Raw genomic sequence first — 243793 nt, 5'->3', positions numbered from 1 at the left:
GCCTCCTTGCTTGCTGTGGGAAATAAGTAATTTGCCAAAGAAAGGAAAACAAAGTTTACTGTTCCCTGACTGTAGTTTCTCTCTCTCTCTCTCTGTTTTTAAATTTTTTGTATCTAAATCCTGTTTTTGGTGTGTTAAGAGGAAATGAAATCAATCTGTTGATTGATTTCCCTTATACACAAGCAAATTAGGCTAATAATTATAGTTCTTTGAGTTATTCGACAGATCATTATAGCTTTAAGAAACAGCTATGAGTTCAGCTGGTGCTGGTAACTATTTCAATTAAAAATTATTTCAGTAATGTAAATAGCCATTGAAAATGTCTTCCTTATGTAGTATAAATTCTAACAAGAAGTGTGCAAGGTCTACAGAAGACGGTAACATTTAGTTGGGGGATATAAAAGAAAACTAGAACAAAAGAGGCGGCATATTATGCTCTGCATGGAAATATTTTATGTTGTACCCATCTCTAAATTCAGTGAAATCATAATAAAAATCTAAAATTCATAAAGAGCTCCTACAAATAAATTATAAAAATGCAAACATTGAAATAGAAAACTTTGCAAGAGATATGAATAGGAAATTCTCTAAGGAAATACAAAAGGCCAATGAATAAATGAAAAGAATCTTAAATTCATTAACAGGGTATACAGGAGGGCTTATCTGCAAAATTATTCATCATTTTAAAAATGAGAAGAAACAAGTATCTATCAATTGTGAAATAATTGAACATATTAGAGTAGATCCCATTTAATAGTGGTTAAAACAATGAGGTAAATATATATAATGCAAATAGGCAGATTTTTTTAAAAGAATCATGTTTCAAGAAATACAATATATGACTTTTTTGTTAAAAATGACACTACATATATTAGTGTGTACATGTATAGGTCTGTGCATAACTCCAAGGAAGATCTGGAGAGCTTACATCAATCTATTTTTTTAATTCGGTGTTTTAATTTTTTAATGTGCCATTGTTGACTTTATTTTGAGGGGGAAGTAATTAGGTTTATATATATATTTTAATGGACATGCTGGGGACTGAATCCGGGACCTCATGCATGCCAAGCACACATTCTACTGCTGAGCTATACCCTCCCCCATACATCTATCTAGTAAAGAGAGCAGACAAGCTAGGAGCAGGCAGATAATAGGATCCTCCACTTCTTAATTAATATACTTTCTGCATAATTTAAATGCATTAACAACAAGAAAGCATTCCTGTATTTATCATGTAATTAGGGAAACAGAAATATTAGTATGTATAGCATTGTAGACTCAATCCATCTCTAACTCAGTTGTTTTTTTTTTTTTAATTTCAAGATACTTTATTAAAAAGAATAAAAATAGATCACAACACTAAGCTTCTGGCTCATTCTGCCAATGCACAATCTACAAACGCTTGCTCAGCTGTTGAGGGACACTCTTTAGTAGCATGTTGGAAAAGTGAATAAAACTCCACATAAAACAAATATTCAAATAGTTTCCATAGGAACACAGACGAGTGTGATCCATTGCCTAGCCTTCCACATTGTTGCATCTGTGCCAATCCCATTCACATAGATATCTCAAAACTAGCAGTAATTAAGTTAAATGGTCTCCCCAAACCCTTAATTCAAGCTAAATTTGCAGTTAACAGCCACAAGAGTGGTATCTACACATTAATACTAGCTGAAGCACAGGTTTCTGGGTGACATTTCATTCCAGTCTCCCAAGTGCAAGACACAAGCAGATCCTCTAACTCAGTTTTAATAGTTTTAATATTCTTTTCCAGTTTTATTTAATATTCCTATTTTTACTTACTATTTTATATCTTCATGGGGATGCATATTTTTTGTATGGCTACATGTTAAAATAATTTTCAAAAAAACAAAAAAAAAACCCTCAAATTAATTTTCATGTCTCTGCAATATTCCATATTTTGAATAAACAATAACTAATTCTTCTGTTGTTGAACATTAAACAATCTTATGAAGAATATCATCCATATTACTTTTTTCATGTTTTTGGATTTTTTTCCTCGGGATAGAATTCTTGAAGTTGAATTACTGAATTGAAGGATATGAACAACTGGGCTTTTGACAGCATCTTCTCAATCTTCCAGTGAATGCACAGGTCCCTGGGACGCATGGACAATCTCACATGCTATACTTGCTGGTTCCCCACGGAACTCCATAATGTTCATTCTGCAAGACAGGACACACTCTTGATTGCAAATCTAACTCATCTGCTATTTCTATTCTAAAAATTCCTTCATTACCTTTAGGGTGATCATCTTTTTCCTGAAAGGCAGCAACAACAACAAAAAATTACCCAAAGGGGATTGGGTATAACTCGGTGGTAGAGCATGTGCCTAGCATGTACAAGGTCCTGGGTTCAATCCCCAGTACCTCCACATCTTCAGTTACTCTCTTTGATGAGACAGAAGACTGTTGTTTTAAATATATCTTTCAGTATTCTTTCATTTCTATAATATTTGTATACATTACCCTGGATAAAAATTTAAATTGTGTTTTAAAGTGAAATACTTGGTACCAAAATAAAATTGAATTTAAAAAAAACCAAAGTATACACAAAAACTTCATGTATTTTAAAGCGTTAACCGACTGTAAGAAAGACTTCAAAACTCTGCCTGTTATGCCCATTTTTTTATTATTTTAGTCTCTGAAAATCAGAGCTAATTTACGCAGTAAAATAGGCCATCTAGATTTTAAGAATATATATTTTCCTTAAGGACTGAATAAATCGATATCAATTTGAAGACAGAAAAACGTGCCTTGAGTAGTTTTTTTGTTTGTATTTTGTTTGTTTGTTTGTTTTACTGGGAGAGGTAATTAGGTTTGTTTATTTATTGAGGAGGTACTGGGGCTTGAACCCAGGACCCCGTGCATGCTAAGCACGGGGTCTACCACTTGAGCTATACCCTTTCCCTGTTCTTTTTTTTAATTGAAGCATAGTTGATTTACAACTGGGAGTTTGAGATTAGCAGAGACCAACTGCCTTGAATAATTTTCATTTTCCTGAATTGGTCCACCAAACAGGGAGTCTACGTGTATTTGGAAACTGCAATGAGCCGATATTGTCGGTAGATGGCGGAAGAGGACCGCACCAAAACCCCGCGAGAACGCCCAATTGGGCGGGTTTCTCACTGTGGCGCGTGTTCTGGATGTTGTTCGCTCCGTGGTGTCTTCGGAGTACCTCAAGCAGCAGCGCTCACTCTTTCCAGAATCCTCTGACTCTGGAGTGTCGACGAAGAGAGAGGCTCAGCGGTCCCTCGGGAGCTCGCCGGCGGGCCTTCCCTGGCTCCTCCGCCGGGCAGATGTGCACCGGCCCTGCTTCCCTCTGGAGCGGGTCGCCCAGGGCCACCCCACCGCCTCGCGGACTGCAGGTATGGCCCCCTCACCCAAGCGTGGGGATCGTGGGGATCGTTAAGGGCACTGAGCTAAAATTGGCTTCCCCCTATTTTGGTGGGAAAACACCTGAGGTATCAGATCCTTTACAGGAGGGCCCCTTGAGGGGCACACAAGTCCTGGTCTGACTTCCCTGCTTTCAAAGGCTTCTGTGTAGGGGAAGAGGACAGATTAAAAACCCTCCTTCCTATCTCACCCAGGCATCCTTCACCCACCATTTAGGGGACCCTTTTCCAACTGTTAAAACTGACCTCAGGACCATGCCTGTTCCCAGGTAACGCGTTTCGTCCAGTCTGGAGTATTTACTCTAATAATTCCTCAAGGGTATCCGGCGCAGTCAGCCTCCGTCTTTATGGCTGCAAGACCCTCACACCATTGGCTGAGAGGGAGGGACCCCTGTTGCTCTGGCCTCAAGGCTTCCCATGTCCGTCATCCTTAGCCTCATCCTCTTAGAGATAGATCCTCATCCTCTTAGAGACAGATCCTCCTCTGCGCAGACGTGCGGGTAATAGGTGAATCAAACCCACTGTTCATCTAGGGACAAATGTTCATTTTTGGAGAAAGCAGTCTCAAGTTTTAAGAAGGAAGGGGTATTTTCCCACCTTTGCCACATTGCAGAGTTCAAACTTCACATTATTGGTCAAAACAATGTTACTTCTGGTCCTTTGACATCACCCACCCACTCCCATCGAACTGTTCTTTTCAAACTGTACATCTTTGGGCCAAGCGGGAGTAAGAAAGATTTGTGTCTGAGACATTTCCCTTAACCGACACTCCTTCAGTACATAAACACTGTACTCTCTTAACTCTGAAATGTCATCTTGTAAGGGTTAGATTCTCAGTGTCCTCTGCAGCCTCAGTCCATGGGAGAATGGGAAGTTGAGTAGTTTTATTCTTCCATTTACATAATTCAAACACCAAGATGGGAGATTGTACTGCTTTGTGTGACCACAGCTATCACACATTGAAGGACGTGGTCCTGATGAGAAGGCCTCATGTGTTAATAATTATCTGATACAGAATGATGGCCTGCCCAATAATCCAGCTAAAAGAACCAGGAAGGGAATGTTTCCTTTTGCAGGCATGGACCTACCCAAGCTGGACCTGTGAAGTCCTTGTTTCCATTAAAACAGCCTTTCTAGAGCTGATCGTTTTAGTAGCTATAATTGACGCAGGCAAATGAAACCTATTCAGTAGTAAAAATCTTGCATGTATCTTTTTTGTGTGAAAAAAATTCTAAGACTAGAGTTAATTTGCTTCCTTATAAGTAAATTCTTATAAGGCCAGGCAATGAAGCAATGTTCCCAGAACTTCAGGCCAATATTTCCCTGGAAAAAAAGTTAATGGCCTTCCAGGTCCAGGAAAAAACATTCTGTTGCCCTCTAGGTAGACCAAACATTATTGAGTATGAAGTTCAACTAGACACTGGGGACACAGTGACCAGAGCACTTACGGCTGTTCCAGCAGTGAGTCCCAGCTGCCCTGACCCCATCGGCTGAAGTGCTTATGAGCTCAGGTGCAACTCTATGGAACTCACAGTGAATTCGAAAAAGAGTGCAATAATAATTATCATTGTTATTATGTTATCACTGTACACCTTTGACAAAGTGTTTATGAAGCCAGATAGCTTATGATTCAGCAGCATCACCCAGGAAATTGGGCACGTGTGTTCCTGCCCCAAAAAGAGAACGTTTTTGAACTTGAGTCCCATCTGGAATTTACTTTTCTGTCAAGAGGACAAAATACCAAAATTCATTCTCCTCTCCCATCAGTGACTCAGGGCAGAAAAGAGGCAACTGGGAGGAAAAAAAAGTGCTCTGATTAGAAAGAGCTGAGATGCAACATTGGGCAAATAAAGGAAGAAATCCTTCCCAGGATGAAAATTCAGCCTAGGCTGATAGTTTGCACAGCTGTAGAGAAAGCAAGAACTTGTTAGGAATATAATTGCAAAATACTCTGTATTTCCAGTGCTATACCCAAATAAAGAATTTTCTTTGATGACTAATTAGCTAGTTTTAGCATTTACCTGAATTTAGCCCCTCTGTAGAATAACTTCAGACACAGGGGAGGTGAGAACTGGAGAGCCAGAAAAAGTAAAAATTCAGACAGTTCATTCTTCTCTGTGCACTCAGCACAGGATTTTCATCAATTTATGTTGGAAATGAACATGCGATTCATAATCAGAATTCTGCTGTATCATTTGCAGTTTAGCATATATAGTGTTCAAAGTTGCTGTAGAGGAACATGTCCATGGCTGTCATTCCAGAGTGTGGGTTCAGTCATTCTCAAGTCCTGTGCTGGTTTTTAGCAGCTCGGGATTTACAGAACCCTCGGGGAGTGGTAGATGAGTGACTGCTGCCTCACTGTTGTGACCAGATTCTGGACTCCAGCTGGGGTCAGTCAGGTGAGGTGACAGCAGCTCCTGGCTCCTGCTGGAGTGCCACCTGCCCCGTTTACTCGGCACTTCTCTCCTCCAGATCCGTTCTAGCTTCCACCAAGCTTTTTCTTTCTTTGCCTCCATCAAGATCTCAACCATCCTCATCTCTACCTCCTGGGCATGTCCAGCCTGCACCTGTCTGCCCCCATCTCTTTCACTTCTAAACCCCCATCACATCACTGGTACCTGCTGGATGGCCGATCATTTTATGTGGTTAGACGTGTCCAGTTTGTGTCCATAAGCTCTGGCGCTCAGGGACTGTGTATTTCTGTGCTCACACTTCCTAACACAGCAGTATTTTCAATTACTACTTATTGTAACTATAGTTAACATTTATAAAGCTCTCCTGTGTGTCAGGCACTGGGCTTAGCATACAATATACATTTTTTTTAAAAAATTGAGGTATAGCTAATTTACAATATTGTATTAGTTTCAGGTGTACAACGTAGTGATTCAAGTACATTGTTTCTTTCACAACATGAAGAAGGTTTTATTATCCATATTTTACCAACGAGGAAAACAGGGCTCAACTACCTAGTTAACTAACTTGCCCAAAGTCACATCATCCATTAGGATCCAGAAATTAATGGGCATCTCCCTGCATAGGAATCCCTGGTCCTCACCCCTCAGGTGCAACTTCTCTGGTAGAGGGACTGGAGGCCGGTGGTATCTCTCAGTGGCTGGGTGTTTCTCCCATGCCCTCTGCCTGGGCACTGCTCAGGGGTTGAGGGAGGTTGTTCAGATGATCTCCTCTGGCCCCAGGACCTTTGCAGGGATTGGAAGCAAATATGTAGAGTTCTCCCTGGCCGCCCATAAAACATGTCCTTTGCAAAGCTAATGGCTTTCCTGGAGACAGGTGAGCAGCTCTTGGGGGTGGAGTGGCCGATGATTTCCGGTTATACATTCCTGGGACACAAGCCTCTGGGAGGAACTGGAGCAATTTATTAAACAATTACTCTCTCTCTCCCTCCCCACCCCACTCTGCTGCCTTCTGTCCACTGAGGATACTTGTTTGTTTTTCTTTTTTCCTTTTTTTTTTTTTTGAATAACTGTCTGGGTTTAAGGATACATGTGAATATTTTATTTTCCCAGCTGCAGCAAGAAGTGCCTGGATGTTTCAGATTCTTGGGGCTCTCAGGGATGGTTCATGTCAACAGTGCTGTCCCCTTAGGATACTAAAGAGTATTAAAGGTTTTTATTCAGAGGACCCTCCTGCCATATGGTGCGTTAGAAATATGATCCAGATTAGTGCCTTCCCAGTTATAAATGTAGGCTAACAATAATATTGAATATTCAATTATCATCATTAAGGGCTCACATATATCACATATATAAGGGCTTTCTCTTGGCTTTCAGTCAAAATGCCAAGTTTATAATAAGCTTTGTCTCATTTAATCACCAAAAACAGCCTCTACCAGAGAGGTATTGATTACTTGTGTGACCTGGAGTCAGGTAACCTCCGTGAACTTTGGCACTTTGGTCTGCAAAGTGGAAATAATTACAGTGCCTGCCTCATCGGTCTGTAATGATGACAGAATTAAATAATCCACATGGAGTGCTTAGTCCCACACCTAAAGACAAAGTAAGACCTCAGTGTGTGCTCTCGTGCCCATTTTACAGATCAAGAATCTGAGCCCCCAAATCTTGCCTAAGGTCACATAGCTGAGGTCTGAACCTCAAAGTGAAATCCATTAACCAGTCTGATATCCTACCTTGCTTAGTTAATTGTTGCTTTAATTTAAAACATTAATTATTAAACTGTGTCTTTTGTCCCCTGACTGTACTACATCTGGTTGGGTGGAGAACATGGCTACAAGGATGAAGGGTTACCGGCCATCCTGCAGCCCACAGGGTGATGAACGAAGGAGCTGAAGAGCTGTGGATGAATCCATGCTTACCCATTACCACCATTAGAATAAAGTCAGGCTCTGCCATTAGTAGCTCTAGTTAGGGTAACCCTGTGCCCTGGTTCTCCCAAGCCAGTCTCAATTTATTACAGTCTTCCTTGTATAATTATGAACAGTGCCTCCCACTCGCAAAAGGTCTGGGTTTAGACAATCAATTATGTGGTTACTTCACTTATAGTCATTTCATCTTTAGCCAGTAAAGGGCAACATGTTCTCATAGTCTGTTGGCCCCTTGGCCCTGGTCATAGCCTGTCTTATATTCCTGGATTTTTCTCCCTACCCCTTATTGCTGATTGCTTTAAACTTCGATCTTCTCTCTTTGTAATTCTTCCCTCCACACTTCCCCAACTGTTCCTGCATTCAGATGCTCAGTTGTGGTATGGGGTTTAGGGATACAGGCTCTGGATTCCCATGACTGGAGTCTCTGTCCTGGCCCCACACTCACTGGCTGGCAAATCACTTCTCCTTTCTCCAAGCCCTAGTTCCTCCTCTGTAGAGTGGAGCTCTAGGCTAGGTCTCATGGGGTTGTTATAATATGGTGCTTGGTACATTGTAGCTGCCTGTTGTGGGAACAGTGATAATGGGAAAGTCCAGCAAATAGGACAGAACATCCTTCCTAATTTTATCCTAGTTGTCCCTGCCCGGCACCCATACACCACATGAAGCATGATGAAGTATCCCTGGATTATGATATAGAAAATCGTAATAGATGATTTCATTGCTGTTAAGCAAGGCTGAAGGCTGAGCTTCCAAGTCAGGGGAAGCCTATTGGTGTGAATTGTGAGCTGCAGTGCTGGCCACCTGCCCATAACCTGTCAAGCTACCTGGAATTCCAGTGCTATTTTTTTGCATGGTCTTGAAACTTTCTTGGCCTCTAAGAGTGTACTCTTAAAATCACAGATCCACTGAGTTGCCCCCTACGTCCTCAAGGAGCCCTAATGCAGTGTCTCCCTACCCCAGCCTGGTTTCCCAATATGGTGCGCCTTCCTCTAGTTTTGTCTTTACAATCTGTGCTATGTCTCATCTTGTAGGGCACTGTTCTGCTGGTTATTACGTGTGTAGGTGTGAAAACTGATGACTGTGGTGGACAGGTTTTGGTTTTATCTTATTACCCATTCCTTCTTCTCTTGGTAAGAGCACTGACGTTTTCTTTGCTGAGCCACCCTCTCCGACTCTTTGGGTGGGGCTGACCCCTCTTCCCCACCCAGCCGTTGGCATATGAGCAAGGCCTCCTCAGTCAGTCACAACGATTGGGCCATGGAGACCACGTGACTCAACATGAGCCAACGAGAGGCAGTCCTGAGATTTGACTGGGATGACGGGGGTTGCTGAGAGAGTAGGAGCGGAGCCATCTGAGAATGAAGCCAACACGGAGAAGAGCAAAGCTGGCAAACAGAAAGAAAAGATAGATTTCTGATGATGTTATTCTGGCGCCTGACCTAGCTGTGCTTAAAGCCAGTCTACCCTTATTACTGAGCCAACCATGTAACAGTAAATCCTGTTATATGCTTATGTCATTTCTAGTTAAGTTTCTGTCACTTGCAACTCAGAAAGTCCTGGTAAATGCAACAGGGAAATGTGTTCTCTCTCTCGGAAGGTTTGCATTTGAACAACAGAGACATTTTCAGCCTAACGAGGTGAATTTGTGGGGTAGGACTTTAGTCCTCAGTGTCAGGCTGAGGTGGTCAGGATATTTGGAAGTGGGTTTGGGAAGTGGAGACGCTCCAGTTCCAGCCCGCCGGTGACTGTCTCATCTGCCTCGCATCGAGACTGGCCCAGGGGAGCACCTTGTTTGGCTTCAGGCCTGAGGGAACAGCCAGCCCTGCATGAGCTCTCGTGCAAGAACATTTCTCATTGAAATCCACTCAAAGAGCTCGTCCTTAAAATCAGTATTGGCAACCCCCGCTATAGGAATGAGTGTTACTTCCTGAGAATCAGCTAAGGAGGCAGCTTGTCCTAGAAATGTCGCCTCTCATCCTGCCTTCGTTTACTGGCCCGCCCGTGTTTAGCTTTCAGACAGGCAGCTGGACTTGGCAGGATGAGTCTATTTTTCTGAAAGTTAAAACTGCTCTCCCAGCCGGCGGGGGACAGGGGCCAGCGAAGAAGATCAGGTCACATACCAGACCAACCTTCTTTTTTTTTTTTTCTTTCTTTCTTCCTTTTTTCTTTCTTTCTTTCTTTTTTTTTTAATAAGACAGGCTGTCCTCCTTGTTTTCTTTGAAAGAAGAACATTTTCTGAAGGCAGAGAGATGGGCCTCTCCAACACCCTCTCTCAGTGGGTGGGGTACCCACCAAAGAATGCAATTGTGAACCTACACCTGCCGACCTCAGATGATCGGAGGAATCCCTTTCCCACGGACATCAGTTACATGCGTTAACAGCTCACCAGTGAGTGCAGACTCATGCTTTGATCTGTGGGATTGTTTTCAGTGGAGCTCCAGAAACAGACCCTGAGAGCAGGATTTGTGTGTAAGTGATTTATTAAGGAAAGGTTCCTGGGGAAGCCAGGAAGACAGACAGAGATGGGGAAGGACCCAAGAATAGTGCCATCTCAGGTAGAGTCCTTACCTCCTTCCTCAGCCTGATCCCCCCAACCCCCACCGTAGCTCCGGAGGGTGAATTATGCTCACTGAAAGGCAGGGTTGCTGGGCATTCAGACCCTCACCAGCAGGTGGCACTTCCTGGTTATGGGTGGCCCTGGAGGAAGGGAGGCTTGGTCCTTCTGAGTCTCTGCACTTGAGAGTAAAGTGACTTAGTAGGTCAGGGGCACAGAAAGGTTGGGCATGAGGAATGCAACACACAGATATGGTAAAAGGATGCAAGGTATCTGGGATGGGCTCCAGCAGTGTTTATCAAAGACATCACAAAATTACAAAATGCAGGTTTTCTGGGCTCACCTTTTTTGGGAGGATTAAACAGCCCTTAAAGATACCCTTTCCTTTTTTGAGAACTACCACCATCACCTCCACCCCGCGTCCCTCCACCCTGTGCTCCCCCTACATACACGCGCGCGCACGCGCGCACACACACACACACACACACACACACACTTCCATCCTCCACAGCCAAATTCATCTGTCTCTAAGACCACAGTCCAGCCAAGGAGATTCTTTATCCTGAGGTTTTGATTTGGGGACAGAAAGAATCCTGTGCCGTCTGGCTGTCAGCCTGGTGGGGGGGTGATGTGGACTTAGAAGTGAGGTTGCCATTGTGAGTTGGCCAGCCTTGGATGTGGGCCCAGTGAAGCAGGGAAAACCAATCCACAGAGAGAAACAAGAGTATATAACCAGATTAACAGCTCATAAATACAAAGTGCTGGCACTGTTTTTACATGAATGAGCTCATCGGATCCTCACCACAGTCTTGTGGGGTCGAAGCTGTGGTTGTTCTCATCCAAGGTCAGGGACACTCAGCCCTCCAGTGGCTTAGCAGACTCCCCCGGTCACACAGCTTGAAAGGGTGTAGTCAGAATTCAATCCTCTGGTTTAACGCCGGAGCCATGGGCTGCCCATGAGGCCAGGAGGGCAGCTGAGCACTCAGAAGCCCAGATTGCATCTTGTGACTCTTGAGAGCAAGTGAAAGCCAAGCAGAGTCTGACGGTTACTGCCCGTGGGTTCTCGGGGCGGTCCTCTCCTCAGACACCTGCTTGAAACATTCGCTGTTATCATCTGATCGTAAACACTCTCTCCACACTTAAAAAAAACAAACTCATTATGTTTGTAGTGGATTTCTATCACTTGAAACTAAAAGACTCATAAGGAGGACATCTGTTCTTGATTAAATAGAAAAGAAACTGGAATTTGTCTCCAGCTGTTTCCAGCTCCAAATTTCCTTTTCTGGTTCTTGTGCCCTCGGTTGGATGCACGGGGGTTTCACTCAGTTTCCACGCTGGGGTGTCAGAACAGGTAGCGCCTGGGTGATGTGATGTTAGCAGCTGGAGAGCCTGTTACGTCTCCTCTACAGCCTCACCTTCGGGCCCCCTGAGTTTGAAAGTAAAAATCCCCCCGGGAGAGAAAGTTTCACCAAGAGAGATGAGCCTTTTCAGGTGGGGGTGGTACAAGGGAGGGACAAGGAGGAACCCCTAAGTCTAAGAACTGTCAAAGATATCATGCTGTGTCTTATGTTTGTATTACTTCCAAGTGGCTTGATTAATTTTTTCTACAGATGTAAGAAGGCCAGCTCTGTCTAACAAGAGAACCTGAGCAATGTATATGGTGGAAGAGAAAATAACACAAGGCTGATAGCTTCGTTTAGAGTTTGAGACAGTCTGTTCCTTGTAACAGTCATATTCTATGTCCAAGGGAATAAACACAATTTCCTCCTTCAAGCACATATTATGACCTTTGTACAGGGTGAAACAAATTTTATTCTAAACTATTGAATAGTAAAGGGAAGTTATAATGATGATAAGAAATAGAACGTACAGAGATTTAAATTTGAGTAAGATCTTCATTCCTTCTCTAGCCACCGTTTACAATACTCCTCAAATGTAATATATACATACTGTAATATATAGACCTATGTAATACTCACTAGAATGTAAATATTCTTTAATCTTCTTTATCTTTGCTGAGCAAGACATTTTCAACAGAGCATTTACATTCTTCAAGAACTTATGTCAACAATTATTCAACCCTTGATATCAGGGACAATTACAGCTTATGCTTCTAAATTTAAGGTTAAATAAATAGGTCTAACATTTCTGATCTCCAGAGTTACACTCACAAAATCAACACCTTAGCAGAAGATATCTTTAAAATGACAGTATGGTCATAAGACAAAAGAAGAAAGACATGGTTTTGTCAATAGTCTTAACCACAGATGGCGAAGCTGCACTGATTCCCCCTCTGATGCTTAAGAGAGCTCTCCAGTCCATCAGAGCAGCCTTGCTCACAGAGCCTGGGTGAGACCTCAGAATCCTTTCCAAGGCAGCATTCCAGGAAGCAGGTATTAAGCTGTTGATGATAGCATCCTATTTACCATTTGTGTCAGTCTGTTTCTTCACAGATTACAGAGTCTTCTGGCTAATCCATGCAGAAGGAGAGTTATGAACAGTTAGTGATAACTCATCAAATCACTGGGAGGGCTGAAGGTACACAACCTAGCCTGAGCTTCTCAAAAGAACTGGGAGCAGTAGCCAACACGGGCCCAGAAGCACCATGCCTCTCCCATGATCAGGGAGCTTCTCAGTCCAGAAGCTGCCCTGCTCCTGCTGGCTTCAGAAGAATGAAAGCCACTGTACTGGCCTGAAAGTTCACTCTCCTACACAAGGCCAACAACTTGTTTTGCCCACTTGCTCCTTCAAAATTCACATCAGTGCACCAGCCTGCAGACTCTAAGTCACGTGAGGTGCTTTAATGGCAGGTGGGTCTGCAGGATGTGCGTAGGTTTCCACCACTATGGAGCAGGAAGACACTGGAAGAGGGAACAGTACTGAGTGAGACAACCTGTGCTCCCGCTTCACCATCTCAAGATGAATCTATGGCATCAGATATAGGAAGGAAGCAGAGGATAATAAGGAAGAACTGTTAGATATAAAAATTGGAACTTGTCAGTGTTCATCCAACACTGTCCAGCAGCGTAGGTGCCCCAATGAGATAGATGTCCCTTCCTTTCTAGATGTAATGCAAAAAAGAGGAGAGAGGAACTCTGGGCCACTATAACTTGATGGAGGGTGATCAGCCAGCTGGTTCCCCCAGTACTAGGGGATTTCCCAGAATGAACAACTTTCAATGCTCAAACTGGGGAAGTCTCTGGCAAACCAGAATTGGTTATCTTAACTCGATGACACTCACCATTGGCATCAGCTAACTCACTGACTCACTTGGTTCAGATTTTACTCTCACCAAGCAAAATTCTGGTTATAATTTGGCTTTCCCACTGTAGGGGGAAAACTGCCCCTCCAGAACATTTAGCACAATGTCTGGCATGCAGTAAGCACTCAATAAATGCACATCTTTTTGTATCTTAAGTTCTATTTCACTTTTAAGTATATCGACCAGTTAATCTACATGTTTCATTGGCAGTTTTTCTTCCTCTTTGTGCATTAGTTTGGCTCTTTTCTGATTTCTGTCTATCTTTTTGTTGAAGTTTTGCTTAGTGGGAGGTAGTTTCCCAGAGACAAGTCTTCCCTTGGCGCCTTCATCTCAGGCTCTGGACCTCAGCACCACGCGTGGGAACAAGATGGCTCTGTGAAGGCTGCCCCTGCCTCTCTGAGGCTCTAAGCAGGCAGCTGCTGATACCTCGAGATACCACCTTTCTCTGACTCAGTCACACGGCAACGCCCTACGGGCTATATGAGCATCTTCCATACTTCCTTTGCTTTTCTTTTTTTAGATTCCCCATATGAGTGATATCATATGGTATTTTTCTTTCTCTCTCTGGCTTACTTCACTTAGAATGATGATCTCCAGGTCCATCAATGTTGCTGTAAATGGTATTAATTCATTCTTTTTTATTCGCCTACATGTGGAGTATCCCCAGAGGAAGCCACCACAGAGGTGATGTGACCACTGTCTAAATCAAGGCTGCCCCCTTGGGTTGGCAGAGTCAGCTGCTCTTGTCTCTCCTGTGCCACATGAAGGCAGTTCTGCTCCACTGATGTCCATCAGTCATGGTTTGCATAATCAATTATTTTCAAACTTAAAATATCTGGGCCCTTAATCACAGAAGAAAATAAGACCCTTCCATGAGGTCTCACAGTGATTGTAAATTTAGAGGGCTCTTGGGACAAACATGGGGTGGCTAAGTTAACAAGTTCACACCCAGCTGCCCTCAGTTATTCCTCTGTCTGTTTTTCTACACACTGTCTGTGTCGCTGCCTTTTGAAGCTTAAACTCAATGCCTGGGCACTTTCTTCTGTGCTGCAAACTGGACTTCTGATGTCATCTCCTGGATGGCTCTTTTATCTCCTTCTTCCAATAGATGAATCATCAATTCCAGTGGTTTAACATCTTTGCTACCTGTCTCTTCTCCACTGTTGTGGGAGTAGTTCCCTGTGAAGTACGGCTAAGAAATTTGGGTTTTTATCTTGAGAGTAATTACATTACTAAAGGGGTTTAAGTGGTTGTTGTGTATTTTCATACCTGCATTGTCTGAAGATGGCTCTAACTACTAAATATGAAATAAATAAACAACAGGGTCCTACTGTATAGCACAGGGAGCTATATTCAGTACCTTGTAATGGCCTATAATGAAAAAGATTGTGAAAAGGAATACATATATATATATATATATATATATATAGATAGATAGATAGATAGATAGATAGATAGATAAATGAATTAACTGTGCTGTACACTAGAAATTAACACAAAACTGTAAAGTCAATAAAAAGCAAATTGATTGGAGTGGGTAGCAAGAGTGGCACATGAAGACACCTGTTATGTTGTCAAGGCAGTTCATGTGACGATGATGATGGTCATTTTGGTCAGGATTCTGACTATGGGAATAGCCAGAGGGGAGGTATTGAGGTTCGGGGATGGAGTGGGTAAAGAGTTTGCCGGGATTCACCAACTTGCTGTACAAACTGAGATGTGTCCGCTGAACTCTCTGAGTCTCATTTTCATTTTCTCTAAAATGAGGCTTTTGGATGTGATATTGTCTAAGATAATCCTCTAATACTTGTCAAATGTTCTAATTCTTTACTATTCAGTAACTACCTTTGCCAAGGCTGCTTAAGACATATTTCAAAAACGGAATGGTATTGTCTGTCAAACTTAAGAAGCACTGAATATGTAGAGCACAGTATATAGTTACACTGTAGTATTTTTTAATTACTTGATTTGGAGCATTAATGTAGGTTGTGGTTAAACATAAAGCCAAGTTATCTGAAGTCAAATCTCATCTCAGCCACCTGTTAGATGTTTGACTACAGCAAATTATTAAATGTTTCTGTGCCTCAGTTTCACTATCTGCAAAATGGGTACAGGATTATCTTAGCATGACAGTGATATGAATTCATATCTGTAAAGTACTATATGTTTTAGATCATTGGTATTTAGAGTAACTACTCTTTAGCCTTTACTCTTTTACTTGTAAAATGGGGTTACTAATAACTTATTAATAAGAGTATGGGGGGAAATTAAATAAAATTATATATCTACTTAAAGCATGCAGCACAAGGCCTATTTCTTGTTAAGTACTCAATCAACGCAGGTAGATTGATGGTCCAGTAGCCATAACTAGAACCTGTCTCTCTGTTCCATTCCAGTCTCCAAAGAATAAACTGAACTCTGTGTCCTTTTGAGGTGTGTTTGTGACAGGAGAGAAATAAATCAGGTGCTATGCTGTCATTTCCTCCTGGTGTTTAATAAGCTTTTATTTTACATCAATAACAAGTTTTCCTTAGTGACTTTCTTTCTAAAAGGAGCACAGTGTGCCTTGGTTCAGCAGTTTCTATTCTCCACCGAGTAATTGAACGTCTGTTTCTCCCCAGGACAGTTTTAAAGTAGAAACAGACATGCTGGTGCTCTTTCTCCTGAGTCTAACATTTTGCTCCCATTTATTGAAAATGAGTTGAAGGGAAAAATGCAGAAAGGATCACATAATTATGCTTTTCTCCATATTCTTTGTAACACAAGGCTCCTGGCAGGATCTCTGCATTTCATCATGAAATTCTGCAACTTGTGAAAATTTAATAGCAAGGCGAGCCCAAAGAAGAATAAAAATTGATGTTCTACACTTAACACAAATGAAAATGTTCCTTTGGAGAATGACACTCCATAGACCATTTATTCCAGGCATTTATGAGTGTGTGCTTGATAAAAGAAAAGATGAAATTGAAGAGTCAGGGAAGGGAACCATATGGTATGAGGCAGGGGTCTGCAGCAGTGCCCATCTGAGCAGAAAGAATGACAGTAAAAGATGATGGCGAGTCTTCTGTTTCTTGTGTCACCCCCTCACCTCCAGGTCTCTCCCCCATGGTAAGGAGTAAACTGGCAAGATCTGTATTTAAATTCACAAGAGAAGAGGAAACACAAACTTTTCAGCTGCCTCTCATTTTAGACCTAACTATGCTTCCCGCCCCCTCTGGCCCGCTGTTCTCTCATCTGCTCTTGTAAATTATGTACATCTGAAAAGCAGTGACTCATGCAGCAGAAGCTTGAGGAAATGCGTGGCTTAGTGAGGAGGAAAGGTCTGATACTGATTGAGAAAGAAAAAGAAAAAAGAAGGGTACTCCATTTTGTATAACGTTCTCCACATTCAAGTTCATTGTGGGCACAGATTTGCAAAAGCCAAATGGTGAAAGGTGACGGAAGGGAGTGTGGCCATGACTCCCTAGGAGTCTCTCTGAGTTTCCCTTCATCTCTAATTTGCTTAGCTGGCGGCTCCCTGATTTGATTTATGGTGACATGGAGAGCAGAAATGTGTTGTAGTTAACAGTTGTACAGGTCAAGACCAGACAGGATTGTTAGAGCAACCGTTTCTGGTCCCTCAAATATACAGCTTTCTTATGCTGTGTGTGTCATTCTAGGGAGTTGTGTCCAGTTGCAATAGTCAAATCTTCCATAGGTTTTGTCCTGATCTTGGTGTCTACTCTCTCCCCACTTCCCTTCAGAAAATGAAGTTTGGGATGTAGGCACATCAGTGAGGGCTCAGGGTCCAGCAGCGATTGTCTGGACCAGCAAAGCCCCACGTGACCCACAGTTACCAAGTCACCACTTTGGGTGTAAACCCAGGTCGTGGTCCCTCAGGCTAAGAAAGATAACCTGGAAATAGATTGAAGGAAGCCTCTAGAATCTGGATAAACAAGGCGAAGAACAGATCCTCCCCTAGAGTCCCCAGGAATGCAACCCTGCGGACACTCAATTTTAGTCCTGTTAGACCCATTTTAGACTTTGACCTCCAGAACCATAAGATAAATTTGTGTTGTGTGATGGCACTAAATGTGTGATGGTTTGTTATAGCAACAACAGGAAACCAAAACCCAGGACTCTTGATGTAATGTATCCCATACCACCTCATTTTGCAGGTAAAGAAAGGGAGACCCAGGGAACTTGTCAACTTTCATGAAACTGCATGACTAGTGACCAATAGCCACTGACAACATGGAGCAATTCCCCAAAGCTAAACACAAAGGCCTTTGCATGGATCAATTCACTAAATCGTCAGCATGACCCTAAGGCAGCGGCCCTTATTCTTATGTCCATTTTACAGAGCAAGAAACTGGGGTACGATGATGTTAGAGTGGTGAAGCTACTAAGCAGGCTTCTAGGAGTTTGCACTCGGGCATTGCAGCTCTGGGGTGTGCTCTCTTCACAGCCAGGCATTGTGCTCGTTGGACAAGGAGGCTGAGCTCCTGGGGACCAATCCCATCCTCTGCCAACCCCTAAAGAGTTATTTTACCTTTATCTCATTTCATCTTGACAACCCCATGGGGTCTGCAGGTTATTTCCATTTTAAGATGAAGAAAACAAGGCACAGGGACTAAAGCACGTGCCTGGTTAATTACAATTCGACCCTCCCCACTCCCCTGTCTTAGCACTTTCCCCCTAGTCTGCTTGTGGCACCACGAGGGACACAAATAACAGGGCAGGGTTTCTGCCTTTACCAACCTTACGGATTATCTTGGGCTAAACTTGGTAACTCGAGTGTCACTATTTCCAGCTCCGACCTCCTGGCAAGACTGTTCCCGAGGCTTTGATCAATAACTGTGTTCTGGAGCAATCTGACATTGCACATCGAAGAGCTTGGAACAAAGTAAGCAATTGATAATAGAGCTTCCCCTCTCAGGCACAGCTCCTAGGGGTCCCATATGGAGGCTGCATTATAGTCGATACAGTGTACCTTGTTAGACGGTATATTTATTTAGGGTGGTTTGAGGAGGGGCCGATGGAGATGAGGGGAGGCAGACTCAAGCTGCCACTAATTTCCTGTGCAAACCCCTGTAGGTGGCAGCTCGGAAGAGGAAAACAGTTCCTGCCAAGACGCTTACTCGCCGTTTGGACCAGCAAAGCCCCACGTGCATGTTCAAACAAACTAGCAAACAAACAAAAAGCCCTAACCAGTTATGACCATCCAGGCCTGATGAGTGTGAGAGGCTCAGGTGCATGGGGGAGGCCCCATCAATATGGGTTCAGGAACGCTTTACCGCAAAATGAGATTTTGAAGCATGAATGGGTAGGTGAGGACAGACTGTGATCTTAGATGGAGAGAAAAGTGTGGACAATGGGATGGGTGAGGAAGTTGAAAGAAGAATTTTGAAGACAGTGAACTGAGCGGGTTCGATAAAGGCCTGACGTTGCTTATCACCGAACCGCTCACGGATGCGACAAACATTTATTGTTCACATACCCCGTGCCAGTCACTCTCTTCAGCGCTAGAGACCCAGTAGCTAATAAATCACATGGCCTAAAATGTGCCAGCCGTGGCCCTGATTTGAGTTCCAGCAGCCCTGCCTGTGTTCCTGGCAGCCAAGCGCTGATCTTCAATCCTGCCTGCGGAGAGGGATTCCCATTTCAGGCCATTCTTCCGTGCAGACAGATACACCTGCCCTCCCCCAGCCTCTGACGTGGGGCAGACACAGGAGCCCAGCGATCAGCTCAGCGTGAATAAATTACCGCCCCATCACCTTCATGCATAAAACATGGCACAGGAGGCCGGGACAGGCTCCGCCGGGCAGCCCAGCGCGGCAGCTGCCTTTGGGCCAGTTGGGAGTTAAAGGAAGAAAAGGAAAGGCAAGTTACAAGATAAAAGAAGACAACGGAAGCCTCGGATATAAAAAAGGAGAAGAGGGCTTTTTTTTTTTTTTTTTTTTTTTAATTTTTACGTCTGGCCTTGACTTCCTGTATCGCTGCGAGACTTTTTGTTCCCCAGCCATGACGAGGTATTAGACCCTCACTTTGGGACCATGGTGTTACCCTCGCGACTGCACTGGATCAGAAACAGGCCATGGAGGGACAGGATCCGGAGGCGGCAGCTCAACCGTGAGTGTTCCCGGGTGATGCCCGCTCCTCTCTCCTCCACTGCCTTCCCTTCCCTTCCCTGCACACCTTTCCCCAACACACTCCTTCCTGTCCCTCATGCAAATCCACTCCAAGCTTCCCCCTCCACCTCCTCCTCCACGTCCTGGGCACCCTCTTCTCATGGTCTTTTCTTAATTTTTACTCTGTCTTCCTATTTCCTCCCTTCAGCTCTATCCTAGTTAGAGGTAAGTAAGTCACTTTGTTTCAAGTAGCAAGCAAGATGAGGGCCTCTTTTCTTCATGCCTCCACCTAGATGGGAAGTACCACTCAATATTTACATCAGTCAAGATGTTGTGTGTGTGCTGGAACTTTCATTTATTACAGTGTGTGGGGTGGGGATGGGTGGGAAATGCGATGTCTGAAACAGGTATCAGCCGGGTAATTAGAATGGGTGAAACTCAAGGATTCAGTGAGTCACATTTCCTTCAAGGGACCCAATCCAATCATATATAGCTTACATTATACTCACATAGGGTTCCGCTTGAGTTGACAGGAACTCTAACCAAGAGGGAGATTTTATTATTTATTTTTTATTTATTAAACTATAGTTGTTTTACAATATTGTGTTGGTTTCAAGTGTATAGCTTCAGATTCTTTTCCACTTAGGTTATTACAGGATATTGACTATAGTTCCATGTGCTATACAATAAATCCTTGTTATTCATCTATTATATATTACAGTAATGTGTATCTGTTAATCCCATATTCCTAATTTATCCTTCTCCCTTCCCTTTCCCCTTTGGTAACCGTAAATTTGTTTTCTTTGTCTGAGTCTGTTTCTGTTTTGTAGATGAGTTCATTAGTATCTTCTTTTTTTCTTTTTTTAGATCCCACGTATGAGTGATATATGGTATTTTTCTTTCTATTTCTGGCTTACTTCACTTAGAATGATGATCTCTAGGTCCATCCATGTTGCTGCAAATAGCATATTTATTCTTTTTTATGACTGAGTAGTAGTCCATTGTATAAATATACCACAACTTCTTTATCCAGTCATCTATTGATGGACATTTAGGTTGTTTCCATGTCTTGGCTATTGTAAATAGTGCTGCTGTGAACATTAGAGTGCATGTATCTTTAAGAATTAGAATTCCCTCTGGATATATGACCAGGAATGGGATTGCTGGATCATACGGTGAGTCTATTTTTAGTTTTTTGAGGATCTCCATACTGTTTTCCATAATGGCTGCACCAAACTACATTCCTCTCCACAGTATAGGAGGTTTCCCTTTTCTTCACACCCTCTTCAGTGTTTATCATTTGTGGACTTCTGAATGATGGCCATTCTGACTGGTGTGAGGTGATATGGATTTGTTTTTTCTATTGCTTCATAATATATTATCACAAGCTTATTTTTCTTAAAACAATGTATATTTATTATCTCATGGTTTCTTTGGGTCAGGAGACTGGGCATGAATCTGCTCAGGTCTCCCAATGCTGCAGTCAATGTATTAACCAGGTCTGTGATCTCCTCTGAGGCTCTAGGTGTCCTTTCAAATTCAGGGTTGTTGAAAGAATTCAGTTCACTGTGGTTGTAAGACTGAGGACCTGAACAACTAAAGGCTACCCATTGTTCCCTGCCACATGGCCCTTTTTACAACACAGCAGTTCTAATTCCTCATGGCCAATGAGGGAGTGTCTGTTGCTGCCTGTAATCTCTCCTTTAAAGTGAGCACCTGATTAGGTCTGGTCCACCAATGATAATTTCTCTTTTGATTAGTTCAGAATCAACTGATCAGGGACTTTAATTACATCTGCAAATTTTTTCATCTTTGCTGTATAACAAAACCTAGTCATGGTAGTAAAATCTCATCACATTCACAAATTTTGCCCACACTCTACATAAGTGAATTATACAGAGCATGTATACTAAGCACCAAGAATCATGGGACCATCTTAGAATTCTGCTTGCTACAAAATCCAGTTGTTAGCCTTGCAATAGAACTTTGATTTTGAGCTACTGGAAAGCTCTGTTTTCCTTTTTAACTGTTTACTGTGAAAAATTTTCAAACATACAGAAAAGTAGAGAAAATAATATAATGAATCTCATATACCCATCATCTAATTTAACAATTGTTAACATCTTGCCATATTCACTTCATTTGCTTTCCTGCTGAAATATTTTAAAATAAATTGCAGGCTTTATGACATCTCAACCCTACACATTTTAGTAAGAGCATCTCTAAAAAATAAGGACCTTTTTCTACATAGCTGACTAATAAAATTAACAATGACCCTCTGATATTATTTAATGCATAGTTCATTGTCAAATCTCCCAGGTAGAGATCAATTCTTCGTGTGTTCCCCTAATGCCTGTAACCCTTAGCAAAACTCCTGGCACCCAGTATACTCAAAAAGGTTTGAATTCAATCAGAAGTATATTCATATTAAAGCAGTGACTCCCAAAATCCAATTTCCCCTGGTCTCTCTCACTTCTTTTCACTACCAGAGTGTGTAGTGGGATATTTACATTATTTAAAGTCTATAGTAGTGTAAAGTAGAGAAATTATGGAGCCAAGATTTGAGAGCTGTAATGTGTTACCCTTCTTAGGGATATCTGGATTTTGAAAGAGGCCATCAATTACATAAATTGTTTAAATAAAAAAATAAAAGAGGCCGTCAGAGAAAGACCCAAATATGGGATGGTGGACAGATATCTTAAGGAGGGGCTTATCTGACACCCCAAAAACCATATCAAGCTGCTTTCCCTGAGACCTCCCCAGGTAAAAAGGGGTCTAGACAGAGCTCAGAAGGCACCTGGATTTTCTGAATGATGACAGCAGTGTCACGTGGGCAATGAGGGGTGGGCACAGATAAGAGGGTACCCTGTGACCCTTGTCTTCCTTGAGTCTGCTACAGTTCGGGGTGGTGAAAGGAAAGAAAGTTTACCGGATGTATAAGCTTTGATAAAAGAGAGGGTTTTTTTATTGAGTTATAGTCAGTTTACAATGTTGTGTCAATGTCTGGTGTACAGCACAATTTTTCAGTCATACATGAATATACATATATTCATTTTCATATTCTTTTTCGCCATGAGCTACTACAAGATCTTGAATATATTTCCCTGTGCTATAAAGTATAAACTTGTTTATCTATTCTATATATACCAGTCAGTATCTACAAATCTCGAACTCCCAGTTTGTCCCTTCCCAACCCCCTCCCTGCTGGCAACCACAAGTTTGTATTCTATGTCTGTGAGTCTGTTTCTGTTTTATATTTAAGTTTATTTGTCTTCTTTTTTTTTAGATTCCACATATGAGTGATATCATATGGTATTTTTCTTTCTCTTTCTGGCTTACTTCACTTAGAATGACATTCTCCATGGACATCCATGTTGCTGCAAATGGCATTATGTTGTCATTTTTTATGGCTGTATAAATATACAACAACTTCTTTATCCAGTCATCTGTCAATGGACATTTAGGTTGTTTCCATGTCTTGGCTATTGTAAATAGTGCTGCTATGAAATTGGGGTGCAGGTGTCTTTTTGAATTAGGGTTCCTTCTGGATATATGCCCAGGAGTGGGATTGCTGGGTCATATGGCAAGTCTATTTTTAGTCTGATAAAAGAGAAATTTGACTTCACATCCGACTTCTACATCTTAGCTATTGGCCTGTGAGCAAGTCACTACACTCTCTGAGTGTCCACTTCCTTAAGCCCCAAATGGTTATTATAATGATACCAACCTCACGGTGTTATTGGGGGGATTAAAAGACATAAATCTGTCCAGTGCCTGGCATATGGCAGGGGTAGCTACTGGAATCTGAGAGACTGGTAATGGTAACAAATACAGTGGGGACAGGAGAAAGGGACTGCCATTGTCACCATCACACCTATGAGCTGGGGAGGATGCCATACTGGGGAAGGCAGCCCCCCTTCCTCAGCTCCTAACATCACCTCACTTTACTCCCCATACCCCACCAGCTGGTCCCACACCAGGCAGGAGGTAATCCAGCCATGCCAGGGGAAAACCACTGTGACCCCTGTGGGTTGCAACTAACTCCTGTTCTTCTGGGAAGCTGGGGGTCGTGTTTTCCATCCATAGTGGATCCCCGGGCTGTTTTCAGTACAAGTCAGTGCATACAGGTGGCCCCAGCCCAAGTGGACCTTACTGCTTTGCCACCTTAAAAGGTGGCACTCCATGTCTGGGGAGAGCTGCAGGGTGGTAGTGCCCTCTGTGGATCTGATTCAAGGAGTGGAAACATGTTCTCTGTGTCCCTGAGAAGGCAACAGTGACAAAGCTGATACCCGGTTGAGATTCAGGGGCCTATACCACTGGTGACTTCCTCCCCAGTGTCAATGTGACATAGCTGTCTTGTTCTGCTTCTTCATTCTCCTGACTCAGTGTGGTGATGTTCTTGTGACTGGGCAAGAAGGGGACCTGTAGGCAGCGGTCTGAGTTCCACAAACCCATCCCGGGGGGCTGTCATGGGAGTGCGAGTGTGGTTTTGAAGGGAGGCTCTCCTGGACTGGCAGTTATACACAAGGAGGTAAGAACTCAGCAGGTTATTCCTCACCCCGTGTGGCTTTGGAGGGCACTCAAGGTCTTGGAGCCTTTTCTAAATACCTCTGTGTCTCCGGATGAAACTGAGGCCCCAGGAAGCCAGAGGGGCTGGTGGATGCAGGGGCTGGCCCGCGCCTTTCCTAGTATCCTCCTTCGGCGCAGGGCCGCCCACTCTGCAGATGGCCCCTGCTGGCCAGAGACCCAGCATCAGCTTACAGAGCAGCCCGGCAACTATCAGCTTTCTGCCTGGCTTACCTGTTATCTGGTGAGGGTCGGACTGCTGTCGGGCTGGAGCGACTCTCACGTTTCTCTCCAACGCTCCTCCCCTCTAGGATTTTGCCCCGGCTTGAGGAAGCCATAAGGCTGCAGGTTTAGCTTTTCAGCCTGGATACAGATACCAACACCCAAACGTCCTTGACCAGAGCAGAAGCCGTGGTGCTGCCCTGGTACCTTGTCATCCTTCTGACTTTGGAATTGCTCGAGAACGTCAGATTCCTGTGCGGCAGTTGCTGGCCTTCTCTGTTCTGTTACACCCCGTGCATTCCTCTCTTGGCTTCTATTTCCTTTAAAGCCATAAGCTTAAGAGATTTGGGGGGAGGTAAGCTAGGGGGTCACTCTCAGTATAAAAAAATAAAGCTGGCTTTTAGAACATTTCTTTAACTCATGGGTCACATGTTTTCCTAGACTCTAATCTAAACAACCTCCTAAAGTTGCCCATGAATGGTCTCAGCCCAGACAAGGGGCAGGCTGGCCCCCCAGGGCCTGAGATAGTTCTGCATCTTGTTTACCAGCTCTTCTCAGTGACTGAGAATCTGACTGTATTTTGGGGAGCCTAATATTCATACTGGCATAAGAATTATTTATATACCTTCAGACATGACAGATTTTCTCAGCATCCAGAAGATTAATTGCTTCCATAGAAGCCTTACCCTCCTCCTTCCTGCCTGCACGATTGAGTCAAGTAGTGCCACTGCCAAATGGCCCATCCCAGCTTACACGGTCAAGGAAGAAAAGGATGGGAAACCGGAGAAAGGGAGAGACTTTGAATAATTCAAAGGGGTTCTGTTGGTTGAGAAAGGGCTCTCTTTGTATGTACATCGATCTGGACAGATATTTTAGCTGTCTCCAGCCAAGGACAGACAAAAGAGAGGGTGTGGAGGGAAAGGGGAAGGAGAGGAAGAAGAAACAAATATGAATACAACTCACCACAATTAAAAAGAAAGAAAATGGCAGCAGGATTAGAGAACTCGGAGCTTAGTGACAAATCTGAAAGCCTTTCGTCCTCTGATTGGTTGTTGGTGGATGGATCTAAAGAGCCCAAAAGTTAATTGCTACAATAACAACTTGGACTCTGGCTGGAAGCAGAAAATTACCCATATAGCAAATTTTTTCAGAAGCATTAAGATAGTTTATTAAGTTGGGGGGAAGGAGAATCTTAGGGGATGGAAACCATCTTGAAATATGTCAGCCTGTAGACGAGCCACTATGTGAGTATGAGTTTTTCCTCTGAAATATCAAGAACCAAGAAACTGTTTAACTGTGTAAGAATATGTGCATATGTATGTGTACACACACACACAAGCTGATAAGACTATCAAGATCTGAACTTAGGCAGTAGTGCTAAAATATAAACATCATCTAGTTTTGATCTGATACAAAGCTGTTATGTCTTTGTTTTATAAAAATCAAACAATACAGAAGCACATAAGAAAGAGGGGGAAAGTCATCTAGAATTCCCAGCCCCCCATCATTCAGCACAGGGCTCCCTTTCCTTTTCTAAAATACACTCAGTATATTGTTTTCACAGGCTCTGTTCTGCAACTTGCTTGTTTCATTTAACAATGTAACTTGAATACCTTTTGGACAGTCAATAGCCATAAATATCTTTAGACTGGATCAACACAACCAAATCCAAATGGAAGTCTGCAGAATTTGGGCATTTTATATGTATCAAATCTGATTCACTTAAATAGACAAAAAAAAATGATTGTAATTGTAAAAATGGATTGTACTGGATAGGAACTGAAACATCCCCTTTAGTATTCACAAAGCCTGGATGTCTCTGACCCTCCAGCCATGCCGTGCTGTCCAGATGGTAATGAGGAGTGTTGAAAAGGTCAGAGTAATCAGGAGAGGGTTTGTGTGTCTACTTTCAGAAAACTATCCCACACACACTCCTTGAAGGGTAAATCTTTTCATCCTCTACCAAATGAAGGGTGATTGGGAAACACGACCATTTCCTGTCCTGTCGCAGGTTGGTGCCATTGGTCCCTGGTTTCCAAGGCACCAGGATGTCCTTGTGCTTGGGTGGCTTGGCACTTATCTCCATCATAGAATGGAACAGAAAGGGGCATCCTAAACCTGAGCCTGCCCTAAAAAGAGCCACACAAGATCAAGAAAAACAGAGTCTGGGATATTTGCTAACTCTTTAAATTGCTGTGCCCAGAGCTTTGTTCCCTGAGGATTTATTATGAATAGAGTCAAATTAATGCAATCCTTCAATTTCCAAGCAAGTGACAAAAGCCATAAAGTACTTACTTGCTAATATTGTGTTAACGTGAAGATAGCAAGTACATGTAAATGAGCCCGCAAAGAATCCCCAGAGATTTCCCCCACTCTGGACCAAGAGGAGGCTTTCCTTCTGTCAGGATGATTTCAAAGGGAGAGAAAGGTTGCTCTTTAGAGCCTATCAGAGACAATGAAAGCAATTTTGTGGGCCTGCAAGTACTCTCTAAATGGTACAGATGATGAAGGAATGTGTTAGATGTATTTTTCAGTTTTTTCCAAGATTTCATTAGCAACAATTTTCGCTCACAGAAATGTTGAAAGAATTATAAAGGGAGCATCCATATAACTACCACCTAGATTCTACCACGGATATTTTACTATACTTGCTTTATCTTATATCTCTCTGTATATCGATCCCACTATCAATCCATCAATAAACCTTATTTTTAATGCTCTCAAAGTTAGTTCCAGACATCCATACACTTCACTCTAAACACTTCAATATATGTAGCATTTATTCTTTGTTAATGGTTCTTTTAAAAATGTAGTCAAGTTTTTTGATGTATTATTTATTTAGAGTACTTTTTTATAAAGAGCACTTTTATTTTTTAGTCTATGGTCCCGTAAGCCTTGGAAAACGCCAGTGGTTGTGTAATTACCACCACAATCAGGATATGAAAGTTCCCCTACCTCACACATTCCCTCATGCTCCTTTGTATTCAACCCCAGCTAGCATCAACCAGTGATCTGCTTTCTGTCCTTAGAGTTTTGCCTTTTTCAGAATGTCTTAAAAATGGAATCTACAGTCTGTAGCCTTCTGAGTCTGGCTGCTTCTTTTTTTTTTTTTTTTTCACTTTTTTAAAATTGAAGTATAGTCAGTTTACAATGTGGTGTCAGTTTCTGGTGTACAGCATAATTCTTCAGTCATATATGAATATACATATATCTGTTTTCATATTCTGTGAGCCTGGCTTCTTTCATCTGGCATAATGCACTCAAGGTTCATGTTGTTGCATACATGTTTGTACCTCCTCATTGCAGAGTAATATCCATTATTGGATGTATTTTTAGAAGGTATAATCATTTGCATGTGGTAAGATCTCTAATCACCAAAAAGCATGGGCAAACAGCGATCACCAGAATGGACAACCCCCGAGGTCTTCATGGTCCTCATGGCTGTGTTCCCCTCTCAGGAAGCTTGAGGCAAATCAGGGACAGGGAACCTCTCTGGAGTCCCACTGTGTCTCATCTGCACCCTAGGAGTATTAGTGGGAACGACTCAGAGATACTTTATTGAATCAGCAGTAAATGATTACAGTTCAGAATGGACCAACCCTACATTTTTTTCTCTGACACTGTATGTGATGACAGAACCAGGACACAAGTCAGGGACTGTTTTCTTCTATGTAAGATCTACAGCCAGGCTGACAGAAAAGAGCAGAGGCCAGGGGAGGCAGGAGAACTGGGGTAGGGGAGAGGGAAGAGCCATTCTCCAGTTGAGGCTGTACTGGCCCTGAGAAGCCAAGACACAGTTGCAGAGGGTCCAGGAGTCCTGCTGGGGTTGAAGAGCTTTCCAGCCACCCTGTTCTTTCTCTCTCCATTTTCTTTCCTGAGTTCAAATTCTGTGTTTTGCATCGAGAACAATAACATCTTGCACACAGATGGAAAAGAGGGAAGGAATGTCTTGATTTCTTCAGGAAATCATGTTTAGCTTTATGTTTTTAGTCCAGCTTTTAACTGAGCAAACTACACATTGTTATTACTCCCCCAAAGGATAAGAAATCGATTTCTTCCACAGCTAAAATGAAGTTGCTTGGTTTTTAAGATGAGAAACATAAGCCTCAGGGTGAGACTACATATTTTTTATTCACCGTCACTGCTAATGCTGTCTCCTTCTCTGTATCATCTGAGAAGGTGATGTGGGGGGGTGGGGGGGTGTGACTGTCCCTGCCAAGGGTATGGTATTTATTTCCAGGTCTTGCCTCTGATCACCTGGGAGACTTCGGTCAGACCCCTTACCCTCTTGGTACAGTCAATATGCATCCTTTTTCACCCAGGCCAGAGTTTGCTCTTGATTTCTTGTGCACCCCTTTTTTCATCACCTCTTCAAGGGTAACCTCTTCCAGGACTCTGCTGCCTCCAGTTGTATTAATAAATAACGTCTCCCTGAGTCCCAGTCACAGCCCCGTTCTCAGGGCCTTGCCTTACCTCTTCCCACAGCAGCCAAACCCACTCCTCTCTATTGCCGCTACTGCTTTTTTTTTTTAATTGAAGTGTAGTTGATTTACTATGTTAGTTTCAGTGTCCTGCAAAGTGATTCAGTTATACATATACATACATGTATTTTTTTTTCTTTTCAGATTCTTTTCCATTATATGTTATTACAGGAAATTGAATATAGTTCCCTGTGCTATACAGTAGGTCCTTGTTTATCTGTTTTATAGATAGTCACGTGTGTCTTTTCATCCCCAACCCCTAATTTATCCCTCCCCGCCCTTTCCCCTTTGGTAACCATAGTGTGGTTTCTATGTCCCTGAGTCTATTTTTGGTTTGTAAATAGAATTCGTATCATTTCTTTTTAGATTGCAACGTATAAGTGATACCATATGATATTTGTCTTTCTCTGACTTATACTCCATTGCTTCTTGACGCAGAGGTGGCCCAGATGATGGGTCCTAAAATGTCAACCTGATAGGAATGATTCAAACCTTACATTCTTATGAGTAGACGTGATTTCACATCCGTTATCTCATTGGAGACTCCCAACTCTCCTGTGAGTTAGAATGATCGTATTATTATCCCACTTTTCACTCTTGTGGAAACTGGGGCTCAGCGAAAAAGGAATGAGAGAGAACATCTATCCTTACTGGGGACAGCACTTGTGCCAGGCCAGAATGTGTGAGTCATTCTTTCACTTCATTCTTAGTCCAAACCTGTGAAATTGGTCATTGTAGTCATTTAGCAGGTGAGGATTTGGAGGCTCAGAGAAATTAAAGGACTTGCTGAAGGCCACACAGCTACTAAGGGGCAGAACACAGCCAAGATTCAGAGTCACTTCTGTCCAAGTGCAGAGCAGTTTTCACCGCTAGAACTGTTACCACCAGGGCTTAATCCCCAATCAGCTGACTACCAATCTAGCAGTTTTTCCAGCTTCCTGCACTATCTTTCGGAAAATCCATCTTCCCACGCCTCCCCAAATCTCAAAATGTTGGCCCTGTTGAAATGCACCCAGCTCCGAGAGTCTTCTGAAGGTGGACTCAAGGGCTGGCCACGTCTGACGGGGGTCAAAGAGATAATTGGTGTCTGCTGGGAACAGTATCTTCCAGTGCTGTGCTAAATGTTCAGGTGTTTGTGAAATATACAGAAGGAAAACGCTCACCAAATGTTAAAATCTTTATGGGATATCTACCCTGAGTCCCTGGATTCTTTTCTATGCTAGACGGGGTGGTGAAGACCACCCAGAAACAAATCTGAGCACCCAGCTCCCTTGGGCTCAGAGCTGGTGTGTATCTTGGCAATATCAACTTCCGGCTGACAGCACTGCCTGTCTGCTCCAAAACCGAATGAAAGCTGGACCCCTCCGCCTCACCTCCACCAGCTGAGAAGCCGCTGCCTCCGGAGTCCAGCCAGGTTTGGTGATCCCTTGATCCACGGAACTTGCTTCTTCCCACTGGTTAAGTAGGTTTCCCATCCTGGCGGTGGCTTGTGACCATTGTGTCTCCCCGCGTGGCACTGCCGCAGAGCGGAGCTGTAGCACAGGGCAGGGCAAGACCTCAGATTGCTCCAGGATGTGGTGATCCACACCCAGGGGCCCTTTTCCTCCCCTGCACAGACTGGGTTCAGGGCCTCTCCCACGCTCAGAGGAAGATGCCTCCCTCTGTACCCAAAAGGGGCTCCGCTCCTAGTCTGCCATTTGTAACGCTGCCACTGCGAGACTGGTGACCCTTTTACTGGCGGAGCTGGGACCGGAGAATGAATGCTTTCCCTTCCGTCCCCAGCGGGGAGAAACAGAAACCATGCACTACACGTCTGTATTTGGAGCCTAGACACTGACCCTCCCATCGCAGACTTTCTTTTCTGACCCTGGGGATGGGTTTGTACTTCCCCTTTGCTCTCCCCTTCTAACAACTCCCCCGCAGGCTCGGCCACTGATCAACTCCGTTACATCCTGTGCTTCCGCTTTGCCAGGCTCATTGGCCAAACCGGTGGGTTGGAATCTACCTCTTGTAATAGTCGTGATCATTAAGTATTTTGTCAGTGTGCAGAACCATACAAATATCTGTTCTTAGTCTAGCGAATTAGAAATGCCTTTAAAACTTAATCTTTTCCTATTTTAAAAATATAATTTATCAGAAAGTCCTTCATGGGCTCACTCTTTTTGTTGTTGTTTTAATGTTTGAAAAATTGAACACTTGCTTATAGGAGACTTGAAGATCCAAAAAGTGCCTTTTGCCTGAGTGGTTCTTTTCGGCCTTGCTGTGTCAGGATTTGAGAGCCCCCCCAACCCCACCCGAATGTCAGTCCCTGACCCACATCTCAGCAGTCATGGAAAGGCTGGACAGAGCAAGGGCAGACAGACCTGCCTCTCCCTACCCTCCGCCTTCATTGGCATGCTATTTATTTCCTCCAGGCTTTTAACTTCTTATGTACTGTCAGTTTCCTTTCAGAGGGAATTCCTGCTCCAAACCTCAAGATTTTCCTCTGTTGACTCTCCAACTGTCAGAGTCTTGCATCTAAGACCGCTGTAATCTCCGTGATACCGAGAACCTTCACTAATTCAAAGAAACCGCAGGGGGATTCATATTCTAAATTCATACAGATGGTTTCATTAAAAGTATACATTAATTTTTTTTGCTTTTAAAAATGGACAAAAAAGACAAACAGCAATTCAAATAGGGTAACAAAAGTCGTGCCTCTAGAAATTGTAAAGCTTCCTATTTTTCAGGGGCAAGGTTTTATAATTAGTGTCACCATTGTTTACATACTGACCTTCCAAAGTACTTTAGAAGATAAATCTGTTCAATCTACTCTAAGTCCTTTATTTTTTATTGCTAAATAAAGGTAGACTTTAACCTATCTTTATGTGAATTGTCATAAATCCAAACTAGTGAGACCTCAAATAATGAAACTCAGCTCTCCTTTCTACATGTGGCAAAATGCATACCTATATAAATGTCTAATAAAAATGCAGTAACAACCAAATACAACAGATGGAAGCCACTGCCCTCTCTTCTGCACGCAATAGCCCTGATGAATCACAAAGCACTAGAAAATAAACCTCTTAGGTAGCATTTTGTGTTTTTGTTCACCTTTAGTTTTACCTATTAAGTGACACCCATCATAAAACTGTCTTTCTGAACACATTGCTTTCAAAAATGGCTCACCTGTGATTCAGAAAAAACAAGTCTCTGTAATTTTTAATCCCATGCAATTTCTCCTGTTTCTTTAGTTTACGAATACACTAAGAATTTGACTTTGAAATACCATTGAGACAGGAAGGAAGGGGGCAGGGCACAGCCATTAAAAGAATAACACAGCAATTAGCACCAAGATGATGGAAGATTCAACTCCCAGTAGACCTGGAGCTTCAATAGTCCTTCACTGATACACAATAGCATGCTAAGTGGAACCCGAGCCATGACTGTTTCAAGGCTGACCATAAAAGGTCAAAAAGTGGGCGATGGTCCAGTTCCTGGACTGCCAGCCCCTTTCCCAAAGTAGTTGGAATAATCCTCCCACTTGTTAGCATATGAAGTTACCCAGCCCATAAAAACTAACAACTCCCACACCTCATGGCCAATTTCATTTTTCACAACCGACCCCATGCTCTGAGGCTGCTGCTCTCCCTTCTGAGTAAGATGACCCGCATTCCGTCTATGGAATGTGTATCTCCTAGGCCCATCTGCCTTTCTCTTACCTTTTGAGATGGCTTGGATTCTGTCTATGGAGTGTGTATCTAGTTTTGCTTTGACTACTCCCAGGCTTCTTTGGCCTTCTGAGATGGCCTGCACTCTGTCTGTGGAGTGTGCATCTCTCTGAATAAACCTACTTTTTACTCAACTATGGCTCACTCTTGAATTCATTCTTGCTCAAAGCCAAGGACCCTCACTATGACAGGCTGCATCCCAAGGATTCGCCTGGGACCTGGGACCTGGCCATTGTCTCATGCCCAATATTTTTCCTGTATCACTTTGAGTTAAAGGACAAACAGAACATCACTTAGCATCATAAAAAAGCTCATCAGTACATCACCATCATTCCATCCAAGCCCATGTTTCAGTCTCCTACAGCTCTGATTTTTGACCTCTAGGAAAACTCAACTTCTTATGCTTCCTGAGCAATGACTCACTTGAGAGACTATGTAAAGGGAATGATGGCTTCTTGAAGTCCAGAATCAGTGTTTCCAAAGCCATGTTGGAATATTCGTATTTATCACATCACAGGGAATATGTTTTAAACTCCGTGTGAGTTTCTTTAAACAAATATATGTTCTTCTCAATTCCAGCATCTTTTTTTTAAAATCAATTATATTCTGAAGAGTTAAAAAAAATTTTTTTGTCCTCAGAAATTCAGTTTAAATTCAAAATATCTTTTACTTTTGCCTTCTTTTAAGGCACAGCTATTGCTGGGAGTTGGGGGGTGAACAGAATGAACTTCCTTGCTGGTTTCTGTCATTTTTTTAAAGGCCCCATTGCTTTTATATTTCTAACCCTAGAAAGGTCTCATTGTCATGATATCCAGTGGCCCCCCAGCTCTGGCCTCCTAGAGTGCTGTTGTTCAGTAGACAGTTTCTATATAAATCCAAGGTATTATCTCCAAGTAGCAGAAAAATTAAGCATCACTGACACTTATTTGAATTTCTCTGTCTAGAAGAACCCTAGAGCTAACTAAGTAGAAGCTTTTAAGTTACCCTTTTCCTTTGACTGTATCTTAGATCGGATTCTTAGAACTCCCACCACCACCCGTGTGGACACCAGGACCTATATGTGGGAGAGGGCATGAGGCAGAGAGGACCTGCTGTGACAGTTCAGTGGAGAGACAGACACCTCTACATACACCTCTGTCCCCACCGTCTACCCCACAACTCTCCCCCATCTTCCTTTCCTTTCCTGGCTCTTCTTCCCTCCATTTGGTGTGAATATTTGGAGGTTAACTGGACATGATCACACATGTTGCCTAACTATTCACCTAACAATGTTTAACCTAGAGTCACAAACTTGGCCTCTTTTCTAGGTGCAAAGGAAACAAAGGATAAACTAGATATCAATCTTATCCCCAAAGAGTTAACAGGCTAGTCATATAGGTCCAGGAAATCGGATTTATGCAACCTGTTAAAAGTGTTTTGACAGAATTTTTTTGAATTTTATTTTCTTTTAGCTCATCAGGGTTTATCTAATTTTTCAACATTGAATACTTGAAAAAGTAATCTTTGGTAATAAGAAAGGAAAGCAGAAATTAAGGGCTTAATAAGTGGTTTGGAGCAGAGGTTGTCAGACAACTAGACATTAAGATGTCAAAAATTAGCAACTGTCAGTATCAAAAAAAAGGATCTGGTAGGTGGGGATGTCCCGTGGAAACCCATTCAAATGGCAGGCACACCTGTCTTAATGTATGTTGATGCTCTCATTCACATTAAGAATCAAGCTGAAATATCAGGTTGACTCACTGGATAGCACAGGGGCAATTTATTTTTGGAGAAGTGTAATTAATTGCAATGATCAGATCCTAGGAGGGAAAATATAACATATCTCCTGTATGTTTCATTTTAAATTCAGCTCAGTTTTATTTTCATGCCTTAACTAAGTTAGAACGATCTTTTGGTTGAGGAAAAAAATGTTCTTTCTTTCTTGTACGATTTCCACTAACACAATAAAAGACATTTACTTTGGTTTATTATTCAAAGAATAACAAATCATTGCTCACAAGCAAATTTCAATATAGCTGTTTTTTAATAAGATCTACTGTGATACATATTATTGGAGATAATTTGTAAAATAAACTACAAAGAGACATAAAAATTCTATAATCCCACCATCTAAGAATAACTATTATTAACACTTTGAAATATGTCTTCCTAGACTTCTGTTTATATATGTATTTATACAAAATAGTTGGGATCATATTATGTCTATAAGATTGTGGTAATCTGCTGCTTTCAATTTATATAATATAAAAAAGTCCCCACAATAATAAAAATTCTGCAAAAACCAGGTTTTTCACATGGTAGCTATACTATTTCATCATACAAATGTATCAAAGCCTATTGTCATCACATTCTAATTGTTCACTAGAATTAATATCTTTGTACAATTATTATCTACACCTGATTATTTTTATTAATTAAATCTCCTGATACATATTGCTAAGTTGCCCTCCTTGAAAGTGGTAACAGTTTATCCTGAGAGTGTAGAAATGTGCCAGTTTCTTTAACAACTTTGTTACATATTAGAGTATTTGTGTTAAAAATATACACATTGGTCAAAGGTGGGACAGTTTGAGGATCAAAAAGGATAATGCCTGCTATTGGTTGAAACACAGCAAATACATAACGATCTTGAATTCATAATAAAACAAACACAAAAACATCATTGACTGCCTTTGGGAGTTTCTAGAACACTAACTCATCCTGAAAATATTTTTAAAATAAATAAATTACACATTCATCCTTTCTTCCTTATATGAACTCTACTTCAAGCTAACTAGAGATGATGAGGAAATTGCAGCTAATAAGTGTAGAAAGAATAATAGAATTTATAAAATCACCATTTTGCTATTGTCAAGAAATAATGGATAGAGACAATGATATCAGTGGGAAGTTATGGGGGAACTTCATAAAAGAGGGATCTGATTGACATCATATGAACCCACCAGCTGATCTTAACATCACGACTAGACATATGTACTTGGGGTTTTGATGAAAATAGGAAGCATACAGCATCACCTACGAGTAGTCTTACCAAAAAAAAAAAAAAAAAAAAAAGAACTGGAATCTAATCAAGATCTCATCTAATCTAGATATTATGAACTACTAGTTTATAGGATATAAGGAACAGAGGAACAAAGTAAGCAACACCATGAGGAAGTAATCAGCCCAGACCAGTATGGAAAATTCTATAGGACAAATTTTCAACAAATAAATTGTTTTTGTTGGCTGTTTTTGTTTCTCTGATTTTTTTTTAGAAGTGGAGAAAAAGTAACAGAATAAGACATTCTTATTTATTTATTTATTTTTATTTTATTGAGTTATAGTCAGTTTACAATGTTGTGTCAATTTCCAGTGTAGAGCACTATTTTTCAGTTATACATGAACATACATATATTCATTGTCTCATACTTTTTCACCGTGAGCTACCACAAGATCTTGTAAATATTTCCCTGTGCTATATAGTATAATCTTGTTAGACATTCTTATTTATTATACAATGGAAATCCAATACTACCCAATGATGATTATATACAAACTCTCTTTTTTGGTGATAGATTATTCTGGATATTACTGAGTTTGCTTCAGCCGGAATTTTCAATGTTTTCTTTAAGTTTCTGATTTTCTGAGAACATATATCAATTTGCTACTTTAATGTAAACATTAGTAAGAAGGCTGAGCTAGTCAAGATCACTGTATTTGAAATTGCGGGGCTAATTCAGACACTTTGGGTAGTGACCACCAGGTGGTGCCACTTTATAGTTTTTCTAAACCGAACATGAAACATGTCTTTATGCTTCAATAGAAAAAAGCAAGGATATATAATACATTATCCACTGATCTGATTTTCCTATAAAAGCATCGCTCCTTATTAAGTAATTTTGTATAATGATCAACTTTTTACTTTTATTGGCAAACCTAAATCTCTGTTATGGGTTCTTGTCACTAAACACAACTGTCATTTAAGGATTGTTCAACTAAACCTTTGTTTTCTTAAGTGGAACATTTAGTTTTGTCTCACCTTTGGGATTTTCTTAGGATTTATGTGTATTTGACAACTTTATTTCTTACCTAACAGTAATGAAATTACATTTCTTTCTTCCTTATTAGATTGTGAGCTTTTTGGGGACAAACATGATTTTATTTCTCTTTGTAATTTTGTGCCCAGAAATATTTGTTTCATGGTAGAGGCTCAGCAGATGTCCCCAGAAAGAAATGATAGAATCAGGAAGGGTATGAAGTGCATCCCTGAGTTTGCATTTTACAAATCTGACTTCATCCTGCCATTACTGTCTTTCTTACCAAGATGAGATTCCTCCCCCTCAACCCCATTTCTCCATGCAATAGCTCTTCTGGCTAAATCAGTTATAATTGTCCTCTACCACATAGTGGTTTGCAAAGAAACAGCAATTAGTAGACACACTATATACTTGTGTCTGCACCTTGATTTTTTTTTCAGTACCAATAAGTCTTTATGCATTCATCGTATTTTTTCAGGGCAAAAAGAGAGGACAGGGAGAGCATTGGCATGTGTTACAAAATGACAGAAGGGGAAGGAAGTAGCTGGTAGAGGGAAATCAACCATTAAATAAATATCCTCCAATAATGGGGTCTCCAAAGCCCAAGTTCAGGATTGAGGGGAAGAGATCAAAGAATGACCAGATGTGCTTTCCCATCCCCTCTCCATTCCTCCCTCACCATAAATTCAAGATTTCCCACAAAGCTTTAGTTTCTAGTAGTAAACATGGTTTTATGTTCATTTGCCTCCTATTTTGGGGGCCACTTTCAGAGAAGTTTCTTGCAACCATGTAAAAGTTCCTGAATGACATAAACATTCATCTTCCTTTTCTCAGTCCCCTACCCCCGATTTCTATGCCAAAAACCCTGACACCCCTCTGCCTCCACTTTTCTCTACCCTGGACTGGAGATTGAATAGATTTGGTCCATCCAAATATAGTAGTAGTGTGTGTGTTTCTTGTGAACTGCAGCAAGAAATTGTACTTGACCAGAGGATTGGGAATGAGGAATGGAGTTGTCCTAGTTTCTTCAGGCTTTCCACACAAATAGTTTAGGAGTTGTCACAACAAGATATAAATATGTATGTGTGTGGATGGTTTGGGGGGGCACAGCTTGATTTTTGAAGTCTTAGTTCCTTTCTAAACAATGGTTTCTCATGAAGCACACTTCTAAGTCACATGTTCTTTCTTGAAAAATAATTGATCTTCATTTTCAAAACCAGATGCTGCTCCACCATGGCAACTTCTCACCAAAGAACCCTTAATTTTATAAACAATTTTAGAATATCAGTAAGTAGGATGAAATGTTTTAAAACGGATTATATGATAGCTTCCTCACTTACTCCAATAAATCAGTCATTTTCTTGGGTGTTGGGTTATTACATTTTTGTTACTGCGATAGTCAGAATCATGGCCCTCTTAAGGAAGTCTGGAACTGGTTACCTGGCAAAGGGGAATTAATGTTGCCAAACACTAAGCTTAAAATATGAAGATCATCCTGTATTTTCCAGGTGGGCACAATGTATTCATAAGGGTCCTTATAAAAGGGAGCTGGAGAAAGATTGAAGATAATCCTTGGCTGGCTTTGAAGATGGAAGATGGGGCCACAAGCCAAGAAATGCAAGTGGCCTCTAGAAACTAGAAAAAGCAAGGAAAGGGTTTTCCCTTAGGGCTTCCAAAAGAAAAGTAATCCTGCTGACACCTTGATTTTAGGATTTCTGACCTCCAGAATAAATTTCTTTTGTTTAAGTCACTAAATTTGTGGTAATTTGATATAGCAGCCATAGGAAACTGATAGTCACCAAATACTTAAATTCAATCCCATGTTTTCCCTAGATGTTATGAAATTACTTATATATATGCTCATCCTACTTGTTGACAATCCTTATTACTAATAGGTTTTAATTAAAAATGTGTGTTTCAAGTATGCTACTAGTAACCAAAATATCAATCTCAATTCCTAAAAGAACTATTTCTATCATGAGGTGATCTAAATACTTTCCAGTAACTTTAGCTTTTCTTTTGATACCAGTGTAAACTCATGGGGCTGGACCGTGTCCACACTTCCTCCCTTTGTTGGTTTCTGCATTCCCATTTATTGCTAAACTGACAGGTGTCCTGGGCTTCTATACTGCAACCACCACTATCCTGAGTTAAAGCACAAGAATGGCAAATCCTAACCCCAGCCTTCCAGAAGTTTACTATTTGGTTACATTCAGTGTCATGACCAAATTAAAGAACAAGTAAGAGCTAAAACCAATGGCACTGGATAAGGGTGAGAGGCATGGCCAGGTGAGACCAGTGGACTGGAAGAGGGGGCCACCTGAGTTAACTCTTAAAGAAAGGACTTAAGTTGAATACACACCAGAGAGAAGAAAAGCTGAAGAGCATTGGCAAGTGTGTACATGACTGTGAACTCAAAGCCTTTGAGGAGGCAACACAGGTAATTAAGCAGTCTAGGTGTAAGACATTAGAGAGTAGGGAGGAATATGGCAAGATAGAGTTTTTGCTCTGACTAGAAGGTGTTTATGTCATTTTTAAACATGGTGCCAGCCTCTGTTACCCTCAAAATATCTGGCAGCTGACCAGATGCCAGTTTGCAATCTCTAGGAGAGGCAGGCTGATTCTTTACCTTTTCTCCCCCATAGAACCTACCTATCTACTCTATCAAAGTGTAATGCCTAGAAGGTGACGCCCAAGAAGATACATACAATGAGGGGATCTTTATCTTTAGGTTTTTTTTTTTTCCTGGAATTGTTTCTTAAGATCCAGAATTAAAATTGGAATTGACATAAATTTTTTAAATTACGAGATGGAAAAGCATGACTACACGGAGATGGTTTGACGCTTTAAGGTTAGAGCTTATTTGATGAGTGTTCATCATTATAGGAAGAAAAAAAGTGATGAGTCAATTGAGGGAACTTTATTACATGAGGTTTTAGTCATGTCTTGCTTGTCAAGCTCACTCTGTGTCTAGTTACTAAATGTTCCTGGATTCGTGATGATTTTGTCATTTAACAATCAAACACTTTCTTTTCCTTCCTTCTCTTTTCCTCTTACGCGTTTCTGCAGCAATTAAGTCATGCTGTGGAATGCTTATTACAATAACAAATGTCATGAAAGTTGAACATACGGCTAATTTTACTTCTCATGAATAGAGCTCCCATGGTTTCTCTTCAAGGCTAATGGAGGGGATACATTCCATCCTAATTCTCTACTTTAAAGCACTAAGATTTACCTTCAGGGAGCCTGCCTCCACTCAGTCTAAATTTTTCACCATTGGGGATTTATTTCCCACAGTTCCATTCCCTTATTGATGCCATATGCCTCAGGAAATACCGGCATGAATAGCTATTTATTATTTATTTTTTAAACTGTATTTTCAAGAGATGGCTTTCAAACAGTGATTAACTGCACTTTCTGGAGGCCTCTGAAAGACCGCCTCTTCCTCCAGCTCCATCTCCTTTGTATAAAAGTGCCCCACAAAACCTCCATGAAAAATTAGGGAAATTTATTTCTTGGAGGAATAAACAAGAGACCAGTTACTATAAAAATGTTTGACATCAGTTAGTAAGCAGGGTTTGAAAAGGAAATGAGAATTTGGTGAAAGTGATTGACTGAACTGTCCTGAAGTTAACACAGTAAGGAAGATCCTATGAATTTTCCACTGGCTTGTAAACATGACACCATCTATGAGAGCAGCATGCCGGCTAGAGCCCTTTAGAAGACAGAAAACATTTCATTAGGCTGTGGGGATGGTGCAGCCCTTCTCTTCCTGTCCCATCCTATCGAAAGGTTTTGTTATTTTGTGCTCATTTCAGAAGCTGATGTGTAAGTGGTGTGTATGTCTGTTGCCATGACAACCCAGCCGCAGTTGGCCTGGTCTTGCTAACAGAGTACAAATGTGCTCTGGAAGAGATGCTTGTCAAAATTTGCCAGACTATTTTCCATTCCTGGATTCACACAAAAGGTTTAGAAGGTTTCTCACTGTATTTCGAGGAGAGACAGGCTGAAATTTAGCGTTTGGCTAACATGAATGATGAATTTCAAAACCTCTGATCCCCTGCTGAAGTAATCGTGTTCCAAATCTATCATTTCAATACTTTGGGGGCAACTCTATATAATTAATGAGAAGGACCAAGTTTAAATGCAGCACACAGTCTTGATGATTACCGGAACTGAGGCTTTTGTTGACTTTTAATGTGACTCATAACAATCTCTGCATTTAATAAGAGGTCACTGTGACTGCCTGTGTTCTTATTCCTATTTTGGCTTGTCAAATTTGTGTGTAGGTGCTGTACCAAGAGAAAAGAAAACAAAAACAAAAAACAAAAAACAACAACACAAGTCAAGTGCATGGTCCCTCTCCACACACCTGCTGGGCCCTGTTTTTCCTTGTCCCTACTGACCCAAAGAATCCAACTCATAGTATTTTGTGCCAAGTTACGCACAATTTTCAGTTATTTAGGGATGGGTTGACTCAACTTTGGGGTTCTTTGAGTCTTTTCATTTTTCCTCCTTGCCCTCCCTGCTATCTGCCAAATCTCCTTCAAAAGGCAGATAAAGGAAGTGAAACAGAAATTAATTCAACACTTCTCGGCAGCTCTCAAAAGGGTTTTATTAGGAAGATGGGACCCAGTCAAATGAGATGTGGGGATTCTCTGTGCTTCATACCACCCTTTATTCAGAATCATGAGTAACCTCTAGTTGGCCCTACTTGTAGATAACTTTTGTTAGTTATCTCCTTATTCTATAAAGGTAGCTCAGAAAGTCAAATACCAGATTTTAAAAAAAATCTTCATGTATCTCAAAAAGTGAGTGCTATTGAAAGAGTCAGGTACAGAAGTTTACAGGAAATTTCAAAGTGATCATAGTTTCGTTTGGATCCTAGTTACACATTTCAACTTGACTCATTGAAAGAAATATTAATTACACTAGAATTCAGCCACAATGTCTAACATGTCTGTAAGGAAGCAGTTTAAACCTATGGATCTTAGTTCCATCATCTGTATAATGAGGGAGTCATACAACAATAGCTCTGAGGTCCACTCCAGGTCCAATGTTCTGTTTCTTTCTGGGAATTCTGGAAAACCTAAGTCCCAACTGTGCTGATAGATTTTAATGAATTAGGGTTAAAATATATAGGCAGGCCTCAGAGAGACTGCGGGTTTGGTTCCAGACCACCACAATAAAGCGAGTATCACAATAGAGTCAACTTTTTTTGTTTCCTGGTGCACAGAAAAGTTATGTTTACACTATACCACAGTCTATTAAGTGTGAAGTGATAGCATTATGTCTAAAAGAAGTGCTTACCTTAATTTAAAAATACTTCATTACTAAAAAATGCTAACCGTCATCTGAGTCTTCAGCAAGTTGTAATTTTTTGCACTTGTAATATCTAAGATCACTGATCACAGATCATAACAAATATAGTAATAATGAAAAAGTTTGAAATACTGTGAGAATTACCAAAATAGACAAAGACACAAAAGTGAGCAAATGCTGTTGAGAAAGTGTTGCCCGGTTGCCACAAATCTTCAATTTATTAAAAATGCATTATCTGCAAAGTGCAGTAAAATAAGGTATGTCTGTACTAGGATTAGCCATAAGAGACTAATTAAAAAAAACAATCAACACTGAAGCCCCTTCTAGCCCTGTATCTTAGGTCTGCTCCATTCAACCCACCTCTACCTCGTCTCACCCCGCAATTTTTCAAAAAAGAAGCCAACGAAGAAACTGCACATTTCTGGCTTGAATTATTAACATACTTAAATTCAGGGTGACCATCTGTTGCAGAAGGGAGGTTAAACTAGATGAACTCCAAGTATCATTTAATTGTACAAAAGAACCAGCATAAAGACCACCTATAGCCTCAGTCACACACTTGGGGTCTGTGGTTGGAACCCAGCCCACAAATGCTTTGTTTGGCCTGCACAAGTGATTTAAATTTTTTCAAAGTTTGGTTAACAGCTTTTTAAAAAACAAAGATTTTACAAAATCCTGTTTTCCAGCTTCTATTACTAGTGGAAAGTGGCTGCCCCCACTTAGGCAAGGCAGACGCTCCCCACCATCCCCACCCCACTGTGTCCTCATTCATCCTCCCTGCTCTGCCCTCCCTGTCCTGCCCTGTCAACATGGGAACTGTAGACACTTGATTTATAGGCTGATCAAGGACCACCTGCTGTCTCAGACCACCATTGAAGAACCACTCCCAGGAAAAAGAGTCACTGAGCTTTCAGAGAATATGACCTGAGTATTATCCAACCAAAAGTTAGAGCTTCTTCCTGGGGTTCTGTACTTATTTAATGATTTTTTTAAGAGAGAGAGAAAAGGGGAAAAAATAAACAATCTGAACATAGAAGACAGGCATTCCCTAGGTGAGATGCTATTTTTGCATATTCTAATGAGCACCTCACTTTGTGCCAGAGAACTTTCTGCAGGCACTCACCTCTCTGGAACAAAAAGAAATAAATCAAAGGTTTCCAGTGACTCACAATGGAAGTATCTCATTCTGGATTAAATTTGCATTTCTTTAGTGACATATGGCTTTAAACATCTTCTCATGATTATATTGGCCATTTGTTTCTCTTCTTTGGAGGAATGTCTATTCAAACTTTTATCCCCTTTTAAAAAATTGGGTTATTTGTCCTTTTAATTAGTTGTAAGAGTTGTCTGTATGTTCTGGGCACAACCCTCTTGTCAAATATATGATTTGCAGATATTTGCTCCCATTCTATAGGATCATCTCATTTTTATAATAATGTCCTTTGAAGCACAAAAGTTTTTAATTTTGATGAAATCCAAAATATCTACTTTTTCTCTTGTTGCTTTTGCTTTCAGTGTCATAGCTAAGAAACCATTACCCAATCCCAGGTCACAAAGAATTGCTCCTAGGTTTTCTTCTAAGAGTTTTATAGTTTTTGCTTTAACATTAGGTCTATGGTCTATTTTAATTTTTGTGTACAGTGTGAGACAGGGGCATGCAGTCTGATTTTATAGTTAGGAACTTGTTTCATTTGACTTATGCTCCAGCCTGTGTTTTATTAAGGAACACAAAATCTGAAGATGTAATGTGCTTGTAGATCTTATCTTAAGGAAAAAAGCTCTGCTTGGATTCTCAGTATAATACAGAATGATACCATAAATCAACCTCATGCATTATAGTGTAACATAAATCAACCAGAGTTTCTTGATAAACTTTTACTTTGTAAAAGAGCAGAATAAAATGTGGCTCTATGATTATGATGAAAGATCCAAAGTAATGTGGCAGTTATACACGGATTCCTGGCCACCCTGTCTCATCCTCCATGTCTCACCCAAAGATTCAAAGGCTGGATACTGGGAAACTGCTCCTCTGTGAGATTCTTTTGAGTCCTAAATCCATGTGTGTGCATGTGTGTGTGTAGATATGTATGTCTGTATATATGTGCGTGTATTTGTACATATGTGTATATGCATGCACGTATATGTATGTGTGTGTATACACTGAATTCCCAACACAAGATAATCAGTGGGTAACCACCACTTCTGCTGGTGTTTCCCTCCAGCCTTGACCAGCAAAAGCCTGTGCCCTCTTGGTTTCTCACTTGCTTGGAGACAACAAAGCGCCTCCCCACCCTCTCAGGATGTCGAATTCTTCTTTACTTTTCTCCCAGAAAGTGATGATGGAGAATTTCTGGAATTCTCCACTCTGTCAATAATCCTTGTTTTCTCCTGCCTGAGATAAACTTTATGGGAGAGCTTGAGAACTTCACCATTATTTTGAAGATGGTTTCTGTAGGAAAGTCTATTATGCATTCCAAACAATTGATTTACAAACTTTTGGAATTCAACTTACTCACAAACCTAGGGGCTGTCTGAGTGGTGACTGGTTTTATGGTTTCTTACTCTTCGTTGAGTTTCATGGTTTTGAACAAAGTTCAGAGTTAAAACTGAGGATCTACTTCCTATGAATTCGTTGGTATTTTCGTGAACCTTGGAAATCTGGCAGTAGTGAATGTTTTGGGAGAAATTTGGCCTTCAGAGTCTTAAGATGGCTTCTAAGAGATTCCTTTTGTTTAATTAACCAAATTAACACCTCAGGCTGGAGTATCTAGGATGGAGTCACCAGAAGAGGGCAAGTGAATTCAGAGAAACTGTTCATCAAGATGAAGACCAATAGGCAAAGAAGCACGGGGTAAAAATATTGTATTTTGTCTGACCCACCATAAGGAAGCAGGTTTTCTCTAGCAAACTGCACTTCCCTTTGGGCTGCCTACTGCTAGTGGCCTGCCTTCCCCATGAGGCCAGCATCACTGGTGCTTTACAGTGGAATGCCATCTGTAAGACCCTGCACCTTCATCAGCGCTCCATTCACTATTCTTGCTGCCTTCCCTGAGGCCAGGCCTTCCTGAATCAATGTCCTGACTCCCTCCTTAACAGGCTCCGTGAGCTCAAGCAAATTATATGACCTCTGCCTGCTTCCATTTCCCCACAAACCAAGTGGAGGTGGCACTTGCCCCACTTGGAGAGCAGAGCTTCTCCAGCCTAGCTATGTGGTAGAATCACCAAAGGGTTATTTTTTTAAAAATATCAATACCTGAGCCCACACCAAGTAATTCCATCAGTGTCTCTGGAGGTGGGACCTGGAAATAGTATTTAAAAAAATTTTTTTGTTTTGCTTTTTTTGGGTCAGAGGAAGATAATTAGGTGTATTTATTTATTTATTAACGGAGGTGCTGATGATCGAACCCAGCACCCTGAGCATGCTAAGCACACACTCTGCCACTGAGCTACACCCTCCCCCCAGGAAATAGTATTTCTTGAAAGTACCCACGCTAGAGACCACCATCCTGGAGGAGTCCATTAGATGGGTACGTGAAAAGTGCCTTGATTCCTATAAATCGCTACACAAATTCAAGACAGAATTTTTTATCTTCTCTTTCTGTAGAACTGAGCATCGTGGCGTGTGGGCTGTATATAAGGCACTGTCCGAGAAGAGATAGAGGGACCTAAAACCTGACCCTTGTCCTTGGGAATTTCCCAGACTAGCGGCTCACAGTGCAGTGGAGGAGATGTGTGTTATCTTACACGTTTGTGTTATAAAGTGTGACACAGTCAGGCCGTGGGGGAGGCCCCACCCGGCCACTGCTGCTGTCGTTGTACCTCTCTGCCTATCTCAGTAGACTGAGCATCCAGAAGGTCTTCAGGACAAAGGCCCCACCTCACCTACCCTGGTGCCCCGCATTGAGCACAGTGCCCTGCACTGGAAATGGATAACGTGCTGGGGGGACCCCAAGGAGGATGAGGGGGATGTCACTTTTGTTTGGGAAGACTGGCCAAGGTTTACAGAGGAACTGACATTTCCAGTGGGTCTTCAGAGGATGGTTTAGGAGTTTCACAAAGAAGGGGGTCTAATGGGAGTGGGCAGGGGGGACCAAGGAAGAGGAAGAGCAAAGGTACTGGGGTGCATGATATGTCTAGGCGGCGGCGAGCAGCCCTGCAGCTGGAGGACAGGGAACCCGGTGCCAGTGACTAGAAGTCGGACTGTGAAGGGCCCCAAACACCACACACAGCAGCTGGCATCTCATTCTCTAGACTCTTCTGGGGAGCGGGGAGCTGCGGGGAAGTTTCTAGCCACTCATGACAGGGTCATTGAGAGTTGCGGAAGGTGGCGGAGGCCACGGTGGTGAAGGTGGGTGGGAAGGGGGAGAGATGTGGGCAGGGAGGCCGAGGGGCACCTGAGGGAGTGGCAGGGTCTGAGAGCAGGTGCGGGGATGGATGGAGGAGAGGGTGGGCAGATGCCAGCGGCAGGACTTGGGCCAGGAGTAGAAAAAACACCAAGGGTGGGTAGGGTATCAAATAAGCAAGAGGCATGGTTTGCATCAAAAGGCACCTTTACTTTCTCCCACAGTCCCTCTGAACTTTATGAGGGGAGGGGAGGAGCTTCTTTGCTTCTAGTTAAGAGGAGGTGGCCCCTGCATGACTCTGCTGGTCACCCTCAGGCAAACCCTGTGATCACTTTTAGTTACAAAACAGGCTCAATTCAGGAATGTAAATGTCCAGTCCCAAGGAATAGTCAAAACTCCAAAGAGATAAGGGGCTGGGGCAGGTCTTACTTTGGCTTCGGCTCATTGGGCCAGTTCCGGGGCACTTCAGAGGGTCCCTGCCGACTTCTCTCTGCAGCACCCATGGCTCCATTCTCAAGCCCGGGGTGTTGGACAGCACATCCCCAGCCACCTTCGTCTCCCTGCCTTGCCCTCCAGGTGACCCTATTGGACAGGCGACCCCACACCTCTCTCTCCCCTGGGGTGACCCACACTGGTCCCAAGGAAACCCTAACGTACCCCATGTACCCGCTACCTCTGGGAGGGAAGGTCCGCCAGCAGAATTTTCCTGCCTCAGCCTCCAAATCTGTCCTCCTTCACTTGCTCCCTGGATTTCTGGACCCTCAGGCTCTCTTGACTTCCCACGTGGGTTCAGACCTCAGCCCTTGACGTCAGTCAGACTCAGCCTCAGCAGGGATGCTTCAGGCACTAGTTGTCCGCATGTCCCAGCAACATGAAACATATTGTAAAAGTCTCCGATGGGAACTCTTGAAGCTCCTTTCAACAGGCTGCAGTTGGAAGTTGCGCCCATCTCTTCTGCTAAGAGGGGGAAGGGAGGAGACCCACAAATGCCAGCAGCTCCCCAGACCCATCTCCTCACCAAATCCCCTCTGCACTTCTGTCACCCTGCTCCTTGGAGCAGATATCTCAGGGGCCACTTTCTTTGGAAACCTGCTCCCGCTCACTTTGGTATTTACAATCTCTTGCTGTATTAGTTTCCCATGACTGCTGTAACAAACTACCACAAACTCGGTGGCTTAAAACAACGTAACTTTATCTTGCAGCTTTGGAGGTCAGAAGTCTGAAATGGGTCTTCTGGGGCTAAAATCAAAGACTGTATTCCTTCTGGAGCTCCTAGGAGAGTCGGTTTTGGTTTTGGTTTTGGTTTTTGCCTTTTCTAGCTTCTAGAGCCACTTTGGCTAATGGCCGCATCATTCCAACTCAGCTCCTGTCCTCTCTTCTCCTTCCCCAACTGACCGCTCTTACAAAGGCCCTTGTGATTCCATTGGGCCAACCAGGATTCTCTCTCCATCTCAAGATCCTTAACTATATCACATCCACGAAGTCCTTTTTGCCATGTAAGCTACCGTATTCATAGGTTCTAGGCATTCGGATGTGCATATCTTTGGGAGGGGAGGATCATTACTCAGCCTACTACACTTGTCTGGGTACCTCAAGAGAAAATGAGGCAGAAACAGTCCCATTTGACATTCCTGTAGGAGGCATTGCCAGTGTTTCCTGCTTTGGTTGCCTGAAGCAATGCCACTAAATACAACAGGAAGTAGAGGTGGCAGAGCAGGTGAGGTAGGGACTGGTGCTGCCATGATGAGCTCATTTGGTGGTAGGTTGTATTTGAGGTCCTTCCAGGACATCAGTGTAGAAATGCTTACAAGGCAGTTGGAAGAACAGGTCTGGGACCCTGGAGAAAAGCCTTGGTGTAGATGTAGATTTAGGAGTCATGGACAGAGAGGTCAGTGCCAAAGCCACGGAGTACCAAGATCACCAAGAAGGGAGTTGGGAGTGGGCGGGGAGGAAGGGACAAAGGACAAAAGATACGAGGGGAAGAGAAGTATGCTTAGAATGCAGAGAGCTTTTAGAGAGGCATGAAAAGAGAATGAAACACTAACTATGAAAACAATCATCTTGGAAATAAAATGAAACTTTATTTGATCATATCTTGTTGCTGATGTATGAAGTGGAAACCCACTCACTTCATTCACGCTAACATTTTTGTCTCTCACATTTGCAGTTTATCTAGTAGGGATTTGTCATAGTTTCCTAGTGTTGAGTGCCTCCTATGGACCAGGCCCTGTGTCAGTGCTAAGGAAAATGAATCAGATGGTCCCCTTAGTCCTTCAAGGTAGGGGAAAGTCACATGTTATGAAATAAATGATGTGCTCTGGGGTACAGATCATGACGAAGGTAGACTATGAGATCCAGCTTACCATGCAAACATGGAACATCTTCTGTTCGAGGTCTTTTGCATTTAACAGTCTTTTTTTCATCTATTGAAAGGGTAAGATAGTGGCCATTGTCCTCAGTAGTTGTTAGGAAGATACTAAAAAAATAAAAGAGTCCATGTCTCCACAGCTAAATCAGAGTAGAAACTTGGGTTAAGCTAGTGAAATAATTGCCCTAGGCCCTCGGCTCTAGAGAACCCCACTTGGAACCTGGTACTGAGACTCATGCAGCCTCCCGGTCCAGGGCCACAGGGCTTGAGGCAGCAGCACCACACAGCGTTTGGTTTCCTGTTCCTCTAGGCTTTCAGCCATGGCAAAATTTGTTTGTTTTTCCCCAAAGCAAAGTGCTGCCTGACAGCCAAAAAGGAGAGTGGGTGTTTCCTTTCTCATCCCAGCTTCTTAGAGAGCTGTGCTGTGACCGCTAGCGCTGTCTGCTTCCTCTTCCAAACGCCTCCCCTGCCTGTCAGTGGAGTTCTTAGAACTCATACCCTTTTAGGTATTGTCAGAAACTTTTGCAATGTCGCTTGGTGGTACAGTCTGTGCTTTAAGATGCTCAGTGACTCATCAGCCTTTGGAGGACGTAGAGGGTGAAATGTACCAGCAGGAACAGAGAATTCCAGGGCACCTCTCACTTGAATTACGAGCACAAAGTAGAAGGAGATTGGAATTTGTGGGGGCAAGATAGTGGGAAAGTTTTGAAAGGGAGATAAAACTTTAAGGCCAATAGACAAATACAATTTATCCCTCAAAGAGAAATTAATAATTATTCATTTAAGATCTAACTTCTTTAAATATGAAAAGGAATTTATGTATGTATATGGATGACTGAAACATTATGCTGTACACCAGAAATTGACACAACATTGTAAACTGACTATACTTCAATTTAAAAAAACAGGGAAAAAATCTGTCTTTGTCATTCTAAGTGATGTAAGTCAGAAAGAGAAAGAAAAAAGCCATATGATATCATATGAGTTCATTTTTCTCAAAAGCCAAGAAATCCAGTTTCAGTGTTTGTTCAAGGCTGACATCTCTGTGATTCCTCTGAGCTTTTCTTCTTGGTCACAAGATGGCTGCCAAGGTTCTAGCCATCATGTCTATGATCAATATAGAAAGAAGGGGTAACGGAATTCCGTCTTATGATGAAAGTGAGAACGTTCCCAGAAGCACTCCCAGCAGGCATTCCCTACATGTCTCTGGCCAAAGCTGGTTCACGGATCACTCTTTAGCTATAAGGAAAAATAGGGAACAGTATGATTACAATTGGTTTATCAAACTTGATTCATCACCTGGGGCCAGGCATATTGCCACTTGGAGGCAAGACCAGGGTTTTATTAACAAGAAAGAAGGGGGAAATGAATATTTAGGAACAAAGTGACAGCATCTTCTCAAAATCCAATAATTTGAACCATTTGATGATAGCTGTGTAAAACTGTGTGCATTTGAGCAAGGGTTGGTGAGGAAGAAATTATACGAAAGGAAAGTGTATTCATTGATAGGATTATGCATGTTTTTCCTAAATTTTCTGTAACACTGTTAATAGAATTTCTAAAAGAAAGTAATATTTGGTGTAGTGTCAAAGACAGAAAGAAAATGACTCCAAAAAAGCAGTGATCTTCTTTATATGGGCTCCCTTTCACCAAATCGGTTTCAGCTCTCAATACGTAAATGATTTCTCATCAGCTGGTTATTTTTTCAAACTGGAAATGATATATTTATTTGAGCAATCATTTTTGTCCTCCAGATCTTCTTTTTGCAATTGTGCTGTATTATTATCAAACCCTCCATGTGCAAATGTACTGTTCTCATTGAGCAAGATGGTAACCAGACCCTTAGCATCTGTCTTGTATGTATGTGAGGATGCTGACTGGATTTACTGAAGGTGAATCAAGTTTGGGGGTGTGTTGTAGGCAGAAGCCTGCTGGTCTCCATCCGGCGGTTTTAAAGGGAAATTCCTACTTTGGTTGAGGGTTAGGCTAAGTGGCCTCTAAGATTTCTTCCAACTCAGAGTCCTCATTTGTCTGAGCTGAAGTGGCTGTTGCTTGTCTAAATAGATATTGCAGATGGTTCATCTCCCTCCAATATCTAAGGATCGTTATAAAAATCAATTTGACAATTTCTAGTCTTATTAAAAAATTTGAGCTGTAGTGTGCCAAGTCTACGGGCAAACAGAAGCAGTTCAGGAGCTCAGTAAATGACCTAATAAATATGAAATAAAACGGGGAAAAAACCCACAAAGAGGCAGTAGAGGAAGTTTGCCTTTGTGCCCTGACTCCTCACTCTTGCCAGTGTGTTCCGTCTTCCATTGTGGCCGCCCCCTTGGGGCTCCCCTCCCTGCCACCCTCCACTTCACTCCTAGGAGCAGCCATTTATCTTATGCACCTTCTATTTCGTATGCCCAGCAAAACTTCCCACTTCCTATCCTTTAAGAATCGTTCTTCTTCATGACACCTAGCACATGTGATAACAATCGGTACTCCATTTCAGGTGCCCAGGTGAACTGTCTTCAGAGATGCAGTGGTGGGAATCTGCAAAGTTAGGACTGTTTGTAATGTCTTTTGTGTTTGTGACAAGACGAATTATGAAAGCATCATAAGATCTAAGATTTAGAGTGGACTTTAGAGATCACCTAGGCCAACTGGCCTCCAAAGGAAGGGCCTCCTTGTATAGTATCTGATCTTGCGACCATTTGCAGAGCCCTTAAGAAAACAAACCATTATCAAGTGCTTAAATAACAGTGCAACCAATGCTTAGCAAAAACCTGTTAATAAATATTCTGACCACCAGGTGGAGTTCTAAGCTCCCCGTCTTACCCCCCCAGGGCCTTGGTGCAAAGAGCCTAAGTTTTCAAAATGTGATGGTGGACACAAAAGGAATTGGAACTCTGAGTCCATATGGTGAACTTTAATCATGTCCAGGTGGAGGGATGTGGGAAGGCCTGGAGTGAGATTAGACAAGCTCATGTAACTCTTCCCTTGACCAACTATCTCCAGGATGCTATTTTCTTTTCCTTGACCCTTTGAGCTAAAGTTTGGTACAGATCTGGGTGATAAGGATGCCATTTAGTCAGTTTCGGTGGACACCTAATCTAAGCAGAAAGACTTATGGCTCTAAGTGGCCCAGAACACTGGGAGCCCATGGTAAGATTGCATTGTTAATTCCAGGGACCTAAATCTTCAGATGGGATTCCATGGATGGCCCTTGGACACTGTATGGATGTAGATGTCCCTTGGGAACCTAGTTGAGGGGGCATAATAATACTAGTTAACTGGTTAAGTTTTCCAGAATCCTGGATTCCATCTGTCTTGTGGAAAATAACCTTGATGCAGTGTGTACCTCCTAGTATACAACTACCAGGCAAGCTATCCCAGAGGTCACACAACAGAAGGGCTCCCAAATGAAATTAAAATGCTGAAATCACATGGCAATTTATTAAGGCAATTTAACATACATAGTGAGTAGAAAGTGATGGTAACACAAAATAGGGTGAAGTGTCCAGGAAGGACCATAGTATATGAATACTAGGGTGTGCAAATCTCATCTGTTTTTCTCTCTCTCCCACATCAGCCTTCACCACTAACGCTTTGGTTTGTGAAAACCGCAGCTGAGCTAGTGACGTATACTTGTCAGAGAGACACAAGGACAGGGACTAGTATGTCCTTGTCATTAATCAGGTCATTAATTAGCTTATTGAACAATCATGAGTTTTATTTGTCATTAATGGAGAGAGAATGCATAGGCCATGATGGCTGACACCAGTGGTTGGCCAGATTAAAACCTTATGAGCATTAAGTGTTCGTGCATATTTTGTATATCCTGAGTATTTGGGTTTTCTGGTTAGTGCTTCATACGTCTTGTGTATATTTATTATGTCATGAATATTAGGGTTCTCCTGGCTTGTCCATTCTTTTCTATCTGCATTTAACACACACAAGCTCTGTTTATGTTTACTTAGCACATCTTATGAGTTTCATCTATCCTATTTGGTTTTTTTCTTCTGCAGCATATCTTAGTGTTCTCAACAGTGTGACAGACGCACATTACAAGTCACCTTCACGATAGCCTCTGCTTCCATTCTAATACATCATACAGATAAGTTAAAACTATAAACCGTCATTATTATAGTACACAAAATGGAAATTGCGTCTTTTAAACAATTCTCCCATATCAGCATAGATACAATCAGTCCAGTCTTTTCAGAAGCCCAGGGACTGTGACTTGCTGTCAGCTTCTCCAGACCACGAGGCCACTTGAAGCTCTGTATATCCAGGCATCACATCTTTTTCATCTGCTCTATTGTCTTTGCAATGTCAAGGTTCCTCTTTTGGTATTGAATTCTTATTTGTTGATTTATCTTTTGTGCTTCCTTATCAGAAGCATTGTTTGTGATGTTTGTGTAATTATCCACCTACTAAAGTTGATTTCATTTTGTCCTCTGACGGGTCCAGAAGTTAAGACCTTTATCTTTTGAGTGCACCAAGACAGTCTTTAAAAAAGCACATACTACAATCTGACCACATAAATCATTCATCTTTGGATAAGCCAGCCCTTTCCTTGTGAAAAAATACCCAGAAACCAAGACTGAAAATTTTATTTCTGATATATTTTGTGCTACTTGATCTGTTTTATTTATATAAGTATAAGAGATGTTGAGCATTAAACCTATACAATTAACTATGTCACAACAGAAAGTAAAAAACTTAGTAAATGTACTTTGTATAGCATTTAACTACTGTTCTAAGTGGTAATATCAATCAATATATGGCATCTTTTCTACAGAATCATTATTTGAGCTTTCTTGACAACTTATTGGAAGAACTTTTAGAGAATATTTTTCTGAAATCTAAGGGATCCGTTGGAACAAGATACCAATTGAACGTGTGTTCAGTGTTCAACTGAGAGATAAAAATTAGCTTAAGAAGTAATTCACAATGGAACACTAACCACAATCAAATTCATTATTTCAGTCCTAGGTAATTCATTCTTGTTTTGTGACCTCGGGTTAAGCTCTACCTCCATGAAGTCTGTTTCATGACTAAAAAAGTCCTGAAAGTTCCAATTCTGCCATTGGGTAGAGTCTGACAGTTGTCAGATACCATCTGTTATTGAGATTCTTTGATGTTTCTTCTAAAACACTGGATTTCAGAGCTGTAGTTTGTAGCAAGAGCCTTTAGACTAGTGTAAGAGAAAAATAGGAACCATCTGTTGATGACAAGACAGTATAGGTCTAGTTAATTTATTCTATTAATCAACATTATCAGTATGGAGAAGGCTAGAATCTTCTATTTAAGTGTGATGCTGTGAGTAGTGAGGAGATTGACAAACCTCCAAGGCTTTTTGATTTATCCTGTAAGGTGTATGCTATACTTGCCACCAAATGACAAGGGAATTTGTACATGGGGACAAAGTCTGTTTGTTGACAGTTCGGTGTCAGTCTTTGTCTTGTGAATATTGCACATCCCAGGATTTACATGGTATGGTCCCTCCACTCTGTTTGTAACCCTTTTTAATTAATTAATTAATTAATACCATGCAATGCACGCTGTGAATCTCCTGAAGGAGAATTCTGTGGAAGAGGGTTTAGACTGTGCTTCCCTTGGTTTTTATCATGTTGAATTATCAAGATTTTTCCTGTTTTCTGTTCATGCAGTTGATTTCTGGATCTTAAATACAGGACTTTATAATCCATAGCTCTTATATTTCGTGTTATTTTCAGTACATTATTCCTGTCTTTCTACCGCCTTTGAATGTTGATTCTGTCATTGGTTCTATTAACTACCACTCCAAGTCATGTAAAATAAAATAGAAATTTCCCAGAGCGACTTACCCTCTGCATCAGCCTAGACACTTCTCTATTGAGAACCCATGAACAGTTACGGGATTTATGTTAACCAGAGGCCTAGTGGTCCCCGAATTCCCTACTTCTTATTCCCAAGTCACCTCTAATGAGATGTGTGTGTGTGTGTGTGTGGCAGTGGTGGAGCTGGGGGGACACAAAGTCGTCTTGTCAATGGCCTTTCACCCTCAGATGAGGACATGTCAGGGCTAGATGCCCTGAGTAAACTGCCTTCCATTCTCAGGTTTATAATCCATTTGGGTTAGGATTTCCTGGGACAAGGTGCTCCTGCTGAGATATTCAGGGCTAGTCAATAACTTGTTATTGTCAAGGGATTTTGCTCAGTTACAGCCTTCTCTTTCATTTCAGTGGTTTTTGTTTGTTTGTTTGTTTGTTTTTAATTACTTGGCCTATGAACCCCTGGTCCCACCTCTTGCCTTTCAGAATCCAATTTACCTACAACTGCTGTTCTTGGCCATTTTCTGGCAATGTTAGAAGAAAGGAAGCTCTTGAATTCTGAGCAGCTACTGACTTCTTTTCTCCCAGGAAAGTTGCCTTCTGTTCTTTTAAACCAATCTAGCCACATTTACTGAACTGAAAATTAACTTGTCCATGAAACTGATGCCCCTGTTGAAAATACTGAGAGGATGAGAAGGCTCAGGTAGTGGTGTTTCCTCATGGCACGTAGTCAGTTGTCCACTCCCAACTGGAAAAAATTAAGGTCCTTCAAATATGGAATTGCTCACAATGAAAAAGCTGGTACCAGTCACATCTGTTCCAGAGGAGGGGATGCTAAGTACAGTGCTTTTCCATTTCGTTCAGACTTGTATTCATTCAGTTGATCAGACTGGGTGGCAGGGTGGTTCCTGGGCCCCAGTATCCATCTCAGCAGCAGTGATGGGATGAAGAGCACCAGGAGGACATCTCATCAAACTGCCTCATTGGGGCACCAGGGTCCCAAGGCAAAGGGGAGGACTGAGATGCTCTCTTCCCCTCTGTTACTACAGAGGTCTCCAAGCTAAGATCTTGGGGCTGATTTTATTTCTTAAGTCATGGATGAGTTCATGTAAATAATAACAATTAGTGAAGCTTATATTTTATTGAGCATTTACTATGGGGTCAGACATAATACAAAGTGTTTTCAATGCATTGTCTCATTTAGTCCTCATAATAACTCTTTATGATAGAAACTATTATAAAATTATTCAAATTTTATAAATTAGAAAATTGTGAGTTATTTGTCCAATATATCAGTTAGGCTTCAGACTAACTGTAGATGTTAGAAAAGAGGGAAACTTAAACAAAGGTAGTTTATTTCTTTTTCTCTGTCCTATTTTAAAAGGCTGGAAGTAAATTGTGCAGGACTGATGTGATGCTTCAAGGTGTCAAGATCAGGAACTCCTTCCATGTCATCATCCATTATTGTTCACATATGGCTTCTCCTCATGGTTCAGTAGGGCCACTCAGGTTCCAGCCACCACATCGTCATTCCAGCCAGCAGAAAGGAGGAAAGTTAAGAAATGTGTGCTCCATCCTTTAAAGACACTTCTCAGAAGTCACATATGATCTTTCTGCTTATATTCCATTGGCTAGACCTTAATCATGGCCACAACTAGCTGCAAAGAAGGTCAGAAAACTAATCTTTATTCCAGGCAGCCACGTGCTTAGCTAAGACTCAGGGGTTCTAATATTAAGGAATAAGGGGAGAAAGGGAATTGAGGAACAACTAGTTGTCTTTGCCAGAATTAGAACCCAGGTCAGTCAGATCCCAAAATTTATATGCATATTTGCATACTTGCTTTATTTTAGTGTATGTGTGTATATGTGTGTATATATATATATACACACACACACACTTTTTTTGGTGTATATATATACATGTGTATACACACACACACAGAGTTATTACTGCTGATCTGGCCTCTGTGTAGAAAAATTGGGGAGGAATTTCACAAGAGCACCAGAAACAAGAAGTAGTGCCACTCTGAGGCTACATTTCCAGAACTACTTCATCTTTTTAAACAACTCTATTGAAGTATAATTGACTAATTGACATACTATAAACTGCACAAATATAAACAATCTGATGTTTGTCATATGTGTAAACCCAAGAAAACACTCCTGTAGTCAAGATAGCAAATATACTCATCATCAACAAAAGCTTCCATGTGCCCCTTTGTAGTAATACATTCCTCCTCTCTTCAGCCTCCTCCCCAAGCAATCACTGATCTGCTTTTTTTCTCTACAGATTATTTGTGTTTTCTAGAGTTTTACATAAAGGGAATAAAATAAAATATACTCTTTTTTGGTCTGGTTTCAGCCACCCAGCATAATTATTTGAAGATTATTCCATGTTGTTGCATATATCCATAGTTTATTCCTTTTCATTACTAAGCAGTATTCCATCATAGGGATATAGCATGATTTGTTTATCCATTCATTTGTTGTTGAATATTTGGGCCATTTCCAGTTTTGGCTTTTATCAAAAAAGCTACTATGGTCATTGGTCTTGTCATTTCTCTTGGATAAATACCTATTCCTGCAGTGGCTGGGTTGTATGGCAGGTGTATGTTTAGCTTTTCAAGAAACTGCCAAACTGTTTCCAAAGAGGCTGCATTGTTGTGCATTCCCAGGAGTAGTGTGTGAGAGTTCCAGTTCCTCCACATCCTCATTGACACCTGGTATAGTCAGTCTATTTAACTTTAGCCATTCTGTTTGATATATAATAACATCTCATTGTCATTTTAATTTGTGTTTCTCTAATGACTAATGACATTGAGTATCTTTTCATGTGCTTATTTGACATCTGTATATCTTCTTTGGTAAAGTGTCTGCTCAAATCTTTTGCTCATTATTATTTTTTAATTGTGGAGATTTGAGAGCTCTTTATATCCTTCAACTAATACGTGCTTTGCAAAGATTTTCTCTCAATCTGTGGCTTGTTTTTTTATTCTCTTAACAGTGCCTTTCAAAAAGCAGAAGTTTTAAATTTTGATGAAGTCCAAGTTAGCAATTTGCAGAAATATAATATCTTAACTAATTTTGAATGGAAGTATTTCACACGTATTAGGCCCTTATTATGACCATCTGATAAACTAGTACATGGCATCCGTTTTACATGGAAAGAAACACAGGGACATTAGCCAACTATTTTATTTTATTCTCAGGAAGTTATGCAGTAAGCAAGTCATTGAGATCAAATGTTCTTTAATGTCTGAAATATTTAGACACTAAGAATTTTTTTCAAAATAAATATTTAGTGCCTGAATATGTGTATGTGATAATCTCCCTTGACTTCAGAAATATGTGACTAGCAAAATGTAGCACTAATCAAGAATGAATCTTACTAAGGCAGTAGTAACAAAGCAAGTTGAGTCACTTAGAAATGGAACTAAAAAACCAAAAACAAAAACCCTTCACTAAATTCGTTCACATGGGCCGTGTTAGTCACACTAACTACTGAATAATTCATTCTGCATAAATAGTCAGCAGAACTAAAAGCATTTGGATCCTGGAAGTAGCAACAACCAAACAAAACTATTACTCTTTTTTATTTTATTTATTTCTTTATTTTCTTTCTTCTTTTTGAACAAAGCCAATAATTGTTAATAATTGTCTTTAGAAAATGGGTTTTGTGGAAGAATGCTTTTGGTTTTCATTTTCTATACTTTAGAGTTATCTGAATTTTAACCACAAACATGTTTTTCTTTTATTACTAAAAAAAGGAAAGAAAGAAGGAGAATAAAAGATCTTTGAGAAGTCAGAGACTGCAAAGACATTATTAACCTTTGAAAGGTTGAGGCTGAGGCAGCTACTCTGGATTAGGGTCATTTTTCATCAGTTCATTCCCCTGAAGCCCAGCCCAGGGACCATGTCTAGAGCAAGGGGTGTCAGGCCCTCTGTTTCACTAATGCCAGGGGACAAAGTGAGTCCCTTCCTTTCCACGCTTCTTTGGACTTAGAGAATAATAATAACCGGGTATTGAGCATTTACTAGGTGCCAGAAAACCTTCTCAGCATTTCACAAGTATTACATCATCAAACTCTCTCAACAACCCTAAGGGGTAGGAGGCTATCATATCCTCTGTTTTACAGATGACAAAACTGTGGCACAGAGAGGTTGAGTGGCTTGATCGAAGTTGCACAGCTAGAAAGTGGTGGAGGCAGGGATTAGACCCAAGGCGATTTGTTCCGGAGTCTATGGGATTGTCCACCAAAGCCAAACAGACCAGGCTGCAGGTGATGCACGGCTGAGCTGGGATTGGAGGACTGGCCAGGAGACCCTGGGCCTACTCAGGTCAGGTTCCTTCTACCAGTTCTGCAGCCAGGGCAAGCTCAATAAGGACCCAACTGGCTAGCAAGGGGCCAAAGAGAAGGAAATGCTCTTTAAAGGTGAAGAGAGAAAACCCTCCCCTCTATTATGTTTCATACTTTATCATTCAACCTTATCTCCTTTCTTCCTAAATTCAGAATTCCTTCTGCTTTAGAGGGGGAAAACGTGTGCAGGGTAAGCAAGAATTTATGCTGACTGTTTTCATTTTAGAATCCAGTGTGGCTCCGTGGGGAAGGGAAACCTGGGAAAATATTTGTTTGGGTTGATAAGTGCTTTGTACGTACTCAGGAGGCAACCCTGAGCTCTTGGGACACAGAAAGCAGCCATTGAAAGCCTTATCCAAAGATAAAATTCTTTATAACCCTGTTGGTTTTCATCCAAACTCTACAGCCTTTTGTTCAACTGAAGGATAGCAAAAGCAGTGGCAAAAGAGAAAAGAATTTCAACTATTTGAGACCCACCCCTGTTTTTGTATCTCAGAGGTGGAGAAAGTATCCCACAGGGAAGCGAAGTAGAGGAATTTGAGATAGAAGCCTGGGACAGTGAATGAATGTGCTCATTCAGAGTATCACAGAAAGAATGTGTGCCCAGTCCCCACTCCACAAGTCCTGGCCACTGGCCACCATCACTCTGTTTCTCTGCTCCCATCCTGACTAACCTCGCTTCCCTCCCCAGAGCCCAGCTCAGCATGTGGAGGGAAGCCTCTGAGGTATTGGGAGCAGGGAGGTGATAGAAGGAAGTGTGGCATCACAATGCCCCTCACCCACCATGACGCCATGATGCCCTTGCCTGTATCCCTCATGCACCTGGGGACTGACAGGTGCTTCTGTGCACTTGGAGAGGTACGGAGCTCTGGGTATCCACCCCTCATCCTCACCTTGCAGGTGTGAGGGGCCAACATCTTCCCTAATTCACTAATCACAGTTGCACCTGTGGCTATAGCACGAGCAGGAGAGGGAGGAAAACCATAGCTTAGCCATGATCTTACTTTCACATCAGTGAAGTACACAATTCATATTTTTAAAAAATACACTTATATGAACATGCTTATATTTGTAAAACATTGTTACTGGGTTATGCATTTAAGACGGTCAGGTGTCCTGATTTTTCTCACTATTGGTGACATGTAAAGGATGTATAGATGTCCAGGGAAGCGTTCCTGCTAAAATAGACTCAACCCATATTGCTCCAGGAGATAAACTCCAAAGAGCTTTATTTGCTTTGTGAATTTCCAAATCTGGGCAAAAATGAGAGAGTAAATCAAAGTAATTTATGGTGTCTATTGAGATTCTTAGTAACTTCCCAGTGGCTCTAGGCTCAACTATAAGACCGTGGAAAAGCAAAGGGAGGATTTGGCTTGCATTAAATATTCAAAACCAAGGAGCCCATCTAGGGTGGAGTTCCCTGATACATCCTAGCAGAGGGATTCCACCTGGGGATACAGTTTCTTACAGGCTATTCCTCTCCTACCTGCTCTCCTACATCCAGTGCTGTATTTGGTTTGTCAAAACCATGGTCACTAGTCAGCCAGCAGCAATAATAATGTTAACTGCCATTTATTGAGTTCCTACTATGTGCCATATATGTAACTTCATTTAATTTCTGTGAAGGATGTGTATCTATTCCCTCCAAGCTGAGGAGGAAAGTGTGGCTAAGAGACTAGAAACTCACAAAGTTGGTGAGTGGCTAAATGGAAATTTGAACCCAGATTTGTCCGTTTTAAAACCTGTGCTTTTAATCACCATGCTAACTACCAACTTGCTTTCAGTACTCAAACTAGGCTTGTAATTTTCCAAATTAAAACCGGTCATATGGATGACGGACCATTTCTTTGGCTCAAGGTTTCAACGTAGTATAGAGGAAATCTTGGGAACTGGCCTTTCCCTTTCCCAGCAAAGCAAAACTGGAGGCTTCCCATCAACTGCGAAAGTCTTTTTTTTTTTTTTTTAACACCAGATAATTGGTTACTCAAAAATCCACTGTTGATTCTATAGCTTTAAATATAAGTGGAGTTGTGGAAGGAAGATTTGCATGCTGTTGAATAAACACTTCTTTTTTTGAGATGCTGATGACTTTAGTTCTCAAACCATGTACATGCTGAATAATTAGGCTTTCAAAGAACAAGATGTTTCTAGAAACCCAAAAAGTCAGGGCAGCCTTTCAACAGGAGCAATAGTCACCCTCCCACCACTGACGTGCCAGTGCCTGGACCTCACTGTTTCCTTCCGTCATTAAGACTTTTATCAAGACGAGAAGGTATTTATTACATATGATTCCCCTGAGTCTCCTTATATTTGAAGAATAAATGTGTAACTACTGTGCTTTATTTTTGGAGATAAATATTTGCTCTCAAATTCCTCTAATGCTCTAGATAGACCTTGCTCTAAAGTGAGGATTAAAGTGGTTTGCCTTGTGTTCCAAATTTCTTTATTTTGAATTAAATATTTATCTTTATTATGATTAAAAGGAAGTACAAAAAAAGGAATATATGTTCATTGTAGGTCATTTAGAATGGTTAGAGAAGTTTCTAGCAAAAAATTGAAAATGTTGCTAATGCTTTGGTGTATTTTTTCTATATATATGGCTTATTTCCCACAAAATTGGTATCGTACTCTATTTGCAGTGAGTTTTTTCTTTCTTCTTAAAAATTGTGAATATTTTCTAGTATAATATATTCTTCTTCAAAAACACAATTTAAATGGCTGCACAGTATTTCAACATATGGATGTACCATAATGTATGTAACTATTTCCTTATTGTCATACATTTGGTGTTGAGCAATTTTTGCCATTATAAATGACGTCATAGTAGTATGTTTGCATATATCCTTTGATTGTTCCTTATTCTACATGTAAAATTATCAACAACGATGAGTATTTTTGAAATTCTTTTAGCTTGTTTGCAGTTTGCCCTCCAAAAAGACTGCACTGATGAACCCTTCCACTGACGTTTCTTTAGCTGTTAATGACTTGGATGCTTTTCTGAGTTTACTGTTCATCTGTACTTTTGTTGCACACTGTGTTCTCTACTCAATTTTTTACTGTGCTATTCATCTTTTTCTCTTTATATGTATTTACTTTATTTGGAAGGGTTCTTTACTAAAGGTTATTTCCCATTCTTTGTTATGCTTGGTATAAATGTTTCTAAACTCTAAGCTTAGTTGGACTGTTAGAGTTAAAAGTTTATAGTTTGGTAGAATTTTCAAAGGAGTAACATATATTGTATTGTATTGTATTGTATTGTATTATATTATATTATATTATATTATATTATATTATATTATATTATATTATATTATATTATATTATATATACACATATACAAACAGTTTTATTGAAATATAATTCACATACCACACAATTCACCAGTTTAAAGTGTACGATTCAATGGTTTTACTATATTCATAGTTGTACAACCAACACCACAATCAATTTTAGAATATTTTCCTCACCCCAAAGAGAAACTCTATACCATTAGCAGTCACTACCCATTTCCCCTTCTCCCCAGCCCTGGCAACCACTAACCTACTTTCTTTCTCCAAAGATTGGCTTATTCTGGACATTTCATTAATAGAATCATCCAAAAAGTAGTCTTTTGTGACTATAGCATATATCAATGCTTCATTCTTTTTCATTGACGAATACTCTTACACTACATGAATATACCACATTGTGTTTATCCACTTACCAATTGATGGACATTTGAGTTGTTTCCATTTTTGCCTATTATTAATGCTACTAATGAATATTTGGGTACAAGTCTTTGCATGGACATATGTTTTTATTTCTCTTGAGTATATACCTAGGAATAGAATTGCTGGCTCATATGGTGGTAACTTTTGAAGAACTGCCAAACTGTTTTCCAAAGCTACAGCACCATTTATATTCCTACCAGCAGTGTATAGGTTCCAATTTCTCCACATGCTTCTCAACATTTGTTATTATCTGTCTTCTTGACATAGCCATCCTAGTGGGTGTGAAATGGTATCTCATTATAGTTGTGATTTTCATTTCCCTGATGAACAATGATGTTGAGCATCCTTTCATGTGCTAATGGGCTATTTAAATATCTTATTTGAAGAAATGTTTATTCAGATCAAATGAATATATTTTGACAGATACTTCCTTCTCTCCCTCCCTCCCTCTTCCTTCCCTTCCTTCCTTCTTTACTTCCTTCCTCTCTTTCCATTACTTATTCTCAAATTTGTGCTTTAGGACAGTCAAAAGGGCTGAAAAATGCCTATGTCCTTCAGCAGTTGAGCAAGCCCACTTCCAGCATGGGTACTGGTCCAGGATTCAAATTAACAGACATTTTCTATAAAGAGATCATATCCCTGTCTCCGCCCATAAATTAAAGTCATTACTCAGCATTTTTAAATTAATTAGTAAAGTTCCAAGGTTGAAAGGGCTTTAAAAAATTATGTAGTCTAACTACCCATGAGTTCTTTCTGTAATATACCCCCACCAAATTATGCACACTTCCAGTGACGGAATTTATTACCTCCCAGGCAGTTCATTGTACCTCTGGGAAAAGAACTTTGTTCCTGGAAAGTTCTTCTTTACATTGAGCTTAAATCTACCTCTCCAAAGCTTCTATCTAGTTCTACCTTTGAGTCATTATTAAGTACCTGAGCCCTACTCAGATAGCTGAAACCCTCTTTCCTATTACCTTCCTTTGAGATTTCTTTTCTTCAAGGTAAATATCATAAATCCTCAAACTGTTCCTCAAACATTGTAGTTCATGTATAGAGCCTTAACCAGTCTTCTCTGAGAAGTCCAATTCTCTTGTTTCCCAATCAGAGTATGGCTTTCAGCATGGGAGGGGAGAGCTGACCAGGGGCAAGTAAGAGGATGGAAAATTTCTAATTTATGCAGTTTGTGTGCTCTTTTGCTATTGTTACTATTATATGGTTGACTTTTACATTGAGCTTCATTGGCAACAAAAATGCCTACGTGTTTTTTTCCTACATGAACTGCTAATGAATCCATTTCTGTGTTTCTGCATGTCTTGGTAGGATTCAAATATAGGATTTTATCTTTACCCTGTTAAATGTGATTTTGTTGAATTTGGTTCCATCAAGTAAAGATAATTAATGATAATAATAATATGTCAAAAGCTCTGTGTCCATTATTCCATTTTGAATCTCACAAATATCCTATGTACCCAAATACACAATTACTATTCTCATTTTATACTTGAAGAATTTACCATTTGGCCTGGTTAACTTGCTCAAAGTCACATCCGTATTTGCTATATTTAAAGGCCAAGCTCTTAGGCAATTCACCATATTGTCTCCTACAGCTTTGGAGCCTAGTGCTCTCAGCCAGTGGAGTCACTGCCTTCCAGTGTTCTGATCTGCAGATCTGGCGAGTGTGCTTCCATGGTTCCATCTGACTCTGTTTTCGAACCACAGAGCCCTGAAGGTTCTGTAGCTGCTTCAGTGTAACTAATTTATTCATTTCTACCCAAGAACTTCAAGGATCTCTCGCCTCTCTTATGAAAGGCATTTGAACTCTAATCCTTAAAACAATCCCCAAACTCATTTATTTTGTTTATTCAACAAATACTTATTGAACAGCTACTCTGTGGAGCAGTTCCTACTTGCTTTGGTGGAGGAGGTAGATGATAAGCACATAGATCAATAGATAATTTCACCTAGTAAGAGTCATGAGGGCTTGAAGAAGATTAAACAGGACAGTGGGATAGAAAGTGTAGAACAGGGAGCATCCAGGATTGGTCGGGGTGGGGGGGAATACAGGGAGGTTTCTCCAGGAGGTGACATCTGGGCTGAGACTGAACTATCAACCAGCCACATGAAGATCTGAAGATCAGGAGAGGAGAGTGTCAGGGGTAAACATCCTGAGATGAGTGAGCTCAGCAGGTTGGAAGAATAGAAATAAGGGGAGGGCCGGTGGCTGGGTGCCTGGCTGAGCAAGTAGGAGAGAGTGGAAAGAGGTGAAGTTAGAGAGCAGGGCAGGACCAATCATGGAGAACCTTGTCAGCTAAATCCATCCTGGCGCTGGTCCAGGGCCCAGCCATCTCAGACTCCATCCTGGTGGCTTAGTGAGTACCTGGGTGATCCAAGTGTACACTTATGGGTCTCACCCTCCCACTGACTGAGTGACTCATAAAAGCACTCTCTGCAGGGAGGATGGTGAATAAAGGTTCTTCAGCTCAGTAAGTCAAAGAGCTTCCTCTGGTTATTCTAATGTGCAACCAGAATAAAGAACCACTGATTCCAAGACCAGCTCCTCAAAGTTTCCTGGGCACAGGGGTCACCTGGGGATCTGTTAAATGGCCAATACTGATTCTACCCACAGTGGCTCAGCAGTAGAGGACCTGAGACTCTGCATTTCTCCCAGGTGATCAGATATTCCCAGGTCCCTGGGCCACTCTTTGCATAGCCAGGCCCTAGAATAGTGGTTCTCAAAGTGTGGTCCCTGGACCAACAATAATAGCATCACCTGAGAGCATGTGCAAAATGGCACTCCAGGCCCTACTCCAGACATCCTTAATCAGAGACACTGGGGTGGGGCCCAGAGACCTGTGATTTAACAAGCTTTAGGTGATTCTGATGCAAGCTAAAATTTAAAGCCATTGCCCTACGTGCTCTCTCACAAGCACTTTATATGATTTGTCTAATGATGGGAAAGTGGTGGAAGTTAATAAGAGAAGGAAAAGCAATGAGCTGATTAAACTGGCCACATACAGAAGCCGCCAGGAGTCAAGGTACCGTCTCTGAAAAGTGTAGCTCTTTCAGTGTTGTTCAGGCAACAGACAGCATGATGTAGTACAGGGTCTCTTACCCTGGATGCTATGACATGCTGGGCTGGATAACTCTTTGTTGTTAGAAGCTATCTTGTGCATTGCAGGATATTTAGAGCAGGCCAGGGATGGGGTGAGGCAAGTGGGGCATCCAAGGCACATAGTTTAAGGAGGCACTTGCTCTCAGGGACCTGCAAGTATAGGTCCAGCATTTGCGTGACTCTGAGAGTAAGTACCTCCTTAAATCATGCATCCTAGGTGCCTCACTTGCCTCACTCTAGTCCTGACCGTTTAGCAGCATCCCTGCCCTCTAGCCACTCAGTGCCTGCAGCAACGTCTCATTCCCCACTCCCACCCTCCCACCCTTTTTTTTTAAATACATTTCCTCTAACATTCATTTATTTATTTGTTTGTTTGTATTAAAGTTAGTCAGTTTACAATGTTGCATCAATTTCTGGTGTACAGTGTGTCACCCTCTATTTTTAACCATGAAAAGTATCTCCAGACATGGCCAAAAGTCCCTGGGGGAGCACAGTTGCCCCAGCTGAGAACCACTGATTTGGTGGCGATCACAAGGATTTGTTACAGACTCATGTTCTAACCCTCCGGTCCTCTGGCTGGAGGCCGGGTGTAGATGGTGCTTCCACTCAGCTGGGAGTGACACCATCAGGAGCAGACACTGAAAATAGCCCCAAAGACCCTCCCCTAGGCGAGAGAGGGCTCACTTTCCCTCTTGATGGCAGCAGTAGCTCAAAATCTTTGAGCTACTGCTTGAGATACGAAAATGAATCCTTGACATAGGGAAGGCAATTGAAGTCCACCTTTGATGCAGAGGGGTCATGCATGAAAGTTCACTACACATAGCAGGACTGGGGTCTTGCAGCTGAGATGTGTGGCTTGGGGTGGGGTTCTGAGGACCTGGGCTCCAATTTGAGGCCCAGGCACTTAATCTCTAAATCACATAATTTCTCTTCCTCCTCACTCTCCTCATCCATAAAAGAAAATAATGAAAATACCTACTGTACAGAGCTATTTTGAGGATTAAATGAGATCACATACTATGTTACAGGAAAACAACTAATATATTCTTTAATTCATGCAGTCACTTTTGCCCTAATGGAAACTTTATGCCAGTTAAAAGAGGAGCCAATTATAGGTCATAAGTGGATTTGTAAGTGCAGGGAGTCACTTGGGAAACGTGTACAAGGCACGTCCAGAGACCTGCACTGCAGGAACGCCTTGACTTCCCACCAGCTGTGTGATCCTGGTCACTCTCGCCAGGTCTCACTCCCTTGGCAGCAAAATGAAGGGGTTGAAACAGATGGTCTTCAAAGTCCTCCTTCCTTTCTACTGTGATTCCGTGTACGGTGGCAACGGACAATATGTCTTTATCCTTTATTCTGCACTTGAACAATATCTTGGAACAAACTACCCACCCCTCGAATCCTTCTCTCCTCTTGTTTCCCACTTTCCACACTCCCACACGCAGCCTTCTTCCAAATCACACCCCAGAATGCTGTGAAAATGAGCTGATTTCCCAAACTGCGGCATGTTCCTTTCCCAGCCAGAGTTTTGAGATTTGACAATGATGAGAACAGCTTAGGCTTTGCTGGCTTTCTTCAAAGCTTTCCCAAAGATTGACTAGCTCCACTAATTTTGTACCACTTCCCAATGGGGAGACACCCCTCTGGTCAATAACTTGAATCATCTGTAGAGCCAGGAGGGAGGGAGGTACTCACTCTCCCCAAGCCCACCTCCCTGCAGGGGGCTTAGGGTAACAGGTAATTACAAGGAAGGGTGATGGTCAGGAGTAGCTCCTCCCCACCACAGCTCCCTAGACACCCTGAAGGATTTTTAATGGAGAAAGGAATATCTATGGAGCTCCTACCATGGGCCAGATACTCTGCCCTTTAATCCTCTTTGAGTGATAATGGCATAAGCATGTATTTCATTAGATGCAAATTCTTTGCATGGCCAGGTCCAGAGGGAACCAGGTAAAGCATAATGACTTCATTAAGCTTGTTACTTGAACTTATCTTTCCCTGGCTGCGTGATATGGGTTCGCCCAGCATTGCCACCCCCAGACCATGCCTTGTTCTCCATCCTCCTTCCCGATAGACGGAAATAAACACAGGGACGAACCTCTCGTGTAACATGAATTCATCGTGCATAGTTGTCAGAATGAAACCCTCCTGGTTGCCTCTCTGCACAATGCCAGTGATTACAGTGATTAAATCAATCAAGCCCAATTTCATAATCATCAAATGTATAATTTCCCGACTCGGCAGGGTCCCAACACGTGGCATCCCAGCTGTCTGATACAGGAATCAAAAACACAGCATTAAACAACATGTTTTGGGCTAGGATTTGGTAATTTGGTAAACTTAATACCATATTAATAAGGCTGATGAGACGCAATAAAACTCCATGCAAATTTTGTATAATGATCGTGAAATAGCTGGTTTGTGATTTCCCCAGTGATGACTTACTTCAGTAGCTCAAGTATGAAAAATACTCCCAATCCCCCAAGAAATTGCCTCACTGAATGTTTTATTCCCAGAAAAAAATCATTCAGTCAATTACATGTATACCTTAATTATGTTATTATTGTTATTGTTATATAAGGAGTTTTGCAAGATGCCTTAGCACAGGTCCTGCAGAGAGCTTGATGGCAATCTGTCCATCTGATTTTATGTGCAGACTGATGCCTCTGGGGTCCTAGGTTGAGATCTTGAGCATCACATTCAAAGAGAGCCTCAGATGGGAAGCATTGTTTCACAGGCTCTGCTTCTCTCTGTAACTAAAGAGAAGAAATTGTACCAGAGCCAAAGGAGGAAGAAGAAAGATGATATACTCTCTTTTGTGCTTTTCCCCTAATCCCATTTTGTTTCTCTACATGAGGCAATCATTTTATTTCATGCTGCAGTTGATTTTGTAAAAATTTCAAAGTACCCAGTTCCGAATCACTTTGCTGTACACCTGAAACTAACAGTGTAAATCAATCACACTTCAAATAAAAAACAAAATCTAAAAAAAAAAAAAAAAATTAAAATTAAGATAAAAACAAATGGGGAGAGGTACAGCTCAAGTGGTAGAGTGCATGCTTAGCATGCAGGAGGTTCTGGGTTCATTCCCCAATACGTCCTCTAAAAATAAATAAGATAAACCTAATTACCTCCCCCCACCAAAAAATAATAATAAAAACAAACAAACAAACAAAAACAAAGCAAATTACCCAGTTAATTCAGTTGTGATCATCAGAGATCCTACAAATTTCTAGTGTTTGAAACTCTTGCAAGATAGAGGAAAATTAATTTATCCAACATTGTATCTTCCATGTGTAATTTTGGTAGAGTTGGGGCACACAGAAGGGTTTCCACAGGGGCTGTCAAAATTTGACTTCTAGACTTAGATGGACGTTACAATAGTATTTGCCTTATAAGAATTCATTAACTATATATTTTTGGCATGTTTTCTTTATGTTTTATTTTATAATACAATATTTTAAAAAATCATTGATCTGCAGATAGTATGTAAAAGCATTCTCCATCTTAATTGGACCAAATGGCCTAAAGACTTCTTCTAAGGTAGGCAGAATCATCCCCCCAACAAAGATGCTCTTGTCCTAACCCGCAAAATCTGTGAACGTTTCATTACATCATAAGGAGGAGTTATGTGGATAGAATTAAGGATGTTAATCAGCTGAACTTGACACGGGGAGATTATCCGAGAATATTCTATTAGGCTTGATGTCATCATATGTGCTCTTAAATGTGGAAGAAGGTTGCAGGAGAGTTGGTGTCAGAGTGACACAGTGTGAGAAATACTCAGTTGGCCACTGCTGGATTTGAAGATGGAAGGGGACACGAGCCAAGGAATGCAGGTGGCTTCTAGCAGCTGGAAAAGGCAGGGAAATTGATTCTCCCCTAGAGCCTCCAGCAGGAACACAACCCTGCTAATCCGTTTCAGACTTCTAACCTGCAGAACTGTAAAATAATAAATTTGTGTTGTTTTAAGCCACTAAGTTTATGGCAATTTGTCACAGCAGCAGTAGGAAATTAATACACGTTTTCCTTGATAGGTAGCTATGCTTACTACGCTGGACTTGTATTCTACTAGCCACCTCTTTCCTTGTAACTTCTTTCTCTCTTCCTTCCTCTAAAGAAGGACTTCAGACTTCAGGCTTTCCCTGCTCCTTAAAAGAAACGTTTACCAAAAAAAGTTTTATATTGTTTAGAACTCTTCAGCTCTGCCCTACTTATGGCTGTTTATTAAAGTTAAATAAACATAGATATGTAACCATCTTTCTCTAATTAATGTTTTAAAAAATTTTTTTATTTATACAATTTTAAAGGTTACTTTCCAGTTACAGTTATTACAAAATATTAGCTCTATTTCCTGTGTTGTACAGTGCATCCTTGAGCCTGTCTTATACCCTCCCTTCCTCCACCCTTATATCACCCCTTCTCCCCCCACCACTGGTAACCACTAGTTTGTTCTCTATATCTGTGAGTCTCTTTTGTTAAAGTCATTAGTTTGTTGATATTTAAGTGATATCATACAGTATTTGTCTTTCTCTATCTGACTTATTTCACTGAGCATAATGCCATCCAAGTCCATCTATGTTGCTGCAAATGACAAAATTTCATTCTTTCTTATGGCTAAGTAGTATTCCATTGTGCACATATTACTATATCTTCTTTATCCATTCATCTGTGATGGACACTTAGGTTGCTTCTATATCTAGGCAATTGTAAATAATGCTGCTATGAACATTGGGGTACATGTATCTTTTCGAATTGGTGTTTTTGTTTTTTTCTGATATATAGCCAGGAGGGTAATTGCTGGGTCATATGGTAGTTCTACTTTTAGTTTTTTGAGAAACCGCCATACTGTTTTCTACAGTGGCTGCACTAATTTACATTCCCACCAACAGTGCACAAGGGTTCCCTTTTCTCCACATCCTCACCAATCTTGGCTTTTTTTTTTTTTTTATGCATCTCAGGCTTGTCTTGTTTATTTTAGCATTTTGTTTTATTTTAGTATTTTTGACTAATTAATTTTTAAAATTGAAAATATATAAAAAGAAAGGTACATCCCCTGTGACCTCATGTTTGAAAAAAATATCTTTGGAAAAAAACATATCCACACAGCAGATAAAACCTAGTGCCAGCCTAGGGCTTGATAGGAGATCTTCCCTTACCCAACGCCACCCCATACAAAGATGGGATCCCAGAGGACTCACTTGCAATATGCATGAACTGGAAATAAATTAGCTTCCTCATCCCATCTCCACCCCAACTCCTGTTGGAGAACATTAGAAACGATGTCAAACTGAGAGGAGGAAGGAAAAAAATTAGAATTTGGAACCAGAAGCTAGTCCTAATGAGGGTGGCAGAAAAAATTCACAGCTCCAAAATATACTGAAATACCTTGAGCCAAGGTGAATTTAATTTGGAAGAGTCCCAAACTGATTGACTCCAGATACCTTACAGAAACAACATTCTGAAGGGAACCCACCTGTGTCCAGAGCCTCACATAATTTACATAAATAAAATTCCAAGAAAAAACGGTAGTTAGGAGTAAAAAGTTAACACGCATGGAAGGAAGGCATCATGACCTCAATCAAATGCAACAAAATTTTTAAAGAATTATATAACCACAATCAAGTGGGATTTATTCCAGGTATGTAGGGCTGGTTCAACATTCAAGAACCAATTAATATAATTCATTACATGAATGAGCTAAAGGAGGAAAATCCGATGATCATATCAATAGATACAGAAAAAGCACTGGGCAAAATCCAACAGCCATTCATGATAGGAAGGCATCGTGGGAAAGAGTCAGCAGAAACTAGATGGCAGAGAAAGACCCACAAAGACTCTGTATAATAAAATTATGTCTTCTTCCATTTCTTTCAACAATGTCATAGTTTTCTGTGTACAAGTCTTTGACCTCCTTGGTTAAATTTATTCTCAAGCACTTTATTCTTTTTGTTGCGATTGTAAATGAGATTGTTTTCTTAATTTCTCTTTCTGCTAGCTCATTGTTAGTGTACAGAAATGCAACAGATTTTTGTATATTGATTTTATATCCTGTGGCTTTACTGTATTACTCTTTGAACTATTTTTGTAAATTCCTGGGAATCTATAATTATTTCAAAATAAAAATTTTTAGAAAGAAAACATAAGTATGAGAATTTTCCACAATAGATGAATACTTTACCCCAAAAGCTAAATGAATCCCAAGGAGGATAAATACACACAAACACACACTCCCATATATGCATAAACACACACACATACCTATTTTTTAAACTGAAATAGCATTGTGCTATACAAAACACTTTTGTAGTTTGTTTTTTCCTCTTAGCAGTGCAAATTCCATGAGAGACCTTTTTATCCTAATCTTCCCAACAAAATGCCTTACATATTAGTATGTACATATTATTGTGCATATATGTACACCTACATACGTACATACATGTGTGTTTCATAAATGGCTGCATAGCATTCTATTTTACATTACATTTGTTCTTAGAACTTCTCTGGAGGTTTAAGATGATACTGAAATTTTTATGACAAGAATGAGGATTATCTTTTCCTCAAGTTGCTGGATATAGAGAATTTGCTAATTATCCATCTGTGTGGTTGAAGTCTGAAAAATGGAGGAAGAACACCGGCATCTTCTGCTGAGGTCTCCATAGCCAACCAAGGAAGGGTTAAATGTCCGTTGGAGGACTAGATAATCCTGCCCCTGTGGAATTTGGAGCTCAGATTCCCTCCCACCTGGCCTCCGTAGGAACAAAGGCATTTTGAGTCATTCTTTCATTTCCAGACCACTGAATCCTTAGTATGACCTTGAGCAAAAGCAGCCATTGACTTGCTAACATCGCTCTTGAAGATTAGCAGATATACTCCATTCTCTAAATTATGAGGTTTTTATAGAACTAATGTGGCCAGAAGACTTACTTCACCTTTTTATGTACACCCATCTACGATCTCCTGTTGTAGCTCTAAGTTACCCTTTTCTAATGCTATTACTTTAAGCAGCCTCAAAACCTACCACAGTAATCAAACATGGAGTCTCTTTTCTCCCACCTCTCCCAGGAAATATATAATACCATGAAAACCAAATAAAAAGATGGAGTATGAAAGAAAAAGATGCATCTTTGAGGTCAGCTGCCTCCTTTTAACAATTAACTGTGCCTCTCAGCACATTGAATGGATTAATTAATTAGTGATTGTAGAGTCCTTTAAAACCCACAGCTCTGTATGTCCCTGGTATTAAATACTGTGGTAGACTAGTATATTAAGCATTGTCAAATGGACCTAATAGTCTTCCTTTTACTCGCTTTCAAATCTGCCTCTTATTTTTCATTCCCGCTGCCCCTGCCCTAGACCCGGCTGTATCATCTCTTCTAATTAGTGTCCACTACCTCCAAACTCTTTCTGCCCCAAAACCATAATTTATGTCACAGGAAGAAAAACTTAAAATAGTTTTTTACGTATCTCTCTTGCAAAGCTTTCAATGGCCACATGGAACCTGTAATTTTAAGTCCAAAACAACTTGTTCAAGCAACAAAGTAGTAAACGATAAAGAACTCCAGTTGCAAGATATTCTTATTTTCCTTACTCTGGTCCTCAAGGTCATTACCACACTACGCAATTGCATATCCCACTGCCACACCCTTCATGAACCCTCCACCTCAAAGGCGGGTTCACACAACGGTTAAGAGCATGGATTCTGGCACCAGCCCTCTTGGGTGTGCATCCTGTCTGTGCTATTTGTGAGCTGTGAGACCTAGAGCAAGATGATTAGCCTCTCTGGACCACACTTTCTTCATTTGCAAAATGAGGCTTATAAAAGTACCCACCTCCTTGGGGCACTCTGTGGATTAAATAAGTTAACATTTATAAAGTGCTTAGAATAGCACCCATGCCATACAGTAAGCACAAATAATAAATATGGACTTTTGTTACTGTTGTATCCTCAGTGTCTATGACAGCACCCAGCATTACAGACAAGGAAACTGAGGCTTACAGAGTATAATGATTTGCCCTCAATTACCCCAATAACATCAGTCTGAGCTGGAACTCCAGTCAACAAATTTGGCTTCAGAGTCCACCCTCTTGACTACCACATGACACTGTATCCACCTTATCCCCTGGTTTTCACACAGCAGGGACTCCTTAAATGTTACTCAAGTTGCTTGCTAAAATATCTTGAACATTCTAACTTTTCACACACATTCCCCTGGTCTGGAATTCTCTCTTGTCCTACAAGTATCCCCCCAATTTCTTACCAGTTCAAAGTGTTCCACAGTGTTCTTCTCCTCCGAATTTTCATGGCTCCTTAATTGCCTATAAAACTCCCTGGCACTGACCACATCCTGTCTTATTTTGTAACTTGTCTTTTTTATGTGCCTTGTTTCTCCAACAAGACTGTAAATGCATTGAGGATGGACTTTGTTTGCCTTACGGTTCTTTGTGTTCCCGGCGGGGACTAGGTTGGCGCCTTGCCCAGAGCGGACTCTCTTTAAATGTTTGCTGATTGATAAACGGGCAGAAAAGCAGCTAGAAATGGACAAAGCATCCTCTTATTCTCCGCACGGCCCCTTTTTTGTGCTACAGCACGTCCTGCCCCTCACTCATGATTGTGAAAAGAGGAGGAGCTTGTGAGATGGAGGTTAATAATAGGTATCCCCCATATCTCTCCTTTGTGTCGGCTGCATGTGTACCTTACAGTATAGAGGAGGTATCTGAAAATGAGTTAACTGCAACCTTTTCTGGAGGTTCAAGGAGACATAGAGAGACTTTTTTTTTTCCTGAACTTGGAACCAATTTGAGACTTAGCTATAGGACAAAGAAGAAAATCAGAATAACACTTGTGTAACAGGAAATGCAGACACGTTTCTAATGCAAATAAAGGCTAAATTAGAAGGTGTGGCTTAGATCTCTTGGCCAAGTGATGGGCTAATCCTGACCGCCCCCCACCACCACCGCTTCAGATTTAGTCAGAGATACCTACCCAGTCATAAGCAGCACTGGATGACCATTGGCCTCCCCCATGGGGCATGTACAAAATAGTGTGTAGAAGAACAGAGAACATTCAGGCACCTGGCTCCAAATCGGAGAGAAAGGGGATGCTTGGAGCATGCTCAGAGCCATCTTCCAAATTCACCAATCGGCTTTCACTCTTCCTCCACTAAGGAGGCTGAGTAGGGTAGTGATGCGCACAGCAGCATTTCTCGAATGTGTGTTCCTCCCTGAGAAATATAAAATCAAGGGAAGAGAAGCTACCCCACAACAGCTTCCATCTGCCTTCACTCATCAGGCTTAACCATTACTTCCACCATCAGCCAGAAGCGAGTCCATCCTCTCAGGGAGAAAAGTCAGCAGTCCCTTAGAGCAGTCCATCCCACTTTCATGAGACCACTTCTCCATCACCAGCCCTTTCCCTGAGTGAATCCTCCCAGAACCTGTTGTGGGCAGCCTAGATTTTGCTCTGAGAAAATTCTGCAATGTATTGGAACAGTACGTTAATTAAATTAACTCTAAGTCCACCTGTTAGGGGTTGAATTTTGTTTCCCTTAAAACATATAGTGAAATCCTAACACAGTACCTCAGGTTGTGACAGTCTTTGAAAATAGGGTTCTTATAAATGTGATTAGTTAAATTAAAAGGAGATCATACTGGAGTGGGATAGACCTGTAAACTAATACGACTGGTATCCTTATAAGAAGACACAGAGACACAGGGAGAGCATGTCAGGTGAAGACAGAGGCAGAGACTGGAATGATGCTTCTATAAGCCAAGGGTTGATGGGAGTTACCAGAAGCTGGGAAGAAACATGGAACAGATCCTCCTCAAAGTCGTCAGAAGGAACCAGTCCTGCTGACAGCTTTATCTTGGATTTCCAGCCTCCAGAACTGTCAGAGAAACAATTTCTGTTGTTTTAAGCCACCCAGTTTGCAGTTCTTGGCTATAGCAACTCCAGGAAATTAATACACCACCCTGTAGCCAAAGCTGAAAGTTCACTCTTTATCACTCCAAATTATATGCAGACACATTCTCAGTGTAACTCATCAAGCATCAGAGAAATAATGCTTCATTAAGGCATTGGTTACACTTCTCAGGAATGATCATGTCAGTAGCTAAATTCTGAGAAATCTTTGCTTTCTTCATTCCAAGTGTTTATTCTTTCTTCCCCCTAGATATTAAAATAAGGAATCAATGAATTGGGAAATAACTAAGAAAAAGATGTGCTGAAGAAACATAGAAGTGTTTATTTTGGCTTTTAGAAAGAGTTTAACTTCCGTTTTACATTTAAGCAGCCTTTTTTTCCTGTGCAAATAGATCTAATGGATATTAATATTATGCCATATTAATTTTAAGCTTTGTCAACATACATCCATCCTTAGACCATTTTCAGCTAAGGTGTATATTGCAAATTCTGTCTTGCTCATTTCAACATTATTTAATAAATGCATTTGTGCATATTACCAGACCACACCACAGTAACTAGAGTTTTAAGGTTCTATTTCACTGCAGAACATAGTTTATTTATCCGCCTTCTGCTTCTTGAACATTAGGATATTTTTCCATTTTTGCCTCTTATAAATAACACATCTTTGTATGTATTTTTCCTGCTCCTAGGATATTTCCATAAGTTATTTTCCAAAAGATATTTCTGAGTGAAACCATTAACTGTGTGTTATATGTTGCCAACTTTCTCTCACAAAAGACTGATACAGTTGACAATACCACCCGGCAATAGTCTCAGCAGGATTTAAGCATTTTAAAGTTTCACTAGGCAAATGGATAATACCAGACATTATATGCTTCTTCATAAACCTTTTATGATTTTTTAAATTGGCATTATAATCAAACAATTCTTGCAGCTAAACTACATTTATTTCCTGCCCTGGCACAAGAGTTAACTTCTCCTATGTATCTGACACATAAAGACCATAAGGAAATTATTAGCTATTTTTAAGGGGCTTCACTTGTACAGCTAATTTACAAAATAGTTCTGTGAAAACAGTAGGACTTGAGAGGAGACTGGCTATTTTAACACTGAGGAAAAGCTAAAGGGATGGTTTGATCTGGTGTCAGAAAATATCCCCAGCAAAATCCAGCTCAACTGAAACATTTGGTGCGTATGCTGTTTCTAATGATCCACTGCTTCTTCCATGAAAAAAAGGGGAAAAAATATGGATTTGGTGTTCTTTCTTTTCTGCCTTTCTCTTGGTAATTTTGGGGGAAAAAACCCAAAAATATTCAGAATAAAATTTAAATTATGCATGCCAAGACAGTTGAATGGGGAATTTTTCAATTGATGGTGCTGGGACAACTGAATATTCACATGCAAAAGAAAGAATTTGGACCTCTTCCTTACACCATATGCAAAAACTAACTCAAAATGGATCTTAGCTTAAATATAGGAGCTAAAATGATAAAATTCCTAGCAGAAAGCATGGGAACAAATCTTCATGACTGTGGGATAGGCAGTGGTTTCTTATAAAGCACAAGTAACAAACAAATGAATAAACTGAATTACATCAAAACTTAAAATTTTATGTATCAAAGGACATCATCAAGGAAATACAGCCCACAGAATGGGTGAAAATATTTGCAAATCACACATCTGACAAGGGCTTGTGTCCACAGTGCATAAAGAACACTTACAAAGATAAATAACCCAATTTTTAAAGTGGGCCAAGAGTTTGTATAGACACTAATCCAAAGAAGATATACAAATGGCCAATAAGCACTTGAAAAATTGCTCAGCATTGTTTGTCATTAGAGAAATACAAACCAAAACTACAATGAGATACTGAGCCCCGCCCACTAGGACCGATAAAGCGAAAAAGACAGACAATAGCAAGTATTAAAGATGTGGAGACATTGAAACTCTCACACATTGCTGAGGGGAATATAGAGTGGTGTTGCAGCTTTGGAAAACACATGTCCACACAAACAGGTGTACATCAGGGCTCATGGTAGCATTATTCTTAATAGCCAAAAGGTAGAAAAACTCAAATGTCTATTAACTGATGAATGTATAAACTAAATGTGGTCTATTCAGACAATGGAATGTTATTCAACCATTAAAAGGAGTGAAGTACTGTTGCCTGCTTTAATAAGAGTGGACCTTGAAGACATTATATTGAGTGAAAGAAGCCAGCCACGAAAGACTTTATATGATGTTATTTATGTTCAGAATATATGATGAAATGTTCAGAATAGACAAATCTTACCAATTTTACAGGAAGTACATAAATGGTTGCTAGGCGAGGCTGGGAAACTGAAATAGGAAGTGACCACTAACAGGGACAGGGTTTCTTTTTGAGGTATTAAATGTGTTCTAAAATTAGGTTACAGTAATGGTTGTGCAACTCTGAATATAGCAAAAACCACTGAACTAAATGCTTTAAATGGGTACATTTTGTGGTATATGAAAAATAGTAAAGCTGCAAAAAATTTTTTAAATTGTGCCTAGTCCCACCAGCAGAGATGATGCACTTACCATTTGCCATATTTATAAACCCTGCAGCCCTTCTTCAATGAGGGTTTAGTGAGTGGTGGAAGAGGAAGTCATGGGAATGTTATAATTAGACCCTAGGCAAGCTATCTTTTCTCCTCTATATATTCAGTCTAGTCTATTTGTTATTCACATGATAAATTGCCTAAAGCCAAAGCCATAGGTGGTAACATGGGAGATTTACTAGGCTTAAGCCAAGAGCCAGTTCATGATCACTGACTCTCCTTTTCACCTCCTGTCCAATCAAGCTCTTTCAAAGGAACATTTGAATCCAAGTTTTTCCATCCCATTTCTACTATTCTAAAGGCAACATCACTTCTCACCTAGATTGTTGTGAGAGCCCCTCTAACAGTTCACTCTGTCCACACCCTTCCCACCTTTATCTATCCATCTTCCACCCAGCAACTAGAGTAGCCTCGCTCCTGCTTAAAACCTTCTATGTGTCCTCTGACATTTAGACTCGAGTTAAAATTCCTTAAAGGGACTCACAAGATGATGGGCTTCTGTCGACCCTTCCAGATCTAGGACTTTATACCTCCCACCCACCCTACCCCACCCTCTGTTCCAACCATATATCATTTCTTTCAACTTCTAGTGCATAACATTCTCTTTTTCTCTCTTTTCTAGGACTTTGTACTACTGCTTGAATATTTCTACCCTTTTCCCTGCTCCCCACTCACAGTCCCCTCAGAGTCTGTGTCCAGACTACTCCTCATTGTTTAGGAATCATTTGGACATCACTCCCTCCAAAAGTCTTTCCTGACCGTCATGGCCCTATCGAGTGCCCCTGCTAAGAGCCCTCACAGAACCCTGTATTTCCCCGTAATAAATAACATTTATTGCATTAAATGGGACTTGCCCGTTAACTTCCCCCAACTCCCCACTTACCACCTAAGAGACTTTGGACAAGTTACCTAACCTCTGCATATTTCATTTCATCATATGAAAAATGGTGCTAAAAAGAGTATCTACCTTATATAGACTTGCTATGAGGATTAAATAAGATAATATTTCTAAATCACCAAGAACAGTGTCTGGCACATTATAAGTGTAACATAAGTGTGTTTTTTTAAGTGTATACACATCTCTAGACTTTAAGCATCAAAAGAGATTTTTAAAAATCTTATTCACTGTTGCATTCCCTGTGAATATCATTGAATGAACAAGTATATCAATCAATTAATCAAGCAAAGGTACAGATAACTCAAAGCTAGCTCGTATTTTCAAGACCCAGGAGGGTTAGTGGATACTAAATAACACAACTTTCCAAAAAAAGTAAGAGGAGATAGAAGCAAAAACAAAGGTAAAGCCTTGTTTAAATTAGTTTAAGGTTTAAATTAGTGGAGAAAGGTTACTCAATAAATAAAATTTGAATCATTGGCTAACCAATTGGAAAAGCTGAAGTGAGAACTCACCCACAGCGTCAAAGAAATTCCACACACAAGTATGAATTGAAAAAGAAAATCTTAAAATAACCATGCAAAAGCAAAACTCAGTATTTGTCTGATCCTGGGGTGTGGTAGATCTCAATAAGCATGACACAGGTAGTAGTATTTGTCATGAAAGGTGTTCTCTATGAACTGAGAGCTCTGTAAATAAGTTAAGAATTCAGCCTCTGGAGACAGACTGCCTCAGTCAGTATTCCAATTCTACCACTTACTGTTTTGTAACTTTGGACAGATTGCTTAGCTTCTCTGGGCCTTGGTATCCTCATCTAGAAAGTGGAGATGATCATTACAATAGCAACTACACAATGTGTTATGAGAATTCAATGAGATAATATTCATATACCACATATGATATAGAATGATGCCTGATAGAACTTATTTTTTTCTTGTAGTTATATATGCAAGTTTTTTAATTGAAGTGATTTGATTTACAATATTATATTAGTTTCAGATGTACACCATAATGGTTTAATATTTTTATAGATTACACTCCCTTTAAAGTTATTATAAAATATTGGCTATATTCCGTATGCTGTACAATATATCCTTGTAATGACTGAAACCATTTTTATAAAATACATTTATATAAAATGATGTCAGCTGTTTACATCTCAGATTATTGGTGTTAAGTTTTTCTTCCTTTTTAGCTATATTTTTTAATTGTTCTGTGATGAGCATGCTCTGCCTTTAAAATAAGGGGAAAAGTTATTTTTAATGTTCAAAAATGATTTTAAAATCTCATTACAGAAAAATATGTGCAGTCATGCAAAAATAATTCATCATCTATTGTAAGAGGGAAAGGAGATTTATGAAATAGCACATGGGGGCTAATTCCCATTGTGTGAAAAAAATATTTATTGTAGAGATATGCACAATCATGCATGGAAAACACAAAGAATTTACAATATTAGCAGTGATTGTTTCTTAGTGTTTAAGTTACATGTGATTTCTATTTTCTCCCTTGTGTTTCCTTATGTTGCCAGCATTTTCAATATGGGTATGGTTACTGGTGAATCCAGGGGGAAAAATGTGATTTTTTTTTAAAAGAAAGAAACAGCATGAACCTTGGGGTACCAGGGGAAAAGACAGGTTTTCATGTGACACAAAAGGGAAGAAAGGATGGGCACTGACTTAAAGGTGGAAGGGAAGGAAATAAGAGTCACATATGACGGTCTGTATTTTATCTGAAATAGGAAGTAAGATACAGAGAATGGTTTAAGCTTTGAAATAGTTGTGGGGAATGAAAAGGGGCTAATAGGAGATATATTTTTTAAAAATCATGAGCTGAGATGAAGAGCCTACTGTTAGGAAAAAAAACAAACCCTAACTTGTTAATCGTGTGAGCTGTTTTGCTTCCCTTCCCACCCCTTCACTGCCATCCCCCCAGTGCTCAAGAAAGGGAGATAGACTAACCTAAGGCTGGCGAGAGAGGACAAAGGAAGTACACCACACATGGCAGAAGGTCTAGAAGGTCATACACCAAAATACTAACTGTGGCTATTTACAGCTGTTGGGATTGTGGTTATAGTTTTAGTTTCCTTCTTTAATCTGCCTTTTTTTTTTAAACAATTGGCAGATATTATTTACTGATTAATTTTTTGGCAAAAATGATGACGTTATTATGCAAGAGAGTATATAAAAGTAAACCTCCCTCCAAAACTTATCATCCAGAGAGAATCACGTGTTCACATTTTGGCCAACGTCTTTTTCTCTAAGCACATGCACACATACATGGCAGATTGTGTCATCTATATCCTGCTCTGCAAATCAAGCATATAAATGGTCACAACTCTTAATTTTCCTTTTTTACTATTTAATCGAGGTCACATATGCCACATAAGGAGGAAACCCCTTGAGTTCTGGCCAGCCACCAAATTGTCTAAAAATCTCAGGGTCTTTCTCATTCCAAAGGGCATAAATTTTGCTATCAATGCCAAGAATCGTGGGAATTGGAAAATGACCCAATCCAATTTATGCTGTCCATTTTATTGCCACGAGATGTCATTGCTGAAGATGGGGCCCTGCACAGCTCAACAGGTGTGACTCCTCTGTTGCACTGAGCGGTCCCTGTCCACCCCAGTACTTACCTGCCCTGCTGAGGTTCCAAAGTTAGAGTTTTCCATTGCCCACTCAGCACTCTCCCGTGATAACAGTTGTGCTAGGGTGTTTGGGTCTAAAGAGACCAGGAGAGATTGCAAATGTTGAAAAAAGGAAGGACCGCATGCTGAGTTCAAACCAGCCCCACTCTGTGTAGTCTTAGGCGCTTGTGTTGAGTCCAAGTCACCACCCCTCTCCTCAAGGTAATTTTATCCTGGAGGTCTCACTGTACTTCCCCACTAATTCTATACCCAGCACTTTCCCCTATTGTGCTATCATATCAACTATAGGGCTACTAATTATTTACATACATATACGTCTTCCTTTCTAGACAAAAAACTTTCATAAAGCAGACAGCCTGTGTTATTTGTCTCTTACCAGTGGTGTGCTGGGGCCAACTCGTACCTGCTCACGAGAGCCAATTGTTAAAATTTTCAAAAATGTTGCGAGCTGATTTTTAAAGCCATTATTTAAAATTAAATTATATCAATGTACAGCTGAATTATATTGACAACAAACTTAATAGTACTCAAAACTTATCACTTCCTAATTGCCGCATTTAACTATTATCTGTGCACTTGAGGTTATTTGCATCTATTGTACTTGTAGGGTGGAAACACTAAGTAGTGGTGTGCTACTGTGCATCGCTTCCTAACTGTCAGTCCCGGGATGCCATCCATGTTGGTAGCTTGAAATCCACCATGGTTGAGAGTATTTGCACTATGAAATCAACAAACACTGCAAATTAGCTCTCCACTCAAGAACTAGTTCTTTAACCTTTACCGGCATGTCACTGATAGACTGTATTCCCAGCAGCTAGAATGGCAGGGCACCCAATAAATGTTGGATGGGTGGATGGATGGATGGATGGATGACGGGAAAGAATAATGGACCAGAGGAGAGCTGTAGATCCTTGGAGACAGGCATCACAGCCACTAGAGGATGCTGGCTAGGTGGGGTTCTTAATATTCTGCTCTTTTCCTCGTAGCCTGCCTAGCCAACAACCTCAATTGTTCTGTTTCCTTCTTTTTGTTGGTTTCTCACGTTCTGTTCTTACATATTGTGCAAAAGAGTGCAACAGTAGTACAGAAAACGTGGTCATCCTCTTTCTGAGTCTGATGTTGCTTCATCACATTTCAAAAGAGGCATACATTTTGCATTCTAGCTCATTCCACTGGAGATAGCGGTGTGGCAACACACACTGCAGATTACAGGAAGCTCCACGTTTACCACTCACTGCATATTTACCACCAGATCCAGCGGAAGGTGAGCAGGGGTGGAGTCCTTTTGTGGCGAGGTTATTTTTACCACAAGTTCCGTTCACATATGCCATCTATCCCAGTGAGTACAAAGAAAACAGAACTAAATATTACTATGGCAGCTGAGTAGTCTGTGTGTTAGGGACCAGTGAAAAACTTACCCAGAAAATGAAAGAAGGAAGGCCTGAACTTTTTCTCACCAAATCTTCAGCATGTTCCCTACCATAAAATGTCCTTTGTATCAGTTTTTAATGTTTCTACTAAGAGTCTTTTATATAGTTTTCGTTTAGTGTGTTAAAAAGAGGAGAGGAACCAGGAAAACGAACTACAAGGGCAGAAGCCTGGGACAAAGTGGTGGAGGAACATTTATCATGGTTATTGACACCTCGCTTTGAATTCCTTATTAAACAAGCTCTGAGGAAGACTTCCACAAACACCTTTCATGTCAATAAAACTTGAAGATGTCTACTCCAGTACTTGACAGGTATCATTGTGTAAAGACATCTATTTAACTGTAAAATTCATGGATTAGCTAATCAATTTACATGAGAAAGGGTGGGGTGGATATAGCTCAGAGGTAGAGTGTGTGCTTAGCATGTACAGGGTCCTGGGTTCAATCCCCAGGACCTTCATTAATAAATAAATAAATAACCCTAATGACCTCCCCCATCAAAAAACAAACAATAGGAGAAAGTATTTATTGGTCCCTCTCTCACCTGAGCATGGAGTCTGCAGTACCTAGAAGACAACACAAATCCTTCCAAACATAAAAACCAAATCAGAGCCTGTGTGATTTTTGTGCTTTGACCCCATATTGCGAAGTGGGATAAAGTTCACTCGAGGCCAAAACTGTGTTCCTAACCATCCTAACACCACATGACCCGGTGACCACCTGCCGCTCTCCCAGGTGCCCTTCCACACTTCCACGCTGATAGGAACCTTCTAAAATCTCCGATCTCAATGTGATTAGAGAACTTCAGGGAATCCATTGCTCATTCATTTAGAAAATGTCTATGGAACGCTGGTTCCCATCGTATCTGAAATGAAGATGCCAGGGTCTTGCTTGACCTTTGCTCTCTGGGAGTCTCCAAGTCTAACAGGACAGATTGGCTTCAAAACGAATAAAAAGGACCTAGATTCTGCAGCTGTATGCCTGGACCGTGCTCTATGAAACTGCAGAGCTCAGCACAGAAAATGAAAGATTTGAGAAATCATCCCCAATGCAGCAAACCCTACTCACCCAACCCCATCCCCTTTACTTGCTAGATAGCTGCACTTTTTTTTTTTAACATGAATATATTTCTTTTCATTTCTCTGGAGCAGTTCAGCCATCCCTGAAAAACCTCCCTGGCATGGCTTCCACAGTCTCACCTGCTCCTTGAAAGCATTTTGACTTGCTTTGGCGACTCTGCCACATGTCCCATGTACCCTACTGCCCATGCACCTGGTTTCTTTGTCCTTATTTGTTGTCCCCATCAGTTAACTAAGGACAGTCATGCTGAACTCCCTTTCTTATCTCAAAAGAAATTCAGAAGAACAAGCAATAGTCATTCCTAAATTTCTTAGGAGAAATATGCCTTCACTTGGTGTTAGCATTATCATCATAAAGGAAACCATGAAGTCCTAGGGGTGTGTAAGAATTAATGCAGGGCTCACATTTTCCTGAGAGGGAGGAAAGGATAGTGGGAGAGGAGGGAAGAAGGAAGAAAAGAGACAGAACCTTGGTTTTAAATGAGCATTACCAGCTTTGTCCCCTCACAGTGTTATCTGGTCCAAACAGGAACTTAACAGAATTATTATCATCAGATAATCTCTTTATTGTCAGATCATCAGTAAGAGTTCGTTACTTTTGCAAAAAGCTTTTATTAGAGACCATCCAGTGAAAGAAACACTACTAGGTGCTATTCCAGGAACATTTGGTTGTCGGCTCAGCACCCATACTGACACCAGAGACATTTATACGATTCTATAAATAACAACTGAACCATGTGGATCAAACAGGCAGCTGGTTGCATGTGCAGTTCATGACCCTAGGTCACATCTAGGTTGAGAAGTGAGTGCAGAGAGTTGACCTGCCCCTTCCCCTCCCTGCTCCCTCCACCCCACCCACATGCAATCCTCAACACCGCCTCTTTTTTGTACTTTGTTAAAACTTTGGATGAAATTTTATGAGACAGTCTCTCACCCATCATTCTAATATTTTCCCAGTGGCTACTCCTTCCACAGAGAGGGCTGGAGCACCCCAGGGTGGGGGGCTTTCCTTGAGGTCAAAGGAGCTCTGCCCTCCTGAACTCTTGCTAACCTGCTCCTGACCACCGGGGGCCTTTCGCCTCCAGGTGATTAGGGAAGGCCTGCCCCGTCACCACCATGGGTTTCCATGATATTAGAAGATAGGAAGTTGATGTTTACACTGCTTTTGGCTTCTGCCAAGTCCACTCACTTACCTTCATTTGCCCCTAACCCATTTTCTCCAAATTTGCTTGCTTTTTCACTGATGGAACACCCAGAAAGCTGGCAAAAACCGAAACATTTCACAACCTGATCATATGTGCCTTCATTGGTACCTCCATTGAGACCCTTCCCATACAGAGACACCTCTCCTGCCTCTCCCACATCTTCCCCTCCACCCTGTACCCTGATGCTGAACCTTTAAGGATTTGGGTTTATAGCTCTTGGGTACCTCAGGGTAATGGGAAAAGTCTTAAAATCTGCAGTAGAAACGACTTTCAAAGCCTTCCGCTCCATGAGGTTAGAGTTTTGGGTTTTGATTCTTGTTTTTTTTTGAAGGGCCAGCTGCTTTCTGCTCACCTCCCACTCGAAACTACAGTGAGTTTGTCTTCTTGCTTTATTTCTTCTCCCCTGGCCTCATCACGTTTTCTGGTCTCCACCCTTGTTTATAACCAAGTCCAGGTTCACTGATTCAGCTCCATTTGTGGTCTCAGAGAGGATGGGTGGCACTTTTCAACCTGTTATCACACCTGACATAGTTCTAGGAAAAGAAAAAAATGGTCTTAGTTTGAAGAGGTAAGTAAGAGAGATTGACAGAGGTGTGCAGAGATGAAACAAACCATAGGTTGTTTTTTACACCTCTCAGCTGGAGAGAAATCAGAGAACAGGGACCAGAGGGAGTACTACAGAGACCAGAAGAAAGGCAAGCCCAGTGCCTCAAAATAAAGACCCCTTGGTCACAACAGAGTCTCTCCATGGGCAACCTGAGCTCACACCTCAAGGGGAGCATTTTTTGAAATATGCAGACTGATTAATAACTACAAATTCCCAAGTGAAATAATTTGAGAGACAGAGAGAGCTGCCCGGGAGGGGAAGTGAGGCTCACCCCACACTGATGCGAGTTATCGCACCTTCAAGTATCACGTTTATGATCAAAGCAACTTTTTCCTCTTCTTGTCCTCCTCCTCCTCCTTCGTCTTTTCTTTCTTTCTTTCTTCCCTCCTCATCTTCCTCCCTCTCCCCCTCCCTCTTTCTCTCTCTCCTTCTCCTTCTCATTAGGCAAGCTTTTTTTTTTTTTTTTTAATTAGAGGGAAGAGAGGAAACTGTAGCCCCCTTTCCCCCACTGAAGTTCAAGGCTGCTCACTGACTGAACTGTACAGAATCAGAGCAGAGCTGGGTCACCCTCTTTCTCCACCAGCTTGCTGGTGTGTTTGGGCCACACATTTTCAGGGACGGAAGCAGCTATTGCTCCTCCACTTCTTTAGAGAGAAAAGCTTAAAAGCCACTGTCAAGGTGGCAGATGGGGAATATTGGAAAGTCTGAGTTAGGAGATGGGAGTCCCTCCTGGGCAGGACTGTGCCCTAATTCAGGAGACAGCACATGCTACATTGTCCTTTCTTTTACTCCAGGCTTTGTTTTCACGGATCCTCTCACTTGTGATTTGCACTTCAAAACAAAACATTAAGGGAGGAAAGACCCTGCAAAGAAACAAAGGAGAATGGTGATTTCTTCAACCTATAATTCTTCATTTCCTTCATTCCAGTAGCTCAACGCATCTAGGTCTTCCTGGGTGGCTGACAAAGCAGGTTTGAAGCTCTTCTAAGGTGAACCAGGAACCAGGGAATCAGAGTTTAGGCGTGACAAGGGCTTATCCAGGGCCCATCTCTGCTCTGTGACATTCAAACAGCACCCAGAGTTGAATTTCTGAATTTCCAGGAGGGCTGAAATTTCAAATCAAGGAGTGTTATGGAGATCCTCCTCCCACAGAAACTTTAAGAAAAAGACAAAGAAAAAAAGATGCAATCTGGAATTATTTTCTTTCTAAATGGGAAATAGTCTGCCCTTCCCTCATGCTTTCCTTTTCTTTCTCCTTCCTTCCTTCCTTCCTTTCTTGAATGTAGTCTTTGAAATGACTCTTTCTCCAGATTATTTTTCTGTCCTCTGTACAATCAGAGGTCGCTGAAACATATCTATTAAAGAGAAACCATGCTGGGAAGAGTTTTCAAAAACATTTGACCAAAATCAGAACATAATAGGTTCTGAATTTCAAACCCTTACTTTTGTTGCTGTCCCCAAGGGGAAGAAGTTCTGAGGCTAAGAAGAAACGATCCAGGAGATGAATGGGTCACAATCCACAAAGATAGTATGTGCAAAGTGGTGGAGCCACCAGGCCTTCCCTCTGCAGACACCCGGACGCTGTGGGACCCCAGCTTCCATATGTTCTCTGAGGTCCTACAGGGCCCAGAGCAGGCTTCCTCCACTCAACATGGGATCTGCACCAGGAATCTTTAACAGTCTAGTTTTTGAAACCCAATGTAAATTTTGGAAAACTATGAACCTTTGTATATCTAAAAAAAATTATTACAAATATTAAAAGTTATAAGGACTGTAATTTATGTAATTTAGATGATCATTAACACACTAGACTTAAAAAAAAAGAATTTCTAGTTTAAGATCATTAGTATCTTAGCTCAGTATAATGCTATAAATTAGGCAGGTAGAGTAAATCAACGTTCCAGAAGGACTCTTATCTCATTAAAATCTATCAGAAAACTGATGGCACATTTTATTAGGAATGCTAGATACATCCCAGAAGACGCTGCTGTTCCCACCACTCCACAAAGTGCTACTTCAGCCCAAGTTTGGGACAATTTCCCTTCTTACAATGTAATGTCTTTTTATACTTGAAACTCTTTTTTGATCGTTCTATCACATTTCTCTGTTAGAAGAAAATATATGTATAATTAATTTTTATTGAAGTATAATTGAGATACAATGTTATATTAGTTTTAAGTATATGACATAGTGATTCAACGTTTATATACATCATGAGATGATCACCAGGGTAAGTCTAGTTACCATCCGTCACCATTTAAAATTATTACAGTATTATTGACTCTATTCCCTGTTCTGTACATTATACGCCCCCAACACGTATTTTATAACTGGTAGTGCGTGCCTCTTATCTCCACCTATTTTGCTCATTCCCCCCACCCCCTGCCCTCTGGCAACCACCAGTTTGTTCCCTGTATCTATGAGTCTGTTTCTTTTTTCTTTTGTTTGTTCATCTGTTTTTTAGATTCCACGTGTAAGTGAAATCATAGAGTATCTGTCTTTCTCTGACTTATTTCACTTCGCATAATACCCTCTAGGTTAATCTATGCTATTTCAAATGGCAAGATTTCATTCTTTTTTATGGCTGAGCAGTAGTCCATTTTGTGTGTGTGTGTGTGTGTGTGTGTGTGTGTGTGTGTGTGTGTATCACATCTTCTTTATCCATTCATCTATGGGCAGTAAGATGGGCAATAAGATTGTTTCTGTATCTTGGCTATTGTAAATATTGCTGCAGTGAACATGGGGGTACATAAATCTTTTTGAGTTAGTGTTTTTGTTTTCTTCAGGTAATTTCTGTTTTCTTGTTGATGTTCTCCACTGTTGAGACAGTCTTCTCGTATTTAGTTTACTTTAATTCTTTGAACACATTTTAAATAGATGATTTAAAGTCTTTGTCCTAGTGAGTCCAACATCTGGGCTTCTTTAGGGACAGATTCTATTGATTTACTTTGTTTTGTGTGTATGAGCCATACTTTCTTGTTTCTTTGCATGTCTCAATTTTTTGTTGAAAACTGGACAATTTAGTTAATATTATATGGGAACTCTGGAAATCAAATTCTCCCCACCCCCTCAGGGATTTTTTTGTTGTTTAGTGACTTTTCTGAACTAGCTCTGTAAAGTCTATATTCTTTGTTTTGTGTGGCCACTGAAATCCCTGCTTAGTTACTTAGCAGTCAGCTGATGTTGGACAGAGATTTCTTTAGCTGCTTAGAACCAATGAGTCTTAGCCTTTGTCAAGAGACTCTGTATGTAAGCTAGGATACACCTTCAACACTCAGCTAGAAACTCTACAACTTAGCCTTACCCTTTACTTCCTGCTTCTGCAGAGCCCCAAGATTAGCCAGAGGTGAGAGTTTATGGCCTTCACAGGTCTTTTCTAACCATGTGCATAGCCCTGGTCATGCACACGGCCCTGTACGCATTTGGCCTTCTGAATTCCCAGGAATATGTCAGAGCTTTTCAAAGCCCCCTGTGGTCATCTCTTTCCCTAGGCTTTCCTTTTTAAGATTTTGGTTCACCTGCTGTTTGACTTTTACCACTGCCTCAGACAGTTTCATTATTTACCAATTGCCTCTGATTGTTTTTAACAAGCAGGCCCAAAGAAAAGGCTATTCACTCTGGGCAACTCTGACTCAAGTTAAATAAAGACAGCCTTATAAATGTTAAATAAAGACAGCCTTATAAATGGGATCTTCCAGGGAAACAACAGATAGGTCACATCGTGACAATTTTCTGGGAATGGGGCTTTAAAGAAGCTCCAAACCCATCCTCTAACCACTTCAATGAGTGCTAGTCTTCTGGTTTTCACTATATTGTAGGCTCTTGGTTTTCAAGACTACAAGAGAGCTGGGGAGGAGGAGATGGAACTAGGGCAAATCCATCCAGGGCTTTGGTCAGTCTGTCCAGCAGGCTTCCCCAGCACCTGTAGTAAGTGACCTTGAGTGTGGCTCCTGCAGCTGAGAGGTACCCTTAAGACTGGGGAAGGTGAGCAGGAAGACTTCCAAAGCCTCCAGGAGGACTGTCATCCCACAAGGCGGGTATCTTCTCTTACGGCATGAAGACGGTAATAGCGTTAAAATCATGTTCCTTTGGCCCCAGCTCCTTGTCCATGTCCTCCTGCAGTTAGACACATTTGATGTGCTTTTTTACAGGCAAAGGTATCCAAAGATAAGATTATTTCTGGCTCTGTGGCATTTTCACCTTCTCTTTCTTTACTGATTCCAAACACTCTTCACAGTTTCAATTCCTCTCTTCTACTTTGTTCTCCTTTCTGTTTCTAGTACCCCTAATTACTTCACATTCTTCTCCCTGCTCTGAAGTTTTCCATCTGAAAAGTATTTAGAAACACTGTCTGGAAGGAGTGGGAAATTCTCCAGAAGTAGGTACAGAGAGAAGATTGTGAAGCTCATCCTCTATTGAAATGAAGGCCAACATTGGATGATGACATGTTCCCATCAGTGTGACTTCCCCCTGTAAGCATTTCACAGATGGTAATTTTTTTTCAAAACAGCAGACCATGCAGAAATGTTTAAAATTAATAAATAGCCAATGATTATAACTTAAGTTCCCATGCCACAAAACAATACCACCAAGTTGGTTTTCATATGTTCAAGATAACACATACACAGTCGCTCATACATTTACTTAAATGTTTCCCACGGGCTTGAAATACAGTAGGAATTCATTATTATTTTTTGAATAGATAGATGATGGTTGGATGGATGGATGGATTGATGGATGAATAAATGAATGGACACAGAAATGAGCACGTAAAGCCCCTCAAAGCATGGACTAGGCCTTGCATGTCTTTGAAATTTGCACACTGAGTACGGCACTAAGTAGGTACCAACTGTTCAGAGTATAAGAGTTTTGCCATGTTCCTGTGCTTTTGACCTTGGTGAGTTCTGTTGTTAAACTTAGCTCAGATTGTCACAAATCAGCCTTTGATTAAAATAATTGGCTCATACTGGCTCGTCCTTACTTTTGTTCTCTTCCTGAAATCCAATTATCAGAGCTATTTGCCTCAATCACTGAAAAGCAAGGTCCTTTGGTTAATGTTCCAGACTCACCTCTCACTGCTTACTCAAAACTGCTCTCTCTAACCTGCACCCCCATAATTCCACCTCACTGACTTGCCCAGCCCCGAGCACCGTTTCCCTAACTGCAGTCTTTCTTTTCTAGTATGGATTTGAAAAGGATCAGAATACATCACCCCAAAATATGCCACATTGGCATCAGGATTATTTTTAGGTGAAGGCAATTCAGAAATAGCAGACATAGGAGAAAGCTCTGCTTTCTCTATTTTTTGCCTATAAACAGGACATTAATTTCCCTTTGTAAAAGTGTTCCCCTTTCCCGTACCAGGAACAGGAAGATGATTCAGGGACTGAAGACTACTTTTATCACCAGAGATGAGATGAGTCTGCATACCATATCTTACTAAACCCTTATCCATCATGTATTTCCTAGTCTCCTTCCCACGATTTACTACCTCTAGGACCCCAAACCACCCCACCTTCCTTTGTCTAATCACTTCTCCGCAACTTACTACTCTTTGTTAAAATAGTATATCGCCCCGAAGTCTAACCACTCCTTTGGGATTTTCACTTCTTTTCCATGGACCCCCCAGGCATTATAAAAATGTTAATAAAATTTGTATGCCTCTTCTTCCATTAATCTCTTTTTTGTCAGTTTAGCTGTTGTTTTTTTTACCTTTTGCCCACTTGGGTCATTTATATAAGGAGACTCATGCTATTTATATTTTTATGAGACTTTCTTTAGTCCACGTTATGTTTTCGAAATGTATCCACATGGATGCGTGCATCTGAAGGTCACGAATTTCCCTCCTTAGCCAACACATCAGGCATATATATGCCTTCTCTCTCTAAGGTGACTGTGAATTTTGGGAGCAAGGAGTATGTTTTCTATAACAGTGCTCTTAAGGCATTCTCAGTGACATTTGTGATTTGTTCTTTGAAATTGTTAGCTGTCTTTTTAAAATATCTATACTGGAGAAGACTGAGGGGAACATATCAAGGGTTATTGAGATTTTGTACCAAGTCACCCTCCATCCCCATTGAGGCTTCAGCCAGAGAAATGGCCCTAACCCGCTCTGTGAGAGGCTTAAGTAGGATAATTACAACTCGATGTGCACCGTGTGCCCTGTGCTTTGTCAGTTCCATTACACAAATGCGCCTATGTCATTCTCAAAACAAGCCAAATGAGGAAGTTTGCTAGGGCTGCCATAACAAAGCACCCCAAATTGGGTGACTTAAATAACCGAAATTTACTGTTTCACAGTTTGGGAGGCTAGAAGTCTGAGATAAAGGTGTCAGCAGGGTTTGCTCCTCCTGAGAGAGATGAGGGAGAATCTGTTCCATGCTTCTGGTGGGTTGCTGGCCATCTTTGGCATTCTGCGGCTTCTAGATCTCTGCCTTCATCTTCACATGTGTTCTCCCTGTGTGCATATCAGAGTCCAATTCTCCCCTTTTTGTAAGGGGCCCATCCTATTTAAGTATGACCTCATCTTAACCAATTACATCTGCCATTATCACATTTCAAATAAGGTCACATTCTGAGGTACTGGGGGTTAGGATGTCAACATATAAACTTGAGTCGGGGGGGGAGACACAATTAAACCCATAATAGAAAGATTTTATTTTCTCCATTTAAAGATAAGGAAATAGGCCTAAATGATTGTGCTAACTTGCTGAAGTGGAATGGCTAGGGACCCCAGGGTCAATATGGTAACCTGGCAGCTCCGAGGTGGGAGGAAATGGAGATGGCGCAGATTCCCAGGAGCCACTGGGATGCTCTGGTGACCCAGATCATTTGTAGTCACTCCATAAAGCTGTTTAGATGGGAGGTAATGGAGTGAGCTTTGGAGTTACTCCAATCTGGCACTCACTAGCTATGTGCTCTTAAGAAAGTTATTTAAGCTCTCAGAGTCCCACTGCTTCAACTGTAAAATGAGATAATAACACCTACCTCCTGGGGTTGTGAAGATTAAAGGACACAGGACAGTGCGTGAGAAATGTAGTGATGATGAAAATTGATGCCTGTCTCCTCACCCCAGCCACAATGAATGGAGCTATGGTCCGCACAAAAATTTCCTGCATTTGGGACCATTTTTTTTTGTATGTGGTAAAAAACACATAACATAAATTTACCCTCTTGATTTTTTTTCTTCCCCTCTTAACAATTTTTAAGACCACATTTCAGTGTTAACTATATGCACATTGTTGTACCAAAGAGCTCTAGAACTTTTTCATCTTTCATGTCTGAAACTCTATACCACTGAACAACTTCCCATTTTCCTCTCCCCTAAGCCCCTGGGAACCACCATTCTGTTTGCTCTTTCTATGAATTTGACTACTTTAGATACATCACATAGTATTGGTCTTTTTGTGACTGGCTTATTTCATTTAGCATAATGTAATCAAGTTTCATCCATGTTATAACTTGTGACAGGATTTCCTTCTTTTTAAAGACTGAATAATATTCCGTTGTATGTATATGCCACATTTTCTTTATCCATTCATCCACTGATGGACATGTAGATTACTTTTACATCTTGACTATTATGAATAATGCTTCAATGAACATGGCAATGCAAGCATCAATTCAAGATCCTGCTTTCAAATTTTGGATTATATGCCCAGAAGTGAGATTGCTGGGCCATATAGTAATTTCATTTTTAATTGTTTGAGAAACCTCCATACTGTATTCCATAGCAGCTTTACCATTTTATAATCCAGGCCCATTTTAATGAATGGAATTTAGATAAGTATAGTCTTGAACCAGAAAAGTCATTTGGGTGGAAATTGGGGTGGGGGATGGTGATGGAAGAGTCAGAAAGGAGGGGAGCAAAGGAGATCTAGAGACAGGCTTCAGCTCCAGCTGCTGCTTCTCTGTATTTCTCAAGGTGGGAGGGGCACTATTGGTGTTAAGGGCTGGACAGTCCTTCCTCTTGAGCCACTGTCCCATGCATTGCAGGAAGGTTACCAAGACATTAAATATCAAGATGACTGGATAAAGAAGCTGTGGTATATTTATACAGTGGAATACTGCTCAGCCATAAAAACCAACAACATAATGCCATTTGCAGCAACGTGGATGCTCCTGGAGAATGTCATTCTAAGTGAAGTAAGCCAGAAAGACAATGAAAAATACCATATGAGATCGCTCATATGTGGAATCTAAAAAACAAACAAACAAACAAACAAAGCATAAATACAAAACAGAAACAGACTCATAGACATAGAATACTAACTTGTGGTTGCCAAGGGGGCAGAGGGTGGGAAGGGATAGACAGAATTTCAAAATTGTAGAATAGATAAACAAGATTATACTGTATAGCACAGGGAAATATATACAAGATCTAATGGTAGCTCACAGAGAAAAAAATGTGACAATGAATATATATATGTTCATGTATAACTGAAAAATTGTGCTGAACACTGGAATTTGACACAACATTGTAAAATGATTATAAATCAATAAAAAATGTTTAAAAAAAGACATTAAATATCAGACACACTCCCCAGTCATTGTGCAATCCAAAATACCCACTATTTCCAAATTCTTCCCTGAGGATGATCCCAGCCCTGGTTAAGAGTGATTGGAGGTTCCAACAGGCCCCAGGCTGCATACGCTCTTTAGGAACCCCACAGCACCCATCGCAGGGGTAAACCCACTGCTGGTGCTCAAATAGCCCTTCATGACTGACTCTAGAATTCCTCTGTACACATCCTTTCTTACAGCTGGACTTCTCCAGCCCCATTTTCCATACTCTTCCCTGGGAAAAGTGGTGTAATTTCAAAGATAAGTTAAGGGAGGAGGGGGCGGTTCTCACTCTGGAGAGTAGCACCAGTAGTCTCTTCAAAAGCACTTAGCAATACAGTGAGATACCATGACACACCTAGTAGAATGGCCAACATCCAGAACACCAAATGCTGGCAAGGATGTGGAGCAATAGGAACTTCCATTTGTTAGTGGTGGGGATCCAAAATGGTACAGCCTCTTTGGAAGACAGTTTGGCAGCTTCAGACAAAACTTAACATACTCTTTTCATACAACCAAGTAATCTGCTCCTTTTTATGTACTCAAAGGAGTAGAAAATGTACGTCCACACAAAACCCTGTTCATGGGTGTTTATATCCACTTTATTCATAATTGCCCAAACTTGGAAGCAACCAAGGTGTCCTTCAGTAGGTGAACAGATAAATAAACTGTGGTACATCCAGACAATGAAGTATTATTTAGCATTAAGAAGAAATGAGCTATCAAGCCATGAAAAGACCAGGAGGAACCTTATATGCATACCACTAAGTGAATGAAGCCAATCTGAAAAGTCTCCATTCCATATGATTCCAACTCTGATGTTCTGGAAAAGGCAAAACTATGGAGACAGTAAAAATATCAGTGGTTACCAGGGGTTGCAGGGAGGGAGGGTTAAATAGGCGAAGCACAGAGGATTTTTAGAGCAGAGAAACTACCTTGTATGAAACTATAATGGTGGATATATGTCATTATATATTTGTCCAAATCTATAGAATATACAATACCAAGAATGAACCTTGGACTAATGTAAACCTTGGACTCTGGGTGATACTGATGTATCAGTGTAGGTTCATCAGTTGTAACGAATGTGCCACTCTGATAGAGCGTTGATAATGGCAGGGGCTATACATGTGTTGGGGCAAGGGGTATATGGGAGATCTCTGTTACTTCCTCTCAATTCTCCTGTGAATCTAAAACTGCTCTAAAAGGTTAGGTCAATTAAAAGTACACTAATACGTATTTTAAAAAAAGAAGCCCTACTCAGTAAATAAAGTTGCCAGGAGTAAACACCTTGGGCCAACAACTTCCCACATCACCTCCATTTGCATCCTCTGAGCTTCTGACATCTTATAACACAGCGCAGAGGGCTGGGAAACCCCAAGTGAAGTTGCAGTATCACTCAGAGATTTGTGTTTAAACAGCCATACAGAATTTAGCACATTTTGAGTGTTTCGATATGGTGATGCCAACCACTGGTACTCATGTGACAGCTCAGTGGTTGCTCCTCCCTCTGGGAGGAACTGCTTTCTGAGTTACATTTTCTCCTTTCTTCTTTAGTGATGTCTGAAGTATCAGACTGAGTCAGTATTATGAAATGGAAGTTGTTTGAGCCAAACGAATTATCTATTTATTGGCTGTAGATTAATTGAGACAAAAGAGCCTAGATGTATGTTCAATTGGGTTTAAGTGTTGGAAAGTTTCTAATCCTCCAATGCGAGGGACTCGCAAAAGAGAAAAATGCAACTATTAGTGAAAGAAAAGCTCTATCCCTCCCAATGCCTGCTTGGCTCTAGCTAGTGGCTTGCGTTCCTTTCAGATAAATTGTCACTGAAGCAAAACTAAGGAGAAATGTGAACCCCCTCTCTTTCAACACTACCCATTGTGTTCAATTCATAAGTAAGAAAGTTAAACGCCCACCTTCCTCTTTTAGAAAATATGAAAGTTGTGGCTTTGAAATAGAATTAAGTGCTCTCAGACTTAATGCGATATCCAACCCGATCTGCAGTCCCCTTCCAAAAAAAAAAAAAAAAAATCCTTCTCCGTGGTGAAAATTACCCCACCTGGAATGCACTCTGCAAAAGGCTCACGAAGCCTATTCATATGAATGAAGCTACTTTCTCAGGGCAGAGGCGGAAGCTGCCTCCTCGGAGGGCTTAGGCAACCCGGGGAAGGAAATCGCCTCGGGGGCAGTGTGGCTGCTGGGGCTGCCTGGGCTGCGCACGCTGACTTGCCGTCTCCAAGATGCAGTATTTGGACCCTGAGGAGCTCCTGATGGATGAAGAGGATGATATTTTTAGTGAAGGTAAACACGTCTTTCTGGCATGAACCTTTCTCTGGCCTACTTTGCTTAGCTTTGGCCCGGCTTGGGTAAGGACCTTGAGGACTTTGAAAGCATCCTGGATGGGATGGTGTTGCGCGTGTCCATCTAGGCAGTACCCAAGCAGGACAAGGCAAAGCCGGGGAACCTGGGAGTTGAATGGTTCCGCCAGATACATTTTTTTTTTAATGTCATGACTTAAGATTTAGTTTATGGTAGTTTATGGTAGATATAGCACAAAATTTTCCCCTTGTCCCTCTTCTGTGCTCTCTTGTCTAACAATTTAAGGGAAGGGTGTCTGTCTCGGTGCTCAGCACACAGCGGAACCGCTGGAGTAGCAGTGCCGGGGTAGCAGGTGGATAAACAGACCAGGGACGGTTTCCATGATGCCATGGTGCTTTGAGCTGCACTACCTGTCTCTCCTTCTTTTCTCTCTCTCCTGTTGAATCTTTCCCTCTCTTGCTCTTCCTCGGACTTATTCGTCATCCCACCTCTCTCTGGGTCCCCTTTCCTTTCGCCTCTTCTTTCAGGCTGGGAGGCGGCAGCCGTCCTAGCTTGACACCCAGTGGCACCGCCTAGGTTTCCACAGGTCACGCTGTGGAGTAGGATTTGACTCTAAGGGTTGCAGTTTGAAGTGGCTAATCTTGTCGTCTACAGACATCTTGTTTAAATGCTGCCTTTGGGGTTGGGCCTTAGGCAAGAGCTTTTCAAGAATTTGAAACTGTTTAAATAAATGGTGATCTGGACTCAGGGACCTCATAAATTCGTGGGGTTTTTTATTTTTCCCCCCACAAGAATCATATCTGGTAATAAAAAAAAAAAACTCTATCAAGTAATTTTTTAAAGGAACAGTGGTAAAATTTTGTGTGATTACCCAAGTAATACAAGTTCACTGAAGACAAATGAGAGTACAGGCCAACAAAAATCCCTTGTAATCTAATCACCTAGGATGTAACCATTATCGCCGTCTTGATGTTTCTTTCCATGACTGTTCTAGCCTCTGAAAAGTTGAAAACCATAATTTGGGATTTTTTTCTTTTTATCACCATTTAAACCAGTTTAAAGAACGTCTCCTCCAGCGTCCTTGCTATTTGCCATATTCTCCAACTGTTGTCTTACCTGGGTGACAGGTATTTAGAGCTGCTCTGGCCTGAAGTTTGGTCTTAGGCTCCGTTCCTTGGCTTTTCACTTCTACTTAAAGATGTTTTCTGTTTATACCTACTTAGATGTGTACTCCCTTCAGGAATTAAAATATATTTACAACTAGGACTATAAGCCCAAATGGGACAATCTGGTAATTTTTTTTAACCAACCTTCAAAACGCCCGGCCACATTTCTTTCCCCCAAAGAGATTTTTCTTTTTACGACCGGCTACAGTGCGAAAGAGCGCCACCTATAGACGGATACAACCACCGAACTGTGGATTACCTGTGGCCCAGCTCTGAAGGCAAGATTTAAGACCTCAAAAAAGCCAGGCTTGATGAGCCTATAAGATCTCTCTCCTGAACATTCGTGATTATCAAGGTGATTATTTGAACAGCAACAGGCATAGTAAAGAGTCAAGCTGGGAGTCAGACAAGATTCAGATTCAAATTCTCATTTTGCCTCTGATTACCTATGTGACTTAAGCAAGGTAATTGCTGAACTAAACTTGTTTCCTCAGTGGTGAAATGGGACATTATACCTGTTGGGTTGTGCAGATTATCTTCATACCTGATTCGCAATATTTGCATTGTACTTCCCAGGTGATATTCTTTATACTTCCCAGACTGAGTATTCATTTAACTTAATTGCTAAAGATTAAAGAGAGAATCCTTAAGTCCAACATCCAGTGTATTTGTTTTCAGTTTTCAGAGTCATGGATCATCTTTGCCTATTAACGTGAAATCCTGTCCAGGTAGTTCCTTCATTTTAAGTACACTTGTGCAAGGTAATAATCAAGAGCTTCATCTCCAGGCTTGCGCTGCCTGGGCTTTGCACTTAATTCATTCTGTGACTTTGAGCAGGTTACTCAATCTCTCTGTGCCTCAGTTTATTCATTTATAAAGTAGAGTAAACACTCCTAGCGCAGGGTGTGTGGATGAAATGTTGTTACAGGGAAAGTGCTTAGAATAGTGCCTCAAACATGGCAAGCACTCAATAAATATTAATTCCTGCTATGGATTCAAAAAAATGGATTTATAGAATGGGTTAGAAAGTGACATAGAAAAGGAATTCTGCACAGAGTTTTTTCACATGTTTGGTTAACCTAGTATATTCAAAGTGGGACTTATTTACAGAACATCTGTTTATAAACCACTTTTCAGAGGTATCATAGAGTGGAAACAGCACTGGACAAGTTGTTAGGAATCTGACTTGTAACCCCACACCTCCTGTTACATAGCTGTAGGATCTTGGGCAAGTCCCTAAACTCGTTCAGCCTACTTCTTCATCTAAGAGTGGGGTTGATTACAGATTCTCTATGATCTCATGTAAAAAGCTGCAGCATTCAGTTACTTAATCTTTTCTGCACAGTGGCATACATCTACCTAGAAGAATTCAAGCTTGCTCTAAGTTTCCTCCATGCTTTTAGCTCACTTTAACATGCCTAAGAAAGCAGAAAGCTTTCAATCCAATGAGTTTCCTCCAACATAAAGGAAGGAAAATGCCTAGGAGCTTGTTACTAAGGCAACCATATTTCCTTGCAATGGACACATATTTAAAGGGCCATTTCCCCCTAAAGAAACACAAATTTAGAATTAGGTCCATTCAGTTAAAAGTACATATAAATGCATTCAGGTTTATGGACCACATAAAGATCTGGGAAGAAAAAAAATGAGTCATGCTCACAGTGTATTTTTTAATTGCCTGTCTGAGATCCAGTTTGCTTCAGCTATTGTTTTCTGTGATTAAAGAAAATGTTAAAGTTCATGGAATTAAGAAGCATTGGTGTTTGACTTTGCTTTTGTTTGAAGGGAGAGCTGCATATGATTAGTGAATGATTGATTTGATTACCAAGCTATTGAAAAACCAGTAATTGGAATTAGAGAGCTCCTTTCCCATTGTTGTTTCAAACTTATCAAATTAAAGTGCTTTCATCTGTTTTGTCACTGTGCCTTCTTGACAGCCAGTCTGGTGTATGTTAGTAGAAATAGCTGGATGGATAATATTAGTAATGATAACTGTAACAATTATAATGATGATAGTAATAATAATAGAAAAAAGAAAAAAAATCATCAGAGTGGAGGCCCTTGGCTGGCTTTCAAGAACAGAACAGGACTCATGTGTGGGAGGAAACAGTTCCTCAGGTGGTGGTCAGCCGGGAGGCTGGCAGCCGAAATTACTCCTTGGCACAAATTAAAGTTGCAGTTGCTTCTTTTGTTAGACCCACAAGCCCTGCCTGCCTTCGTTTTCAGCACTGCTCAGTCATCTGTTGTCAGGTGCAATGATTAGAATAGTAAAACATCACGAGTTCACAGTCATGTGTGTAAAGTATTTCTCAGGCTTATATATTCCCTGGACACTTACAGGGAAAGCTCTCACTTCTAGAAAAACTACAGGAAACCACAAAGCTTTTGCTAGACCGTCCAATGTTGTGGTACAATGCAACATAGCATAAGGTGACTTCTCCTGTCCGAGGTTACCGTCTCTAGGAAAGTAGTTTCAAACTCCCCAAAGGGGAGAGCTCTCCCAGATGGAGATGTACCGGCAAAAGGAAGTCCACTCAACCATTAGATGCTTGTCACTCTTAGAGACTAAATGATGCTTAGGAAAAAAACGCCACACATTTTTGAACCAAACCTCTCCTTTCCCCAAGCCAGGTAAGTAAGCCTTTTTTCCCTTTCAGAGGGAACTTCAGTTATGAGAGAGCAAGAAAATTGCAAAAGGTTTATCAAAAAAAGAATTGTAAGAATAGATGCCCATTTGTGTCTTTCTGTGTAAACTGCTGATGAAACTAAGGTAGATTTTTTTAAATAGGAGGGAAGGAAGGAAGGAGGGTAGGAGGGAAGGAAGGGAGATTAAATTTTGTTGAAAACCAGTAAATCCCAAAAGTTCAGACTGGCCAAGTCATACCCTTTATGGAAAAAATGTTGAGAAATAGAACATAAAAGCGTATGTGCCTTGGCTAGAAAGAGTTGGACCTTTTTGTTTCATTATACCACATATTACATCATATAAATATAATAATTGTTATTGGACTATGTTGATACTTTCTCAAAAACATCACTCTCCAAGGGTCTCAAGTAGACCCAATAATGGGATTGGAGAAGGGGCAGGAAGGGGATGCCCTCGTCTCCTGTGCAGAAAGAAGTTGGTTACTCTTTGCTTTCACAATTTGCCAAGATTGCTTGGATCAGTTTCCATCCCTGGAATCCTGGATAAATGCTTTGGTTGGAAGTCATTTTCCCTCCTTCATCTGTCACAGGATCTGGAGCAGACACAGACCTCCCCACAATAATCCATGCCTGTGTGACCTATGCTTTGGATTACTGCAAAGCATTCCCTTCCCATAGATGTCTAGGAAGCTTTCTTTGACTGGTGCCAAAGAGATGGTGTCACGTCAGGGGCACAAACTAAAATAGCACATTGCACTAAAGCTATGCAAGCTGTCTTGGCCACCAGTTCACCCCCCTGATTTACGGCCCCCAGTGACCTCAGAGTGACCTATTTAGATCAGGCCAAAGCCAAAAGGGGTCCAGTATTACAAATAAAGCATTTTAAATGCTTATTTAATATCTCTAGAAGCAGCCAGTGAAGTCTTTTTAGGAATGGTATGAGATAGCCTTGAGTATATCTTCCATAGGACTTAAGTTGAAAACTACAAATATATACGTACCTATTATAGGTACGGGGGAAAAAGGTTAAAAATAAAAAAGAAAGAAATGTGTAGTTGTTATGACCAAAGCAGTGAAATAAATTGGGAGTTTTTCCCTTCCTCTTTGATAGAAATTACTTCACTTACTGAAGTCAACACGTTTATTAGAGAGATGTGATTTACCTGGTTACCTCTGCCTCAGGTGTTTTACTGTGCTTTGTAAGTATCAGCTTATGCAACTTCTCACTTATTTTTGGATGGCTAAACTTTGTCTATTGATTGTTTGACAAACAGCTGTGATGTTTAGTGAATATGTTTACAATTCAGTTGGCTTTTTTGGGAGAGATCTTAAAAAAAGGAAAAGGTTATTTTTTTAATTGAAGTATAGTTGATTTACAATGTTGTATTAGTTTTGGTGTACAGTATAATGATTCAGTTGTATATGTATTATTTTTCATATTCTTTCTCTTTATAGGTTATTATAAGTTATTGAATATAGTTCCCTGTACTATACAGTAGAACCTTGTTATTTATCTATTCTGTACATAGTAGTTTGTATCTGCTAATCCCAAACTCCTAATTTATCCCTCCCTGCCCACCTTTGGTAACCATAAGTTTGTTTTCTATGTCTGTGAGTCTCTTTCTGTTTTGTAAATAAGTTCATTTGTGTCATTTTTTTTAGATTCCACATATAAGTGATATCATATGATATTTGTCTTTCTCTTACTTCACTTACTATGATAATCTCTAGGACCATCCATATTGCTGCAAATGGCATTATTTCATTCTTTTTTATGGCTGAGTAGTATTCCATCATGTGTGTGTATACATATACACCACATCGTCTTTATCCATTCCATCTGTCAATGGACATTTAGGTTGCTTCCATGTCTTGGCTATTGTAAATAGTGCTGCTCTGAACGTTGGGGTGCATGTATATTTTGAACTAGACTTTTCTCCAGATATATGCCTAGGAGTGAGATTGCTGGATCATATGGTAACTCTATTTTTAGTTTTTTGAGGAACCTCCATACTGTTTTCCATAGTGGCTTCACCAAATTACTTTCCCACCAACAGCGCAGGAGGATTCCAGTTTCTCCACACTCCCTCTAGCATTTATTGTTAGTGAAATTTTTCATGATGGCCATTCTGACCAATGTGAGGTGATACCTCATATTAGTTTTGGTTTGCAAGGAAAAGGTATTTGTTCAGTCAAACTGACTTAACTATATCAAATACCAGAAGGGCACAGAAGAGTTGGAGAGGAAGGAGAAAAAAAATAGTGACTAGTCCTAGCACGTAAAAATGGAGAGAAGAAAATGAAACAACAGTGCAGGTGCTGGTGGGACACTGAACACTCCTTGACAATATGTTCAGGCTGGACTGGGGAGCCTGAAATTTGGATCTGTCTGGCTGACAGAGGGGGTGATGATTCCATAGCATGTGTATACTCCAGAGTGAAGGAGGGATTTGTCAGGAATCCAAAGTGTCCAATCCTTGTTGACAGACAAACCAAGTCATTTAAGATGAAAAACCACTTCACTTTGTGCCGTGTAGACAGAGCGTATGTTATCACTCACCAAGAATTCCCCTTCAAGAAAAAAAGAACAATTTACTCGATCATTTTTAGATATTTTTAACAGTAAGATTTTTGACATACGCTGGGATAACAATCAAAAGGTAGGTATAATGGCCAGTTTCACTCCAGAAGGCAAATTAATGGTAATTTATGTTATCAGCATTCTTTCACGTGTGGACTTTCCATATCTTACACTTTTTCGTTCCTCAACTTGTTTAACAGATGCTTCAGGCAGAAGAGACTTAAAGATCAATGATGGATACACAGTAAAAATTTTAGACATTAAAATGTAAAAGTGAGGGAAATGTGAACTTTTGGCAGAGTGAGGTGTCTATTTTCCCAACTGATGGAGAGAGAAAACACTGTGTCAAGCTTTGTAAAGATTGTCGTTAATAGATAACCTAGTAAACAAAGAAAAGATCTCGAGGGTATTTCATCATCTGCTGTATTAGGAGGCTTAACCCTAGGAAATCATTATTTCTAAATAAAGAGAAGAAAGAACAAGTTGCTGCCTTCTGGAAAGTGACGAGGTTAGGGTGCCATCTTTTCACTGCAAATCTTTCTTTCTTAGTCTTTGGATCATTGGGAGTTAAAAGTTTAAATATTTATACTACACAACTCAAACAGCAACAGGGGAACACTGGCTGGTCCCTTCTCTTCCCTTATGTCATTCTAACCTGTCTATTCAGTGTAAGAAGTAATGAGTCAAAAAACAGGAAGAAAATAACTTGACTTTCAGATCACAAAGTGAGTCAGCTGGCTGAGCAGTTGAAGATAACTTGTTTTCTCTCTGTAACTTGGCATTTAGGAGACTCTGAGAGGGAATAAATATGAAAACATGTCCTATGGTGGCATTCTTCTTTCTATTTATAACAGCACAATGAAATGATGGAATGGCATTTGAAGAATCAAATATATGACTTATGGAAGGCACTTTTAACTGCTTCCAGATAAATCACATGACTGAAATATTAGGAAAAACAAACTCTTCTTCAACTTCTGGTTTATATTCTGAGGGTACTATGGATGTCTTGAAGGTGGAACATGCCTCAGCCACCTATTAATCTCCACTAGCATCTCTAAAGACTGAAAAATAAATAAGAATTCAAAGTCTTCACATAAGGCATGATAGAAAGCTTTTTCAGAAAATGTCGCTATTTTGAATGATCTGTACTCTACAATCTGAGTGAAAAGTCGTATGCTTGCTCTGCAAAGAGCTTCCATTTTCTGGCCAGATTGCTGTACTAAGTAAGTACTGTGAGTACAAAAATTCTAGAACCACCCATGTTTGTAAATCTTTGATTTTTACCATTTGGACTTCCAAACTGGGGGAAGGTAGCATAGCAGAAAGAGTGAAATATTTGAATTCAAAAGACCTAATTCAGTTTACTAGTGGTTTGACTTTAAGCAAGTTACCTAACTCTTTGGAAATTTCGCTTTCCTTCTTCCCCGTGATAACTACGGTGATGATGATGATGATGGGGTGGTGGTGGTGAAGGTGGAGGTGGCGGAGGCTGTAGCAGTGGCGATGGTGATGTGCTGAAGATGATGATGGTAGTGGTGATGGTGATGTAATGAAGATAATATGGTGGTGGCAGACACCTCCCCCCAGAATTGCTGTGAAGTTAAAGGAGATAATGTATGAGATAATGGAAAACCATTAAGGGCTTACTATATAAATGTCAGTTATTTTTCAATTGTGATTTTCTCAGCTGTCCCAGCCTCCCGAATCTATATACAGTTCCCCTCTTCTACTTTTGGCCTGTGCTTAACGAAGACACAAGCTGCTGAGAGCAGAGCTATTGAGACTGCTCACTTCGGATGCTTTCCTGGGAATAAAGAGGTGCGTCTGGCTCATGAATTAACAAGCCTGCCTGCTACCTAATCTCCACCACGTGACCAAGGCAGGACTCAGAATAACCCCTTTGCTTGGCACAGAATAAGTACATGATTTCCTACCCCTCCTTTTTTTTTTTCTTTTCTTTAATCAGTCTGGTCTCCCTCTGAAAATTCTTTGAATGCTAAAAAGCTTTGGCAGTTTTCTTGTGGCGAGAGTCCCCTTGCCTTGGTCAGGAACACTGGAGGTGAAGAATCGTATCTTTAACAATACTCAGGCCTTTTTCCTGGGTAAATATTTACTTGCAGTAAACATACCACAATTACTGCCTCCCCATCGCTGCTTTCCGGACTTTTTAAAAAGTAATCTGAGAAAGGCCGGGCTTTCAATATTTGTTAAACCGTTTCTAATTTAAAGATAACACTCACTGAAGTTTGAATTATATATATGTTAACAGCATTTTAGGGCAGTCATTAAGATTTTTTGAAGTTATTTTATACTTGCTTTATTTGTTTTTGTTTTTGTTTTTTCGGTTTCATATTCTTTTTCATTAAAGGTTATTACAAGATATTGAATATAGTTCCCTGTGCTATACAGAATTTGTTTTTTTAATCTATTTTTATACATAGTGGTTAACCTTTGCAAATCTCAAACCCCCAATTTATCCCCTCCCACCCCCTTTCCCCCCATAACTATAAGTTTATTTATTATGTCTGCGAGTCGGACAGTCATTAAGATTTTAAACAAAGCCTCTACAATGTCCCCTTTAGTGATTTTTGCTTCGTTTTTATTTCCATTTCTTTTTAAATATTTTCAATGGTAAAACCTGGAGGAAATTTTGGTCATCGGTTTGTATCTGTGTGTAAATATATTCACGTGTACACATGTTTATAGGAGGACAAACATGAGTTCAGTTGCTTAATAATAACACTACAGAGGACAAAGAAGGAGTTAGTAGGATCTACCCGCTGTGAATTAATCATCCAGTATTTATTGATCACCACTCAGTAAAAGTTAGGACCAGGACACATAACTGGTCAGTTAGGTGGGAACTGGTACCAGCTGTAGCAGGGTAGATGAGGAAGAGATCAACCCCGACCCTCCTCACTCCTGGAAAGACAACTGCTGGTGGGTCAGAAGTATCATCTTCTGTATGAGAAAAGACAACACAGCTTGTCGCTTACAGCATGGACTACAGTGCAGAGGACAGAAAAAAGCCCTGCGTGTCTTCCTAACATGAATGATACGCCCAAAAGATGGAAGTTTGTGCCTTTATAACCTACCAGGCAGTGCAGAGAAGTGCACCTCACAGGTCAGTAGCTCACTACTCACCTCTTGGCCTGCGCAGAAGCTGGCAAACCATGGTCTGCAGGCCAAACCCAGCCCACTGCCTGTTTTTGTACAGCCTGCAAGATAAGAATGGTTTTTACAGGTGAACATTTGCCATCGATTTGATGATACGGAATATTGACCTTGAACTCCAATTAAGCAAGACGTTATCCCAAAGAAAAAGAATTCCATTCCTCTCAGCAGACTAGTATTACAAAAGAAAAAAAAAAAAAAAGAAAAGAAAAAGAAAGAAAAGTGCTCAATTATTATTACATTTTGAATTTTGTCCATTAAAAAATGTGAAATTTTGTTTTCTCTCTTGTTATATGTAAGTACATAATTTCCTCAGTTTTAAACTTGTGGCCCCCAAAGCCTAAAATAGTTACTATCTGGCTCTTTACAGAAAAAGCCTGCTGACCCCTGGTTTAGGTCATCAAGTTCCAGTCATTTTGTCTCTTAAGGTCATTGAGAGTTTCTTAACCATCTCTCCCACTAACTTGTCCTCTTTGCATGTCTGCTGGGAAGGTCTTATCATTTTTAAATCTCCTTTTAAGAGGGGTTTTATCCTGTCTGATTGTTACTTAAGTATTCTTTTAAGAGAATACATGTTCCCATATTACAGTGCTCTGAAATACAAACTGGTAGGATGATGAAAAATTAACAAAACTAAGACAGAATGTGCTGAGTGGGGGGGGGGGAGAGAAGGCAGAATCACACAGGGAAGACACACAGGAGGACCAAGACCCTGTTCTCCCAGCCCATCAGTGAATTAGGGGAAAGAAGGTAGCACACAGGAAGTCTCCAGGGTCCTTCACTTACACCTCAGTATCACTGCAAGGCACTCTCCTCATTTGATTCTTTGGGTTCTTTGTCTCTGCGATCTGAGGCCCTTAGACCCCCTTGTAAGAAACAATTGATGCACGAGCATGACTCGAAGCTGTCTTCTTGGCTTTTCCACACACACACCACTCCAAGTCTCCCAATTCACCAAGGAGTGATGGTGCCAGACCTCGCATGCATCTGCCAAAGAAACTACAAATTGGAAATATATCACCTTTACTTTGGAGATTACACGGGATTTGCAAAGCTTTGATGATTCCCAAAACAGTGCTGGCTCTCGCCCATGGCTCTCTGTCTGTAAGGCAGACCAGCGGGTGTCCACCCGGCCTGCATGTTAATTCGAAGACAAGGAAGCCTTTTCAAAATAGGGACGAAGGAGAGAGCGAAAAGTGCTGGCCACACGCACCCTTGCACATTCGGTGGGGGCCGCGCGGCTCCTGGTTGCTAAGCATTGGAAGGAGCCGGAATGTTTAGGGCTGTTAGGCATCTCTGAGCAGTTCTAACTTGCTGGAAGGGAAAAATATCTTTCTATTAAAAAGACTTCGGGAGCCATTGTGCACTGTCAGAATATAAAATGGTGCAGCCACTGTGGAAAATTGTTTGCAGCTCCTCAAAAAATTAGAAGTAGAATTAACGTATGATCTAGCAATTCCAATTCTGGGCATATACCCAAAAGAACTGAAAGCAAGTTCTTGAAGAGATATTTGTGCATTCACGTTCATAGTAGCATTATTCATAATACTCGAAGTGTAGAAATAATACAAGTGCCATCAGTGGATAAATGGGTAAACAAAATACGGTCTGTACATGCAGTGGAATATTGAATTATTCAGCCTTAAAAAGGAAGTAAATTCTGACTCATGCTACAACGTGGATCAACCTTGAGGACATTAAGCTAGGTGAAATAGCCAGTCACAAAAAGATGAATACTGTATGAGTCCACGTATATGAGGCTAGAGTAGTCAAATTCATAGAGATAGAAAATGGTATGCTGATGGCCAGGGGTTGGGCAGAGGGAGAAATGGGAGGGGTTGTTGTTTAATGGATATAGCTTCAGTTTTCAGTTTTACAAGATGAAGAGTTCTGGGACTTGATTGCACAACCATGTGAATGTACTTAACACCACTAAACTGTACACTTACAAAGGACTGGGGGGAGGGTGCAGCTCAGTGGTAGAGCACATGCTTAGCAGGCAAGAGGTCCTGGGTTCCATCCCTAGTACCTCCATTAAAATAATTAATTAATTAATTAAACCAACCAACCTCATTGCACCCCCTAAGAAAACAACAAACAAACAAACAAAAATAATTAAGATGGATGAGAGAGATAAATTAGAAGTTTGGGATTTGCAGATACAAACTACTGTGTATAAAATAGATCAATGACAAGGTCCTACTGTACAGCACAGGGAACTATATTCAATATCTTGTAATAAATTAAAATGGAAAAGAAAAAATGATTAAGATGGTAAATCTTACATTATATGTATTATAGTTACACATACATACATAACATATATATTTCCACATTAAAAAAAAGAAAAAGAGTGAGGATGGGTACAGCCAAAAATAAGAAAGAACCAGGCAGTTCCTGAAAGTCTGCAAAACTTTTCCTTGAGTCATGTAAATGTAACAGCAGGGAACTGAACTTCCATGTGAGATAGAAATGTTTCCAGAAACTGATTCTGACCTTGGCCAAGCATATCTGATGCAATCATAGAAAGACTGTGTTCTTCGTAACAGAATGTGTAAGAGTTGGGTATGGGAATTCTTCCTACCGATGTCTGCCTAGCTGGGAGTCAGTTTTAGAATCTCTCCGTAAAAATTTTGAGACTAGCACTTACTGAGGCTCCTCTAGACAGGAGTAGCATAATTAACACATGCAGCCCCCTCAGGAGCTCATGAACTATATGGGGATGTGAGATGTATTTTTTCATTCATTTAAAGACTATCTGTTGAAGATCTACTGTGTGCTAGATTCAGTTCTCCTCGGCTCTCAGGATCAGCAGTGAATACAGCACAGCCTCAACCCTTGTGAAGTTAATGTTGTAGTGGAGGGAGCCAGACAGTAGACAAAGAAGTGAAAATCTGAGGTGTCAGATGGCGAGAAATGTTATGGAGAAAACGTAAGGGTGGGTAAGAAGAGAGCACAGTGGTCACGGAAGGCTTTACTGACAAATGCTTGGAGACTCAAAGGGACTGCAGGTCTGACCTGGATATCAGGAGGAGAATGTTCTGGGAAGAGTCAGGAGGCCAGTGTGGTTGCAGCCCAAAGTGAGCGAAGCCAGAGCAGTTGAAGATGGGACCCAGGAGGTTTCTGGGGGTCAGTGGGGTGTCCAGCTCTTACAAAGCTTTACGGGCCATTGTAAGGATTTGAGGTTTTGCTCTGTGGGAGATGGGGAGCCATCGGGGAGTGTTCAGCAAAGTGACATAATCTGATTTGCCTTTCAGAAGGATCATTCTGTTGTCTTGAAAAAAACAATGAGGGGGAGAGCACAGCTCAAGAAGCTTGTGCTTAACGAGGTCCTGGGTTCAATCCCCAGTACCTCCATTAAAGATACATAAACAAACAAACAAACAAAAGACCCAATGTGGGCATAAAGGGCAAAAGCAAGGGGGAAAAAAAAGTTAGGGGAGAATGGTGATATTCCAGAAGAGAATTGGTAGGGAACTGACCAGGCCTGATACTTTTCAGGGGGGAACAGTCACTAAGCATGACTCCAAGACTTTGACCCAAGCATCTAGAAGCATGCTGCTGCTCTTTACTGGCATGAGGAAGGCTACTGGATAAGTAGGCTTGGGATGGGTGGTGTATTGCCATTATGGACAAACAGGAGTCCAGTCTAGGACAGTTTATTTGACAATGTAGGTATAAACAGTGGATGATTTCAGGAAGTCCCAATCCAAGTACCCAGAAAAGTGGGCACTAGAAACTCTCCATTGAAATGTTGATAATAAAGCAGCATATACATAAGTGAGAATTACTCATAGATTTATCTCCAGCTTAGGGGAATCGGGCTATATAACCCATATGGGCTGTTCCCTAAAACCTGGAGTTTGAGAATATAATGCAAACCAGATCATAAATACTTAAGGGAGTTTGAAGGAAAGATCAGAGGGGAGGGGCTGGAACATCTGGGCAGGCTCCTTGAACGTGAATATTTGAAGGAGAACGCTTAACATCTTTGGGAGCACTGTTACGAAAAATAGAATAATCATGGCAATGCATCCGTAAACTCTCCATCTTCATGTGGCCTCTGTGCATGTGGTGCTGTGTTCATCAAATTAAAATGCTTGCATTTCTTGACATTACACTCCAAGGCTGTACATCCATAGCATCTCAGCTGAAAGAGATCTCTTTAGAGGTTTTGGGTCTTATCCTCCTAATAGAAGGTAGGTGAGGAAATACTCCCATTGATGAGTACCACTCCCTCTCTTTTCCCCCTTCCCGAAGATTTATCAGCCTCCCCCAGTCACACATCCATTAAACAGTCAAGAGCAAGCCATCAGCACACATGCTGTCATTTTAACTCCAATCCCAGAAGCTCTGTCTTCAATCCCTTCTCTGTATTCTCATATGGGAAAAATTGTTCTTCCTCCGTAAGATCACCTTTCGTATCCTCAAAAACCATTAAAAGAACGTATTAACACACCAGTCATTCTCCAAACACTGCAAAAGCGCAGTCAAATATTTGTATTCCACCAAGCACTTGAGTCGAATAGTATATCTTTGCCGACAAGAGGGCAAGTGTATTCTGAGCTCTGAAGAGCCCCAAATGGCTATGAATTGGGATCTGAAACGCAGGGGCACTCGCCCCACAGCTGTTGAACTTGAATTCCTCTTTGAACGCGGCACCCGGGGCTGAGAGGCACTTCTCAGAGAGGCCTGTGTGCATTTGTTCTTCTAAAACCTGCCAGTGCCCAGTGCTTACATCCTCGTTTGACTTGGCTGCTGTCTTGGGTCAAAGAGCAGGCGAAAGCAGGTGTTCTGATTTATCTTCTTCAAGTAGCCCCTCGAGGCCGCTGAGGACGGGTCAGTGAAAGAAGAAGCTGAAATAAAGCCTTCCATCCCCCAGCTCTCGTGCCTGCCAGCGGACAGCTGTTCCAGCCTCTTCGTGCTGCCGCTAATGAAAACATAACTGAGACTCAGTGAAAGATATGTAATAGGGGATTGCTTGGAGCTGCCTCTGACTTTGGAGATTTGCTTAAACCGAAGCGGTTGGATTTGTTGCCATTGCTGGGAAATTTTCACCTCCAGCAGCCTTAGCGTGAGTGACCTATTTTGAACGTGACAGCCGATTACACTCCGGTGGCGTGAATAATTTAATAGGTGCGAGATCTGTCAGCGCTGTGATATTACAGCAGCCTTGCCTGCCGGGCTAATTATGGAGGGTGACAACGCTCTGTCCTGTTGTCACGGCTCCTATCGGAAGCTGCCAAGGACGGGAATTGTGTGTGAGCAGAGAAGGAAAGAGGGGAAATGGGGCCAGGTCTGGTTCCTGCTACCAAAGGAGGCTTTGTGGGTTGAGCAAGCTGGGCTGCAGGAATCAGATTTCTACATTCACCTCCGCAAAGTGAAACAGGGCAGGGCGGGAGCAAAGGGATGGAGCTTGTATCTGGTATCCCGATTTTGCATAAAATGTTTGTTAGTAGGGGGAGGTGTAGGCTGTGAAAGGGTGATTAAGGAAGGAAAGAGGCACTAGACTCCGCAGCCTGCAGGGATAGCTAATGGTTTCCAGGCCTCCCTGAGGAGGCACTGGCCCTTTAAACATGCAGCTGGACTCACAGCCCAGGCACAGGAATATGAGAACCGCTGCAGAGAAGAGCAAAGAGCCAGGAGGAGCCCCAGTCGTGGCTTCAGAGTTTTTCCCTTGTGTTCTTAGCTGCCCTGATACTCCCTCTAGCTCTCTCTAGCTTTGCTTGAATGGTAGTGACAGCCGTTTAACCTGAGACCCGTTTCCGATGTGAATTGAACTCCAGAATAATGTCCATAGAGATAGTGAAGGTTAACAATCAGCGACAAAGTTTTAAGTAGAGTAGCTCCTGGGCCCATAATTTCTCCTAAAACCACCTCCTGAAGTTAACGGTCTCAATCAATTTCATGAGTTAGGGAGGGACCAACCTTTGGAGAGATTTTTGCGTAGTTGGGGGACAGTTAGGAGAAAAGGAATTGAACAGGATTGTGTGCAACAACTGATCTTGCCTAAAGTTGAAAGAGAAATGAAAATAAAAGAGTCACCTAAAGAAGAAATATTTTTAAAAAATGAATGACTGGATAAAAACAGATTTGTAAAATTTTTCAGTAATCCATAGGCTATTATTAATGTGTATCAACAGGGCAGTGTCAGGAAATTGATGGCTCCCTCAAGTTAGAATAATTCCAGGAAGGTTTCTTTACAAAGATATGACTTACAAAGGTGTGGGTGGAGTTTGGGGGAACCAGAGGGCAATTGGGGCCAACACCACTCCTGGGACCAAAGGATGGGAGAGGAAGAGGTGGCTAGAACCTGTAAGGAGAGAGAGCTGTGTAGAGGGGGCTGCTTGGAGGGGAGAGCTCATCTTCCGTGAAGGGGTATAGCCAGCCCAAAGGGACCTGAGGGCAGAGCTGGGGAATTAATATCCTCACCCACTCCTTCCCCTTTATCTGATCTCCTGTTAGGGCTCCCCATTGGCCAAACCCTACTGGACATTTGGGGTGGGAGCCCCCAGGGCAGAGAGCAGGAGAAAGGTGGAGAATGGACAGAAAGGGGCCACATGGGACAACCTGCAAGCCAGAGACTGTGTGGGGTCCTGGGACACAATATAAATCAATCACCTTGGAGACCCTTACAGACAAATCTTTTCTTTCATGTTTCCCCTGATAATGAGAGAAAAGGGAAGGGATTCATTATGAAGTGAGAGCTAGTTTAGAACCTTGAAAAAGCCTACCTATCAAGTACCTAGCATTGTGTTTACATGTGCATAGTGATAATTTCCAGTCAATTCTACGTCCACTCTGCATTATTTTATACTTATTTTAATTATCTTTGTGCTATAATATTTGTTGAATTAAATTTATACTGTTTACCTTCGGCCTTACCAGTTTCAGAGTTATGGGAATTTGTAAAGTTAATGTTCTACCAAAATGTTTGTCAATCTAGAGCAGAGATTCTCAAAATGTAGTCTGAGGAGCCCTCAGGTTTCTCAAGACTCTTTCAAGGGGTCCCCAAGGTCCTCAACAATTTTTAAAAATACAAAGGGGGTTAGTCTAGATAATGTTATACATATAAGCATAGGGTTTTAAAAAATTGTAGTATAGTTGATATACAGTATTATATGTCACAGGTATACAATATAGTGTTTCACAATTTTTAAAAATTATATTCCATTTATAGTTATGATAAAATATTTGCTATATTCCCCATGTTGTACAGTATATCCTTGTAGCTTATTTTATACCTAATAATTTGTACCTCTTCATGCCCTACCCCTATATCGCCCCTCCCAACCCCCCACTGGTAATCACCAGTTTGTTCTCTTTATCTGTGAGTCTGCTTCTTTTTTGTTATATTCACTAGTTTGTTGTATTTTTTAATTCCACATATACATGATATATACAGTATTTGTCTTTCTTTGTCTGACTTATTTCATTTATCATAATGCCCTCCAAGTATATATATATATATATATATATATATATATATATATATGTATATATAAATATATATATATATGTATATATAAATATATATACACACACACATATATGTTGGGTAAAATATAAAACGGCTAATCTAGATTCTGTTTTGTGTAATGGATCTTGAGACCAAAAAATTGGGAAGTGATTTTTATAAATTAGATTATTGCAGAAAATGACCCCTACATGTAATATAATAATAATGTATGAGAAATCCAATCTCACGTTGCTGGACAGAAGGGGCTTGTTTGCTACATAGAGGGCTTATTTTATTTTCTGTCAGCTCTGAACGTTTTGCTGACTATCTTATACCCATGCAACTTCCAGGTCACTTGGTGCAGAAGCTAAAAGTGGGGGTGGGGGTGGGGTTTAGAATTGGGATAGTTTGGCAGAGTGCATAGAGGGCCTGATTTCAGCACCCCTGGGGCATTCATTCCTGGGACATACTAAAATGTTAAGCGGATTGGCCCAACAAGTATCCCATTGTACAAGCAGATATGTGTGACAATGGTAAGAAAACAACAACCTAAGATGTCTACTCCCTTGAGGACTTTATCATCACTACCAGACGCGGGCAAAGGAAAATGGGGTTTTGCTCTCAGCAGTTTAGAAAGCTGTAAGCAAGATCCAGCTGTCATTTATCAGGCTGAAACATACTTGTGTAGGTCTGATGTCAATAAAGGCAAGCTTGTTATGCACTTTTTCTGGGAGAAAAAGTGACAGAAGGCAGCAGGGGCATTGTATGCTCTCATTCATTTTATAGTCAACATTTATCGATGATCTTCTATACTCACTAATCTAGAGGTTACAATGCTGTAAGCGGTACTAAGCGTAGTTCCTGGCATCAAGGAGCTTATAAACTAATGAGGAGACATATATCAAATATTTCTGATATATGAGGGGTCTTATTCAGGGGACACTGAGGGGACTTAAGGAGAATGCAGGTAGAGTGTGGAGGACCAAGGAAGGCATCATGAAGGAAGTAGTGTTTGAACAGGGCTTTATAGACTAGGAAGGGTTTTGAGAGACAAACATCAGCGGCAAATGAAAAAGGGATGGGCAATTCTCAACAGAAAATTTCCAGGCGGTGGAAATGGCCTAAGCAAAAAAGTAGAATCAGGAAGTATCAAATGTTAGAGCTGAAGTAAGCTTGGTGATCAAGTGGTCCAAACCCTTCGTCTGACAGGTGAATACATGGAGATTACAAAGCTTGAGATTTATCCTGAGTTTTCTACTGGCAGAACCAAAATACAACCCATGTGTTTCAAATCAAATTCTGACTTTTGACAGGGCTGTTTCCCAGACACTGAGCACAACAGGAAGAGCCAGAGCGTAGGGCAGGCACTGCAGACTATGTGTGTTAGGGGGTGAAGCTGAAAGGCTTTTGGAACCACCATGTGAGGCCAAGGGGCTGGGCACCTGTTTGGACCTTATCCAGACTCGTGTTTCCCTAAGTACATTCTGAGACAATGGCTGCAGAATTATCAGTGTGCCTGTTCAAAAGACTGAATTAGAATGAAAATCTGCATTTTAAACTCTTTCCCAGGGTGATTCTTATGCACTTTATAGATTAGAAAATGAAAAATAAAGAGGAATAGAGAAAGATTGATCATAGCGACAAATGAAGCATTAGTAGACATGAGCGAGGAGTAAAGAGATACAGTAGGAGAAAGGAGTTCAAGAATCGTAGAACTGGCAGCATTCCAAGCCATGACTTGACCGTGCATTTGGGTGACCAAGTGCCTGTAAAGGAAGGTCATAAGAGTAGGGAAGGAATTTCAAAATCAGGATGTTAGATCTGCTATCCACATGGATATCAAACATCATAGTTATAAAGAGAGATGAGATCTCAGTTGTACCTGTCTACCTCTCTCTGGGACTAGTCAACTAGACCAAGAGGAAAAACCAGAATTCACCAGCATCAGAGGCAGAAGGAACATAGAGAAATAAAAATGGATCCAGTCCCCAGATATAAGCAGATCTCTGGGACTTTCCAATTAGAGCATCATCTCTGCTTCATCATGGCAATGGGTCTTCAGACCTGTTCTGAATTCTGTATTAAATATCTGATGCTCCAAATCAGGAAACTAACTTGGTTACACTTTTGGATGCTCTCCTGCTTTCTTCTGATGAATTGTGTCTTTACTCGGATCAATTGGTGGTGCAAAGAACAATCAGCCTGGTGTGGCCAATTCTGTTCCCCAAACAAAAACAGGCTTTAAAAATGCCTGGGAGAGAAGAACAGAACAAAATTCAGCTTTTAGAAGAGACCATTTTCAGTGCTGGTGAAGTTCAAACACCCTGTTTTATGGCCCCCAAAATAATCACAGTTCCCATAGCACCCATGGCACTTCCTCTTTCATAACACCCGCCTCAGTTATTTACGGCTGTCCTAACCACCAGGCTCCACAAGACAGGTTCCATGACTTTCCTGTTTATTACCTCTGTGGCTCCTGCCCTTAGCAGAGTGCCTGACACCCGAGTTGAAATAATAGCTTGTTGAAATAATAGCTGTTATTTGTACCTAAGTGCTGTTTTAAATTAAAATTAAATTAAAATTAAAATTGGGGGTTGGGGGAGGGAAAGTTGTGTGAAACGGTTACTACTTTGGAAGAAATCATTTCTTTCCATTGGTGTGAAAGAATCACACAAAGTCTTCACTAGTGGAGTTTCCTGTAATATCCTGCACCCCCACCCCCTGCCCCAGTGCCTGACAAGCTCCAGGCTTCACTGTTTCCCTGGATGAGGTTACAAGGACTCAGGCAAGGTATCTCTGAATGCTTTGATCAGTGGAGTTTTTGAGATGGAAGAATCCTGCTTAGGTAATAGTGGGGACCTAAAAGGAAGTCAAATGCATTATAACAGAGGAAGTAGAGACAGGTAGAAATTAATCACCCAAGAATGAAGACTTTGGTGACCACAGCAAGAGCAGGATTTGAGAGGCAGTGTGAAGACCTTTGGATTAAGCACTAGGAGACCTTGGTTCTGGTGCTGGACTCTTCATTTGGTTACGTGACCTTGGGTAAATAATTTAACGTCTTCAGGATTTGGACCAGACAAACCAGTAAGGATTATGTCCTAGATGTGCAGACCTGTGCTGCCTGGTCCCTCACTCATGCTTGTACCTGATCGCTAGGAAGGGTCTGTGTTGGGAATTCTGGGGACCACAAGGTCACCTGGGACAGATCCCATCACCTGGAGTTGCCAATCCAATGAGGGGAATGGCTCTGTAATAAGCCTTCACTTTACATACTCCACTTTCTGTGCTCCCTTCCTAAGGGAGAAGCTCAGGGTGGGGAGGATACAGCTTACTGTCCCTTCTTCATTCCTGTTCAGAGATTCAGTCCCAAATCTAAGGTGCTAAGGGAAGTCTAAAGGCAGCTGCCTGGAAAACCACTCCATGCTTCTCTTGGGCCTCTGGCCCCAACTCTGAATGTACACACCCCGTCCCCACATTCATACCCAAGGTTCAGCAAATTAGGGTGGAAAGTGGAATGTACGATGGTAAAGAGTATTTTATAATTTTTATCATCTCTGACTTTAAAAAACAGCTTCATCTTTGTAACCATGAGCAAGTTACTTACTCACCCTCTCAGAACAACAGTTTTCTTACCTCTCAAATTAGGACAATAATTTAAAAAGAGATTGTTGTAGTCTTAAGTTAGATAATGTCTGTAAATCACTTAGCATCATTTATATTCCTTTTCATCCTCTACCCCACTCCCACCCCTAAAATGTGTACATCTACATCAGTCCCATTCCTTCAGTGGGAAGGTAGTGGAGTTGGGGAGGTGGGTGTTATGGACCGGATGCTTGTGTCTTCCGAAGTTCATATGTTGAAGCCCTCATCCCCAGTGTGGCTGTAGTTGGAGCAGGGAAGTAATTAAGGTGAAACAAGGTCATAAGGATGGGGCCTGATTGGATAGGATTAGTGTCCTTCTAAGAAAAGACACCAGAGAGCTTGCTCAGTCACCCTGGGCACATGCACTGAGGAAAGACCATGTAAGGACACAGTGAGAAGGCAACTGTCTGCAAGCTGGGAAGAGAGCCCTCACCTGAGATTGATTCAGCCAGAACCTTGATCTTGGACTTCCAGCCTCCAGAACTGTGAGAAAATACATTTCTGTTGTTTATGAGCCCCCAGTCTGTGCTATTTTGTTATGCCAGCCCTGCAGACTCATACAGTGGGGAAATGGAAAGTTTGCCTGTCTCCAGGTGGGTAGTAGACCCTGCTCTTTCCCCTAGATTTTTCCTAGATAGCTTCTTAGTTCTGATGCTAATCTGCAGTAGCTCCCAACTTATTTCTCCCAAAACTTCTACTGCCCATCTGTGCTTCTTTCTAGGCCTCTTTCTCCAGAGTGAGGTAAATGGAGAAATGTTTGGGACCATCTGACTCTATACAAACAGCTGTAATCCAAAGCGGAAGGTGCCAAGCATCTCAGGAGATGCTAAGATCTATGATATTATGAAAGTTCTGAAGTGAGAGGGCAGGGAAAGGGGCAAGGACCTGAGGAAAACAGATACAGACTAGAGTCCTGACACTGGATCTTGATGAGTAGATGTGGCTTTTAGGAAACAGGTGAAGGCGATGCAGATGGAGATGGGCCAGGGGGTGGGGTTGACAATAAGAGGATCAAGGTAAGAGTAAAGCATGCCCCAGAAGGGCAGAGTTACTCACCTTTCATTCAGTAAGTCCTTTTTGAGCTCTTGCTCTGTGCTGGGGATACGGTTTATAAGACAGAAACAGTCTCTGCCCTTATTATCTCACAGTCCAGTGAAAAACAGACAAAGGACAACTAAAAAGGTAAATAAAACCATTAGGATTTACAATTGGTGCTATAAGAGGCACAGGACATTAAAAAAGAATAACTGAGGGGAAGGATATATTTAAAAGATGTGGGTGGTCAGGGAAGGCCTCTCTGAGAAGTGGCTTGACATGTTCAAGGAACTGAAAGAAGGCCCTTGTGACCTTAGTGACCTGAGCTTAGTAAGAGTGGGGCCAGAAGCATGAGTAAGGCTGGAAAGACTAGAAGGGATTGGCTCACCAGGGTCTTGTAAACATTGATATGGAGTTTGGATTTTGTTCTATAATAAACAGGGAACAAAGGCAAGATTTCAAGCAGGAGAGTGACCACAACGTAGTTTTTACTTTTAAAGGTTACTCTTTCTGTACTGGTTATCTATTGCTACATAACAAATAGTCACAAACTCAGCTACTTAAAACAACACATCCTTATTATTTCACAGTTTCTGTGGATCAGAGGTCCAGGCACAGCTTAGCTTCAGGGCAGTCACAGGGCTGCAATCAAGGTGTCAGCCAGGGCTGGGGTCTCATCTGAAGGCACGACTGAGGAAAGATCTACTTTTGAGCTAACATGATCAATAGCAAGATTTAGTTTCTGTGAGCTACTGAACAGAGGACCTCAGTTCCTTGTCACAGGAGCTTCTCCAACATGGCAGCTGGCTTGATCAAAGCCAACAAGGGACAGAGTCGGCTAGCAAGATAGAAGTCACAATCTTTTATAATCTAATCATGGACGTGCCGTCTCAGCACATTTGCTGTACTCTGTTGGTTAATAATAAGTCAGTAGGCTAGCCCATGCTTATGGGGAAGGGCTTACACAAAGATGTGAATACTAGGAGATGGGAATCATGGAAGACTATCTTAAAGTTGGTCTGCCACAGCGGAGAATGGATTCTAGGGAAGGGTGAGTGGAGGCAAGGAGATAAGGAATAGAGGCAAAGTGTGATGGTAGTAGGGCTGGAGAGAGGTAACCAAGAATGAGAAGCGTCTTAGAGACAAAAGCAACAGGTTTTGTTGAAGAATTGAGTGTGGGAAGTAGAGGAAAAAGAGGTATCAGTAATAACTACCAGATTTCTGGTCCTGTAGCAATTGGGTGGATATTGGTGCCATTTATTTTTTACTAAGATGGTTAAGTATAGGGGAGGACCAGGTTTGGTTTACAGGGAGGAGAACCAAGAATTAGCCAGCAAGAAATTAACAGGAATTTTTAGATGGATACTTGGCCATCTGACCCTGCAGGCGAGTTCTGAGTTAGAAGTATCAATCTGGGACTCTTTGGCACATGAACATGACTGGAAGCCCTAGATGAGGCTGCACTGTGGGCCCTGAATGTCTGTCTAAAATGGTTACATGTACATCATTCCTAGAACCCTATTTAGTCCCCTGTAAAGTGCCACAGCCTACCTTCAGAACTGCGTCTCCTTTTACTTGCCCTAATTCTGTCTTTTAAGAGGAGTGTACAGGTTCTATCCTCTCCCTCCTGCTGGTTTTACTTACTTTTGGGGGAGGAGTGTATCATTTGATTTAATCCCACTTGGCCTTGTGAGCTATTTCACTATTGTCTTAAACAATGTCATTCAGCTCCCATACTTAATCTTGTTATCGCCTCATAGGCTGTAAACTCTGGGGGGGGAGGGGTGTTCTTTTTCTTTTCTTCCCAGTCCCTTGCTCAGTTCTCCACAAATACTTATTGTATGAATGAGTGTTTCACTAGCAGTTTTATGACCATTTTAGTAGCTACCAAGCAAGAGGCAAAAGGGGTGCTGTGGGAGTCTTGCAGCTGCTGGGACCTTTGTGACTATCAGATTTATTGACCCTGGAAAGGACTGAGGAAGTCATCGGATAGGAAAAGGAAGTGAAAAGGGAGGCAGAGTAAGGAAATAGCCATAAAAAGTGGGCTTAGCTGTCAGGTATCAACAGGGGTACAACAGGGATGAACCTAGGTCCAGACCGAAGAGAAGGACAAGGATCTATGACAGACAGGACAGAAGGGCCACCACCACCCATGCTTGCAAGTGCCCAGACCCAGCTTTGGCTTGTGTATCTAAAGTCGATTCAGTTGTGTCTCCTTGGACAAGTCACATTAACTCCCTTGAATCTTGCTTTTCCCATCCGTGAAATGGAACTAATAATACCTACTACAGACGTGAGTCAGGAATAAATGACATGGTGCCTGTAAAGTAGCAGCTCCAGAACCCAGGATATAAGAAGACAGTCAGTGAACTGTAGTGTTCAGCATTGTAAGGATTGTCTCAAGTCAACCAAACTCACTAGGAGCCCATGTCTTGATCAGAATACCAATATTGAAAACACACAAAGAATAACTTGCCAGGAAGACTGGAGTGTTCATATCACGTGGTCACCACATTTTCTTTTCTGAAGGAGAGTCTACGTGGGAAGACTGAGTGCTGTCAGGAACTATTCTGTAAGTTGGAAGAAGGACTAAGGGAGGTGGGTGTCTGGAAAAATCCAGCTGCCATGAAGTGTTCAGACCATCAAGACACTCACTGCTCAGGCTGCTTTCATGATCTCAGGCAGAGGCACAGTGACCAGAGCTTGCTCTGGGGTGTCCTTTCTAAGCATTAAACACACTCTGCTCCTATTTTGTCTTTAGGCGGGTTATGACGTAGATGATTAGGCTATGGTTTTGGCAGCTGAGATTCCAAGCCTGAGGATGCAGTCTCCTTATCACAACTGGATAAGGACACAGTGTCCTCAGATGTTCCCCACTGGTCCCTATCTAAGCTCACTGAGTCTTCCTAACCCCTCACAATGTGACTGAATCCTACATCCGGGAGAGGGGATGCAGCTTGCAGTACCATTCTATTTAACATTTTCTGCAAACACAGTTTATTCAGTATGGTGGCTTTACAGATAAGGAAACAGATAAAGAATTCCCCATCTAAGGACAGAGGCAGAGGCTTGGTCTCTGGGTCCTCATAGATGCCCAGTCTTGTACACCTTCCACTCCAAAGACTTTCTGTGGAATGTCTTTGTCAAATCCACACTTTCCTAAGGGAAAGCTTTACATACAATTCAAATCCACCAAAACAAAATACAAAGCATCTCTGCTTCTCCCCATTGTTATGAGAGCTCTCTGCTCAAAAATCCCTAGGGGAGAGCCCACACAAAGCAGATGTCCAACACAACTCCTGCCATGGGCAACCAACTTCACCCCCCACATCACAAAACACACACACACACACACACACACACCACCGATGTCACCCCAGTGCATTGTTTTAATGCACAGCCGCTATTGGAAATCCCAGAAGGTTAGCTGAAAGGGCCCTTCCTCTCCTCGGCTAGTTTCCCCTGCCCTCTCCCTCCAGTGCACTCTGTCCCGTGCTCGAACTGCAAAGATGACTCCAAAGCGGCGACCCCAGCTAGTGCCAAGGAGCTCGGCGTGGCCGCGATCAGCTGGAGGAAGACAGCAAAGCGCGGCGTCCTGGAGTTGGGCTGAAGTAACTGTCAAGCAGCTGGCTCCCCCCGCCCCCCCTACTGCCCGGGTGACGCCGCCGCCCCCTCCCCGCGGCCGCGCCCCGCCCCCGCGCGCTCCCCGCCCCCCCCCCCCGCGCGGCCGCAGCGCTTGCTCTGTGCGCTGCCAGCCCCGCAACTTCAGCCCGCTGCCGGGAGCGGACGCGGGAGGGCCGCCGCGGCCTGGGCGCGGGGATCCTTTGTCCCTTCACCCGAGTGAGCCAGCTCAGGCTGTCTGCAGAACCCGAGGGTGCGGGCAGCCCGGGGCATTTCACTGGCACGGAAGCTGCGATTCCAAGCTGGAGACCCCGTGTCCCCTTGTCATGACAAGGAGCCTTTAGGTATGTGCACCTTTTTATTTCTTCCTTTTTTGCTTCTGATTTGACTGACAACCCGGGTGAGGTCTGTGTGGCGAGCGTGTCCTCGGCTTGAATGAATGTTGCCTGTTAAGGAGCCCTTGGGACTGGGGCGTCCGAGGCTTCCTCCGCCTGGGAGGGTTTGGGTCTCTGATGCCCACAGGATAGACACACGAAGTTGCTGAGCGGTAGGGGGCACAAACACTTTTGCAGGAAGAACCGAGGGATGCCCAGGAGAGTGGAGGGACCTGTCCAGAAGATGATAAGGGGCATTTCTGGAGCATTTCTGGTGCGAGGACACGCGTGGCCGGAGGATCGGTTCTCTTGGGGATCGGGGGTGCTAGCGCACCGGGATGCGGATCCTGGGTGGCCGCTTGCCACCCGAACGATTTATGGCACTCTCGGCGCCCACCCAGAGTCCAGCTCGGTCTCCAGGGTCCTATCTTGCCCCCAGGCTGCCCGGATTCAGCTTAGCTACGAACCAGCCTCTTCCTCGCATGTCTGAATTCCTAATTTGCAATGTCGGGTGGGGGGATGAGAATTGGGAGGAGCCGCAAGAAGGAGAAATATGTTGCATTGATGCTGGCCTGTATCTGGGGAAACTGGGGGAGGGGTGATGATGCACCTGAGGACGGGAGCACCCCTGCAAGTTTCTGTGGCTTGGGAGACGGTCTAGAAAAGAGAAGCACCTGCAACTCTGTTACCAGGAGACTATAACCTCCTAACACCCTCCCTCGGGGTAGTGGGGAGCGGGTAGAGAACCTCATTTTAGAAGGCAGTAGGTGTTGGAAATTAGACAAGCGGAAGCCATCCAGATGTTAAGGTGGCAGAAGCGCTGTTCAAGTCCCTGGTGCGAAGTGACAGCTCCTGCAGGAGCAGCAGCGCAAGTGGAAAAGCAAGATAACCCTAACCCGGCGGATTCTGTTGAGGGGAGTGGAGGAGGGCGGGGGTGGTGCAGAGGGGAGGTTGGCAGCGTCAAAGGTTGATATTTTGAAGATACCAACGGAGAGGAAATGTTTAAGCTTTTGGTCAGGGGGAAGCAATCATGATTGTCTTGGAAAATGTGTTGGGTCTGTCTTTCCTTTCTGCTCCCCACTTCCTACGTGCTCGGCTGTGCACATGGTTGAAGTTCTAGGACTGTGATCAGTCGTCATCCCATTCCCATAGAAGCTGTAGTTGGCGCTCTCTATGGAACCGGGCATCTTGTGTGAACATTTGCCCCTTTGCTATCTGAGCACAATCATCTCTTCCTTTTTGTTTTCTATCAGTTTTATCTGGCTCTGAGAATGTTCCTCTCCTCCTACCCACCGCACCCCATTATCTCCCTACTCACTTATTTCCCCTCTTCCTCTGGCTCCTCCAGCCTTTTTGGACCAGCCTCTGAATTTGCCCACTGACACCCACCGTCTACCTCCATTGTGTCTCTATCAGACTGTTTTAGCTGCTGTTCCAAGTGGGGGTTGTCAGCTGTGAACTCTCCAAGAACTAGACTAGCATCATCAGGCTACTCTCCAGTGGCTAATTAGGAAGCAGCCAGTGGCTATCCTTCTGTTGGAACAAATTGCAGGGGTGTGTCTACTCAGGGTAGCAGCGCTAGAGGAAAGGGCCTCCCCTCTCTTCACCACTTCCTCCTAGCCCAGCCCTCAGTGTCAGCCTCTCGTGCCCGGCTCCCCCTTTTGTTGAGATACTGCCAAATCCTGGCTCTTCCCCAAGAAGGTGACACATTTGTCTGTCCGAAATGCTGCTGCATCCAAACATCTGAAAACCTGAACACTGGAGAATCTGTTTAGGAAAAACATACTGCTTGTGTTGCTTTTTCAAACGGCCCCCAGTGGGTTGTTGTTTCTCTCCTCCTCTGCCAATCCAATGTGGGATTTTGTTTTGAATATTTTATCTTCAGTATAAATATAAAGAAACACCAAGCTAGAGCTAGGAGAAGCTGAAAGTGTGCGCTAGGGACTTGCATAGAATTCTGAGTACCCAAACACAAAGGCCAGAAATGGCTCTCCTTCCTTTTGTTGACTGCAAAATCAAATTATTTCCAGTAGAAAAGGGACTCAACCCTTTCCAAGTGTGACCTGGAGAAACCGAGGGGCCTGGGAAGGAGATATTTCATCTACAGGTGTGGGTAGCTAAACTCACATCAAAATTCCACTCTTTTGTATTGAAGTCCATTGACTTGGGGTCCCGCTGATGGCAGCCGGGTGTCCTACTGTAAATCGGAGATTGCTGAATGGATACATCTCCACCAGAGTAAAACCCAGCTGTGATACCAACCACTTGCCCACTTCCAAATATAACCAAGTCACTTCTCTGTTATGTTTTCAGTTAATTAACGGATTATTGACTCACCCCTCAGTGTGGAGAGACTAAAACACAGACAAAGGCAGTTCTAGAGAGTGAGCAGCACAGTCTGCACGTTTCATATTAAAAGGTCGCATCAGGCAAACAACAGTCCCTTGGGTTGAAGAGTTTGCAAACCAGTGTTTTATTTTACCGTTCACCACATTCAGTGGGTTGGGGGGAAAAATTAAAAGCTGTCTTGTTTCCTTTCTGAAAAGAAGTCAAAAGTCTAAAACCACTTTCTTCCTTTTCTTGGGAGGAAGTGGTGGGAGGAGTGAAAGTCCATTTTGTTTATACGATGGATGCTCCTCCGGACGGTGGAGGATTTGACTTTCCACTGGGGCCTCCTCTGCCCGGGTGGCCATAAGCAGGGCCTCGTGCTTCTCAACAGCTCCCTTACCAAGGTTATTTTCATCTGCCAAGCTGAGCGCCACGAGCTGGAGGAAATAGACAGCTTGTGTTTGTGGCCATTCAACCAGAAAAGAATACCAGCTGAAAACAGACAATGAAGCAAGGGAATTGGGGTAGGGGGTGGGGAGAGGAGGGACAGATAGGCCAGCAGCACATAATTGGTTCCCCAAAGGGAAACCTCGATGTGGGATGGCTCCGGACAGCCGCCGTCATTAAACACCCTACCGTGTGGTTATTAGAAAGATCTGTTTAGAAATGGAGACTGATGATGACGGGGCACCTTTTCATCTGAAGGGAACCCTCCTTTGGCTTTGTTTCTCTCCACTTTCAAAATCATCTCCTAGACCATTTCTCCCCATTGTGCACATGGAGGCCTTCGAGTAGATTCAACTGGTCAAAAGCACTCAACATACAGATCCTGAATGAATCAATATCTAAACACCCAGATGTCCTCCTCCCTTTTCACATCACCTCTCTGAGGCCACCAAGTTCCCCTCTGGGTGAATGGCCAAGGTTTGTGTTTTTTTGGGTCATAGTACACTCATCCCATTTTAGTTAGAAATGTTCCCTAAAAATAATAGATGTTTTTCTCAGACTGTGGCCGGCTATCTAGAAAAGATCATTTTACACATGGCCCGATGCCTGGGACACCCTCCCTGGACACCGTCAAGAGAAGCCACTCTGATTTATTTTATCGTGCTCATTGTTTGCATGACATTGATGAGCTCTGTGTGGAGGAGATGAATGTTTTCACACGTTCATCACACTAATTAAAAAGAAAATTAGATTTTTTTTCCAACAGTGAAGTCAAATGAGGTGCAATATTTCTGTGTTGTGTTTCATAAAATCAGAACGACCTCTCTGCCAGACAGAGGGCAGAGTCTCAGACAAAGGAAATATCTTTCACACCATTTAGCATCCTAAAATATGATGAAGTGGTTAACAGCCATTTTTTATTTCTGAGGTGTATTGAAAGTCCAAGTCATCAGGCTTATGTAACTTAGGGAAGTCCTGGGATCTGGCCAGAGTTAGAGTTTTCATTCAATATAAAAGTGTAAGATATTGATTATACCTTTCTAGGGAGGGCGCAGTCTGGGAGAGAAGGAGGAAGAACCCATTTGTGTTAGACAGAGTGCTGTCCACACATGTCTTGGTTTGCCGTGTATCTCTTGTTGCAGCATAATTATTAATAGCACCCCTTACACTCACAAGTGTTCCGGTTTGGTCACCCTAGAAATAAGAAAGGACTCTGGGAGGTCAGAGGCAGGAGAGGAGGGATGCGATTGGTAGTGGTAGACAGTGTGAGTCATCAGTGAAGATCTCCTCTGTGCACCTATTGTAAGATTACAGATAAATGGAAAGGAAAAGGAAAGGCTTACCAGATAAAAAGTTTAGGGAGATTGTGAGCCCCCTGGGGGCACAGAGGTCTATTTTGTTCATTCCTGGATCCTCAGGGCTTGCGTGCTGCCTAGCAAATTGTAGGCATCAAATATGAACTCACTGCCTGTGACCTAGGTTTAAGATAGGAATGTAGGAGAGTTCAGGACAGTGAGGCGGCATGCCTGGCAAAGGTCAGATGGGCATGATTATTAAAGAAGGCTATTAATAATAGTGATGGTGCTAAAACCAGGCTAACGATGATCATTCCAAAAAACAACTTGTGTAGAGAAAAACAACGTCTGGTAACTGTTTCTTGTAGAAGCCGCTTGTCTTTGGGGTTTAATGCTGCAGCTTTCACCTCTAGTGCTGGAAGTGACCTCTTCCTTCTCCAGCAAGATTTCCAGAAAGGAACTAAAGGAACAATGATTCCATTCTCCTCAAGCTTGCCTTCTTATGTCCTTGTCTTCTAGGAGGACTTTTGGAAGAAAGGCAAGGACAGGAGGGGGAGGGTACCTCAAAAATACAAAAGCAATGCAGATGAACACAAAGAGTACACAGCTTTTCCTTCTTCTAATAAGAGGAATAAATCCAAAGTGACAGTTTCCTGGAGCTAGTGCAACTCCCGAGAGGTTATTCCCAAGATAGCATTTTATTTCCCTACTTTTTGCTATACATGAAGGGCTGGAGGGACTTGGGTCTTGGCCTTAACTGTGACAGTCTACCTTCCAATTAATGTGGCCCCACTGATAGATGGAGGTTCAAGGTTAACTATCCTAAATGGAGATTCCAGGATGACTACCAGGTAACCCTTGAATAGCAATGTCATACTTTTCATTTATAAAATTATTTAGTAGAATTTTAGCCACTTTGAAATGATCTGTATCTTCTGCAATTGTAATATAATTTAGTGTTGTCTTGGGGATGCCTCACCCTCAGCAATAAATGGAGCTTAGGAAAGAGAGGGATGGGCACACACAGGGCTATAGGACTCAGAATACTTATTGGGGTTCCGTTGCAGACAACAGAATCCACTCAGCAGAAAAGATTCAAAATAAAAGGGCTTGTGGAATTGTTGGCAGGAAGGCCAGGGAAGCACACTCTAGAGCTTTCCAGAACAGCTTTGAAAGTTACCACGTTCTGATGGAGTCACTGCCTGATGGATAATCAAGAAGTACCTGCTGATTTAGGAAGCTGCTGCCTCCAGAATGCACCTGCCACTGCAACAGTCGGGAAACAGCTAGCCAGGAAGCCCTATAGAAAAACCAGATAGTCCATGAAGGTGGTTGCCAGTGGTGACAACAGCAGAAGCTAAAGTATAGCCTAGTAGGCAAAAGAATGTGTCCCCACCAAGGATAATTCATGTCCTCATCCCCAGAACCTGTGAGTGAAGATGTTACCTTACATGGCAAAAGGGACTTTGCAAATACGATTACGTCAAGCATCATGGGATTATCTTGGGTTCTCCAGGTGAGCCCAGGCTAACTTCATCGGTCCTTAAAAGCAGAGACCGTTCCCGGCTATGATCATGTAACTGTGGAAGAAGGGTGAGAGAGATGCAGCATTGCTGGCTTTGAAGATGGAGCAGGAGGCCCCAAGAGAAGAACTGTGGGCAGCCTCTACAAGTTAGAAGCTAGAAAAAGCAAGGACATGTATTATAGTGTCCAGAAGGGAACAGAGCTCTGCAGACACCTTGATTTTAGCCCAGATTACAGACCTCTGACCTCCTGAACTGTAAGATAATTGTGTGTCCTCTTAGGCCACTAAACTCATAGTAATTTGTTACAGCAGCCATAGGAAACTAATACCTACAGCCTCTCCACCATTTCAGCCTTCAGATCTTGCGGCAGGTACACCTGGTGGAGGCCCCCCACATTAGGTGCAGAATCCGAGCTGCAGGGGATTCTGGGAAACGTTGCTTTCAGCTTCCAGGCTTCAGTACTAGAAGGCACCACACAGGGGGTTGGAATGATGTCAAGTGCCAATCACATAGGTCCAGTGCAGCTGCCATGGGAAGTCCAGGGCCGGGGGCAGTGTAGGGGAGGGTTGGTCAGAGGAGAGCCTGCAGAGCCATGGGTGTATGTGCACAGCTCTTGACTATCCTGCTCTGAGGGACAGAGGCATGTGGCAGAACAGAATTGGATGCTTGAGATTTTTAGGAATTTTAACAAGTGTTATTAAGTCATTAAGGCACAAGGGGGAGGGGAGGAGAAGGCATCAGAATAGTTGCCCATTTTCCCAAACTGGAAGTTACTATCTGATCTGTTAGCTACCATTGGCAGGGTGGTACTGGTACATAAGTGTCAGTATCAGGGATTTTTTTTTAATTGAAGTAAAGTCAATTTACAATGTTGTGTACAGCATGTATCGTCATACGTGTGTGTATATGTATTCCTTTTCATATTCTTTTTCATTATAGGTTACTACAAAATGTTGAATATAATTCCCTGTGCCATATAGTAGAAACTTGTTGTTTATCTATTTTATATACACTAGTTAGTATCTGCAAGTCTCAAACTCTCAATTTATTCCTTCCCACCCCCATTCCCCCGAGGGATAATTATTGACATACTACAGCTTAACACAGCTTTATACGGTCAGCCTATATAACAGACTACATTTTCCAAAGATGGCCTCGCCAGTATCTCCCACCCTCCAGATCCTTCCTACAAAGTGACTCTGATACTGTTTCCATTGGGAAATTATATCTATGTTCCCTTCCCTTAAAATTGTGAGTCTCCCAATTAATGTGACTTCCAAGGCTAGGTCACAAAAGATAACCCAGCTTCTCCGTTATTGGCTAGAACACTAGCTCTTGAAGCCGTCAGCCAGCATGTATGCTATCTGACTGTCCTGAGGCTGCCATGCTGTAAGGAAGCCCAACTAGCCAACAACGTGGACAGACCTGCCACCACAAGAAGAGAGAGATGCCTGGCCAGCCTCCAGCTCCTCCAGCCCCTGCTGCTCTGTATCCAGCCACCATCTGACTGCATGATAGACCCTGAGCCAGACTGTCCAGCAGAGCCCTTCCCAGTTCCTGACTCACTGTTGTTGTTTTAGGCCACTGCATTTTGGGATGATTTGTCACACAGCAATAAATAACCAGATTGGGCCATACAGTCAGATGCAGAAAAGAGGTCAATTAAAACCACAGTCTTGTGCTATTCCTGTCCAGTTTCTTCACTGTGAGGTAATGCATGACAGATGTCAGTAGTAGGGTAACCAAATCTAAAGCCCACCTTTTCCTTCTATAGAATATTGGCTTAAGAAACTCACTCTTAATGGATCTATCAGAAGCAAACTATCATACATTTGGGTTGGTTTGCTGAGGGGAGGGTTTAGGAAAGTGGAATTGGTAGCACTTAGAAAATTTCAAACTGGCTAATTCACCATGTGAATACGCAAGAATCCCAGTAACGTCTTTTGAAAGTAGAATTGTCTCAGTGTCGCAGGTAGAGGGACTGCAAATCTTTACTTTCAGGCATGTCGTCAAATTAGGGACTCACTCAGGAGATGGAGAAAAAGAGATGAAACGTAGCAGGACTAACACACAATGCAACTCCATCCCTTCTTCCCCAGCAGACTGATTGCTCTTTTTTCTTTTTCTACCACTTCTTTTTGGCATATACCTCCTTCCTTGATACCTAAAGTTTACTGCTTCTGAAGTTCAAGTTCAAGGGCCCTTTGAAAATAACGCATAATAATACATTAGTCTAAGCCATAGTATCTTCTATTTCTGTGGGGTTTTGCAGTTTTCAACAACTTTCATCACATCCATTGTCCCATTTAAACTAGAGATCCCTAGGATGTAGGCAAGACTAACATTAATGTCCCTAGTTTCACAAATGAGGAAACAAAACAAAAGGATTTAACTTGTCGGAGATGACGCTGCTGGCCTGTCTAAGAGGCTGGGTTCATGCTGAGCTGTTCTCACTCCCTTTCGGGGTCTGCCATCCCAGAATAGCCACTCAACTAGCCTTTGGAGCAAAATCAATGTTAAGCTGGAGGGAAGGAGGGGGATTTGCTCTGCCTGCCCATCACCTTCAGTCACCAAATTATGGCCTATTCGAAGCTCAGTTCATTGAGAGCCTGAAGCATGACTAGTTCCTCTTATTACCTGACTAATGCTCTCAGTTTGATACTGTGCTTCGCAAGTGGAAACCTGCCCTGATAATGCGAAGAGAAAGGTCAGGAACTGTTCCCTTTGCAGGCTCCCATGACATCCCTAAAAAAGCTTGCCCTTTGAATGTTGTCAAATGGTCTTTGGCCTAAAATAGGATAGAAATGATATATGCTGTTTCTTTTCCGAGGGTTATTTATTTTATTTTTTGTTTAGATCCTCAAAGTGTGTTTCTTCACATTAAGATATTTTCCAGATGTAATTGGGGGGGGGGCTCTGAGTGTTGCAAAATGGCTCTTTCCCTATGAATGGAAGGAAACAGTCAAAGCAAGAAGAGGCAAAAGGGCTACATTAACTCAAAATGTTTTCATATATGTGAATAGACAATTACTGAGTTAGAGGTACTGAAAAAAAATATTGAGAGAATACGTAGTTTTCATTTAAGAAATAAATCTCACTCCCTTACAATCTAAATGGGGAAAACAGACCCAGGTAGACCCTGCATGTAGATTCTGTGTGCAAAATGACTTTCCCTGCATCTTCTCCCTTTAAGTAACTTATGTGATCCTGAATTCAGGTACAGAGGCGAAGCCTTCCTGAGCACAGGCAAGTCTGAAGCCATTGCAGTATTTAAGAATAAACTCAAATTCTGAATTACAGATTGTCTACGTGTGTCTCATATTGCATGTTGACATAAAGCCCCTCTTCCCTAGTGAAACACCCAATCTAAATAAAAACGTTTTATATAATAATATTAATAATATCAGCCTTCACTTAATAGCATTTCCAGTTGGCCAGGCACATGTATTCATTCACTGAATTCTCACAATAACCCCTAGGTAATTACTATTATCATCTCTAATTTATTGATGAGAGAACTGAGGTTCAGCAAAATTGGTAGAGCAGAGTATAGTTTTAAATCGGGGCCATCTGGTATCAGTCTGGGCTGTGGCAGTGGATGTAAATATACAAAGTCCCCAGATTCAGAGTTTCTATAACTGCCAGTTAGTAACATCTTTCCTATGCCTGAGTTCTCCCAGGTAACTGAGCTGGGTTGTGGTTGCCAGATCGCTTAGCCATTCGATACTCAGACAGTGCATGCAGTTTTCAGGTTGAGATTCTTGGTTGATGTCTAGGGATTAACGAGTCTCTTCAGGATTCTATTGTAATCACCGAGATGCTTTTTCACATTATCCAGCCCAAAGGTTCATTATTCCAGCTAAGAAGGCAGCGTGCCTGTGTTGAGAGGTCCCCGATCATCAGGAAGCGAAACAGGCACTTTTCCTCTGAGTGAGCGATGCATCCTGATAAATGACGCCATGTCAGTAGCGAGCCTGCCCCTTCCTCGTTGCAAACGACTGTCCCTCACAATGCCTCAGGGATCTGGAAACCCCACAAAAGGGGAAAGAAATGGAGAAAAAGCAAACTTGAGAGAAAAAAGGAGTCATTGCTTCCCTTTTAGAAGGTCTGTTGTCTAATCCATACCAGCCTGTAAAGTATCCCTTGATCAATTTTGTCTTAATTACTGGATGTAGGAAAACAAGATCATTGTTAATTCATGCAGTTTAATGTATGCATGGGAGAATTATACAGGATAATTACCTGCAGTTGAAGAAAAATGAACAGTGTCAGGTCTGGTTAAGCCATGCATGGTTCACACTTCTATCACTCTCTCAGAAAAGACTGAAAGTGGTAACCAGTGTGTGTGATTTGCAAAATTGCATTGGTTTGTTAAACAGAAGTATTTTTTGCCTTTGATTTGCATCACAAATAGAGTTCTCAAATTTGGACTGACTAGATTTGAATACAATTTTTAGAACAAAAGCTTTGATTCACTGACTTAACTCCCATTGCTCTTTTCCAGAAATGCCCATTGTTCAAATCAGTGCAAGAGAAATTATCTTCATGGGCCCTATGTTAGCCTGAGTAAAATTTCTTTCATGGGAATAATTCATTGGGAACGATGATTGTCTCCTTTATCAAGATGTATGGGGGATTTACAATAATGATCGCTTGTTTCCACATTATCTGGAACCTCTGGGGTCCAGTGGCTTCCAAAAAATAAAACAAAACAAACAGCTGGAACAAATTATGAGGCAATGAGTGGACACGGATGGAAATATCCTTGTGACTTTTGTCAAGCAATAGATAGCTGTTAAAGCCTCTTTGAATTCATATATTGTCATTGGGAGAAGAGTAAGACTTGGTTAAAGTTTACCAAAAAAAAAAAATTAGACTCCATGGCTTCAAAAATTTGAGACAGTTTACAATAATATACAATTTTAAAAAAGAGAATAACTTTCAAAAAGAGGAGCTGAGGAAAGTCAATATTCTAACTTTATATGTATGTATATATATAACTGAATTGCTTTGCTGTACACCTGAAGCTAACATTGTAAATCAACTACCCTTCAATAAAAAAAATTTTTTTTTAAAGAATTAACATTTATGCTACAATTGAGCAGCAAGGTTTGCTCTGTACTTCCCCATAGCCAGACAGAAAGGGGTACATAGTTATCGTTGAAGGTATTGCTATCAGGAAGATAGACATGCCAAGTACAGCAGTTTCTCGGAGGGCAAATTCCCCCAGCAATGAATTATTAAAAAAAAAAAAAGTCTTATGTAGGAAGCTACAGAGGAGGTTAAATCGAGCTCATTAAACCAAAGCATGGCAGGGAAGTATGAAAGTCAACACTTTGCTTGTTGACTTCACTCGTATTTTCTTATCCCTACATCGAGAACCCAAAGGATCCCAAAGGAGCTAGCAAAGGCAACTTCATGAAGAGGAAAAAGAAACATGTACATATTTGGCCTTCAGTTGCTCTGTTTTGCCGGGGGTGGGGGTGGGATTCAACTTTTCTAAGACAGAGCTACATGCCCTAATCAGATTTTGTCTTCTGACAAGGTCAGCAGAAGGAGTTGAAGATGACTCCTCCTTCCCACACATCCTCACAAGGGAACCCAGCTTAGACAGTTGAGTTGCAACTTCATGGTAATCTTACTACAGTGTCAGAATTCAGCACTTGAGATTTGAAGTTTTTAGCAAGAGCAACTCGATTATGCAAAATAAAACAGAGGATAAAAACATAAGAAGTCCATTGTTTAGGTGAAGCCTTTTGTCTTTTTATTCTTCACCTTGATGATGGTGGTGGTGTTGGTTGTGGTAGGCATTCGTTTTACTGAGTATACACTCTGTGCCTGGCATTATACAGACTTGACATCCTTTAATCCTCACAATAACTTAACAACATAGTATGTTATGAGCCCCATTTTAGAGAAGAAGAAACTGAGCAGAGGTCATTGTTCCAAAGAGGAGATCTACACCAGCTGTGTGACTGTGAACTGATGACCTAACCATATAGCACACAAGTTGGGATGTCTGTGTGTGCACGTGTGTTTAAGCTTCTGGATCCTACTGCTTCCTTGTTCTTACTTGCTGCTTCTCTCTGTTGCTTACAAAGTCACTGACTGTGACAGTCTCTGAGAGTCGCTTACAAAGTCACTGACTGTGACAATCTCTATTAATTAGAGCTGGGATGGCGTGACACTGTCTCTGAACTGACTCTCAGGAAATGTGTAATGTGCATATACATGTGTTAAGTTATAAGTGTCCTCTCATTTATTGAGACAAATGCTCTCACTTAAACCATTTTCCATGACTCTGGAAGTACTAACAAAAACGTAACTGATAAATTTGATACTGCCTTCCCTGCTGAGAATATTAATTGTGGCACACAGTGTGATCTGAAATCCGGCTCTGGAAGGCGGCAGGAGGGTAGGGGGTGCAGGGACTGGCTGTGTCCAGACACCTGTCCATGCTGTTGCCCCCTATTCCTCATCACTCTGAATACCCCGAGCTGAACAGTTGGAGGGCATCTGCTCTTGGGGCTGGAACACCCACACTGCTGACTCGGAAACAATAAACCCATCCTGCCAAATGATGTATTTTTGGTGCAGAGAAAATTTTTGTCCCTCCTGAGGATCAAAAGACATTCTTATGTGAATATGTGTCATTTTTAAAAGACATTGCCTAGTTCACATTCCAAATTCTGCTCATCCCATTCAGTTGTGCTCAACACCCACATTCGACGTTCTCTGTACTTTCAATTCTGAAGTCTTGGGAGGAGGTTTGAGAAGCACACAATGTGAATGACAGCCTTCAGGAAAGAAAATGTTCTGAGCAGCTGGTTGCCTGGAGGGTGCTGAAAAGCTAACAGATCATACCATAGAAAATCAACTCTTCAAAATGCCTGCTTGGTGGTAAAATATCCTAGGATCTCGCACCATATTTAATACCAACTGCATTTTTTTAAATTTAGGAAGGATCAACTATTTTTTACCCCCTCGGCAGATATTATATAGGCTCTCTAATTGAAGCCTAGCTCAGCTAATCCAACTTTCAAGAGACTTGAAAATACACAGTACTAATAAATGCATTCCTAGGTAAGTTATAAAACTGAAATCAACCTTCTTTGAAAGTTTTCTTCTCTGGGAGATGCACAGGAGTCTCCATCTAGACCTCATTAAACTGGAGATGACTTCATAGTACATCCTCATCCCTGTAATGATAAGAATAGAGAACACTTACTGTTCTAAGCACTTTAATTCATTAACCTATTTGATTTTCACAGCAACCTATGAGTCTAGTTCTTTTATCACCCCAATTGTACTTTTTCCCTTTTTTTTAAAGAATGGAAGTCTAATTGCTGTACAGTATAATTTACAGGTGTACAATATATGAGGTAATTAAGGTCTGGGGAGGTTAAGCCACCTGTCCGGACAATACATGATAAAGTGGTACTGCTGGGCCACTGAATTCTTTGGTCTCAGCAGCCCTGAGATGGAAGGCATTTGCTTTTGTCAGCACACAGAAAGCACAAGATTAGATGACCGCGAGTTCCAGTTCTGATATGTTGTTACTTTTGCATCATTGCAGCAGTGGAAAAGTTTTTCTTTTAAATCCTAAGATTCCCAAACCATTCCTTTTTGCCACTAAATAAGAGGTACAACATTGTCCTGTGTTTCTGATAAAGACTTGCGATGCCTTTTTCAAATATTTTTTGTAGTGGAGTTGGAATCACGCAACTGAAGAACATTCATGATTCGATTTTTCCATATTGAAAGAATGGAAGGCAGATGTGATCGATGATTATGTAAACCCTGGCAAGATATGTTTTCTAAATGTCTGTGCCCAGATCAATTCAGTCATGGTCTCTGGGGATGAGGCTCAGACAATCCCATAAAAAACTCTCCAGATAATTCTAATATGCAGCCAGATTTGAGACTCTCTAAATTAGATGGTGCGTTATATTAGGCTTTTTCTAGAGGTGACTGAGTTGCATCAGCAGGAAGGTACAGAGGCCGGGGCTGTAGGTTAAATATTTATTTTAATGTGGTAAATATCTTCAGATAAACCCAATAACTCAGTTCCTAACCATGGACGTGACTTTCTGGATTTAATCACAAGAGTTGAAGGTACAGGGCATTACCCTGAATAGCAAGGACCACCCATTTATTTTTGTTGAATCTAAAATACTGTTATTATTGTGATACTGTGTTATTACCCCATCATGAGCATCTCAGTGTGGGAAATGGTTATGGAATAAGAAGATAAAAAGCAGGGAGAGTGACAGTGAGCCAAGGATCAATTGTTCTCAAACTCTCTGAGCACCTGATCAGTACTGATTAATGATGTCTGTGGGATGACAGGGCATTCTGAGTACTGGTGACCCTCTACTCCAAGTTGATGGAAAGTCACATTAAGAAAACTAGAAGAGGAATTCTGCCTTCTCAGCTAAAGGAAAGTAGAGACGGATAGAGGCAAGACCACATGTGAGGGTAGAAACTCTGATTGGAGTTCCAGCTCTGCCAACAATCTTGTTGGAACCGTTGCCTACAGGTCGATTTCGTTACCGATAGGACAGGAATCACAGTAATGGTCCTACCTGATTTACAGGATTGCTGTCAAGAGATAGATATCAAAGCATTTGGAAAAGAGCAGTCTGCCAACATGAAATGTTATTATGAATCACCTCACTAGGTGATCCTACAGATACAAACAGCTGTATGGTCACCAAAAGTTGCGCCATTCTGTTTATTTTGATTTACAAAGGGTCGCCTATTCTAAATCCTTCTAACTTTAACACTGGCACTAAAGAAGGCCTCTGTCAATTGGTTTGAGCACCTGACTTCCCTACACAGGGGTTATTTCATCTTTTCATTTTTGTATGACCAATGCCACCAGGCTGCATGCTGCCAGTTTGTTCAAAGTATGCATTTGTTTCTCCAAGTCCTGACAGCCTTAGACCCCTCTGTGCCCTTGTCTACGGTGAAAGTCTCAGAATATTCCTACCAGCCAGAGGACAGAGGCAAAACCTGACACTCCCTGACCCCCCAACTCCTCTCCCTGTTGGTCTGTTTCACATCCAAGAGAGATGGTCCCAGTTAGGGGTTTCTGTGTTTACACAGATGTTGGTCTTGGAGGAGTGGAAAACTAGGTAGGTCTGGAACTTATTAAAGCCAGTTAATTTGACCACCAGTGTGGTCAAATTATAGGCTTCTTGTTTGCTTTGAAGTGGGATTGGGTAGACCCACCAAGCTAAAAGGCCAAACCAAGTCTCCTTCTCCTTCTAGAGAAAACAGACAAATTTCCCTTCTCTATGACTTCATCTTTATCTGCAGCAAGATTGGGGGAGACAAGGATTATCATGTATTGCGTTCATTCTACTTCCTCTACTCCTACGTCCACTGTGTTCTGAAGTGCTTCGTGAAGAGGGTAAAGTCTAAGAATGATTGTTTGACGCTATGCTTGCCTGCTTTATGCTGGATGAGGACCCAGACACCCATACGCTATTTGGGATCGCCTTCTTATATAGCACTGGGCCACTAAACACCCAGTAAATTAAGATTTCAAATATGCGCAAAACAAAAGCAAACGGGATAACAAATTCCTGAAAACCCATCACACATGCAACAGTTGTCAAGAATTTTCCACACTTGCTTCATCCCTTTTGTTGTTGTTGTTGAAGCATTTTAAATCTAGCAAATCAAGATTTAGCAAAAGGTCTAGCAAACCTAGACATCATGTCATTTCACTCCTACACGCTTCTGTGGGCATGTCAAGAGTATTGACATGTTCTTGCATAATCTCGATTTCCACTTCTTACCTAGCCAAATGAGCAATATTTCCTTAGTATCCTCTAATATCTAGTCCATGTTAAAATGTCCCAGGTGTCTCAGAAATGACTTTTTTCAGTAGATCAGTCATTGTGATCAAAACAGGGCCTACACATTGCATCTGGACAGTATATCTTTTGAGTTTCTTGTCTTTTCTTCCTCCCTTTTCCCCATGAATAAATTATTTGATCAGTAGGGAATCTAAAGCCCCATGAAGATCTGTCCAGAGAGAGTCTGTGACCTGCATTAGTTCTCCCAGGCAGAGCAAAGAATCACTTGCTCTGTTGATAACTTTGCCCAGGCTGACCTGACAGGACGAATGGAGGCAGTGGGGAAGGACCCAAGAAAATGCATGAAAACCACTTTCTCACTAGTGAACCAGAGACAAAATTGAAAATGCAGGGTCTGAAGATGGCCAAGCATTTCCTAGTGACATTTGAGTCCCAGAAAATAAAAAGTAGCCCTTCAGAATAATTCTAATGTGACCCAGAGGATGGAGTGAATTCTGTGAGTGATCAGAGGGTTGAAACTAGAACAGGGTTGAAACTGGTGAGGTGATTGAGTGAGGGAGACAGGTAGTCTTGGGAATTTGTTTTGTATTTTAACAGTACTTCCCCGGGTCTTTGTTTGTTTATTTGTTTCTTTATTTATTTTTTAATAGAGGTACTAGGTATTGAACCCAGGACCTTATGCATGCTAAACATGCATTCTACAACTGAGCTATGACCCTCCCCAGAGACAAGTGGTCTTGGGAAATGTCACTTTCTCATTTTCCTGCTCTATAAAAATGCCTCTGACTCCCCTTTAGGTAAATTAGCAAAGGACATCAACAAGCAGAGGATCGCAGACAGCGAAGAGTGGAAGTTAATTTACTGGCCTGAGTGAGAGCTTTGTCTGATTTTAGGAGTTATGTGGGCATCTGAGAGCGAAAGTATCCTGACAGTGCCTTTGGACTCAGAATCCAAGTGACGTGGCATTTCACATGTGTACAAATAAGCCTGTGATGTATTCTTTTGTCTTTGCTGTTGGGAATTTGCCACATGTTGATGGATCCGTAAACGTTTGTTCTTTCTTTGCACTAAATTGTTCTGTAAGCTAAGGATTAAATGGTTTTTTTTGCTTTACTCCTGTTTTTATAGTTCAAATCCTTCAAACAGGGCAAAGGATAGTGAGACATGATTACATGCTCTTGGTGTACAAAAAAAGGAACATAATTCTGCTTTGTTGATAATCTAGGTATTTACACATTGCTGTACCTAACTGCTTTGCATCCTGATTGTAAATTATTTGGTTTTTGGCAACCAAAAATATACTCAGCAGATGTTGTTCATATGACCACCTTCTTGTTATGCAGCAGCAAGGACCAGTAATGGAACCACCATCCCTATTAGAGCGGTTTAATTTGCTAAAATTACCATGCAGAGAACACGTGTATGGGCCTCTGGGAAGCCAGTCAACTTTGAAACTGCTGGTATGTGATGGCACGCTCTTTTACACAGCCTTGTTCTGTATAGAATATTAGAATATTCCATAGAGTAACTTTTGGACACTGGATTCTTCTGAAATGTCATCGTTTTCTCAGTTTCCTTTTTTAATCACCTCTGTGTTGTTTAGTAGCAATTCACATTACTTCATACAAAACGTCACCGATTTAGGGAGACTGGGATAAATCAGAGAAATTTACTTCCAGGCAGAGAGAATTAACAGGACAGATCAGTTTATCCCTGTTAATACATAATGATTGCAAAGTGTGAACATTCAACTTGCTCATTTCCTTAGTAAAAACATCTTTTTATTTGTATGTATGCTTTAAAAAAATGAAAGCTCACTTCAGCAGCATGTATGCTAAAATTAGAAGGATACTGAGAAAATTATCATGGCCTCCTGGGCAAGGAAGACACAAGTTAATGAAGTGCTTGGGTATTTTTCTGCTATACATAAAATAGATAAGCAACAAGGATTTACTGTATTACACAGGAAAATATATTCAATATCTTATAATAACCTATGTTGGTTATTATTGGTTATAATAACCTATATTATTTAATCTGAAAAAAATATATAAAAGAATCACTTTGCTGTACATCTGAAACTAACACAGTATTATAAATCAACTATGAAAACATAAGGTTTAACAAACATTTCCATGCTTTTTTTTTTAAATTATCAGACTGTAGTTCAAACACACAGGTCATTGTTTCATGTGATAGATTCACTGCAGAACCACTAACCCCTTATCAGTTATTTATTTTCATAATAATTCTACATTATAAGTCTTTCTGTAGAATTATAGTTCCATAAATGAATCATTCCAGTCGCTAACAATAAGCAACTGAAGTCGATCAGAACACACCATTTACAGACTTCTAAAAACTGCATGACGCAGGCTGTAATCAAGAGAATCAGAATAGAGACTGTGAATAATAATGCATATCTTCCCACATAAATTCTTTCATCTTCCCTTCTCTGGAGGAGCCCTCACCAATTTTTTTTTTTTTTTTAAGTTGAAGAAGCCAAGGTAAGGAGCTCCAGGGTCCAAAGCTGAGAACGCATCCAGGTGTTCTACCTCTGCATCTCTTGGCCCCTTTAAAACCCCTCTGAGCTGCATTTCATACCCTCATGTATTGTATTCAAGTCTATAATAAGATGCCTTGAATGCTAAGCATTTGAAGTGCTGCTTTTTAAAAGTGTTGTCATAACAACGGGAATAAAATGACGAATGTAACTTGAGTTTGAAAGGACTGCCTTAGTTTTAAGTCCATTGCTTTCCCTAAGCAAGGGCTTAATGGTCACCTCCTAGTGCAAATGAAGGCCATGATATATGTCATCACATAATTGAGTCAGTTACATTTACCATCACGTAATTATCAGTCAATCCCCCATCAGTTCAATTGACTTGTTAAAATGGTCAGAAATAAATTAATTGACCATAAGAAAAGTTTAGTAGTTTGATTATTTATGCCATAATCTAAGCATTGAGATAATTTCTTATTCTTTCTCTGAGATGAACTGTACCCTGTTGCTTTTGTTATAAGTCTCAATTCCATTTTCTACCTGACACTCATGCCCATGGACAAATTCCAGTGCTGGGCTAGGAAACAGTGCACGGTGCATAATTATGCTTCCTGACACACTGCTGGGTATATTTCTTCTAGAATCTAATGATGTTTTTTTATGTTTAAGATGTCCAAAGATGTAGCTCAGTCCTAGTGAGAACAATAAAAAAAACAGGAGCTTATAAAAATGATAATATCAGTTAAGTCAAATGACAATAGATGTCAGTATCATTTTGATTCTGTTTTGAAGTAAAGAAACAACAATCACCATTAGCTCGAAATGAGTTGCCAAGCTCAAGGGGTAAACAGGCTACATGCAAGAACAGCCTAAAGGAATTAATAACATCCATTTTCTTCTATCTCGGAGCGTTGTTTTTGAATCTAATGATCAAATAATGAGGGTTTGTTGTGGGTGTATTTTTTTTCCCAGCAGTATCAGCCAAGCTGTCTATGAGGACCATGTTTCCAAGAAATTTTCCCTCTTGATGGTTTTTGCTGGGCTTAAAAAAAAAATAGGTAAATTTACTTATTCTTGCTAATAGCCTCAACCGTCATTTAAGTGCAGAATGCTTTTTCCTTCGAACCAGGAAGCAGTTGGTCCTGTTCTGATGTGCCGTTTGCACCAAATGAAGGTCTCTGAGTGTTCTAGATTTTGCATTTTAAAATGAGTTGTGACAACATTAGTCAAAATCCATTCAACCCCTCTTGACATTTAAGCGAGTTTTATGTCCTGAATTATCGTGAGGCCAGCTGCTTCTCCCCACATTTAGTTAATCCACTAGGATAGAAGAAGAAACAGAGTTTTCATTTTCCCCAGACTGAAACGGTGTCAATTACCTAGAAGTTTCTACAACTGACGGTCCCAGTGAGTAGACCTGCAATTAACGTTTCTTCTTTACTCTTCAGATGGTTCAGCCAGACCCTTAAAATAGCTTCACAGTCCTCTGCTGTCATTGCTTTGAGGGGGTAAAAAGGGAAAGAAAGAGGGGAGCAGTAATGTCAAATTACTTTATTTCTATATAGCTCCTTACCTTTAAAGTAGGTATGTTTTCCTAATTGGTGCATTCCATTTGATTGATGAAAGTCAGATGTATCTTCAAAGGATACATTCTCATTAGTAGAAAAGATCATTACTCCACACTAAGCCTTTTAGATATGTTATTTCATTTTCTCCTTGCAATGACCTTGGTAACTTGGGTCTTATTATCCTCATTTTATTGACAAGAAAAATCGGAGAGCAGAGAGAATCCATGACTTGGGCGAAACCTGGGTCAGCCTGGCTCTAAGCCAGTGATCTTCTATCCTACTCAGTACTGAGCAAAAAAGAAGTTGGTCCAGACAGATGCTCAGGTACCTACATTCAAGAAGTTTGTGGCTTGGTTAAAGAAATGAAACATAATCGGGAAAATAATTATAATACATTGAGTCCCTGAATATGTTCATTCTCACAAGTAATTTCAAGTTTTGAGGTCCACAAGGCAGGATCCCTCTGATTGAGCTGCTTAGAAGATGCTTCAAGAAACAGTTGGCTTTTTTGTCAAATGATGGTGATAGATTAAACCCGTTGAAAACAAATAAGAATCCATGAGTCCATCCTGGCAGTCCCTGTCAATAACTAGACAAAAAGAAATAAGTAAAAAGATTAAAGAAAACTCTTTCTTACAGTAGAAAACAAAACAATGATTGAGTTCAAAGAGTACCATTTTTCCATCATCTTAGTAATCATTGATTTGGGCAATAATCATCAATGGATGTGAAAACTTCTGGGTTAAAGAAATAAGATATTTGCAGAGCCCCCAAGTACCTCCTTACCAACCACTTACCAGTTACAAAGGCAAAAACAGAAATTTTCCAGGGGAGAAACTGTCCAACAATACCTTAACCAAGTGATCACAGTAATGGGACCAAGTGACTCTTTGTGCCTTCTGATGCCATGCCTTCAGAAAGACAACATTACTTATGTGATGTCACTGCCAAAAATGCATAGCCTGAATCTAATTGTGAGAAAATATCAGACAAGCCCAAACTAAGGAACATTCTATAAAGTGACTGTACTCTATGAAAATGTCCTTGTCAGGAAAGACAAAGAAAGGACAAGCAACCATCCCAGATTAAAGGAGACGGAAGACAAATGACAGGAGAGGCAGCTCGTGATCCTGGATTGGCTCCTGGAATAGGGTGGTGGGGGGTTGGGGACAGTATATGGAACATTACTGGGACAGTTTGTGAAATTTGAATAACATATGTACATTAGATAATAGTATTATACTGATATGAAATTTCCTGATGTTGGTAGTTGTATTGTGGTTATGTAAAGTGAATGACCACATCTTTGGGATACACACATTGAACTATTTAAGAGTAAATTGCATCATATCTGCAAATTGCTCAATAGGGAGGAGCATATATATATAAACATGCAAATTGCTCTCAAATGAGTCAGGAAATAATTGTGTGTGCGTGTGCCTACCGAGGGGGGGATGACAAAGTGAAATTTGACAGATGTCAACAAATGATGAATCTGGATGAAAGATGTATGAGAGCTTTTTGTGCTTGTAACTTTTCTGTAAGCTTCCAATTATTTAAAAAAAAAAAAAGATTGTAATTGACTTTTGAACTGGGCTTCCAGTGTACCTATGGTTTAGTTTTTATCACTCAGTATTTAATGGAGCTCAGATTTGTCTGACTTGGGAGTCCGAATTCTTACCATCTCAACTCAACTGCTCTCCTGGCAGCACTGAGAAATAAGTATCACCCAAATCTCACTTTATGTTATTTGTTACATATCTCTTACATCAAAAATAGTCTCCTATCCACTTTAGGTACAGTCATATTTTCTTCTCCTGTTAAATTATTAAAACTTTGGAGCAGAGATCATTCTTTGGTTCTTTTTGGATTGTGGACAACACGTAGCATCCTGCCAGTGCTGAGCAATTAATATGAACTTAATCATTATATGTTGATGGATGGAGTCTTAAGAAAGCCATCGATATCAATTTCCAGAGTTTCTGGAAATGAGTTTCTTTTTCTTCCAAGCTAGTGGAACCTCTGTCTTCATTATCGCAATCTTTGTGTTTCTCAAGAACCTTACTTTTTATAAAGCACTTCCTCATTTTTGGTATGTTTTTAGGAGAAGTCCTGCCATCTATAGGGTTGGTGGGAAGTCAGGTTAAACGATATCCAAGAAGCCTTGTGATTGTGAGATTGAATGATGCTGTGATCTCAGTTGAACCATACACATGCTTATCTATTAAATGGAGAGGAAGAATGACTACTCTTATCCTTTGGATACCAAATTTGAGGTTCAGCAAGTTTAGTATGTGCCCAAGAGGCCGGCAAGAACCCCTGAGCTTGGTTCTTCCATCTCTTACTAAGGAGTGAGTCTGTGTTGTTCCTTGAGTTTTTTCATCCTTTCACATCACTTGTCTTAGTCAGTCAATGTAATGTCTAGTGCATGTATTTATCATTTGGTTAGCAAACAGTGTTGACAACTGAGAAGCAAATATTAGCCTTGCCTTGATTTATTCTAAGGCGTACACTAAAAAAAAAAAAAAAAAAAAAGCCAATGACTTAAATATATCCCCCCCTTTTTGAGATTAGTCAACTGTTCTGTAATAGGTACCTTACAACCATATAATAAGCAGAACCTATTTTTGGATTCATCTTAAATAATCATTTAGCATAACAGGCTATTTACATCCAGCCCACATGCCTCTTTCCGACAACTGAATTATACTTCTGCCCTTGACCGAGACGTGGGGAAGCAGAAACAGGATGGCATTGTTAGGGGAGGAGAGCGGAGGAACAGATATCGGGCCTGAAGAAATGACTCAGAAAGCACAGTGGGGCCAGTGTGCGGTGTCTTACATGGTGTTGTGGGGGAAAAGCATCAAATCATGAAAATACTCAACTCTCAGCTGGTTTCTTCTTGATTGAGCTTTTCCTTTTCAAGTCCTGATTCCTTGGCCCTGCCTCTTGCGGAAGAAGTGATGACTTTTTCTGGAAACTGGTAATGGTGTTTCAAATGGCTTGATTGATGTAAAACTCACAGGCCATAAAATTAGCTCATCTGAAGTATACAGTTTGAGTTTTAGTAAATGTATACAGTTATGCAACAGCCAGGACAGCACAGTTTTAGAGCACTTACACCACCCCCCGAAAGTTCTCTCATGCTCCTTGGTCTACTTCCATCCCTGGCACCCGGCGAACACTTGGGTTGATTGTAGAAGAGTCTACTTTTGCCAGCATGTCACCCCAGCAACCTGCCACTGTCCTGCTGGTCTCAGTCTAACATGGTCTAACATGGAGATGGCATAGCTTTATAGTTGTGCAGCTATTGCTTTCTTTTTTTTTTATTTTTTTGAGGGGTATCCTTTACTGAGATGAGTTTTATTATTTATTTATTTGGGGGCAGATAATCAGGGGGTTTTTTTTAATGAAAGTACTGGGGATTGAACCTATGACATCATGCATGCTAAGCACACCCTCTACCACTGAGCTATGCCCTCCCCTCTGATTTCTAAATTGACATTCTCCCCCCATGAGAAGTGCTTTGGTGAGAACTGAGATATTCTTACTGACTTCATTCAGAAATCATAGAGATCTGTTTTATTTTCTGTCATTAATGAGCATCTTCCAGAATCACCGGTTTGTGTTCTATATTAAAGAATTTGGTTACATTAAAAAAAAAAAGGAAAACACCACAAAAAAACCTTACTTTTTTTTTTTAAAAAAAGCATTCTTTTTATTGAGGTATAGTTGATGTGCAATATTATATAAATTTCAGGTGTGCAACATAGTGATTCACAATTTTAAAAGGTTATAGTCCATTTTTAGTCATTATAAAATATTGGCTGTATTCCCTGTGTTGTATAATATATCTTTGTAGCTTATTTATTTTATACATATATTTTAAATTGAAGTATAATTAATTTACAATGTGTTAGTTTCTGGTGTACAACATAGTGATTCATTTATACATATATATTCTTTTTCATATTCTTTTCTATTATAGTTTATTACAAGATATTAAATATGGTTCCCTGTGCTATACAGTAGGACTTTGTTGTTTATCCATTTCATATGTAGTAGTTTATATCTGCTAATTCCAAATTCCTAATTTATCCCTCCTCCACCCCTTTGGTAACCATAAGTTTGTTCTCTATGTCTGTGAATCTGTTTCTGTTTTGTAAATAAGTTTGTTTGTATCATATTTTAGATTCCACATGTAAGTGACATCATATGATATTAGTCTTTGTCTGACTTACTTCATTTAGTATGATAATCTCTAGGTCCATCCATGTTGCTGCAAATGGCATTGTTTCTTTTTTATAGCTGAGTAGTATTCCATTGTGTTTGTATGTATGTATGTATGTGTTTGTGTGTGTATATATATTGCACATCTTCTTTATCCATCGTCATCTGTTGATGGACATTTAGTTTGCTTCCATGTCTTGGCCATTGTAAACGGTGCTGCTGTGAACTTTGGGATGCATGCATCTTTTTGAATTAGAGTTTTCTCTGGATATATGCCCAGGAGTGGGATTGCTGGATCATATGGTATTTTCAGTTTTTTGACGAAATCTCCATACTGCTCTCCATAGTGGCTGCACCAAATTACATTCCCACCAACAGTGTAGGAGGGTTCCCCTTTCTCCAGACCCTCTCCAGCATTTATTGTTTGTGGTGTTTGTGGACTTTTTAATGATGGCTGTTCTGACTGGTGTGAAGTGATACCTCATTGTAGTTTTGATTTGCATTTCTCTGATAATTAGCAGTGTTGAACATCTTTTCATGTGCTTATTGGCCATCTATCTGTCTTCTTTGGAGAAATGACTATTTAGGTCTTCTGCCCATTTTTTAATTGGGTTGTTTGTTCACAAAAACTTTACTTTTCAAGAGTTAAGACAAAGTATGGCCAGCTCTTGTGTTATTGTTTTTTTTAATTTCATAATGTTTGATGTCCTGCAGCTCTGGCATGTACAAATGCTAATGTGCTCTCATTTCCCATGGAGAAGCCCTGGTGTCGTCCTTGCAAGGGTTCACTTTGCCTTTGATCATATCTTAAAATCTGAAATAAACAGTGTATATAATGTAGACTTGATGGACTCTCCTTTATTATCCAAAGAAGCACATGAATATTGGGTAGATCTAAGTACTCTTTTAAAGATGACTGAAGAAAAAAGCTAATTTATAAACCCCTCAACATCTTTCTAAAAAAAAGTCAGGGGTGGGGGAGTTGGGTATAGCTCAGTGGTAGAGCACATGCTTAGCATACATGAGGTCCTGGGTTCAATCCCTAGTACCTCCATTTAAAAAAGAATAAAATAATTTAACATAAATAAGTAAACCTAATTACCTTCTCCTCTAGGGGAAAAAAATCTGATAGGAAAAACAGAATACAAAATTTAGATGCATTGTGCTCAAAATTTTTATTTATTACGTAGAAAGGAAAGAGTCGAAGAAAATTAAAGGCACCAAAATTCTGCTGGTGGTTGTCTTTGGATGATAGAAACAATATGGCTCTTCCCTCCCCTTCCCTGCCCTGAATTCTTTCTACTTCTCTGTGTTTTCCTAATACAGCAGAGTGCTTTTATGCTTGGAAAAACTAAACATAATCTAATGATTCCTATTTCCTTTGAGGACTTTTAGTGTACTTAACTTAACAAGCAATATTAACATTCCTTCCAGCTGACTGGTTGCTTTGCCCAGTTACCGTATAGGTTAATCAGTGCCTCTAACACTTTTACTGTGAACTGATCAGTTTGGAGATTCATGCCTGAGAGGGGATGGAAGGAGGTCAGCCTGTCTTACCTGATCTTCAGGGTTCCCTGAAGGAATTGTTCACGTCTGGGGAGAGAAGCTTGCTAACTCAGGCTAATCAAATTCACAAGAAAGTATAGGCCAGGATACCAGAGTATAGTGGGAAATGGAACTGTCACATAGATGAACTTTCCAAATATTTTTCTTCCAGTTTTGCTGTTTCTCCTGGGAGCACTGTTAGGAGCTGCGTTTTAGGGTCTGCTGCCCTCCTGTGATAGATGTCCTGCATTGTCTGTCCTCCAAGCAGTGCTCCAAGGTTGACTTCTGTCATTCATTCATTTATTCTGAAGATCAGGATCTCTCTCAGTTCTCCTAATAGCGGGCTGTTTCCCACTTTGAACTGCACTCACATTGCACCTTTTATTTCTGGTCCAAACAAGGCATGAGACCTGGCGGGATGAGGGGGGAACCTCTTGATCCCTTGATCTTTCTTTATCTGCCTCAGCCACCTCCCCAGACCCTGCCGTCTCCAGACCCCATGCTCTTTCTTGTCCAAAAACTGCCTGCTGGTTAGATAAGCTACCTTTTAGTTTAAAACAAACGAGGAACTTCAGGTCAGCTGGTGGCTCAGAGCACCCACTTTTGGCACCATGTCATAACAGAACATGTAAAGTCCTATACTCATTCCAATTTCAAAAGACTCTGCTATGTGTTCAGTTGGATCTTAGCATTGCGTAGACGGGGAGAAGGCTGAGGTTTTATTGCATGAAGAGTCAAGAAGAGAAACAACTGTGGCTTTCTGGTTTCTGTGCTGAGAAACTCAGCTCAGAATGGTAGGGTTTGGTCAACTCTTAGGGTGCTTAGGATTCTTTCCAGAAAGATTCTGTTCTTCGCAGTGATTGTGGGAATGGCAGGCGGGGGTGGGCACCTGGTTTAACAGCCTGGACCTCCTGGGACAAAGCAAATGTGGGGGCAAACCATAGCAGCTTCACCATTTGCCTCAGATTTGAAACCTGTCCACGATTTAATGCACAAAAATGAATGCTAATTCTGCTGGTGTTTTCAGAAAGACCAGGTGAGAAATCAGTAACTTAGGGACTAGAAACATTTTTCAGAGCCCTGGGAGTTTCAAGTAGTGGCAGCCAAAGAAAAGTTTGTTGTTTTATGTGGAATTTCTTTCATATTAGATATGGTATTTGGTGAACCTTAGCAATATGTATTGGGTATAGTGCGTACTACCAGGAGTGCAGTCCCATTTCTAATAGTCCTTCAGACGGAAAAAAGGAAGTGGTACATAGCTCACAGCTCATAATAGGGATTTTACTGAGGAATCTGACTTGTTCTGGTATAACCAGAATTTATGAAACCAAATACATTATTTCTTAGAAATCATATTTCTTCTCTGCAGGACTTTTAAATATAAGCAATTGTATAAACAGAATGGATACCCATCAAAGTTATCTTATATGTTCTTGTATGTGAGGTTTTCTTTTCTGGACAACGCCACATGCCTGCAGTTTCAAAAAAGAATTTTGCATCATATCTATAATACATAAATACATTTCCTTTATAAAAACTCAAACAGTGTAGAGAAATTAGTGTTTCTGACTGCCATTCAATCCCACCTCTCTATGGACTGTGTATGCTTTCAGAACTTTTCTATTCCTGTACATAATTTTGTTTTGTTTTCAATATTCCTGGTATTATACTCTATTTTGTTCTGTAATTTGTTCTGGGAGTCTTTCTATGTGGGCTTATTATTTTTAACTGCTGCATAGTATTCTATGGTTATGCCATAATGTAGTAACAGTTTTTGCAATGATTAATATTTATATTATTTTCGTTTTTCCACTGTTACACTGACTGTCATGAACATCCCAGTATATACCTTTTTGTGAACAAGAGATAACAATGAGTAGATGTGGCATATTAAAGGATAAGTATGTTTTACATTTTAAATAGTAGATACTACCACTTTGTCTTCCAAACTTCGGGTACCACATGACACCTCTACCAGCAGTGATACTGCAATTGCACTACAGTCCTTTCTTTAAGTGAAGGCTTTGGTTTGAAGGAGCGTCTGCGATTAAAATGCCAGATTACAAGGAACCAGTTTTAAGTCCTTAAAGCCTGAATGTAGCTTTTGGGGTAGCTTTGCTGGAAGAAAGCAGGTCCGTGAGATTCTAGGAAGCCAGGGAACAGCTTGAAAACAGGGTACCAAGAGGTGGAGTGGCACTGTCAAAAAGATGATAACAGAGTTGCAGGATAACTAGCTGCTGGGGCAGTTGGAAGACTAGTAGCAAAGAACTACCACCCCTGCTTCAGAGTTAGGGGTGTGAGCGGCGGAGGTGCTGTGTGTACTCTTGTTGCTCATTCACCTGCTCACCCCTCTCTCAACCTACGCCTTTTCTCCAAGAGCCTGACTTTGTGCAGAAGCTCTCAAACTTATTTTACGACCCTCCTTAGGCAGTGTGTCAGCCTCTAGGGGAATTGATGTCGAGATACAGATCTCAGCCTGAGCCAGCTATCAGCCAAATTCTTTTCTGATAGATAACAATCATTTCTAAGACCAGATAGGCAAAACAGAACATTAACAAAACCCGTTCACCCCATCCTGTTCCCAGGGGTCATCCATTCAACAAGTAAATGTAATGAAAAGCTTCTGAGGATTTTACCCATCCTAAAGCAATTTACAATTTTAGAATCCAGGACCAATGTTTGTTTTGTTCTCTAAAAGCTTTCTAACCTATTACTGAAAAAGAGGAAGAAGGAAAATGATTCCACTATGCAGTTCTAATGTTTAATTCATTGAGTGAGACCTTGAAGCTTTGCAAAGAGAAGTTTATTTAAGACTCTTTTTAACAGTTGGATTTGAGAAATTGTAGCAGATTATTTTAACTGAATCCCAATACTCAGGTTTATATTAGTTAAATTAGAATGCTTAGGGGAGTGGCTGTCAAGCATCAGTAGATGAAACCTCTGATTCTATGGATAAGAGAGAAAAAAATCCTTTTGGTCTAAATATATATTTTCTTGGAAATACAAGACAAATCCAGTTTAAATATTTCAATTACTTTAAGTTTTTTCCCTGTGACCAAAGAATGCCATGATGCAACAGAGCTACTGAACAATAATTTATAAAATGTGATACAATGCTAGTAAAATTTGCTAAGTTGAGTCTTTAAGGTGGGTTTTAGGTTATAAAATCATTGAGTACAGAAAGAACATAGTTTCCTGATATTTATTACATTTTGTTGATCTTTTTCTTAATATTTATTACATTTTCTTGATATTTATTACATTTGCATGTGTTACATATCACGATAGCACAGGCATACTTTGTGAGCTTAAGAAGATGTTTTTAATGAATAGTGGACAGACTTCTTAGTAAGCAACAAAGAACGCTTAGGAGAACCTCATTAAGAATTTATGTGAATTGTGGTTATTTTTGAACCTTGGGGGTGGGGAGAAGTAACCAGAAAGAACCTTATTTGCACTACATTTTGTCCTGCCTTTTGTGCACTAGATATTACTGCAATTTTTACTGCAAACTTCTTTTTAATTTATTTTTTATTGACATTTAGTTGATTTACAATGTTAGTTTCAGGTGTACAGGAAAGCAATTCAGTTATACATATACATATGTGTGTATGTGTGTGTGTGTATATATATTTTCAGATTCTTTTCCATTATAGATCATTTCAAGAAATTTAATATAGTCCCCTGTGCTGTACATTAGGTCCTTGTTGTTCATCTGCTTTATGTGTTTTACTGCAATACTTCTCCTTTGTTACTTTTAAAATTCTAGAGAAGGCTCCAAAACGTAAGCCTCCCTGCGCCCATCCCTAGCTGGAGTGGGTGGGGGTCGTGTCCTACCCAAATCAAAAAGCAACCTATTGCCTATTGCAAAACCTCTTGCCAAAGGAGTCAGTGCCTCTACCGTGCAAGAATGCAGACAAACCTGGACCTGCTTTCTCCCAGGGTGGATGGAGAGGAGGGGATTTAAAAACCTGCAGCCTCATGGGGAAGGGGGCTGTGTTCTCTCTTTGGGGAAGCAAACCACTCAAACCTCCTCCCGTGGCTGAGCTGCTTCAAATAGCTTTGAGTAGGACCCAGTGAAGTTGGCTTTTCCATTACATCTAGATGGACTCAACAAGCGTTTCGCTGCTGTTTTTTTAAAGCTTTGCTTGCTTGCTGGGTCTTTAAAGGGCAGTTGTTGATGCTACGCAAACACCAATTTGGTGTGTGCTCAGTTTGGAAGTCTTTAGTCTGGATAGTAGCTGTGTCCCATTTTCTCCTGCTAGCCGATCCCCCTCTCTGGACTGAGGTTACCAGTTAAGACAATGGTTTGAGCTTCAACTCTTCCTGCTGTGAAGGGAGAAGAATTACCTAACTGTTCTAGGGCAGTCCTTTGGGGGAACTAACCTTGGGCTTCCGTCCAGCTGAAGTTGTGTTTTGACAACTCGTCTTGGTCAATGGTGATGAGTCTTTACAAAGGGCGAGCAAGCGACCGAAGTGGGGAGAGTGTGCTTTCTGCTGTATTTCCCCCTTGCTTTTCCTGCCTCTTCTCTTGTGTTCTTATCATAACCTAGATTATCACTACATTTGTTAGAGCTCTTTGTGCTTTGCTTTTTTCTCACTGCCACCATCACGGCACGATCTAATCTGTCAAAAGGTACTTAAGAGTAGAAAAAGGGAGAATAGGTTTAAGTAAGTTCATCTCTAAAGAAACCTAGTGTTTTTAGCCTTGTGACTTCTAAGTGTAGAATTCTACCCCAAGACTCGCCTGTGTTTTGAATGTGATACAGAACCCATCTGAAACTTGACTTGGCCTATTTGTGCGCCTTTGCTGTTGTTGTTCTAAATGGAAGAAAATATTCCAAAGTTTTTGTGTTTTTTGAGGGTACGATTGAATGTTGTTTAAAAAATAATCTCTCTTGAAACATTATGCTGTACACCAGAAATTGACACATTGTAAACTGACTGTACTTCAATTTAAAAAAAAAAAATAATCCCTGAAGAAACCCTGAAGTGACTGATCATGGTGTGTAATTTATATTTATTTATGTCTCAGTATGTTTCTTCACCTGAGAACTGAACCTTTTTACTTAAATAGAACATGTCCTAGAAGGAAGCCTTCCAAGCACCTAATGGCCTCAGGACTCACCTCACCTCAGGTCACCTCCTGTTATCGTTGACAAGCTTGGCGTGTTTTCTGTTGGAACCTGCCTCTCATTTGCCATCATCTTTCCATTGTCTTACAGGACTACAAGCCAGACCCCCAGAAATCATGTTGGTAGGATCCCAGTCCTTCTCGCCTGGAGGGCCCAATGGGATCATCAGGAGCCAGTCCTTTGCTGGGTTCAGCGGCCTTCAGGAGAGGCGATCCAGGTAAGTCGTGTGTGGTTCTCACCCGGGATGCAGCTTGAGAGGGATGCGTGCTATGATGCTCTGAAGAAGGTCTACATGCACGTGGCCTTATGAAAACACACACCTGTGTTATTTTCTTCTCTTTCATGAAAAAGATGTAACGTTCCCCAAATTACTATCATTTAGAATTCCTCTTGCAAAGAAGATGTAGGATTAACTAGCAATATATGTGTATAGTTCTCCCTACCCCTACTCCACCCCACCCCATTTTTTTTGATCTTTTGATACCTATTGCCAAAGTACCTCCAAATGTTTAAAGCCCTTTAACCTCTAACCAGCAACAACAGAGTTGCCAATTTCTACACATCTATTGATACCAAGCATTTTCTAAAAATCTTTTCTAGTCTTTTATGTCGTCCCTGATGAGGTTAAATGTGCTTTCATAAGTTTACTTGCCTTTTGTATTTATTTTTGTAATAACCGGTTCATTTACATCCATTGCCTATTTGGTGGGGAGGAGCTGAATATTTATATATATTCTTACAGAACAGTAAAGTCTTTTTATTCATCCATTGCATCACCATATATTATAGTCTTTTACCCACTCGTTTGAATTGCTACCCCTTTTTTTGGCTTTTTGACCCCCTTCACCGATTTTTCCTGCTACCCTCCACTCCTCCAAGTCCCAGCCTCTGGCAGCCTCCAGTCAGTTCTCTGTATCTATGAGTTTGGTTTTTTTGTTTGTTTTTCTTTTAGATTCTACATATAAGAGACATCATACAGTACTTGTCCTTGTCTGACTTACTTCACTTAAGCGTGATGCCCTCAAGGTCCATCCATGTTGTCACAATGGCAAGATTTCATTCTTTTTTATGGCTGAATAGCCATTGTGTGTGTGTACCACGATTTCTTTACCCATTTATCCATCAGAGGACACTTAGGTTGTTTCCATGTCTTGGCTATTGTAAATACTGCTACAATGAACGTGGGGGTGCATCTTTTTGACTTAGTGTTTTCATTTTCTTTGGATAAATACCCAGAAGTAGAATTGCTGGATCGTATGGTAGCCTATTTTTAATTTTTTGAAGAACTGCCATACTGTTTTCCATAGTGGCTCCACCATTTACATTCCTAGCGACAACGCACAAAGGTTCCGTTTTCTCCACATCCTTGCCAACACTTGTTATTTCTTCTCTTTTTGATAATAGCCATTCTAACTGGGGTAAAGTGGTATCTCACTGTGGTGTTTTTTTAATCTACTTTATTTTAATGTTATTTTGGGGGGAGGATTAGGCCTATTTATTTATTTTTGATGGAGGTACTGGGCATGGAACCCAGGACCTCATGCATGCTAAGCATGTGCTCTAGCACTTGAGCTGTATCCTCCGCCCTTCACTGTGGTTTTGATTTGCACTTCCCTGATGGTTAATGAAGTTGCGCATCTTTTTGTGTACCTGTTGGTCATTTGTATGTCTTCTTTGAAAAAGTGTCTGTTCAGATCTTCTGCCCATTTTTTAATTGGCTTGTGTTTTGCTTTTGAGTTCTATGAGTTCTTTATGTATTTTCCATGTTAACCCCTTGTCAGATATGATTTGCAAATATTTTCTCCCATTCAGTAGGTTGCCTTTTTATTTTGTTGATGGTTTCCTTTGCTTTGCAGAAGCTTTTTAGTTTCATGTAATCTCATTTGTATACTTTTGCTTTTGTTGCTTTTGCTTTTGGTGTCAGATTCAAAAAATCATCGCCTAGACCTATGTCAAGGAATTTACTGCCTATGTTTTCTTTTAGGAGTTATAGGGTTTCTTCTGGTCTGGCCTCTTAGCTTCCTAATCAGATCAGTAGTTTGGGTTTAAGTTATCAGGTATTCATCTTAGCACTGCAGGCTACTGCCACTAATAGAGATGTTGAGTTTTATGTTATACCTAGACAAAATTTACTCCATAAAAATAAAGTTTAAAAAACATCTCTTCTTCCAGCTACATGTGCCATTCTTTACTTTAACACTACAGGCGTATCTCAGAGATATAGCAGGTGTGGTTCCAGACCATGGCAATAAAGCGAGTATCATAATAAAGCAAGTCACATGAATTTTTTGGTTTCCGAGTGCATGTAAGTTATGTTTCCACTATACTGTGGTCTGTTAGGTGTGCAATAGCATTGTGTCTAAAAAAAGTATGTGCCTTAATTAAATACTTTATTGCTAAAAAATGCTAACCATCATCTGACAATGCAGGGTTGCCACAAACCTTCAATCTGTGAAGAAACGCAGTATCTTCAAAGAACAATAAAGTGCAGCACAGTAAAATGAGCTGTGCTTGGATATTGTATACAGAATTTGCAGTTCGTCATGCTCATGGCCCTTTATTTAAAAAGTATTCACTCACATCCCAGTCGAATTTAATAGACATGTATGCCTGATGTCATGCAGCACACATATTCTTTTGGTTGGATTATATCCTTCTGCCTCTTCATTATCTCCACCTTAGAAATGTTTGTCCTTGGCCTTTCAGTGCTGTGACATGTTTTCACTCGGAGTGTACGTTACCTGAGTCCAGGCTTTGACGCAGTAGCCTCTGCCCTGCAAAGCTTCCAGATTTCAGCAGCTAAATCTAATACCAAGAAACTAAATATGGGATGGAGCAAATCTATTAATATACAAGGGGACATTACCTTCCCCAAAAGACACTAATACAAACACAAGATGACTGAAAGGCATTTCTTTGGTTGGATGCCCGAAACTCACAATTTTGGCTTTTCTTTTCTCTTTCCATAGATGTAACTCCTTCATTGAAAATCCCTCTGCTCTCAAGAAGCCTCAGGCCAAACTGAAGAAAATGCACAATTTAGGACACAAAAACAACAGCCCTCCCAAAGAGCCTCAGCCCAAAAGGGTGGAAGAGGTCTACCGGGCCTTGAAAAATGGACTTGAGTAAGAACATGGACCCTAATGCACTGAAATCTTTTAACTTTCTAAAATGCCCAGGAGAGTCAGAAAAGCTAGTCTTACAAGATAATTTTAGAATGTCTATTTCTGTAGTAGATATTTTATTATTGCAGCATAATTGAGGAAGCCTGAAATAAGTCCCAAAGATGTGAACTCTGGTGGATTTCCATATCCTATCCAAACACTGAAGGGGACCTGAAATAGTAATGTTTCTATTTAACTCTGTAGTATTGGGTTTCACCTAAACAATGGTAGACAAGCATATCTGTTTTAGAAATTGCTGAAGAAGGGTTCTAAAACCTTCCCAAGTATATTCTAGGGATGCTTGGTCCAGAATAAAACTTCCCCAGTGTGTGGTGAAATATGTACAATCAATGTTGATGGAACTAGATAGAATTCTGTGAGCCCACACTCAGGGCTGACTCCAGAGTTGTCTTGCCCCTCCCCTCCTGACTGGTTTTTCTTTCCTGGACTCTCAGCCTCATAGGGGTCCTCCTTTTAGACCATCTGGATAGTATCAGATACAACTGCTAGGGCTTTCAAAATGTGGAGCAATTGAGAAAATAGAGAGCCTCTTCCCTGCCAACCCTGCCCTCCACAGAGCAAGGTTTATATTCTTAATTCCCCTTCAGAAGGGAGAGGTCAGTAATTGCACCAGATTCCAATTGACAGTCACGGAGTTCACGATTAACGACTCTCTTATCTTTGCAGCGAGTATCTGGAGGTTCACCAGACTGAGCTGGACAAGTTGACAGCTCAGTTAAAAGATATGAGAAGAAACTCTCGCCTGGTAGGTACCCTCCAATCGGTAGGATGTTAACAAGGTGGTCTTTTATTTTGGCTAAGTAACTTCTCTTACCCAGTGGACGTGGGGACGAGGAAGATGCTTCAAGAAAAGTAGATCCAAGGGGAAAAATACCCTCTGCTTCCTGATGTGTATTTTAATGCTTTATTCTTAATATGTTTCAATATTTTCCAAACATGTTGATGCCGATGAAGTTTGTAATTAGGGAAAAATACTTTTTAAGAAATGCTCTGTATCCCTCCCCCCCCCGCCCCAGGTAATATAAGAAAGTGATAGTTGGAGTTTTCCTACCATAGTGTTAGTACAGAATTTGGAAACCAGAACTTTTGCTTTATCTCCAGTTTTTAAACAATGTAGTAAGGTCAGTGCTATCAGCGAGGGAAAGGAGGCTCAGGAAAGGAGGAGAAATCAGAGGAGTCCTTGAGCTGGTTCAACTACACATTGTATTGTTGGAGATGCTTGCAGATGTCCTCTATTCTAATGAATCTGTGAGGACTTGTCTGCTTAAAGAGGTGTTTCTAATGATTTTAAGTGATTTTGTTAAGTTCCAAATGATATTACACATTAATGTTTCGAGGCATCAGAAAGCCCAGGAAAAGCCTGCGTATATGAAGTACAGATAAACATGAGTAGTTGTTATCTTTTTCTTTTTTAAAAAGATGTGCTTAAGGAGGGAGGGTATAGCTCAGTGGTAGAGTGCATGCTTACTTAGCATGCAGGAGGTCATGGGTTCGATCCCCAGTACCTCCAGTTAAATAAAAATAATAATAAATAAACCTAATTACCTCCCCCCCAAACAAAACAAAATAAAATAATTTTTTTAAAAAGATGTCCTTAAGTGTATATTGTTGTCCTTTTCAAAGACTCAGAGGTTAAAGACTTCATAGAGGTTAAAGGTTTTACCTTCTAATGATATTAGAAGATAAATTGCTTCCATTTACGTGGAACTCTCGGTGGAATGGCCTTCAGAGCTTTTGAATGTCCTTGACTGTCCTCAATGGCAACAAATGTTCCTCCTTGGAGAACAATGGTGTTTGGATGGAGGAACTTCCGCTGGGACCTTGTGTTCCATGGAAGCCCTCCTACTGGGGGATGTGGCTTAGTGTGCTGATTCTACTGGGATATTGTGAGCACACAGGAAATAAACTTGCTGTGAAAACAGTTTGTGAAAAGCGTATCACCAACCTCAAGGACTCTTCCTAAATGCCAAGTCTTATATGTTTAGTCAGGAAGACAGGCCCTTTTTTTTTTTAAATACATATAATCACTGCTACTTTTTGCTAACATTTTTTTTTTTAATTTAAAGTGAACCTATATTTATGTGCCCCTTGATATGTAAGAGAGGAGAGCTCAAAGCAAGTGAAAATCTTAAGACTCCCAGGGGCAGAGGGGACTGGATGGAATTCTGGAGACAAAGAGTATAAATAAATATTAGCTCTTAAAAGTATCCTTACTGGTATTTCAAATAATCTGGGTTTTTACTCTTTTTAAGCAACATCAAAATGTCCAACAGAACTTTATGAGGCTGATTATTTCACTGAGGATGCAGAAATGCAGACAAAATCCTTCTATTAATAATAGTAAGGGTTTTGAGGAAGATATGTTTTAATCTGGATACTCCTTTTTTATTCTAGGGTGTGCTGTATGATCTGGACAAGGTAAGTTGTTGTTCTGTGTGGGGAGCCACTGAGAAATAAAACCCTTCATCCTTGAGTAGAAGTCATTGATCTCTGAGGTACAGTAAGATCCTAGAGAAATGATGATTTTTCTCTTCCTAAAAAAATTCTTATCTAATGAGGATGATGAAAAAGTATAGACCCAATGTGTTTGTCACTTTCATAAAAACGCCACCTGGTTGCAGGGTCCCTTAGTGGGCTGATAAGTTTAAGAATTTCCCAGGTGTTTGAAGGTCCTTTCTAAAAATGAACTATCATCTTTCATCTAATCAAAGACAACTTTGATTGGAAAACACATTGTTATTTTAGGTGCCTCTAAGAAAAAGAGTGATTCCAGCTAAACTGTGACACAGTTCTTTCTTTTCACTCAAAATTTGTATTTCATACTTAGTGACAAAACTCTCTTAGACCTATTTTAAATGTAGGGTTGGGGGTTTTTTTTAGTTATATATGGTGCTGTCTCTTTCCATGCCTTTCTGTGTATAAATACCTTTAATGCTGAATCATAGTATAATCTGTTTGCAGAAATTTTAAAGGTGAATTAAATTTAATGTACGTGATAACATTCATAACTCAAATGGGAGAGATGACACATTACCAACTATGATTATCTTGGAGTAACACAGGCAGTAGCAGTTGTAAAATGCACCCCAATTTCAGAGATATTAAAATGCGGGAGGGAAGAAAGTCCATCTCTGAGCTGATAAAATGTTATCACGAAGGAGTTTAAGTATATACCAATATGATACTGTCCTGTCAGAAATCCAGTGAATTCCATTCGATTGGCCTTCCTTGATGTTAAGCACCAGGATTTCAACAGCTAAGTCAAGTCTGTCGCTTAGAGTATTGATTCAGTATTTTTACAAATACTTGCCACATTGATGCTAGAGACTCTTTAAAGTAGCAACAAAGATGGGAGGAAAAGGGAAATAGCATTTTCTGGTCCTTTTGAGTATGAGATAAAGATATCCACCCAGGTCTAATCAGTTAAACTAAATGGCTGTACTTTTTCAAATTTCTTCTTTCAATTCCAGCAAATTAAGACGATTGAAAGATACATGAGACGCCTGGAGTTTCACATTAGTAAGGTAATTGACATTCCTCTTGTCTTTGCCTTTGGTTTTTAGTTCTCAGTCAGTGATCGCTATGCCTTCAGCCTGAGCATAGCATCTAGTCCATGGAGAATTTCTTACCCAGTTGATTCCTGAGCTGATTAGCAATGAATTCCACCAACAGGCAGTAAAGATGGAGGAAAAATCAGAATGGAGAACCGAATTATCTAGCACATTATTTTTTACTCTACTTCAGTTCAACAAATAGTTATTAAGTACTTCCTATGCAGCATGCACAGTGCCTGATAGAAGATACAGTCTCAGTGGCATCTGGTTAAAGATGGAACCAAATGGACCCTACAGAAATACTCTTGCTTACCTAACACTCGGGTCCCACATTCAACTTGGTACCCCCAAAACCTTCTTCATGAAGGCCTTTAAAGTACATAAAGTCAGCTGCTGTGTACCTCCCTGAATCTTTCTCCAGTTCCTTCTACTCTTCTTCACACAGCTTGGTTTCCAGGTTCCTTTTCATCCTCATCGTCCCCCTCTATGTATACCAGGTTGTCGGGGTCCCTGACATCCAGCCCTGAACCCTGCAAATAGCTGACTGATGGTCCCGCCAGCCTAGTGTGGAGTGGGACTCTCCCCCCTTGTTCTCGACACCATCAGGTGATATCCGTACAACCTGGAAACAATTTCCCTTTGAGGGCAGCTAAATTGCACCATTAGCAACTCTTGGTCTCATCTGCACCCATCAGCCCATCTTCCAAGTGGAGAACCTGGAGGTTTTAGTGGTTCTCTCTACTAGGAGTCAGAAGCCTCAGAGTCTAGTTTGATCTCTGCCAGTAGGCTTGAACATCTATATGGACCTTGGCTTTCTACTCTGCAATGAGGCCAGGAGGTGCACGTACTCAATCTAGATGATCCTAAGAATCCTTTCCAGTTTAAAATTCTATGATGATGTCTGTGTCTGTAAACATGTGTATATAATACTGTCTTTGTACATTCCCACTTTGAAAGATATTTATTACCTCGGCGAATTTGAAATTGCTGCTTTTTCTGAACTCAATAAACAAAACAATGACATCCATTAGAAGATATTTAGGTGACAGGTGAGCTTTGAAATTACTGTTTAGTTTGAAAAATACCAAGAAAACAAAATTAGTATCAGGTAAGAGTGTGTTTATCCACCTTGCATCCATCGTTGTAAGATATAACAATCCTAGTGGTTATAAGAGGTTGGTGGTACTCTACCTGCAGCATCTTATGCACAGATCCCTAACAAATCCTAACAAAGTGTATTTAATTGAATAAGTCAATCAATCCATTTATTTGATGAGAGCCACTGCTGACATCTAGATAGAACTAATACTTGCCTACAGATGGGTGGGTCTCTGCTTAGGTGAGTACATAGTTATCCTTCCTCCTGAAGGTTAACTCCCTTTGGCTGAATAGGTTGATATTTAAATGGAAACAAGAATAAACTTTTCTTTAAAGGCAAAGTAGTACACTAAGTCATTAGGGCCGTACTACTAGTCCAGTGAGCAGTGTCCTTATTAAGAGGATTACAATCTCAGAGACTGTGGACCCAGTAGGGGGGCAGAGGACTGAAGGGGCAGTCTCCCAGGAGGCCATGTGGGTGAATGTGTCCTGGCCTGCATTGGAAGAGGCCCTTGTGTTTCTAAGTCTTGAGGGGAACCTCCCACATCAGAACAGTCTGCCCTGTTTATTTAAAATTTCAGATTGCTTGAAACATTTGAAAATGGTAAGGCACTAGAGAATTGAAAGAATCTTCCATTCAATAAAAATGAAAAATAAAAAAATTTAATTTTTAAAATAAATAAATAGAATAAAAATTTCAGATTCCTCGCCCAGCCCTAACCTACTGAATCAGCATCTTTGTGTGGGGCCTGGGCATCAGCATTTTAACAAGCTCACCAAGTGAGTCTGAGGTTAGTTTTAAAGTATGGGAACCACCCTTTATGCCAATCACCTAACCAAAGGATCTTATAAGCAGATATGGTCACCCCTTCAGTCCTATACCTCCATCTTAATCAGAGAGAAATCCACCAACTCCTAAGATGAAAGACTGTTCCTTCCAGGATTTGGGCAGTTCCTCTCAGTAAAGTGGAGTGAATTGTTGAAGAGCAACAAAGAATCCTTAAACCAAGACAATCACTTTCAGTCTCTGAATGTTCGTATTCTAAGCTAAGTATCATTGACATTTGTATTGAGAAAGCAACTGTGGAAAATCATCCCACTAACAGGCAGCAGTGATGCTTTTTAGTGATCAGCCAGAAGTTTGCCTTCAGAAAAAAGGGGAGTCTGAAACTCTGGAATCCATTCTATTCATCTCCACCTTCTTCTAGATCTTACAGCTCAGCCTCCTTGTTGAGGGAACACAGTTTATGCTGAAATGAAAAACTCGAGTAGTTCTAGGTAGATAACCAGAAATAATAGGTTTCATTGGCTTCTGCTAATGTCTGGTGATACCATTCTTTTTAATCTGTCTGAAAATTCCAGTTGTCATCTGTGATTGGTGTGTTGATAACTAAAGACAGTACAAGACTGTGGAAGTAAGTATCATCTGGAATAACTGTAGGTTCTCACCCTAAACGCTGTTGATATTTGGGGATAATTCTTTGTTGTAGGGGGGCTGTCCTCTGCATTATGGAATCTTTAACAGCATCCCTGACCTCTACCAACTAGATGCCTGTAGCACCTCCCAGCTTTGACACTGAAAAAAATGTTTCCAGATGTTGCCAAGTGTCCCCTGGGTATCTAAATAGCCTTGGACTGGTTGAGAGTCACTGCCTTAGAAGCATTAAGTGACTATCAGGCTTATACAATGAGTATGATCAAAAGGGTATATTATTATTTAGAAGCCTAACTATAGAGATGTAGCAAAGGAATATTCATTTCCATTGCTCCCATTTATTTTTTAAATTGTGTATAATTTACATGCAAAAAAGTCACGGTTCTTAAGTGTTCAGTTTGGTAAGTTTTGACAGTTGTGCTTCACTCTAATTTTAAGAATAACTAACCTGTATTTTCTTTTTTTGAGCCACATCTTTCCAAAAATCATCTTCAATAAATAGCCTCAAATTCTTTTTTAAAAGAAATCTAAATCTGGTTGTGTGACTATCACCTTGTGACACTGTCTCCTAAAATAAAGCGATAATGGCCCAGTCTATTACAAAGTCGTCACATTGGTATGAAATTCTGGGTACACCCTTCCAGTGTTTGTTCCTTATAAAAAAGAGTCCTGCCTTCATTGTCTAATCCTTGTCTTACACAATCCCCAATGGTAAGTTCATTTTCACTTTGTAGAATTTGAAAAGAAGGCTCAGGGTACAATCTGTTTTGAAATAGAAAATGGATCATAGTGGTGAAAACAAGATTCATCTGTCTAGAAGAATGACACTTCTCCAAGACTCTCCTTTTGAGGTCAGGAACATAAAGTGTCTTTAAACTCTTAACAATGGCCTATGTCTCTCCTTCAATTGGGATAAATATTTACGTTCCTGTTTTGATTCTGGCAGGTCGATGAACTCTATGAAGCTTATTGTATCCAAAGACGCCTCCAAGATGGTGCCAGCAAAATGAAGCAAGCCTTTGCAACTTCCCCTGCCAGCAAAGCTGCCCGGGAGAGCCTGTCGGAGATCAACCGGAGCTACAAAGAGTACACAGAGGTAGGTGCTGACCTGCCCAGCTGCAGAACTCCACCTGGCCCGATATGAATCATTGGTACCGGCCAAGAACCAGGGGAGTGGCAACCTGCAGCCTCCTTCTACTCTTTAGAGAGAGAAGTTTTACTGTTTGCCTGTCTTGCATTTTCTTATTTTAAATGACTCTTGGGTGATTTTGTTGGTTGTATTTTTGTTTGGAGCCTCCTGTGGACTTCAGAGCATGTGACGTTCTCAGTCTGTGAGCATCAGCTGTCAGGCATTCACCTCCTGAGGCCTTATAATACGCTTGTTCATGGATGTGGAAAACCACAAGATCTGAGACGCTGCGAAGTCATCCACTGACCAAGTCTTATACTTTATGTGCTCCATTCGGCAGGGCGTATGGTCTCTGCATGAGTGGACTACAAGCACTTGTTGAAGTTTTCAGCAAATGAATAAGCCATAAATGCCCTGTTTTTTGCCATTTAAATGCATTTCTGAATTCTCTAGTGTACAATCCAGTGTAGCTTTATCCCTGGAAGTCAAGCAGACCTTGTGGTTTAAGACGGCTACCCTCAATGCTGCGTTCACTGACATCCTGCCTACAATTATTTTATTGTAAGAAACGTCCCTTCTATCTTAAAGGAGGCAAGACAAAGAGCCATGAACAGAAGTGTGCTTTCATGGTTTCTGACTGTCCCTGGGACCCAAACATATGACACAGGGATGTCTTTGCTCCTCCGAGGGTCACCTGATACCAATGTCTTTGATGAAATGATTGAATTATTAAAGCAGCACTTCTCACTATCCCATGAGTTTTTGTTCAGAGATCCAGTTTCATGAATGAAGTCATCGGCCTGATGAAGATCTGTTGGACCCCTCCCAGAGCTGAGCATCAGTCTCAGCCCTGGGATGGGAGGGACCTCTTAGATGACTTGTTACAGGATCGATTCGTGTGTTCACTGCAGCAGCGCCTCTTGTCTGAACTGTGTTTGTCCTTTTTTTATGGTCTAAAACTTCTTTACCTAAGTTCCCCTTTTGGGAGGATGCTTTTTGAATGCATAAAATGAAACCCATAGGAATTCAAAGGAAACAAGTTATATTGAAATACAAAATTCAATATTGTCACTACATTGATCAAAATATTTTTAAAATCAAATGTGTGGTATAGCACTGTACTGCTGCTTCATTAACAAATTGAACTACAATATTTAACAGTGGCTCCAGTAACTACTGAAGTTTCAAACTGTTGAAAAATAGAAATGATTTCTCAAGGTACCTGCAACAATTGATGTGACATGAACATATACATGACTTCTATCTGGTCAAAGTCACCAGTACTAGCCGTACGGCTGAGACTGGTTTTCTCCATTCATGATATGTGGATGAATTAGATTTCAATAAGACGTTCGTGGAGATAGCACTGTGACTTTCTTTTTTCCCCATCCAAGTTGATGGAGCCCAGGTTAAGAATCTCTGGCTTAGAAGCAGCCCTACCTCAGGAGACTGCATTTCTACCCGTCTCTAAAATCAAAAGAGCAGTTGCAAATAACGGGGGTCGTGCATAGTACACAGAGAACTAACCTAGAGTATTTGCAAGTCATTTCAGAAATACCTACCCACGGTCAGGGGCCAAGACGTGACATCATATTTGCTCACAAATTCAAAGATGTAGAGTATAATTTCAGCAAGAAGAAGGGCTACCTTAGAGAAGAAGGAAGTCCAGGACTTCCATAGCTTCTACCTCACTTGACATCACATCAGGTGGTTTTGTATCCTCACATAACCACACAAGGCAAGACTTTATCACAGAGTGGGTTTAGGGCCAGATGGTTCTAGGTGCTTTTGCAAGTGTAGCAATATTCATCAATGTTTGCCTGGGTGAGATGGAAGAAAATTTCTGTCCACGGATTTCCTCAACTGTGAAAGTAGCCGCTCCCCCTCTCCATGTTTTTCAAGACACTGTAGCAGGGGGAGGGTCATGGCTCAGTGGTAGAGTGCACGCTTAGCATGCATGAGGTCCAGGGTTCAATTCCCAGCACTTCCGTTAAAAATAAATAGATAAATAAATAAACCTAATTACCTCAACCCTCCACACACATACAAAAGAAAAAAAAAATGTTAAAGACACTGTAGCAATCCTGACATACACTGATAACATCGTTGCTATTTCTAGAAACAGTAATGCATTCCTTCCCAGAAACACCCAGTGCTCTGAGGAAGAAAACTAGTTTACAAAACTGAGACTCTGCAGAACTCTCCAGCTGCCCAGAACTCAACCTCAGGAAGTTTTCCCCAGCTTTGCTAAGCTATTAGAGGTACTGACATTGAAGGGTCAGAACCTCTAGCCTGCAAATCATTCCTGAGGTCCTCTTCAAACTAAATCCAAACGGAAGCAGCCCCTGCCAGGGCTCACTGAGCCGGCCCGGCCTTAGTGGGCGTGGTTAGGTTTTGGTGGGCGTGGCCAGTCCCGAGCCCCCAGCCGTGATGGAGGGAGAAACCGCCCAGTGGCCGGAGTGGGGACTTCTTGGGAACAGCAAAGGAGTCAAAAGCTTAAACTGGCCACGCTGCAGGAGGGCTTCACTGAGGGCAGCCCCCTGGCCACAGCGCTTTTTCCTCTCGATTTTTAACTCTGATTGCTCTGTTTAGGTCCTCAAATACTGAGGAAGTAGGGCGGGGGTGGTTAGATCTCTAACCGCAGGCATATATGTTGTCTCCTGTCTTTACTGGTCCCTCAACATTAGCGTGAGGAGAGGACGCTTGTCAAACCCAAGGATCACTTTGGGGGCTTTACGGCGGTGTGGCCATGAGGTGAGTGAGCCTCACTCACTTTGAGTAGAATTGAGTTACTGAGCACTTTTTTTTTTTAATTTTAATTTTTTATTGAAGTGTAATTGATTTACAATGTTAGTTTCAGGTGTACAGCAAAGCGATTCAGTCATACATACACATACTTTTTTTGTTCAGATTTCCCTCCATTATAGCCCACTACAAGAAATTGAATATAGTTCCCCATGCCACACAGCAGATTCCTGCTGTTTATCCTATATAGTAATGTGTATCTGTTAATCTCAATTTTTGCACGAAATTTTTATTAAGAAAAATTTCAAACATACAGGAAAGTCAAGACTAGTATATTGAACATCGTTTATTTAGACAACCAATTGGTAATGTTTGGCCATATTTGCTTTCTTTCTTTTGTATATGCTCAATTTTTTTCTTTTTCTTTTTGCTAAGTCATTTGATAGTAAAGGGTGGATAACATGACATTTTGCCCCCAAAATATTTTAGCAGGCATTTTTTAAAAACATTTTTTATTGAGTTATAGTCATTTTGCAATGTTGTGTCAAACTCCAGTGTAGAGCACAATTTTTCAGTTACACATGAACACACATACATTCATTGTCACATTCTCTTTCGCTCTGAGCCACCACAAAATCCTATATATATTTCCCTGTAGCAGGCATTTTTAAATGACAACCTCTGAACATGTGTATCCTCTGCATAACCACCTACCCTTATCATAACTAAGGAAATTACCAGCCATCCTATAGAATTATCTGATACCCTGTGCATTTTCAGATTTCCCTTATTGGCCCAAGAATATCCTTTATAACTGTCTTAGTTTGTTTACTTTCGAATCAGAATGTAATCAAAGTTAAAACATTGCATTTGATGGTAATGTGGCTTTAATCTTTTTAATCTAGATTTTTTTTCCCATGATACTACTGCCTTTTTGTATCCAGGTCAGTTCTCTTAGAATCTCCCACACTCCGGATTTCACTCTGGATTTCTCTGTTTATGAAATAATTTAACTTGATCTTCTATGCTCTAAATTTCCTGTGCACTAGAAGGCTTGCTTAGGCTTAGGTTGAACGTTTTGTCAAGATTGTTGCATAGGCTGGGGCCCCGTAGTTCACTGCAAACAGGTAAACGTCTCCTGTTCAAGCAATGGTTGTCCTCGGCTCTCGCAACATCACATGCCTGGAAAGAAGCCTTGCCCTAATGCCAGTCTCCTGTGCTCTTCCTAGAACATGTGCACCATTGAAGCAGAGCTGGAGAAACAGCTGGGGGAGTTCTCCATCAAGATGAAAGGTATTCTTTCCCCTGTTTCAAGAGAGTAAGGTGCCATCTCTGTGGAGCTCCTTGACATTTGACATCACACGCTCTTTTTATTTTCCTTGCAAAGATGTTGCACCACCCTCTGTCACCCCTCCCCACTTATGTTATAATTTATTGATGCTCCAGAACTTCTCATCTTGACACTTGCCTCCACACCTAAATAGTTCCTGTGACGGGTTCTCAAACATACACAGACATGGAGAGAATATACAAGGGGCCCCCATAAACCCGTCACTGAGGCTTGACATTAGCAGGATTTTGCCACCTTTGCTTCCTCTGTTTTCTTTTCTGTGGTTTTTCCTTTGATGAAATAAAACCCAGACATGGGCGTCTCCCCCTGTAGATCGCAATCTGCCTCTCTTAAGGACTAGGGACCCCCTTCTTACATCAGCACGATGCCAAGTATTATCCCAGTGCCTTTGAATTCACGAGAATACATTCCATTATCAAATGGCCCAGTCGTCTCAAAAATGAGATGTAGTTGGTTTGTTCAAATCAGAATCCAAACAAGGTCCATGCGTTCTAATCAGTCTTCAGGCACCACTTTTAAGTTTCCTTTCATCTAGAACAGACTCCTCCCTGGTTTTTTCCTATCATTGACTTGTCGTGTTGAAACCGTTGTTGTACAGAACGTGCCACGTTCTAGACTTGTCTGTAGGCTTCTTGGTGATATCATTTAATTTGTTCCTTAATGCTCCCCATTTTCCTGTAAACGACCTACCAATTTCTTTATTTTAAAACTTTTTTTAGTGTTAAACTCATAGAGGACTGTACACCTCCCTCTTTTCCCCAGCACCTTTCTGGTGTTTCCTCCAGAAATTTTATCCCTAGAAACATTGTTGATTTATACCACAGGCATCTTCAGAACAAAAAGAAACTGGTTTTAGAAAAGAGAGCATCCACAGGTGTGGTCAGATTTACAGCTTAGTCACCAGCAGGGCTGTCAAACAAGGAGCCACCACACCAAGTGCATTTTCCTTCTGAGTTTTGGCCCAGTCACCGCAGCAAGGAGGGCTGGTCCCTTCTGGAGGTTTCTTAGCAGCTGGATCCCTGAGTTGCTAATGGGGATTTAATCACCCTCTTGTCTACTTTTTGCAATTAAGGAAGTAGAAAAGGGGCACTTTTTTTTTTTAAGTGCTCAACAGGAGAGCTTTATTTTCGAATGAGTGTCTAACTCAGGCGGGAGATTGTTCTGTCAAGGACTGTACACGTATTGCTGCTCTGGATGAGTGTACCTGGAATCCAAATGACCTTGACCCTCAGCTTCTCCCATGACTGAGTCCATCTCTCCAGCAGATCTGATAGTGAATCAGTTTAATATTCAATGTTAAGTCTCAGCATTTAACTTTATGACTCAGGCAAGGTATCTGTGCTTTTTTGGTTTTTTAAGTCCATTCTCTTCATTGTGGGTCCTCACCTGAGTCAGTGGTTCTAAAACCACTCAGGCCCTACCCCCAACTAAGCAAGTTAGAGTGGGAACCTGGAAAATATATATATATATATAAATAATATATTTAAAAATATATATATGTTATTTTTTCATTCTTAGGATGATTCTATCAGCAGCCTGATTCTGGAAAACCACTGCCCTGAATCAGCATTTAGCAGATAACAATTCTCTCCCCCAATACTGGGGCTCCAGCCATGCAGGCCAGCACAGCCACAGGGTCTTACAGCAAAGAGAAATTCAGATCATGCACATCTTCTCACTGTTAATGTAGGCAGGGCCATATTTCCCTTGTTTCTGATGCTCACTATTGTCAAATTCATCAATCTGAGGTGGGCTGATAATTTCCCCATTTTTATCTGACTCGTCCCGGAAGTCACACAGGATGTTGGACTTGAAACGTACTTAAAACTGAATTCCAGGGCTCTTGGCTCCTAGTGCGTTCCCATCCCCGGGCCCCATGTGAGGCGTAAGTTGTAACAGAGCTGAGCAGGTTCTGAAAACTTGCTCAAAGAATGTTCTCTTCTGTGGGAGGGTCATCTACCCAGCACACAGGCACCCCGGGAGTGGGGCAGGAGGAAGGGGACCCCCACCCACCAGATCTGGACCTGAGACCTGGTGGTTGGTGAGAGGCTGCTGTGGGGGTCCTGCAAGCCACAGGGGCCCTGGCCACCCAGCTAAAGAACAGCACTGGGTTATGATGGGTTCTCAGGACAGGCAGACTGAACATTCCATTGCTCCTGCTCTCCCATCTCTACCCTCTGTATTCTCTCTTTCCTGCCTGATGGCCTTCCTGGCTTCTCTCTGGATTCAGGGTTTCTCCCAGGGGGTCACTCAGACCCAAAACTGATCCTCCTTTTTCACTGTAAATTTATCTCACTTCCGCTTTCCTCATCTAACACGAAAACTCGAACTATCTCTATGACACTGCTCAAGGGTAACGGCCCCATGGATATCTCCCTCTGTGTTAATAAAAGGAAGTCCCCTCACCCTGCCAGGACATCTTGCATCTTTGCAGTCACCTACTTTCTTATCTGTTATTCATTCTGGTAAAAAAAAACAAAAAACAAAAAAACTCCCAACATACATACTGACATAAAGTGAGGATATTTCATAATATTCTCAGACCTGGTAACCCAACTTCCTCCTGCCACACCCTTCCACACTTCCCTTTTTGCCCCACCCCAACACACAGACAACAATCATTTTGTGGGGTTCAGGGTTGGGGAGTGGGGTAAGTGATGATGGAAAGACAGTTGGTCCAGTACTCACTGAGCTCCTGCTACTGGTCAAGCTCTGGCTGCATCCCGATGAATGGTCCTTGGCCTTGGCTTCCACATTCTACTGGAGAAAATAGACATTTAGGCCAGTGTTCTCATTCAATGGAATAAATGACCTCCTGCACCAATAATGTGACTGATTGCTTCAGAAGCCTGGGGGAGGGGTGAGATGGTACCGCCCCCTCCCTCAGCTTAGGGGAGGGAAGCAGGGAAGAGAAAAGCTTCCCAATGTAACCTTTGCACTTAGGGTTTTGTTAGAATTGCCATATCCAGTCAATTCGAATTTATAAAAATCAGTCTGTTGTCCTTTCTTTCAGAAATATTAAAAAGAAAAGACTAATACTCCAGAAAATTATTAGTGTAAATTGGCTTCTTTAATTCTGCTCTTATTTCTGTAAATCTTTTTAAGTGACTTGTTAACGGTTTCTACTTGTTAGTGGAAACTGGTCCTCAATGGACTGGCTGAGTGGGTAGAGAGCTGTGATGAACTGATGAGTTGCTGCCATCTCCTGGCAGAGAGTGGTAACAGCAGGTGCTTTTCTAAGCCTCCCTGGACCTTCTCTGTATCATCTTAACCTTGGCAACATCCATTAGACAGGTGGAAAGCAGATTCATCCGCTCCATAGTCTCACAAATTCACAGGGCTATTAAAAGAAGGAACATCCCCTTTCTCTGACCCAGAAGGCACCTTCTCCATCACCCCAGTGAGGAATCTTCTCTCTTGCTGTGATGGATGAAATTCCCAGTAATAACTGTGCCCACAGATGGTCCCCAGAAACTATTACATGAGTTTTCACAAAGGCTGGACACTTTGAAGTTTATAAATATGCCAGTGTGGGTTTGTAAAAAGGGGAAATATATTCTACATCTCTGATCCCAATTGCTTGCTTACAGGTCTGGCTGGCTTTGCTCGCCTCTGTCCTGGTGATCAGTATGAAGTAAGTATGGTGTCTGTCTGGGTGTTGGACTTGAGGGGCAGGAGTCAGTTGTCATTACTTTGCTTTTTCAATTGTTTTTTAAAATTTTTTTTAATTTTGAAAAAGAAATTTGGGCCAATAAGAAAGTTTGGAGATTAGTATAAGACCTTCCATGTGTGCATCATCTAGACAGTAATTTTTAACATTATACCACTTTTGCTTCCTTTTTATTAATACTATTATTGTTGTTGTTATTTTGCTGAATGGTTTTAGATTAATACACAGATATCATGACCTTTCACTCCAAAATTATTTTCCTGAATATGGAAAGATTTCCTCTCATATAAACATTGTACAGTTCTCGACACCAGCAAACTTAGCATTGGCCCTTTAGCTAATGTCATTTGCTAATGTCGCGATCTATATTCATATTTTTCCAAGTGTCCCAATATTGTACTTGATGGCAGGGTTTTTTTTTCTCCCTGACCCAAGATCCAATCCAGGATCATGGCTGTTCATAAGTATCACAACTGAAGAAGAATAGTATCTAGATCTTTCCTTTTATAAACGTATACTGTGGTGGGGAGGGTATAGCTCAAGTGGTACAGTACATGTCTAGCATGCACAAGGCCCTGGGTTCAATCCCCAGTACCTCCATTAAAAATAATTACATCAATAAACCTAATTACCTCCAACCCCTCCCCCCAAAAAATAAATATACTCTATAAAGTTTTTATTGTTTCCCCCCCAAAAGGGAACTTAGCTAATTATTTCATCTCTCTCCTCCAAAACCCTCTAAAATCATTCTTGAAGTTGGGGGTGGAGGCAGGTATCTTCCCCTAAACAATAAAGCTATCGGACCCTGGAGAGACTGCACAGCCTCTCCCCAGAGTAGGTCAGATTTCAAAATCCTTGTCCAGCCCTCTTCATTCAGATGGAAGCAGGATGTTTCATTTCTTGCTTCTGGTCACTAAGCAGATTTTAGCTGATGGTTTCTTGTCTCTCTAAAGGAACTGAGGAGTTTGGAGCATTAATGCAGTGTCTGTTCTTTTAAGACAGAACAACCAAGAGAAAGAGTGGTTGACATGAGTGAGCCAAAGGGCATGATCTGACGACCTTTTTCTAAAGAAACCCTTCACACCCTCTGCCTTAGAGAAGCAGAACTTACTCCCTTTTGAAAGTCTCTCCCCGCTGGTCATCTGCTCCACCCCCCAGGGAATTTGGAAGGAGCGACAATGACAATCGATGCTGGAGAAGTGGAGGAGGAGAGGCAGTTGCTTTATCTCCTAGCCTTTTCCATCCTGGGTTGGGTAGGGAAGGCAGGGGAGGGCAGTGGAACCTGAGGGCATTTGGTGTCTTCTCTGCAGATTTTCATGAAGTATGGCCGACAGAGGTGGAAACTGAAAGGCAGAATCGAAGTAAATGGCAAACAGAGCTGGGATGGAGAAGAAGTGGTGTTCCTGCCCCTGATAGTTGGATTAATTTCCATCAAGGTACGGTACTGTCATGGCCGTGCGTCATCCCATGACTTCTGCCCCTCCATCCCACTGATGTCTCTCTGCACGCCAAGTACACTGCAGAGACCTGCCCGCGTGTCAGAGCAGGCAGTGCCAACATCAGATGGGCTTTGGGAGTATCCCCCTCTGATTTCAGAGATGATCTTGAAACGCCTGAGCTGGCCGAGAAAAACAAGATAAGAATGTCTTGCCTTTGTCCTCTGCTGTCCTGTAAGGCCTTTCTTCCTCTCCCTCTCTCACTAGGTCACGGAGCTCAAAGGGCTGGCGACTCACCTCCTGGTTGGCAGTGTGACCTGCGAGACCAAAGAGCTGTTTGCAGCCCGACCTCAGGTGGTGGCTGTGGACATCAATGACCTTGGCACCATCAAACTGAACCTGGAAATCACCTGGTAGTAAGTTACCCTTTTCAACTTCATCTTGTTAGAAATACACGCTACAGGCTCGTGATGTTCCAAGGAGGGGTGCATGGATCATCAGACTCACCAGGGAGCTTGGTACAAAAGCAGACCCCTAGGCCCCACCCCAGACTCACTGCATCAGAATCTCCCAGGGCACAAGAATCTCTTCACTCATCCCTCACCAGGGGATGTCCATGCAGGTTCCAGTTGGAGGCCCCTCTACCTTATCACCACCCTCCTCTTCCACTTCCTGTGTTTAAATATTTTATTCTGTATCCTCTCTTCCTTCTCAACCTTTAAATATGTATCAAGAAATATATCTCTCCAGTCAACTAATTTGAAAGAAAATAACTGTCCAATAAGAGATATTTTACCCTCAGAAAGATCTGGATTCTTGCTCTGGTGTTTTAATTGCTTAGCCCTCTCTGTCTCAAATACCTCACACGGCTCTGGAAAATTTGGGGTATCCTTGGTCCCTCCACACTCTTTTTACTGAAATAGATACTTCCAAAGAGATACCTTTCATCAAAGCAGTGAACTTAAAGAGTGGTTTTCTGAAGTCACCCCATGAGAAAGGTCCTGATAAGTTATTAAACATTATGCCCCTGGTTTATTACATATCACGCTAACTAGGACAGGTGGCGTATTAACGTTCAGGGCCCCCTTTATAACAGAGAGTCAGGCATGGGAGCAGCGAAGACAGGCTGCCTTGTCATTGAAACAGTGTCCACACCTTCTGCCCAGCCCTTCTCTCCTTGTCATTTGTAGCTGTTGACATCTCAAATTGCAGGATCAGTCCTCTTGCTGGATGAATCCACAGCGTGAAGATAAACAGCATCTCTGTGAGCCGACTGTTACCCTCTCAATCACGTGAGCGGCTCTGCATCAACTGAAATGAACAGGAGTGTTTCTTTCAGAACCGAACAATACTCTGTTACTCTCTTGTACCCTGAAAGTGTCTGTACTTGCAGGAAGGAGGGTATAGCTCAGTGGTAGAGTGCATGCTTAGCATGCATGAGGTCCCAGGTTTAATCCCTAGTATCTCCATTTTTAAAAAATTACAATAAATGAACAAATAAACCTAATTATCTCCCCCTGCAAAAACAAAAAATCTGTACAAAGCTCCAGGGTTTTTTACAGGCCTATTCAACATCTCATGTTGGGACAAGCATTCATACGTTCATGTCTCTCATATGAAAGAGGAAGCAGATTTATCTAGTGTCCAGGTGACCACATAAATTGTGCTTAAATCTGGGATAAGAATCTATGGTCCCTTGGGTGAATCCAGACTCAGTTTTCTGCTCTGCCTTTTTTTTAATCTTGTTTTGTTGCTGACAGACCAATTTGGATTCAACCAACCCAGTTTCCAATGGTTTGTATTTATGTTAGTACAAGGAGGCACTTTCTTGGCCTGCCGTCCGGTGATTATAGGTGATTTTAACAAGCTCACGTTCACGGGGCCCTGTTGTTTTGCAGTCCATTTGACGTGGAGGACATGACCCCGTCTTCGGGCGCTGGGAACAAGGCGGCAGCCCTCCAGAGAAGAATGTCCATGTACAGCCAGGGCACCCCGGAGACGCCCACCTTCAAAGATCACGCCTTCTTCGTAAGTTCAGTGCGATTTCTGGAGGAGGGATGATAAGTCGGAGACAGAGCTTTCATCCAGCATTTGAAATGCTCAGTATACGGTGTTAGGGAGTCTCAGTAATTCCAGTTTTCCTTGGTATCAGCAGGCGATTGGTTCCAGGAACCCCCCTCCAATACCAAAATCCACCGATGCTCGAGTCCCTCATATAAAATGGCAGAGTATTTGCACATAACTTCTGCATGTCCTCCTGGCTACTTTAAATCATCTCTAGATTGCTAATAACACCTCAAAACAATGTAAATGCTTTGTAAATAGCCGTAAATAAGATGCAAATAGTTGCCAACAGATTGGCAAGTTCAAGTTTTGCTTTTTGGAACTCTACGAAATTTTTTTTCCGAATATTTTCAGTCCGTGGTTGGTTGACTCCACAGATGCAGAACCTTTGGATTCGGGGGGCTGACTATAATGTTAGCTTAAAGTTCACCTAACCAGTGGTGACTAAGGAAAGCATGTTCCAAGGTGCCTTTCGGCACCCGCGCACAGGTGGTGAACCTCCTCTGTCTTTCGTCTCCTCTCCCCCACTAACCTGTTGCTTTGATAAACACACATAGACTTTTCTGCACCTTCTCTAAGATCAGCCTTTTAAAGAAGCAGGTATAAGTAATGGCCTCCCTGTTTTAATCAGAAAGGCTTGCTTACAGCTAACAAAACCATAGTAACCCTCTGCTCTCCACTAACTCCGCCATCTTGCTTTGACTTCTGAAGAAATGGTTGCATCCCTCACCAGACAAGCCAAGGCTGTCTGTCTTGAGTGCCTTGCAAGACTCTTTCTTTGCCAAGCTGCACCGCAGTCGCTCTTTCAGTGACCTGCCCTCCCTCAGGCTGAGACCCAAGGCCGTGCTAGAGTTTTATGTGAGTGTGGGTGTCCTGCCCGGTTTGACGTGCTTGCCTTCGGGGGCTCGTGGCATGTGTGCTTTGGCGTGTCTTATGTTTTATCTTCTCCATCTTGATCACGGGATCACAGTCACGGGTCTCCCGTCCCTGGGGTGGGAAGTGTGGTCATGCACGCATCTTTGTGAGACAGGCCGTCGGTCCTTTCCTTCTCACCACCTCCGCTTTTGTGCTGTGACTTTTCTCCGCTGTGGCAAAGATATCCATGGTAACCAGATTATCATTTTTTTTAAGATACAATTACACTCAAGGTCAGAGAAGATTTTAGTTCACAAGTTAAGCTAGTGTGTTACAAATATCAATCTTTCTGCATGGTTGGAATCTTCAAAAACTGGCATTCGAGGAGGTCAGAAGGATTTAAACCAATTTTCCTAGAGCTGTTTGTAGCGAGAGAGCTTCTTTGCCTAAGTTTATTGTAGTGTTTGTTAATTTTGTACTGCCTTAGTAAAAGGAACTCTGGAATTTGTTCTGAAGACGAGGCTGGGCTGGACCGCTAGGAGGACCCAAGGGTTCTGTGAGATCCCCAAGGGACCCCACGGAGGACGTGCAAGGAGTAGGACCCCAACCTTCCCCCATCGCTCCCCAGAAGTTTCCTTTCATCTCTCCTAGAGGCATAAGGCGTGTTTGGGGGTGCAAATCAAGAAGGAAGGAAACTGAAGTAAAGGAGCTGGTGGGGAAAAAAAAGATAAACAACAAGGTCCTACTGTATAGCACAGGGAACTATATTCAATACCTTGTGACGGCCTATAATGAAAAAGAATATGAAAAGGAATCTACATATATGTATAACTGCATCACTATGCTGTACACCAGAAATTAACACAACATTGTAAATCAACTATAAATTTTTTTTTAAAAAAGAAGCTGGAGGTAGTAAGAGGCGCACAGGAACCCACCCGCTCCCCACACCTTTCTGAGATTACAGGTCAGTAATCACTAATCAAGGAAAACAGTCAGTTTTAGTGGCAAAGAGACTGAGCCTGCAGAGGTTACTTGAATGCCCCAGTGACACATCGACACATCCTTTTACTCACCCCGTGTTTAAAGTCAACCACCTTCTACCCAACGAGAATGGAGAGTTGGGGTTGAACTAACTGCGTGTGATGAGAGCTGGTGGCCCCCAGATCCAGCAGTGACGGGACCAGGGACGCTGCTGGAAGAGGACTGGAAGCCTCCTTTGGTCTGCTGCCCATGTCACTTGCTGTAACATCTTTGTTTCCTGGGCACTATCGTGACCACTCGTTGCTTTATATTTCATTAAAATATGCATTAGCTTGGTGCTTACCGTCGACTGAAAAAAAATCAAACCTGGAATCCCAGAGAAAGTATTCATTTTGAAGGAGTTGATCTCAAATAACTAGAAAACTTTCCCCTCGGAACAACATTTAGCATTTCCACACGGGTGCACAGACTGCAGTGTCAGGAAAGATGACTTAGAAACTGTTTTAACACCTGCGTAATGAAGTATCTTGGTTACCTGGATATTTCTGACCTCTGTCTTCTGAGTTCTGCTTCATGGATCACAGAGCGTACCCAACCCAGCCTGGGGCTGCCCAACAGAGCATTTGGGGTTTCTAGACACCCTGGGAGCTCTGGGGTTTGCAACCCTGGAAGATAGTGGTTCTGTTTTTCAGCCTTATTCTCCTCTTTTTATAGAAGCTCTGCCAATGTATTTTTGGTCTTGAATTATTTGTGGCATGGTTACTAAATTACTAAAATGTTTCCTGGGGCTTGGAATTTCTGGGTAGAGATTTTCAAAAAATAATTTCTGAGAACTGAAGCAGAACAAAGCATCATGTCTTTTGAGTAAAATAGCATGAATGTTGGAAAGTCTTTTAAGATCGATGCCAAAAACAAAAAACAAAAAACCCAGAACAGTAGTGTTGTTCATAACTATGGCTGCCAAAGATTATGAGATCCTGGGATTTAGCAAACAAGCCCTGTTCCCCTACCCCCAGCCTTTTCTTTGGAAAAATGTCAAACCTAAGAATAGTACGATGAACTCTCACCTCAATTCAACAACGGAAGTGGAGTTTTTAAAGGCTTGTTTTCTTTTGCCACACATGCCCGCGCACACACACACCCCCAAATCAATAAATACAATGTTAATATTATGAAAGGTCTGGTTTTTAATTTTAATTGCCTTGCATTTCATCTGGAAATGAACCATGCCAAACACATCATTTGCATTTAAAATAATAATGATTTGCCTTTTCTCTGCAGTCGAATCTACCTGATGACATCTTTGAAAATGGGAAGGCCACTGAGGAGAAGATGCCACTGTCCCTCAGCTTCAGCGACCTGCCCAACGGGGACTGCACCCTGACCCCCAACCCCACCGGCTCTGTCCCCACTGTTGGCTCAGCAAATCCAGAAATTACCATCACCCCTGCTGAGCTGAACTGTGGCAGCCTTTCCTCCCAGAACGGGGGCATGGATGACTCCACCTCAGCCTCTTCCAGAAACTCCTCAGGAGATGGTCCAGAGCCCAAGCCACAGGTGGAGGAAGACACAGAGGGACCAGGACAACCGCAGGCCTGCCGAGCCTCCGCGGGCCCCAGGGCTGAGCGCCTGTTTCTAGAGAAGGATGTCGCCGAGGCCCTTCTGCAAGAGTCCGATGAGGCCTCTGAGCTCAAGCCCGTGGAATTGGACACTTTTGAAGGAAACATCACGAAACAGCTGGTTAAGAGGCTCACCTCGGCAGAGGTGCCAGTGGCTGCGGAGAGGCTGCTCTCTGAGGGCTCTGTCAGTGGCGAGTCCGAAGGCTGTAGATCCTTCCTAGATGGAAGCTTAGAGGATGCCTTCAATGGGCTTTTCCTTGCATTAGAACCACATAAAGAGCAGTATAAAGAGTTTCAGGATCTGAACCAAGAAGTCCTGCACTTGGATGATATTCTAAAAGTAAGTACCTTTTCAGGGACATTGGATTAGGTTTCGAGGCAGGGAGCTGAAGCCATCATTCTATTTAAAAGAGCCTACCTCTCTTTCTTTGTTTTTAAAACCCTGTCCTATCCCAGGATCAATAGATAATCATCGTGTAAATGGCATTAATTTTTAACAGTAGCGCATACTAATTTTTACTTTCCTGACCACTGATCCACTTAACTAAAATGATTAGATGTTAAATTAATTGCTCTAAAGAATGCCTAAACTCCCTCAGTCCCAATTAATCATTCAGATCCTAAATGTGAAATGGTGGCATTTTGATCATCATAATCTCATTGAGTGGAGACTGGAGAGGGTCCCTCTCGGAGTAGCAAGGAAGCAGGAAAGCCCTGCCCTGGTTGAAGTCAGAGTTAGGCAGCCGGGATGTGAGAGCCAGGGGTGTCTGTCTCTCCCCTACCGCAGGGCACCAGCTCCTGGGAGATTCCCTTCTCTGCAATTGGCCCAAATCAGTGAGTCGGAACCCCGGATTAATCACCCGTGAATCATCTAGAAGTCAGAGATCCCCGACTGCCAGAGATATCTCCCTCTGTCCTGTTCCTGATCAGACAGCTCAGGACAGACATGGGAAGATGAGAGTGAGAGGGGTGATTCCTCTCAGGTGGGAGGTCTTGATATGAGATCATTATCACTGCCCCAGAATGTATGTGTCTCCACTTGGCATACAGATTAAATTTTTAAAAACACCACACAAGAAGACAGAACTGGAATTTTTGTCCCGATTCCCACAGCCACTTCTCGTATTCCTTGCTTTGCCAAGGAATCTGATTTATCGTGCCAAGGAGAAGAGGACTTGGATCCTTTACTCTTGAAAGAGCAATTCTTCGGGGACCTGTTCTATAATATAGGCTTGAAAATGTGGTGCCAGAGGCCAGCTGAGAGTCAACTCACAGAAGGCTGTTGCACCCCTTGGTGTGACTGTTTTAAAACGTGACCTTCCCTGCGGCCTCTGGAACTACACTCCCAAGGCTTTTCTGACTGTCTCGGGCACGCTGACCTAGCTCAGGAAGGGACGTATGCCCAGGGCGGATGATAGTTCATGCTCTGACTCTCCCCGTCCTCTGATGCCCATGACAGGTTGAGTCAGCTGTAGGCACAGCCTCTGAGCGGCAGGGAAGGGCACGCTGAATCTGCTTCCTATAACACATAATTCAAAAGCGTCAGCTCAGGGCTCATGCATAGAGGCTGCTAGTCTAGTACTGCAGCAAAAACATCTTTTATCCCTTCTACAAGCTCTTGTCTGCACAGTTGATCAGCTTTGCTTAGTGGGCAGAAAGGTGTTAAATGTAAAGGGCGAAGACACAATTGATCCCCCTAAAGCACATGCCTCAAAGAAAGCCAGTGCTGACAGCAGCCCCCATTTCCAGACGGATAGGGTGCTGATCAGTAGCTTGGTCCACCGAGAAGCACTAAGCAAGTCATCTCTTAGTCTTATAAAAACCTGGCGGTTACAGATTGCTTTCCAGAGTATTATTTCAATCTGCTCTTGTTCCAAAACTATTCCGCTACTGAAATCCTTAGCTGCCCCTTTCTTTGTTATGATCAGTTTCTAAATACATCCATACTGTGCAAGATCAGGTTCTGCAGCTAATTAGCTTAGGAAAGAAGACTCAAAGACTCTAGAAGTGGGTTGAGTCAGGACCAGCTCCTCCTCTCTGTCTGAGATTGAAAAGGGTATTAGGGTTTAGGTCTGGGGCAAGTGGCTTTGTATCCAGCCAGAATTAAAGCATCAGCTGGACAAAGCTTTCTCTTTTTTTCCTCCTTCACATTCCTAGGATGCTAAACATCTTGAGGATCAGAAACTAAATGATGCTGCCTCCTGGACGGAGATCACTGAGGGTGAATGAAACAACTCTGGTTTAAAAGACTGAAAGACGGTTGCCCGTGTGCTTTTGTGCCATCTTAAGTGTCAGAGACTCAGATCCCCGCAAGGCCTGTCCGACCTTATGTTAAGAAGTCAGCAGGGAGTGCCTTCCAACTGGATGGAGGACATTTAGTTCTTCTTACCTGCAGAATTTGTCCCATTCAACCCCCCACAGCATCCTCTTGACTATTTTGGAAGTACATCTCTCCATCTCTGTGTCCCTAGCAACTGGCATTATTCTGTTTGTAATGTTTCTGTTTAATGTCCAGCAATATAGAATTCTCCAGACCATAGAGTGAGTTTGGTCCCATAATTACAGGGCCTGATCAGGGAAGTGATGGAACTTGTTCCTTCAAAGACAGAGCTATAGAGGAAGCATGACCGCTTTGTGTCCTGCGCATGCCATTTACTTTCTCTCAATGCTCAAAGAAGAATTCTGTGCTGTGAATGTAAAGTTAATGTTTAGGTCTACTTACGTAGGGAGGGTGGATTAGGTAGATTCAAGAAGTTTCTGTTTCTGGGATTTGTTTTGTCAGTCCTTTAGAACAGGTGCCTTAGATAGCTCACCTCTGTCTCAGGACACTGAAGATGCTGCCACATGGAATTAGAAATTGGTTTGTATTTGGCATTGACTCAGTGACTATTAAGATTTGTCTGCCAGTTGAATTTTATTTAGGGTTGAGCACTAGGCAGAGAAAATAGCCATTCTGTTTCCCAAGGATTTCTGATCGTAATTTTTTTTTTACCTTTTTTATTATAAAAATTGCCAACAGAAGTCGAAAGAATCAGATAATGGATCCCAATGTGCCCAGCTTCCACGATGCTCAACCCAAGGCCAACCTTGTTTTGTCTAACCTTCTACCTGCTTACTTCCCTCTGGATTATTTTGGAACAAATCTTAGATATTGTGTCATTTTATCCATGGTTGTACTTCTTTTTATTATGAAGATTTTCAGTGAATTTTTTTAATGCCAACAACAACAAAAAATAAAAGCTTGAACAAAAAGAAAGTGTCGCATCTGCCGTTGGGTGTCTTGTGTTGGGTTTCTCCTTCCGAATATGTTGATACTCTCCTTGGTCCCTTCTACCTTTGCAGTGCAAGCCAGCAGTCAGCCGAAGCAGGTCTTCCAGTTTAAGTCTTACAGTTGAAAGTGCTTTAGAAAGCTTTGATTTCCTGAACACCTCTGATTTTGACGAGGAGGAGGAGGATTGTGATGAGGTTTGTAATGTTGGAGGAGGTCCTGACTCAGTATTTTCAGACACTGAGACTGAGAAAAATAGGTAAGTCTGAAGTGAGCGTCCGTCTCTATTTCTGCTCTCATAGCTGGTACAACAGTTCTCTGCTGCTGCCAGACAGGACCTGATACACATCTCCAGGAAGACAAAACCCCCGACCTGAGCTGGCTTCCAGTTCCTTTCTGTTGTCGAGTACAACTTTGAAATATTGTTCCCCTCTTTTGTAGTGTTTAAGGGAAAATAAATTGCCTTCCTTCCTTGTAAATGAAGGGGAGATTTTTTTTTGGGTGTGTATGTGTGTGTGTATGTACATTTGTACATGTGTGTACACATACACCTTGTAGAGTTCAGTGTCTCCAACTTGTCCCCAAGGTAATTCATTCCAGATTAACTCGGCATATTGTGTTTCTGGGGAACTCTTACTGAGTGATTAGTTTGGACCTGGATCTCCTTGATTCAAATCTTATTTCTAATTTCATTTTGTCATGCTTTGCTTTTCCCACCCCTTATCTCTCCGTTCCCTTTAGCCATTGGGTCTTTGTAATAGCTTAAGCTCAGCAGGGCCCATATGGAAGCCAGGTTTAAGCCCCCAGGCACGTGTTTCCCTTAGAATGTAGGAAAGGATGATTAATGGTTCTAAGTGCCACAGGATCTGCAGGCCACCAAGTGGAGGTGTGGCCTTCTCTAGGGTGAGGATGGAGCAGGGCAGTGGGAGAGGAGGAGAAAGGTGAAATACTGCCCTCTTCTCCGTTGGGCCTTCTTGTACCAAATCACATGTTTAGAGCTAGAGCCTCGGGTCCATTCTGTAAACACCGTGGGACAATACTCAGCTCCATCAATTGCTGCAAAAAAAAAAAAAAAATACACACTTTCCCAAAGGAAAGGGTAGATTTCCACCCATCTTTATTTTAACATATACACAGATTTTCGAGCGACAACAAGCTATGGCAGTTCAACCTTCCCAAACCTCTCTGTGGGTGGTGGTAACATTTTGGAGTTTTGTTGTTCCTGGAGGGTTTCTTCTGCCAAGATGAAACCAGGAAAAGAAAAACGTGAGAAGTAGAATTTAGCCTTCAAGCAAACTGGGCGCGTAGCAAAGGAAATTGATTGAACAAGTGTAATGTTTAACTTATCCTTCTACATTCTACACTGAGGTTTCTCTAACTTGACTGAATTTGTGAAATGCTTCTAAAACCAAACAGCTTCCTGTATATTTGTTAGCTTAAGCTATGACATGATATGTCAAAGTCAGGCTAAACTTTCTTTCTTCTTGCTACAAGAAGCATTCTAAGAATGAAAACACCATAGACTTTGTATATTTTACAGAACATTTGATCTAATGTTACTGTATGTCATCAGAGGTATTAGGGAAAATTGTGGAAATTGTGTGTGTGTGTTGTTTTACATATGTGTTGACTACCAAGAAACAAGCTGAATGTTTTCCCCTGGGAGGCAAATGTGAATCAGAGTAGAGCATTCAATGCGTCTGAACTCGGATGCGTGATCTTTTTAAATTATGGAGACCAGGGAACGTAAAACTAGAAGCCAAATAGCCCTGTCGCGACCTAGCTGTGTGAACCAGGGCTCTGGTTAACATCTCTGCTGGTCGTTTCTTTCGTATCTGAAATAAGACCATTCCCTCCCCATCTCCCTCCTGCACAGATTCATTTTAAGAATAAAATTAGACAATAAATGCAACCGATTTATTTTTAAATGTACGTGCCTGTCAAGGTACAACTTTAGGCGGTGGGCACAGCTCAGTGATAGAGTGAGTGCTTAGCATGCATGAGGTCCTGGGTTCAATCCCCAGTACCTCCATTAAAATAAATAAATAAACCTAATTATTCCTCCCCTACAAATAATTTAAAATGGAAAAAATAATAAAATCGATTTCTCGAAAAAAAAAATACAGCTTTAGATAGTTCAACAGTGGGGTTTAAACAAAGCACGTGAGGCAGAACTAAGCAACCCCGCTAAAGATTCAAACGCCCCTTTTAGCTTTTGTGGCAAGTAGGACATTCTGTCTCTTCCTCGCAGCTTTCCTTTCTCCTTTTCTTCAAGTAGTCATTGATCCAAGGCCAGGAAAAAGCCTTGACTGATTATTTCTTAATGGTATTACTCTTGGGAAACCACAAATACAGAGGACAGTTTAATCCCAGAAAATTTGGCAAATCACCCCTTCAACAGAGCAGGAAAGTGCAACAAAATGAGGGCACGTTTCAAAAGACTTCTTGGTGAGACGACTGACTTTGCAGATGGTTCATTGTGTGCTTGAGAAGCAGAGAACTCTGGAAGCAATCTGTCTGCAGGGTCGTATTAATATTAGGCAAATTGGTGACCGGGCGATATTAGGAAGTAGTTTTTTAAAGGGATCTCAATTTTTCAAAGCAGGCAAGCACAAGACTTTTTAGTGGGTGCTGTTGGGGGCCTTATGTGAGCCATGTTGAGTTGACCTGTGGTTTCCACACAGAAAGAAACAGCTAACGTTCCGCTCGCCTTCCTGCTTCGACAGTTACAGATCAGTACACCCAGAAGCCCGCGGGCATCTCAGTGAGGCGCTGACTGAGGACACGGGAGTGGGGACCAGCGTGGCAGGAAGCCCTCTCCCGCTGACCTCGGGGAACGAGAGCCTGGACCTCACCATCGTCAGGCACCTCCAGTACTGCACCCAACTCGTCCAGGTAGGACTGGGGGCTGCATTTGGTTTTTAGAGCCCGAGTTGTCGATGCATCAAGAATATGTGCTTCCTTTTTTGAGTTTTCCCAGGAAAATAGAACTCAGGACTAAGAAAACCATCCAGCTTTGATTTGACTCAACTCAAAAATTCTGCAAGGCATGGTCTTCCTCCCTCAAGGCTGGATTTTCTGTCTTAAAACTTAGATCTCTAGACCTTAAAAGGTAGTGGGTGGTGTTGCCGGTGATTAGGTTCTTGTCTCATCGAAGAAGGAATTCAGAGACAAGACACAGAGATTAAAAAAGTGAGAATTTATTAAGGAATAGATAGTACGCTCTGAAGTGGAGAGCGGGCAGGCTCAGGTGAGCAGCTGCGCTGAGTTTCTTTGACAAGTTCGTTACATAGGGTGCAGAAATGAATGATGGAATATTCATTGGGGAGGGAAGGGCTTGGGGGTCATATTCCCTGATTTTCACCCCAGCTCCACCCTCCCAAGGGGAGGAGGGATTTTTGTCCTTATTTAGCCTGGATCGGAAGTGTCATGCGACTGTGTACGATGGATATTTCTAATCTGCAAGGCTAGTATTATTACAATGAAAGCATAGTGCGCAAAAGGTTACATTTGGACACTGGAGATTCCTGCATTTTCCCACTTTTCTTTGTGGGCCTCCGGGACCTTTGACACCCCAAAATGTGTGATTTCTTATCAGTCCAGAGGTTTCTGCTTTTCTCTGTCTACCCAAGGACCCCTGTTGTTCACTTGATGTATGGTTTCCTGCATTTGGCCCGTGTCCCTCCTTCTTTTGCCCAATTTCTGCCATTTGGCCTGTGTCCCCCTTTCTCTGCTCATATCTGGCTACCTGCCTCCTCTAACCTTGGGGTGGGCATAGCTCAGTGGTAGAACATGTGCTTAGCATGCACAAGGTTCTGGGTTCAAGCCCTAGTATCTCCATTAAATAATTGATTTTAAAAAAAGAAAAGAAGTGGATATAAAGATGTAGAATAAGGGAGTAAGGGCTAGGAACTTGATTTCTAAGTCCTCTCACACCCACTCCTCAGTCAGTGAGTTTATTTTTTCATTTGGTGTATGGCTGCAAAGAGATAAAAATGGACATTCCATAAGAATCATAATAGCTATAATTTAATTACATTTAAAATAAAGCAGATCTTTTCTTCTGTATTTACTTACATGAAAGGCGTGTGAGTAAAAGCACATAATTGCTGCACTAGACTTTTGAATCTGAAAAATTCTATTTGCTTTTAGAGTCCAAATGCTTTAGACTATATACATGACCAGCTTAGTGAATTTTTTTTTTCCCTGTGTAGGTACTGGGGATTGAACCCAGGACCTTGTGCATGCTAAGCACATACTCTACCACTGAGCTATACTCCTTGCCCACCCAGGATGGTAGTACAGGTCTGTGTCCTGCAGCCATGCCTACCAAGTAACTGAGACAGATCTCTGAGAGACTTAGAAAAGACTAGAATTTTCAGGCAGCAACTGACTTCTATTCTTTCCTCTCTCAGGCCCTCCCTCATTTTTGTGCCTTGCACACAAGTGAAATCATTTGTTATTTATGTGCCCTTGGGCAGGTTGCTTAACTTCTCTGTGCCTTAAGTACCTACCTCATTGGGTTGTTGTACAAAATAACATGAGCTAATACCTATTTGTGGCTCAGACCAGGGCCTGGTACGTAACAAGCACTGCTTAACTATAATGAGATGGCTTGGATTATAACCACGATTGTTCTACAACATGCTCTTAATTGTCAGCTTGAAAAGAAGGAAATAAGTCCATGCTGTGAAAAATTGCTACACTTATAAAATAAATCTTTTTTTCTGCTTACACACCAATGGGCAGCCTAAGTATGCTTTGGTTAAGTTTCAGGGAGGATTTATAGATTCACAGTACATACAAGAAAAGCAACTTTATAATACCCTTACAGCTCTTCTACTGGGAAAATTCCAGAATTTACACGAGCATGAAAAGTTTAGAGCAACAAAAACGTGTCTGATCGCATCCAATGTTGAAAGCGGCCTGGAATGAGGAACATTAACAAACTAGAACAGAAAAACCCTGTCTGAGTTTATTTAACATCCCCACTTTCATTCAGAAGGATGAGGTTGGGTCGGGAAGGCTCTGTTGACAACAAGATCATTGACACCGTGGTTTTGTTTGTTTTATCAGCAAATTGTTCTCTCAAGCAAAACCCCATTTGTGGCAAGAAACCTCTTAGAGAAGCTTTCAAGGCAAATCCAAGTGATGGAGAAACTGTCTGCTGTCAGTGATGAGAACATAGGAAACATCAGTTCTGTCACTGAAGGTGAGCACCTGCATGTTCACGGCCGTTCTTGTGGAAGGCGACATCACCAACTCACTCCTCGGCCTGCATTTCCTCATTGCTTTGTTGGGAGAGCAGAAACGCGTTCTTCGGCTGTAGCTAGAGGAGTGTCTCCACGCTAGCGTGGTCTCCTTAACGCCCCACTCCAGCCTTTGGAGTCAAACCTGCAGACACCTATTTATTTCCTAGAGGGGCCTCCACCTCCAGTGTATACACAGAACCAGCATCCACCTCCCAGGCAGAGTTACACAGATTTTTTTGTGCTGGTGTGGTTCCATTTAGGGGACAGGTGAGCAGGATTGTTCTTGCCCCATGTTGCTGGCTGAGACAACTCCCATAGCGATGTCAAATGCTCCCAAACCCTCCTGGGAAAAGGTAGAAATGCAAGAAGTCAAAGGCCCCAAGAGTCTCTGGATCAGAGTTTTAGGTGGAGAACTTGACACAGGAAAGATGCTTTTGAATTTGTGTGGTCTGGCTACAGGGCTCTTTCCTAAAGACAAGAATTTTTGTCTTTTTTTACATCAGAGAGTCAGTAGAAATAGTGGAAAACTAGGATCCCCTGGGTTATCTCCCATTATGGTTAAAGCTCCTATTAGGTTCTTTGTAAGCATTTCTGCCTCCTGCTTCTGGTCCTCCCAGGAGCAGGTGACCTTGGCAGGTGTCTGAGAGGCAGGAAAAGGGGCAGGATGTTCTGGCTCCTGCGCTTGCCCCCAGCAGCCCTGCCCCTCTTTATGCACACAGCCCCGAGAGTGAGATGCTGACCTTGTCATTTCTGTCTGAGAGCCACCCAGGCGGGGTGAAAAGCTCCCTCGTCACCCACCGCTCTGCTCCGTCCCCTTCAGAAAAATCTCCTGAGGTTTGAGTCTCCAATCCTGGTTTTTTTGGCTGTTAAATTCTAGGAAATGAGATGATTAGACCTTCTCCCCAGGGCAGACCTGCAGGTTTCTATCACTGAAAGCAAACAGCTGAGCTGTTGCTGCATTTTCTTTACTGCTCAGGGCTGGATGAGTTCCTCATCTCACCTTCTTTGCCCTTGGGACCACCACCTGCCAGCTATAGGATCAGAGTCCTGTAGTTCTGATTAAAAACCACAATCTTTAAAAAAAAAAAAAAAAAAAAAAGCCCCTGGCGATGCCTGCCCCACCCCCACCTGCTCTTCTTTTCCAGCCATTCCAGAATTTCACAAAAAGCTGTCTCTGCTGTCATTCTGGACCAAGTGCTGCAGCCCTGTTGGGGTCTACCACAGCTCAGCAGACAGAGTGATTAAGCAGCTTGAAGCCAACTTTGCCAGAACCGTCAACAGGGACTATCCAGGACTGGCCGACCCAGGTACAGGGCAGCAGGAGTGGGGAAAGCTTGCTGTTGTCGGGTTTGCGGGTGAGCGCGGGTGGGGTCCCCGCCACCCTGGCCCCGGAGCCAGCCCTGAACCAGAGGCTTGCTCTCCAGAGACAACATCATCTGCTCAGTAAAATCTAAGCAAAGAACGACACTCCACATGTTTTCATCCAGAACATCAGCGGTGGCTTTAAAAGCACTATGTGTCTGTATTGCTGTTTGGGGATGGATACTTTTTTCATTCAAATGTCACCCATACGGAGTGTCAAAGGGTACAACCACTTTGAAAAAACTGGTTGGCAGTTTCTGTAGATTCCTCCCCTCTGATCCAGCAATTCCACTCCTAAATATACCAAGAGACATGCGTGCTTAGGCTCATTTAAAAAGAAAGGACATGTATGAGAAGGTTCACAGCAGCTTTATTCACGGGAGCCAAACATTGGAAATAACTCAAATGCCCACCAACAAGAGAATGGATAAGTTTTAATACAGTCATACAATAGGGTCTTACGCGGCAGTTTTTAAAGAGAATAAATTACTGCTGCAAGCAATGATTTGGTTGAGTCTCACAGATATTTTGGTGAGTAAAAGGAGCTAGATAGAAAAAGCACATAGTATATAATTCCATTTATATCAAGTTCAAGAACAAAGAACAAACAAAGCTAATTTATCAATGGAAGTTCGATTATTAGTTACCTGTGGTGGGAGCAGGTGAGTGGCTACAGACTGGGAAGGGGCACAAGAAAACCTTATGGGGTCCCAGCAGTGCTCTGTATCTTGATCCAAATGACAGTGACACAGGTGTATAAATATGCAAAAATCACCTGGCCATACACAGAAGATTGGCCCATGTTATAGACTTCTCTCCATCAGACAGAGAGATGAATGAGTGAATGAATGAATGACTGACCATGTTTCTTAAAAGCCGCTTCATATCTTCCCCTTCTAAATAGTGTTTCGAACCCTGGTGTCCCAAATCCTGGACCGGGCCGAGCCCCTGCTTACCTCCAGCCTCTCCTCCGAAGTCATCACTGTTTTCCAGTATTACGGCTACTTTACCAGCCACGGTGTGAGTGACCTCGAGAGTTACTTGAACCAGCTGGCCAAGCAAGGTGGGACACATTCCTTGGTCACCCTTTGTGGGGGCTCAGTGTGGAGTGATGATCTCTGGTCTTTTTGGTCATGGTTTTTAGTGATGGTAACTTTTTTTTTTACCCAAATCAACAGCTGGGCTGAGATTTGCCTTTGAAATAATTTCTGGACTTTTAACATTAGTAAGCCCCTTGGCAGTGAACCAAGGATTTGCTAAGCGCATCTCAGTCATCCAGCAGGGGTGTACCATTAACAGGAAGCTGGTAAATGATTTAGGACTCCACTGTAGTTTCTCTCCTTCATTAATGTGTTTGCCATTTGTAAGTTAGGGATTAGAGTACATGGAACATGGTCAATCTGTCCAAATGGGACTCTAAATCCTCTTTTTTATCATATTGTCTTCATACTCTGACCAACTGCACTTTCCATTGGGGTCCAGTTGCCTGAGTGCAGACAGACGGCCAAGTTGGGGGTCACTCAGGGTCAGGGTCAGGGTTTTGCCAGGCAGGTGAAGACAGAGGGGCAGTGGAGTTTGCTTCTACCAGCACCACTGGAGAAAGTGCTTACTGGTGTTTTCTACACTATTATTTTTCCATTTGACTATTTAATTCAGCTGTAAGTTATTTTAGGAGCCATTCTGAGCTAGTGATCCACCTTCACTTTTTTCTCATTGTATTCATCCTTTGCATTCATATAGTTATTTGGATAATCTGTCCTTTTCTCATTAATTGGAAACATTGCCTTTCTCATGTGCTAATTTTTCATATATCCTTGGGTCTGTTATCATGTGTATCCTTGAGTCTGACATATTTTTAATGAGAATGTTACTTTACTGTCAGAAGGTGAACTCTGTTGTCTACTCTCCAGTTTCCATGCTTCAGACTCTGCAGTCACTAAGAGATGAAAAATTGCTCCAGGCCATGAGCGACCTCACACCCAGCAGCCTCCCAGCCCAGCAGGAGATCCTCAGGACTCTGGCTCTGCTCTTAACCGGCGATGACAGTGAAGTTAGTGAGGCTGTGATGCTTTACTTGGCAGCAGCCTCCAGAAACGAGCATTTCAGGGAAAAGGTAAGGCATGAAATGATGGAACACACACTTGAAGGAGGGACCCCCCGCCAATCCTTAGGTCCCTGGAAGCAGAAATGCCATGATAGTGATCCAGGCACAAAATCAAGACCTTGACAAGACAGGGACCCTGGAAAAGAGAGGAATCTAAGAAACACGAACTATTTACGAAGTAATTAGATTGATAAAAATAAGAGAGTTTATTTTATGTAGAGATTTTTGCACAGAGTGAAACTCAGCACCACCTTCTTCCTGGAACTTCCTGCCTCCTTCTTTCTTCCGTTCTGCTGGAGGCCCTTTTCTCCCCCAGTGTCTCTAACCCATCCTTTCCCATCCAGTTCAAACATCATTTTCATGAAACCTGCCCTAGCCCTCCAGAAGGTGATTTTTTTTTTACCCTGTGACTTAGCATCTTGGAGCTTTCTTATGTAAAGAATGCCTTTCTTCTGTGTGGTTCCTTCTAAACAGAATTTCTAGGTGACCCGAGGGCCATCTTGAAAGCTGGAATCATTACATTGTATCTTCCAACTTTATATTCCCCAGAGTCCATGACCTGATGGAATAGAAGGCATCAATGAATTGAATAAAGAAACAGCTCTTTGACACAACATTGTAAAATGACTATCACTCAATAAAAAAAAATTGTTAAAAAAAAAAAAAAAGGAACAGCTCTTTTAATCAACATGAATTTTAAAAGATTTTTTTTTTTTTTTTTTTTTTTTTGGCTCTGAAGGTTGTGCAAAATGTCTCGTTTTATCTGTAGTTTATCTCAGGGAGTAAAAATGATATCTACGTCTAAAGCTCCAAACAAATCAAAATGCCTTTGCCGTGTCCTTCCCTCTCTTTCAGGCCTTGCTCTATTACTGTGAAGCACTGACAAAGACTAACCTCCAGCTCCAGAAGGCAGCTTGCTTGGCCCTGAAAAGCCTGAAGGTAAGGCCCAGCCTCAGAGCCCCTGGCAGGTCAGCTTTGATCTGACTTGGGCTTTGAGGCCAAGCCAAGTACCTAGAAGAGCTTTCTTTCCATATTCAAAAGTACTTGCTCTAGCAGCATTTCTCCTCTCCTTGACACTGTATATTAGTTTGGGAGTCCTTTTTGTCTTTAAATAGTCACCAAATGTGGCTTTGTTTTGTTAAAGACAATACACACTGCAGAAAACAATTCAGTTTTTCAATAGCCCTCAGGAATCAGTTTGCCTCTGAGTCACTACTGAGGAATTATCTCTTATCCCAAAAGAGAAATGACACAATGATTTCACTCATTTTTCTTGTGTACCAAAAAATAGCAGGGCCAAATCAAATTGGCCAGAAGGTACCAAAATCCAGAATGCCAATAAATTCCCAGATCCTTCCCCATGAACTCTTTTTTCCTAAGTTCCTAAGCAGCTCATCAATCTTAACCGTGTCAGAGGGAGGTGTAAATGAAAAAAAAAAAAAGGGGGCCGAGAATTACCAAAATTAAAGTGTTTGCCTTTCTATAGTCAAGATTTAACATGTGACCGACCTTAAGCAGTAAATATAAGACTAATGATTCTTGAGAAAAGAATGAAAAGGCCACACCTTAAGATTTGCTAAAATCTTGGATGGGTGCACGGGACAAGAGGGCAGGGACCGGGAGGCCTGATGGGACATGAAGAAAGGGATTAATACCTCAAATGAAAAAGTTAATGACCTATGAAGAAAAATAGCTCTGGGAAAATTTGCCTTCCTTGTGACTTAGTCAAAAAATTACCTTTAGGTGACCAAAAAAAGCCCACGGTGGTTGCTGTGTATTTGGGTGCTCTCCTGATGTACACTGACAGATCAGTGATGATGGCTGTGACTTAGAGTTAATGTAAATTAAGACATAAGGATACAGTGGTCCAGGAGGGAGGGTATAGCTCAGTGGTAGAGTGTGTGCTTAGCATGTACAAAGTCCTGGGTTCAATCCCCAGGACCGCCATTAAATACATAAATAAATAATCCTAATTACCTCCCCACCCACACCAAAAAAACTTTTTTTAAAAATAATACAGTAGTCTATTTCAGTTTTTGTGGATTTACATGCTGTGAAGGTTATAGTAAAGGCTAGTTTTAAACTCCAGCATATCCCAAGTCTGAGAGCACCAGTTACTCCCTTTTACCCTTTTTTCCTGGGGGATAGGCAGGATCCTTGATGCTAAATAAAATATCTCTTTCTAAACCATTCCCAGCCCCCCAGCTCCTTTAAAAGGGGCTCCATGCCAGGCAAAAAACAGTGCAGACTTATGATTTCACCCACCCAAACCAATCGACTGTAGGGAAGAAAATTGTTTCAAATTAATGTTAGCAAGTAGACATCCCACATTTATCTTTTCTATTATCAAACTGGAAGCAAGCCGGAGAGGTCAAGGTCCTCATATCCAGTGGCTTTCTCAATTTTAGGTCCCCCATCTATCTCATTGGGCTAAAATAACCCAGAGTCTATCCATGCTACTCACTGCTGTTTGCCGTCTTCTGGTACTCGGCAGTGCCACTGCCACTTCGGAAGCCTAATTTCCTCCCAGGAAAGAAAACCATAATTTGTTACCCACTATCAACTCTTCACAAGCTCAGAAAGAACATTTGATTTGGTGGCAGGCTCTCTTCCTTCTACCTGCCCTTCCTGTTGGTGTTCCTAGAGGCACTCTGCGGGGCCCCTTCCCCCTCTGCATGTCTTCCCTGGGTAAACAGTGACTTGTGCGGTTTTCCTTGTTATCTATATGCTAATAACTCCCAATATTTCCAGTGCAGGCCTTCCCTTCCTATCTGGGATCCAGCTTGCTATTAGTTACCTCCCCCAGGAAGTCACTTCTCACTCCACCTCTCTCACCCTCACCTCTCTCACCCCCACCTCTATTCTCCCGTATCTTGGTGGATTGTACATCCATCTCCCAGTAGCTCCCAGGAGCCATCGGTGACCTGGTCCTTGCCTTCATCCTCCACATCCAACCAGCCTCCTCATCCCGTGGACCCCACAACCTTAGTAGCGGGAATTTGTTCCCTCTTTATCCCCATTCTGCTCACCTGGATTCCAGCCACCTTCCCAGCAGTCTCACTGCCTCCTTGTGGTCCATCCTCTCCACTGCATTCAGAAAGCTCGTAATAAAATACAAATTCTCCTTGAAACCCTTACATGGCTTTCCATGATCTTAGAATGATGTCCAAAACCTGTCATGTGGCTTCTAAGGCCCCCCTCAATTTGGGCCCTGTACCAAGTTATTCCCCTGACCTAGAATTATTTCCTTCTCTGCCCCCCCAAACACTACACACACATATCTACACACACATATCCACACACACACAACCCCTACCACAAAGTGCCCAAATTTGACTAACTCCTCTAAGATATCACTTTCTCCAGGAAGACTTCCCTGATCAGACCAGGCTGCATTTCTCAGGCGTGTTCTGCCCTAGCATTCCTTGACTCAGCCTCAATTATTGTAAGAATTATTTCATTTGTTTCACAATCTGTCTTCTCACCAGACTGTAAACTCTTAGGGGCCACGACTGTGTCATATTCATTACTGAGTCTCCCAGGCTCTATGAACTGCCTGGTTCACAGAATGCTCAGTAAATGTTTGTGGAATACAAATAGAAGAATTCCTATCCTCGAACCTTATTGTCCTGCTCTGTTTTACTCTAGAAGCTAAAATTAGGAATTCTTAAATTAGAGCTATTTTTGGAAGGAGTGAGATACAATAGAAAGAACTAGGCAAGTGGATTCTATTCTGGAAAAGTAGGCGGGTCACTGCACTTTTCCAGGCCTGGCGTCCTCTGTGAAATGAGGAACTTCGCCGATCACCAGAGCTCCTGCAAGTACAAATCCTGGGCTCCAACCTAGGAAAGTCTAATGCAGTGCATCTAGAGTGGTACCCAGGAATCTGTACTTTTACAGGAGCTCCCTAAGTGATCTTGACACTCAGCTAGGTTTGGGAACTCCGGGGTAAGATGGTTTCTAAAGTCCCCATCAGCTATGAAATGATAAGGCTCATGTAATCCCACACATAAGTGTCAGAACTCTGTTTTAACTACTTTCTCCTTGTAGGCTACTGAAAGCATTAAAATGCTAGTGACGTTGTGTCAGTCTGATACTGAAGAAATCAGGAATGTGGCCTCAGAAACCCTCTTGTCTCTTGGTGAGTTGTTGTTTTGTTGTTGTTGTTGTTGTTGTTTTTGTTTTTGTTTTTACATGAGTGTTTACTTCTGACACTCTCAAACAGATTGGTAAGGAGAAGTTTCATGTGCCCTGTTTTGGCAATTTCCCACCTGTAGGCCATCTGCTCACACACACACACACACACACACACACACAGTATGAGGAAATAATCATTCTCCATCTCACCCCAGCTCCTTCTTCTGTCTGGATGTTGAGGGGGAAGGTTACTCTCTGGAGCCTTTCTAGCTGGGTAATTCACTCTGTGCACTATTTGGAATCAAAAACAGAAACACTGAACTATAAAGCAGAGGTGTAGTAGTCAGGAGTCCAGGTTGGATTGCTGATTGGAGTTGGCTGAGGTTGCAAGGATTCATCCCCCAGGAAAGGCCTTAATCCCCCACATCCCACAGCCTCCCCCAGACTCTCAGGTTAACCTCTGATTGCCCTGCGGGCCTATGCCCACCTGAGCCCTGACACCAAAGAAAAGAAGTGAAGTATTTATTTTATTCTGGAATATTTAAATAACCTTTCTCCTTCACTTCACACTGTAAAGGTTCATGCCTAGCAGGTTTCATACTTTTATTTATTTATTTTCTTTAGAGTTGGGAGGGTGGAGAGAGCCTTTTTTTTAAACTCTGTATACAAAATATAAATACTTGTTATGAATCAGTTTACTACTACAGTGCACTCTTAAAGTGTAAAAGCTATACTCCTGAAAGTCCTCAAATATAATCTGGTCGATAATACAAGTTGGAAAAAAGCTGCCACCCTAGTTTGACTCTAGCAGCTTAATAATGTGAGAGAGAATCTCAAGGCATTTGTAATCACCCTGACAACCAGACTCATTATTTGGTGTCCTTTCTTACAGTTACCAACTGAATAAGGCTCAATTCTGCCATTGAATATATCATTCAGTGCACAGAAACCTTAGCCAACGTATGTTTGTTTAAAGGATAAAACGAATATTCCTTACGGCTTATTTTAGGCACAGAAATTATTTAATTCCCTAAAAAATGTGCCCAGGATAGTATCAGTTAGAACTTTTTTTGTCCCTTAGTGTTCTCTTAGTCTCTAGCATTAGCTCAAAAGTTCTTGGTTATTCTAAACACTACCTAGAAAACAACATGAGTAAGAAGAACCAAAGATGGCTTTTCCCTACCTGAAGTTAACATTAGCAAAATATAGCAACATATACCTAAATACCTGGTATTAACTTATTCTGAACGAGGAATGAAAAAGTTAGGTTCAAACTGATACTCATTTTTGATTTCTGTATCCAGGAGAAGATGGGCGGCTGGCCTATGAACAGTTGGACAAATTTCCTCGAGACTGTGTTAAAGTTGGAGGTCGTCACGCAAGTGAAGTTGCCACGGCCTTTTAGTTGCCAGTTAACTCTGCCTAACAGCTGTCTTAATAAATGGCCCTGTTAACCAAGATGGTGCTTTGATTTAGCTGGAAACTGTTGAAGTTGTCTGGAAATTTAACATGTTACAGAAGGAATTCAAAGTCCAGTTTCACAGCACCTATCTACTTCTCCTTTGGCCAACAGAACAGGGCTATGTATATTTCAGTAGATTACGTTGTTGACTGCGTCTGAGGACACTTAGTAAAAGAGTCCGTCTTATCTAGTATGTATGGAATTTTAAAACAGCCATCGTTGTACCTTTTTGGAAGCTCTTCTATAAGCTTGAAATAGTCATGTGATAATTTGATAAATATCATACGCCTTGCAGTTTTTCCTCTGTCGTGTTCTCCAGGTTGAGTGGCCCCCTTAGCTACCTGGTTTTACCTTAAATGTAAAGTACAAAAAAGGATTTCTTCAAACAAAATTTTGCCTGCAGAACCTGATGAAGGGACACATTGTAAGAGTTTAATTTTTTTCAATTTCATTTTTTCAAGCTTCCACTATTGCTTTTGTTTGTTTTGTCCATCTTGAAAATTCCAAAGGCATGTTTCCATTACGGTAAAAAAAAAAAAGGGTAGATGACCAAGAACCACTTTATTAAGATTATACCTGCACTCACCTAAAACAAGATGTTCAAGGCAGGGAGGGTATGGCTCAGTGGCAGAGTGCTTGCTTAGTATGCATGAGGTCCTGGATTCAATCCCCGGTAACTCCCCTAAAAAAAAAAAAAAGAAAGAAAGAAAAATATAAGAAATATAACCAAGTGTAGCATGTGGCTCTTCAATCCCCATACCTCAGTTAAAAATAAAGAAATAAAAATAAATATACCTAATTACCTCCCCCACCCCCAAAAGAAGATACTCAAAACTTAAGGGTTTTTTTGTTTAAACAAGAGCCATTTTTTAATGACACTTTCACAGTAGAGGCATTTTGTTGCTAAGACAAATCAAAATCAAAAGTTTTCAGAAAGCTGTGATGCTCCTTAAGGTAGAAAAATATAGAAGTTGGAGGAATCTTGATGGGTTGAAAGCAGAGAGTCATTAAAAGTGGTCCTTAACATGAGGTTGGGAAGAAGAATGCCCTGAATGATGGCTACTGCCCCAGAGAAACCATAAATCACTAGATAAGTTCCCTTGGCCAGACAGTTAAAACAATAGCTTCCATTACTGCTTCCATATCAGGGTAGCAAGTCCTTTAAATAAAGTACAGTCCATTCAGTAGCTCTCATTAAATAACTTTTCTTCCTCTTAAGAGTGTACAAGGTGGGATATGCCAAGCTATCAAAATAATACATTTGAGTGTAATTTAAACTGTGGAATATCAACTGTTCTCTGAATGTGTTTGTATAAAATATATTTAGATGTCATTTGAAATATTTGCATTTTAGCAAGACCTTTAAAAACAACTCTTATTTCATTTTGAAGTGAATATTGTTTGTTGGGCTTCCTGGCAAATAAGTTCTTTCAACTGTGAAGTTATAATGTACATATATTTGTATATTTATAAATATTATATATATGCATATATCTTTCATTTTAAAGGTACATTGTACAGTCTATAGTTAGTATGTATAGACTATAGTCTCTTAAATGGCTGAAATAATTCTTTTTATAGAAAGTCAAATCACAAGTGTTAACAGAGTTGTTTGTTTTGTTGTTTGGGGTTTTTTTTATTTTTTGAATATTGCATGAGTAATTAATTCCATATCTTTTGTATTCACTTCTGCATTTTATTTTTTGGTTGAAGGGGGTGCTTTTAGTTTTGTGGCATTTGTATTCATCACTCTTTCAATCATCTAAGTTAAAATAAAAATTATTTTTGAATTACTAGTCTCATGTTCAGAGTCTGGTGTATTTTTTCACATGCCCTTCTTGAGTTCGTATTTACACAACACACTACACCTCATTCTCAACTTGAATTTATTCTTATCTTGAAATTCCTTCATCTTTCTATGAGGATAATAATATTTACTTCTCAGATTTTTGTAAAGCTAATTGCAGAAAAAAGAGCAGCGTTTCATCTTGTTCCTTCGTCTCGAACATATTCCTCTGCCGCCTCATTTTGTCTAAGTTGCTGTTGGTATTTTTAAGAATGTTGTAGGTGAATTACGTTTCTCGACCTTGGAGAAGTGGTCTCTGTACGAGGTGTCCCAGCAGTGCACCCCTGCTCTCGTCACTCAAGCTGTACGCTCAGGGATTCTCCCTAAGAGGGCTGTGTGGGCCCTCCTGTTGGGAAGGGCTGACTCTGTGGGCAGTATGGTAGGCTTGGTTGGGCCCTAGGCTGGTTGGTTGCCTTGTGTGGATGCTGGATGCTGTTGACCGCTGTTTAGCAGGGCCCAGTCACAGCGTGGTTGGTTGTAGAATCTTAAGGAGCCCCTGGGCTAGTGCTGGCTCACTGGTGGGCGGAGTCAGGGCCCGAAAAACATTGAGGCTGTTGCCCTCTTATTGGTAGGTGAGGCCAGATCCTGGAATTGGTTTTAGACTACTGGCAGGCAGAGCTGGTTCCTGGAGTCTGGCTGCAGGGCCCAGGGATCCCAGAGCTCCTTTCAGATATTCGGGGAGGGGGGTGGGGGGGAGGGGCGAGGTGGGGGTCGGTTCCTGATACAGTTGGGTATGGGGTCTGGGGTGTCCTGCAGGTTGCATTGGCCTGGTAGTGGGCAGGGCCAGGGACTAGCTGGTCCCAGGGTAGGGCCTGGCCTGTGTTGCAGGATCATAGTTTTCTTGCTTCCTATGTCTCCCCAGACGTGAGTGAGGCTGGTCTCCAGACTTCCCCAGGCTTCCTGGCGGGAGGCCCCGTGCCTGTCCACTGGTGGGCCGAGCTGGGTCCTGGCCCTCGGGTGGGCGGGGCGGTGCCCGGGGGCGAGCCCAGAGGCAGCTGTGGGCTCTTTAGCCCTTAGGCGGCAGTTCTGCTGAAGGGTGGGGCTGAGTCCCCGCTCAGTTAGTTATTTAGCCTGAGGCGTCCCAGCACTGGCTGTTGGGTGGGGGCTGGTCTGGTGCTAACGAGCCAGTGGGAGGAGGGAGGACCCCACACAGTGGCAGCACCTGTGGCTCCCAAATGTGGCCGCCACCAGAGCCTGTGTCCCCGGTAAGCCGCAGCCGCCCTCCGCCTCGCGGGGAGACTCTCCAAGACCCGCAGGTAGGTCTGGCCCAGGCTCCTGTCAAATGACTGCTTTGCCCTGGGTCCCCCTGCGCCTGAGAGTTTGTGTGCACTGTGCGCCTTTAAGCCTGTGGGGCTCCAGCACTGAGGCCCCGCTGGCCAGCAAAGCCGACTGTTCTGCGGGCTGGTCTTCCTGACGCCGGAACCCCGGCCTGGGGAGCCTGACGTTGGGCCCAGAACTGTCACCCCTGTGGGAGGGCCTCGGTAATTATTCTCCATCGTGTGGGTCGCCCACCGCGGGGTAAGGGATTTGATTACATTGCGAGTCTGCCCCTCCTGCTCATCTTGTGATTTCCTTCGTTGAGTCTTTACTTGTAGATCTGTTCTGGTAGATTCGTGTCTTTTTCATCCATTGTGGTTCTGCAGATAGTTTTAATTTAGATGTGCTTGTGAGGAATGGAGCTCAGTGTCTTCCTACTCCCAAATCTTGGCCACTCTCAATGCATTTATTTCTGTATCACCCAAAGGCCTTAACTTTATGTCTTCCCAATGCCAGCTTGCATAAACAATATAGTTAGGAGGTACTCTAATTGAAGAAATCTTGATAGGCACTACGTGCACGCCTCACTGATGCCCAGGGACTGACTCCATCATGGGTGGTTGTCCTTGCTGCAGTAACGGCTGGTGCCCATAACGTAGAGCCTGCACTGTTTAGAAAATAAGCTTCTATGTTCTCTCTTCTACGTACTTTGTGATGATGCCTTGTGATCCGAATCAGCGGCATCTCTGCAAACCGCGTGTCCTAGAGCGGCGTTTCAGAGTTATGGTATCCACGAGCAGCCCCTTGAGGGTAAAAAGAGTCCCTGAGATTTTCCTGGGGGCAGTATCTCTTATAAAACAAATATTTTTTTATTTTTGAGAAAATTCTAAGTACACCTTTTGTAGGGAACGATATTTGTTAAAAACTAGTTCTCTTAACGTCTCAACAAGTATCTATTGCATACTTACTTTTTTAATGTATGTATATGCTGGGGACTCTTCTTGGCAATGGAGTTAACAGCAGTGAAGAAAAAAAAAGGGACATAAAAATCCCTGCCCTGACAGGGCTCGTATCCTTGAAAGAGGAGATAGTATGACAGAAAAGGAATAATAATTGCCCATGTTGGGGGTGGGGGAAGTGATAGGCAAAAACTTCAAGATTCAAGGAGGGTGGTCAGGGAAGGCCTAATAGAAACTTATATTTGAGGATGATCTGGGGAACCGACGGGGTGAGTCATCTGGGTATGTGTGTATCTCTGGGAAGAGCATCCCAGGCAGAGGCAATAACCACAAAGGCCTTAAAAAGGGACCATGTTTGATGTTTTGGATTTTCTAGTAGCCACGTTAAAAAAAGTAAAAAGAACAGGGGAAGTTAATTTTAATAAAATGTTTTACTTAACCTAATATATCCAAATTATTTCAACTTGTAATCAATATAAAAATTATTAGCAAGATATTTTGCATTCTTTTTTTCATACTAAATCTTTGAAATACAGTAATTTATACTTACATCACATCACAATTCAGACTAGTCACATTTCAGGTGCCCCATAGCCACATGTGGCTAGTGGGTACCATATTGGATAATACAGGTCTATGTTTCCCTCATTGTCCCATTAATAGCCTTTATAGTGTATACATGCATATGGAAACAGGATCCAACCATGGGTTACATGTTTAATTTAGTTCTCATGCCTCATCAGTTTCTTTTCTCTAAAATTAAAATACAGTGGATTTACAATGTTGTGTTGGTTTCTAGTGTACAGCAAAGTGATTCAGTTTTATACATATATGTATATGTCTATTCTTTTTCATATTCTTTTCCATTATGGTTTATTACAAGATATTGAATATAGTTCCCTGTGTATACAATAGGACCTTGCTGTTCATCTATTTTATATATAGTAGTTAGTCTGCAAATCCCAAACTCCCAATTTATCCCTCCCTTGCCCTTTCCCCTCTGGTAACCATAAGTTTGTTTTCTATGTCTGTGAAGCTGTTTCTATTTTGTAAATAAGTTCCTTCGTATCATATCTTAGATTCCATGTATAAATTCTATCATACGATATTTGTCTTTCTCTGTCTGACTTAGTTCACTTTATGGTAATGTCTAGGTCCATCCATGTTGCTGCAAATGGCATTATTTCATTCTTTTTTTATGGCTGAGTGGTACACACACACACACACACACACACACCCGCACCTTCTTTATCCAGTCGTCTGTCAGTGGACGTTTAGGTTGCTTCCATGTCTTGGCTATTGTAAATAGTGCAGCTATGAACATTGGGGTGCATGCATCTTTTTGAATTAGTGTTTTCTCTGGATATATGGCTAGGAATGGGATTGCTGGATCATATGTTAATGCTCCTCTTTAGGCTCTTTTAATCTAGAACAGTAATGCCCTCCCCCATTTTTAAACTTCCACACTTACTATATTTGAAGAGAACAGGAAGTACATTTTGAGGATGTCCCAATTTTGGCAGGTGTCCAAATTTCTACTTCGAAAGTAGAGCCAATAGGATTTTTTGATCAGTTAGAAATGAAATGTGAAACAGACAGAAGCCAAGGGTGAATCCGAAAATTTCAGTCTGAACAGCTGGAAGGATGGAATGCCATCTTCCAAGACTTGGAAACTGAGAAGCAGCAGGTTCCGAGAGAAAGACTAGGAATTCTGCTTTGGACATGTTAAGTTGGGGGAGCCTCTGAGCCATCCAAATGTAGATACCAAGTTGGTGATTGAAAGTAACTGGAGTTCAGGTGAGAAACCAGTTAAAAATACAAAATTGGGAGTCTTCAGCAGATGGATTTTACTTAAAGCCTTTATTTCATCCAGGAAGTACAGATAGAAGACAAGAAGAAGTGCAAGGACTGAGACTTGGGACACTAGTATTTAGAGGTCAGAAAGGAGAGGGGGAAGGAGCAAAGGAAAAAGAACAGTGGACAGTAGGGAAACATTAAATGAGTATGACATCTTAGAAGCCAGGTAAAGAAAAAAGTGTTTCAAGGAAAAATGAGTCACAAATGCTGAGGACTGAGAACTGGATTCAGCAGAATGGAAGTCATCAGTATCCCTGACAAACAATTTCAGTCGAGTTGTGGGGTTGAAATCCAATTTGGAATGCATCCAAGGGAGAATGAAAGAATATTTGAAATGGCTAGTATGGCAACACTTTGAAGAGTTTTTATATAAAGGGGAGCAGAAAAATGAATGTGTAATGACTAGGGGGAGGGGCTAGATGAGGTCAAGAACGTTGTTTTCTTTTTTTTTTTTGATGAGAAAAAGGACAGCGTGCTTGTTGATAATGCAAAGGACCCCGCTGAGATGGAAAAATTAATGAAGCAAGAGAAGAATTGCGACCAGTCTCCTTGAATGGAGTGAGAGGGATTGGTTGAAATCTGTGTTAAGTGGAGAAGACATCCATGTAACAGGAGGGAAGTCAGAGTATACAGGTACAGACACAGATCAGTGGGTGGATGTGATGGTGAGAGCTATGGAAAGTCTTTTTTTTTTTCAGTTTTGTTTTGTTTTCTAATGGAGGGATTGGGGATTGAACCTAAGACCTTGTGCATGCTAAGCACTTGCTCTACCACTGACCTACACTCTCCCCCCGGAAGATCTTTTTTGATTGTTTCCAAAATAGGATCAATGTAGGAAATCCATGATGTAGAGAAAAACTCTACGTAACAAACAAGCCAAACAGGCATGAAAGATCAATGGAAAGAAGTTGAGTACATGCTGTAACAGTCAGCACAGAATAGGCCAGTTCCTAGAAGTCATTGCCTTACCAAAGGTGCAAAGACAGAATGAGCTTGGTGTGTGTTAGGAGAAACTTGACTAGTTTAAGCTGAGATCTGTGTGTGTGTGCACCAGAGAAGTCAAAGTATGCTTGGTTGAGCTCAAATTGTAGAAGGCCTTCAATGCCAGGCTGAAGGAAGAATCTAGGTGTACGTTGCTTCCCCCTGGTTCGTGTACTCCATTCCGCAGTGTTGCTAAGTGCTGCATTCCAGAGTTCCTGACTGTTCACTTCTGTCACTGCCCGTGGTGTAACCGAAGCGCCCTGGGCCTTTTTACACAATGGCTAAGAGCCAGGCTTATTATGTGCAGTTTTGGACTCAGATTTATCGACATTTTGTGCGGCTGTATCACCACCTCCAGCAATGCTGGAGTGTCACCATTAAGGGCTTTTTCACTAAGAAGGAAGAAAAACACATCCCTCCAGCTGAGAGCATTTTTCACAAAGAAAAAATTGTGGTGCTTGGCAATATGCTGAAGGATCAATCTCTCGCCATTGAAAAGAGAGCTCAAGCTGCCTATAAAATCGGACTGTTGGCCTTTACAGGTACTGACTTAACCAGCTCTGCTGAAACAGGTGTTCCAAAATCTTTTTGCCTGTTACAATACTGTCAGGGAGTGGTTCTCAGAGCGCTAGTCTAACATCCCAATAATATTTCCTTTGCCTAAATTATTAGTTTTTGGTCTTTATACCACCAAAGATAATTACTATCTCCTCAACAATCTCACACTTTAAAAGAATGTGTCCATCAAATAAATTACTAATTATTTTTCTGCTTGTATTAATTAAAAATACATATATATACATATACTGAAATTGCCTATCAAAGTTTTCAATATCAAAAAAAAAAAAATCAAAGAACGTACACTGAATTGGTATAATTTCAACCCTTTTACAGGGTAAAAACTACTTGATATTTTATTTTTTATCTTATAAAAATGCATTACCCAGACAATAGTTGAGAAAAATCAATAAGAACATAAGGCTCTTAAAACACCCGCCAGGAAAGCCAGTAGGTGCATGAGTGAAAAGCAACTATTAATGTATACTTGGCTAGAAAGTTAAATGGTAAACCATTTAAACACACATCACTCTAAATGATTGCCACGTCCAAACTTGCTTCATTTTTTTCTAATAAATTTCAGGATATGTAAAAAATAATTTATAGATAGTCCTCAACAACACATCTCCTAATCAGAAGCTCTGGTTGGTAGCTGTTAGTGTCATAGGTCGGTTAATTATTTTTTAAATGGGAAAATAAGTTAGTTAGATATAGTATGACAGACTAAATCTTTCACAGAATCGTGTCCATGAGGGAAAATAGTGACTGTTTTCAAGGACCAGGGGGGCCTGAGTGTCAGAATGATTGAGAACCAGCAGCATAGGATTAGAGAGATGACAGATACTCAGGACTCCCATGTGAAGGAGGGGTCAGTGGCACCCGCCGTGAGGCAGGCTCAGTCCCCTGCACAGTGGTAATCACCTTGTGAGGTACAGTTAGCTCTGATAAAGGGATCTGCATCACTTAACTTGATGTTATTTAGCCCTGGCTATGCTAGTCAAAACAATGGAACAGGCTTATGCCCAGGTTTTGGCTAAAACTTTACATTGAATAGAATATTCTTGGGACCATGGGACTTTGGTAGTGCAAGTAAGAGGAATCCAAGCTGGGACAAAACTCCAGTGGCTAGAATTCAGCCAACTATGCCAGCTACTCCTCACCATCTAAGCTGTCTTCACCAATGCCGCCTTCTCTAGTACCTTCTTGGAGTTGGAGATTTGAACTAAGAAGATCTGAGGTTCAGGTATGTGATAGAAGTAGAGTCAAGCACCAGGTTGGTCCCAAGTCTGCAAAAGAGGGCTGAGAAATGCGTAAGGAGAAAGGACAGCGATGGGTAACTCAGGAAAAACCTCTCTCTTGCTGTTAGATTCTGACTTTGCAGCTCAGCCTTTTGGTTTACTCTTTGTTTGCTCTAATGCTCTGCTCTTTTTTCAAGTATTGAAGACAGAGACTCAGGAATGAGACCATGAGGAAGATTTGCTAAGTGAACCCAGTCAGGTTTTATTCACCTTGAAATACTGACCCCTACTTGCCTGATTAAAGAAACCAGGGAGGAGCTTTTGGCAGACAGGGACCTTCCAGGGCTCCTCCTATTACTCCCTGCTGATCAGCATGCACTCTCCACCTTCACAGGAGCACACGGGACAGGGAGGAGAAAAAGAGATAAATTCAAAGTAGCCAGTGTCCCATATGTAGTGACAAGAATATGAACATATGAGCCCTCAGATGTCACTAGTTACTAGATACATCAGATACTTCTGGAAATGCAAATGTTTGTTTTACAGGAGGACCAACTGCTGGAAATTTTGCAGCTGAGTATATGCAAGATGTAGCTCACTTGTTGCAGAATTACGAGATGGCACCAAAAGTAAAGATCCTGCTTCTCCAGAGTGTGGCGTGTTGGTGCTACTTAAACCCTGTCAACCAGAGAAAAGCCAAACACCTGCAGTTCCTTCCTATTCTCGTTGGTCTTTTTGATAAAAAATGTGAGCCTAGCACAGAAAGTGAACTAAACAGCAACCTCCTGGTTCAGTTTTGGAGTTGCTATGTTCTCTCAATTATCACCTGCAATAACTTGGCTTGTATGAAGGAGCTTAAAGACCACACTTCTCTAAAATATCACTTACAAATGTTGGCCAGTAAGAACTGGTCTGGATGGCCTGAGAATTTTGCAGAGGTGCTGTATTTCCTAATTGGTTTTCATAGGAATTAATTTCTCTAAATCCAGTTACATGATGCAGCCATCTCCACCGCTGTATTACCCTAGAAAACTGAAATAAATAATAAAAGTCGGTACATTATTCTTCAGCATTTTCTCTTAGGTAGTCAAACAATTCTATATAAATTTTCAGAATTACTGCAATGACTAAACTTATGAGAAGTGCCACTGCTTAAAAGAACCTCATAAAAATTAAGTTCAGCACAGCAAAGGAAATCATAAAACAAAAAGACACCCTATGGAATGGGAGAAAATATTTGCAAACGATGTGACCAAGAAGAGATTAATTTCCAAAATATACAAACAGCTTATACAGCTCAATATTTTAAAAAAATGTTTAAATGAGCATTAGACCTAAATCGACATTTCTCCAAAGAAGACATACTGATGGCCAGCAGGCACATAAAAAGATGCTCAACATCACTAATCATTAGGAAATGCAAATCAAAACCACAATGAGGTACCACCTCACACAGGTCAGAATGGCCATCATCACAAAGTCTACAAATATTAAATACTGGAGAAGTTATGGAGAAAAGGGAACCCTCCTACACTGTTGGTGGGAATGTAAATTGGTGTTCTCACGATGGAGAACCGTATGGAGGTTCCTTATAAACTAAAAATAGAATTACCATATGATCCAGCAGTCCCACTCCTGGGCACATATCCAGAAAAGAAACTCTAATTTGAAAAGATACATGCACTCCCTGTTACTTAAGACAAGATTACAGTGTACAATTTTTCTGTAAGACTACTAATTCTCCCAGAAAGATTTAAGGAATGAACTTTCCTTTTTCCTACTTATCTGCAATACCAGTTCTCATCTATCAAGTTTCCAGATATTTGTCGGTCTGTCTTTGGACTCTCTAACTTGTTCTATTGGACTGTTCAATTTATTTGTGCCTACAATAAAAGAACACTGCCGTAATTTGGTAATTTCACAATAATTTAAAAAATCTGGTACAGTAAGTCCCCCACAGTGATTTTTCTTTTCAGAAGTGTCCTTTGGTTTTTCCACATGAATTTTAGAGTCAGCTTCTTAAGTTCTGTGAAAAACCCTATTGGAACTGAAGTAGAAATAGTATTGTATTGCTATTCTTATAGTTTTGATTCTTCATATCCATGAATAAGGTGTATTTCTCCATTTATTTAGATCTTATTTAGATTCATTAATTTAAATATTTAATATAGTTTAACAGTTGTATAATTTTCTCATTTCTTGCAAATTTTTGTTAATTTTACTTTTTGAAGTTTAATCTGGTGTATAGAAATGAAATTGTCAGCATACATATTGATTTTGTAGCTGACTTTATTAAATTATCCTAATTTGAATAATCTGCAGATTCCTTTGGCTATTCTTCATAGATAATCTTAACACTTTATGAATAATGATAGTTTTGTTTACTCCTTTCCAATCTTTATGACTTTTTTTTCTTGTATTGCTCAACTGGTTAGGACTAGAATATAATGCTGAATATAAGCAGTCACAGCATTTTTGACTTGTTCTTAATTTTGAAGAGAATTAAAAAAAAATTTAAACTATTCAGTATGTTGGTTGCTATGACGCTATTGTAGATACCTTTTATCAGTTTAAGGAAATTTTCTCTTATGTTTAGCTTGTAATAGAGTATTTTTAAAAAATTCAGTAGATGTTAAATTTTACTGGATGCTTTTCTTCATCTCCTGAGATGTTAGATTTAGGTATCAAGGTATACCAGCCTTATAAAATGAATAGGGAAATGTTCCCTCTTCATAGTCTCTGAAAGAATTTGTATGATATTGGAATCACCGGTTTATTAAACATTTGGTAGAACTCATGGGTACAACCCTCTGGGCCCTGTATTTCTATATGGGACAATTTTAAACAACTGATGGTTTCTTTGTTATAGAACTTTTCATATTATCTCTGTTTTTAATAACTTTTGGCACTTTCCCCAGGTATTTATGTTTTCTATTTACTATAAAGGTGTTCATGACAATTTCTTACTATCTTTCTATTGTTACATAAGCATTGTGTGCCATCTTATACACCTCATAATTATAATTTCCCTAAGAACCTTCGCAGATACTTGATAATTATTTTAGTCTTTTTGAAGCATTTACTTTTGACTTTGCTGATTGTCTCTATTAGACATATTTCTAATTTTAGTAACTTTGCTCAATATTTCCTTTTACTACCTTTGCATTTATTCTATCATTTTGTTTCTAATTAAGTTGGAATAAGCTTAGTTCATTAACTTTTCAGTCTTTATGAATATGTTTTATTACACAGATTTTGTTTAAGTGCCATTCTAGCTGCATCTCACAAGTTTTGATATGTAGTATTTTCAGTATTATTTAGTTCTGGGTATTTTCTAATTTTCATCATTTTCTCCTTTTTGACATGAGTTATTTAGACATGTGATTTTTTTATTTTCAAGTGGATTTTTCTAGTTAATTCATTTGTTATTGTCATCTAGCTTAATTGCATTATGGTCATTAAACATGGTCTATGCAACACACACACACGCACACAAAAAGATAACATGCACTCCAATGTTCATAGCAGCACTATTTACTATAACCAAGACATGAAAGCAAACTTAATGTCTGCCGAGAGATGAATGGATAAAGTATTTGATTTTTACAGTCAGATTTACAATATAATTCGTGATTTGTGTCCTTTTTGAGAAGTCTTTACCAAATCCAAGGTCACTAAAATTTTCTCCTATATTTTCTTTTAGAGGGTTAATAGTTTTATATCTAACATTAAATCTTAAAAACCTTTTCAGTTCCCTCTTGTGTTTGCTCCCTGCCACCAAATCCTGGCAATCCATTTTTTGCTTTATCCAGGAATACTTTCTACTAGCTTTCCTCTTTCTTACTCCTTCTAACAGCCTCTCAGATGATTCCACCTCCCCCTAATCGAATAGAAAAGAGTATTCCTAATTCTTTTTTAAAATTATTTTTTATTATGGTAAAAAAAAAAAAAAACACGTAACAAAATTTACCTGTTCTATCTTTGGGCCAGTGACTCAAATCTCCAACATACAGAGCTGCACTGAGTAGCCACTGGCCTCACATAGCTCTTTAAATGTAAATTAAAGGTTTTAATCCTCACAAAAAAAGAGGGACTTTATCTCAATATTTGAGATAAGAAAATTAAAGTTCTATAAAAATAACTTGCTAAATAACCCTTTAATGCTTGATGCTGCTCTTTATCACCAATTTATACAAAGCTGTTTGAATGATTCCCAGAGTTCTTAACCCCAAAGCTGAACACTTTGCAAACAATTTCCCTTTATTTTGTCCTTTTCTTCCTTCAAAATAGTACATATGGGAAATCCTCATTAATTTCACCCCACTCTTACTTGATATTCCTTCAGTGTATATACTTCGTACTATACATGTATGTAAAATGTGTGAATGGAACATTTCAGAACCCTGAGCTATTCCTGCGTCTCTTCACCCGCTCCCCCTTTGTTTCTCTAGAGGACTACCACCACCCAGCATTTTAAGCTTCCAAGAAGAGCATGATCATACCAGCCAGCTGAGCCTTTACGTGGCTAAACAGATTCACTTGGGGAGCTTTAGAAACTAGGTTCTCACACTCCTACTTAGAATATCTGGGCATGGGGTCTGGAAATCAGTATTCCATCGAGGGAGCTTGAGGTACAACCAGGTTTATGAGTTAAAACCTCAGCTATCTCAGTCTATAGAGGGAGGAATTCATTTTCCCCTTGTTTCTTCCAAGATCGTTAGCAGGAGAATAGAAAGGAAACAAAAGCACAGAAATAGATGAATTTTCTACATACAGTCCTGTACTTCATTCTCCCAAGACAGACACAATGCTCAATAGAATGAAGTTTATTTATCATATATACAAGTCATGTCTGACAACTGAGAAAATGCTATTTACACAAAACATCATAGATTAAAAATACACAGTATTTGTATTTTAATACAATAATAGTGTCCCATGATACAAACAAGGAAGTTCGATTCCAAGTTTGCACTATATAGTTATTTGCTCTGCTACAAAGAACTATAGTGGAGGTAAACTTTGGCAGTATGTTTCTCAAAAGTCAAATATTACTGAATTTCATGTACAGGGTTCTGCATCTGTAGAGGAAGAGACAACTTCTTCAGCACAAGCACCAACTTCTGAGTCTTCTACTTCCAAATCCTCACCAGTTTCCTCTTCAGATTCAAATTCCTGACTATCCGGTGATTCAAAGTTATCCAGAGGTTCATTACTCAGTCTCTTTTAAAGAATAAACCAATAATTAATTGTAAAAACATTAAAATCCAAGCCTATTATCAGTATGCTGATGTAACTGACCCTCAGTGCTGTAGTGAGGTTTTATTTCATAATATCTCTCAATTAAGTTCACCTGTAAGTAGTCAAGTGTTATATCAAAGTCTTTACCATGTTAGAGCATTTTTTTGCAAAGACACAGTGTTTAATAATTTGCTTGCTTCTTTTTTTTAAAGCACTCACATGCTTTCAGAACACAGTCTGAATCAGCACTTCTCAAACTATGTGTGGTGAAGGACCACGTTTCCTAATTTCCCATCTGCTGGGGACCAGTACTTTCATGGCAGCTGAAGGAGCTCATACAGAGCTTCCAAATGAAAACTTCAAATATGAATTCTGTCACAGCTCTAAAATCTAAGGCAGAAATTCAGTACAAGAAAAGTTTTGATTTGAAAAACATCCCCCGACCCTAAATAAATAAATAAACAAACCAGGGGAAAAAAACCAATAACAAAAAGAAACAAAAAACTTTCTCCCCATCAACAAGATGATTGTTTGCAAACATGAACAAGTTTAAGATATATTTTTTAAGCCAAGACTGGTAAAGTAATTCTCATCAGGCTAATTCTTCTTATAAACACATTCACTACCTCCAAATTAAAAATTTTAAAAGTCAGACAGCACCTGTTTCTAATGGCCCAATACTAATTAGTGTTAGATACACATATTTGTTTGCTCATGTCTTGTACAATTAAATCTCCTTGCATTTAAAAAAAATAAAAAAATTAAAAAGTCAGATAAGTTATTCAGCACACCAATTACCAATTTTATAAATGACAGTACAGACTGGCATTAAAGTTAAATTTAAAATGGTCTGAAAATTTGTCAGCTGTGAAATATGATTTTCCATATATTTTTCCTTTATATCTCCCTACAAGAAAAGCGATGTTTCATAATAGTAAATAATAGCATCCACTAGTTACTGGGCTCTCACTTTTGTCAGTTCCCTCATTTTTCTGTCGTAATTCATTACTCTCATAAGAAGCCTACGAACTAGGCACTATTACTCCCCCTTTATAGATGAGGAAAATGAAGCCCCGGCAGGATAAATAACCTGCTTGACTCAAACTTAACGGTGCCAGGCAGGGAGCTAAGACTCCAGCCCAGAAATCCGATTCTAGACCCCAAACACTTACTGACCACGCTTTCTAGAAAAAGGGGTGATTCTGAGTCAGGTGCAGGCTGAAATACCCACCTCTATGACCTCGGCCATGTACTGGACATGCTCTGCTACTTCTGCCAATTCTTTATTCTCTTTTTTCAGGCGGGCAATTTCATTGTCCTTTTGTTCAATTTCTTTATGAAGCTATGTGACATAAATTAAAAAGTTCAGTATTCCACAGATTTGCTAAACTATAAACCAAATTATGTGCCTCCAAGTGTATAACTGATAGATACATTAGCACAAAGTTCCTAACAAAGGTGCTATCTTTGGCTCTCAACACAACAGGTTTCTTTTTGTGTAATTCCAGTAACAGTTTCCTAATTAAACTTTCATTAGGCCAACGTTAAAGCTAGTTTATATTGCTCTAATAAAATATGCTCAAGCAGCAGAAGGAAAATAATCCCAGAATGTTTAAAATGCCACAAATTATATTCAGTACATACTTTCTCATTTTCCTTAAGTGCTTCATAGAGAGCCTTCCTCCGTTTTTCTGCCACTTCTTTCCAATAATGAGAAGATGGATTTTCTAAAATAAATTAAAATTTTACATGTAACTTTGAAAATTACTATTATATACTGCTATAAAACCCAATAATTTCTTGTATTTAAAAAAATTTACTATCTTACCCAGTACTCCACAATACCCATTTTTAAAAGATTAAAGTTAGGAAACCAAATCAATTAAAAAAATTTTTCCCAACATTGTGAAGATTCCAGTCCTTCAAAAGAATCTCAACACAAGTATGATACACATGTAACTTTCACCGAGGTTGTTAAAGATGTGTGCAACATTTGCTTTCTGTGTTTGTATTTTTTAAATTTGTTTAACACTGGCATTTGTGAAAAGTTAAGGCCAGTTAGTTTTACACTGTCTTTAAATTTAATTTGTCCAGTTTCATGATTAGATTCAAGCTAAACATTCTGGCAGAAACCTGTGTTAAGTACGCTGTATCCTTCTCAATGTTCCATCTGGGGAACACACACTCATCTGCCACAATGCTGGAGATGTTAAATTTGCAGATGATTTCTCCCTTGAAAGATACTTTTTTCCTTTAGTAACAAATAAATGATTTACAGAGTAAAATTTTTGAGTCTGTGTTAACATCCAGTTCCCTACCAACCTTTCACCCAATTTTAACTCTGCTGTTTTCTTGCTTAAATCTATTACTTCTATGGTGGATGAAAAAGAGTGATTTTCTATTTATGAAATTCCTTCTACATTAGGTAGTTGGTGTTATTCTGTAAAAGAACTTTCCCTACCCCAAATCAGAACAAAATTAGCAGTATGGATTCATGTCTTCTGTTTTACTTCAGTGTTATACTCCATTCTTGTCCTTATTCATTTTGATGCTCAAATCTTCCTAAATTTAGCCAGGGAGATCCCTTCAAGCAGACTCCTTGTCCTTTTAACACATCCATCAGTTTCTGAGTACTTCCTTATTTTCTAACACAACAGGTTCCAAGCTCACTCTACAGTTTCCCTGCCCAAGTCCTGGAAGCAGCCACTTCTCCAGGGAGCTTTAAGAGAGAATAGTGATTACAAACCAAGAACCGGGCGTGGCTGTGCTTCTTGTCACATGTTTCTGGGCTCTTTCACTGGCAGAGTTAAGAGAGGCTCTTTTTTAAAGTCATCAGTTTATACCAACACTCCACCTCCACAAAAGGGTTCCTCCTTTCCTTCCCCATTACATAGTGTATCTCCTGTCACCATACCATCTACCCAGCAATATCAGCGTATCACTCATTTGTTCAATCCTAAAACACACACACACTTTTTTCAAACTTGCTATACCAATACCACTGCCAGCAAAAATTAAATTCAAGATTTCTTTGTAGTTCTTTTAATCCTCATAATATGTCCCCCTAAGGGTCTATTGTCAAGAGTTCTGTGTTCACGTTACATGGATTAATTTTTTCATTTATGTGGTTATGTTAGCAATATGATGTATAGTTGTTTGTTTCCATATTTAACTTTAATGTTTCTTCCATCAATCTTTGTTAATTTTAGTCAAATTAGAAATAAATATCGCAAATCCTATTGTTTATTTTACATTATTGAAGAGCTTCTTTATTTCTATGCAGTCAGCCTTTCCAGTTTTGCCTAATAAAACCCCACTGTCTTCCTGGCAACTCGAAATGTGTCCAAATGTCACTATAACCTTGAGTAAGTCGATTAACTTGTCTAGGTCTCATATTTTTTCCTCAGCAATAATATCTAATGACCCATGAGTAGTACAGAATTAATCATCTTCCATACTGCTTACAAATCATCATTAGCTTCCTCTTTTGATTTCTACTGGCATTCCATTAAAAACTAGTATTTACTACAGCACATGCTTCTCATTCATCTTCCCTACCTTTATTGTTCCTGTTGGCTCCCTTACTTCAATTCTCTTGGTATCTTCTAATTCCTTTCTTCAAATTCATTCCTAGACATATGTCTTCTGAAAAGACTATTTCCAAGTCTTGTAAGTCCGGTATCAGAGCTGCCATATTAATCACTGTCTTTTTCTTTAATATTTCATCCATAGCTGGGTCTTACCAGTTAGTGTTTTATATATTTACAACCATAAGCAATTTTAAATTATCGAGAACACAAAAGTAAAATATCTAATAGGTTAAGAGGCTGTGGGCAGAATTCATAACAGTATAATAAATAATATTTACCTTTATTATAATTTAAAAAATTTTAAATTATACATTTTTTCATACCTGTAATCATAAGATCAAATGCTTCTTGAGTGACTCCTCCAAGATCTTTATTTTCACTATGTTCTGGGATAGTAACAACTCCAGAGCTGGAAGTCTTAGATATTAACTGATCGTTCCAATGTTTTCTTTTGGGCAAGCCTTTAACCAACTATAATAAAAATGTATACGTCAGTCTCACTTATTTTGTTTTACTGAGTAAGAAACCTGGGCGGTTTTTTCACTTGTGTATTGAATATAGAGCACTCACATATCTGTATCTTTTTGATACCTTTGGATCTTTTAAAAAATTACACAACTCAAAACTTTACCAAAATGTATAGTTGTACTCTATTTGCAGCAACTATTTTGGATTAGACTTGGGTCTAAGACTTAGCTAAATTTATTTTTATTGTTTAAATAATTCAGTACCATGGAAAGGCACTATTTTAAACCTGCAAAAGTCTAAAAACCCTCATTCATGGTTATTACACCCTTTTCTACAGGGCTAAATGAATGAGCCCAATTTTTATTCTCAAAACATCAACATTAGACCTCTAGGCTAATTCATAACTTATTACATCATTCCAGTTCTACTACAGGTATTCATACCAATTCAGAACTTCCTAAATTGAACAATTAAAACAAAAATCACTTCGGTGGGGGATACAAAATTGTTACTCTTATATTATTTCCATTAATTTCATTGATTTAGGTATTTCTGACAAGAAAATCTTTGAAATGTTTTTAAAGTAAAGGTACTATCATCTGTACCCGATTCTAGCCCAAAAATACCTACCTCATTTTCTCTTCCAACAAGAGACCCAGCCGCAGAAGGCTGAATCATCTTCAGAGTTCTTCTTGGAACAGGACTACTCTGAAAGTCAAGATAATAAATATCTGGTTACTAAGTTTCCATATGGATTATTACTGCATTAGTCCCACTATAATTAACAACAACAAAAAAGAAACGCTAAAGACACTAATATTTGATCAGCTGTGTAAGTTTATAATGCTACACATGGACAAGACACAAACAAGTAGCTTCTCTCCTCCCACTGCAATAGGTGCTGCTGCTATGGTCATACAGTCATTTGTTTAGTTAAAACAAAAATATGACAAAATTCCTAACACTTCAAACCATGTGTGATGGAATTGCAGTATAACAGAAATATTTGTATTCCCTCTTAAAAAAGATCTTCCACAAAGAAACTAGGAATTTACCAAAATCATAACATTTTTGGTAGAAACCCACAAGAGAGGCAAATTGGAGGGAAAGGTTAATTATTTATACTGCAAAATACTATTTCCCCTAATCAAAAGGATTTATCTCAGGCTTCCTTTAAACTGTGAATATCCCCTAACACATTTATATGAATTGAAATATAATTTTTAAGTACATTACACAAAACCACATGTAAGAAGACCTACTCCCCACCTTCAGCCTTCACCTGACTGTAGAAGCAGTTTTGCTTCAAGCCCATTCGATAGCAGACAGTGAAAATGTCAGTGCTTGAGGTATACTGAAACTCTAAAATGCCCAAGCTATTGTTTTGAAAAAAATACTGCCTTCCCTGTAATATGTAAATACATTCCTGTATATTTCCTGTTCTAAAAGCTCTCTCTATTTTTGCAAAAAAATCATTAGTTATACTGCCACTATGGGATAGCAAACAATGGTGAATACTCAAACAAGGTTAGCAAGAACATGATACCAAAGCAGCGTGAGAAAGTTAATGATTCCACACTGTACTTCACATGACTAGAGTTCACCTTTCCCACGGTAAAGTTTCTACTGCTGATTATTATCTCACTATTTAACTGAAGAACAAATGCCAGTTACTGGGAGAACAAATATTACACCAACTTTCAGATACAATTTAGATTATAGATTAGTCAAAAGTCTCCAGACAAATAGAAGAAAATAAAGCTTTGGAACCTTAATAGTAGGAGGTGTGAATTTATTTAAATGTTTGCTACTAAAAAAGGCCAAAGAAGCCAGCTACATTACTGTCACAAAAAAGGACAACTTCTAATATTTAACTTTTATACCTGTAAGCTTTACAGCATCCAGCCCCCCAAATGTAATATTGTTATTATCATTTTATTAATACAGATCATGCATTAGAATAGTAAACTCTTTTGAGCCAGAAAGGTTCTTTTATATCAATGGGTCTTAATCTCTTTAGAAAACAATTTGAGATTCTGTGAACTACCTCAAAAAACAAACAAACAAGAGCACACTTAGAATTTATGTATAACTGGCAAGGAATCCATGAACTCTTAAATATACTCTTAGCGATCTAGTTTCAGTCCAATTCCCTCATTTTACTAATGAGTAAACTGAGGTTGAGATGCTCAATAACTCACCCAATGTCACAGTTTTGGAGGCAGAACCAGAATCAAACAGAACCCAAATCCTTTTATATCCTAGTTAGTTTTACTATAGCTACTAAAGATTAGACTTCTCTTTAAATATTAGGATCTGCTGGAATTATATAATTATTTGTCTGGGACTTGATTCAAAATAATTCAGTGGAGGTAAGAGTGAATGGAGATGAAGACGAAACAAGACTGGCTGCATACTGATAACTGATGAAAATGGGAGAAGTAAACTGAGATTATACTGTTGACTCTACTTTTGAATATCTGACGATTTTCGCAATAAAAAGTTTAAAAACACACACCTACAATGCACAGTGGGAAGATGTCACCATCCTGAATGGAAGCTGATAGAATCAAATCCACAAATTATCAATGCAAAGTATTAAAGAAAAATAGAGTAAGGAACACACTGCATAAGGCAAGGTAAACAAAACAACCTATCAAAAAGCATCTGCTATCACTTACAAAAGGCTTTTATTTATACTATACAATTTAAACCTGCAAACTGATAAACTTTCCTGACAATGTGGTCTCACTCCCAAGAACCCTAAGAATATAGTTTAAGTTGTGTGGTAAGATCTAGCTAAGTTGTAAATCCATTTAGAACAGTAAGAGCAAAGCCTGTCAAAATTACAAACCCAAAATTAAGCTCTGTCCTTAACTGTTAAAAGAATAAACATTTGGGAGAAGATTTTCAGTGACAGTATAAAACAGGGATTCAAAAAGCGTGGCAGAACAAGCAGGTTAGATGGTAATGAGTATGATGTACCCTGGAAATATATTCAATATAATGCAAAATGTGTCCCTGTGGTCAGACACTAATCTGAAGATACACGCAAAAGGATTTTAAGAAAATCATTTCATGAAATGTAGGAGTAGAAACGAAGCAATAATGATCTTGTATACAGAAAATCCTAAGTAATCTACTAAACAACTATTAGAACTATTAAGTTCAGCAAGGTTGCACGATACAAGATCAAGATACAAAAATCAACTATTTCTATACAGTAGCAATGAGCACAACAAAAATTTAATTAAGGAAATGCTCCCGTCTACAAAAGTATTAAAAAGAATAAAATACTTAAGAAAGAATTTAACAAAAAAAAAGTGAAAAACTCAAAACTCTGAAAACTACAAAACATTTGTTGAAAGAAAGTAAAGACGACCAAGATAAATGGAAAGACATCCTGTGTATGTGGATCAGAAAACTTAACATTCAACCATAATTAATTTTTAAACAGTTCTCAATTATTACTTGTCCTCAGACTAAAAATTGAGTAATTCAAGGATTACTGAAATTGTAGCCAGGTTAAATTTGACTAAATTATGTCAAAAAACATCTAACTACATGCTATCTACAACAGATCAAAGTGATTGTATCACATACCTTGACATTCTCTTGGATTCCTTCTTGTTTCTGCTTCATACTGGGATTCATTATACACCTGATGACGAACAGAAGACTAGTTAATTCGAAAACAGAGTATCATCTGCATCAGAAGGTAAAATCTAGTTTTTCTGCTGTTGAAAGTACAACTGTAGAAATCAAAATAAAAAAATCATAACAATAAAAAAAAATGATGGAACTATCTTTTCTCACTGTACCCAAACTCAGTCCTGTCAATGACAAGTGACTAAATCTAATGACTTTAATTATCTCTACTTTATATACACACAAACACACAATTCTGGCTGGAAAAAATCTTGTTCCAAAAGGAAAATCTGTGTTCCCAACAAATTTACAAAACATGATGATGTCCTGGATTAAATACAAGGCTTTCAAAGATCTGAAAAATGGTCACCAGGAAAAAGCAAAACAGGTATGTGGGTATGCCCAAATCTGTCCTAAAGAACAGCACCCTAACTTTGCTGTTTCAAAGGCAGATTTAAGCCACAACAAACGTGTCTCTGGTAACCAGCGATAACTCAATATCCAATCAAGATTATGCATTTACGTGTGTAGGGAATGTTTAACTACCACTACGAACTGAGACGCTGATCGAAGCAAAGAGGGAGCAGGAGATGAAGAGGTATGTAATGTTAACAGATCACTGGGCCAGACTCACCCCAAGCCCAACTCTAAACTCCCGGACCAAGTCTGTCTCTGAAACAGATCTCCCTGATTTCTGTGGCCATGCGTTTCTTTACTCAGGGCATATGACCCATCACATGTTAATACATTGTACACTATGCCCTAGCACACAGAAAGGCAAGCAAAAAAATTTAGGATGCAAAATTTAATCTAATTGTGCGATGTACCCTATTTTCTACCCTATTTCACGTTAAGCAAATGCTGGTCGGGACCAACTAAACTGAACCAGAGCAATGATTTTCAAACTGCAGGTCGCGGGGCCTGGGATCCCAAAATCACTTAACGGGTGTTTGGAAAAATGTAACTGAACAGAGTGGAATTGAAGAGACGAGAATACAGCAGAGTGTGTGGCACGGGAAGGATAAATACTGCTTCGTAAAAGGTTCTAATTTGGTTGGAGGGTTGCGTCCTGAATTGTGATATAAGGTGTGCTTTTCGTACGTGTCACGATTTAAAAAGTTGAAGGCCACGGGTCAAGTCTAATCCTTCACTGTTTATCACACTGCCGCCAACAACCTTGCACCCTTACTTTTTATTCTCTAGCTTTTAAAAACAACTAGACTGAAAACTCCGGCATAGGACTGGGTCCAAGGAAATCCTGATAAACTGGTGAAAAAAGTGTCACCAAGTCCAATATTCTTTTTCAAATGGGTGATGCAGGATTCAGGGACCTCCTCCCACGAGCCCAGTGTGCGGACCCCCTCGGATGGATCACCGCCACTTACACGGCCAAAAGGGCGGATGCTCCGGCTCACTGAGGCAGCCAGGCATGCCTAGGCTGATGCCCTCCCACAACGTGCGGCACACGAACCTCCCCGCGACCTGGCCAGCTCGTTCTCGGGACACCTAGACCCAGAGATCCAGCAAGAAGGCGCATGATCCGGCGCTGTGCGCCCGGGCCCTCCAACCACGGCGCGCGTCTCGGGACGGCCCCCGCCAGCCAATAGGGAGCGCGGACGGGACGGCGCGCCAAAACCGACCCAACCAATGGCGCAGCTCCGAGCCTCACCTCGCTCCCCGGCCCCGGCTCCCGCGGCCGTTCAACAGCCCTTTCACCCAGACTGCGGCCCGGCAGCTGTCAGGGGTGCGCGACTTCCGGCCGGCAGGAGTCAAAGCGGCTCGTCTAGCAGCCCCTGCGGACGCCCCGTTTGGCCACCTCTCTCACACTTACTGGATGGAAGTGCGCAATCCTCGTAGCGAACGCAGCTAGTTCTGGCAGTGGCGGCTCGCACGGGATCCACAGCCGACCGGCGCCGGTCCCCACAGCCGCTGGACTGCTGGCGCGCGCTGTTGTAAGAGATTAGAACCCCGCCCGCCGGCCCTAGACGGCCACGTCACGGCCTGACGCGAGTCGAGGGGCGGGGCCCGCCGAATCAGGCGAATCGCCTCTCGCCTCCGGCCGTTTAGGCGCCGCTCCGTCCTGCGCCTGCGCGGTGGGCGTAGCGTGCGTTGGGGCCTGGAAGGTCACGGGGTTTTGCTCTCAGAGGCTAGTGCCCTCGGATCCTGCCCTTTGCCCTTCGCTGCGGACTAACCGTCACAGTGGAGTGCTTTTTTTTTTTTTTTCTTGGCGCTTTACAAGAGGGGAAAAGATCTGCCCCCTACTAGATGTAAATACCGGGAAAACAGAGTATTGTGTATATATAGTACACAAGTTGTTATTTTTCTGTAAAGGCTTGTTTCCGCGGACTCCTACAGAGCTTTTATACTTTTGGCTTTTTGTATTTTGACTGTATTCTGCCTTAGGAGTTCAAAAAGGCCTAACCCTGCAGTAACTCCTACTGTTCATTGACCCTCCCCCCCAATATGTACCAAATACTGAAATACAGCTCCCATTGCAATTCCAAGGAGCAGGGAAACCTAAAAATTACGTCTAGCTTTTTTTTTTCCCTGCAAATTTCTCAACTTTTCTTTTGGGCATACTACATTACAGCTTACCGGAGTCTTGTTAAATCTTTTGTTTATAGCTCCCATAGATATTAATACAAGTTTTCCCGTTTCTTAACTTTTCGTGGGATTAACGTTCTCAGAAGGAATGAATATCTAGTAACTACGCTCAGCTCCGCCTTTAGGAAATGCTTTCTCAGCTGTGTACCCTGCGACCCTGCGTACCCATCTCCTCCCACCCGCCCCACCGGATTTCTTGTTGACATAGTTCAAAATGTCCAAAGCATAGTCGTTTGATTCTTTGGAGAAATTGTAACATAAAATCTAAATTCTGAGTAAAGTGAACAATCCATTGATTGGAAAGCTATCAGTGAGAGACTGTTTCCAGTGTAAGGATTCTGATGACCAGTGGTAAATATAAGCGTTGTGTCCTTTGACTTTGAAACACCAGCCAGTCAAAATAGTAAATCTGACTTCTAATTTCTTCATTCAACCACATGATAAAAAGGCATCCCAGGTGAAAACAGTAAGTATATGTTTGAAAGTATATAAAGTTATATTTGGGTAGTCTGTGCTAGGTATAGTATAAAGCAAAGTACACACAGTTATTTCTGTCAGGAACTAAAAAGCTAGGAAGGAAAAATGTCTTCCATATGAAGATGATAAGCAAACCAGAGGGGTAGAATCTAGAGGTTACCATAGTTAAAAATCAACAAGAGGCAATAAGAGAATGGCTTTTCTAGACTTAACATGAAGCCCACCTACTCAAATGTTACCTGTAGTTGCTGAAAGTATTGTTAGTTTTGGAATGGTGTGGAGAAACTTTTACTTTATGTATTTTGGTGTTGTTTGACTTTTTTTAAGTTCAACATACCAAAGGAGATGATGAGTTCTTTAAGAAAAGTTTTGAAGCTCCCAGAGTCTGAACCGTTTCATTAGCTGAGGTTAGATCACTTCTGCTTTGCCTGCTAAATGATCAACTAGCTGATGTGACAAATGAATTCAGATCTCTCCCTGGGCTATTCGGTTGGGTGGCCACTGGCCCCATGATGGCTACTGAAGGACTTGAAATATGGGTTGCCTTCATTGCAGCGTGCTGTAATCTGAAATACCGGGTCTCAAAGATTTAGTACAAAAAAAAGAGGGTATAATACTTTCATATTGTTTTGCATTGATTACATGTCGAAATGATACTTTGGATATATCAGGTTAAATACAAATATGGTTAAATTAATTTTCAGTTTTTACTTTTCTAATATGGCTACCGGAAAAATAATTTTAATTATAGATGGGACTTACAGTTGTCTCATGTTTAATTTCCATGGGACACAGCAGCTCTAAACTATCATAATATACATTATCCCACTGAATCCTCTCAGAAGTACTGTGAGGTAAATGTTTTCTACTTCCTTTTTTGTTTGTTTGTTTTTGAACAAGACTGAGAAGCTAAATTGCAAGCCCAAATCTCACACAACAAGGCAGTGGTAGACTGAGACTTCAGATCTTCTGACTCAAAGTCCACATATGGAAAGAGAAAGGTCCTAAAAAACTATTCCTCTCTCAAGATGCAGAGAATCTGCAAGCCCCCAAAGTACAGAGGAATGTCTTCAAAACATACTTTCACATCGCTTTCAAAGAACAATTTGTAAGGAAGCAATTTTGCAGGGATCTGGAAGAAAGTTATAAGTAGTTAATCATTTAATCAAAAATTTTCTGTAGGTATCCAAACATACTGTCTTATCTGCAGTAAAGAAACCATGGGTATTGATAGGGTTAAGTTTACGTAGAAATATTGGCTCATATATAATCCTTTATTGCAATCTTCCACTATACAACTTTTGAAAAATTATGGGTGGTTTTGTATGATATTTTTTTAACATTTTTTATTGATTTATAATCATTTTACAATGTTGTGTCAAATTCCAGTGTAGAGCACAATTTTTCAATTATACATGAACATATATATATTCATTGTCACATTCCTTTCTCTGTGAGCTACCATAAGATCTTGTATATATTTCCCTGTGTATAATCTTTCTGTTAGCCACTTGTAGCTAAGCACAGACTCCATCGCTGGGCATTATAGGGCTGGGTCTTCTTATCCTGCCCAATAGCGTTTGTAATCAGTTTGTGAAAAGAGAAAGGAGGAAAGAAACACCATAATATATGATAATAGAAAAAGAAAACTAAATCATTTAGTGTGGTATAAAAAATAATGATAAATTAAAATGTAAATAAAGAGCAATACAACTAATTCAGATGACATGTACCTTTTTAAAATTTGTTATCATTTATTAAGGCTAAACTTCCCAAGGTTTTCAGCCAGAGTGCAGAAATTGCCTGATTATTACATGATAATCTCTATTCTTCTGAAAACTTTCTGGGGGAACAAATAATAATCTGTTATATTCTGATCCAAAAGCTCATTAAAGATCATTTGCAGAGCATTCATTTTACCCAATTCCCCAGCTCTGAATTGTATTCAAATAGTTTAACTTAGGTTTTGGGTTGCCTGTGGCATGTACAAGGTTTAAAAAAAAATGAGTAGGAAAAAATGTTTAAATTCATTCAATATATAAAAATTAAGGTTTTTGTTTTTAAGATAACATTTTAGTAATAGATAATATAAGACACACAGTAATATTGAAGATGGCTAGTCAACTTTAAAAGACAGTAAACAGGTGATTTCAAAGTACTGAGGAAATGAAAAATAAAACACAGTGCAGCCCATTCTCTTCTCATTGTATATTTTATCCTCACTTTGAAAGGGTATTTTCATTTTCCAGTGTCAGAACAGTGAGTATTGATACTGAGAAGTTCCTTATTTAGAGAAGACGTATTTTGGTATGCTACTTGTCATTTGTTTAAAGAAATTGCTGAATTTTCATGCGGGCCTGTCAGTGTTCTTTTTCCAAAACGAGTACATTCCAGGCATAAATTTCTTCTTAATCTCTTTTTCGTTTGACATTTATTTATATTTTATTCCTTAAACCCAGACCATTTCTGAAAGGATTTGGACATGGAAAATTTTTTCCCAAAATTCATAGTGATAATTTTACAAGTTAGTTGTTGAGTAAATTTATATGATGAAAACGGATTGCTGGTTACATGAGAATGAATGGGTATATTAGGGTTCTCCAGAGAAACAGAATCAATAGAGTATATTCTATATTTATAAAATAAGGAGTTGACTACATGCTTATGTAAGCTGGCAAGTCAAAAATCTGCAGAGCCAGTGTCCCATTTTGAGTCCAAAGACCTGAAGCTGTTGTGAAACCAGGAACCAGTTCAAAGGTTGCCAGGAAGGAGAGTGCTCTCTTGAAGGGGGAAGAAGGTTGGTAGCAATGTCTTCATTGGCTTGGGTGAGGCCCACCTGCATGATGGAGGGCAGTCTGCTTTGTTCAGTTTACTGATTTAAATGTTAATATCATCCCAAAACACCCTCAGAGAAACACACAGAAAATGTTTGTCCAAATATCTGGGGATGTATGGAGTTTTGATAGATGAGACTCAAATTTAAACTTCTGACATTATGTAGCACCAGTCTCAGGAAGGTCTGTCCTGTATACTATTATACTTATGAACTTTCAAAATGTGTTCCAGTAATACATGTGTCAAATAACAAAGGAGACATTGGATTTTATTCACAGGCATTAGGAAAAGGGGGGATGATAATGAAATATGAATGGAAATAATAGTGTATGTTTGAAAAACAATCAAAATCTTGAGGTAGAGAAAAGGCTTAAGACTGGCAGAAAGAAAAGTGCTCAGACTTGTGTTCAGAAAAGGGAAGGAGACCTTCTGGGTAGATAGCTTCCCATTACAGGGGGAAGCTGAGTCAAGTAAGCTACAGTATATTTCCCCTCTCAGTAGCTCTGGGGAATACGTTTCCATTAGCCAGTGAGAAACAATTCTGTCCTGCTTTTAAGGAAAAATTGTACCAGTTAGTAAGGTTTCAGTTCAGTAAAGTATCTCAGACAGCAAACAACAGACATTAACTGGTTAACTTCAGGGGGAAAAGGGCAAATTTGTGGAATGGGAGGGGAGGAAACCATGGGGACAACTCTGGGGACATCAACAGCGAGAGTGCTTAGAGTGGGTCTCCAGAATCTTCCCCTTAGTGCAGTGCAGCTCCAAGGACAGTCTGTGCCCCTGTGGTCCACATTTGAAATCTGGGAATGAGAATCTGATTGACTGTGCTTGGGTCAGATGGTCCAATAAGCTGTGGCTAAGATGTGTTTCTAGGGGGAGGTGGTATGGTGCATTGTCCCACAGACATGCCATTTCCCCCCACCCCAGGTATAAGGGCTGTTCCTGGAGAAGAGTGGATGGCTGCTACCCTAAGAGGTCTCCTTCAGGCGTTAAAAAATAGAACAAGATCCCTAAAGATCATCACATTTGGAAGGTGGAGATAAAATGACTGAAAAAAGAATTAGGATGGCCCTTTGCATTTGAGCCAGAAAGAGACTCTTTAGTTATTGAACTCCAAATCTGTCAGTTACTTCTATTCTGCAGAGTAGACAAGAATAGCGACGTTTCTCAGAAAAATGAAACTTAGTGACCAGCACAGTGAGTTTTGAGTATTGAAAGTGGAAAATGCAAAGATGTAATCCAAGCAATCAAAAATAGTTGAGGCCATAAACAACAGGGTCCTACTATATAGCATAGGGAACTAGATTCAGTAACTTGTAATAGTCTATAATGAAAAACAATGTATGTATATATATGAAAAAGAATGTGTGTGTGTGTGTATGTATATATAAATAAAAAACTGAATCACTGTGATGTACACCGGAAACTAACATAACATTGTAAATCAATTAAACTTAAAAAAAAAAGTTGAGGCCAAGAAAACTTTTTGAGGGTCAAGGATATGCTCTATATCTTGATTGTGGTGGTGGTTACAAGACTCTATATAATCACTGAAACTCATTCAACTGTATACTTAGCCTAGATGAATTTTATGATGTGTTAATCATATCATAATGACTCAAGAAAATAAAACAGGCAAGTCCCCGGGAGAGACTGCCTGGACGCTAAGGGGGAATATAGATAGAACACCCTCACTTGGGGAAGGGCAGAGCCTGCCACCCAGTGACTGTGCTTCAGAAAATATCAAATCAGAAAGGAAACAGAGCTTGGGCCAAGGGAAAACTTTAAGTGGCCTGAGAAAAGTCAACAAAGTTAGCATCAGAAAGCCCAAATCAAGGACAGGCATCCTGAAAGCCAAATAATTTTTAATCCTATCTGAATATTTTTATCTTTAATGAAACATTTCACATATGCCATTTCACATCAGCACAAAAAACCTGCGAAGGGAACAAAATTATGTTTTCTGTATACCATAGACAAACTGAGCAGCAGGGCTGGTGTCAGGGTGTGTGCCAGGTATCAACTGATTTCTTCTCGGCCCCAAATTCACTGTCAAATTCCAGAGGGAAGATTTTCCTACAAGTTCCACCAGCATAGCACCACAGCGACTCCTGCCACTGTCCTCTCCATCCCCTCCAATGGGGTCTGGATCTCGGAAAGGAAGAAATTCCTCAGATGCTCTATCTCAGAACCCAAGGTAGCAAAGAGAACTCTCGAGAGTGCAGTACAAGAAGCAGCCACTGTTTCTCCAGCCGAAACACAGCATCCGAGGCAGACCCCATACCCCTAGCTGAGTTCTAGACCTTGTTAGAGAGGGCAGGCCAGTGGCAGGGAGGTGTCAGTCGTGTTGCACCTAGGGAACTTGCTGGAAATCTCCCCTCTGGAATTTGCCTGAAATCCACCCTCTAGGATACCAGAGGAAGCTAATAATCCCAGGAAGGTGCCACCCTAGAGAGGCATTCTTCTGCAATACTGCCTGAGGCAGGGGGAGGTGGGGAGTGGTGCCTGAGAAGCTGCTGACTGCTGGATGCTGATGGCCTCTGCAGACTTCCGTTACAAGCACTATTGGAAAACACTGTCTCCATCACCAACAGGAAAACTCATAAATGTAGCTTACTCAGCAAAGTCTTCTTCTACTTATTAACATACAGGACAGCAGTTGTTCTAACTGGTTGCCACTCTAGTGACTTTGGGGTATGTTGATCCCGCCACACCTGTGCATTTACATAGAAAGACACTTAATCTTATTTAGAACTTGCTTCTGACTAAATCCTTGCCTCTAAGGAGTAGGATGAACCCTTGTTTTCAATCAGATTGTCCTTTCTATCTCCCTAGGGTAGAGTTTATTATTTTATCCCCAAGACACGAGATACAGCTTGTTCAGAGGCTGTCAGGAAATTGAAAGTCATTTGTCTTAGTCTCAGGTTATCTCATGTAGGCACTGGGCTGTAAGTAGGGAAATTACAGGGGACTCTTGAGGCTTGGGTGAGTGCCCATAAGGGCCATCATTCCAGGTGAAGCTGACATCTGAGAAAACTGCTGAGAGTATGAGCTCTAAAGACTCTGCTCTTAAATCTTCTAGTAGGAGAATGTCAAGAGTTCAGAATTTATTTTCCAGATCACCAAGGTTATATTTAGAAACAAAGATTCACTTAGCTTTTCCCTGGAAATTTCTTTAAAGATAAATGCACCACCAATGAAATATTTCCCCCCCTAAATTGAATGTGAATTTGGAAATCTACTGCCAGTTTAAGGAAATACTGGGGACAGAGAAATGTGATAAACACTATAGGGATGCATCAGCAAAATCCAAAATATAGGAAGTTCTACAGGACAAATACAGGTTTTTTTTCCGACAACTAAGTGGCAAGATGAAAATTTAAAAAAAAAAAGGCAGCAGGAAGGTTTTGTAGAGTACAAAGAGACATAATAACAAATGCAAGATATGGGTCTTGTGTGAACTAACCAAATGGAAAAAAAGAGATAGTAAGGGAACTCTGAATGCTGACTGGGTATTTTATGATGTTAAGGTATTAGGTGTAGTAATGGTATTGTGGGCTTTACTGTAATGGCTTTGTCTGTAAGTAGTATTTACGTATCTCACATTTGCTTTGAAATAATCATTGTGGAAAAGAAGGGTAAAGGTCTAAGTCAGGTTTTTCCAGCATGGGCACCATGGACATTTTGAGCTGGATAACTCTTTGTTGTAGGGGGCTGCCCTGAGCTTTGTATGCTCTTTGGCAGTGTACAGTGGTCTCTACCCACTAGCTGCCAGGAGCACTCCCTAGTTGTGATGATCAAAAATGTCAACAGACATTGACAGTATCCCCCATGGAGCAGAATCACCCCCACCCAATTGAGAGTCATTGGTATAAAAAGTAGGATTGGCCTTGTGTTGATAACTGTTGAAGTTGGTGTATCTGAGTATATGAGGATTTGTTATTCTATTTTCTCTACTTTTATACACGTTGGAAACTTTTAATAATACATACATGTATTTTTAACATTAACTTAAAATGAGGGGTGAGGTGGTAGAAATACTGCAAAGTGTTTGGCCATAAAAACCTTGGCAATCACAAGTATTTGTAGCAATTAATTTTTTCTAACAAATCATTTGTTGGATATAGTATAAACACAGCTAAGAGATGTGAGGTAGTGAAACATATCACCAATAGAGGTTTTGGAATTTGTGACTCAAATAATGTTAAAAACGCTATAGCCAGTGATCTTTAGGAGATGATTTTGGTGCAGAATTTAATTTAAAGGATTGAGGATGGCATAGATGGTGGCCTGTGGGCTGCATGTGGACCTTTAGATGTGTTTTGTTTAGCCTACGGAGTGGTGGCCTAAAAATTGTCTTAAAAAATTGAATTTATTGTCAAATTTTTAAAATCAAGTGATTTCCATAAGTAGAGACAAAAGACAAATTACCAGCTGAGAGAGAATATATGCAATGTATTTCACAGATAAAGGGCTAATCTCTCTAACTATAAAGAGTTCTAAAAGACTGAGAGAGAAAAAAGCCACCAACTCAGTAGAAAAATGGACGAAAGACAAGAATAAGCAATTCCCAGAAAAAAATATATGAATGGTCCTTGAATATATGGAACAACACTCAACTTTACTCATAATAAGAGATATGCAAATTAAAACACTGAGAAACCATTTCTCACCTATCAGATCAGCAAATATTCAGAAGGTTAACATCCTTGTAGTAGACAGAACTCTAAAATGCCTTCTGTGATGTTTGACCTCTGGAGTTATACCCTTGAGTAGGTTATGTTAGATAGCAAAGGCAATTGGATTTTATGAATGTATTTAAGGTCCCAAACCAGTTGGCTTTTAATTAGTCAAATGAGGAATGACCCTGGTAGCCCTGACTTAACCAGTAGGATGCCCTTCAGCAGAGGCCTTAGACCTTATTTTGAGGGTGTAGACATTCTCCTACTGGCCCTAAAGAAGCAAGCTGCTGTGAGTTTTACAGCCCCAAAGAAATGAATTCTGCCAACCACCTGAATGAACTTGGAGCCAGATTCTTCCCCATTTGAGCCCTCAGAAGAGAACAAAGTCTGGCCAGCACCTCCTTTAGTGCTGCATAAGACCCTGTTAAGCTGTGCTCAGATTCCTAACCAACGAAAACTATGAGATAATACATTTAACGTTTTAAGCCAGTGTGGCAACTTTTGCTACATAGCAAAAGAAAACTAGTAAAACACTCTATAGTTGAGGCTAGGTGAAAACAAGCATTCTCATACGTGGCTAATGGGCTTACAAGAAGTTAAAAGCCCTTTGGAATTTGGCAGTATGTGACAATGCATTTCTACACTGTATGCGCATTGACTTTTGACCTAGCAATTCCACTTCTGGAAATTTACTCTGAAAATACATCATCATAAACTTACAAAAACATGTGTTCATGGCTTTTTACTATAGCATTATTTGTAATACCTAAATATTAGAAACAACCTAACTACATATCCATAGGAAATGGGTTGAATAAATTATGGTTTCTCTACATCATGTAGTACTGTGAAACCATAATAAAAATATTAGGAAGATCTCCGAGATGGAAAATTCCTGGGATATATCATTAAATGAAAAGAGTAGCGTGAGAAAGTATATATAGCATTCTAGTTTTTAAAGAAAGAAATAATAATGTATGTGTGTGTGTATCTGCTTATTAGAAACAGGCTAAATCAGAAATTAATGAAAATGGAAAATAGAGTGGAGGACAGGATGAGAATGAGTCTTTTGAGCATATATTTGAAAACTTTTTGAACTCTGTAAATGTTTTATAAAAGCAAAAAATTTTAAATCAAAAATTCTATTAATGATATGGATGTTGAAATATTTACTGACAAATGTACCAATATCTGCAGTCTAGTTTGAAGTGTTTAAAAATATAAAGTGAATGGATACAGGGATATTTAGATGAATGTGAAAAAATGAATATACTAAAATGTTCATGGTAGAATTTAGGCAGTAGGTATACAGGTGTTCACCGTAATATTTTTTTAGCTTCACTATATATTTGAAAATTTTATAATGAAATGTTGGAAAGAATTAAATGAAAATAGATAAACAAAAGCAAACCCTAAACTAATCCTAAGTGTGCATCAAATTGATCATCTAACCATATAGAGAAAAGGATTAATTCAAGTATATTTTGAACACAGTGCTCTATATTCTTTTAGTGAGATGTATTCAAAGGACAAAAAAATTCAAAGAAATCTTGAACTTTTCTTATTAGGAATCTTCATTGACTTATGATAAGCAGTCAGTCAGATCTCCTGAGTCACAGTAAATACCAGGACAGAAGAATTCTTCCTGAAATAGCCTGTTTAGATTCAGTTTCAGAGTATTAATAACCTCATTCACAATAATTTACCAAACAGTATTCATGGCATATAGTTACAGGAAGAATTTTTTACTGCCCACTAGGTGGCAATGCTATCTAATCTAATTAAAAACAGAACTTGAATTTGAAAGACTCATTCATCTAACAATCTATACACTACATTGATATTCTCATCCATTGAGCAGACTAGATTTTCATTAATATCTATGCAAAGTAATATTCTTCAGAATTTTTATAACAAAGAAAAATAGATCCTATTTCCCCACACAAGGGCTGTATTAAATCAAATTCAGAATCACTGGGTTGGTAGGGACTTCCAGAGGTCTGCTCGTCCCTTTACCTATCTTCAAACAGAATAACCCTCCTAGTCTATTATCTTTTCTCTGCCTGGGAAATATGACATTTCTCAAATTTCTGTTCCAACATTTAGCATAAAGTCAGGTGGTTCATTCATTTATTCATTCATCCTTCATAAGGCAAACAATTTCTGAGCAATTACCATACGCCAGGTATTTTGCTAGTTATTGGGCATATCATGGTGCCCACAGGCACAGTCTGCTGCCCTCGATGTGACTATTATCAATTGCCCTGGCAATTGGACTTTCTGGCAAAATGGAAGAGTTGATGAGGCTCCTAATAGCATGGCTTGCTCTGCTCTTCTCAGCTCAAGCAGAGGAAAGATCTTACAGCTATAAGAAATGGAGCCCCAAAGGGTAGGAAGAGACAAGTAGATAATTACAAGGCAATGTGAGAAGTGCAAGGGAGCAAGTAGAGGGTGAGAGGGTGCTATGAATCCCACAGGAGGGGGAAAGAGCCTAGTTAGTTCTAAGAGTAGTCAGGACAAGGTTCCCAGTTGAAGTGGCATCCTAAACTGACACCTGAAGAATAAGTAGACTCCAGACAGGCAGGGGGCAGATGGAATGGCAGAGAGAGGAAAGGCTATGCAGGTTTCACAAGTTGGAAGGGGAGGAAAAGCATCTCATTAGAATCTGTGTCCCCAGTCCCCAACACAGTGTGTAGCACACAACAGACTTAAGTTAAACACGACCCTCACTCTGACGCTATCACACAGTGTTACTTTGACAGATCACTCCACTTCTTTGAGCCAAGGTGTCCTCACTCTGAAGGTGAATAAGATCACTTAAGGAGATTGTGGAGAGGGAGATAAGAGGGCTCAAGACCTAAGCCTGAGGACCTCAGACACTTGAAAGATAGGCAGAGAAAAGAGAGTTACCAAAGAAGGCTGGGAAATAACAATCCAAGAGGCAAGAGAAACCAGGCAAGCGTGGCATCTTGGAGGCGAACATTTTAAGAACTTAGCATTGATCAACTGTCAAAAGTCAGGTAATTTAAGAAATAGTCAAAAGTGATTGTTAATTTCTCAATAAGAAGTTGCTGTTAGAGTTGGTAGGGGAAGATTCGGTGGCATGGTGGGCGCAGTGGCCACAATGCAGTGGGTTGGGAATAGAGTAGCAGGTGAACCCGAGAAGCCAGCAAGTACAGAAGACACTAAAGAAATCTGTCAGTGAAGGGAAGATCCAAATAGGAAAATGATTGAGCATGTTTAAGTGCTGCGGAAAGGAGACTGGGAAAGGTCGCAGATAGTGAGGGAGCGGCAGATAAAGCTGTGAAACAAGTGTGGCATCTGGGAAGGTGAATGTGCTCCTTCAAGTGTGAATTCAAGTGTGAATGTGTGAAAGAGGGTCGCCCAGAGGTGTCCTGTGAGTATTAGACACCCAGAGTGGACTTTCTTTTTATTTTTGTAAGACTACTTTTTTAAAGAATAGCCTTAGATTCCCAACAAAATTACCCTAAAGATACAGATTTCCTATATAATCTCTGCCCCTACACATGTATAGCCTCCTCCATTATCAACACCCACCACCAGGGTGGTACTTTTGTTAACAATTCATGTGCCTACATTGACGCATCTATATCAGCTAAAGTCAATTGTCCCTTAGGGTTCACTCTTGGTTCTGTACTTCCTATGGGTTTGGACAAACGTACAACAACATGTATACATCGTTATAATATCAGAGAGAGTATTTTTCACTGCCCTAAAAGTCTATTGTGCTCCATCCACCTATTCAGCCTTCTCTACCTCACAACCCCTGGCAACCACTGACCCTTTTACACTCTCTGTAGTTTTGCCTTTTCCAGGTGTCGTGTAGTTGCACTTATCCAATATGTAGCCTTTTCAAATTGGCTTCCTTCAAGTAGTAATATGCATTTAAGTTTCTTCCATGTCTTCTGGCTAGGTAGCTCATTTCTTTTCAGTGCTGAATAGTTCTCTGTTGAGATGTACCACAATTTATTTATAGTAGATTTTTTTGGAAGTATAGTTGGTTTACAATGTTGTGTTACTTTCAGAGGTACAGTAAAATTATGTATATGTGTGTGTGTGTGTGTATATATATACACTTTCTCAGATTATTTTCCATTATAGGTTATTATAAGATATTGAATACAGTTTGCTGTGCTATACAGTATATCCTTGTCGTTTATTTTATATACTGTAGTGTGTATCTGTTAATCCCAAACTCCTAATTTATCCCTCCCTCCTTCTCCCTTTCCCCTTTGGTAAGCATAAGTTTGTCTTCTGTGTGAGTTTCTGTTTTGTAAATAAATTCATTTGTCTCATTTTTTTAGATTACACTTGTGATACCATGTGATATTTGTCGTTCTCTGTCTGACTTAGTATGATAATCTCTAGGTCCATCCATGTTGCTGCAAAAGGCATTCTTTCTTTCTTTTTTTATGGCTAATATTCCATTGTATATAAACCACATCTTCTTTATCCATTCATCTATTGATGGACATTTAGGTTGCTTCCATGTCTTGGCTACTGCAAATAGTGCTGCTGTGAATATTGGGGGTGCTTGTATCTTTTTGAATTAGAGTTTTCATCTTTTTTTGCCCAGGAGTGGGATTGTTGGATCATATGGTAACTCTAATTTTAGTTTCTTAAGGAACCTCCATACTGTTCTCCATAGTGGCTATACCAAATTACATCCCCCCTGATAGTGTAGGAGGATTCCCTTTTCTTCACATCCTCTCCAGTATTTATTATTTGTAGATTTTTTGATTATGGTCATTCTGACCAGTGTGAGATGTTACCTCATTGTAGTTTTGATTTTCATTTTAGAGTGGATCATTTTTAACACATTATTTTCAGGAACCATGAAATGAAGCAAATAAATGGCCAGATAATGAAAATATTCTCTTATTAAACTTCATACATATGTGAGTAGAAAAATGTTTAATAAAAAAATTACAGTACAAAAAAGGAGAAAGTAATGCATTAATATTTTTGTACTGCATGCAAAAGATACAATTTAGGGAAGAATACTGAATTGCATCACTGTGTATATGCTCTTGAGTCATTCTCCATTGTTAAACAATTAACTGAAAAAGAAGAAATGTCAATTTTAAAGAGTTTACTCAAATCCAGTAAAATATTTCAAGTATGAACTAAAATTTGTACTTACCAAACAAAAACATCACACTTTTCAGTTTGTGCTATTCACCATCTTACCTTTTAAAACACATGAAAATTCCAAGTAGTCACATATACAATGACAGAATTTAAGTAACTCAAGTTCTGTTTCTCTGCCTTTACAATGGCTGGACTTTATTTTTGGATCTAGTGTTTAAAAGCAAAAATATAACACCCCAGCTACTAGAGGCAGGAACTGTACTCAAAGGGGAGTCCAGTGATTCCATTAGAAACAGGACTCTCCAAACCAATTGTGTATAGCTGAGGCTGGGTGTATTGGATGCCAACTCTATAACTGGGAGTTCCCTGACCTACCTTCCAGGTAGAATATGATGTTTATTAAAGAAGGAGTAATAAAAAAAAGTACTCATTTCAAGCTTGTACATATATTACGAAAACTCAACACTAAGTGCTTTAATTGTTTACAACTAACCAGCAAAGGATTGTTTTCTGGAAGTGTTACCGACTTGCTCTGCTTGCCGTGTGACAGGCCAATAAATCAGGAGACAAGGTGTTGGGGCAAGGAAAAACGACTTTATTCAGAAAGGCAGCAGACCGAGAAGATGGCAGCCTAATGTCCTGGAGAACCATCTTACCCAAGCCAGAATTCAGGCTCCTTATATACTAAAAAGGGGAGGGGGTGTAGTTGGTTGTTGTAAACTTCTTGGTGTCAGAATCCTTTGTTCTTGCAGCCATCCATGTAGGTCATGTCATGGTGTCCCTGTAAACCTCCAACAAGACAAATATTATTTTCTATTCGTGCAATTTTTAATCTCTACGTGAATGGGAAGGTGTTGTACCCTTAAAGGTCAGAGCGTTGAGAATGGCTATCCTGTGTATTTCAGGCTATAGGCAACATTCCTTTACAAGGTGCAGAACCAGCATGACTAAGCACAGGAAACAGAGCACTGGGTTAAAGCCAAAGGAACAGATCTAATATGGAGTCAGATTTGTTCTTCCCTATTACAGAAGGAGTATTTTACCTGACATTGTATAACATCGCCAGTGTATGGGATGGTTAAAAGCAGACCAACTAAGGGGTCTTCCTTATAAATAGCCACAGAGCACACACCTCTCACTGCCTGCATCTGGGCAACTGTGCCTCCCCCTCCCCCATGGGAGGTGGCTGAGACATTCTGCCCTTGGGGCAGAAGGAAAGCCAAAGGAATTTTAGCAAGGTGGTAGGGGCAAGACCAGCTGTGAGGGAAGCTGAAGCTGATGCTGGGTCGTGATTGTAGCAAAAAGTTCATTTATTAAGACTTGCACAGATTACAAGAAAGAGGCACAGGAGGAGGTGGGATTGTGTTGCATGCAGGTGCAGGATCCAGGAATAGCATAGGAAACCACCTCAGCGCCTGACCGGTCACTCTGGGTCCCAGTACTTCTGAGACAGGCTGCTGCAGTGCTTGCACCTGGACAAACGTCTCCTCCAAAAACAGAATACAAAGAAACTATTAGGGACTAAAAATAACTGTGTGCATGCAGTTGGGGCAAATTATAAATAAGATACAAAAGACTAAAACCTAACTGCCACTTATGAGGTGCTAGGAACAAAAGCAGGGGACTGCGCATGATCTCTGCACACAGCATCACCAAGGTGGTGGGTAGACCACCTAAGCTACCCCTCCGGCACAATCCCTGGACTGCCCCTACCCTCACCCCACTTAAGGGACCAGCTTGCCCCTGACTCAGGGAGTGAGCAAGGGAACCTGTTAACTTGTTTTCACTCTTGCTGGAGCAAGTCCCAATAAAAACCTTGCCTGAATTTCTTGTCTGGCCTGTAATTTCTGTTGATTACAGGGTCAAGAGCCCTGGTCAGTATCACTTCTAAAACAGAGATTAACAAGCCTCAGAGAATTGGATGAATAATCTGAGTTTTTGGAGGCTCTTTTCTGTGTTCACAGAAGCATTTGTACTCACTAAGAGAGCATTTGATTGGGTGGATCGGCCAGTGTTCACTGTAACAAGCATCCCCATTGGGAAGAATTCCACCGAACCCTCCCCAAGGAGGAGGAGGTTCTGCCTTCACCCTGGCTACCTTTGACTCCTGGCCGGGCAGCAGTGTTGGCTTCTGGCAAATGGCACAAACCACAAATGTTTTCCATGGGAAATGTTTTGCTTGGGACTACTTTCCTCAGAAAGGTCTCTGGGCTTGCCAAGAGTGTAGCGCTCAATGAAATGCTCTTCAGCGTGGGAGACATAGTTTGAAACGGTTACTGTGGAGAGTGAGTAAGAACTGAAAGGAAATATAGGATGAAGGACCCAGGGGAAGTTGAAGACCACAAGTTCCTTTTGCTAAAGTTAGAGTCATTTTGTGACTTCGGTGGGGGAGGGAAAGCAGGTTGTTACTGTTCTCTAAATCAAGGTTTGGGAAACATTTTTTTGTGAAGGGCCAGGTAGTAAATATTTTAGGCTTTTTCTACTGCATACTGTTTGTTTGCTTTTACAACCCTTAAAAAATATAAAAACCATTCTTAGTTCTCAGGCAGAACAAAAACAGGCTGTGGGCCTGTTGACAAAAAATTAATCTGTTGATCTAAAAAAGAAATGGAAAATTTTATTCGAGCCAAATCTGAGAATTGTAACCTGGGAAGAGCATCTTAGAAAGCTTTGAGAACTGTTCCATCAGTTAGAAATCAAGGCACAGGTATATTGTTTTTGATAGAGGGCTGTAAATCAAATGACGTATTATTGACAGTTTACATAACCCAGATCTAAGCAGTATCCCAGTGGGTCATGTGATGCCCTTATAAGATAAAGAAGGAATGTTATCTTTTAAGGAGTTGTCTTGTAGATGCTAGGAGAATGTTGGTCTTTATGGTTGAGCAGTAATTCCTGCTGAGGGGAGAGGTTTGGTTGATGCATAATATAGACACATTATGCGCAGAGGAGGCCAAAGAGCAGAGAAGATTTTTTTATGTTTTACTTTTTCTTGTCTTGCCATAAAACTGAAATTGTATTTCACAGGCCTAAATTGGCCTGAGGACCAGATTTTGGTGACCTTTACTCTAGACAGCTGACACATTCCTAAATTGAAGATAAATCATAATCTTATAGAGATAGTAAAGTTGCTTTCTACCATTCCATGAAGAGCTGTTTTCTTCCAAGAGACTTGATAAATCTTTTTGAAATGGGTATGTGAAAGAATCACCTACTTCCTACCTGAGTGAGAAAGAAAAGGAAATTCTAGGGGGCAGGCAAGGTACAACTAAATAGGCTTATGAAAAGAGCTAAGGCAGGTGACCTCAGATGAAAGGAGAACTGAGGGAGGTTAATATGATGTCTTATTAGTGTCATAGATTTGCTCAATGCATCTTTTTCTCTTTGGGGAATGTATGGGTTGGATGTGAAACAGACTTCTGGAAAATAGACTGGAAAACAATCCAGTGGAAAGAAGCCAATCTATCCCATGATTTAAGACTCCAAAAGTGTTTCAGAAAACTCGAAAAACAAGCTCCAGTCTAAATTGGGAATAATCTCAGTGCGAATGAAGAGAGAAGAGAGCCAGCTAAAGAACCAATGTTGAGTACAAAGAGTTTTCCTAGGAGTTCAGAATTTTTAAAAGTTTATACAAAAGGTGAAAGGCAGGGTACATCCTCAAAATGATTAGCAACAGCCTACATGAACAGTGCTTGAAAAACTAAAACCTAGAATAAATTGAAAGTTAAATCCTCTCCCTTAAGAAACTGAAGGTTTTTGTTAGAAGTCATGGAGGGAATGAGTGCCATTAGTTATTAGGGCTGGGTCAGGATCAGCTGCATATTTGTGGGACCCCGTACAAAATGAAAATGCAAGTTCCCTTGCTAACAGATAATTTCAAGATGGTGACAGCAGAGCAGCAAACCGAGCACAGGGCCCTTCTGAGCGACTGCTCAGGAGCCCTGCCTCCGCCTAGCCATCTCTGCTTCAAGGTTCTTAAGGGAACTATGCAAGATACAACATATAAGATACTAAACCAGGTACCCCTTCATTTTTAGTAGATTCCTGTAACTTTCTCTGCAGGGCTCTCTGATAGCCACAGGACACAATTTAGGCTCAGGACAAAAGTCTTTCTGCCAAAGAGGAACTGAGAATGCCAGAGGGTTTATGGTGGTGAATTGATTGAATAAAACAGAAATTACAGCAAAATGATGAGCAAAACCTATCATGTTGTCCTTGGGGACAAGATGGAAAAATGGTGACAGATGAATCAGTAGTCTGAACCATCCAAACAGTGTTGACAAATTAATATATCTTAGTCAATTTGTCTGGGTGGCATCTCACAAGGGCCTACCCATTACTGTCCTGCGTGGCAACTTTGTCAGTGTTAAAAAACTAAATTCAGCCAAATACACTTGAATATCTAATTAAATAAATGAAATATTTTTTAAAAGTCTAGAAAAGGTAAAGTCTGAAAGTCACGTAGAGCTTACTTAATAGTAATGTTATTTTAGCAGTTGCATCATGATAATGTAAAATATTAACATTGGTGGAAACTGGGTTATATGGGAAGTTTCTGTATTACCTTTGTGGCATCTGTAAACATAAAATTATTCTAAAATAAAGAGTGAGGATGTTTATAACAGTGGATGTAAGGGTAATGACTTGCTCAGTATTATCCAGAAGATCACTATAATCATGAAAATTATATGTTAAAAAAGCTTGTTAATTAAGATTTTGACATTTACTAAGTAAAATCTGTGTTTAAAAATTCAGCTCAGGTTATCAATTCTAAATAAGTAACCAATAAATCACAATCAGACGTTAGTTCTCTAATTTGGGGGGTACTAGAATACCCAGAAATACTGTCTTTCTTGAGGCCAAAGTAAGTTAGATGAAGTCATTTGAACAAAGAATTGTCTACCAGTTCCACCTGCATTTCTGGCTAATTTGGAAAGAAAAAGAACTGCAAGGAATCAGATGCCCATGTGTTTTTTTCTTTTTCTGTTTTTTTCTGGTATTCAGATATTCCTGATGTCGATGAAAAGTTACTCAGTTGATCTAAGAAATGGAAAATTTTATTTGAGCCAAATCTGAAGATTTTAACCCAGAAAGCTCTGAGAACTCTCCCATCCATTAGAAGTCAAGGCACATTTAGGTAAGTTTTTTGAGACAGAGGGTTGTACATTAAATGACGTATTATTGACAGTTTACACAGTCTAGATCTAAGCAGCCCCTTAAAAGATCAAGAAGGAAGGTTGTATTTTAAGGAGTTGTCTCGTTGGTACTAGGAGAATGTTGCTCTTGATAATTAAGCAGGTATTTCTGCTGATGGAGGAGGTTTGGTCAATGCACAATGCACACATACAATGCACAGTGCAGAAAGAGTCTGGGCTCTTTGAAATTATTCCTTAGGTATGTATCTTAACTATCTATAGGGCCAGTATCCAGTTTTTCTCCGTCCTGAATTCCCCTCAGGGTGCACCATCAGGGTGGTTGCAGTGGCATCTGATGGCTTGATTTCAGGCAATATTCATTGTTTACTGGAATGGCAGGCAGTTGTTGTTGTTTTGTTTTTTTTTTTTTTTTTTTTTTGTCTGCACATGTATATGACCCATTTGTATGGCCAGTGAGATTCAAGGGGACATCTGCTGTGAGGCTACTGGAATGTATAATTTTTTTCCCCTGATGAGAATAGCCCCAGGAGGATAAAGGCCTTTACCCTGACTGCCCTTCAATGTACCTGTGATGTTGGAAGCTGCAGGAACCATCTTGTGTTCATGAATCAACAAGAATAAGGGCTGGCAGAGCAGAGTGAAGGAGCCTGAGATCTGATGACATTGCTGAATGAAGGCCAGCTACTGAGTTGCAGAGTGACTCATATTGTTCCTTCCGACTTTCATTTCTTGCTTCAGGCCTATAATACAAAGAGGTCATGATTAATCTTACTTACAAAATATTCCCCTCCAAAGCTTTTAACCATTTGTCTTTGTAGACTGTTTAGATGTTTCACTTGCAACAAAAAAGTTGACTTCATACTAAAAGTCCTCCTAGCAGAGAACCTTCCTGGCTTCGGATTACATAAATGGCCTTTTGCTTGTGGCATAGAATTCCAGAATGTTGAAATGGCAATGCAATAACAGAAAATGATTCAGGAAAGGAGCTTCTTGAGGTCACATACATGGGTTACTGCTCCAGACAGTCTTCAATTCTTTATTATTATAAGTGCTTAAGCTGCTGTTAGTCACTGGGTATTACTACTGCTTGATATCTTTTACTGATTTCTGATTGATTTCCATTAAATTCATAATCTGTCTAACAGAATTTCTTTCTCTCTCCAGGCTCCCTCTTAACTCAAGGGGGTGGATATTCACTGACTTCCTAGTAACTCTCAAACTCCTACAATTATTCTAATTCTTATTTCCATATGTCTTCCCCGCCATCTTCCCTCCTAGCTCCCTGGGAGTCTAATCTTCCTTTCTGAAGTAAATTCATCCATAGTGCTCCCACCCTTCTGATGCAACCCTAGAGGACTTTGCTTCTGCATGTCTTCTTTCTCTCTTTTTCCTGCATTGGTTCCTCTCCCTTTTATCTTGAACTAGGGAACGGGTCTCTGTGGATGATCAGTCCCCACTCCCACCATGCTGTTTCTCCCTTGGGCAATCTAACGTCTTAAAGATGTATGCCTTGGGGTTCTATTTCCTCTCTGTTCATGCTCTCATCCACTGCATACTTGGCAATCCAGTTTCTTTCCCCACAGCTACACTGAAACTGTTCCCTTAAAGGTCAACCGTGACCTCTTTTTAGCCAAATCCATTATTCTTTTCTGGTTCCTCATCTCTTGACTTCTCTATTGCCTTTTTCAAAAACAATTACTCCCAGCCTCCAATGCTCTCTTCCTTGGCTTCCATTCTGTTTGCTAGCAGTTCCTTCTCTTTTTATTCCCTTCTATTCCTCATGCCATCGCTTCACTGGGTATCCCTTTTCCCCAGTCCGCTGCTCCCTGTGCTCTTTATTCTTTCACTGAAGGTCACATCATCTTCCCTACAGCCATTACCTCTGTGCTAAAAAAAGTCTGTGTTACTTTCTCACTTAAGTTTTAGTCCCTCACTGCTTACTGCTTATTTACTCGTGGATATTTCACTGGTACTGTACTTTGAATATATCTCCCTTCTCAGACTGGCTCCTCTTCCCATTTTCCTACCTCTGGTCATGGTGTGGTCATTCTCTTTAGTCACTGTTAGTTTGCTAGGGCTGCCATAACAAAATACAATAAAAGCAACAGAAATTTAAGTTGTCTGAAGCAGAAGAAATTTATTTTCTTACAGCTCTGAAGGCTAGAAGTCCAAGATTAAGAAGTTGACAGGTTTGGTTTCTCTTGAGATTTCTCTTCCCTGGCTTGCAGATGGGTGCCTTCTTGCTTTGTCTTCCTATGGTCTTTTCTCTAGTCACACCCATCCCTAGTGTCTGTCCCTTTTTTTTTTTTTTTTTTAATAATAGACTTAATTTTTTTTTAGAGCAGTTTCAGGTTTACAGCAGAATTGAGCAGAAAGAGTTCCCACATAGCCCTCCTCCCACACATACATGCTCGCTTACCCTCAACATCCCTCATCAGTGTGGCATATTTAGTACAATCGATGAACCAGCATGGACACATTATTATATTTGTCCCTCTTTTTATAAGGACATTAGTCATATTGGTTTAGGGCCCACCCTAATGACCTCATTTAACCTTAGTTACATCTTTAAAGGCTTTATCTGTAAAAGCAGTCACATTCTGAGGTGTGCTAGGAGTTAAGACAAACATACGAACTGGAGGGGTGAGGGGGACATAGTTTAATCCATTATAGTCACTCAGACCATAAAACTTTGTTGTCCTCTTTACTTACCTTCTATAACATTTAGTCTTGTAGACTTTTCCTATTAAATGTCTACACCTATTTCTCTACCAGCATTCACAGTGCCATTCTCAGGCCTTAATCAAATCTATGTTTCTCTGCCTAGTCTTTTTTTTTTTTCCAGGGGGGCAGGTGATCAGATTTATTTATTTATTATTATTATTTTTAATGGCAGTAGTGAGGATTGAACCCAGGACCTCAGGCATGCTAGGTACACACTCAACCACTGAGCTATATGCTCCCAACTTCCTGCCTAGTCTTTAGAACGCCTCTATAATCTGACTCACCTTATTTTTTCTTTTAGTATTTTTATCAAGACAATTCACATACATAGGAAATATAAATGCTAATAATCAAAAGGAATGGCCCTCTTTCCTAACCCCAGGTCCATTGCCCAGATGTAGCTTTCATGTAGTTTAATCTAGCAAATGCTTGAGGAAATTACTTTGAACTGTATCTCTTTTTATTTGCCACAGAGGTTGACTCCATAATTCTAAATAATATTATTATACATGTATTTTTAAACTGCATCTCTTCATTAATTTATCAATTTGGACAGTCTACCATTTATGAAAATTAGGCTTAGAAACACTACCCCATACCACCTTGCCTCATCCTTCTTCCCATTATTTTTTTTTTAATTGACGTTTAGTAGATTTACACTGTTGTGTTAGTTTCTGTTATACAGTAAAGTGATTCAGTTATGCATATATATTATTTTTCTTTTTTATTATGGTTTATTATAGGACATTGAATATTGTTTCCTGTGCTATACAGTAGAGTCTTGTTTTTTATGTATTTTATATGTAGTAGTTTGTATTTGCTAATCCTGAACTCCTAATTTATTCCTCCCCTACTCCCTCTTCCCAATTTTTGATAGCTGTGAGTTATTCCCAGTTCTTCTGAACTTTTTTCGTGCTGTCAACATTTGAAACTATTTAATTCCCAAGTAAAATGAGATTATTACTGTTCTTATTTTCCTTCCAGCTCTCTTTCTCCTTCCACTTTTCAACCTTTGTCAGCTGTATCTTTAGTTTCACATTGACAAGGATGCTAGCCTTTCTATGCATGACACTATTTAAGAACTATATATTTATAGGTTTATTCTAAAAGTGTAATGTCAATACATAGGGCTTGCATTATTATCCCTATGTAAATAGTGTTCACTGTAGAGCCAAATACTGTGCTAGGAGTACAGTTTCCCCCCAATCCCTGGGCCATTCAAAACAAAGTGCTCTTACCATCCATATAAATATATTCAGCAGTTGCTCAAAAATCTTGCCACATTTCAGTTTGCTTCATATTTGGACATTTTCTAATTATTTTTATAGTTTCTAATTTTTTTTTCTTGTTGAGAGATATATTGGTTTACTAGGGCTGCCATAACAAATTACCACAAACTGGTTGGCTTAAAACAACATGAATTTATTCTCTCATAGTTCTAGAAATCTGAAATCAAGGTGCTGAGAAGACCATGCTCTCTCTGGGCTCTAGGGAAGAAGACTTTTCTTGCTTCTTTCTAGCTCTTGTGGCACCGGCAATCCTTAGCATTTCTTGAATTGTAGCTTCATTATTCCCATCTCTGCCTCCATCTTCTGTGGCCTTCATCCCTGGGATTCTGTGTATGTTTCTTCCTCTTCTTCTAAGGACACTGGCCATTGAATTTGGGAATCACCCTAAATCTAGGATGATTTCATCTTGAGATCCTTAACTAATTGCACCTGCAAAGACCCTATATCCAAATAAGGTGACATTCTGAGGTTCCACGTGGACATGAATTTTGAAGGGAAACTATCCAACCCACTATAAGGGAAAAATATGACTTCCTCACTATATCATTAATATTTTCCACACTGTAACTAATATAAGGAAAGAGGGAATTACGGTCCAAAATAAATCCAGGAGCTCAAACAGCTCACTGTTTGAGCTCAACACTGCCTTGTTTCTTTCTCTGCATACTCTAAGTTTACTTTCCTCTATTGTCAGGTTCATTCTCAAACAAGCTAACCTCATGGGCCAGCAAAAATAGATTCCAGCATCTCTCTAGGCTCACCCTCCTCATAGATTGTGATCCTAGCAAAAATAAAAATGACTTTCCTGACAGTTCCAGCAAAATACCTAAGGAAATCTCTGATAGACCTTGCTTGGCTCATCTCTGAACCAGTCACGGTGACCAGGGTCATGAAATAAACTTACGTGGCCAAACCTGGGTCACATGCCAACCCCTAACATGAGAGGTGGAATGACCCTACTTGAACCACAGTGACTAAAAATAGGAAAGGATGGTGCCCTAAGAGATCCTTGGTAGATGAAAAACACATTATTCCATGCAAAACTGAAAATAGCTTTATTCATAGCTTGATTGATAGTTTAACTCTACCTAAAATTCTAGGTTTAAGATAATTTTCCTCCAAAATGTTTAAAGGAATATTTCATTGTTTTCTTTTCCCCCAACACTTTATTACAAAGAAGCTCAAAAGTACAGAAAATTTGAAAGAAAATTTTGTGAACACCTGTATATCTATCACCTAGATTCTACAGTTAACATATTTGCATTATCAAATATCTATCCATTTATTCACCCCTCTATTCATCTATCGATCCACTTTATTTTTGACATATTTCAGAATAGTTGCAGACATTACTACACTTTACTCCCAAACACCTTTCATATCACTACCTAGAGTTCAATATTTGTTTATAATTTTTTAATTTGAGCTAAAATTTCTATGCAACAAAATGCAAAATTTTTAAGGATACCATTCAATGAGTTTTGACACTGCAACCCAACATTAGATG

General features: G+C 40.9%; 3 protein-coding genes and 1 non-coding gene across 11 annotated transcripts; 3 read left to right on the top strand and 1 right to left on the bottom strand.

Moving 5' to 3' along the window:
- The first annotated feature begins 19311 nt into the window (after positions 1-19311).
- RIPOR2 (RHO family interacting cell polarization regulator 2) lies at positions 19312-197562 on the top strand. Of its 7 annotated transcripts, XM_045509563.2 has the most exons (23): positions 19312-19681; positions 153145-153271; positions 156024-156179; positions 156906-156984; positions 158634-158657; positions 159710-159763; positions 163273-163422; positions 167430-167493; positions 171142-171185; positions 172532-172657; positions 172925-173073; positions 174556-174685; positions 175433-175579; positions 177842-178519; positions 181522-181706; positions 184174-184342; positions 186524-186659; positions 187845-188006; positions 188966-189124; positions 189972-190174; positions 191021-191104; positions 194216-194306; positions 195607-197562. In XM_045509563.2, exons 1-23 carry the CDS (start codon positions 19606-19608, stop codon positions 195705-195707), a joined length of 3294 nt encoding a protein of 1097 aa, XP_045365519.1. In that variant the 5' UTR covers positions 19312-19605; the 3' UTR covers positions 195708-197562. The 7 variants fall into 7 exon arrangements, with proteins under 7 accessions (XP_045365519.1, XP_045365515.1, XP_010972536.1 ...); XM_045509559.2 differs by lacking the exon at positions 175433-175579 and having other exon boundaries at positions 19323-19681; positions 184132-184342; XM_010974234.3 differs by lacking the exon at positions 175433-175579 and having other exon boundaries at positions 19324-19681.
- Positions 139884-139992, top strand: LOC123614113 (U6 spliceosomal RNA). The gene has a single exon (XR_006721608.1). It is a non-coding gene; the product is annotated as a U6 spliceosomal RNA (small nuclear RNA).
- Positions 197563-202920: 5358 nt separating the features above from the next.
- On the top strand, positions 202921-205434 carry ARMH2 (armadillo like helical domain containing 2). The gene is made up of 2 exons (XM_010945776.2): positions 202921-203206; positions 205007-205434. The coding sequence occupies exons 1-2, from the start codon at positions 202942-202944 to the stop codon at positions 205432-205434; spliced, it is 693 nt and encodes a 230-aa protein (XP_010944078.1). The 5' UTR covers positions 202921-202941.
- A 3837-nt stretch (positions 205435-209271) lies between these two features.
- Positions 209272-219395, bottom strand: GMNN (geminin DNA replication inhibitor). Of its 2 annotated transcripts, none has more exons than XM_074348183.1 (7): positions 219239-219395; positions 217363-217420; positions 214390-214467; positions 213615-213762; positions 211346-211428; positions 210933-211043; positions 209272-209683 (listed from the first exon to the last, which is right to left on the bottom strand). In XM_074348183.1, exons 2-7 carry the CDS (start codon positions 217411-217413, stop codon positions 209522-209524), a joined length of 633 nt encoding a protein of 210 aa, XP_074204284.1. In that variant the 5' UTR covers positions 217414-217420; positions 219239-219395; the 3' UTR covers positions 209272-209521. The 2 variants fall into 2 exon arrangements, with proteins under 2 accessions (XP_074204284.1, XP_074204285.1); XM_074348184.1 differs by lacking the exon at positions 219239-219395 and adding an exon at positions 218793-218948.
- Between the last annotated feature and the right edge of the window lie 24398 nt (positions 219396-243793).

Source organism: Camelus bactrianus, chromosome 20 (genome assembly GCF_048773025.1).
Source record: "Camelus bactrianus isolate YW-2024 breed Bactrian camel chromosome 20, ASM4877302v1, whole genome shotgun sequence".
Taxonomy (NCBI): Eukaryota; Metazoa; Chordata; class Mammalia; order Artiodactyla; family Camelidae; genus Camelus; species Camelus bactrianus.
The sequence above is the reverse complement of the archived record's forward strand: the minus strand, read 5'-3'. Positions and strand labels throughout refer to the sequence as shown.

Bases quoted from the DNA above. Each gene is read 5' to 3' on its own strand.
- GMNN (XM_074348183.1), bottom strand. From the start codon at position 217,413: ATGAATCCCAGTATGAAGCAGAAACAAGAAGGAATCCAAGAGAATGTC. The intron at 214,468-217,362 runs GTATGTGATACA...CTTGACTTTCAG, and splicing joins GAATCCAAGAGAATGTCAAG to AGTAGTCCTGTTCCAAGAAG. The intron at 211,429-213,614 runs GTATGAAAAAAT...AATTTATTTTAG, and splicing joins ATTTGATCTTATGATTACAG to AAAATCCATCTTCTCATTAT.
- RIPOR2 (XM_045509563.2), top strand. From the start codon at position 19,606: ATGGTGTTACCCTCGCGACTGCACTGGATCAGAAACAGGCCATGGAGG. The intron at 158,658-159,709 runs GTAAGTTGTTGT...TTTCAATTCCAG, and splicing joins TGCTGTATGATCTGGACAAG to CAAATTAAGACGATTGAAAG. The intron at 186,660-187,844 runs GTGAGCACCTGC...CTTCTTTTCCAG, and splicing joins CATCAGTTCTGTCACTGAAG to CCATTCCAGAATTTCACAAA.
- ARMH2 (XM_010945776.2), top strand. From the start codon at position 202,942: ATGGCTAAGAGCCAGGCTTATTATGTGCAGTTTTGGACTCAGATTTAT. The intron at 203,207-205,006 runs GTACTGACTTAA...TTTGTTTTACAG, and splicing joins CGGACTGTTGGCCTTTACAG to GAGGACCAACTGCTGGAAAT.